Genomic DNA, 288,358 nt, shown 5'->3' on the forward strand with positions numbered 1-288,358 from the left:
CTGAGTTTTACAGTTTACAACGAGGGTGAATTAATCATTGGAGACTGCGGACGTGCTGTTCGGACAGTCAGGAACTAGTTGTGCAGGTTAAAATATTAACTCAGGAAGGCAGTTGTAAAAAGTTTGAAACTGCTCATCACTGGGAAAAGCTCAGAACTCAGTGTTCACTGCTTATCTTCCTTCCTCTGAGACCCATTGTTACCTAGAGCTTCACTATTTGCTTTTCTCCTTCCAGGACTCATCAGCATTGGGAAAGGGTCAAAGTCCAGGGCCCAACATTTCAGTATTTGCCTCTTCCCTTCAGGACCCATTGCAGTTGGGAAGGGGTGAATATTTGCTTTTGGTGGAGATGCTGGGGATGAACCCAGGAAGTGATGAAAGTTTGCTTTTTTGCTCTGGGCTATCTTGTAGGAATATTATTTTCCATAACCCTTCAAGCACTGGTCACAATTCCCAGGGCTCATTTGATAGAGAAATGGCCTAAAATGTGGATCTATTCATGGACATTAGCTAATGACTTGACCAACTGGTTAGGAACTTGGAAAGACCAATATTAGAAGATTGATAACTGTGAAGTTGTTATTTTCTCCTTTGTATTATTCTCCTTTGTATGATATGCATTTTATGAGAAATACTTCGGGACTGTGTATGTATCTCATTTCTTATAGATTTTCATGAAGTATGTTCTAGCATAACACTTTCATTTTATTAAGCATGATGACTTTTAAAACTTTTTAAACCTAATTTCAGACCTATAGAAGAGTTGAAAGTGTATTAGTACACCTTTACCAAGACTATCAAAAGGTTATTTTATTAATTTGCTTTTATCATTCTGTTTCTGTGTGTGTGTATATATATATATATATATATGTATGTATATATATATATATATATATATATATATATATATACACACACACATTTGTATGTAAAAAAATTTTTCTGGCACATATAAAGTAAGTTGAAGACACAGTACTTCAGTTTGTATTTCCAACAAAGAAAGTCATTCTCTTTCATCACCAAAGCAGAATTACAAGTATCAAAAAATTAATATTAATACAATATTATTATCATATCTACAGACCTTATTCAGATTTTAATAATGTTCTTATAATGTCCTTTACAGAAAACAAAATTCAGGATCATGAGTTGTATTTAATTGCCATGTTAAAGATCACGTGTTCCTTTAATCTGGAACACTTAATCAATTTTTCTTTGCCTTTTCTGATTTTGGTATTTCTGAGGAGTACCTAGTAGTTATTATGCAGAGTGTCTCTCAATTTGGGTTTGCCTAATGTTTCCTCACGATTTTCAGGTTATGTACTTTTGACAATAATATCACAAAAGTAGGCTGGTGATGGAGTTCAGTGGCAGAGCTCTTGCCTAGCAAGTACAAGGCCCTGGGTTTGATCCCCAGCACTGGAAAAAAATATATATGTGTGTGTATATATATCACATAAGTGATTTATTCTCAGTGAATCATATCAAACAGCCAAAAATTGTCAATTTGAACCAGGCATAGTGGCACATTCCTGTAATCCCAGAGACTGAAGAAGCTGAAGCAGAAAGATTGTAAATTTCAGGCCAGTCTGGACAACTCAGTGAACCCTGTCTCAAAATAAAATTCCATAAGTCAAACTCAGAAGGTCAAGGGTCATATGTTTTCCTCTCATGTGGAAAGAGGAAAAAGGAAGGTGGGGATGGATCTCCTAAAAATCAAAGGGAGATCAATAGAGAAAAGGGACCAAGGAGTGGGGGATGGAAAAGGAAGGGTGAAGTGCTGGGAGTGATATTGGCCCAATTATATTATTATATTGTGTGCAAGTACGAATATGTAACAACAAATCCCATCAACATGCACAACTATGATGCACTAATAAAAATGTGAAAAAAATTAAATTTTTTTAAAAAATAAATGAAATTTCAAAAGGGCTGAGGATGAGCTGGGCACACACCTATAATCCCAGTGGCTCGGGAGACTGAGGCAGAAGGATCAAAGCCAGCCTCAGCAAAAGTGAGGTGCTAAGCAACTGAGTGAGACCCTGTCTCTAAATAAAATACAAAATAGACCTGGGGATGTGGTTCAGTGGTCCAGTGCCCCTCAGTTCAATCCCCAGTCCCTGCACCAAAAGGTATAGGGTGTAGAGCACTGGTCTAGCATGTGCAAGGCCCTGGGTTCCATCCCCAGTAGCATAAAAAAAAAACCAATATGTCCCATTACTAGTGCTGTTAACTTTGTGATCATTTTATTAAGGTGATATCTGCTGGGTTTCAGTGATTAGCATGAGGCTGCCAAATGGTGATTTTCTACTTCTGCCATTCCTTCTACACTCATTATTTCATAATCCACAGTAAAAGAAGAGTCCCCCCCCCCCTTTTTTTTCTTATTTCCATAGTGGATTCTTATTTTTTTCAGTGAGTTAACTACTACTGTCATAATTTGTACTGATACCAAATTGTGCCTGATTTGGCCACTAGTACACACTTTAATATGGCCTCTCTGTCCTTTTGACACATACCTACCATTCTTTGACCACTTCATATTTTCTGAACAACATGATGTTCTAAGTTCATAATGTACTTTCCTAGTCCTAGCGCTGAGATCTGTCATTTCTCCCAGGAACTGATTCTTTTTAGTGCAGAATGGCTTCTTCCAGTGAAGATCTAAGCATTAAGTATGTTCATTACTACTGTGGTGTGTCACTGATTTGAGGTTCTTTGAGTGAGCAGAGCTAGGAAATATGTGTATGTAAATACATGTATGCACATCAGTACATGTATATGTAAATGTATACATACATACAAACCTATTTGTTTACACATCTATTTATTAATCATGTGATCTATCCTGTATCACACCATGAATTTGTACTAATAACTATAATTTCAATCTAACAAATCATGGTTCTGTTTTGTGCTCCCCTTTTTTTCACATTTGATATACTTTTCAGATGGAGGAAGAGACCACAAGTGCAACTGGCTGGAAGCTGAAAAAGACAAGGAAATAGATTTTTTTTCTTAAATCCTTCAGAAAGAACATGTCTCTGCCAACACCTTGATTTTATTAGTAAGACCCATTTCAGACTTCTGATCTCCAGAACTGTAAGATAATAAATTTCTGTTGTTTCAATAAGCTGGCGGTAATTTGTCACAGGAACAATGGGAAACTTAGGCAGGAGTGTTATTTTACTTTTTTCACTATCATAATTTTTTGGGGGGGTGTTCAGATTTTATCAGCAAAGGTCCTACCTTTTCTTTCTTATTCTTATAATAGTTGTATTTTTTGCCTAACCATTTCATGGATTCGTGGCAGTTTTAAAATTCTAGTTCAAGGGCACCCTCTTCTGTTTGTTTGGCAGAGTAGTTTTATTTTTTGGTGAGCAGGTGGTACTAGAAAGAATTGTATGTTCTGCTATATTTTGGTTTTCCTTCTCTTGCAAAGTCCCAAATTTTGCCCTTTTATTTTTCTTCTTGAACATCCTTCACTACCCAATCTTCAAAGGGTAAAGATTCTCACCTTTTTTACCCTCTTCTCTACCAAAGCAGTGACTTTTGAGTCTTAGTTTCAATCAGAGGCACTTTTTAATTCCTTCCTTGTAGTAGATATTTGATCCTCTAGGACAATTTTTTAATACTTTCCTATTTGGTGTGACATAGTCTTTCTGACAAATATTTTAGATTCATTTTAGGCCTGCTGCTAGATGCCCTCTTCTCTCTACAAACAATTTGCACCAGATTGCCCTTGTTTTCTGTGTTGGAATGTAACAGGAGTACTTGAGAGAGCTCACTGAGACTTGAGTATTCTACTTACAGGTAATTTAAATAAGAAAGCTAGAGCATTGTCAATCCTCTAGTTAAATTGTGGGTGTTTGTTTTGTTCATTTTATTAGTTCTTCAAGCCCTTTTCTTGTTGTAAGAACTGGGATCTAATAGGACTTTTTAAGTATTTCTACACTTAGGATGAATTTCTCTATCTGCTGGTGATTTTAGGTCAATGTTATATGTCCTATTAGCTACTCTGTTCTCTTTCAATCAGTTCCTTCCAGACCCTTCTCCATAAAGAAATGTGACAACAATCCTTGCCAGAAAGTTCATTGAGATTTGATGTGCTCACTTTTCCAATTACAGATTTTAAATTTGGGATATTTTCTATGTTCTAGCTCAGTTGTGGATGTGGGTTTTCTATATATTTATTTGTTTTTCTTTTGTTTGGATTTTGGGAGGGTATATTGAGAGATTCAGATTTATGGACTGTAATTACCTGAGATATCCACACAAAATTTGTCTTTCAGATAACTATAAAACTGATCCAGAAACAAAAAACAAAACAAAATCCTCCAGACCAAGCTCACTTACATTGACACGAAGACTTAAATGCTATTAAAAAAAATTGAACAGTACAATAAAAGTATATCATGATCAATCATATTATTTAAGGAGTACAAGGTGTTTCAATTTTAGGAAATCCATTAAAATAATTTGTCATATTAATAGAGCCTAGTGTAAATTTATGATCCTCCTCATAAGTGCAGAAGAATAAAGCATTTGATATATCCCATACCCATTCATGTTAAGACACTCAATTAAACAAAAATTAATGCTAATAAAATCCTTAATATAAGTGTATCATTCATGTTACTATCTGACTATTAAAGCCAACATCTCAAATGACACATACTAAATACATTCCTGCTTAGATCAGGAAAAAGCCTAAGATAACATATCAAGCCTAGTGGGGTTTATTCCAAGGATGCAAAATTAGTTTACCATTTGTCCATCTATGTCCATGAGGAATGACAGTCTTTAATTTGTTTTACTGTCATATCTGTAAATGGTTTTAGTATCTATGCTGTCCACATAGAATGAGTTAGGAATTATCCCTTTCTTTCAACTTTTTTGGAAGCACTTATACAGAATTGGAATTATTTAATCCTTAAACGTTTGGTAGGATTCAGCAGTGAGGTTATTTAAGCTGGGAGTCATTTTTGAGGGAATATTTCAAACTACAAATTCAATTTTTAAAATAGATACAGGGGCCAGGTGTATTGACCCACAACTGTAATCCCAGAGATTCAGGAAGTTGAGGCAGCGGGATCGCAATTTCAAGGCCAGCCTCAACAACTTAAAATAAATATGAAAAGAGATAAAGTACCCCTAGGTTCCATCCCCACTACCACAAAAATTAAATAAGTAAGTAAATAAAAATAAAATAGGTGTAGGATTATGCATTCTTTTTTATGAGCAGATATATTTAAAAAGCTTATCAAAAATAAGTATAATGATCATAACAAAATTTCTATATATACACGTATATATTAAATCTTTAAATTAATAAAATGGAAAAAATAAATCTATTTGCCAGTCACTAAACTAAGTGGTTTATTTGCTTGTTCCTACTCAATCCTCAAATCAAAAGAGGATAAAAGTACTGTTATCCTCATTTAACAAGCTAGTCCAAGAATCAACAAGCCACAACCAATAGTCCAAATCTAGGGCTATGCATTCTTTTTTTGAATTTGTTCTTTTTAGTTGTACATGACAATAGATATATTTTGACATATTATACATACATGGAGTATAACTTCCCATTCTTGTGGTTTAGGCTGGGTGTCATTTTATGGGAATATTTTAAACTACAAATCCAATTTTTAAAATAGATACAGGATGATGTGGAGTTATACTGGTCATATACTCATATATGTACATAGGAAAGTTATATCAGATACATTCCTATTCCCAACCCCCTCCTTTCTCTTCCTTCTCCCTTGTCTAATCCAATGAACTTCTATTCTCCCGGCCCCATTGTGTGTTAGCATCTGCATATCAGAGAGTACCTTTAGCCTTTGGTTTTTTGGGGATTGGTTTATTTCACTTAGGGCTATGCATTTGTGAAAGAGCTTTCCTTGCTTATGTCTTTCAAGGAATTTATTTGCTTCCTTTAAATTTTCACTAGTGGTTTAAAATAAAGTTGCTCTTAATAATACCTTATTTTTTAATACACAGAATCTGTATGTTGGTATCTTTACCTTCTCACTTTTTCTTAATTATTCTTATGAGAAGTTTGTCAATTTTACTGATTTTTCTCAAGGAAGCAGGTTTTAGTGTCATTGTTTTTGTTTATTTGTCACCTTTTTACTGTGATTTGTTATTCTTTCTGTTTAGTTAGTGTTTAATGTGCTTTTTTATTTTCATTCTTAAGATAGGAGCTGAAGTCACTGATTTGAAGCCTTTCTTCTTTACTAATAAAAGGGTTTAGTGCTATAAATTTACACCGAGTGACTTGTTTTAGAGGTGTGCCACAAATTTTGATATTATGTTTTTCTTTTCATTCCACTGAAAATATTTTCTAATTTCCTTTTGGCTTCTGCTTTGACATCTGTGTTATTTCAAAGTGTGTGATTTTGTTTCAAAATATGTGGGGATTTTTTTTCTGAAGATGTTTCTGTTATTCATCTCTAATTTAATCTAATTTAATTCCATTGTGATAAGAAAACATTCTTATGATTCAAGTCCTCTTAAACTAGTTGAGACTTATTTTAAGGCCCCAAATATGATCTATCCTGAGGAATATTCTCTGGGTACTTGAAATAATGTGTGTTCTTTTTCTGTTAGACAGAGTGTTCTATAAATGTCTGTTACTTAAAGTTGTTAGTGTTTTTCAAGTCTTAAATGTCTTTACTGACATTTTGGGGCTCCTTGTTTTTTTTTTTTTTTTTTTTGGTACTGGGGATTGAACTCAGGGGGCACTTTACCACTGAGATACATCCCCAGGCCTTTTTTATTTTATTAATTTTTAAAAAAAAAATATTTATTTTTTAGTTTTAGGTGGATACAATATCTTTATTTTATTTTTATGTGGTGCTGAGAATTGAGCCCAGTGCCTCACGCATGCTAGGCCAGCGCGCTACCACTTGAGCCACATCCCCAGCCCCTATTTTTTTAATTTTTGAGACATGGTATCACTAAGTTGCTTAGGGCCTCACTAAGTTGCTGAGGCTGGCTTTGAACATGTGATTCTTCTGCTTCAGACTTCCAAGTTGCTGGAACCACAGATGCACACTACCACACCTGGCTCCTATTTGTTCTATTAATTATTGAAAGCATGCTATTGAAATTCCTAACTATAATTATGGATATGTCTTCTTTTTGCAGGCTTTTTAGATTTTGTCAAATACATTTTGAAGCTCTGTTAATAGGTACACAAATATTTTATATTATCATGTTCTCTTGATGAATTAGTCATTTGCATATTATGAAATACATTTTTTAAATCCAAGATAAAGAGATGTCTGAAATTCACTTTGGTACTAATATAACCTCTCAGTTTTCATTAGCATATGAATGGTGTATCAATTCTCATCCTTTTATTCTTCACTGATCTCTCTCTATGACATTTTTGTATGTGGTGCTGGCGATTGCACATGCTAGGCAAGCACCCTACGATGTTCCCATTGTCTTGGTATTTAAAATGTGTTTCCTGTAGGCAGCATGTAGTTGCATTTTGATTCTTTATTCATTCTCACAATTCTGTATTTTAAATAGGGTGTTTAGATTATTAATATTTTGTTATAATTTCTATGGTTAGGTTTACTTCTATCATCTTTCTATTTATTTTCTAAGTATTTTAGTTGTTTATTTTGCCTTCTTTGGGGCTTACAGAGTTATTATCATTTCATTTTAACTTCTTTGTTGGTTTATTAGTTACTAGCTGTAATGCTTTGTTTTGTTATTTTAACAGTTGCTTTGGGGGTTATAGCATATACCTTTATCTTACCCAGGTTTACTTTTTAAAATGGAAAGAATGAAACTTCAAATATAGGATAAAAACTTTAATAATATACATTCACATATCTTCTCCTGATCTTTATACTATAATTGTCATATATTTTATTTCTACATATGATGCAACCCAACAAGGTACATTTTATCTATATAATTATTTTATGTTATTTTGTTACTGTTATTATCTATTTTTGGTACCAGGAGTTGAACCCAGTGGTACTTTACCATTGAGCCACATCCCCAGCCCTTTTTTATTTTTCATTTGAGACAGCGTCTCACTGAGTTGCATAGGGCCTCACAAAGTTGCTGAGGCTGGCTTTGAACTCACACTACTCCTACCTCAGCCTCCCAAGCCACTAGGATTACAGGCATGGGCCAGCATGCCCAGCTATACAATTATTTTAAAGAGATTTACATAAATAATAAGAAAAAAATTTACATCATTAAACCATGTAGTTACCATCAGTTTCTGGTGCTATTGTCCATTTTTGTAGGTCCATATTTCCCTCTGGAATTATTCTTCTTTTCCTACAGGACTTTCTTAACATTTTTTGTAGTATTGGAGTGCAGGTTGGTTAGTGATGTATCTACTTAGTTTTAGTATGTCTACAAAACAATTTTTTAAGTATTTAAAATATCTTTATTTTAGTTTTAGGTGGACACAATATCTTTATTTTATTTTCATGTGGTGCTGAGGATGGAACCCAATGCCTCATTCATGCTAGGCAAGCGCTCAACCACTGAGCCACAACCCCAGCCCTGTCTGCAAAATTTTTGCTACCTTTGTGGTTTTTTGTTTTTCTTTCTTTTTTTTTTTTTTTTGTTTTGTGCCCTTCCCACCCCCTGTAAGTGATTGAACCCAGGGCATCATGCATGCTAAGCAAGTGCTCTACACCTGAGCCACATCCCCAAGCCCTTACCCTTGTTTATGAATGTTATTTTCAGCAGGTATAGCATTCTAGGTTGGCATATTTTTTTCCTTCAATACTTAAGGATATTGCTGTGTTGTCCTCTGGGTTGCACTGTTTCCACTGTGAAATCTGCTATCTCCCAGATCTTTATTCCTCTGAACATACTCTTTTTTCCTCCGACTACTCTTAAGATTTTTTTCTTCATCAGCAGTTTTTGAAAATTTGAATCAAATTCAGAACCTGGTATCATTTCTCCAAATATTCCCCCTTAAAGGAGGATGCTGATTGCATATGCCTGGGGTTGTTTGAGGTTGTCCTACAGCTCACTGGTGTTCTTTTAGTTTCTATATTGTTTTTTATCCTTTGTGTTTCATTTTGGATCATGTCTTCTCCTATCTGTTCAAGTTCACTAATTTTTTGTCATGTCAAAGCTGATGTTCATTGTATCTAGTATAGTCTTCATCTTAAATACTGTAATTTTCTTCATTACAACAAGAAGTTTGATTGGGGCTGTTTTGATGTCTTCCTTGTCTCTTTTTATCCTTTTGAACATACACATACAGTTATAGTAGTTGTTTTATTATCCCTTTTCTGCCAGTTTTAATATCTATGTCAGTTTCAGTTGATTGTTTTCCCCCGTTAGAGTTGTATTTTATTGATTCTTTGTATGACTGGTAATGTTCTATTAGATGTCAGACATCGTGACCTCGTTGGGATACTGGACATTTTGTATTTCTAGCTACTATTCCCTCAAATTTTCTTGGGTGGCTTTCCCCCCATTCTTGGGTAGTTTGATTACCACACACATCTTTCTGCAGCTCTGTTAAGTGTTCCTCTGTACACTCCCTCTCCAGTAGTCTGTCTAGCAAACTTTAGCCACTTCATTCTCCCCAGCCCTTATCTCCAGGTCCTCAAATGAGCGAGTCCAGAATACTCTTCAGTCATTAAAAATAAGGAAAGCCTGTCATTTCTAATAACATGGGTGAATGTGAAGGACATTAAGCTAAGTAAAATAAGGGAGGCACAAAAAGACAAATGCTATGTGATCTCTCTCATATGTGGAATTTTTAAAATTATAGAACCAAAGAGTAGAATGATGGTTACCAAGAGTGGGGGGTATGGAGGAGCTGGAGATATGTTGCTCAAAATGTACAAAATTTCACTTAGACAAGAAGAACAAGTTTAATATATCTATAGTATAACATGGTACCTAAAGTTAATAACAATATATCATATTCTTAAAAATTGTTGAGAGTAGATTTCAAGTATCAAGTATCTTACCTCAAAAATGATAAATATGTAAGGCAATATGTATGTCACATGAGCTTAATTTAGCCATTCCAAGATGTATGTTTCTAAAATGTCATGTTGAACACGAAAAATATTTGTCAATTAAACAATGAATTTCTTAAAAGAGCCCTTAACTGCCAGATTCAGTTCATGAAGCCAGACAGTCTATGGTGGGAAACTAGGAGCTTTAAATGGTAAATGTCAAGAAAAACAGTTACTGAGGCCTTACCAAGAGGACAAGATGGCAATATATTGGGTGCTTAATATGGTAAAGACATAGCCATGAGTGTTTCAGAAATATTGATTTGGCCACACAGAGTAGGACACACCTATAGTCCCAGCTACTTGAGAGGCTGAGGCAGGAGGATGACTTGATCCCAGGAGTCCAAGGTCAGCTTGGCAAATAGCAAGACACCATCTCTGAAAATAAAAGTAAATTTATACACACACACACTCATACATACGCTCATTTCATTCTCACAACAACACTACTACAAAAACTGTTGTGTACATGAGGAAACCTGAGAATAGAAAGACCAAGCAGCTAGCTTAAAGTCAGACAGCAACTAAGATGTAACCCATGACATCAGTCAAGCCCACAGGTGTCCTGGTCATTTGAGTCAATTATACTGAGGTCAAGAGACAACCAGGATCCCAGTCCCCTACTACATGGTGAAGGCAGGCAGTAGGTATAGGGAAAACGTGGACAGCCAAAGATGACTACACCCACAGCTCCTGTCCTGTGTGATGTTGTGTGTGCCAATATTTGTTCACTGTGCCATGTGGAAGGGAAAGGGAACATCAAGGGAGGTGTGTCCCAGGTGTGGGCAGAAAGTGTTTTTCACCCTTGTTGACTCAAAGGCTTGAGAGGAGAGGGGAAGTTATCTGGGCACTGGTTTGTCTTGAGGCCTAATTTCACCCATTGGAACACGACAAACTTGTCCTGGGAAAAGTTTGTCCCCATCGTTAGATCTCTGTCGGCATCTAGCGGTCGCTGGCGCGCATGACATGCAACTCAGACTGCCAGGTTGGTAATGAGCGCCCAGAACTGGTTTCTCACGAGGAGCTTTACCAGGTCCCAGACTACGAGAAAACAAGACCCAGCCAATGGCTTAGAAAAGCAATTTGACTATATGTCCAGCAGGTGTCATCAGATGCACAGTAGGGTTTGTGACCCGCGCCCCTGAGGACCACAGTCAGAGGGTGAGGAATCCTATCCCAGGTGGTAGGGTCTTGCAGCTGGTCCCAAGGCTGTGCAGACAAGAGGGGAGGGGAGAGGACCGGAGGGGACAAAGAGGGAGGGCAAGGGAGCAGGCTGAAGCGGGGCCCACCCTGCGCTCTGCTCACTGAAGTGCCCTGGGACAACTTCTTGGTGGCTCTCAGAGCTTTCCCTGATAGCCCCTCGCCTTTCCTCGACCAGCTGGGCCTGGCCTAGAACCCCTCCAATCTTTTCTCTGCTCAGCAGCCTGGGGACCTCTCTGGGGCCCCCATTCCCTCCTTGTCCTGTAAGATCCAAGAGACCCCGCCTCCTCCTCTCTCCATAGCTGCCACCTCGAGCTGCTCAACCTTTTGGGTTCAGTTGCCCCCTGGACTGTGGCTGCCTGCAGCTCACCAGCCTCCTCCCTTCCCTGGGAGCCAGGTGGCCAGCACTGACTGTGCCTGCTTTAAGGACTTCCCTCTGGGTCAGGCAGGGCAACATTCAGGACACACAGCAGGACTGGCACGTGGGGGTGGGGTAGAGGGAGACAAACAGCAAAGAACCTCCCAGAAGGCCCCGAGGCACCATGGCTAATCTTCAGATTCCTCCTGCCTTTTGACTCAGAAAAGACACCTGGAAGCCCTCTTGGGCTCTAACCCCAGGTGCTCCTCTCTGACAGTTGGCTCATGACAACTTTCTCTGTTTTAGTTTGATGTCTGGAGAAATAATCCTGATCCAAACAGGACCTCCAGACAGAATGTGAACTGGACCCAACCCTCCATAGTGCAAAAGCCCAACAGGATCAGTGGCCAAGACCCCCAAGGCAGTGTCCATGAATCCAGGGAGACGGCAGTGTTAGACATGTGGCAGTCTCCAAGGTCTACCCCACTGGCCCACACACTGCCCGGTCTTCTGGGTGGTAACTTCATGCTCAAGAATGCTCCTCTGTTATGAAAAGACAGGATCTCGTGAACGTTAGCAGAGCATGAGGACCAAATGAAATGGCCATACAAAGACTACCACAAAAAAAGGATCAATTATCCTGTTACCAAAATGGACTTAGGGCTAGGGATGTGGCTCAGTGGTAGATTACTTGCCTAGCATGCACAAAGTCCTGGGTTTGCATCCCAGCACCCACCCCCAAAAAGATGGACTTTAAATTTGGAGTGCAGGAGAGGCCTGCTGAGGGATGTGGTGAGGCTCAATGCCAGAAACAACCATTACTGACTCCACAAAACATCTGTGACCAATTCTAAAGTTTAGCCTCTTCTTTATACCTTCTCCATGCATCCTCTCCCTCACTCCATTCCAAACCCTGACTTTATCTGAGGCGCATACATCTTCCCTCCTCCTTTGTAAAAAAACTAACAGACAACAAAACCCCACCGGATTTTATTACCAAAAGAAATTTCCTAACACGTCCTCTCTATTCCTCAAGCCATACCTTTGCCTCCCCCATACCTTAGCCTCCTTTAAGAAGTATCTGCCCCTTGCTGGGTGTGCTGGTGCACATCTGTTATCCCAGCAGCTTGGGAGGCTGAGGCAGGAGGATCATGAGTTAAAGCCAGCCTCGGCAACTTATTGAGGCCCTAAGCAACTCAACGAGGCCCTGGCTCTAAATAAATTAAAAAGAGGGCTGGGGATGTGGTTCAGTGGTTAAGTACCCCTGGGTTCAATCCCCAGTACAAAAAAAAAAAAAATCTGCCCCTCACTTTGTCTCTGAAACCATCCCATTTTACATCCAATGGGAGATCAATTTTCTTTTTTAAAAAGATATATTACTAAGTAGGAGGTAAACTAGATATCTCTGAACCCAGTATTTCTACAATATCCATAATCTTTAACATTTCCCTTACCCTGTACCCATTGAACCCCTTGCCTTTATAATGTTATACATGAATTCTTTAAAATAAACTTTGAATTTGAGAATAGATTCATCTTTACAGAAAAGTTGCAAATATAGCACAGAATTCCTATATCCCCCTATGCAGTTCCACCCAATTTTCCCTATTGTTAACCTTACATGATTATCATACATTTATCTCAGTTGATGAACCAATATTGACATATTATTAATCACTAAAGTCTGTAATTTATTCATATTCCCTTAGGTTTTTTTTTTCTTTTTCTGTTCCAGAACCCTATTCAGGATTCCAAATTTTGGCATTTAGTCCTTAGGGTTAAAGGACCTAGGCTTATGGCATTTAGTCTGGGCACAAATCTGCAGGGCAACAGTTCCCTCAGACTTTCTTCTTTTTGAACCCAGCAGTGCTTCACCACTGAGCCACATCCCCAGCCCATTTTATTTTTTGTTTAGAGATGGTTTCACCAAGTTGCCAAGGCTGGCTTTGAACTTGTGATCCTCCTGCCTCAACCCCCCCAAAACTGCTAGGATTACAGATGTGCACCACCATGTCTGGCCCAGGTTTTCTTTGTTTATTATGAGGTATCAATAGATATTTTATGGAATGCCCCTGTATTTAAATTTGTCTGATGTTTTTCTCATTATTAAACTCAGAAATCTGAGTATTTTGAGAAGAGATCACAGAGTCAATGTACCATTTTAATCACATCATACCAAGGATACATATGGTTAACGTGACCACGTCAGTGAGATACAAACCTTGATCTCCTGGCTGAGGTGGAGTTTGTCAGAATACTCTTTGTTTCACTTTATTTTATACTGAATCTTTGGAAGAAAGTCATTATGTCCCCATCCTTAAAAGTTGAGTATCTGGGGCTGGGGATGTGGCTTAAGTGGTAGCGTGCTCACCTGGCATGCATGGGGCGCTGGGTTCGAGCCTCAGCAGCACATAAAAATAAAATAAAGGTGTTGTGTCCACCAAAAACTAAAAAATAAATATTTTTTTAATTTTTTTAAATTTTTTTATTGTTGGTTGTTCAAAACATTACATAGTTCTTGATATATCATATTTCACACTTTGATTCAAGTGGGTTATGAACTCCCATTTTTACCCCGTATACAGATTGCAGAATCACATCAGTTACACATCCATTGATTTACATATTGCCCTACTAGTGTCTGTTGTATTCTGCTGCCTTTCCTATCCTCCACTATCCCCCCTCCCCTCCCCTCCTCTCTTCTCTCTCTACCCCCTCTACTGTTATTCATTTCTCCCCCTTGTATTATTTTCCCCTCACTTCCTCTTGTATGAAATTTTGTATAACCCTGAGGGTCTCCTTCCATTTCCATGCAATTTCCCTTCTCTCTCCCTTTCCCTCCCACCTCTCATCCCAGTTTAATGTTAATCTTCTTCTCATGCTCTTCGTCCCTACTCTTTTCTTAGTTATTCTCCTTATATCAAAGAAGACATTTGGCATTTGTTTTTTAGGGATTGGCTAGCTTCACTTAGCATAATCTGCTCTAATGCCATCCATTTCCCTGCAAATTCTATGATTTTGTCATTTTTTAATGCAGAGTAATACTCCATTGTGTATAAATGCCACATTTTTTTTTTATCCATTGGTCTATTAATGGCATCTAGGTTGGTTCTACAGTCTTGCTATTGTGAATTGTGCTGCTATGAACATCGATGTAGCAGTGTCCCTGTAGCATGCTCTTTTTAGGTCTTTAGGGAATAGACCGAGAAGGGGAATAGCTGGGTCAAATGGTGGTTCCATTCCCAGCTTTCCAAGAAATCTCCATACTGCTTTCCAAATTGGCTGCACCAATTTGCAGTCCCACCAGCAATGTACAAGTGTACCCTTTTCCCCACATCCTCGCCAGCACTTGTTGTTGTTTGACTTCATAATGGCTGCCAATCTTACTGGAGTGAGATGGTATCTTAGGGTGGTTTTGATTTGCATTTCTCTGACTGCTAGAGATGGTGAGCATAAAAAATAAATATTAAAAAAAATTCTCTCTCTCTCTCTCTCTCTCTCTCTCTCTCTCTTTTAAAAAAAAGCTGAGTCTCTACATAAATTATTTGGAATTCATTTGTATGAGAAACCTGTTTCTTTTCCCTCATTTATTGATTGATTTTATTTACTTAATTTAGTATGGACACAAAGATATATTATTTATTTGTTCATTCAATTGTTACTTCGGGTTGTATTCAATAGTACTTTATTTTGTTGCTGTAATAGTTTCAGCTTTAGCTATTAGGAGCACTGTCTGTTGACGCCAGGTTCTCTTTGACACACCTCCATGGGATGTTTTAGGAACACTTGTTTACTTTCTGGCTTTAGAGATGCTCCAGGTTCATTTTCTATACTTCTTGTTCGAGTCCTACAGTTCAGTCATTTTTCCAAGCAAACTTGGTCCCTTTCATTGGAGAATGATATTAAAAATCAACTTTAGAGGCAGGGATTGTGGCTCAGTGGTAGAGTGCTCACCTAGCACGGGCGGGACCTGGGTTCGATTCTCAGCACCACATAAAAATAAAGGCATTTTGTTGTGTCCATCTACAAAAAAAAAAAAAGATTCTCTCTCTCTCTCTCTCTCTCTCTCTCTCTCTCTCTCTCTCTCTCTCAAAAAAATAAAATAAAATAAATCAACCTTAGGAGCTCGGCATGATGGTGCATGCCTACCATCTTTATCTACTTGGGACACTGAGGTGGGAGGATTACTTGAGCCCAAAGTTGGAGAACAGTCTAGACAACATAGCAAGGACCTGTCTCTAAAAGTAATTAATTAATCAATTTTAAAAATCAAGACTTCTGCTAGGTATGATCATTGCTAGTGGGCAGTTGGTTTTCAAAAATCAAGTAATGTATGGTGCAGATATCCCTGAACTTGACCTCAAACCATTCCTGATTTCCAGTCTACAGTTTCATTACAGTGTGAACCCAAACATATTTCTCTTGCAAAAATCATTGCTTTCTACTACAGAGTAATATAGCAAACATACATTTATGAAACTTATTCCATTACTAAAGCCTTAAAGTACCATTTGTTTCTATGTAAAATCTCTATATTTCATAGCCAAGTGGACATTCATGCCCCATGCTCTTTTCTGACCCACATCTCTCTTACTAGGCACTGTTTTTCTGGTGAATTAATAAGTACTCATCCTTAGTACACCCCTTCTTCTAATATTTCTTTGACCTCTCACTCCACCTCTAACTTGACCTTATCCCCAACTCTAATCCGGTACTTTCTTTCTCTAAGTAAATCAGTACTTTCGACGACTGTCAATGATATGGAAAATAGTTGCCAGTCATCATTCCCCTCACAAAATCCCACTCCATCCCATTCCTAACTCATATCCTCACATGCATATAATAGGAGTCAAAACACCTCTACTGTCATGTGTATCTAAATACAACAAAGAAAACATTTTAAAAAGAAGAAAAAGTAAATGAACAGCTAATTGAATGAATGAATGCAACCTTATACCATCGGTAAATGAAATAGACACACATGGCTCTCGCCCCATCAGTGACAGTCACTTGATCCTTGACTCCTACCAACACCCTTTTAGATGGTAGATTGCTGTTCTCTATGTCCAAGTGATGTTCAAAGCACACATTCCCTGATTTCATCCGATCACTAATCCTGAGGCCATCTTTAACTCTCACCAGCTGTTAGACCCACACCTGATCTTTATCCCCTGTAACGCCAGTGATTAGGTGATCATCAAGTACTATGAGCAAACAATGTCCCTGAATTTTAATCCATCCATCACCATCATTCTACTTAAAATCACTCTTTTTTCTACTAGTAATATAGTAAACAGAAATCTCTGATCCTCATTCCATGGACAGCTGCCATGGAATTCAATTATATTGAAGTAAAACTACTACTGTATATTATCAAGTGTTCTCCCCAACAACAACAATCAACTTTTGTGAGGACCACACACATGATTCTTACCCACAACTTACCCCTACGTCATACCTGTCACTTGGTCATTCTAATCATCGTGTCACCCTGATAACTACACTACTCTGTCTTATTTAAATGTCCAATTTCACAGAATTTTCAAGCCATGTAATGAACATAGACCTGATTCTTGCACAGCTGATCCTGACTTCACCCTGTTCCCCTACATCATCCCATACAAAAAGGAAAATTAACCATGGTGAAGTTGGCAACAGGCATTCCTGACCCTTTCCTGATCTCCAAAATGAATGAAACCTGATACCATCGCTAAAAAGCCCCGAAAATTAGCAAGGCAAGTGCAGAACGGTCTTCCTCACCCTTTATTCGTCCCTGGTCCAGTCACCTTCCTGACAATCTCGCATAGCTGTTCCTCGATCAACTCACGAAACCACTAACCTTCCCTCATACTTACTCAGACACTCTTACTTCCATCCTCTCTGCTAACTACATCCTATAAGAATTAGTATTTGTAGTCACCAAATAGTTGACACGTCTTCTTGATTCACACCCAAGCACGGAACGTCACCCTCACCCTGGCTCTTCCCTTGGAATAGTATGTGTTTTCAAAAGACAATAAGTGTGAGAAAGAGATATTGCTCATTCTGTGAGAAATGCATCTCATTACAGGGCAAGATATATCATAGTCCAGAGAAGGAAAGGGAATTGTAACACTGGGCCTGGAACAGCATGGGGGTTCCATAATTATTTGATAAGAGAACGGAAATGAGTTGACAACTTCCCTTATGAAATGGTTGCTTTCCGGTACTGCACTCAAAGGTGGTACTTCTTATAAAATGTCCTTGGCATTTGGTGACCATGGGTGTTTATAACTTAGATCCATAAATGCAAAAGGAAGAATGAGAATACAGGTTTAATGAGAGAGAGAGAGAGACAGAGAGAGAGAGAGAGAAACGAGCAAGAGAAGGAGTTTACCCCTTTCTTCTCTTCTCCTTTCTCATCCAACTCTGCATTCTTACTTTCCCCCACACACTGCCATTCCTAACTGGGTTTGGTGGCTCTGCACCCTTGTCTTCCAAAGCTTGGCTACATAGGAGGGTTCCCTGTTCCTCCCTTCCTTAGGACCCCAGTTGGCCAGCACCCAGACACTTCGTAAATTAAGGACACGACTATCCACCATGCAAAAACATTCAGAGCACTGCTGGGCTATCATGTGTAGAAACAAGAGATTTTGGTTTTTCTTTTTGGTACTGGGGATTGAACTCAGGGGCACTTGAGCCACATCCCCAGCCCTATTTTGTATTTTATTTAGACACAGGGTCTCACTGAGTTGCTTAGCACCTCACTTTTGCTGAGGTTGGCTATGAACTCGAGATCGTCCTGTCTCAGCCTCCCAAGCTGCTGGAATTACAGGCGTGTGCCACTGCGCCTGACAAAACAAGAGATTTTAAAGAACTTAACGGAGTTCTCAAAACAAAGATCCTGGCTCTATAGTTCCCAACATCATTTTGACTCCATGGTGCTCCTGAACCAAAAGCCCAGTGGTTTCTTGCTTTCCCCTTCCCCCTACCCCCCACAGCTTGCTGTCTTTTGAAAACATTAAGATCTGGAAATAGAAGGCCATTAGAAATCCAGGAGATGGCCCCTTGGTTCTTTGTGACAGGGGTCAGAGAGGCCTCCAGAAAAGGTGGAACTCTGCTCCCCGTGATGCACTGGGCCTGTGTCTTTCATTCAGGAATGATGTCCATTGGTTTCCTGTAAGGCCATGTCATACATAAGGTTATAACTTGTGTCTGGATGTCATTCCTGTGGCATATTTCCAGGGCATGGCCGAACATGAAGTGCTAGTGTGTTTCATATAATGTTGACTTCAGTGAAATCATCTTCATGATGAGGAAGCGTGCATTAAATGAGAATGAGACTTCAAGAAAATGTTCTTTTTGGTGCTTTCATTAATGCACAATAGTTTTACATAATAGTTGGGTTTATTCTGACACAATCATACATGCATGGAATTTAATTTTCTCATTTCAGACCTGGGTGCGCCCGTTCCCTCCCCTCTTCCCTCCCCCTTCTTTGACTCCACAGGTCAATGATCAACCACTGTGTTAGATGTTCATGCTCACCTCTTAAATCCATCAAAGCTCTCCCTGATCACTTGGGTTTTCCATAACATTAGTGCAGGTTTGTGATGATTTCTTTACCTGAAAAGGGACTAGGGATGGATTTTTGTGTACAGAGTGAGAGAGGAATGATGTTGCATTTGCATACAAGGATACCCAGTAGTCCTTAGACCACTTATTGAAGGCAGTCATTTCCCCCATGGACTTGAAATGCTACCTCTGTCATAAATTACATGTTTTATTCAAAAAGCTGTGGCTTGCTCAACAGTGACTACAGAGCCTATTAGACAGTACAACCTCCTATTGAAAGTGGCGACAAAAAAAAAAAATCAACCCAGAGTTCTTCATCCACTGAAAATATCATTCACAGATGAAATAGGAGAAATAAATGTTTTCAGACAAAAAATGAGAAATTGTTTGGCACCAGCAGACATGCATCAAAATGGATGCTGTAGGACATTCTTCAGGTTGAAGAAAAATGGCAATGGAAGCAGATGTTCTGGTGCAAATCAAGAACATCAGAAATATTGAATATCTCTGTAAATATAAAAGACTGAATTTCCACTTAGCTCCTTTCCAATACACATGAATGCTTAAAAGAAAACTTATGGGGGCTGGGGTTGTGACTCAGCGGTAGAATGCTTGCCTAGCACATGAGGGGCCCTGGGTTCGATCCTCAGCACCACATAAAAATAAATAAAAGGATTGTGTCCAACTACAACTAAAAAATAAAAAAAAAAGAAAACGTATGACATTATTTTGTGGTGTTTATAATATAATGTAGATGAATTCCATATTACAACACTAGAATAAAGGATGCTATGGAATGATCGATAGACCTAAATTGTTGTAAGGATTTACATTCTGCATGGGGTGCTAAACTATCAATTCTGCATAGATTGCAAAATGTTAAGGACACACAATCTCTACAGTAACTACTAGAAAATAACACAAAGAGAGGATGTCGGTCAGTGATAGAGCACTTGCCTGGCACGCGTGAGGCCTTGGGTCTCATCTCCAGCACACCATACACACATGAAAAGCCCACAAAGAGAAGTGATCAAGCGGCCCACAGATAAATTATAATGGAATTCTAAAAAAATAAAATCTTCAGATACTTAGAAAGAAGGAGCAGGAAAACAGAATCAAACACAAGGGCAGAAACAGAGTTCAAGAGACAAGATGGCACCCTCAAATTTAAATGTATTAATAAATACGTTAGCACATTAGCCATCAATAGACTAAACACCCCAAATTTTTTTAAAAAGCTTTTTTCTTGTTGGATATAAAAGCAAGACCTAATCATACCTTGTCTAGAAGATAGAGATTTCAAATTATCAGCTTTCTATATGTGTGTTCTCTGTGAATAGTAATATCAGTAAAAGCACTTTTACTTCTTTTTTTCCAAGCTTTAATTTTTTTCCCCTTGCCTTAATGACCTTCCTAGAACATTTGGCACCAGATTCAGCACAAGAGGTGACAGATCAATTCCTTGCTTTGCTCTAGATCTTAAAAAGTGTTGAGTTTTTCACTGTTAAAGATGATATTGAGTATATATTTTTGTGGTTAGTCTTTATCATTTTGAGAGTGTTTTCTCAGATTTATGATTCCCTGAGAGTTTTTTAAAATCATGATTGATGCTTGATTTTGTGAAATGCTTTTTTCTATACAATATGAGATAAGTATGTTTTCCTCATTAATTTTATAGATGTTGTGAATGAACTGATCAATTTTTAAAATGTTTTAAAACAAATTTATTGAGATACAATTCACACACTATTAAATCTACCCTTTAAAAGTACACAATCAATGTACATATTCACAGAATTGTGCACTTATTACCACAATAAACTAGAATATTTTCATCATCCCAAAACGATACCTTATACCTTCTAGCAGTCAGTCTGTGTTCACAGCTTCCTCTAACCTCTGAAAAACACTAGTCAACTTTCTTTCTCTGTGGATTCACCTATTCTGGATTTTTTTTTTTTTATACATGGAGTCACACAATATATAGACTTTTGTGTTTGGCATTTATTTATTTATATAGTAGTGGAATTTTTTTTTTATTGAGGCATTGAACCCAGGAGTTTTCAACCACTGAGCCATGTCCCTAGGCCTTTTTAAAAAAAAATTTATTTTGGGTTGGGGATGTGGCTCAAGCGGTAGCACGCTCGCCTAGCATGCATGCAGCCTGGGTTCGATCCTCCTCTCTCTCTAAAATAAATAAATAATATATTTTATTTAGAGACAGGGTCTCTCTGAGAAGCACCTTGCTAAGTTGCTGAGGCTGCCTTTGAACTTGTGATCCTCCTTCCTCAGCCTCCCAAATCTCAGAGATTACAGACGTGGGCCACTAAACATACGCCTGGCTCATTGTGGGAATTGAATGCAGGGCTTTGCACATGCTAGCCAAGTGCTCTGCCACTGAGCTATTTCCAGACCTTTTCAAAAACTTTTGAGACAGGCTCTCCCTAAGTTGTCCAGGCTATACTTGAACTTGCAGTTCTCCTCCTTCGGCCTCTCAAGTAGCTCAGATGATAGGCATGTACCACTGCATCCAGCTGTGTCTGACTTCTTTCACTTAGCATAAAGTTTTTGAGGATCTTCTGTGTTGTCCAGTGTATCAGTAATTGTTTCTTTTTTTTTTTTTTTTGGTATTTCTTAAAACACTGTATTTTTTTATTGATTATTCACAACATTACAAAACTCTTGACATATCATATTTCATACATTCGATTCAAGTGGGTTATGAACTACCATTTTTACCCCAAATACAGAGTAATTGTTTCTTTTGCATGACTCAGTGATACTGCATTGTGCCCACGTACCACATTGCATTTATATATTCATCAGTGGATGGACTTTTAGATAGTTTCTACATTATATTAATGCTGCTGTCAACATTCATGTACAAGTTTATGTGAAGATATTTGGTTGCATTTGTCTTGAGTAAATACCTAGGAGTTGAATTACTGGATCATTGGATGATAGAATCTTCAAGTGTTTGAGGAACAGCCAAAAGGTTTTCTAAAATGAATGTACCATATGAGCTGGGGTGGGGGTGGGGTGCATGACTGTAATCCCGGTGGCTCAGGAGATTGAGGCAGCAGGATCGAGAGTTCAAAGCCAGCCTCAGCAACAGAGAGGTGCTAAACAACTCAGTGAGACCCTGTCTTTAAATAAAATACCAAATTGGCCTGGGGATGTGGCTCAGTGGTCGAGTGCCCCTGGGTTCAATCCCCGGTACACTCCCCACCACAATGTACCATGTGATATTCCTATCAGCTATATATGAGGTTTCCCATTTATCCACATCTTTGCTGAAATTTGTTATTGTCTTTCTTTCTAAAATATAGACAACATAGTGGGTGGGAAGTAGCATCTCACTGTGGTTTTGATTTGCATTTCCTTACTGGGTAATGATGGTGGACATCTTTTCACATGTTTATTGGCCACATTTGTATCTTCTTTGGAGAAATGTCTATTCAAAAACCTTTGCCCATTTTTAATTGAGTTAGTTTTTTAAAATATTTTTTAGTTGTAGATGGACACAATACATTTATTTATTTAACTTTATGTGGTGCTGAGGCACAAACCCAGGGCCTCACACATGCTAGGTGAGTGCTCTACCACCGAGCCACAACCCCAGACCTGAGTTAGTTTTTTTTTTTTTTCTATTATTGAGTTGTAAGTGTTCTTTATATTCTAGTTACAAGAACTTAATCATAATTTGTAACTATTTTCTGCTATTCTGTACATTGTCTTTTCTCTTTCTTAATGGTATCATTTGCAACAAAATATTTTTATTTTGATGAAGTTCAATTAATCGCTTTTGTTGCCTGTGCTTTTGGTGGCCCTAAGAAATCATTGCCTGAATCAAGGTCATGAAAGTTGCTCCTAGGAAATACTGTTTTCTCTGTTTCATGACTCTATGGAACCATATATACATATGGATTATAGAGAGTAAATATGAACAAAACAAAATATCTGGGAGACTTGAGGCAAACACCAGTATGGTTTTCCTCCCAAGAAAACAAGATAGTGCCGGGCATGGTGGTGCATGCCTGTAATCCCAGACGCAGGAGGCTGAGGCAGGAGAATTGCAAGTTCAAAGCCAGCCTCAGCAACCTGTGAGACCCTGTCTCAAAATGAAAAAATAAAAAGAGCTGCAGATGTGGTTCAGTGGTTAAGAACCTCTGGATTCAATCCCTGATATCAAAATAATAATAATAACAACAACACAAGATGGCACCCACATGGCACCTATGCTTATGTTAAGTATTGAAATGTTGAAACCCAGCAAGAGTTGCTTTTGAAATTCACAGAAGGAAAAAAAAAATGATCCCAATGCATATTTATTAAAACTGCAATTTATAAAACATCTTTTATTTTCAATTTCTCTTTTTCTATAAGAATAGACAGTTCTATATACATGCCAGAATGACCAAATGTCCTACACTTAATGGTTTTGGATGCAAAATTTTTTGGAAATAATTAATTAACATAAAATCCAGTCTTCTGAAGCATATTTAATGACTTCTGAAGTGGTAATTCTATAAAAGTCCAGACAAAAGCACACAAAACAAGGAAATTTTCAAACCACACAAAAATCCCATATATAGATTATGTCATTAGAAGTTCATGTCTTCAAACCTCTGCACACAACCACAGACACATACACGTGCATGCTCACACCAGAATACACAGGGAGGAAAGGGCAGATACAATGCATTGACATATGGAGTTGATATAATGAAGAGTATTCCCTCATACCTGTTTTCTATTACTCCATTTATCATTTCTTTGCCATATGTATATGTTAGGTCTAGGAACTGATCAACACTAAAGGAATTTTATGGAATTTAAAAATAAACTACTACCATGAAAACTTAGGCTATTGGAAAGGATCCATCATGTAATAATGCTGAGCAAAGAAAGAAGAGCCCAAAACTCCACCTACATTTTTAAATATTTATTTTTTAATTTAGTTTAGTTTAGTAATGTGTTCATCTGTGGGTTAATGCATGTGTGCTTCAGGCATCTTGTAAGCAAATAGGGGAGTTTCTTGATATGCAGTAGGATATACTTATTTAGTTAAATAATGTTAGTTCTCATGAGCCATTGTACATCTTGTTTACAACACTTGAACACATGTACCCATTAAGCTGCCAATAGTGTATCCCCTGGGATAGGCCGATTTGGGATAAAGTGTTTCCACATGACTTTCATAGATTTGTGAAAGATTTTTCATAATGCGTATATTATATTTGTAATTCAACAGCAAATCCAGAACAAATGTGTACTGAGGCAATTATTGGTGAAAACTTACTATACTGCCCACATGAGGGAGCCCTAAGGAATCTGTATTCCTGAGCATGCAGACACAACTGTATCTCACAAGTCTCTGTCTGCTTCAGGTTGAATTATCCATGATTTCACTGTACTTCTTTATAAACAATGTGGTATTTGAGCATATTGTTAAAGAAACACGTCTAATTTTTATTTTATTTTATTTTTTAACGGTACTGAGGAGGGAACCAGGGCCTTGCACATGTGCCACAAGTACTCTACCACTGAGCTACACCCCCAGCCCCAAGAAGCATGTCTAATTTTGAAAATATCAAATATGATAGGTCACTTTAAAAAAAAAAAATCTATTTCAAAGAGTGGATAATGAAGCCTGGAAACTATTCTAGCTACAATAAGTATAGAAAACATATTTGAACACTGAAAGTACAAAGGAATTTTAATTTTTTTTTTTAGTATAGGAGATGAGACAAACATTTTAAACATTTTACTCCTGTTGAGATGGAGTCACCATTTATTTTTGGATTTATGACTTCTCAAAATTTGAATAGCTTGCTTGTAGCAGTTATTGTTTTAAATCTCTGAGATGATAAGGCTCTTTGTAGAGTTCAATAAGCAAATTTTAATTTTTTAAAATATATGTGTGGGGCTGGGGTAGTGGTTCAGTGATAGAGTGCTTGCCTAGCATGTGTGAGACACTGGGTTCAATTCTGAGCACCAAATACAAACAAATAAATAAAATAAAAAAGTTCATCAATATTAAAAAATATATATATGTGTGTGGGAATATGGAAATTGTATAATATAATGATGAATACTTTGTTAGAAATTACCTTAAGGATTCATTCAATCGCTTTAAGAGAAATACTTTAATATGTAACCATTTATATGTGTGGGCATGTTCAAAATTTATGTCATCTATGTATGTATGTATGTATCTATCTATCTATCAATCAGTCTTCTGTGATGCTGGGCATTGAACCCAGGACCTCTCACATATTAGGCAAATAGTCTACCACACAGTTATTATAGCTTCAAGTCCCACAATATTATATATCTGTAAGCATGATATTTATTATAGTAATGTTGTAATTAAACTTCACCCTCTTTGTTCATATGTCCATTTAGTTTTTATAATGTCACAGATGTCTCTATGAGCTGTAGTTATCTAATGCCATCTGATTTTTGTTCACTACCTTTCTATTGGCATTACCGCTATGATTAGCAGAGATCCCTTTAACAGAGTTGTTTATGACTGTGCTTTACTTTTTTCAATTTTTGTGTGTGTGTGTGTGTGTGTCTGTGTGTGTGCTTTGCTCTTGATCAGCACCTGTTTATTTTGGGAATCCTTTGCAAGTACCATTCCTTAGTAACTTACCAGAAAATGCTGTTAAGACTGCTCCCTAAGTTACATGTACCTTTGCAATCAACTTATAGGAAGCCATTGGCAGTCATAAAAATGACATGGGAACATGCCTGTATTCCGATCTTAGATGAAACCATGAGACTCGGTTTCCTCTGGCTGGCATTCACCCATAGTTGAGTATCTGTATCACTGCTAATGGGTGCTAGAGAGTGGGAAGTCTTGAGACTCTCTGGACACAAATCTTAAGAATTCCAGAAAAAAAGAAGCTTCTCCCTGAGCATACAGGCCCAATGCTTGGGCCAGAAGATAGAGCAGGACTCCCAGGGAACCTGGGAAGCCAGCCAAGCCAAGAAGCACGGGGACTGGTGCTTAGATTTGCTGTTATCCAAGCTCTTAGGTGTAACCATTTCCTTTTCCCACGAGGTCTGAATCCCTGAGGTTTGTCCCCTGATACTCCAAGACAATTTGTGCCATGAGAAAATGTTGGAGATATATTGCTGAGTGCAGAAAAGCGAAATTGTTGAGATTTAGGTAGGTGGAAATTGAATTCTTGAACTGAAAAGACCCCTGATGAGAGTAGGTTGAAGCCTCAGTTTGACTTTAGATGGAACCAAAAGCAGAATCACAATAGTGTGAGCAGGTTTTTTTTTCAAACTGGGCAAAACAACAAGGCAACCTTATTTCCTGGGGGTTTATCTCTGGGTAGCCTTTTGTTTTTCCCCACACGGGAGGGGCGGGGGAGCGGGCCGACCGAGGTGGCAGGGAGGACAGGGCAGTGTAAAATCCAGTTCCTGGAGCAACACTGACATCATGAGGTCATTCTGGGAAAAGCCCCTAGGCTTTCTCCTTGAGAGGAAAGATCCTCCTTAGTTTGGAAGGATTTGTTGTGTGAATCCTTCCAGGAGGAACAGGGTCTCAGTTCCTTTTCCTGAGGAAAGGTCCCAGTGTAGGTGACAAAGACTGGGGTGCTGTGAGGATGTCCAGACACAGGAAGTCCTGGGGTGGAGTCTTGGGATCCTCCCAGTGTGGGAGGGACTAGAGGAAGCCACCAACAAAGTTCTGGGCCTCGGGATATTTGCATCTTTCCCTGCCCCTTAGATCTTGAGAACGGCTGACACGTGGTCTCCACAAGAGTGGGGCCTTGGCCCTTTTAGGTCGGAGGGTCAGAGAACGGAGGGCAGGACAATAGCTGGTGGCTTAGAGAAAGACTCCATGTGCTTGCCGGAGGTCTCAGGGACACCTAAATGGCTTGGAGCTAGGAGGGCCTTGAAGCGGTGTGGAACAACCCAGCCAGGCCAAGAAGGGTTAGCGCTTCTCCTGGGAGAGCAGAGCACCCACGAGCAGATGGGGACCAAAATCAAGGCAAGAGGAGGAAGAGGAACCAACGTTTTAAAAGCCCTTGGCTGCTGGAGGTGGCATTCATTACCTGTGACCTGGCTTCACTTCTTCATTCTTGGCTGTCCTACCAGGTACATTGTGAAGAAGCATGATTCTTTCTAGAAATGCAAAAAGAGGCAAAAATTTTAAATATGTTAGTATTCCAGCGAATATTTCATAGTATTTTAAAAGTGTTAAAGCTACAGATGGAGGGAGCTTCTTTGAACGCTCCAGGTACCAGGGAATCTGAACATTAATTTTTAAAAGTAGGTATTGTACCTGCAAAGATGCAAGAATGATGGCAACGCCATCTTGATTATTTCTTCTTACCGGGATTGAGGTACCATGTACTGTCCAATGTGCTGTTTCTCAAATATTGAATGCTTTGCCAGCAGCAGGTAAATTTTGATAGATTTCTTGAACTAGAAATCTCGAAGGTGCCTGGGAATGTGGGAATGTAAGTCAGGCGGTAGTGCCCTTGCCTAGTGTGTGCAAGGCCTGGGTTCCATCCCTGGCACACACACACACACACACACACAAATAGAAAAGTAAAGTACAAAAACATTCCTAAGCACTCAGATATCTGTGCCTATGTGCATGTGTCCGAAAGACTTGATGGGAACTGCACCCAGTGTGCATCCAGTTACATTTAAGGAGAAGCAAACATGCATCCTAGTGCATAAATGTGGAAACATTTTGCAGTTACATGTTTATGATCGTGGTCCATGTTACACTTGGTGTGAGTAGGCGTTTCAGTGAAATTCTCAGCCAACATATTAATGTCTGCTTGTCTTAACAATTATATTGGCAGATGTTAATGAAGATTTTAGCTTCATGTAAAGAGTGTGAATGCATCCATTTCAAAGTTTTCTTAGGATAGGCCAGGTGGGTGATGGACTTGGAGAAATAGCAGTTTCTTCTTGTTTGAAACGTCCCTTTAAAACTAAAACATCTGCTAAGTTTGGGTCCTTCTTGATCTTGAGGAGATACTTGAGCAGGTAGGGTGACTACTTAATTTTCAAACCAGTATACCTTTCCCAGCTTTATTGGGGTTTGATCAAAAAGGGAAAATTGGATGCGTTTCAGGTATACAGCATGTATTGATACATGTTTACATGGTGAAAGGATGACCACAATCAAGCTAATTAATAGATCCAGCCCCTCATAAATACCTTTTTGTGCACATGTGGTGAGAACCCTTGAAATCTTATTTTCAAGAGAAATGCCAATCTGAACCTTCATTTATTGAATTCTGTTTGCTCTCCAGTTTACACAGAAAAAGATAAAAATTTGGTATACGTTCTGAAAAGTAGATAAAAAAAGGAACCCTAGTTTTCTGAGACAGAATACATAGTGCCTGTTTAATTATATATATATATATATATATATATATATATATATATATAATTTTGTGTACATGTATTTTAGATATTTTATGTCTAAGTATACAAATCTCACCATAGCAATGATTAGGTAAGGCAGGACTGAAAATCGCTGAGTCACAGTATTACAAGTATTTTATGTCCTATATATAAATTTTGAACAATTAGATGAGAACCTAATGTTCTTTCATGAATGGGTCAACCAAGAAAGTCTTTGGAAATATTGTATTGTCTAAAATCCAGCTCTTGCAAACTTTTCAGAATAATTTCAGTCTACCTGGAATCAGAAATGAAAATTTGAGTTTTAAGAAATGATGCATATATAAATCCAATTTAATTGTAAATTTAGTGCAGTGTGTCACTATAAATAAGAATGGGAGTAAATATGGAAAGCCTTATTTATTGATGATTAGCACTTTTACTCTTGATCAGCATTTGGTGATTTTTCTAAATTCTATGCAAGCAGTATATCTTGCTTATGCTAAAACACGAAGACTGACCCCCCAGGATTAAATGAGTGGGACATGCATACACAATAATGTCATTAAGGGTCACATAATGACTTACATGAAGGGAATGTGCTTGTATTGCGATGCTAAGTGATGAAACCGTGGGGAAAACTCATCAGCTTCTTGACCAGAATTTATACGAGTTCAAGAGTATGCCTCAGTCTGAGAGATTCATACTGTGGAATTTGGATATGAGAACCCACTGGCCCCTTCTCTTAAGGTGCTACAACTTCCATTTGAACACACAAAGCCAAAGGCTCAGGTCAGCAAATGGAGGCCTCCCAGAGAAAATGGCCATGAGACAAGTCACCTGACCTGGGCCCCAGAATTTTAATTCTCTAGGCCCTTATTTGCATCTGTTTTCTCACTTTCGTACCCCGGACCTCTGATAATTGCTCACGGAAGGAAATAACTTGAGGAAATGTTGGGAATCCAGGCTGAAGAAAGAAGAGCAGATCTGCAAAGGCTTGGTAGAGTGCAAATGGAATTCCTGAAAGACAAAGAGCAGTTGATGCTCTGGGGGGTATAGGCCTCAGGTGGATTTCAGAGTGAGACCAGAAGCAGAATTTCCCCAAACAAGGCAAGCTCCCTAGGCAGCTTCCTTTCTGGCTCTTTTGTCTTTGGGTGGCTGGCTTTTTTTTTTTTTTTTAAGTCAAGTGGGTGGGAGTACAGGGGCCTGGGAAGCAGGTCTAAGCAGCTTTCCCAAGGCAGTACTGCCACCAAGAGGAAGTAGTTTGACAGAACCCCAAATTGTGAGGGAACTCCATGAGGCCCAGCAGTTGAAAAAGGTTGGGCCTTTTGTGAAAGTGAGTGGACCTTAGTCCTGAGTAGACCTCCTTGACTTCAGATCAGGAGCTCTGGACAAAGGCGGGAAGCCAGGGAATGGGACAATCTCCCCAGTGAAGGCAAGCCTAGAGTAAATCACTCAGATCCTATTTTTTTTTTTTTTTTTTTTTTGCGGGGGAGGAGTCTGGGCATTCTTCTTTTTCTAAGGGACAGAAATGGGTTATTTAGCTGTCGGCCTTCTCCTAAGGAAGATGACATCCTTGAGGTTTGGGACATAACCGTTCATTCCATGATAGCAAGTATTGTTCTCTGTGCCTGCGACTTAGTGAACACACAGCAACACTCCACAGGAAGTAGAAAGTTGGCACCAAAGAGGACCACTGAGGCTTCTTTGCGAGAGTGGCAAGGGAGAGTGGCAGAATGTCCATTGTCCAGGTTCTGCTATAGCACGTAGTTTTGTTTGTTTTATTATTGTTATTTTAGTTGTACACGGACACAATACCTGTATTTTATTTATTTGTATGTGGTGCTGAGGATCCAACCCAGGGCTTCACATGAACTAGACAAGGCGCTCTACTGCTAAGCTATAGCTCCAGGCCCTAACACTTGGTTTTCTTAAGCCTCTGGAAAGATTGAAATCCTACTCCAAGTCCTCATAAAGGGAGTTAGTTGTTCACAACTCGACTTAGGGATGAAAAAACAAAATTGGAACTTCAGGATCAAACCGTTCCACTTGGTGAATATGAGGAAAACGGAAATCTTAAAAAGCCTCTTTTGGGTTGGGGATATAGCTCAGTTGGTGGAGCGCTTTCATAGGATGCACAAGGCCCTGGGTTCAATCCCCAGCACCACAGATAAATAAATAAATAAAAAGCCTATCATTCTCTTCTTATTACATACATGAATAATTGAAGTTCAACACACACAAACATGGATTCAAAAAAGGGAATGAGATACCTTCAAGCCAAGCAGCTAACTTTGTAAGTTTTTAGAGTGCTTCCAATAGTTTGCTTTATTAAGCTTCTTGACTGAAGACGATCATTTGACTGCTATATATTTGCTCCATTTGTGCATTTTTTTCAAGATAAGTGTTAGTCTTAGGATTTGAGCAACCATAAAGGAATACTATAAGATTTACCCACAAGAAAACTGTCAGGTTTCCCATGAATATTCAATGTTATTGGAAAGTGCTTATCATCCAGTGTTCAGTCAAGAATTCATGGTACCATTAAGGAGACATAATGAATTAAATATTATAATTTACCTCTTAAACAAACAAACAAACAAAAAAAAAGAATTTGCTCAGCATGGTGATGCATGCCTGTAATCCCAGAAACTTGGGAGACTGAGGCAGGAGGATCACAAGTTCAAGGCCAGCCTCAGCAATTGAGCGAGTCCCCAAGCAACTTAGCGAGACCTTGTCTTAAAATAAAAAATAAGGGGCTGGGGTTGTAGCTCAGTGTCAGTGGTTGCTTAGCATGCGTGAGGCACTAGTTTGATCCCCAGCACTGCATTAAAAAACAAATTAATAAACAACTAAAAAAATTTTTAAATTTTTTTATATTTTATTTTTTAGTTGTAGTTGGACACAATACCTTTATGATTTTTTAAATTTATTTCTATGTGGTGTTGAGAATCGAACCCAGGGTGTTGCACTTGCTAGGTGAGGGCTCTACTGCTGAGCCACAACCCTAGCCTCTAAAAAACATTTTAAAAAAATAAAAGGGGCTGGGGATGTGGCTCAGTGGTTAAATGCCTTTGAGTTCAATCCCAGAACCAAAAAAACAAACAGCCCCAGGACACCAAACTCCATGTATATTATAACCAGTATTGATGGATTTGAAAAAATGGAAATGTTTAGTATATGTGTGCATGTGTGTTTAGCACTGAGATGTAGGCTAAATCTACTTAATTAAATATCAGATCTTTATTCACTTTAAAATTTTTTTTCGTTGTAGTTGGACACAATACCTTCATTTTTAAATTTATTTTTATGTGGTGCTGGGGACCGAACCCAGCGCCTAGCACGTGCTAGGGAGCGCTCTACCACTGAGCCACAACCCCCAGCCCTCTTTATTCACTTTTACAATATTTAAACAAACACACTCATCAAGCTGCTAATAGTAGTTCCCTTCGGGAAAGCGGGAGTTGGGATCAAGCGTTTCCGTTTGTCCTTGATAAGCTGTGTATTTAAGAAGGCATCAACATTTTTGTAATCTGAGGACCAGTAAAAAACAAATGTGTGCAGTGCAGAGTCATTGGTACTAAGTTTCAACTTGTTGGCCATTTGAGATTTTGAATATTTGTGTCTCTAACTGAGCAGGGAAAACAGGAGAAATCAAGACATTCTAGATTTACAAGTCCTTGTCTCCTCCAGTGGGCCTTACTTGTGACCGACCTCTCTGTACTTCCCTTTACATGGCTAATGTGGCTGGTTATTTTGTAAGCAGGGATGCTTATTCTAAGAAATGCAAAAGCTAAGAAGCAAAATTAAAATTATTACATATTCTGAAGAATAGTTGATGATATTTGCAAAGACCTCAAACTATAATAACTCAGGAAAGCTTATCTGAACACTTGAGATGAAAGGTAACCAGGATTTTAGGTTAAAAAACGTATATTTGGAGCCGGGCGTGATGGCGCACGCCTGTAATCCTGGGGGCTCCAGGGGCAGAGGCAGGAGGATCACAAGTTCAAAGCCAGCCTCAGCAATTTAGTGAGGCCCTAAGAAACTCAGTGAGACCCTATCTCAAAATTAAATATTCAAAAGGCCGGGATGTGGCTCACCAGTTAAGCACCCCTGGATTGAATCCCCAGAACCAAAAAAAAAAAAAAAAAAAGGAATTCAGTTTACTTTGTATTGCTCTTATACCTAGACAGTTTTGATACATTGTCTTATATGTATCTATAGTTATACAGGACATTTTATTCTATGATTTTTGTTCTGGGGCAATTGACCACGGAGTTACATCCCCAGTTCTTTTTATTTTTCTGCTTTGAGGCAGGGTCTTGCTAAGTTGATGAGCCTGGTCTCCAACCTGTGATCCTCCTGCCTCAGCTTCCCAAGTCGCTGGGATAACAGGCATGCTTCACCACACCTGGCTATATGTGGTATTTTAATTTTTTTAATAATCCTAATGCTTCAATTCCATGTTTTTTTTCTTCATTGCCTGCAGGAATCTATGCAGTAGAATTGTGATTGAGTAAACATCTATTTTTACAGCTGAGAAAGGAATTCTTTTGCTATTTCCTCACTGACCATTACACTTAGGCGTAGGTTTCTTAGGTGCCTGAAGTACACTGAGTGTGTACATGCCCTAATTGTTCCTTTTCGTGTGTTCAAGCCCTTGAAATGTGAATTTTCAGCTCCTTCCATCAGAAGATTGAGTCTGAGCCTGGTGTGGTGGCACTTGTAATCCAAGTGACTCAGGAGGCTGAGGCAGGAGGATCATAGGTTGGAAGCCAGCCTCAGCGATTTAGCAAGACCCTAAAGAGAAAATGTCTCAAAATAGAAAACGTAAACAGGACTGGGTATGTAGTCAGTGATAGAGTGCCTCTGAGTTCAACCCTGCATATTGAAGAAAAAGAAATGTGGAGTCTGCCAATGGTGAGCCGATTGTCAGTGTAGGCCTCGGGGTCTTGTGTACTTCCATTTCTGCCTTGCAGACTTGCTATCAGGGTATAAATACACTCAGGCGAGGCTCCTTGAGGATGAGATGCATGGGGAGGAGAAACTAGCAGCCTCCTCAGCGAATTTACCCCTAAACATGGAAGAGACAGGATTTGTCGAGCCTCCAACATGGCCCAAAGCCCATGACAGACGCTGGAGAGTCCTTGCAAGACCTGGAAAACAACAGCATACTTGCAGATTGGTGAGTGATAACTAAAGTTCTTCTTTTAAACCAAGTTACCAACTAGTTGTCGAGTGGAGTTGAAAAGTAGTTTTCCACACGGCATGACAAATTGATAACAATAATCTGATTATGGAAATTCCTTTATTTTCATGGCTTCATTAAAACTTATACTGTGAATGCTCTTGTGTTTTGTTTTGTTTTGTGCCAGGAGGAGCACGCAACCACTGAGCCACATCCCCAGCCGTATTTTGTATTTTATTCAAAGACAGGGTCTCACTGAGTTGCTAAGCACCTCGCCATTACTGAGGCTAGCTTTGAACTCACCATCCTCCTTCCTGTCTGGGCCTCCCAAGCTGCTGGGATTACAGGCATGCGCCACCGCACCTGGCTGCTATTCAGATTTACCAAATATGTTTTTGGTTTTCTGGAACCTATTGAGATGACCATATACTTGTCTCCTTTTCTTGGAAAATCAGGGAGTGACAAGTATTCCTTTTACAGGTTATCCTCCCTTGTGCTCATGAGGTGAATACAACCTGGTCATTTTATTTTCTTTTACATAATTCTGAATTCATTTTACTGAGATACTAGAATTTTTATGCTTATATTCATGAGTGGGTCTCTAATTTTATTTGTACTCACACTCTTTTTTTTTTTAGGGGGGAGGGTACCGTGGGTTGAACCCCCAGGGTTGATGAACCACTGAGCCACATCCCTAGACCTTTTTATTTTTTATTTTGAGAGGGTCTCACTAAGTTGCTCAAGCTGGCCTCAAACTTGCTGTCCTACTGCCTCAGCCTACCAAATCACTGGAATTACAGGCAAGTTGATGGGATCACAGGTATGTGCCATCATGCCCGGCTGTTTTGTTTTTAGTTTTGTTGTTGTTGTTGTTGTTGTTGTTATTTTTTTTTAAAGAGAGAGAGAGAGAGAGAGAATTTTTTAATATTTATTTTTTAGTTTTCGGTGGACACATCTTTATTTTACTTGTATGTGGTGCTGAGGATCAAACCCAGCGCCCCGTGCATGCCAGGTGACCGCGCTACCGCTTGAGCCACATCCCCAGCCCCTGTTGTTTTTATTTATTTATTTATTTATTTATTTTGTAATAGGGATTGGACCCAGGAGCACATCCTCAGCCCTTTTTATATTTTATTTTGAGATGAGATCTGGCTAAGTTCCTTTGGGCCCCACTAAGTGGCTAAGGCTGGCTTTGAACTCGTGATCCTCCTGCCTCAGCCTCGAGAGCTGCTGGGATTACAAGCATTTGCCAATGCACCCAGCCCCCATAGACTTTTTCACTTGGTAGTTTGTTTCTCTCATGCAAATTCTTTGATATATGAAAGGAGAGTATTTCATCTTTTATATTTTGTTTTCAGTAGAAGGAGATGAAGTCGTGGTCCAATGTTAAAGTCAACCATAAACAAAAATGAATCAGATCTGAAACTTTTACCTGTTTAAAAACATGTTTTACGGAGGCTGGGGCTGTAGCTCAGTGGCAGAGCGCTTGTCTAGCATGTGTGGCACTGGGTTCCATCCTCAGCACCACATATAAATAAACAAATAAAATAAGGGCATTCTGTCCATCTACAACTACAAAAATTTTTTTTAAAAAAACGTGTTCTTAATACCTGTTAAGTAATATTTGTCATTTGTTTCAATGATTTGTTGTTTTCTGAAAAAGCTACAAAGAATAATAACATTGCTTTGCAGATGAGAAGAAATATAAACTAAAATGAAATCAAATCTTTAAAAATAGAGGGCACAAAACTAATAATATGAGAAACTTCCTGTGTTCCAATGTAAAAAGATGAATTATGGGACAAACTCTGAACACACTTGATTTGGGATTTATTCGTATTTGAAAACATACTGTTCAGGGCTGGGAGTGTGGTTCAGGGGTGGAGCACTTGCCTAGCACGTGTGAAGCACTGGGTTCTATCTTCAGCACCACATACAATTTCATGAATAAAATAAGGGTACTGTGTCCATCTACAACCAAATATATATCATGGTATTCAGTGTGAGGGACTGTATGTCACACAGAGATGAGAGATATCAAAACGTTCCTCCTAGGGACCCAAACCAGCAGTTGCCTCCCAATTGACATAGACCTAGTGTAACCCAATGAATGGAGAAGGACTCCTTGAGAGCCTGAATACTGGTCATTTCCTCGACCAAACTTTGCAGATTCCTCTGAGCTTGCTCTTTGAGGAGACTTATGTTAGGGCCCTTTCTTGGGTCTGCCTAGCCCAGTTGTGACTAGAATCTTATTAAGTCACTTTAGCAAGGCTCCTCCTACCCTTGACGTCACCTCCTAGTGATTTGTCTCCATCACTGTGCTCCTTGGCTATAAATAGGTCTTCCTGTGTTCAAAGTTAATCCTGTCTTTTTCTTTCTCCCATTGTTATTATTATCAGTATTCTGGGGATTGAACTCAGGGCCTGCCTCATGCTGGGCAGGTGCTCTAGCAACATTCCCAGCCCAATGCTCTTTTCTTAAGAAAAAAATATGGCCTCTCATTACGTATATAAAGAATAACATGAGAACAAGATGTTCTAAGGCTTGTACATTCTCTATAAAGGAGTTCCACTTAGTTCACGTGTAGTATGGCATCACCGAAGAGAAGGAAGAAGCCTAGCATAGTTATTCCTGAAGCAGAAAGCCAGTTTACTGCATTCAATACTGATTTCCCTACCATTTTTCTGTAGAAATACTGATTTGCTGTCGGAAATGTCCAGTGTTTAGCTGTAAGTGATTAAAAGGGGGCAGAGCGTGGAGTTTGGTACTTTTTTCCAGGTGAATTCTTCCTATTTCCTGGCTTCTCCTTCCACAAATCTATGACTATGTATCCTCCTAGGCGCAGTCACGTGACTTCTCCCTACTGATCTGGGCAAATGCAATGGGTTGTTGTGGGGAACAGAGGGAGGCAGCTAATCCCATGCCACCGGGCCTATCTACAAGCTTTTGATATTTGAACCTTTGGGCTGGGGATGTTGCTCGGTGGTAGAGAATGCGTTTAGCATGCCTGAGACCCTGGGTTCAAGAAGGAAGGAAAGAAAGAAGGAAGGGAGGGAGAAATAGGGAGGAAGGAAAGAAAAAAATCCAATACTCTTGAATAAAATCTTCCTTGCCATGTTCGCAAGCAAATGGATAATTTTATCCATTGGCAATGGTAAGCCAAGTAAAGAAACATGATGCCTGATGCCTACAAATACCTTAATCCTGCCCCTGATCTTTCACAAGTTCCTTTTTTTGGTCTGAGAATGGAGATTTGGCTTCAAAAGCACACAACTTGATTATATAAGGGTACTTGGGTACCCTTGAGATGTAAAATCGAGTAAACGACACAACTGCAGGACCACCAAGAGTAAAAGTTGCTGAGAAAACGAGATTCCGGATGACGGTGGTGGTTGGGCCACAGTTTGGTTTCCAACAGAAATCAAAAGCACCGTGAGCTTCATTAACTGAACTGTGCACAATATTGGGCTGCCATGTTTCTTTGGGCCTTTTTTCTCTGGGTGGAGTTTTGTGAGACAGGAAGGGTGGCAGAAGAGTGCCTTGTCAGGGCTTGTTGGACTATTTAGAGCACTACTGCCATCACCTGCAAGTAGTTTCAGAATACTCGTGTCATTATAGTTTCCTAAAGTGAGGCCTGCTCGTTGGGAAAGATCCTGCCTGTCGAGAGACCTGACCCTGGGCTCCAAGGTGGGCCTCTGTGCCTTCTCTGGAGGCCCCAAGGGAGACCTGGACCCTGGCACTCACTTAGCATAGAATCTGGAGAGTCATGGGGCCTGGCGTGAATCAGCAGCAGCCTGGAGATGTTGTCACAGGACAACGTGGGGAGGAGCCTCAGCTCCTTTTGACAGTGTGGAATCTTAATCTCAAGCGTCACAAGAAAAGACCTGTCTTAAACTCATTATGCATTAGCTACGAGTCCACCACAGGAGAAATGCAGTGGCGTCTGGTATGCTTATTGTGTGCCAAAGACCACCCTAAATTCTGGAGCCCAGTCCACCTTTGGCTAGCTGAAGATATTCACAGGTCCAAATGGGGTTACCAAGACTTGAGGCTGATCTCCCTGTGACATGTCACCCTGTTGATCTCCAGGGTTGATTGAGCTGATCCGGCTGGCTAGGGGGAGACCGACCCACTTCATCCTTCACTGCTCCGTGTGCATCTTTCCTGAACCTCACTACATTCAAAAGAATCATCTTCCACATCGACGAGAACCATACTTTGGTGAAGGTTATACAAGTAGCTGTGCTCCCCTGCTAGAAGCTTCAAACAAACTCTCAAAACACGGATGCCAAGTGGAGAGGGAGGGAGAAGGAAGAATTCTCCATGTCCAGAAGGAGGAGGTAGGTACACTGGTGTAGCTGATTTCTCAGGCCTAGAGAAAACGGTTGGTGGAGTTTGTTCTTATCTCCCACCTCACAAGAAACAGGCCCATGAGGGCTCTTGGTCACCAGTCAGATAGGAAAAGGAGAAGGATGCTGAGTAGTAGAATAGGATTTGTGAACCCAAGCCTCAAGGGCTTTAAATTCCTCTGGAAAAGATCAGGGACAAAGAGTTCCATGCACTCCCCTTATGACTTCATCTGAGATAGGTCTTTGCTTTCAGCAAATTTTGTTTGATCTGAGTTCTGCCAAGCACAGCAAATGCTGCTGAATGTCCATTAGGAAAAGACTGTTATACTCTGCCAGAAGCTACGAGGGATCCTCGCACCATAGCATAGTGACCTCACGTAAGGGCCTGCTGGGTTGCGTTCCAAAAGGAAGAAAACCGAGAGGAATGCACCATAGGGCCTGCATTTATCTTTGAGTGGGTTCTTTGGGTGCGGTGTACATGGCTTCCTATGACTTTTTGTGAACTTGAGTTCCTCCTGCCTTAGCCTCCCACAGTGCTGAGATTACAAGTGTGCTCCACTGAGCCCTACCTCTACTGCCTTACCATGGTGTGAACGTTGGCAATATCTTGAAAGGAACCGGAAGAAGTGAGAGGCCAGTAGTAGTCCAGCGGCTACCAGCAGATTGTGACCCACTGTCATATGGCAGGCAGAGGTCTCTACCTGGTGTGGGTAGGTTTGCAGGAATCTCCCCAGGGTGAAATGCAGGTCCTGGTGGGCACTTCTCTGTTGTTTGCGCCTCTTGGTGCAAGAGTTAGCAGGCGTCCACTTGGTCTCGCTGTGCTAGGAGCCATGCGTCCCATGTTGTGGCACTGCCACAATGTCAATAATAAGCCAGTCCTTGTGGCGTGTTGCACGAACAGGTGTGCTTTTGAAGGTCTCAGGCATGCCTAAATGTCTCATTACCTGTAACTGAGACACCTGGAGAGAAGTCGAATTACCTGTCTGGGACAGGAATCACTGACTCTTCTTCTAAGGGAGCATTTGCTTAAAAGCATGGAGCCTGAGCGGCGCACACCTGGAATCCCGCAGCTCAGGGGCTGAGGCAAGAGAATCCCAAGTTCAAAGCCAGTCTCAGCAATTTATCAAGACCCTGACTAAAAATAAAATATAAAAAGAGTTGAGGATATGACTCCGTGGTTGATCCCCGCAGGGTTCGTTCGGTCCCAGGTACCAAATAAAAATAAAAACAGGTGGAGAAGGAATTCAATTATTATTGTCAATTTCAAAAAAATGCAAATTAGACACTAGTGGATAGTGCAGACAATTGAATATGATCATGAATTTTTTAAAGTTATTGCCTACCACGGTGACATTGCTCTGCCATTACTTCATTTGATAGAGGCTGTTGCATAATGTGGATTGTGAAGAAGCAAAGATTGTGTCTTGAAATGAAAAAAAGAGCGGATATATGTCAGTGGTACAAGGTGATACTGAAGACTTTGTATAAAGTTAAAATATATAAAATTATATCTAAACAGAAATTGAATGTTAGTTGTGTGTGGGTACATCCGTTTATATAAACACACAATTTTTAAAGCTTTCTATTTGTGATCGTGGTCTGTGTGAGAGTATGTCTGAAGGTGATGTTTTTGATCGACCTATTTTATCCTTAGTTTTCTGTTCTTTTTCTTTTCTGGTGGGACCAAGGATGATTGAACCCGGGGACCCTTAACCACTGAGCCACCCCCAGGCCTTTTAATTTTTGTTTATTTTGAGACAGGGTCTTGTGAAGAAGTTCCTGAGGCTGGCTGTGAACTTGGGATCCTCCTGCCTCAGCCCTGGGAGCTGCTGGGATTACAGGTCTGTGTTACTTGCCCAGTTTCTGTCTTTCATCCTTTTATTTCTATTTCAATAAGCACACTTGAATGAAAGTCTTGAATGTGAAAGGTGTGAATACAGATACCTTGATGTCCTCTCAGAGCACACATCTGCATGACTGGATTCCAGAGATGGCTACTTTGAGCATTTGTTGAATTTTGCTTTCTTCATGGATTTTAAAGATAAAATTATAAGACAAAAATTTAGGATAAAAACACGAGAATCATGTAAAGCTACTGAATGTCTCTAGAATAAAAACGTGTAACATAAAGATATAGGTAAATTTACATACTATGCATGGAATTTAGTCATGTATCTAATCTATAGATAATTAGATTTTTATGGGTGAAAATAGTTAAGATATTTGGTGATGGACAGGCCGCATGATGTAACTCAAAGGTTTAAGAAAATCTGTACAGTTCAACTACTGAAATTATTTTATGGCGATAACAAAAATGGCTCAGGAATGGGAAGAAAAATATGGGGTTGGAAACACAGTGTGAATTCAGTTTAAGATCAAATTTATTGTGCTACTTAAATATCTACATACAAGTTCGTGACAATGTATTAAAAGAATGGCAATAATATTCAAAGTGGTATAGGCATTGAACCAAAAGTGTGAAGACACTGCTTTTCTCTAGATCTGCATATGGCTAATTTCTGAGTCCTTTGGAAGCTCCATATATTAGTTATCCAAGAGAAAACATATGACTAATCCCTAAGTGAAAACCGGCAGTACACCTACAGCACAGCCATAGGAAACAGTCATTGGAAATTCAACGATAAGGGAACATGCTCGTGCTCCTAGGTCAGATGACAAAGCCATGAGAGAATATAGTTTTTTTTGTTTTTTTTTAAGGTGTTCATGGGATGAGAGCCAGGACTGTGCCCATTAGTTCTTAAAAAAAAAAAAAAAAAAAATCGACAAATACAGTTGAAGGAAAAGAAAAAAAAAAAACTGTTTACAAATAAGATGATTCTGTAACCCATGTGATAAAATATTATGTATAAGAACACATAGAACACATAAAGATACACACCTCATAGAGTCAAGACTAGTAGTAGAAGCATATTTCATGCCATGGACACATGTCATGTTCTCATCTTTAATGAGGAGGAAAAGGGAAATGGATGCTAAAGGGAGTTTAAGCATCATGGCCTCCTTGGCAACCTCCTGAGAAATTATTGCCTCTGATTCAGTTCAGAGGATGTGAAACCAAAGGAATGCTGGAATCCCCGCTGGCCTTGGAGCATGGCCAGGTCACTGACCACCTGGGTTGGTGACCAGTTGGCCACAGAAGCTCCCCTCCAGCTTCAGCAGCCTGCTCACTTGTCTGCTTTCATCCCAGGGATTTCTCGTCTGATGCTGTGTCATCTCCAGGGGCAGGAACACTGAGTATAGAAAGCCACACCTGAATGGACGAGATCCTGTGGAAAATGAAGTTCCACCAGGACAAGAGTCCCGAGGAAAGAAGAGGAGATCCAGGCCCCAGTGTGGTTTCTGATGAAACCTGAAAGTGTTACCACTATTTACCGGTGCCAAGACCTTGCTTCCCCAAATGCTGAAGTATAACACCAGAGAAGCAAGCCTAGGCGAGTTTAGAGTGGAAAGTAGAAGCTTTATTAAAGGACAGCAGAGGTTTCTTTTCTTTATAGGTTTCTTCTCCCCAGAGGCAAAAAGGGACCCAAAAGGCAAATCCCTGGTAGAGCAAGGTCTTCCCTTTTTTTTTTTTTTTAATAGCTAAGGTCTTCTTTCAGCTTTCCTACACTTATGTCCTTTGTTTCCCTTTATCTTTCAGTGATAGAATGCAGATGGGAAGCCCCAAAAGGTGGTAGATATAGGTGGGCTGAGAGGTAATCTGGGCAGGAAGGGCCTTGGGCATCTCTAGATTACCACTTCCTTGTTTGCTGCCAGCTGATTCATGAACATTTCCATAGGATGAGCTCTGGGCCTTGGGGACATTAACATTTCACTTTCCCCAAGTGCTGCTCTGGTTTCCTGGACTCCATTCTCTATAAAGGCCTCCATTTTATTTATCTTACTCTATATTACAGCTGACTTACCTAACTACACTAATTACCTATCTGTAAATCTAGCTTCAAAAGCAATCTCAAGTTGGAGGCCAGTCTGACCCATATGCAAAATCCCCTCTCAAAATAAGAAATGAAAAAGTTTTTGAAAATCTCAATTCCAGTTCCAGCACACACAAAAAGCCTCCTAAACAGCTTGTTCCAACGTAGAGGGCAAAAGGCAAGAGAGCCAAGTTTCCTAAGCCCTTGTCTCTGGGAGGCGTTTTTTCAGACAGGAAGGGCGGGAGAAGAGCGCTCAGGAAGAGGGCTGGTGGCCATGTCTGCAGCTCTACTGCCATCGTGCGGAAACAGTTTCAGGACACCCAGCTCCATTCAAGCCTCCTTCCCAGGAGGCCTAGTTCTTGGTCAGATCCGGCAGGCAGGCAGGGAGTTGGAAGATCCTTGGGCTCCGATCTGGGCCTCCTTGCCTTCTCCTAGGGCCCTGAGGGAGACCTGGGCAGTGGCGCTCCCTCAGCATAGAACCTGCAGAGCAAGGGGCCAGATTTGACCCATAGCAGCCAGGAGGTGTTTCCCACAGGAAGTTGTGGGGCGGGGCGTCAATGTTAAGCTGGGTGGACTGGGCCTGAGGGACACAGTGAAAGGATAATGTAGGTTCTTCTGGATGCTTCTTTCTTTCTCTCTCTCTTTTTTTTTTTTTTTTATGATTTATTTTATAGTAGAATGCATTTGGACATATAGTACACAAATATATGTACTTCTCCTTCCTGTGGCTGTACATGGTTCAGAGTGAATCCACTAGTCCGTTCATTCGTGGATACTTATTTCCTTGAGCAAGAGATGGCACTCCCTTTTGTGAAGTCACCTTGCTGTTATGCTTGAGTCCCTTGTCCCCCAGGACAGGAACAAAAAGGAGAGGCCAGTTGTAGGTGGCACAGGGCAGCATCAGATGTGTCTCCAGTAAGTCACGTGCGGACCCAATTGTATGGTGGCCATGATGCCCTGAAGAGAAGGGCAGAGGAGAGTAGGAACAACTCTTAGTGCAGGCGATGTGCTAGAGCAACAAGCACCAAGAACAAGAAGGATCAACACTCCAACCTACGTTTGGAAAGCTGTTATTTGGTGGAACCTATGCAAAAATTCACTTAATGTGTGTCCACGTTCTTAATATAAAAGCCAAACCTGTGCAATTTTAGACGAAAATATAGACATAAATCTTCCCCTTCTGGGATTTGGTAGTGGTTTCTTGAAAACAGTGATGAAAGCAGAACTATGAGAGGACAGGATGGATGGTGGGGAAGTCCTCTCCTTTTGCCTCAAAGGACATGATTGACAGCAGGAAGATGGAGTTAACAGAATAAGAGAAGGTAGTTTCAATTATCTGGAAACTTTCTCACACTCAGAATTCATGAGGTAGCTGGTTCCATAACTTGTAAATTGTGCTCTTATCAAGATGGGTATGCATGTATCGCAATACTGTGCCGACTTTATGATCCCTTGGTTCAAAAAGAAAAATGGCATAGCTGGCTGGAATGGTGGTTCCTGTCCCTGTTTTGGAGGAACCTCCATACTGATCTCCACTGTGGCTGTGCTAACATACCCTCCCACCAAGTGTGTCCAAGGGTTCCTTTCCCCAAGATTCGCCTGATTATACCCATTTTGGAAGTGGGATTGGCTCCCTGTGATATCCCTGCCATAGGCTTTCCACTCTGTGATTCCTGAAAGTTCTTGTAGCGAAAGTATGAAATTTCAAGCATTCCAAAATAGATACGGAAGTGGATATGTGCCAGTGGTGTACAGTGATGCCGCAGACTGCAGGAAATGACACAGGGTGCCCTTTATCTTCAGAGAAACACAAATGTGCGATGTGTGGGTGCATGCATTCGTAAGCACACGCAACATTTTTAAAGCTGTGTATTTGTGTGCCGATGGTCACTCCTAGGAGGATTGCCATGCAGTATGACAATTTTGGGCAAGGCATTTATATCGTTAGTTTTATTTCCATGTAAATAAAGAGACTTTAATGAAAGTGGATAGCTACTTGTGAGCACAGGGAACACACCTTGGCAAGGTGCCATGGTGGCATATATCGTGGTGTCCAAATAGGAGAGATGTCGACTTTTGTTTTCTTGCCTCCTTGTCTTGGAAGTAGGAATTTTAAAAAACTGAATGTTGTCTTGGTATGTAATTATTTATATATTAATACAATAGGGAGAGGATTATTCAAAGAAGCATATATGTTATATAGATCTACACACATGCACACATATATCTGTTGAAGGATTTTATGGGAAAAACTGTTAATAAACATGAAATATTTTGACCAAACCAAGCCAGTACATATGAGAACTTTGTGAAGGTTTTAAAACTTCCACTAAGCCAAGTCTTTCAAATATGCTGTGAGTACGCCAAACACTGCCCAATAATCAGAAGGGAAAATATGGTGTCTAAGCACAAGGCATAACACTGTCAAATTTCAATGCAGTGTCATTGTAGAATCTCATGATATACAACTTTGTATCTATGGATTGAAAAATTGGAGCTGAGTAAGCAAAAGATTATGGGTGTTTCACGTGATGTCTGATGATGGTGGTTTTCTCTCAATCACAACATGGCTGCTTTCTGAATCCTTTGCAAGTTTCATGTCCTAGTTACCGAGGAGGAAAGACATGAGTGATCTGTAGGTGACAAGCAGTCATAGACATGCAGGGTAAAGCCAGGGAAAGCTGTCACAGGCCATTCTGTGACGTGGGAAAACGCTTGTGCTCTAGGGTCAGATGATGAAGTCGTGAGAGAACACCTGTCACCTGTAGGAGAAGAACTGATGGTCACTCCCATGCACATGTCACTGCTGGTGGGATTGTAGAGCATTCAGTCTTGAGCTCGCTGAACCCCCGTGTGAGGACTGCACCTAAGGGAGGCCTCCCCCTGGGCCCACCCTGCCTAGAGACTGGGTCCAATGGAATAGGAGTCCAGGGAGCCTGGGAAGGAAGTGAGTTGGGCTGACACCCAAGTGTCCTGCTGCTTTCCTGAGCCCTTGGTGTAAACATTTTCAAACTCCTTCCTAGGCAAGGATGCCAGAGGTTTGCCTCCAAGAGCCCAAGATAAGTGGATACCATGAAGAAACGCTGTAGAAACAACACTGAGTGAGGAGCAGAAAGGGGAAGACTTGTGACATGGAAACTGAGTTCTGGAAGAGAGAAGGTGCCCATGGGGTGAGTGGCTAAGGTCTTAATGGTTTTTGTTTTTCTTCCTTTTTTTTTTTTTTTTTTTTTTTTAGTTGTAGATGTACACCATGACTTTTTATTTATTTACCTTTTGTGTGGTGGTGCTGAGAATCATACCCAGTGCCTCATATGTGCTAGGCACGCGCTTTAATGCTGAGCCAAAAGCCCAGCCCTTAAAGTTTTTTGTTTTTAATTTTGTCTTTTTCTCTCTCTCCTGTGCTATTGGCTGGGAACCCAGGGCTTGTATATTGGATCTCATATTGATATCAAATGGAAACTAAGCCAAATTTTAGGAGTGGAACACATTTCCGCAAATTGAGCAAAATGCAAAGTTTTGAAAATTACCATCCAAATTCCAAAACCAAAAACGCATCCTGGACAGGTTGTTCCAACACAAGGGCCAAAAGACAAGGGAGCCAGTTTTCCTGAGCCTTTTTCTCTCGGCCGCGTTTTTTCAGACAGGAAGGGCGGGAGAAGAGCACTCAGAAAGAGGGCTGGTGGCCATGTCTGCAGCTCTACTGCCATCGTGCGGAAACAGATTCCAGATACCCAGCGCCATTCAACCCTCCTTCCCAGGAGGCCTTGCCGTTCAGCAAATATGGCCAGGTGGATGTCGTAAGACTCTTCTGCTCTGATCTGGACCCCCTTCTCTTCTCCTAGGGCCCTAAGGTAGACCTGGGCACTGGCGCTCCCTCACTTCAGAACCTGCAGAGGATGGGCCCAGAGCTAACTAGGGACAGCCAGGAGGTGGTCCCACAGGAAGTCATGGGGCGGGGCCTAGGTGCCAAGCTGTGTGGACTTAACTCTGAAAGCATCATGCAGGCGCGTGTGGATACTTCTTTCTTGTTCAGGTTCCTTGGTGCAAGAGGTAGCAGTGCCTTTCGTGAAGTCACCATGGTGTTGTGCTCAGATCCCTTCAGCCCCTAGGTGGAGCACAAAGGCAGGACGGTTCTGGGTGGCACAGGGCAGCATCAGATGTGTGTGCAGTAAGTCACAGACAGGCCAGTTGTCTGAGGTTAGGGTGGTCAGAAGAGAAGGCAGAGAATTGGAAGTTCTTCTAGTGCAGCCAATGTGCTAGGGACACAAGCACCAAGAACACCCAGGAGGATCGACTCAAACCAAAGTTTGGAAACCTGTTATTCGGGGGAGCCTATGCAAAAATTGGCTTAACATGTATCAATGGTATTATTATAGAAGCCAAACCTATGCAAGTTTAGAGGAACATATAGGCATAAATCTCCCCATCCTTGGATTTGGGAGTGGTTTCTTGAAAACAATGCTGAAAGCAGAAATAAAAGACAGATGGATGTTCAGGAAGTCTTCTCCTTTTGCCTCAAAGGGGGTGACCAAAAATGTGAAGAGGCAGCTAGCAGAATAAGAGAAAATAGTTGCAATTATCTGGAAACATTCTCACACCCAGAACTTTTGAGGAAAATTGGACTTAAATAAGCAAAAGATTATGGGTGTTTCACATGATGTCTGTTGATGGTGGTTTTCTCTCAATCACAACATGGCTGCTTTCTGAATCCTTTGCAAGTTTCATGTCCTAGTTACCGAGGAGGAAAGACATGAGTGATCTGTAGGTGACAAGCAGTCATAGACATGCAGGGTAAAGCCAGGGAAAGCTGTCACAGGCCATTCTGTGACATGGGAAAACACTTGTGCTCTAGGGTCAGATGATGAAGTCGTGAGAGAACACCTGTCAACTGTAGGAGAAGAACTGATGGTCACTCCCATGCACATGTCACTGCTGGTGGGATTGTAGAGCATTCAGTCTTGAGCTCGCTGAACCCCCGTGTGAGGACTGCACCTAAGGGAGGCCTCCCCCTGGGCCCACCCTGCCTAGAGACTGGGTCCAATGGAATAGGAGTCCAGGGAGCCTGGGAAGGAAGTGAGTTGGGCTGACACCCAAGTGTCCTGGGGCCTACGTTGCTGCTTCCCTGAGCCCTTGGTGTTTTCAAACTCCTTCCTAGGCAAGGATGCCAGAGGTTTGCCTCCAGGAGCCAGAGACAAGTGGATACCATGAAGAAACACTGTAGAAAGAAGGCTGAGTGAGGACTACAAAGGTGAAGACTATGTCACCTGGAAACAGTTCTGGAAGAGAGAAGGTGCCCATGGGGTGAGTGGCTGAGGTCTACAATATCACTTTTAATTTTATCCTTTTTTTCTCTCTTTCTTCCTCTAAGTGTTACTGGCGGGAAACCTAGGACTGTACACAATGTATCTCACATTGATATCACATGGAAAAAAAGAGCCAAATTTTAGGAGTGGAACACATTTCCTCAAATGAGCAAAATGCAAGGAAGGCAGCCATAGTTTCTGAAGTCTTTCCTCTGTTCTGGAATTCTTTTTTTTTTTTTTTTTCCCTCATCGGATGAGCAGAAGCAGAGTACCTGGAGGCAAGGCTAGTTCTGTCTTGTGGGGCAATACTACCATCCTGAGGACAGTTTCTTAGTGCTCAGAGCCCAGAGCTCAGAGCTCAAAGCTCTTCTGCACTAAAGCCCCTGCAGGTGAGGAAGGCAGGGCCCATGGGAGGTCCAAGGGGGCCAGGTTCAAGCTTGGTGTCCCAACCTCTATGTGTCCTCCCGGCAGAAACAAAGCACAAATGCAGAGCCTTGGTGGGGAACCTGGGTAATGATGGACACCCGAAAAGAGCACAGAGGTGCTACCAGATCAGACCTGTCCTTGCTGTTCTCACACTGCGAGGAAGGATCCACGTGCACAGTGACATCAAGAAAGGGCATCCCTTGACTTGCTATCTATATCCCCAGGTTCTAAGGTATGCATTAAACCATGAATTCCGTTCAGTTATGAATATCATCAGTATATGCAGTGTATTCAGATTTTCCACTTCTTCTTCTGCTTTTTTTTTTTTTTTTTTCCGTTCTTTTTTGTACTGGGGATTGAACCGAGGAGCACTTAAGCAGTGATCCACATCCCCAGCCCTTTTTGTATTTATTTAGAGACAGGGTCTCACTGACTTGCTGACTGGCTTTGAACTCATGAACCTCCTGCCTCAGCCTGGAGAGCTCCTGGGATCATAGGTGTGTGCCACCACACCTGCTTCTTTCTTCTTCTGTCGGTTTTTGAAAACTTATTTTTTTTAAGTTGCTCATTTCAAGTAAGTTGTTAAATTTGTTAATGGCCGGACATGGTAGCACAAGCCTGAAATTCTCACACCTTAGCACGCGGAGGTAGTGTTGTAGGAGACATATGAGGCAGGACACCAGATAGGAAACAGGCAGCAGGGTTATTTGGCTGCAGCCAGGGTCAGAGGGTGAAGATTTCACTGTAATCTATCAATGCCCTGAACCCCGATTTCAGGCAGTTTCAGAACTTCATACCCAGGGTGTTAGGGAAGGGGCCCAGAAGGTCACAGCCTGTAGAAGTTCACACAAAAACAGCTTTTTCTTTCACTGTTCTTGGCAAGTTAACCCTTCAAGGACAGTACCTGAGAAGGGGAGAGCTTCTTCTCCCCTCTCTTCCCCCTGCCAGCTGTTATCATGGAACCCAATTAGTTTCCTCTTCTCTTCTCTTTGAAATGTACACATCTACGGATCTGTGTGTTTTTTTTTTTTTTTTTTTTTTACACGTTGCAAAACTGTGCAAACTACTATACTGGATATTCCATAAATGTTTGTGAAAAACTAGTAAAGGGGCATTCAGCACCTGGAGTGGTGATTTCTTTCAGGTCAGTGGCCAAGTAAGATACACCAACAGCAAATAGGAAGTTTAACCACACTGAACTCAATTCTGGTGAAGATTTCCGGAGAAGCTTAATTAAGATTTTCTATGGAGGAGGGGGTGCCACTAGAGTCGGAGAATCACAGATTCAGCCAGCCTGGGCAACCCAGTGAGACCCTGTCTCAAAATAAAAGAAAAAGAACTGGAGGTCTAGTTCAGTGGTAGAGCACACCTGAGTTCAATTCCCCGTATCATACACAGAGTTGTTGAGGATATTTTCTCATATTTAACATCTGTGGCATCTTTTGTTTCTGATCATAGTTGTTTACTTTTACTTCAGTCTTGCTAAGGATTATAGTAATTCTTGTAGTCCTATTTATTTATTTAATACTGTGAATTGAACCCAGGGCCTCACACATCCTAGGCAGGAGCTCTAACACACAGCTACACCCCCAGCCCTCCTTGTAGTACTTTTTTGGCTTAATTTTTTTTTTTTTTTTTTTTTTTGGTGGTTCTGGGGATTGAACCCATGGCCTTGTGCATGCGTGGCAAGCACTTTACCAACTGAGCTATAACCCTGCCCCTGCCTTGATTTTTAATACCAATTTTCACCCCTTTATTTTCTTCTTCTACTTATTTGGAGCAAATTTCTTTTCACTCTTACCTGCTAAGGCTGGTAACGAAAATCATTGTTTTTCTTTTCTTAAGTATTTTAAGTTTTAAAATTCTAAATATAACTTTAAAAAAAAGAAAGAAAGGGTATGCTTCTTCTTGCTCCAAGGACCAAGAACACAAAACTGGGACCCTCAAGAGCCTGTATTAGCCTTTTTTTTCTTTTCCAGCTCTTCCATACATCAGAGGTGGTTTATTTAATTGAGTTGTACAGTTTTCATTTTGATTTTATTTAAATATTGAACGAATGACCCCTTTCCAGAATATTAACACTTTGCATATTAAAAACTCATTTCTGTAGGATATCTTCTCTTATTGGAAGTACAGGGCACTAGGGAAAAGATAGTCGTCCACCTCCACTGGAGGGCTCACATCCAGCAGTAGAGGGGGCGCCCCAGGATCCACAAGCGGCTTATAGTCCATGAAAGAAACCCACTCTTTGGGGCTCAGTAATTGCAAGGAAGGGCTCTTCTCAGTGGCTGATGAGCCAAAGAAAACCCTCACAGTGCTTCAGGTGAGTAAAAGAGGGTGCTCCCAGGTCAGCTGCACACCCTGGCCTGGGCTTCAGGAACAGAGCACATCAAAAAGGCCCTGTTAGGGCATCAGAGATTCAGGCCCCAGTGTAGTTTCTGATGAAACCTGAAAGCAGTCTCATGCTAGAGGCCAAGGTAGTAAGGTCTCAAATCGGAGGCCAGTCTGGCCAACATGCAAAATCCTGTCTCGATATTAAGAAATGAATAAGTTTTTGAAAATCTCAATTCGAGTTCCAACACACACAAAAAAGCATCCTGGAAGGCTTGTTCCAACATGGAGGGCAAATAACAAGGGAGCCAGATTTCCAGAGCCTTTTTCTCTGGGTGGCGTTTTTTCAGACAAGAAGGGCGGGAGAAGAGCGCTCAGGAAGAGGGCTGGTGGCCATGTCTGCAGCTCTACTGCCATCGTGCGGAAACAGTTTCACGACACCCAGCGCCATTGAAACCTCCTTCCCAGCAGGCCTAGCAGTTGGTCAGATCCGGCAGGCAGGCAGGGAGTTGGAAGATCCTTGGGCTCCGATCTGGGCCTCTTTGCCTTCTCCTAGGGCCCTGAGGGAGACCTGGGCACTGCTGGCACTTCAGCATAAACCTGCAGAAAGAGGGGCACAGAGGGGACTCCCAGCAACCTAGAGATGCTCTCACAGGAAGTTGAGGGGCGGGGCCTCGGTGCTCAAGTTTGTGGACCACAACGGAGGGACCCTTGGAAAGGATAATGCAGGCCCTTGTGGATACTGTTTTCTTGTTCAGGTCCCATGGACCAAGAGATAGCAGTCCCTTATGTAAAGTCACCATGCTGTTGTGCTTGAATCCTTTCTGCTTCCAGGTGGAGCCCGAGGACAGGTCAGTTTTGGGTGGCATATGGCAGCATCAGAAGTGTGTGCACTAGTTCACAGGCAGGCCCAATTGTCTGGAGGCCAGGATGGCCTGAAGGGGAGGGCAGAGAAGAATTGAAAGAACTTGCACTGCAGCCGCCGATCTGCTAGAGACAAGCACCAAGAACACTTACATTTGGAGAGCTGTTATTTGGTGGAGACTCTGCAAAAGTTCACTTAGAATGCATCAAGATCTCCTCCCGAAACCACACGTACAGCATTTGAGAGAAAAATGTAGGCAGGTGGGCTGGGCGGGGCAGGTGGGGGCACGGCTGGGCAAATCCCACAGGGGGGCCAGGCTGGAGCAGGGCACAGGTTCTTCTTCTTCCAAAAGAGCTGCCACGGGCAGCTGTTTCTGGGAAATTAGCACCTCCTTGCGACCTCAGTGCATTAACGCTCTGTGGGTCCTGCGGCTCCAGTCCACACAGCGCCAGTGTCAAGGTCTCCCTCAGGACCCTGGGAGAAGGCCAGGAGGCCCAGAGGGCAGCCCAAGCCGCTTGGAACTCGCTCCTTGAAACACAGATCCTCCCCCACAGCGAGGCCTCCTGGGAAGGAGGCTTGAGTGGCGCAGGGCGTCTTGAAACTGGTTCCGCACGGTGGCGGTAGAGCTCCAGCTATGGCCAGCAGCCCTGGGCCTGAGCGCGCCTCTCCCGCCCTGGCTGTCTGAAAAAACGCCACCCAGACAAAGGCACCAGGCAACATGGCCGCCCTGTCCTTTGCCCAGTTCTGAGGAAGCAGCTCCCGATGCTGCTTTTGCTTTTTCAGTATTTGTGGCGTTTGGTTCACGATGTTTGCCTCTGTCGTGATTCTGCCCGAGACAGGCTTTGCCGTGTTGCCCAGGACCAGCTGGAAATCGTGGTGCCAGTGCAGCAGCTTCCAGCTCCTCTCTCCTGTTGTTTTCCATCTGAACTCTGACCAAGGCCTGAGTGCCATCCTCCCCTGGGCCTCCCCTCTCTCTGGTGGAACGTTCAGGGAGGCCCTGCTCATTCAGTCTGTTCTGAGTTGAACTGCACCCAGTCTTCCTCCCTCTGTAGTTTGTGAGTGCTCAGACCAGGTGAGAGAAATGACACGGTTCGGTTTGTTTTATGTTCTTTTTAAGACTTGAGAAGCTTGGAAACACAGGCATTAATACATTCTGCCTTCTAGAGAACCCGTAAGCATAGGTTGATGTGTCTTAGTCTAGGTTCTGTTACTATAAGAAAAATACCTAAGCTGAGTATATTGTAAAGAGTAGACATTTCTCGGCCTCGTAGTTCTGGAAAATCGAACGTCTAAGAACATGGTGTCGGGGTCTACTGAGCTTTTGTGAGGGTCTTCTTGCTAAGTAATAACCTGGAGGAGGTCATCACAAGGAGAGACAGGAAGCTTCCTGGTAGCACCTGGCCTTTATAGCAAAGTCACTCCCAAGAAAACCTATAAGTCTATGAGTAGACTGAACTGGACTCTGCATGAAGGCAGAGTCCTCATGAGCCAATCACCTCCCGGTGTTCCTTCAAGTCCCAGTAAGATATAATTTCAGGAATTGAGTTTCCAACAGAGGATTTCCAGGACACAGCCACTGAAACCATACCATGAAGAAACTTTTTCAACTTGAAACAAAAGCGCTAGGGGAGCCTCCTTTTTAAATCCCCATTGATGAGGGTTTATTTTCAACATTCCCCTATAGATTTCAGGCTGGGAAATTTGAGGTGGGAGACTTGGTGGTGGTGATATTCATGTACCTTATGTCCTGTCAGCTGTGGTGAATGCAAATCTGGTCTAATCTCAACAACGGTATACCCATGCATTAAAATTTCATAGAGATTTATTTTTATGTCGAGACGAAATGTTGATGAAAAGTATGGGGATGGAGCTTTTTTTCTCATGGGCACATGCCTGTTTTCTGACTCCCTGGCAGGCATCATTCCTGAATCTACTAATAGAGGATATCACAAATGTGTGATGAAATATAAAATGGAGTGTCTGGGGCTAAAACTCAGTGGCAGATAGCTGGCCTAGCTTAAGTGAAGCTTGGGCCAGAGCAAAGCACTATAAATGCAGAGTACTAGTGTAGAACATGGAGCATTAGGGATAGCACTTCATAAATACCAAACAAATAATGTAAAGGCATGTTCTTCATCTATGTGTAGCAATATATATAATCTAAAATAAAATCTATGAAATAAACTATAACATAGGGTCCCCATAAAGTCACAGAAAATAGGGGAACTGTATTCATGCCATGGGAACATGTGCGGTTCTCATGTTTAATTAGTAGAAAATGATGTATCATGCCCTCTTCTGATGGCACATGAGGAATTATTGCCTCATATTCAGTTCCTAAGACTAGGGCAGAAGGAATGCTGGAATCCCGGCTGGTCTTGGAGCATGTCCAGGTCACTGACCACTTGGGTTGGTGCGTTGTTGGCTAGAGAAGATCTCCTCTAGCTTCAGCAGCTTCCACAGTTGTCTGTTTTCAGCCAAAGAGTTGATCCCCAAGGAGATAATGAGATGCTCTGGGATCTCCAGACCCAGTGACACTGTGTAAAATACGACCTGAATGGATGAAATCCTGTGGAAAATGAAGTTCTACCAGGACAAGAGTTCTGAGGAAAGAAGAGGAAATTCAGGCCCTAGTATGGTTTCTGATGAATAATGAAAGGCACCAGGTACTGAAAGCTGAGCTACTGGGTGAGTCCCATGTTGGAGGCCAGCGTGGCAAATTTGCCTGGCTTTGCTCTTCCTTCCAGCCTGCCTCCCTTTCTTTCCTTCCTGGAGATAAGAGCCAGGGTCTTACCTATTCCTTCTCAGTTTGGCATCCACTAGAAATGAAAACCAAACTTCTAATGGTGAAGCATGTTACATCAAATTGAGCCAAATGCAAGGAGCCATAGTTTCTGGAAATGACTGGCTTGATTTTCTTTCTCTCCTTTTTTTATTTTTCAAATTGGAGTGGTAGCAGCAGAGCAACAGAAAGGAAGGCTGGTTCTCTCTTGTGGGGCAATACTACCATCCTGAGGAAATCCTTTGAAGAAGCCCCACCCCCTGAGCCCATCCTGCATGAAAGGCCTAGGAGCTGACCAAGACAGGACCCTGGGGTGCCTGAGGTCCCATTACGAATCTAGGCCTCCAGGCCTATTATTGGTCTAAGGCCAGGTCAGAGCAAAGCACCATGAGTGCAGAGTCCTATTGTAGAATGTGGAGCATTAGGGACAGCAGGACTGAGCCTACAGGTGCCTCAGTATGCCCCGTCCTGCTGTTGTCACACACCTGCAAGGAGGGATCATACTGCATTCAGTCTTGATCCATCTGGACCCTCCTGGGAGAGCTGCTTCTACTGTAGGCCTCCCACTGGTCCCACCAGGCCTGGTGCCTGGGTCTACATCTGGGACGGAAGTGAGTCAGGCACACAGCCCAGTGTCCTGCTGCCTACATTCCCTCTTCCCCATGTCCTTGGTGTAAACATTTTCTACTCCTTCCTAGGCAAGCGTACCTGAGCTTTGGCATCCAAGAGCCCAAGACAGTGGGATACCATGAGGAACCACCAGAGAAGAAGGCTGAGTGAAGAGTAGACATGGGAAGAGGTGGTCACGTGGAAAATGAGTTCACAAAGAAAAAAGATGAAACAGGGTAGGCCGGTTTTTTTGTTTGTTTGTTTTCTTTCTTTTTTTTTTTTTTTTTTTTAAGAGAGAGAGAATTTTAATATTTATTTTTTAGTTTTCGGCGGACACAACATCTTTGTTTGTATGTGGTGCTGAGGATCGAACCCGGGCTGCACGCATGCCAGGCGAGCGCAATACCGCTTGAGCCACATCCCCAGCCCAAGGGTAGGCCCTTTTTGACTTTTTGGTTATTGTTTGTTCAATGTGGTCCTGCCATGGAACCCAGGACTGTGAATGTTAGATCTCACGTTGATATCCAATAGAACCCAAAAGGAAAATTTTAGCAGGGGAGCACATTTCCTGAGATTGAGGAAAATGCAAGTCAGCCACACTTTCTGGAGTGAGTGTCTCTTCTTCTGACAATTTTTTTTTTTCTTTTAAATTGGAGAGGCACACACAATGGGCCTGGAGTCAAGTCTGGTGAAAGAAAAATTTTCATAGAGTCCCACCCCATGAATAAGTTCTGCATGAATGTCTTAGCAGGTAAAGGAGGCAGGGCCAATAGCAGTTCTATTGGGCTGAAGTTCCAGCTGGGCTTAGCAACCTCCTCGTTGGGGGCCTCGCAGGACCAAAGCACAAAGGCAGAGTCTTGCAGAAGCTGATCCGTGAGAGACACCAGCTTTGCCTCCAATGGTGCCAAAAAAACTGGCCTGTCTTGCTGTTCTCACCCAGCTTCGAGGCAGGATCCATGCGCTGTTAAACTGATGTCACAAAAGGGCATTCTGTGTCTTGCTCCAGTGGAGAAACACGAGGCAAGTGCCCTCAGTAACCTGCGTTGGCCTTTGACAGGGTTACTCTGGTCCAGTCCTCACAGATTCCTACCAAGGCCCTGCCCCCAAGAGTGTTACTGGTCCCCTGGGGAACCCTGGCTCTCCAGGGTTCTCTCTTTCTTCTTTCTTTGGCTCTCCAGGTGCTTTGCTGAGAGAGCACCAGCGCCCAGGTCTCCCTCAGGCCCCTGGGAGAAGGCAATGAGGCCCATTCATTCAAGCCTCCTTCCCAGGAGGCCTAGCAGTTGCGCAGATGGGGCAGGCAGGGAGTTGGAAGATCCTTGGGCTCCGATCTGGGCCTCCTTGCCTTCTCCTAGGGCCCTGAGGGAGACCTGGGCACTGGCCCTAGAGTCAGTTCAAGGACTGTGGCCCGTCCTGCCCAGATGGCAACCCAAGCCTCTTGCAGCTTGCTCCACAAAAGCCAGATCCTCCCCAACACCTAGGTCTCCTGGGAAGGAGGCTTCAGTGGAGCACAGTGTTTGCTACCTGTTTCCTCAGGATGGTGGGAGTGCTCCAGCCAAGTCCACCAGCCTGGATCCTGAGTGCTCTTCTGCTCTTCTTTTCTGTACAAGTGCCAGCCAGAGACAAAATCACCTGGGAACATTCACCTTGGGTTTTGCTACCATTGTTGGAGTACATTCTCAATGGTGCCTTTTTCTTTTGCATTGTTTCATTGTTAATAATTAAAAAAAAATTTTTTTAGTTGTAGATGGAAACAATACCTTTATTTTATTTTTTATTTATTTTTATGTGGTGCTGAGGATCGAACCCAGTGCCTCACACATACGAGGCAAGCACTCTGCCACTGAGCCACAATCTCAGTTTAAAAAAAATTTTTTTTTCCCCTATTAAATTTTGAAGTTTTTTGTAGGGGGGGAGGCATACCAGGGATTGATCTCAGGAGCACCGGACTGCTGAGCCACATCCCCAGCCCTATTTTGTATTGTTTAATTTAGCAACAGGGTCTCACTGAGTTGCTTAGTGCATTGCAGTTGCTGAGGCTGGCTTTGAACTCGGGATTCTCCTGTCTCAGCCTCCCCAGCCTCTGGGATTACAGGTCTGCATTACTGCACCAGGTTTAAGTTGTGAACTTTTGAGGTAGGTTGACCAGGCGGGCCTCCATCTGTTGGTGTTTTGCTTCAGCCTCCCAGGCCTTTCTTCTGCTTTTGTTTTTAATTTGGAATTAAGTGGAGGCATGAATCCTCACCCTGGCATCATTACTCTGGTTCTTGGGAATTTAATTTGCCCCATGGTACCTTCTCCACTCCCTTATTATTTACTTTGCTTCTCTTTACTTGCCCAGCAGTTCACAGAGCTAACACAAGACCAGATAAATTACAAAGTATCTTTGACTCTTTTTCTAACACATGTGATAACTTTGAAAAAATATATAGTCATATATGTGTCCTTCAGAGTTGAGAGGTAGATCAGTCATGCATCCTAGGCATTTTTTTTTCCATGCTATAAGAATACTGGAGGGTTACTATTTTTGAAAAAATAAAATTTTGCCAGTTGTCCTGGTGCATGCCCGTGTCCTGGTGGCCAGTATGGCTAAGACAGGAGGAACGCAAATTGCAAAGTTGCTACCACATAGCGAGACAATTAGTTACCTTAAAAGATCCTGTCCCCAAATAAAAACTCATTAGAAGTTTAAGAAAAGGATTGGGCATGCCGCTCTGTGGTTGAGCATTCGTGGGTTCAATGCCCAGTACCAAAACCAGAAAAAGGAATAAAATGTGTTTGGCTCATGGTTCTGGAGACAGGAATGTCCACGAACATGGCCTGGGGATGTGCATGCCCATTGGTGAGAGTCTTTGGGCTACATCATAATATAGGAAAGGCTATCATGAGGCCAGACAGAGCAGTCCCGCTGAAGAGTGTTGACTCTGATAGCAAAGTCACTCCTGAGCACACCTATTAATCCCTGAATGGCCTGATCTCTGCATGAAGGCAGGGTCCTCATGAGCCACTCACCTCCCACAGTCCCTCCAAATACCATCAACCTGTAATTCAGGGATTCAGGTTTCAACCCAGGAATTCCAGGGGACACACACCGCACTATTAGAGATAGGTCATGCTGTCATTTCAATGTTTGTTCGATGCTGTGGTTTCCATCAAAACCACTAAGACACCAGGTCAGGAGTTCATAGCTGTGATCCTATTGACTAGGAATTTCACCTTTCTCCTTTAGGCTTCAAATGTATAAAACAGAGTTTTAGGAAGGATGACATTCATGAGAGTTCATGTTCCTCAGCTCCTCAATGCTGCGTTAAATAGAAGTCTGCTCTAAATTATGTTAGGAGCATTAATTCAAATTTTTATAGATTTTTTTTCCCCTCAAGTGAGACTGATTCTACACAAATGTAGGTATAGATTTAACAATATACATAGAAAGAATCCAAAAGGTGAATGGGTCATCTGGAAGGTTTCCTGCTGGTGCTTTTCTTTGTTTTAGCACATGCTCCTTTTGGACTCCTCCTCAAACATCACTCTTTAATTCACTAAATTCTAGAGCTTTGTGGCCCATACCTATAATCCCAGCAGTATGAGAGGCCAAGGCAGGAGGACTGCAAGCTAGTAGGCAGACTCAGCAATGAGTGAGGCCCTAAGCAAGTTAGCAAGAGCCTGTTTCCCGAGAAAAAAATTAAAATTTCAGGGATAGGGTCGTATGGGGTTTGTTGCTCAGTAGTACGGCAAAAATATATAAATAAATACTTTTGAAGGGGGGAAAAAAAAAACTACTTCTTGATGACGTGATTCTGTAAGCTTTTTTTTTTTTTTTTTTTTTTTGGTGGTGGTGGTGTTTTTTCAGACAGGAAGGGCTGGAGAAGAGTGCTCAGGAAGAGGGCTGGTGGCCATGTCTGCAGCTCTACTGCCATCGTGCGGAAACAGTTTCACGACACCCAGCTCCATTCAAGCCTCCTTCCCAGGAGGCCTAGTTCTTGGTCAGATCCGGCAGGCAGGGAGTTGGAAGATCCTTGGGCTCAGATCTGGGCCTCCTTGCCTTTTCCTAGGGCCCTGAGGGAGACCTGGGCACTGGCCCCTGAGGTCGGTTCAAGGACTGTGGCCTGTCCTGCCAGTGTCTGGGCCTTTGGCACTTGGCGGGCGGGTTGCTCATCTCTACCATAGAGGAGTCCATCAGGCCAACGGGACCTATGCAGGTTGCTGCCGGGTACTTCTCTGATGAGCCAGAAGGAGAGCCATCGCAGCCCATGATAAGCACAGACATGGTGGCCATGCACAGCTGTGGCTGCAAGCACAGCTCTGGGGGCACTACCATCTGCCTGCAGCACATAATCTCCTCTCTGCTTGGGACACATCAACCCTGGACATCAGTAGCTAAGCAAGAAACAGCTGTCTTGCCTCTGGTTGTTGGCCTGCTAAAACAACTGCCCCCAGTCCCTGCTTCAGGGAATTCAGCTCCTCCCTGCACTTGGCGCCTTAGCCCTGGGCGACCTCCCTGCATGCGCCCTAAGTGGGTCCCTCCACTCCAGTCCAAGCAGCTCCTATGGAGGCCCCGCCCCACGACTTCCTCTGACACCAGCTCCTGCCCACTGCTAGTCCCCTCAGGTCCCTGGCTCTCCGGGTTCTTTGCTGAGAGCGCGCCAGAGCCCAGGTCTCCCTCAGGACCCTGGGAGAAGGCCAGGAGGCCCAGAGGGCAGCCCAAGCCGCTTGGAACTCGCTCCTTGAAACACAGATCCTCCCCCACAGCGAGGCCTCCTGGGAAGGAGGCTTGAGTGGCGCAGGGCGTCTTGAAACTGGTTCCGCACGGTGGCGGTAGAGCTCCAGCTATGGCCAGCAGCCCTGGGCCTGAGCGCGCCTCTCCCGCCCTGGCTGTCTGAAAAAACGCCACCCAGACAAAGGCACCAGGCAACATGGCCGCCCTGTCCTTTGCCCAGTTCTGAGGAAGCAGCTCCCGATGCTGCTTTTGCTTTTTCAGTATTTGTGGCGTTTGGTTCACGATGTTTGCCTCTGTCGTGATTCTGCCCGAGACAGGCTTTGCCGTGTTGCCCAGGACCAGCTGGAAATCGTGGTGCCAGTGCAGCAGCTTCCAGCTCCTCTCTCCTGTTGTTTTCCATCTGAACTCTGACCAAGGCCTGAGTGCCATCCTCCCCTGGGCCTCCCCTCTCTCTGGTGGAACGTTCAGGGAGGCCCTGCTCATTCAGTCTGTTCTGAGTTGAACTGCACCCAGTCTTCCTCCCTCTGTAGTTTGTGAGTGCTCAGACCAGGTGAGAGAAATGACACGGTTCGGTTTGTTTTTTACTCTTTTTAGGACACAAGAAGTTGGGAATCCAACGTGTCAATATGTATGTCTTCCAGAGAGCCAATGTGCACATGGTGATGTGTCTTAGTCTAGGTTCTGTTGCCATAACAAAAATACCTGAAGCTGAGTATTTTGTAAGAAATGGACATTTCCTGTCCTCATGGTTGTGGAGATGGGAAATCTAAGAATAGGACCTCAGTGTCTGCTGAGCCGTTGGTGGGGGTCTTCTTGCTTAATCATAATGTGGAAGAGGCCAGCACAGAGAGACAGAGGAAGCTTCTTGGAGACACCTGGCTTTTATAGCAGAGTCACTCCCCACAAAACCTATGAATCCATGAGTGGACTGATCAGTGCCTGTGCATGAGGGCAGAGTTCTCATGAGCCAGTGACCTCCCAGAAATACTTCAGTTCCCGTTCACACATAATTTTGGGATTAACTTTCCGACAATGGGTTTCCAGGGCACAACCATTGAAACCATACTATGAAGTGACTTTTAAAGTTGAATGAAAATCGCTAGCATCATCTACTTTTCTAAAGTGGCCTTAAAAAACGAGTCTGTCACAAGGAGAGAGAGAGGAAGCTTCTTCGAGACACCTGACTGGTGTCCTCCAGCCTGGATGTTGGTTTATTTTCAAGTTTCCCCTTTAGATTTCAGGCAGAGAATGTTGAGGTAGGGGACTTGGTGTTGTGGTATTCATGTATTTTATGTCCTCTAGGCTGTGGTGAATGCAGACATGGGAAGAAGTGGTCACGTGGAAAGTGAGTTCAAAAAGAGAGAGAGAACATGAAAATGGGGTGAGTTGTTTTTTTTTTTTTTTAATGTGGTCCTTGGATATAACCCAGGACTCTGTTCATTAGATCTCACGTTGATATGCAATGGAACCCAAAAGAAATTTTTTACCAGGGGAGCAAGTTTTCTGAGATTGAGCAAAATGCAAGGCAGCCGTAGTTTCTGGAGTGTTTCTCCTCTGGCCATTTTATTTATTTATTTCTTCCAATTGGAGGGGCACAAGTGGAGCACCTAGAGGGAAGTCTGGTTAGGGAAACATTTTCATTGGGTCCCATCCCATGTGCATTTAATGCATGACAGCCCTAGCAGTAAGGCAGGGAGGGCCAGTACCAGGTCCGATGGTCCAAGATACAAGCTGGGCTTAGCAACCTCCTTGTGGAGGGCCACGCAGGACCAAAGCACAAAGGTATAGTCTTGTAGGAAGTGATCCGTGAGGGACACTAGGATTGATTACACAGGTGCCACCTGAGCTGGCCTATCGGGCTTTTCTCACTGAGCTGAGAGGACAGTGACATCACAAACGGGCATTGTGTGTCTTGCTCCAAGGTGAGGGACAAGAGGCTAGTGCCCCCAGAAACCTGCAGTAGCCTGTGAGAGGGTTTGTCTGTTCCAGTCCACACAGCTTCCTACCAAGGCCCTGCCTTGTGACTTCCTATGACACCATCTCCTGGCTGCTGCTGCTTCCCTGGGGGCCCCTGGTCCTGTGGGTTCTTTGGGAAGAGACAGCCATTGATCAGGTTTCTCTTAGGGCCCTGGGAGAATGTTTGGAAATCCAGATTGCACCCAAGCCTCTTGTAACTCCCTACACAATTCAGTTTCTCCGAGCTAACACCAAGAGCAGATAAATAATAATGTCAATTGTTTTTGACTCTATTTCTAACATATGTGCTAACTTTGAAAAAACACATCAGTATGTATGTGTCTTACAAAGTTGATAGGCATATCTGTCATGCATCTTAGGCATATGTGTATGTATGTAAATATATATATATATATATATATTTTTTTTTTTTTTCTTTTTTCGATAAGACTATTGGGTGGTGACTGTTTTAAAAAGAATCAAATTTCACTAAGTGCCCTGGCACTTTCCTGTGTTCCTGACAGCCTGGGTGGCTGAGGCAGGATTGGCGAACTTGTTACAACTTAGCAATACCCTTAGATAACTTAGAGAGATCCTGTACCGAAATAAAAAATAATAATCATTTTAAGAAAAGGATTAGACGTTTCTCTCCATGGTTAAGCACCCCTGTGATCAATGCCCGATACCAAAGCCAAAAAAAAAAAAAAAAAAAAAAAAAGAAAAGAAAAGAAAAAGTTTATTTGGCTCAAGTTTCTGAAGACAGGAGTGTCCACGAACATGGTCTGGGGATCTCCTTGACCATTGGTGAGGGTCTTTGGGCTAAATCCTAACATAGAAGAGGCCATCATGAGGCCAGACAGAGCTGTCCCGCTGGAGAGAATTGACTTTGGTAGCAAAGTCACTCTCCTAAGGAAACTTATGAATCCTTGAATGGACTGATCTGTGTATGAAGGGTGAGTCCGGTAGAGCCAGTCACCTCCCAAAGTGCCTCCAAATATGATCAACCTGTAATTCAGGGATTCAAGTTTCAACACAGGAATTCCAGGGGACACACACCGCACTATTAGAGATAGGTCATGCTGTCATTTCAGTGTTTGTTCGATGCTGTGATTTCCATCAAAACCACTAAGACGCCGGGTGTGGTGGTCCTCTCCTGTAATTCCAGCAGCTATGGATTTCACTTTTCTTCTTTAGGCTTCAAAGGTGGTAAAAAGGGTGTAGTACAGATAACAGTAATGAGAGTTTATGCGCACCAACTCCTTAAAGCTGTGGTAAACAGCCACCAGCTCCAAACAATAATATAAGCATTAATTCAATTTTATTGCAGATTTTTCTTTCGAGTGAGACTAATTCTACACAAATGTAAGTGTAGATCGATCATCAGGCATAGAAAGAATCCAAAAAAGTACTGGGTCCCCTGGAAGATTGCCTGAAGGTGCTTTTCTTTCTCTTGGCACATGCTTATGTTTTGACTCCTTGTCAAATATCATTCTTTTTTTAAATTTTAATTTTTTTAGTTGTTGATAGAACTTTATTTGTATTTATGTATAAGTGGTACAGAGAGTCTAAACGAGTGCCTCACATGTGCTAGACAAGCGCTTTACCGCGGAGCCACCACCCGGGTCCCCTCAAATATCATTCTTCAGTTCACTAAAGAGAAGGGCTTTGTGGCCCACACTTATACTCCCAGCAACATGAGAGGCTAAGACAGGAGTATGGCAAGCTAGAGGCCAGAGTGAGGCCCTAAGCAAGATAGCAAGTCCCTGTGTAAGAATAAAAAGTAATCTTTGAGGTGGAGCAGTGGTACTGGGTATGTTGCTTAGTGGTTCAGCATCCCTGTGTTCAATCATCCCTAAAAAAAATAAATAAATAAAAACCAAGAAATATAAAGAACCGAGGGTAAATTACTGTTGAAGGGGGAAAAAAAAAAAAAAACAGCAAATGATGATTCTGTAAGCCAGTTGATAAATTATTTATGGCCAAAAAATATACATAAAATGCACAGATACAACACCATAGAGTCACTGTAAATGGTAGAAGTGTATTTCATGCCATGGGAAAATGTTATGTTTTATGGGAAGAAAATGATGGAAATGGATGCAAAAGTCTAAGTATCACACCATCCTCGGATTGCTCATGAGAAGTTATTGCCACCAATCTAGTTCACAAGACACCAAACCAAAGGAATGCTGGAGTCCCCGCTGGCCTTGGAGCATGGCCAGGTCACTGACCACCTGGGTTGGTGACTGGTTGGCCACAGAAGATCTCCTCTAGCTTCAGCAGCTTCCTCAGTTGTCTGCTTTCATCCCAGGGATTTTTCCTCTGATGGCTGTTTGCTGTTTGTGATCTGCAGAGTCGGTAACACTGAGCTGCACTCCAATGGGCCAGATCCTGTGGAAATGAAGTTCCACCCGCACAGGTGTCCTCAGGAAGGAGGAGTAGATTCAGGCTTCTGATGAAACCTGAAAGCAGTCCTGTGCTGGAGACCAAGGTAGGAAGGCCTCAAGTTGGAGGCCAGTCTGGCCAACATGGAAACTCCGGTCTCAAAATTAAGAAATGAAAAAGTTTTTGAAGATCCTAATCCAAATCCCCAAATAAAAAGGCAACTTGGAATCCTAGCGGTGGCTCCACAGGTTGATTCGGGAGGATTTCCAGTTGAAAGCCAGCCTCAGCAAGGGCAAGTTGAGGGACTAAGCAAATCAGTGAGAGCCTGTCTCTAAATAAATTACAAAATAGGGATGCGGATGTTGCTCAGTGCTTAAATGCCCCTGAATTCAATGCCTGGTACCAAAAAAAAAAAAAAAAAAAAAAAAAAACAGACTGGACAGCTTGTTCCTTCTCTGAGGGCAAAAGACAAGGGAGCCAGGTTTCCTTAGCCTTTTTCTCTGGGCAGCGTTTTTTCAGACAGGAAGGGCGGGAGAAGGGCTCCCAGGATGAGTCCTGGTAGCCATGTCTGCAGCTCTACTGCCATCGTGCGGAAACAGTTTCAAGAAGACACCCAGCGCCATTCATGCCTCCTTCCCAGGAGGCCTTGCTGTTGGGCAGATCGGACAGGCAGGGAGTTGGAAGATCCTTGGGCTGCCATCTGGGCCTCCTTGCCTTCTCCTAGGGCCCTGAGGGAGACCTGGGCAGTGGCGCTCCCTCACCATAGAACCTGCAGAGCAGGGGGCCCAGAGCTGACTAGCAGCAGCCAGGAATTGCTCTCACAGGAAGTCGTGGGGCGGGGCCTCGTTGCTCAACTGTGTGGACTTCACCTGAGGGACACTGTGCAAAGGGTAATGCAGGCCCTTGTGGATACTGTTTCCTTGTTCAGGTCCCTTGGAGCAAGATATAGCAGTCCCTTATGTGAAGTCACCATGCTGTTGTGCTCGGATCCCTTAGCCCCCAGGTGGAGCCCAAAGGACATGTCAGTTTTGGGTGGCATAGGGCAGCATCAGAAGTGTGTCCAGTTGTTTGCAGGCAGGCCTAATTGTCTGGAGGCTAGGGTGGTCTGAAGAGAAGGGCAGAGAAGAATTGGAAGAACTTGCAGTGCAGCCGATCTGCTAAAGACAAGCACCAAGAACGCTTATGTTTGCAAAGCTGTTATTTGGTGGAGCCTATGCAAAAATTCACTTAAAATGCATCAAGGATCTCCTCATGAAAACCACACGGACAGCATTTGAAAGACAAATGTAGGCCTACATGTTGCTGTCCATGGATGTGGCAATGTTGTCTTGAAAACACTGCTGAAAGCAGAAATGAGAGAAGAATGACTGGATGGTCAGGAAGTCATCTCCTTTTGCTTCCAAGGGAGTGACCAACAATAGGAAGAGGCAGCTCACAGAATAAGAGAAAAAAGTTGCAATTACCTGGGAACATTCTCACACTCAGAATTTTTGAGGAAACTGGGCTTCGCAACCTCTTTGTATCGCCAGGCTGAGACAAAGCAGAAATGCAGAGTCTGGGTGCAGAACCTGGATAATGATGGACACCAGGAATGTGCACACAGGTACCACCAGAACAGACCTGACCTTGATGTTCTCAACACTGTGAGGAGGGATCCCCGTGCCATTGCACAGTGACATCAAGAAAGTGCATGTTCCTTCTTGTTCCAAGGGGAACAACACAAGGCTGGTACCCTCAAGAGACTGCATTAGCCTTTTTCCCGGTTTTTTTTTTTTTTTCTTTCTTTCTTTTCTTTTTTTTGACAGAGTATAGAGGTGGTTTATTTTACTGAGTTGGAAAGTTTTCGTGTTTATTAATCCGAATGTTATAATGAATGACCCCTTCCCAGATAATTAACACTTTGCATTTTAAACGTTTATTTCTGTAGGACATCTTCTATCATTGGAAGCAGAAGGCACGAGGGAAAAGATAGTCGTCCACCTCCCCTTGAGGGCTCACATCCAGCAGTCGATGGGGCGCCCCAGGATCCACAAGCAGCTTATAGTAGGTGACAGAAACCTGTTCTTCTGGGCTCAGTAATTGCAAGGAAGGGCACTTCTCAGTAGCTGGTGAGTCACAGAAAGCCTCACAGCCCTGCAGGTGAGTAACAGAGGGCGCTCCCAGGTCAGCTGCTCAGTGGGGCCTGGGCCCCCATAGCTGAATACACTGGAAATGCCCTATTATGGGGTTCGGAGAGCAACAGGCTGCCCTTCTAAGAGGGACTTTGGCCCGCAGGGACCTTAGGACCTTCCAGTGCCCGCAGGTAGCCCAGTACACCTGTCCAAGGGCTGTGGCCTGTCCTGCCAGTGCCTAGCCATTGGGCACTGTGTGGGGGGTGGGGGGGGCGCGGGGGTTAGGGGTGTAGGTTGCTCATCTCTTGCAGGAAGATGCTGCTGCCTGGTATTGCAGCAGTCAATGGGCTGCCTAGTCAACCTCAGCCCCTGATGAGTGCAGACCCAGTAGCCAGGCACAACTGTCATTGCATGACCAGCTCTCCTGGAGCTAGCTGCTGCCTGCACACAAAATTTCCTCTTCCCAGCAGGTGGCGGCAGCAACAACACAGGAAACAGACGCCCTGGCTCAGGTTCCTGTTCTCCCAAAAGAGCTGCCCCTGGCCATGGCTTCTGGGAATTCAGCGCCTCCTCGCGCTGGGCACCTAGGCCCAGGGAGACCTCCCTGGATTGCCCCTTAGTGGGTCCCTCCGCTCCAGTCCAAGCAGCTCCTATGGAGGCCCCGCCCCACGACTTCCTCTGACACCAGCTCCTGCCCACTGCTAGTCCCCTCAGGTCCCTGGCTCTCCGGGTTCTTTGCTGAGAGCGCGCCAGAGCCCAGGTCTCCCTCAGGACCCTGGGAGAAGGCCAGGAGGCCCAGAGGGCAGCCCAAGCCGCTTGGAACTCGCTCCTTGAAACACAGATCCTCCCCCACAGCGAGGCCTCCTGGGAAGGAGGCTTGAGTGGCGCAGGGCGTCTTGAAACTGGTTCCGCACGGTGGCGGTAGAGCTCCAGCTATGGCCAGCAGCCCTGGGCCTGAGCGCGCCTCTCCCGCCCTGGCTGTCTGAAAAAACGCCACCCAGACAAAGGCACCAGGCAACATGGCCGCCCTGTCCTTTGCCCAGTTCTGAGGAAGCAGCTCCCGATGCTGCTTTTGCTTTTTCAGTATTTGTGGCGTTTGGTTCACGATGTTTGCCTCTGTCGTGATTCTGCCCGAGACAGGCTTTGCCGTGTTGCCCAGGACCAGCTGGAAATCGTGGTGCCAGTGCAGCAGCTTCCAGCTCCTCTCTCCTGTTGTTTTCCATCTGAACTCTGACCAAGGCCTGAGTGCCATCCTCCCCTGGGCCTCCCCTCTCTCTGGTGGAACGTTCAGGGAGGCCCTGCTCATTCAGTCTGTTCTGAGTTGAACTGCACCCAGTCTTCCTCCCTCTGTAGTTTGTGAGTGCTCAGACCAGGTGAGAGAAATGACACGGTTCGGTTTGTTTTTTACTCTTTTTAGGACACAAGAAGTTGGGAATCCAACGTGTCAATATGTATGTCTTCCAGAGAGCCAATGTGCACATGGTGATGTGTCTTAGTCTAGGTTCTGTTGCCATAACAAAAATACCTGAAGCTGAGTATTTTGTAAGAAATGGACATTTCCTGTCCTCATGGTTGTGGAGATGGGAAATCTAAGAATAGGACCTCAGTGTCTGCTGAGCCGTTGGTGGGGGTCTTCTTGCTTAATCATAATGTGGAAGAGGCCAGCACAGAGAGACAGAGGAAGCTTCTTGGAGACACCTGGCTTTTATAGCAGAGTCACTCCCCACAAAACCTATGAATCCATGAGTGGACTGATCAGTGCCTGTGCATGAGGGCAGAGTTCTCATGAGCCAGTGACCTCCCAGAAATACTTCAGTTCCCGTTCACACATAATTTTGGGATTAACTTTCCGACAATGGGTTTCCAGGGCACAACCATTGAAACCATACTATGAAGTGACTTTTAAAGTTGAATGAAAATCGCTAGCATCATCTACTTTTCTAAAGTGGCCTTAAAAAACGAGTCTGTCACAAGGAGAGAGAGAGGAAGCTTCTTCGAGACACCTGACTGGTGTCCTCCAGCCTGGATGTTGGTTTATTTTCAAGTTTCCCCTTTAGATTTCAGGCAGAGAATGTTGAGGTAGGGGACTTGGTGTTGTGGTATTCATGTATTTTATGTCCTCTAGGCTGTGGTGAATGCAGACATGGGAAGAAGTGGTCACGTGGAAAGTGAGTTCAAAAAGAGAGAGAGAACATGAAAATGGGGTGAGTTGGTTTTTTTTTTTTTTAATGTGGTCCTTGGATATAACCCAGGACTCTGTTCATTAGATCTCACGTTGATATGCAATGGAACCCAAAAGAAATTTTTTACCAGGGGAGCAAGTTTTCTGAGATTGAGCAAAATGCAAGGCAGCCGTAGTTTCTGGAGTGTTTCTCCTCTGGCCATTTTATTTATTTATTTCTTCCAATTGGAGGGGCACAAGTGGAGCACCTAGAGGGAAGTCTGGTTAGGGAAACATTTTCATTGGGTCCCATCCCATGTGCATTTAATGCATGACAGCCCTAGCAGTAAGGCAGGGAGGGCCAGTACCAGGTCCGATGGTCCAAGATACAAGCTGGGCTTAGCAACCTCCTTGTGGAGGGCCACGCAGGACCAAAGCACAAAGGTATAGTCTTGTAGGAAGTGATCCGTGAGGGACACTAGGATTGATTACACAGGTGCCACCTGAGCTGGCCTATCGGGCTTTTCTCACTGAGCTGAGAGGACAGTGACATCACAAACGGGCATTGTGTGTCTTGCTCCAAGGTGAGGGACAAGAGGCTAGTGCCCCCAGAAACCTGCAGTAGCCTGTGAGAGGGTTTGTCTGTTCCAGTCCACACAGCTTCCTACCAAGGCCCTGCCTTGTGACTTCCTATGACACCATCTCCTGGCTGCTGCTGCTTCCCTGGGGGCCCCTGGTCCTGTGGGTTCTTTGGGAAGAGACAGCCATTGATCAGGTTTCTCTTAGGGCCCTGGGAGAATGTTTGGAAATCCAGATTGCACCCAAGCCTCTTGTAACTCCCTACACAATTCAGTTTCTCCGAGCTAACACCAAGAGCAGATAAATAATAATGTCAATTGTTTTTGACTCTATTTCTAACATATGTGCTAACTTTGAAAAAACACATCAGTATGTATGTGTCTTACAAAGTTGATAGGCATATCTGTCATGCATCTTAGGCATATGTGTATGTATGTAAATATATATATATATATATATATTTTTTTTTTTTTTCTTTTTTCGATAAGACTATTGGGTGGTGACTGTTTTAAAAAGAATCAAATTTCACTAAGTGCCCTGGCACTTTCCTGTGTTCCTGACAGCCTGGGTGGCTGAGGCAGGATTGGCGAACTTGTTACAACTTAGCAATACCCTTAGATAACTTAGAGAGATCCTGTACCGAAATAAAAAATAATAATCATTTTAAGAAAAGGATTAGACGTTTCTCTCCATGGTTAAGCACCCCTGTGATCAATGCCCGATACCAAAGCCAAAAAAAAAAAAAAAAAAAAAAAAAAGAAAAGAAAAGAAAAAGTTTATTTGGCTCAAGTTTCTGAAGACAGGAGTGTCCACGAACATGGTCTGGGGATCTCCTTGACCATTGGTGAGGGTCTTTGGGCTAAATCCTAACATAGAAGAGGCCATCATGAGGCCAGACAGAGCTGTCCCGCTGGAGAGAATTGACTTTGGTAGCAAAGTCACTCTCCTAAGGAAACTTATGAATCCTTGAATGGACTGATCTGTGTATGAAGGGTGAGTCCGGTAGAGCCAGTCACCTCCCAAAGTGCCTCCAAATATGATCAACCTGTAATTCAGGGATTCAAGTTTCAACACAGGAATTCCAGGGGACACACACCGCACTATTAGAGATAGGTCATGCTGTCATTTCAGTGTTTGTTCGATGCTGTGATTTCCATCAAAACCACTAAGACGCCGGGTGTGGTGGTCCTCTCCTGTAATTCCAGCAGCTATGGATTTCACTTTTCTTCTTTAGGCTTCAAAGGTGGTAAAAAGGGTGTAGTACAGATAACAGTAATGAGAGTTTATGCGCACCAACTCCTTAAAGCTGTGGTAAACAGCCACCAGCTCCAAACAATAATATAAGCATTAATTCAATTTTATTGCAGATTTTTCTTTCGAGTGAGACTAATTCTACACAAATGTAAGTGTAGATCGATCATCAGGCATAGAAAGAATCCAAAAAAGTACTGGGTCCCCTGGAAGATTGCCTGAAGGTGCTTTTCTTTCTCTTGGCACATGCTTATGTTTTGACTCCTTGTCAAATATCATTCTTTTTTTAAATTTTAATTTTTTTAGTTGTTGATAGAACTTTATTTGTATTTATGTATAAGTGGTACAGAGAGTCTAAACGAGTGCCTCACATGTGCTAGACAAGCGCTTTACCGCGGAGCCACCACCCGGGTCCCCTCAAATATCATTCTTCAGTTCACTAAAGAGAAGGGCTTTGTGGCCCACACTTATACTCCCAGCAACATGAGAGGCTAAGACAGGAGTATGGCAAGCTAGAGGCCAGAGTGAGGCCCTAAGCAAGATAGCAAGTCCCTGTGTAAGAATAAAAAGTAATCTTTGAGGTGGAGCAGTGGTACTGGGTATGTTGCTTAGTGGTTCAGCATCCCTGTGTTCAATCATCCCTAAAAAAAATAAATAAATAAAAACCAAGAAATATAAAGAACCGAGGGTAAATTACTGTTGAAGGGGGAAAAAAAAAAAAAAACAGCAAATGATGATTCTGTAAGCCAGTTGATAAATTATTTATGGCCAAAAAATATACATAAAATGCACAGATACAACACCATAGAGTCACTGTAAATGGTAGAAGTGTATTTCATGCCATGGGAAAATGTTATGTTTTATGGGAAGAAAATGATGGAAATGGATGCAAAAGTCTAAGTATCACACCATCCTCGGATTGCTCATGAGAAGTTATTGCCACCAATCTAGTTCACAAGACACCAAACCAAAGGAATGCTGGAGTCCCCGCTGGCCTTGGAGCATGGCCAGGTCACTGACCACCTGGGTTGGTGACTGGTTGGCCACAGAAGATCTCCTCTAGCTTCAGCAGCTTCCTCAGTTGTCTGCTTTCATCCCAGGGATTTTTCCTCTGATGGCTGTTTGCTGTTTGTGATCTGCAGAGTCGGTAACACTGAGCTGCACTCCAATGGGCCAGATCCTGTGGAAATGAAGTTCCACCCGCACAGGTGTCCTCAGGAAGGAGGAGTAGATTCAGGCTTCTGATGAAACCTGAAAGCAGTCCTGTGCTGGAGACCAAGGTAGGAAGGCCTCAAGTTGGAGGCCAGTCTGGCCAACATGGAAACTCCGGTCTCAAAATTAAGAAATGAAAAAGTTTTTGAAGATCCTAATCCAAATCCCCAAATAAAAAGGCAACTTGGAATCCTAGCGGTGGCTCCACAGGTTGATTCGGGAGGATTTCCAGTTGAAAGCCAGCCTCAGCAAGGGCAAGTTGAGGGACTAAGCAAATCAGTGAGAGCCTGTCTCTAAATAAATTACAAAATAGGGATGCGGATGTTGCTCAGTGCTTAAATGCCCCTGAATTCAATGCCTGGTACCAAAAAAAAAAAAAAAAAAAAAAAAAAACAGACTGGACAGCTTGTTCCTTCTCTGAGGGCAAAAGACAAGGGAGCCAGGTTTCCTTAGCCTTTTTCTCTGGGCAGCGTTTTTTCAGACAGGAAGGGCGGGAGAAGGGCTCCCAGGATGAGTCCTGGTAGCCATGTCTGCAGCTCTACTGCCATCGTGCGGAAACAGTTTCAAGAAGACACCCAGCGCCATTCATGCCTCCTTCCCAGGAGGCCTTGCTGTTGGGCAGATCGGACAGGCAGGGAGTTGGAAGATCCTTGGGCTGCCATCTGGGCCTCCTTGCCTTCTCCTAGGGCCCTGAGGGAGACCTGGGCAGTGGCGCTCCCTCACCATAGAACCTGCAGAGCAGGGGGCCCAGAGCTGACTAGCAGCAGCCAGGAATTGCTCTCACAGGAAGTCGTGGGGCGGGGCCTCGTTGCTCAACTGTGTGGACTTCACCTGAGGGACACTGTGCAAAGGGTAATGCAGGCCCTTGTGGATACTGTTTCCTTGTTCAGGTCCCTTGGAGCAAGATATAGCAGTCCCTTATGTGAAGTCACCATGCTGTTGTGCTCGGATCCCTTAGCCCCCAGGTGGAGCCCAAAGGACATGTCAGTTTTGGGTGGCATAGGGCAGCATCAGAAGTGTGTCCAGTTGTTTGCAGGCAGGCCTAATTGTCTGGAGGCTAGGGTGGTCTGAAGAGAAGGGCAGAGAAGAATTGGAAGAACTTGCAGTGCAGCCGATCTGCTAAAGACAAGCACCAAGAACGCTTATGTTTGCAAAGCTGTTATTTGGTGGAGCCTATGCAAAAATTCACTTAAAATGCATCAAGGATCTCCTCATGAAAACCACACGGACAGCATTTGAAAGACAAATGTAGGCCTACATGTTGCTGTCCATGGATGTGGCAATGTTGTCTTGAAAACACTGCTGAAAGCAGAAATGAGAGAAGAATGACTGGATGGTCAGGAAGTCATCTCCTTTTGCTTCCAAGGGAGTGACCAACAATAGGAAGAGGCAGCTCACAGAATAAGAGAAAAAAGTTGCAATTACCTGGGAACATTCTCACACTCAGAATTTTTGAGGAAACTGGGCTTCGCAACCTCTTTGTATCGCCAGGCTGAGACAAAGCAGAAATGCAGAGTCTGGGTGCAGAACCTGGATAATGATGGACACCAGGAATGTGCACACAGGTACCACCAGAACAGACCTGACCTTGATGTTCTCAACACTGTGAGGAGGGATCCCCGTGCCATTGCACAGTGACATCAAGAAAGTGCATGTTCCTTCTTGTTCCAAGGGGAACAACACAAGGCTGGTACCCTCAAGAGACTGCATTAGCCTTTTTCCCGGTTTTTTTTTTTTTTTCTTTCTTTCTTTTCTTTTTTTTGACAGAGTATAGAGGTGGTTTATTTTACTGAGTTGGAAAGTTTTCGTGTTTATTAATCCGAATGTTATAATGAATGACCCCTTCCCAGATAATTAACACTTTGCATTTTAAACGTTTATTTCTGTAGGACATCTTCTATCATTGGAAGCAGAAGGCACGAGGGAAAAGATAGTCGTCCACCTCCCCTTGAGGGCTCACATCCAGCAGTCGATGGGGCGCCCCAGGATCCACAAGCAGCTTATAGTAGGTGACAGAAACCTGTTCTTCTGGGCTCAGTAATTGCAAGGAAGGGCACTTCTCAGTAGCTGGTGAGTCACAGAAAGCCTCACAGCCCTGCAGGTGAGTAACAGAGGGCGCTCCCAGGTCAGCTGCTCAGTGGGGCCTGGGCCCCCATAGCTGAATACACTGGAAATGCCCTATTATGGGGTTCGGAGAGCAACAGGCTGCCCTTCTAAGAGGGACTTTGGCCCGCAGGGACCTTAGGACCTTCCAGTGCCCGCAGGTAGCCCAGTACACCTGTCCAAGGGCTGTGGCCTGTCCTGCCAGTGCCTAGCCATTGGGCACTGTGTGGGGGGTGGGGGGGGCGCGGGGGTTAGGGGTGTAGGTTGCTCATCTCTTGCAGGAAGATGCTGCTGCCTGGTATTGCAGCAGTCAATGGGCTGCCTAGTCAACCTCAGCCCCTGATGAGTGCAGACCCAGTAGCCAGGCACAACTGTCATTGCATGACCAGCTCTCCTGGAGCTAGCTGCTGCCTGCACACAAAATTTCCTCTTCCCAGCAGGTGGCGGCAGCAACAACACAGGAAACAGACGCCCTGGCTCAGGTTCCTGTTCTCCCAAAAGAGCTGCCCCTGGCCATGGCTTCTGGGAATTCAGCGCCTCCTCGCGCTGGGCACCTAGGCCCAGGGAGACCTCCCTGGATTGCCCCTTAGTGGGTCCCTCCGCTCCAGTCCAAGCAGCTCCTATGGAGGCCCCGCCCCACGACTTCCTCTGACACCAGCTCCTGCCCACTGCTAGTCCCCTCAGGTCCCTGGCTCTCCGGGTTCTTTGCTGAGAGCGCGCCAGAGCCCAGGTCTCCCTCAGGACCCTGGGAGAAGGCCAGGAGGCCCAGAGGGCAGCCCAAGCCGCTTGGAACTCGCTCCTTGAAACACAGATCCTCCCCCACAGCGAGGCCTCCTGGGAAGGAGGCTTGAGTGGCGCAGGGCGTCTTGAAACTGGTTCCGCACGGTGGCGGTAGAGCTCCAGCTATGGCCAGCAGCCCTGGGCCTGAGCGCGCCTCTCCCGCCCTGGCTGTCTGAAAAAACGCCACCCAGACAAAGGCACCAGGCAACATGGCCGCCCTGTCCTTTGCCCAGTTCTGAGGAAGCAGCTCCCGATGCTGCTTTTGCTTTTTCAGTATTTGTGGCGTTTGGTTCACGATGTTTGCCTCTGTCGTGATTCTGCCCGAGACAGGCTTTGCCGTGTTGCCCAGGACCAGCTGGAAATCGTGGTGCCAGTGCAGCAGCTTCCAGCTCCTCTCTCCTGTTGTTTTCCATCTGAACTCTGACCAAGGCCTGAGTGCCATCCTCCCCTGGGCCTCCCCTCTCTCTGGTGGAACGTTCAGGGAGGCCCTGCTCATTCAGTCTGTTCTGAGTTGAACTGCACCCAGTCTTCCTCCCTCTGTAGTTTGTGAGTGCTCAGACCAGGTGAGAGAAATGACACGGTTCGGTTTGTTTTTTACTCTTTTTAGGACACAAGAAGTTGGGAATCCAACGTGTCAATATGTATGTCTTCCAGAGAGCCAATGTGCACATGGTGATGTGTCTTAGTCTAGGTTCTGTTGCCATAACAAAAATACCTGAAGCTGAGTATTTTGTAAGAAATGGACATTTCCTGTCCTCATGGTTGTGGAGATGGGAAATCTAAGAATAGGACCTCAGTGTCTGCTGAGCCGTTGGTGGGGGTCTTCTTGCTTAATCATAATGTGGAAGAGGCCAGCACAGAGAGACAGAGGAAGCTTCTTGGAGACACCTGGCTTTTATAGCAGAGTCACTCCCCACAAAACCTATGAATCCATGAGTGGACTGATCAGTGCCTGTGCATGAGGGCAGAGTTCTCATGAGCCAGTGACCTCCCAGAAATACTTCAGTTCCCGTTCACACATAATTTTGGGATTAACTTTCCGACAATGGGTTTCCAGGGCACAACCATTGAAACCATACTATGAAGTGACTTTTAAAGTTGAATGAAAATCGCTAGCATCATCTACTTTTCTAAAGTGGCCTTAAAAAACGAGTCTGTCACAAGGAGAGAGAGAGGAAGCTTCTTCGAGACACCTGACTGGTGTCCTCCAGCCTGGATGTTGGTTTATTTTCAAGTTTCCCCTTTAGATTTCAGGCAGAGAATGTTGAGGTAGGGGACTTGGTGTTGTGGTATTCATGTATTTTATGTCCTCTAGGCTGTGGTGAATGCAGACATGGGAAGAAGTGGTCACGTGGAAAGTGAGTTCAAAAAGAGAGAGAGAACATGAAAATGGGGTGAGTTGGTTTTTTTTTTTTTTAATGTGGTCCTTGGATATAACCCAGGACTCTGTTCATTAGATCTCACGTTGATATGCAATGGAACCCAAAAGAAATTTTTTACCAGGGGAGCAAGTTTTCTGAGATTGAGCAAAATGCAAGGCAGCCGTAGTTTCTGGAGTGTTTCTCCTCTGGCCATTTTATTTATTTATTTCTTCCAATTGGAGGGGCACAAGTGGAGCACCTAGAGGGAAGTCTGGTTAGGGAAACATTTTCATTGGGTCCCATCCCATGTGCATTTAATGCATGACAGCCCTAGCAGTAAGGCAGGGAGGGCCAGTACCAGGTCCGATGGTCCAAGATACAAGCTGGGCTTAGCAACCTCCTTGTGGAGGGCCACGCAGGACCAAAGCACAAAGGTATAGTCTTGTAGGAAGTGATCCGTGAGGGACACTAGGATTGATTACACAGGTGCCACCTGAGCTGGCCTATCGGGCTTTTCTCACTGAGCTGAGAGGACAGTGACATCACAAACGGGCATTGTGTGTCTTGCTCCAAGGTGAGGGACAAGAGGCTAGTGCCCCCAGAAACCTGCAGTAGCCTGTGAGAGGGTTTGTCTGTTCCAGTCCACACAGCTTCCTACCAAGGCCCTGCCTTGTGACTTCCTATGACACCATCTCCTGGCTGCTGCTGCTTCCCTGGGGGCCCCTGGTCCTGTGGGTTCTTTGGGAAGAGACAGCCATTGATCAGGTTTCTCTTAGGGCCCTGGGAGAATGTTTGGAAATCCAGATTGCACCCAAGCCTCTTGTAACTCCCTACACAATTCAGTTTCTCCGAGCTAACACCAAGAGCAGATAAATAATAATGTCAATTGTTTTTGACTCTATTTCTAACATATGTGCTAACTTTGAAAAAACACATCAGTATGTATGTGTCTTACAAAGTTGATAGGCATATCTGTCATGCATCTTAGGCATATGTGTATGTATGTAAATATATATATATATATATATATTTTTTTTTTTTTCTTTTTTCGATAAGACTATTGGGTGGTGACTGTTTTAAAAAGAATCAAATTTCACTAAGTGCCCTGGCACTTTCCTGTGTTCCTGACAGCCTGGGTGGCTGAGGCAGGATTGGCGAACTTGTTACAACTTAGCAATACCCTTAGATAACTTAGAGAGATCCTGTACCGAAATAAAAAATAATAATCATTTTAAGAAAAGGATTAGACGTTTCTCTCCATGGTTAAGCACCCCTGTGATCAATGCCCGATACCAAAGCCAAAAAAAAAAAAAAAAAAAAAAAAAAGAAAAGAAAAGAAAAAGTTTATTTGGCTCAAGTTTCTGAAGACAGGAGTGTCCACGAACATGGTCTGGGGATCTCCTTGACCATTGGTGAGGGTCTTTGGGCTAAATCCTAACATAGAAGAGGCCATCATGAGGCCAGACAGAGCTGTCCCGCTGGAGAGAATTGACTTTGGTAGCAAAGTCACTCTCCTAAGGAAACTTATGAATCCTTGAATGGACTGATCTGTGTATGAAGGGTGAGTCCGGTAGAGCCAGTCACCTCCCAAAGTGCCTCCAAATATGATCAACCTGTAATTCAGGGATTCAAGTTTCAACACAGGAATTCCAGGGGACACACACCGCACTATTAGAGATAGGTCATGCTGTCATTTCAGTGTTTGTTCGATGCTGTGATTTCCATCAAAACCACTAAGACGCCGGGTGTGGTGGTCCTCTCCTGTAATTCCAGCAGCTATGGATTTCACTTTTCTTCTTTAGGCTTCAAAGGTGGTAAAAAGGGTGTAGTACAGATAACAGTAATGAGAGTTTATGCGCACCAACTCCTTAAAGCTGTGGTAAACAGCCACCAGCTCCAAACAATAATATAAGCATTAATTCAATTTTATTGCAGATTTTTCTTTCGAGTGAGACTAATTCTACACAAATGTAAGTGTAGATCGATCATCAGGCATAGAAAGAATCCAAAAAAGTACTGGGTCCCCTGGAAGATTGCCTGAAGGTGCTTTTCTTTCTCTTGGCACATGCTTATGTTTTGACTCCTTGTCAAATATCATTCTTTTTTTAAATTTTAATTTTTTTAGTTGTTGATAGAACTTTATTTGTATTTATGTATAAGTGGTACAGAGAGTCTAAACGAGTGCCTCACATGTGCTAGACAAGCGCTTTACCGCGGAGCCACCACCCGGGTCCCCTCAAATATCATTCTTCAGTTCACTAAAGAGAAGGGCTTTGTGGCCCACACTTATACTCCCAGCAACATGAGAGGCTAAGACAGGAGTATGGCAAGCTAGAGGCCAGAGTGAGGCCCTAAGCAAGATAGCAAGTCCCTGTGTAAGAATAAAAAGTAATCTTTGAGGTGGAGCAGTGGTACTGGGTATGTTGCTTAGTGGTTCAGCATCCCTGTGTTCAATCATCCCTAAAAAAAATAAATAAATAAAAACCAAGAAATATAAAGAACCGAGGGTAAATTACTGTTGAAGGGGGAAAAAAAAAAAAAAACAGCAAATGATGATTCTGTAAGCCAGTTGATAAATTATTTATGGCCAAAAAATATACATAAAATGCACAGATACAACACCATAGAGTCACTGTAAATGGTAGAAGTGTATTTCATGCCATGGGAAAATGTTATGTTTTATGGGAAGAAAATGATGGAAATGGATGCAAAAGTCTAAGTATCACACCATCCTCGGATTGCTCATGAGAAGTTATTGCCACCAATCTAGTTCACAAGACACCAAACCAAAGGAATGCTGGAGTCCCCGCTGGCCTTGGAGCATGGCCAGGTCACTGACCACCTGGGTTGGTGACTGGTTGGCCACAGAAGATCTCCTCTAGCTTCAGCAGCTTCCTCAGTTGTCTGCTTTCATCCCAGGGATTTTTCCTCTGATGGCTGTTTGCTGTTTGTGATCTGCAGAGTCGGTAACACTGAGCTGCACTCCAATGGGCCAGATCCTGTGGAAATGAAGTTCCACCCGCACAGGTGTCCTCAGGAAGGAGGAGTAGATTCAGGCTTCTGATGAAACCTGAAAGCAGTCCTGTGCTGGAGACCAAGGTAGGAAGGCCTCAAGTTGGAGGCCAGTCTGGCCAACATGGAAACTCCGGTCTCAAAATTAAGAAATGAAAAAGTTTTTGAAGATCCTAATCCAAATCCCCAAATAAAAAGGCAACTTGGAATCCTAGCGGTGGCTCCACAGGTTGATTCGGGAGGATTTCCAGTTGAAAGCCAGCCTCAGCAAGGGCAAGTTGAGGGACTAAGCAAATCAGTGAGAGCCTGTCTCTAAATAAATTACAAAATAGGGATGCGGATGTTGCTCAGTGCTTAAATGCCCCTGAATTCAATGCCTGGTACCAAAAAAAAAAAAAAAAAAAAAAAAAACAGACTGGACAGCTTGTTCCTTCTCTGAGGGCAAAAGACAAGGGAGCCAGGTTTCCTTAGCCTTTTTCTCTGGGCAGCGTTTTTTCAGACAGGAAGGGCGGGAGAAGGGCTCCCAGGATGAGTCCTGGTAGCCATGTCTGCAGCTCTACTGCCATCGTGCGGAAACAGTTTCAAGAAGACACCCAGCGCCATTCATGCCTCCTTCCCAGGAGGCCTTGCTGTTGGGCAGATCGGACAGGCAGGGAGTTGGAAGATCCTTGGGCTGCCATCTGGGCCTCCTTGCCTTCTCCTAGGGCCCTGAGGGAGACCTGGGCAGTGGCGCTCCCTCACCATAGAACCTGCAGAGCAGGGGGCCCAGAGCTGACTAGCAGCAGCCAGGAATTGCTCTCACAGGAAGTCGTGGGGCGGGGCCTCGTTGCTCAACTGTGTGGACTTCACCTGAGGGACACTGTGCAAAGGGTAATGCAGGCCCTTGTGGATACTGTTTCCTTGTTCAGGTCCCTTGGAGCAAGATATAGCAGTCCCTTATGTGAAGTCACCATGCTGTTGTGCTCGGATCCCTTAGCCCCCAGGTGGAGCCCAAAGGACATGTCAGTTTTGGGTGGCATAGGGCAGCATCAGAAGTGTGTCCAGTTGTTTGCAGGCAGGCCTAATTGTCTGGAGGCTAGGGTGGTCTGAAGAGAAGGGCAGAGAAGAATTGGAAGAACTTGCAGTGCAGCCGATCTGCTAAAGACAAGCACCAAGAACGCTTATGTTTGCAAAGCTGTTATTTGGTGGAGCCTATGCAAAAATTCACTTAAAATGCATCAAGGATCTCCTCATGAAAACCACACGGACAGCATTTGAAAGACAAATGTAGGCCTACATGTTGCTGTCCATGGATGTGGCAATGTTGTCTTGAAAACACTGCTGAAAGCAGAAATGAGAGAAGAATGACTGGATGGTCAGGAAGTCATCTCCTTTTGCTTCCAAGGGAGTGACCAACAATAGGAAGAGGCAGCTCACAGAATAAGAGAAAAAAGTTGCAATTACCTGGGAACATTCTCACACTCAGAATTTTTGAGGAAACTGGGCTTCGCAACCTCTTTGTATCGCCAGGCTGAGACAAAGCAGAAATGCAGAGTCTGGGTGCAGAACCTGGATAATGATGGACACCAGGAATGTGCACACAGGTACCACCAGAACAGACCTGACCTTGATGTTCTCAACACTGTGAGGAGGGATCCCCGTGCCATTGCACAGTGACATCAAGAAAGTGCATGTTCCTTCTTGTTCCAAGGGGAACAACACAAGGCTGGTACCCTCAAGAGACTGCATTAGCCTTTTTCCCGGTTTTTTTTTTTTTTTCTTTCTTTCTTTTCTTTTTTTTGACAGAGTATAGAGGTGGTTTATTTTACTGAGTTGGAAAGTTTTCGTGTTTATTAATCCGAATGTTATAATGAATGACCCCTTCCCAGATAATTAACACTTTGCATTTTAAACGTTTATTTCTGTAGGACATCTTCTATCATTGGAAGCAGAAGGCACGAGGGAAAAGATAGTCGTCCACCTCCCCTTGAGGGCTCACATCCAGCAGTCGATGGGGCGCCCCAGGATCCACAAGCAGCTTATAGTAGGTGACAGAAACCTGTTCTTCTGGGCTCAGTAATTGCAAGGAAGGGCACTTCTCAGTAGCTGGTGAGTCACAGAAAGCCTCACAGCCCTGCAGGTGAGTAACAGAGGGCGCTCCCAGGTCAGCTGCTCAGTGGGGCCTGGGCCCCCATAGCTGAATACACTGGAAATGCCCTATTATGGGGTTCGGAGAGCAACAGGCTGCCCTTCTAAGAGGGACTTTGGCCCGCAGGGACCTTAGGACCTTCCAGTGCCCGCAGGTAGCCCAGTACACCTGTCCAAGGGCTGTGGCCTGTCCTGCCAGTGCCTAGCCATTGGGCACTGTGTGGGGGGTGGGGGGGGCGCGGGGGTTAGGGGTGTAGGTTGCTCATCTCTTGCAGGAAGATGCTGCTGCCTGGTATTGCAGCAGTCAATGGGCTGCCTAGTCAACCTCAGCCCCTGATGAGTGCAGACCCAGTAGCCAGGCACAACTGTCATTGCATGACCAGCTCTCCTGGAGCTAGCTGCTGCCTGCACACAAAATTTCCTCTTCCCAGCAGGTGGCGGCAGCAACAACACAGGAAACAGACGCCCTGGCTCAGGTTCCTGTTCTCCCAAAAGAGCTGCCCCTGGCCATGGCTTCTGGGAATTCAGCGCCTCCTCGCGCTGGGCACCTAGGCCCAGGGAGACCTCCCTGGATTGCCCCTTAGTGGGTCCCTCCGCTCCAGTCCAAGCAGCTCCTATGGAGGCCCCGCCCCACGACTTCCTCTGACACCAGCTCCTGCCCACTGCTAGTCCCCTCAGGTCCCTGGCTCTCCGGGTTCTTTGCTGAGAGCGCGCCAGAGCCCAGGTCTCCCTCAGGACCCTGGGAGAAGGCCAGGAGGCCCAGAGGGCAGCCCAAGCCGCTTGGAACTCGCTCCTTGAAACACAGATCCTCCCCCACAGCGAGGCCTCCTGGGAAGGAGGCTTGAGTGGCGCAGGGCGTCTTGAAACTGGTTCCGCACGGTGGCGGTAGAGCTCCAGCTATGGCCAGCAGCCCTGGGCCTGAGCGCGCCTCTCCCGCCCTGGCTGTCTGAAAAAACGCCACCCAGACAAAGGCACCAGGCAACATGGCCGCCCTGTCCTTTGCCCAGTTCTGAGGAAGCAGCTCCCGATGCTGCTTTTGCTTTTTCAGTATTTGTGGCGTTTGGTTCACGATGTTTGCCTCTGTCGTGATTCTGCCCGAGACAGGCTTTGCCGTGTTGCCCAGGACCAGCTGGAAATCGTGGTGCCAGTGCAGCAGCTTCCAGCTCCTCTCTCCTGTTGTTTTCCATCTGAACTCTGACCAAGGCCTGAGTGCCATCCTCCCCTGGGCCTCCCCTCTCTCTGGTGGAACGTTCAGGGAGGCCCTGCTCATTCAGTCTGTTCTGAGTTGAACTGCACCCAGTCTTCCTCCCTCTGTAGTTTGTGAGTGCTCAGACCAGGTGAGAGAAATGACACGGTTCGGTTTGTTTTTTACTCTTTTTAGGACACAAGAAGTTGGGAATCCAACGTGTCAATATGTATGTCTTCCAGAGAGCCAATGTGCACATGGTGATGTGTCTTAGTCTAGGTTCTGTTGCCATAACAAAAATACCTGAAGCTGAGTATTTTGTAAGAAATGGACATTTCCTGTCCTCATGGTTGTGGAGATGGGAAATCTAAGAATAGGACCTCAGTGTCTGCTGAGCCGTTGGTGGGGGTCTTCTTGCTTAATCATAATGTGGAAGAGGCCAGCACAGAGAGACAGAGGAAGCTTCTTGGAGACACCTGGCTTTTATAGCAGAGTCACTCCCCACAAAACCTATGAATCCATGAGTGGACTGATCAGTGCCTGTGCATGAGGGCAGAGTTCTCATGAGCCAGTGACCTCCCAGAAATACTTCAGTTCCCGTTCACACATAATTTTGGGATTAACTTTCCGACAATGGGTTTCCAGGGCACAACCATTGAAACCATACTATGAAGTGACTTTTAAAGTTGAATGAAAATCGCTAGCATCATCTACTTTTCTAAAGTGGCCTTAAAAAACGAGTCTGTCACAAGGAGAGAGAGAGGAAGCTTCTTCGAGACACCTGACTGGTGTCCTCCAGCCTGGATGTTGGTTTATTTTCAAGTTTCCCCTTTAGATTTCAGGCAGAGAATGTTGAGGTAGGGGACTTGGTGTTGTGGTATTCATGTATTTTATGTCCTCTAGGCTGTGGTGAATGCAGACATGGGAAGAAGTGGTCACGTGGAAAGTGAGTTCAAAAAGAGAGAGAGAACATGAAAATGGGGTGAGTTGGTTTTTTTTTTTTTTAATGTGGTCCTTGGATATAACCCAGGACTCTGTTCATTAGATCTCACGTTGATATGCAATGGAACCCAAAAGAAATTTTTTACCAGGGGAGCAAGTTTTCTGAGATTGAGCAAAATGCAAGGCAGCCGTAGTTTCTGGAGTGTTTCTCCTCTGGCCATTTTATTTATTTATTTCTTCCAATTGGAGGGGCACAAGTGGAGCACCTAGAGGGAAGTCTGGTTAGGGAAACATTTTCATTGGGTCCCATCCCATGTGCATTTAATGCATGACAGCCCTAGCAGTAAGGCAGGGAGGGCCAGTACCAGGTCCGATGGTCCAAGATACAAGCTGGGCTTAGCAACCTCCTTGTGGAGGGCCACGCAGGACCAAAGCACAAAGGTATAGTCTTGTAGGAAGTGATCCGTGAGGGACACTAGGATTGATTACACAGGTGCCACCTGAGCTGGCCTATCGGGCTTTTCTCACTGAGCTGAGAGGACAGTGACATCACAAACGGGCATTGTGTGTCTTGCTCCAAGGTGAGGGACAAGAGGCTAGTGCCCCCAGAAACCTGCAGTAGCCTGTGAGAGGGTTTGTCTGTTCCAGTCCACACAGCTTCCTACCAAGGCCCTGCCTTGTGACTTCCTATGACACCATCTCCTGGCTGCTGCTGCTTCCCTGGGGGCCCCTGGTCCTGTGGGTTCTTTGGGAAGAGACAGCCATTGATCAGGTTTCTCTTAGGGCCCTGGGAGAATGTTTGGAAATCCAGATTGCACCCAAGCCTCTTGTAACTCCCTACACAATTCAGTTTCTCCGAGCTAACACCAAGAGCAGATAAATAATAATGTCAATTGTTTTTGACTCTATTTCTAACATATGTGCTAACTTTGAAAAAACACATCAGTATGTATGTGTCTTACAAAGTTGATAGGCATATCTGTCATGCATCTTAGGCATATGTGTATGTATGTAAATATATATATATATATATATATTTTTTTTTTTTTCTTTTTTCGATAAGACTATTGGGTGGTGACTGTTTTAAAAAGAATCAAATTTCACTAAGTGCCCTGGCACTTTCCTGTGTTCCTGACAGCCTGGGTGGCTGAGGCAGGATTGGCGAACTTGTTACAACTTAGCAATACCCTTAGATAACTTAGAGAGATCCTGTACCGAAATAAAAAATAATAATCATTTTAAGAAAAGGATTAGACGTTTCTCTCCATGGTTAAGCACCCCTGTGATCAATGCCCGATACCAAAGCCAAAAAAAAAAAAAAAAAAAAAAAAAGAAAAGAAAAGAAAAAGTTTATTTGGCTCAAGTTTCTGAAGACAGGAGTGTCCACGAACATGGTCTGGGGATCTCCTTGACCATTGGTGAGGGTCTTTGGGCTAAATCCTAACATAGAAGAGGCCATCATGAGGCCAGACAGAGCTGTCCCGCTGGAGAGAATTGACTTTGGTAGCAAAGTCACTCTCCTAAGGAAACTTATGAATCCTTGAATGGACTGATCTGTGTATGAAGGGTGAGTCCGGTAGAGCCAGTCACCTCCCAAAGTGCCTCCAAATATGATCAACCTGTAATTCAGGGATTCAAGTTTCAACACAGGAATTCCAGGGGACACACACCGCACTATTAGAGATAGGTCATGCTGTCATTTCAGTGTTTGTTCGATGCTGTGATTTCCATCAAAACCACTAAGACGCCGGGTGTGGTGGTCCTCTCCTGTAATTCCAGCAGCTATGGATTTCACTTTTCTTCTTTAGGCTTCAAAGGTGGTAAAAAGGGTGTAGTACAGATAACAGTAATGAGAGTTTATGCGCACCAACTCCTTAAAGCTGTGGTAAACAGCCACCAGCTCCAAACAATAATATAAGCATTAATTCAATTTTATTGCAGATTTTTCTTTCGAGTGAGACTAATTCTACACAAATGTAAGTGTAGATCGATCATCAGGCATAGAAAGAATCCAAAAAAGTACTGGGTCCCCTGGAAGATTGCCTGAAGGTGCTTTTCTTTCTCTTGGCACATGCTTATGTTTTGACTCCTTGTCAAATATCATTCTTTTTTTAAATTTTAATTTTTTTAGTTGTTGATAGAACTTTATTTGTATTTATGTATAAGTGGTACAGAGAGTCTAAACGAGTGCCTCACATGTGCTAGACAAGCGCTTTACCGCGGAGCCACCACCCGGGTCCCCTCAAATATCATTCTTCAGTTCACTAAAGAGAAGGGCTTTGTGGCCCACACTTATACTCCCAGCAACATGAGAGGCTAAGACAGGAGTATGGCAAGCTAGAGGCCAGAGTGAGGCCCTAAGCAAGATAGCAAGTCCCTGTGTAAGAATAAAAAGTAATCTTTGAGGTGGAGCAGTGGTACTGGGTATGTTGCTTAGTGGTTCAGCATCCCTGTGTTCAATCATCCCTAAAAAAAATAAATAAATAAAAACCAAGAAATATAAAGAACCGAGGGTAAATTACTGTTGAAGGGGGAAAAAAAAAAAAAAACAGCAAATGATGATTCTGTAAGCCAGTTGATAAATTATTTATGGCCAAAAAATATACATAAAATGCACAGATACAACACCATAGAGTCACTGTAAATGGTAGAAGTGTATTTCATGCCATGGGAAAATGTTATGTTTTATGGGAAGAAAATGATGGAAATGGATGCAAAAGTCTAAGTATCACACCATCCTCGGATTGCTCATGAGAAGTTATTGCCACCAATCTAGTTCACAAGACACCAAACCAAAGGAATGCTGGAGTCCCCGCTGGCCTTGGAGCATGGCCAGGTCACTGACCACCTGGGTTGGTGACTGGTTGGCCACAGAAGATCTCCTCTAGCTTCAGCAGCTTCCTCAGTTGTCTGCTTTCATCCCAGGGATTTTTCCTCTGATGGCTGTTTGCTGTTTGTGATCTGCAGAGTCGGTAACACTGAGCTGCACTCCAATGGGCCAGATCCTGTGGAAATGAAGTTCCACCCGCACAGGTGTCCTCAGGAAGGAGGAGTAGATTCAGGCTTCTGATGAAACCTGAAAGCAGTCCTGTGCTGGAGACCAAGGTAGGAAGGCCTCAAGTTGGAGGCCAGTCTGGCCAACATGGAAACTCCGGTCTCAAAATTAAGAAATGAAAAAGTTTTTGAAGATCCTAATCCAAATCCCCAAATAAAAAGGCAACTTGGAATCCTAGCGGTGGCTCCACAGGTTGATTCGGGAGGATTTCCAGTTGAAAGCCAGCCTCAGCAAGGGCAAGTTGAGGGACTAAGCAAATCAGTGAGAGCCTGTCTCTAAATAAATTACAAAATAGGGATGCGGATGTTGCTCAGTGCTTAAATGCCCCTGAATTCAATGCCTGGTACCAAAAAAAAAAAAAAAAAAAAAAAAAAAACAGACTGGACAGCTTGTTCCTTCTCTGAGGGCAAAAGACAAGGGAGCCAGGTTTCCTTAGCCTTTTTCTCTGGGCAGCGTTTTTTCAGACAGGAAGGGCGGGAGAAGGGCTCCCAGGATGAGTCCTGGTAGCCATGTCTGCAGCTCTACTGCCATCGTGCGGAAACAGTTTCAAGAAGACACCCAGCGCCATTCATGCCTCCTTCCCAGGAGGCCTTGCTGTTGGGCAGATCGGACAGGCAGGGAGTTGGAAGATCCTTGGGCTGCCATCTGGGCCTCCTTGCCTTCTCCTAGGGCCCTGAGGGAGACCTGGGCAGTGGCGCTCCCTCACCATAGAACCTGCAGAGCAGGGGGCCCAGAGCTGACTAGCAGCAGCCAGGAATTGCTCTCACAGGAAGTCGTGGGGCGGGGCCTCGTTGCTCAACTGTGTGGACTTCACCTGAGGGACACTGTGCAAAGGGTAATGCAGGCCCTTGTGGATACTGTTTCCTTGTTCAGGTCCCTTGGAGCAAGATATAGCAGTCCCTTATGTGAAGTCACCATGCTGTTGTGCTCGGATCCCTTAGCCCCCAGGTGGAGCCCAAAGGACATGTCAGTTTTGGGTGGCATAGGGCAGCATCAGAAGTGTGTCCAGTTGTTTGCAGGCAGGCCTAATTGTCTGGAGGCTAGGGTGGTCTGAAGAGAAGGGCAGAGAAGAATTGGAAGAACTTGCAGTGCAGCCGATCTGCTAAAGACAAGCACCAAGAACGCTTATGTTTGCAAAGCTGTTATTTGGTGGAGCCTATGCAAAAATTCACTTAAAATGCATCAAGGATCTCCTCATGAAAACCACACGGACAGCATTTGAAAGACAAATGTAGGCCTACATGTTGCTGTCCATGGATGTGGCAATGTTGTCTTGAAAACACTGCTGAAAGCAGAAATGAGAGAAGAATGACTGGATGGTCAGGAAGTCATCTCCTTTTGCTTCCAAGGGAGTGACCAACAATAGGAAGAGGCAGCTCACAGAATAAGAGAAAAAAGTTGCAATTACCTGGGAACATTCTCACACTCAGAATTTTTGAGGAAACTGGGCTTCGCAACCTCTTTGTATCGCCAGGCTGAGACAAAGCAGAAATGCAGAGTCTGGGTGCAGAACCTGGATAATGATGGACACCAGGAATGTGCACACAGGTACCACCAGAACAGACCTGACCTTGATGTTCTCAACACTGTGAGGAGGGATCCCCGTGCCATTGCACAGTGACATCAAGAAAGTGCATGTTCCTTCTTGTTCCAAGGGGAACAACACAAGGCTGGTACCCTCAAGAGACTGCATTAGCCTTTTTCCCGGTTTTTTTTTTTTTTTCTTTCTTTCTTTTCTTTTTTTTGACAGAGTATAGAGGTGGTTTATTTTACTGAGTTGGAAAGTTTTCGTGTTTATTAATCCGAATGTTATAATGAATGACCCCTTCCCAGATAATTAACACTTTGCATTTTAAACGTTTATTTCTGTAGGACATCTTCTATCATTGGAAGCAGAAGGCACGAGGGAAAAGATAGTCGTCCACCTCCCCTTGAGGGCTCACATCCAGCAGTCGATGGGGCGCCCCAGGATCCACAAGCAGCTTATAGTAGGTGACAGAAACCTGTTCTTCTGGGCTCAGTAATTGCAAGGAAGGGCACTTCTCAGTAGCTGGTGAGTCACAGAAAGCCTCACAGCCCTGCAGGTGAGTAACAGAGGGCGCTCCCAGGTCAGCTGCTCAGTGGGGCCTGGGCCCCCATAGCTGAATACACTGGAAATGCCCTATTATGGGGTTCGGAGAGCAACAGGCTGCCCTTCTAAGAGGGACTTTGGCCCGCAGGGACCTTAGGACCTTCCAGTGCCCGCAGGTAGCCCAGTACACCTGTCCAAGGGCTGTGGCCTGTCCTGCCAGTGCCTAGCCATTGGGCACTGTGTGGGGGGTGGGGGGGGCGCGGGGGTTAGGGGTGTAGGTTGCTCATCTCTTGCAGGAAGATGCTGCTGCCTGGTATTGCAGCAGTCAATGGGCTGCCTAGTCAACCTCAGCCCCTGATGAGTGCAGACCCAGTAGCCAGGCACAACTGTCATTGCATGACCAGCTCTCCTGGAGCTAGCTGCTGCCTGCACACAAAATTTCCTCTTCCCAGCAGGTGGCGGCAGCAACAACACAGGAAACAGACGCCCTGGCTCAGGTTCCTGTTCTCCCAAAAGAGCTGCCCCTGGCCATGGCTTCTGGGAATTCAGCGCCTCCTCGCGCTGGGCACCTAGGCCCAGGGAGACCTCCCTGGATTGCCCCTTAGTGGGTCCCTCCGCTCCAGTCCAAGCAGCTCCTATGGAGGCCCCGCCCCACGACTTCCTCTGACACCAGCTCCTGCCCACTGCTAGTCCCCTGCAAAGAACCCGGAGAGCCAGGGACCTGAGGGGACTAGCAGTGGGCAGGAGCTGGTGTCAGAGGAAGTCGTGGGGCGGGGCCTCCATAGGAGCTGCTTGGACTGGAGCGGAGGGACCCACTAAGGGGCAATCCAGGGAGGTCTCCCTGGGCCTAGGTGCCCAGCGCGAGGAGGCGCTGAATTCCCAGAAGCCATGGCCAGGGGCAGCTCTTTTGGGAGAACAGGAACCTGAGCCAGGGCGTCTGTTTCCTGTGTTGTTGCTGCCGCCACCTGCTGGGAAGAGGAAATTTTGTGTGCAGGCAGCAGCTAGCTCCAGGAGAGCTGGTCATGCAATGACAGTTGTGCCTGGCTACTGGGTCTGCACTCATCAGGGGCTGAGGTTGACTAGGCAGCCCATTGACTGCTGCAATACCAGGCAGCAGCATCTTCCTGCAAGAGATGAGCAACCTACACCCCTAACCCCCGCGCCCCCCCCACCCCCCACACAGTGCCCAATGGCTAGGCACTGGCAGGACAGGCCACAGCCCTTGGACAGGTGTACTGGGCTACCTGCGGGCACTGGAAGGTCCTAAGGTCCCTGCGGGCCAAAGTCCCTCTTAGAAGGGCAGCCTGTTGCTCTCCGAACCCCATAATAGGGCATTTCCAGTGTATTCAGCTATGGGGGCCCAGGCCCCACTGAGCAGCTGACCTGGGAGCGCCCTCTGTTACTCACCTGCAGGGCTGTGAGGCTTTCTGTGACTCACCAGCTACTGAGAAGTGCCCTTCCTTGCAATTACTGAGCCCAGAAGAACAGGTTTCTGTCACCTACTATAAGCTGCTTGTGGATCCTGGGGCGCCCCATCGACTGCTGGATGTGAGCCCTCAAGGGGAGGTGGACGACTATCTTTTCCCTCGTGCCTTCTGCTTCCAATGATAGAAGATGTCCTACAGAAATAAACGTTTAAAATGCAAAGTGTTAATTATCTGGGAAGGGGTCATTCATTATAACATTCGGATTAATAAACACGAAAACTTTCCAACTCAGTAAAATAAACCACCTCTATACTCTGTCAAAAAAAAGAAAAGAAAGAAAGAAAAAAAAAAAAAAACCGGGAAAAAGGCTAATGCAGTCTCTTGAGGGTACCAGCCTTGTGTTGTTCCCCTTGGAACAAGAAGGAACATGCACTTTCTTGATGTCACTGTGCAATGGCACGGGGATCCCTCCTCACAGTGTTGAGAACATCAAGGTCAGGTCTGTTCTGGTGGTACCTGTGTGCACATTCCTGGTGTCCATCATTATCCAGGTTCTGCACCCAGACTCTGCATTTCTGCTTTGTCTCAGCCTGGCGATACAAAGAGGTTGCGAAGCCCAGTTTCCTCAAAAATTCTGAGTGTGAGAATGTTCCCAGGTAATTGCAACTTTTTTCTCTTATTCTGTGAGCTGCCTCTTCCTATTGTTGGTCACTCCCTTGGAAGCAAAAGGAGATGACTTCCTGACCATCCAGTCATTCTTCTCTCATTTCTGCTTTCAGCAGTGTTTTCAAGACAACATTGCCACATCCATGGACAGCAACATGTAGGCCTACATTTGTCTTTCAAATGCTGTCCGTGTGGTTTTCATGAGGAGATCCTTGATGCATTTTAAGTGAATTTTTGCATAGGCTCCACCAAATAACAGCTTTGCAAACATAAGCGTTCTTGGTGCTTGTCTTTAGCAGATCGGCTGCACTGCAAGTTCTTCCAATTCTTCTCTGCCCTTCTCTTCAGACCACCCTAGCCTCCAGACAATTAGGCCTGCCTGCAAACAACTGGACACACTTCTGATGCTGCCCTATGCCACCCAAAACTGACATGTCCTTTGGGCTCCACCTGGGGGCTAAGGGATCCGAGCACAACAGCATGGTGACTTCACATAAGGGACTGCTATATCTTGCTCCAAGGGACCTGAACAAGGAAACAGTATCCACAAGGGCCTGCATTACCCTTTGCACAGTGTCCCTCAGGTGAAGTCCACACAGTTGAGCAACGAGGCCCCGCCCCACGACTTCCTGTGAGAGCAATTCCTGGCTGCTGCTAGTCAGCTCTGGGCCCCCTGCTCTGCAGGTTCTATGGTGAGGGAGCGCCACTGCCCAGGTCTCCCTCAGGGCCCTAGGAGAAGGCAAGGAGGCCCAGATGGCAGCCCAAGGATCTTCCAACTCCCTGCCTGTCCGATCTGCCCAACAGCAAGGCCTCCTGGGAAGGAGGCATGAATGGCGCTGGGTGTCTTCTTGAAACTGTTTCCGCACGATGGCAGTAGAGCTGCAGACATGGCTACCAGGACTCATCCTGGGAGCCCTTCTCCCGCCCTTCCTGTCTGAAAAAACGCTGCCCAGAGAAAAAGGCTAAGGAAACCTGGCTCCCTTGTCTTTTGCCCTCAGAGAAGGAACAAGCTGTCCAGTCTGTTTTTTTTTTTTTTTTTTTTTTTTTTTTGGTACCAGGCATTGAATTCAGGGGCATTTAAGCACTGAGCAACATCCGCATCCCTATTTTGTAATTTATTTAGAGACAGGCTCTCACTGATTTGCTTAGTCCCTCAACTTGCCCTTGCTGAGGCTGGCTTTCAACTGGAAATCCTCCCGAATCAACCTGTGGAGCCACCGCTAGGATTCCAAGTTGCCTTTTTATTTGGGGATTTGGATTAGGATCTTCAAAAACTTTTTCATTTCTTAATTTTGAGACCGGAGTTTCCATGTTGGCCAGACTGGCCTCCAACTTGAGGCCTTCCTACCTTGGTCTCCAGCACAGGACTGCTTTCAGGTTTCATCAGAAGCCTGAATCTACTCCTCCTTCCTGAGGACACCTGTGCGGGTGGAACTTCATTTCCACAGGATCTGGCCCATTGGAGTGCAGCTCAGTGTTACCGACTCTGCAGATCACAAACAGCAAACAGCCATCAGAGGAAAAATCCCTGGGATGAAAGCAGACAACTGAGGAAGCTGCTGAAGCTAGAGGAGATCTTCTGTGGCCAACCAGTCACCAACCCAGGTGGTCAGTGACCTGGCCATGCTCCAAGGCCAGCGGGGACTCCAGCATTCCTTTGGTTTGGTGTCTTGTGAACTAGATTGGTGGCAATAACTTCTCATGAGCAATCCGAGGATGGTGTGATACTTAGACTTTTGCATCCATTTCCATCATTTTCTTCCCATAAAACATAACATTTTCCCATGGCATGAAATACACTTCTACCATTTACAGTGACTCTATGGTGTTGTATCTGTGCATTTTATGTATATTTTTTGGCCATAAATAATTTATCAACTGGCTTACAGAATCATCATTTGCTGTTTTTTTTTTTTTTTCCCCCTTCAACAGTAATTTACCCTCGGTTCTTTATATTTCTTGGTTTTTATTTATTTATTTTTTTTAGGGATGATTGAACACAGGGATGCTGAACCACTAAGCAACATACCCAGTACCACTGCTCCACCTCAAAGATTACTTTTTATTCTTACACAGGGACTTGCTATCTTGCTTAGGGCCTCACTCTGGCCTCTAGCTTGCCATACTCCTGTCTTAGCCTCTCATGTTGCTGGGAGTATAAGTGTGGGCCACAAAGCCCTTCTCTTTAGTGAACTGAAGAATGATATTTGAGGGGACCCGGGTGGTGGCTCCGCGGTAAAGCGCTTGTCTAGCACATGTGAGGCACTCGTTTAGACTCTCTGTACCACTTATACATAAATACAAATAAAGTTCTATCAACAACTAAAAAAATTAAAATTTAAAAAAAGAATGATATTTGACAAGGAGTCAAAACATAAGCATGTGCCAAGAGAAAGAAAAGCACCTTCAGGCAATCTTCCAGGGGACCCAGTACTTTTTTGGATTCTTTCTATGCCTGATGATCGATCTACACTTACATTTGTGTAGAATTAGTCTCACTCGAAAGAAAAATCTGCAATAAAATTGAATTAATGCTTATATTATTGTTTGGAGCTGGTGGCTGTTTACCACAGCTTTAAGGAGTTGGTGCGCATAAACTCTCATTACTGTTATCTGTACTACACCCTTTTTACCACCTTTGAAGCCTAAAGAAGAAAAGTGAAATCCATAGCTGCTGGAATTACAGGAGAGGACCACCACACCCGGCGTCTTAGTGGTTTTGATGGAAATCACAGCATCGAACAAACACTGAAATGACAGCATGACCTATCTCTAATAGTGCGGTGTGTGTCCCCTGGAATTCCTGTGTTGAAACTTGAATCCCTGAATTACAGGTTGATCATATTTGGAGGCACTTTGGGAGGTGACTGGCTCTACCGGACTCACCCTTCATACACAGATCAGTCCATTCAAGGATTCATAAGTTTCCTTAGGAGAGTGACTTTGCTACCAAAGTCAATTCTCTCCAGCGGGACAGCTCTGTCTGGCCTCATGATGGCCTCTTCTATGTTAGGATTTAGCCCAAAGACCCTCACCAATGGTCAAGGAGATCCCCAGACCATGTTCGTGGACACTCCTGTCTTCAGAAACTTGAGCCAAATAAACTTTTTCTTTTCTTTTCTTTTTTTTTTTTTTTTTTTTTTTTTTGGCTTTGGTATCGGGCATTGATCACAGGGGTGCTTAACCATGGAGAGAAACGTCTAATCCTTTTCTTAAAATGATTATTATTTTTTATTTCGGTACAGGATCTCTCTAAGTTATCTAAGGGTATTGCTAAGTTGTAACAAGTTCGCCAATCCTGCCTCAGCCACCCAGGCTGTCAGGAACACAGGAAAGTGCCAGGGCACTTAGTGAAATTTGATTCTTTTTAAAACAGTCACCACCCAATAGTCTTAACAAAAAAAAAAAAAAAAAAAAATATATATATATATATATATATATTTACATACATACACATATGCCTAAGATGCATGACAGATATGCCTATCAACTTTGTAAGACACATACATACTGATGTGTTTTTTCAAAGTTAGCACATATGTTAGAAATAGAGTCAAAAACAATTGACATTATTATTTATCTGCTCTTGGTGTTAGCTCGGAGAAACTGAATTGTGTAGGGAGTTACAAGAGGCTTGGGTGCAATCTGGATTTCCAAACATTCTCCCAGGGCCCTAAGAGAAACCTGATCAATGGCTGTCTCTTCCCAAAGAACCCACAGGACCAGGGGCCCCCAGGGAAGCAGCAGCAGCCAGGAGATGGTGTCATAGGAAGTCACAAGGCAGGGCCTTGGTAGGAAGCTGTGTGGACTGGAACAGACAAACCCTCTCACAGGCTACTGCAGGTTTCTGGGGGCACTAGCCTCTTGTCCCTCACCTTGGAGCAAGACACACAATGCCCGTTTGTGATGTCACTGTCCTCTCAGCTCAGTGAGAAAAGCCCGATAGGCCAGCTCAGGTGGCACCTGTGTAATCAATCCTAGTGTCCCTCACGGATCACTTCCTACAAGACTATACCTTTGTGCTTTGGTCCTGCGTGGCCCTCCACAAGGAGGTTGCTAAGCCCAGCTTGTATCTTGGACCATCGGACCTGGTACTGGCCCTCCCTGCCTTACTGCTAGGGCTGTCATGCATTAAATGCACATGGGATGGGACCCAATGAAAATGTTTCCCTAACCAGACTTCCCTCTAGGTGCTCCACTTGTGCCCCTCCAATTGGAAGAAATAAATAAATAAAATGGCCAGAGGAGAAACACTCCAGAAACTACGGCTGCCTTGCATTTTGCTCAATCTCAGAAAACTTGCTCCCCTGGTAAAAAATTTCTTTTGGGTTCCATTGCATATCAACGTGAGATCTAATGAACAGAGTCCTGGGTTATATCCAAGGACCACATTAAAAAAAAAAAAAACCAACTCACCCCATTTTCATGTTCTCTCTCTCTTTTTGAACTCACTTTCCACGTGACCACTTCTTCCCATGTCTGCATTCACCACAGCCTAGAGGACATAAAATACATGAATACCACAACACCAAGTCCCCTACCTCAACATTCTCTGCCTGAAATCTAAAGGGGAAACTTGAAAATAAACCAACATCCAGGCTGGAGGACACCAGTCAGGTGTCTCGAAGAAGCTTCCTCTCTCTCTCCTTGTGACAGACTCGTTTTTTAAGGCCACTTTAGAAAAGTAGATGATGCTAGCGATTTTCATTCAACTTTAAAAGTCACTTCATAGTATGGTTTCAATGGTTGTGCCCTGGAAACCCATTGTCGGAAAGTTAATCCCAAAATTATGTGTGAACGGGAACTGAAGTATTTCTGGGAGGTCACTGGCTCATGAGAACTCTGCCCTCATGCACAGGCACTGATCAGTCCACTCATGGATTCATAGGTTTTGTGGGGAGTGACTCTGCTATAAAAGCCAGGTGTCTCCAAGAAGCTTCCTCTGTCTCTCTGTGCTGGCCTCTTCCACATTATGATTAAGCAAGAAGACCCCCACCAACGGCTCAGCAGACACTGAGGTCCTATTCTTAGATTTCCCATCTCCACAACCATGAGGACAGGAAATGTCCATTTCTTACAAAATACTCAGCTTCAGGTATTTTTGTTATGGCAACAGAACCTAGACTAAGACACATCACCATGTGCACATTGGCTCTCTGGAAGACATACATATTGACACGTTGGATTCCCAACTTCTTGTGTCCTAAAAAGAGTAAAAAACAAACCGAACCGTGTCATTTCTCTCACCTGGTCTGAGCACTCACAAACTACAGAGGGAGGAAGACTGGGTGCAGTTCAACTCAGAACAGACTGAATGAGCAGGGCCTCCCTGAACGTTCCACCAGAGAGAGGGGAGGCCCAGGGGAGGATGGCACTCAGGCCTTGGTCAGAGTTCAGATGGAAAACAACAGGAGAGAGGAGCTGGAAGCTGCTGCACTGGCACCACGATTTCCAGCTGGTCCTGGGCAACACGGCAAAGCCTGTCTCGGGCAGAATCACGACAGAGGCAAACATCGTGAACCAAACGCCACAAATACTGAAAAAGCAAAAGCAGCATCGGGAGCTGCTTCCTCAGAACTGGGCAAAGGACAGGGCGGCCATGTTGCCTGGTGCCTTTGTCTGGGTGGCGTTTTTTCAGACAGCCAGGGCGGGAGAGGCGCGCTCAGGCCCAGGGCTGCTGGCCATAGCTGGAGCTCTACCGCCACCGTGCGGAACCAGTTTCAAGACGCCCTGCGCCACTCAAGCCTCCTTCCCAGGAGGCCTCGCTGTGGGGGAGGATCTGTGTTTCAAGGAGCGAGTTCCAAGCGGCTTGGGCTGCCCTCTGGGCCTCCTGGCCTTCTCCCAGGGTCCTGAGGGAGACCTGGGCTCTGGCGCGCTCTCAGCAAAGAACCCGGAGAGCCAGGGACCTGAGGGGACTAGCAGTGGGCAGGAGCTGGTGTCAGAGGAAGTCGTGGGGCGGGGCCTCCATAGGAGCTGCTTGGACTGGAGCGGAGGGACCCACTAAGGGGCAATCCAGGGAGGTCTCCCTGGGCCTAGGTGCCCAGCGCGAGGAGGCGCTGAATTCCCAGAAGCCATGGCCAGGGGCAGCTCTTTTGGGAGAACAGGAACCTGAGCCAGGGCGTCTGTTTCCTGTGTTGTTGCTGCCGCCACCTGCTGGGAAGAGGAAATTTTGTGTGCAGGCAGCAGCTAGCTCCAGGAGAGCTGGTCATGCAATGACAGTTGTGCCTGGCTACTGGGTCTGCACTCATCAGGGGCTGAGGTTGACTAGGCAGCCCATTGACTGCTGCAATACCAGGCAGCAGCATCTTCCTGCAAGAGATGAGCAACCTACACCCCTAACCCCCGCGCCCCCCCCACCCCCCACACAGTGCCCAATGGCTAGGCACTGGCAGGACAGGCCACAGCCCTTGGACAGGTGTACTGGGCTACCTGCGGGCACTGGAAGGTCCTAAGGTCCCTGCGGGCCAAAGTCCCTCTTAGAAGGGCAGCCTGTTGCTCTCCGAACCCCATAATAGGGCATTTCCAGTGTATTCAGCTATGGGGGCCCAGGCCCCACTGAGCAGCTGACCTGGGAGCGCCCTCTGTTACTCACCTGCAGGGCTGTGAGGCTTTCTGTGACTCACCAGCTACTGAGAAGTGCCCTTCCTTGCAATTACTGAGCCCAGAAGAACAGGTTTCTGTCACCTACTATAAGCTGCTTGTGGATCCTGGGGCGCCCCATCGACTGCTGGATGTGAGCCCTCAAGGGGAGGTGGACGACTATCTTTTCCCTCGTGCCTTCTGCTTCCAATGATAGAAGATGTCCTACAGAAATAAACGTTTAAAATGCAAAGTGTTAATTATCTGGGAAGGGGTCATTCATTATAACATTCGGATTAATAAACACGAAAACTTTCCAACTCAGTAAAATAAACCACCTCTATACTCTGTCAAAAAAAAGAAAAGAAAGAAAGAAAAAAAAAAAAAAACCGGGAAAAAGGCTAATGCAGTCTCTTGAGGGTACCAGCCTTGTGTTGTTCCCCTTGGAACAAGAAGGAACATGCACTTTCTTGATGTCACTGTGCAATGGCACGGGGATCCCTCCTCACAGTGTTGAGAACATCAAGGTCAGGTCTGTTCTGGTGGTACCTGTGTGCACATTCCTGGTGTCCATCATTATCCAGGTTCTGCACCCAGACTCTGCATTTCTGCTTTGTCTCAGCCTGGCGATACAAAGAGGTTGCGAAGCCCAGTTTCCTCAAAAATTCTGAGTGTGAGAATGTTCCCAGGTAATTGCAACTTTTTTCTCTTATTCTGTGAGCTGCCTCTTCCTATTGTTGGTCACTCCCTTGGAAGCAAAAGGAGATGACTTCCTGACCATCCAGTCATTCTTCTCTCATTTCTGCTTTCAGCAGTGTTTTCAAGACAACATTGCCACATCCATGGACAGCAACATGTAGGCCTACATTTGTCTTTCAAATGCTGTCCGTGTGGTTTTCATGAGGAGATCCTTGATGCATTTTAAGTGAATTTTTGCATAGGCTCCACCAAATAACAGCTTTGCAAACATAAGCGTTCTTGGTGCTTGTCTTTAGCAGATCGGCTGCACTGCAAGTTCTTCCAATTCTTCTCTGCCCTTCTCTTCAGACCACCCTAGCCTCCAGACAATTAGGCCTGCCTGCAAACAACTGGACACACTTCTGATGCTGCCCTATGCCACCCAAAACTGACATGTCCTTTGGGCTCCACCTGGGGGCTAAGGGATCCGAGCACAACAGCATGGTGACTTCACATAAGGGACTGCTATATCTTGCTCCAAGGGACCTGAACAAGGAAACAGTATCCACAAGGGCCTGCATTACCCTTTGCACAGTGTCCCTCAGGTGAAGTCCACACAGTTGAGCAACGAGGCCCCGCCCCACGACTTCCTGTGAGAGCAATTCCTGGCTGCTGCTAGTCAGCTCTGGGCCCCCTGCTCTGCAGGTTCTATGGTGAGGGAGCGCCACTGCCCAGGTCTCCCTCAGGGCCCTAGGAGAAGGCAAGGAGGCCCAGATGGCAGCCCAAGGATCTTCCAACTCCCTGCCTGTCCGATCTGCCCAACAGCAAGGCCTCCTGGGAAGGAGGCATGAATGGCGCTGGGTGTCTTCTTGAAACTGTTTCCGCACGATGGCAGTAGAGCTGCAGACATGGCTACCAGGACTCATCCTGGGAGCCCTTCTCCCGCCCTTCCTGTCTGAAAAAACGCTGCCCAGAGAAAAAGGCTAAGGAAACCTGGCTCCCTTGTCTTTTGCCCTCAGAGAAGGAACAAGCTGTCCAGTCTGTTTTTTTTTTTTTTTTTTTTTTTTTTTGGTACCAGGCATTGAATTCAGGGGCATTTAAGCACTGAGCAACATCCGCATCCCTATTTTGTAATTTATTTAGAGACAGGCTCTCACTGATTTGCTTAGTCCCTCAACTTGCCCTTGCTGAGGCTGGCTTTCAACTGGAAATCCTCCCGAATCAACCTGTGGAGCCACCGCTAGGATTCCAAGTTGCCTTTTTATTTGGGGATTTGGATTAGGATCTTCAAAAACTTTTTCATTTCTTAATTTTGAGACCGGAGTTTCCATGTTGGCCAGACTGGCCTCCAACTTGAGGCCTTCCTACCTTGGTCTCCAGCACAGGACTGCTTTCAGGTTTCATCAGAAGCCTGAATCTACTCCTCCTTCCTGAGGACACCTGTGCGGGTGGAACTTCATTTCCACAGGATCTGGCCCATTGGAGTGCAGCTCAGTGTTACCGACTCTGCAGATCACAAACAGCAAACAGCCATCAGAGGAAAAATCCCTGGGATGAAAGCAGACAACTGAGGAAGCTGCTGAAGCTAGAGGAGATCTTCTGTGGCCAACCAGTCACCAACCCAGGTGGTCAGTGACCTGGCCATGCTCCAAGGCCAGCGGGGACTCCAGCATTCCTTTGGTTTGGTGTCTTGTGAACTAGATTGGTGGCAATAACTTCTCATGAGCAATCCGAGGATGGTGTGATACTTAGACTTTTGCATCCATTTCCATCATTTTCTTCCCATAAAACATAACATTTTCCCATGGCATGAAATACACTTCTACCATTTACAGTGACTCTATGGTGTTGTATCTGTGCATTTTATGTATATTTTTTGGCCATAAATAATTTATCAACTGGCTTACAGAATCATCATTTGCTGTTTTTTTTTTTTTTTCCCCCTTCAACAGTAATTTACCCTCGGTTCTTTATATTTCTTGGTTTTTATTTATTTATTTTTTTTAGGGATGATTGAACACAGGGATGCTGAACCACTAAGCAACATACCCAGTACCACTGCTCCACCTCAAAGATTACTTTTTATTCTTACACAGGGACTTGCTATCTTGCTTAGGGCCTCACTCTGGCCTCTAGCTTGCCATACTCCTGTCTTAGCCTCTCATGTTGCTGGGAGTATAAGTGTGGGCCACAAAGCCCTTCTCTTTAGTGAACTGAAGAATGATATTTGAGGGGACCCGGGTGGTGGCTCCGCGGTAAAGCGCTTGTCTAGCACATGTGAGGCACTCGTTTAGACTCTCTGTACCACTTATACATAAATACAAATAAAGTTCTATCAACAACTAAAAAAATTAAAATTTAAAAAAAGAATGATATTTGACAAGGAGTCAAAACATAAGCATGTGCCAAGAGAAAGAAAAGCACCTTCAGGCAATCTTCCAGGGGACCCAGTACTTTTTTGGATTCTTTCTATGCCTGATGATCGATCTACACTTACATTTGTGTAGAATTAGTCTCACTCGAAAGAAAAATCTGCAATAAAATTGAATTAATGCTTATATTATTGTTTGGAGCTGGTGGCTGTTTACCACAGCTTTAAGGAGTTGGTGCGCATAAACTCTCATTACTGTTATCTGTACTACACCCTTTTTACCACCTTTGAAGCCTAAAGAAGAAAAGTGAAATCCATAGCTGCTGGAATTACAGGAGAGGACCACCACACCCGGCGTCTTAGTGGTTTTGATGGAAATCACAGCATCGAACAAACACTGAAATGACAGCATGACCTATCTCTAATAGTGCGGTGTGTGTCCCCTGGAATTCCTGTGTTGAAACTTGAATCCCTGAATTACAGGTTGATCATATTTGGAGGCACTTTGGGAGGTGACTGGCTCTACCGGACTCACCCTTCATACACAGATCAGTCCATTCAAGGATTCATAAGTTTCCTTAGGAGAGTGACTTTGCTACCAAAGTCAATTCTCTCCAGCGGGACAGCTCTGTCTGGCCTCATGATGGCCTCTTCTATGTTAGGATTTAGCCCAAAGACCCTCACCAATGGTCAAGGAGATCCCCAGACCATGTTCGTGGACACTCCTGTCTTCAGAAACTTGAGCCAAATAAACTTTTTCTTTTCTTTTCTTTTTTTTTTTTTTTTTTTTTTTTTTGGCTTTGGTATCGGGCATTGATCACAGGGGTGCTTAACCATGGAGAGAAACGTCTAATCCTTTTCTTAAAATGATTATTATTTTTTATTTCGGTACAGGATCTCTCTAAGTTATCTAAGGGTATTGCTAAGTTGTAACAAGTTCGCCAATCCTGCCTCAGCCACCCAGGCTGTCAGGAACACAGGAAAGTGCCAGGGCACTTAGTGAAATTTGATTCTTTTTAAAACAGTCACCACCCAATAGTCTTATCGAAAAAAGAAAAAAAAAAAAATATATATATATATATATATATTTACATACATACACATATGCCTAAGATGCATGACAGATATGCCTATCAACTTTGTAAGACACATACATACTGATGTGTTTTTTCAAAGTTAGCACATATGTTAGAAATAGAGTCAAAAACAATTGACATTATTATTTATCTGCTCTTGGTGTTAGCTCGGAGAAACTGAATTGTGTAGGGAGTTACAAGAGGCTTGGGTGCAATCTGGATTTCCAAACATTCTCCCAGGGCCCTAAGAGAAACCTGATCAATGGCTGTCTCTTCCCAAAGAACCCACAGGACCAGGGGCCCCCAGGGAAGCAGCAGCAGCCAGGAGATGGTGTCATAGGAAGTCACAAGGCAGGGCCTTGGTAGGAAGCTGTGTGGACTGGAACAGACAAACCCTCTCACAGGCTACTGCAGGTTTCTGGGGGCACTAGCCTCTTGTCCCTCACCTTGGAGCAAGACACACAATGCCCGTTTGTGATGTCACTGTCCTCTCAGCTCAGTGAGAAAAGCCCGATAGGCCAGCTCAGGTGGCACCTGTGTAATCAATCCTAGTGTCCCTCACGGATCACTTCCTACAAGACTATACCTTTGTGCTTTGGTCCTGCGTGGCCCTCCACAAGGAGGTTGCTAAGCCCAGCTTGTATCTTGGACCATCGGACCTGGTACTGGCCCTCCCTGCCTTACTGCTAGGGCTGTCATGCATTAAATGCACATGGGATGGGACCCAATGAAAATGTTTCCCTAACCAGACTTCCCTCTAGGTGCTCCACTTGTGCCCCTCCAATTGGAAGAAATAAATAAATAAAATGGCCAGAGGAGAAACACTCCAGAAACTACGGCTGCCTTGCATTTTGCTCAATCTCAGAAAACTTGCTCCCCTGGTAAAAAATTTCTTTTGGGTTCCATTGCATATCAACGTGAGATCTAATGAACAGAGTCCTGGGTTATATCCAAGGACCACATTAAAAAAAAAAAAAACCAACTCACCCCATTTTCATGTTCTCTCTCTCTTTTTGAACTCACTTTCCACGTGACCACTTCTTCCCATGTCTGCATTCACCACAGCCTAGAGGACATAAAATACATGAATACCACAACACCAAGTCCCCTACCTCAACATTCTCTGCCTGAAATCTAAAGGGGAAACTTGAAAATAAACCAACATCCAGGCTGGAGGACACCAGTCAGGTGTCTCGAAGAAGCTTCCTCTCTCTCTCCTTGTGACAGACTCGTTTTTTAAGGCCACTTTAGAAAAGTAGATGATGCTAGCGATTTTCATTCAACTTTAAAAGTCACTTCATAGTATGGTTTCAATGGTTGTGCCCTGGAAACCCATTGTCGGAAAGTTAATCCCAAAATTATGTGTGAACGGGAACTGAAGTATTTCTGGGAGGTCACTGGCTCATGAGAACTCTGCCCTCATGCACAGGCACTGATCAGTCCACTCATGGATTCATAGGTTTTGTGGGGAGTGACTCTGCTATAAAAGCCAGGTGTCTCCAAGAAGCTTCCTCTGTCTCTCTGTGCTGGCCTCTTCCACATTATGATTAAGCAAGAAGACCCCCACCAACGGCTCAGCAGACACTGAGGTCCTATTCTTAGATTTCCCATCTCCACAACCATGAGGACAGGAAATGTCCATTTCTTACAAAATACTCAGCTTCAGGTATTTTTGTTATGGCAACAGAACCTAGACTAAGACACATCACCATGTGCACATTGGCTCTCTGGAAGACATACATATTGACACGTTGGATTCCCAACTTCTTGTGTCCTAAAAAGAGTAAAAAACAAACCGAACCGTGTCATTTCTCTCACCTGGTCTGAGCACTCACAAACTACAGAGGGAGGAAGACTGGGTGCAGTTCAACTCAGAACAGACTGAATGAGCAGGGCCTCCCTGAACGTTCCACCAGAGAGAGGGGAGGCCCAGGGGAGGATGGCACTCAGGCCTTGGTCAGAGTTCAGATGGAAAACAACAGGAGAGAGGAGCTGGAAGCTGCTGCACTGGCACCACGATTTCCAGCTGGTCCTGGGCAACACGGCAAAGCCTGTCTCGGGCAGAATCACGACAGAGGCAAACATCGTGAACCAAACGCCACAAATACTGAAAAAGCAAAAGCAGCATCGGGAGCTGCTTCCTCAGAACTGGGCAAAGGACAGGGCGGCCATGTTGCCTGGTGCCTTTGTCTGGGTGGCGTTTTTTCAGACAGCCAGGGCGGGAGAGGCGCGCTCAGGCCCAGGGCTGCTGGCCATAGCTGGAGCTCTACCGCCACCGTGCGGAACCAGTTTCAAGACGCCCTGCGCCACTCAAGCCTCCTTCCCAGGAGGCCTCGCTGTGGGGGAGGATCTGTGTTTCAAGGAGCGAGTTCCAAGCGGCTTGGGCTGCCCTCTGGGCCTCCTGGCCTTCTCCCAGGGTCCTGAGGGAGACCTGGGCTCTGGCGCGCTCTCAGCAAAGAACCCGGAGAGCCAGGGACCTGAGGGGACTAGCAGTGGGCAGGAGCTGGTGTCAGAGGAAGTCGTGGGGCGGGGCCTCCATAGGAGCTGCTTGGACTGGAGCGGAGGGACCCACTAAGGGGCAATCCAGGGAGGTCTCCCTGGGCCTAGGTGCCCAGCGCGAGGAGGCGCTGAATTCCCAGAAGCCATGGCCAGGGGCAGCTCTTTTGGGAGAACAGGAACCTGAGCCAGGGCGTCTGTTTCCTGTGTTGTTGCTGCCGCCACCTGCTGGGAAGAGGAAATTTTGTGTGCAGGCAGCAGCTAGCTCCAGGAGAGCTGGTCATGCAATGACAGTTGTGCCTGGCTACTGGGTCTGCACTCATCAGGGGCTGAGGTTGACTAGGCAGCCCATTGACTGCTGCAATACCAGGCAGCAGCATCTTCCTGCAAGAGATGAGCAACCTACACCCCTAACCCCCGCGCCCCCCCCACCCCCCACACAGTGCCCAATGGCTAGGCACTGGCAGGACAGGCCACAGCCCTTGGACAGGTGTACTGGGCTACCTGCGGGCACTGGAAGGTCCTAAGGTCCCTGCGGGCCAAAGTCCCTCTTAGAAGGGCAGCCTGTTGCTCTCCGAACCCCATAATAGGGCATTTCCAGTGTATTCAGCTATGGGGGCCCAGGCCCCACTGAGCAGCTGACCTGGGAGCGCCCTCTGTTACTCACCTGCAGGGCTGTGAGGCTTTCTGTGACTCACCAGCTACTGAGAAGTGCCCTTCCTTGCAATTACTGAGCCCAGAAGAACAGGTTTCTGTCACCTACTATAAGCTGCTTGTGGATCCTGGGGCGCCCCATCGACTGCTGGATGTGAGCCCTCAAGGGGAGGTGGACGACTATCTTTTCCCTCGTGCCTTCTGCTTCCAATGATAGAAGATGTCCTACAGAAATAAACGTTTAAAATGCAAAGTGTTAATTATCTGGGAAGGGGTCATTCATTATAACATTCGGATTAATAAACACGAAAACTTTCCAACTCAGTAAAATAAACCACCTCTATACTCTGTCAAAAAAAAGAAAAGAAAGAAAGAAAAAAAAAAAAAAACCGGGAAAAAGGCTAATGCAGTCTCTTGAGGGTACCAGCCTTGTGTTGTTCCCCTTGGAACAAGAAGGAACATGCACTTTCTTGATGTCACTGTGCAATGGCACGGGGATCCCTCCTCACAGTGTTGAGAACATCAAGGTCAGGTCTGTTCTGGTGGTACCTGTGTGCACATTCCTGGTGTCCATCATTATCCAGGTTCTGCACCCAGACTCTGCATTTCTGCTTTGTCTCAGCCTGGCGATACAAAGAGGTTGCGAAGCCCAGTTTCCTCAAAAATTCTGAGTGTGAGAATGTTCCCAGGTAATTGCAACTTTTTTCTCTTATTCTGTGAGCTGCCTCTTCCTATTGTTGGTCACTCCCTTGGAAGCAAAAGGAGATGACTTCCTGACCATCCAGTCATTCTTCTCTCATTTCTGCTTTCAGCAGTGTTTTCAAGACAACATTGCCACATCCATGGACAGCAACATGTAGGCCTACATTTGTCTTTCAAATGCTGTCCGTGTGGTTTTCATGAGGAGATCCTTGATGCATTTTAAGTGAATTTTTGCATAGGCTCCACCAAATAACAGCTTTGCAAACATAAGCGTTCTTGGTGCTTGTCTTTAGCAGATCGGCTGCACTGCAAGTTCTTCCAATTCTTCTCTGCCCTTCTCTTCAGACCACCCTAGCCTCCAGACAATTAGGCCTGCCTGCAAACAACTGGACACACTTCTGATGCTGCCCTATGCCACCCAAAACTGACATGTCCTTTGGGCTCCACCTGGGGGCTAAGGGATCCGAGCACAACAGCATGGTGACTTCACATAAGGGACTGCTATATCTTGCTCCAAGGGACCTGAACAAGGAAACAGTATCCACAAGGGCCTGCATTACCCTTTGCACAGTGTCCCTCAGGTGAAGTCCACACAGTTGAGCAACGAGGCCCCGCCCCACGACTTCCTGTGAGAGCAATTCCTGGCTGCTGCTAGTCAGCTCTGGGCCCCCTGCTCTGCAGGTTCTATGGTGAGGGAGCGCCACTGCCCAGGTCTCCCTCAGGGCCCTAGGAGAAGGCAAGGAGGCCCAGATGGCAGCCCAAGGATCTTCCAACTCCCTGCCTGTCCGATCTGCCCAACAGCAAGGCCTCCTGGGAAGGAGGCATGAATGGCGCTGGGTGTCTTCTTGAAACTGTTTCCGCACGATGGCAGTAGAGCTGCAGACATGGCTACCAGGACTCATCCTGGGAGCCCTTCTCCCGCCCTTCCTGTCTGAAAAAACGCTGCCCAGAGAAAAAGGCTAAGGAAACCTGGCTCCCTTGTCTTTTGCCCTCAGAGAAGGAACAAGCTGTCCAGTCTGTTTTTTTTTTTTTTTTTTTTTTTTTTTTTGGTACCAGGCATTGAATTCAGGGGCATTTAAGCACTGAGCAACATCCGCATCCCTATTTTGTAATTTATTTAGAGACAGGCTCTCACTGATTTGCTTAGTCCCTCAACTTGCCCTTGCTGAGGCTGGCTTTCAACTGGAAATCCTCCCGAATCAACCTGTGGAGCCACCGCTAGGATTCCAAGTTGCCTTTTTATTTGGGGATTTGGATTAGGATCTTCAAAAACTTTTTCATTTCTTAATTTTGAGACCGGAGTTTCCATGTTGGCCAGACTGGCCTCCAACTTGAGGCCTTCCTACCTTGGTCTCCAGCACAGGACTGCTTTCAGGTTTCATCAGAAGCCTGAATCTACTCCTCCTTCCTGAGGACACCTGTGCGGGTGGAACTTCATTTCCACAGGATCTGGCCCATTGGAGTGCAGCTCAGTGTTACCGACTCTGCAGATCACAAACAGCAAACAGCCATCAGAGGAAAAATCCCTGGGATGAAAGCAGACAACTGAGGAAGCTGCTGAAGCTAGAGGAGATCTTCTGTGGCCAACCAGTCACCAACCCAGGTGGTCAGTGACCTGGCCATGCTCCAAGGCCAGCGGGGACTCCAGCATTCCTTTGGTTTGGTGTCTTGTGAACTAGATTGGTGGCAATAACTTCTCATGAGCAATCCGAGGATGGTGTGATACTTAGACTTTTGCATCCATTTCCATCATTTTCTTCCCATAAAACATAACATTTTCCCATGGCATGAAATACACTTCTACCATTTACAGTGACTCTATGGTGTTGTATCTGTGCATTTTATGTATATTTTTTGGCCATAAATAATTTATCAACTGGCTTACAGAATCATCATTTGCTGTTTTTTTTTTTTTTTCCCCCTTCAACAGTAATTTACCCTCGGTTCTTTATATTTCTTGGTTTTTATTTATTTATTTTTTTTAGGGATGATTGAACACAGGGATGCTGAACCACTAAGCAACATACCCAGTACCACTGCTCCACCTCAAAGATTACTTTTTATTCTTACACAGGGACTTGCTATCTTGCTTAGGGCCTCACTCTGGCCTCTAGCTTGCCATACTCCTGTCTTAGCCTCTCATGTTGCTGGGAGTATAAGTGTGGGCCACAAAGCCCTTCTCTTTAGTGAACTGAAGAATGATATTTGAGGGGACCCGGGTGGTGGCTCCGCGGTAAAGCGCTTGTCTAGCACATGTGAGGCACTCGTTTAGACTCTCTGTACCACTTATACATAAATACAAATAAAGTTCTATCAACAACTAAAAAAATTAAAATTTAAAAAAAGAATGATATTTGACAAGGAGTCAAAACATAAGCATGTGCCAAGAGAAAGAAAAGCACCTTCAGGCAATCTTCCAGGGGACCCAGTACTTTTTTGGATTCTTTCTATGCCTGATGATCGATCTACACTTACATTTGTGTAGAATTAGTCTCACTCGAAAGAAAAATCTGCAATAAAATTGAATTAATGCTTATATTATTGTTTGGAGCTGGTGGCTGTTTACCACAGCTTTAAGGAGTTGGTGCGCATAAACTCTCATTACTGTTATCTGTACTACACCCTTTTTACCACCTTTGAAGCCTAAAGAAGAAAAGTGAAATCCATAGCTGCTGGAATTACAGGAGAGGACCACCACACCCGGCGTCTTAGTGGTTTTGATGGAAATCACAGCATCGAACAAACACTGAAATGACAGCATGACCTATCTCTAATAGTGCGGTGTGTGTCCCCTGGAATTCCTGTGTTGAAACTTGAATCCCTGAATTACAGGTTGATCATATTTGGAGGCACTTTGGGAGGTGACTGGCTCTACCGGACTCACCCTTCATACACAGATCAGTCCATTCAAGGATTCATAAGTTTCCTTAGGAGAGTGACTTTGCTACCAAAGTCAATTCTCTCCAGCGGGACAGCTCTGTCTGGCCTCATGATGGCCTCTTCTATGTTAGGATTTAGCCCAAAGACCCTCACCAATGGTCAAGGAGATCCCCAGACCATGTTCGTGGACACTCCTGTCTTCAGAAACTTGAGCCAAATAAACTTTTTCTTTTCTTTTCTTTTTTTTTTTTTTTTTTTTTTTTTTGGCTTTGGTATCGGGCATTGATCACAGGGGTGCTTAACCATGGAGAGAAACGTCTAATCCTTTTCTTAAAATGATTATTATTTTTTATTTCGGTACAGGATCTCTCTAAGTTATCTAAGGGTATTGCTAAGTTGTAACAAGTTCGCCAATCCTGCCTCAGCCACCCAGGCTGTCAGGAACACAGGAAAGTGCCAGGGCACTTAGTGAAATTTGATTCTTTTTAAAACAGTCACCACCCAATAGTCTTATCGAAAAAAGAAAAAAAAAAAAAATATATATATATATATATATATTTACATACATACACATATGCCTAAGATGCATGACAGATATGCCTATCAACTTTGTAAGACACATACATACTGATGTGTTTTTTCAAAGTTAGCACATATGTTAGAAATAGAGTCAAAAACAATTGACATTATTATTTATCTGCTCTTGGTGTTAGCTCGGAGAAACTGAATTGTGTAGGGAGTTACAAGAGGCTTGGGTGCAATCTGGATTTCCAAACATTCTCCCAGGGCCCTAAGAGAAACCTGATCAATGGCTGTCTCTTCCCAAAGAACCCACAGGACCAGGGGCCCCCAGGGAAGCAGCAGCAGCCAGGAGATGGTGTCATAGGAAGTCACAAGGCAGGGCCTTGGTAGGAAGCTGTGTGGACTGGAACAGACAAACCCTCTCACAGGCTACTGCAGGTTTCTGGGGGCACTAGCCTCTTGTCCCTCACCTTGGAGCAAGACACACAATGCCCGTTTGTGATGTCACTGTCCTCTCAGCTCAGTGAGAAAAGCCCGATAGGCCAGCTCAGGTGGCACCTGTGTAATCAATCCTAGTGTCCCTCACGGATCACTTCCTACAAGACTATACCTTTGTGCTTTGGTCCTGCGTGGCCCTCCACAAGGAGGTTGCTAAGCCCAGCTTGTATCTTGGACCATCGGACCTGGTACTGGCCCTCCCTGCCTTACTGCTAGGGCTGTCATGCATTAAATGCACATGGGATGGGACCCAATGAAAATGTTTCCCTAACCAGACTTCCCTCTAGGTGCTCCACTTGTGCCCCTCCAATTGGAAGAAATAAATAAATAAAATGGCCAGAGGAGAAACACTCCAGAAACTACGGCTGCCTTGCATTTTGCTCAATCTCAGAAAACTTGCTCCCCTGGTAAAAAATTTCTTTTGGGTTCCATTGCATATCAACGTGAGATCTAATGAACAGAGTCCTGGGTTATATCCAAGGACCACATTAAAAAAAAAAAAAACCAACTCACCCCATTTTCATGTTCTCTCTCTCTTTTTGAACTCACTTTCCACGTGACCACTTCTTCCCATGTCTGCATTCACCACAGCCTAGAGGACATAAAATACATGAATACCACAACACCAAGTCCCCTACCTCAACATTCTCTGCCTGAAATCTAAAGGGGAAACTTGAAAATAAACCAACATCCAGGCTGGAGGACACCAGTCAGGTGTCTCGAAGAAGCTTCCTCTCTCTCTCCTTGTGACAGACTCGTTTTTTAAGGCCACTTTAGAAAAGTAGATGATGCTAGCGATTTTCATTCAACTTTAAAAGTCACTTCATAGTATGGTTTCAATGGTTGTGCCCTGGAAACCCATTGTCGGAAAGTTAATCCCAAAATTATGTGTGAACGGGAACTGAAGTATTTCTGGGAGGTCACTGGCTCATGAGAACTCTGCCCTCATGCACAGGCACTGATCAGTCCACTCATGGATTCATAGGTTTTGTGGGGAGTGACTCTGCTATAAAAGCCAGGTGTCTCCAAGAAGCTTCCTCTGTCTCTCTGTGCTGGCCTCTTCCACATTATGATTAAGCAAGAAGACCCCCACCAACGGCTCAGCAGACACTGAGGTCCTATTCTTAGATTTCCCATCTCCACAACCATGAGGACAGGAAATGTCCATTTCTTACAAAATACTCAGCTTCAGGTATTTTTGTTATGGCAACAGAACCTAGACTAAGACACATCACCATGTGCACATTGGCTCTCTGGAAGACATACATATTGACACGTTGGATTCCCAACTTCTTGTGTCCTAAAAAGAGTAAAAAACAAACCGAACCGTGTCATTTCTCTCACCTGGTCTGAGCACTCACAAACTACAGAGGGAGGAAGACTGGGTGCAGTTCAACTCAGAACAGACTGAATGAGCAGGGCCTCCCTGAACGTTCCACCAGAGAGAGGGGAGGCCCAGGGGAGGATGGCACTCAGGCCTTGGTCAGAGTTCAGATGGAAAACAACAGGAGAGAGGAGCTGGAAGCTGCTGCACTGGCACCACGATTTCCAGCTGGTCCTGGGCAACACGGCAAAGCCTGTCTCGGGCAGAATCACGACAGAGGCAAACATCGTGAACCAAACGCCACAAATACTGAAAAAGCAAAAGCAGCATCGGGAGCTGCTTCCTCAGAACTGGGCAAAGGACAGGGCGGCCATGTTGCCTGGTGCCTTTGTCTGGGTGGCGTTTTTTCAGACAGCCAGGGCGGGAGAGGCGCGCTCAGGCCCAGGGCTGCTGGCCATAGCTGGAGCTCTACCGCCACCGTGCGGAACCAGTTTCAAGACGCCCTGCGCCACTCAAGCCTCCTTCCCAGGAGGCCTCGCTGTGGGGGAGGATCTGTGTTTCAAGGAGCGAGTTCCAAGCGGCTTGGGCTGCCCTCTGGGCCTCCTGGCCTTCTCCCAGGGTCCTGAGGGAGACCTGGGCTCTGGCGCGCTCTCAGCAAAGAACCCGGAGAGCCAGGGACCTGAGGGGACTAGCAGTGGGCAGGAGCTGGTGTCAGAGGAAGTCGTGGGGCGGGGCCTCCATAGGAGCTGCTTGGACTGGAGCGGAGGGACCCACTAAGGGGCAATCCAGGGAGGTCTCCCTGGGCCTAGGTGCCCAGCGCGAGGAGGCGCTGAATTCCCAGAAGCCATGGCCAGGGGCAGCTCTTTTGGGAGAACAGGAACCTGAGCCAGGGCGTCTGTTTCCTGTGTTGTTGCTGCCGCCACCTGCTGGGAAGAGGAAATTTTGTGTGCAGGCAGCAGCTAGCTCCAGGAGAGCTGGTCATGCAATGACAGTTGTGCCTGGCTACTGGGTCTGCACTCATCAGGGGCTGAGGTTGACTAGGCAGCCCATTGACTGCTGCAATACCAGGCAGCAGCATCTTCCTGCAAGAGATGAGCAACCTACACCCCTAACCCCCGCGCCCCCCCCACCCCCCACACAGTGCCCAATGGCTAGGCACTGGCAGGACAGGCCACAGCCCTTGGACAGGTGTACTGGGCTACCTGCGGGCACTGGAAGGTCCTAAGGTCCCTGCGGGCCAAAGTCCCTCTTAGAAGGGCAGCCTGTTGCTCTCCGAACCCCATAATAGGGCATTTCCAGTGTATTCAGCTATGGGGGCCCAGGCCCCACTGAGCAGCTGACCTGGGAGCGCCCTCTGTTACTCACCTGCAGGGCTGTGAGGCTTTCTGTGACTCACCAGCTACTGAGAAGTGCCCTTCCTTGCAATTACTGAGCCCAGAAGAACAGGTTTCTGTCACCTACTATAAGCTGCTTGTGGATCCTGGGGCGCCCCATCGACTGCTGGATGTGAGCCCTCAAGGGGAGGTGGACGACTATCTTTTCCCTCGTGCCTTCTGCTTCCAATGATAGAAGATGTCCTACAGAAATAAACGTTTAAAATGCAAAGTGTTAATTATCTGGGAAGGGGTCATTCATTATAACATTCGGATTAATAAACACGAAAACTTTCCAACTCAGTAAAATAAACCACCTCTATACTCTGTCAAAAAAAAGAAAAGAAAGAAAGAAAAAAAAAAAAAAACCGGGAAAAAGGCTAATGCAGTCTCTTGAGGGTACCAGCCTTGTGTTGTTCCCCTTGGAACAAGAAGGAACATGCACTTTCTTGATGTCACTGTGCAATGGCACGGGGATCCCTCCTCACAGTGTTGAGAACATCAAGGTCAGGTCTGTTCTGGTGGTACCTGTGTGCACATTCCTGGTGTCCATCATTATCCAGGTTCTGCACCCAGACTCTGCATTTCTGCTTTGTCTCAGCCTGGCGATACAAAGAGGTTGCGAAGCCCAGTTTCCTCAAAAATTCTGAGTGTGAGAATGTTCCCAGGTAATTGCAACTTTTTTCTCTTATTCTGTGAGCTGCCTCTTCCTATTGTTGGTCACTCCCTTGGAAGCAAAAGGAGATGACTTCCTGACCATCCAGTCATTCTTCTCTCATTTCTGCTTTCAGCAGTGTTTTCAAGACAACATTGCCACATCCATGGACAGCAACATGTAGGCCTACATTTGTCTTTCAAATGCTGTCCGTGTGGTTTTCATGAGGAGATCCTTGATGCATTTTAAGTGAATTTTTGCATAGGCTCCACCAAATAACAGCTTTGCAAACATAAGCGTTCTTGGTGCTTGTCTTTAGCAGATCGGCTGCACTGCAAGTTCTTCCAATTCTTCTCTGCCCTTCTCTTCAGACCACCCTAGCCTCCAGACAATTAGGCCTGCCTGCAAACAACTGGACACACTTCTGATGCTGCCCTATGCCACCCAAAACTGACATGTCCTTTGGGCTCCACCTGGGGGCTAAGGGATCCGAGCACAACAGCATGGTGACTTCACATAAGGGACTGCTATATCTTGCTCCAAGGGACCTGAACAAGGAAACAGTATCCACAAGGGCCTGCATTACCCTTTGCACAGTGTCCCTCAGGTGAAGTCCACACAGTTGAGCAACGAGGCCCCGCCCCACGACTTCCTGTGAGAGCAATTCCTGGCTGCTGCTAGTCAGCTCTGGGCCCCCTGCTCTGCAGGTTCTATGGTGAGGGAGCGCCACTGCCCAGGTCTCCCTCAGGGCCCTAGGAGAAGGCAAGGAGGCCCAGATGGCAGCCCAAGGATCTTCCAACTCCCTGCCTGTCCGATCTGCCCAACAGCAAGGCCTCCTGGGAAGGAGGCATGAATGGCGCTGGGTGTCTTCTTGAAACTGTTTCCGCACGATGGCAGTAGAGCTGCAGACATGGCTACCAGGACTCATCCTGGGAGCCCTTCTCCCGCCCTTCCTGTCTGAAAAAACGCTGCCCAGAGAAAAAGGCTAAGGAAACCTGGCTCCCTTGTCTTTTGCCCTCAGAGAAGGAACAAGCTGTCCAGTCTGTTTTTTTTTTTTTTTTTTTTTTTTTTTTGGTACCAGGCATTGAATTCAGGGGCATTTAAGCACTGAGCAACATCCGCATCCCTATTTTGTAATTTATTTAGAGACAGGCTCTCACTGATTTGCTTAGTCCCTCAACTTGCCCTTGCTGAGGCTGGCTTTCAACTGGAAATCCTCCCGAATCAACCTGTGGAGCCACCGCTAGGATTCCAAGTTGCCTTTTTATTTGGGGATTTGGATTAGGATCTTCAAAAACTTTTTCATTTCTTAATTTTGAGACCGGAGTTTCCATGTTGGCCAGACTGGCCTCCAACTTGAGGCCTTCCTACCTTGGTCTCCAGCACAGGACTGCTTTCAGGTTTCATCAGAAGCCTGAATCTACTCCTCCTTCCTGAGGACACCTGTGCGGGTGGAACTTCATTTCCACAGGATCTGGCCCATTGGAGTGCAGCTCAGTGTTACCGACTCTGCAGATCACAAACAGCAAACAGCCATCAGAGGAAAAATCCCTGGGATGAAAGCAGACAACTGAGGAAGCTGCTGAAGCTAGAGGAGATCTTCTGTGGCCAACCAGTCACCAACCCAGGTGGTCAGTGACCTGGCCATGCTCCAAGGCCAGCGGGGACTCCAGCATTCCTTTGGTTTGGTGTCTTGTGAACTAGATTGGTGGCAATAACTTCTCATGAGCAATCCGAGGATGGTGTGATACTTAGACTTTTGCATCCATTTCCATCATTTTCTTCCCATAAAACATAACATTTTCCCATGGCATGAAATACACTTCTACCATTTACAGTGACTCTATGGTGTTGTATCTGTGCATTTTATGTATATTTTTTGGCCATAAATAATTTATCAACTGGCTTACAGAATCATCATTTGCTGTTTTTTTTTTTTTTTCCCCCTTCAACAGTAATTTACCCTCGGTTCTTTATATTTCTTGGTTTTTATTTATTTATTTTTTTTAGGGATGATTGAACACAGGGATGCTGAACCACTAAGCAACATACCCAGTACCACTGCTCCACCTCAAAGATTACTTTTTATTCTTACACAGGGACTTGCTATCTTGCTTAGGGCCTCACTCTGGCCTCTAGCTTGCCATACTCCTGTCTTAGCCTCTCATGTTGCTGGGAGTATAAGTGTGGGCCACAAAGCCCTTCTCTTTAGTGAACTGAAGAATGATATTTGAGGGGACCCGGGTGGTGGCTCCGCGGTAAAGCGCTTGTCTAGCACATGTGAGGCACTCGTTTAGACTCTCTGTACCACTTATACATAAATACAAATAAAGTTCTATCAACAACTAAAAAAATTAAAATTTAAAAAAAGAATGATATTTGACAAGGAGTCAAAACATAAGCATGTGCCAAGAGAAAGAAAAGCACCTTCAGGCAATCTTCCAGGGGACCCAGTACTTTTTTGGATTCTTTCTATGCCTGATGATCGATCTACACTTACATTTGTGTAGAATTAGTCTCACTCGAAAGAAAAATCTGCAATAAAATTGAATTAATGCTTATATTATTGTTTGGAGCTGGTGGCTGTTTACCACAGCTTTAAGGAGTTGGTGCGCATAAACTCTCATTACTGTTATCTGTACTACACCCTTTTTACCACCTTTGAAGCCTAAAGAAGAAAAGTGAAATCCATAGCTGCTGGAATTACAGGAGAGGACCACCACACCCGGCGTCTTAGTGGTTTTGATGGAAATCACAGCATCGAACAAACACTGAAATGACAGCATGACCTATCTCTAATAGTGCGGTGTGTGTCCCCTGGAATTCCTGTGTTGAAACTTGAATCCCTGAATTACAGGTTGATCATATTTGGAGGCACTTTGGGAGGTGACTGGCTCTACCGGACTCACCCTTCATACACAGATCAGTCCATTCAAGGATTCATAAGTTTCCTTAGGAGAGTGACTTTGCTACCAAAGTCAATTCTCTCCAGCGGGACAGCTCTGTCTGGCCTCATGATGGCCTCTTCTATGTTAGGATTTAGCCCAAAGACCCTCACCAATGGTCAAGGAGATCCCCAGACCATGTTCGTGGACACTCCTGTCTTCAGAAACTTGAGCCAAATAAACTTTTTCTTTTCTTTTCTTTTTTTTTTTTTTTTTTTTTTTTTGGCTTTGGTATCGGGCATTGATCACAGGGGTGCTTAACCATGGAGAGAAACGTCTAATCCTTTTCTTAAAATGATTATTATTTTTTATTTCGGTACAGGATCTCTCTAAGTTATCTAAGGGTATTGCTAAGTTGTAACAAGTTCGCCAATCCTGCCTCAGCCACCCAGGCTGTCAGGAACACAGGAAAGTGCCAGGGCACTTAGTGAAATTTGATTCTTTTTAAAACAGTCACCACCCAATAGTCTTATCGAAAAAAGAAAAAAAAAAAAAATATATATATATATATATATATTTACATACATACACATATGCCTAAGATGCATGACAGATATGCCTATCAACTTTGTAAGACACATACATACTGATGTGTTTTTTCAAAGTTAGCACATATGTTAGAAATAGAGTCAAAAACAATTGACATTATTATTTATCTGCTCTTGGTGTTAGCTCGGAGAAACTGAATTGTGTAGGGAGTTACAAGAGGCTTGGGTGCAATCTGGATTTCCAAACATTCTCCCAGGGCCCTAAGAGAAACCTGATCAATGGCTGTCTCTTCCCAAAGAACCCACAGGACCAGGGGCCCCCAGGGAAGCAGCAGCAGCCAGGAGATGGTGTCATAGGAAGTCACAAGGCAGGGCCTTGGTAGGAAGCTGTGTGGACTGGAACAGACAAACCCTCTCACAGGCTACTGCAGGTTTCTGGGGGCACTAGCCTCTTGTCCCTCACCTTGGAGCAAGACACACAATGCCCGTTTGTGATGTCACTGTCCTCTCAGCTCAGTGAGAAAAGCCCGATAGGCCAGCTCAGGTGGCACCTGTGTAATCAATCCTAGTGTCCCTCACGGATCACTTCCTACAAGACTATACCTTTGTGCTTTGGTCCTGCGTGGCCCTCCACAAGGAGGTTGCTAAGCCCAGCTTGTATCTTGGACCATCGGACCTGGTACTGGCCCTCCCTGCCTTACTGCTAGGGCTGTCATGCATTAAATGCACATGGGATGGGACCCAATGAAAATGTTTCCCTAACCAGACTTCCCTCTAGGTGCTCCACTTGTGCCCCTCCAATTGGAAGAAATAAATAAATAAAATGGCCAGAGGAGAAACACTCCAGAAACTACGGCTGCCTTGCATTTTGCTCAATCTCAGAAAACTTGCTCCCCTGGTAAAAAATTTCTTTTGGGTTCCATTGCATATCAACGTGAGATCTAATGAACAGAGTCCTGGGTTATATCCAAGGACCACATTAAAAAAAAAAAAAACCAACTCACCCCATTTTCATGTTCTCTCTCTCTTTTTGAACTCACTTTCCACGTGACCACTTCTTCCCATGTCTGCATTCACCACAGCCTAGAGGACATAAAATACATGAATACCACAACACCAAGTCCCCTACCTCAACATTCTCTGCCTGAAATCTAAAGGGGAAACTTGAAAATAAACCAACATCCAGGCTGGAGGACACCAGTCAGGTGTCTCGAAGAAGCTTCCTCTCTCTCTCCTTGTGACAGACTCGTTTTTTAAGGCCACTTTAGAAAAGTAGATGATGCTAGCGATTTTCATTCAACTTTAAAAGTCACTTCATAGTATGGTTTCAATGGTTGTGCCCTGGAAACCCATTGTCGGAAAGTTAATCCCAAAATTATGTGTGAACGGGAACTGAAGTATTTCTGGGAGGTCACTGGCTCATGAGAACTCTGCCCTCATGCACAGGCACTGATCAGTCCACTCATGGATTCATAGGTTTTGTGGGGAGTGACTCTGCTATAAAAGCCAGGTGTCTCCAAGAAGCTTCCTCTGTCTCTCTGTGCTGGCCTCTTCCACATTATGATTAAGCAAGAAGACCCCCACCAACGGCTCAGCAGACACTGAGGTCCTATTCTTAGATTTCCCATCTCCACAACCATGAGGACAGGAAATGTCCATTTCTTACAAAATACTCAGCTTCAGGTATTTTTGTTATGGCAACAGAACCTAGACTAAGACACATCACCATGTGCACATTGGCTCTCTGGAAGACATACATATTGACACGTTGGATTCCCAACTTCTTGTGTCCTAAAAAGAGTAAAAAACAAACCGAACCGTGTCATTTCTCTCACCTGGTCTGAGCACTCACAAACTACAGAGGGAGGAAGACTGGGTGCAGTTCAACTCAGAACAGACTGAATGAGCAGGGCCTCCCTGAACGTTCCACCAGAGAGAGGGGAGGCCCAGGGGAGGATGGCACTCAGGCCTTGGTCAGAGTTCAGATGGAAAACAACAGGAGAGAGGAGCTGGAAGCTGCTGCACTGGCACCACGATTTCCAGCTGGTCCTGGGCAACACGGCAAAGCCTGTCTCGGGCAGAATCACGACAGAGGCAAACATCGTGAACCAAACGCCACAAATACTGAAAAAGCAAAAGCAGCATCGGGAGCTGCTTCCTCAGAACTGGGCAAAGGACAGGGCGGCCATGTTGCCTGGTGCCTTTGTCTGGGTGGCGTTTTTTCAGACAGCCAGGGCGGGAGAGGCGCGCTCAGGCCCAGGGCTGCTGGCCATAGCTGGAGCTCTACCGCCACCGTGCGGAACCAGTTTCAAGACGCCCTGCGCCACTCAAGCCTCCTTCCCAGGAGGCCTCGCTGTGGGGGAGGATCTGTGTTTCAAGGAGCGAGTTCCAAGCGGCTTGGGCTGCCCTCTGGGCCTCCTGGCCTTCTCCCAGGGTCCTGAGGGAGACCTGGGCTCTGGCGCGCTCTCAGCAAAGAACCCGGAGAGCCAGGGACCTGAGGGGACTAGCAGTGGGCAGGAGCTGGTGTCAGAGGAAGTCGTGGGGCGGGGCCTCCATAGGAGCTGCTTGGACTGGAGTGGAGGGACCCACTTAGGGCGCATGCAGGGAGGTCGCCCAGGGCTAAGGCGCCAAGTGCAGGGAGGAGCTGAATTCCCTGAAGCAGGGACTGGGGGCAGTTGTTTTAGCAGGCCAACAACCAGAGGCAAGACAGCTGTTTCTTGCTTAGCTACTGATGTCCAGGGTTGATGTGTCCCAAGCAGAGAGGAGATTATGTGCTGCAGGCAGATGGTAGTGCCCCCAGAGCTGTGCTTGCAGCCACAGCTGTGCATGGCCACCATGTCTGTGCTTATCATGGGCTGCGATGGCTCTCCTTCTGGCTCATCAGAGAAGTACCCGGCAGCAACCTGCATAGGTCCCGTTGGCCTGATGGACTCCTCTATGGTAGAGATGAGCAACCCGCCCGCCAAGTGCCAAAGGCCCAGACACTGGCAGGACAGGCCACAGTCCTTGAACCGACCTCAGGGGCCAGTGCCCAGGTCTCCCTCAGGGCCCTAGGAAAAGGCAAGGAGGCCCAGATCTGAGCCCAAGGATCTTCCAACTCCCTGCCTGCCGGATCTGACCAAGAACTAGGCCTCCTGGGAAGGAGGCTTGAATGGAGCTGGGTGTCGTGAAACTGTTTCCGCACGATGGCAGTAGAGCTGCAGACATGGCCACCAGCCCTCTTCCTGAGCACTCTTCTCCAGCCCTTCCTGTCTGAAAAAACACCACCACCACCAAAAAAAAAAAAAAAAAAAAAAAAGCTTACAGAATCACGTCATCAAGAAGTAGTTTTTTTTTTCCCCCCTTCAAAAGTATTTATTTATATATTTTTGCCGTACTACTGAGCAACAAACCCCATACGACCCTATCCCTGAAATTTTAATTTTTTTCTCGGGAAACAGGCTCTTGCTAACTTGCTTAGGGCCTCACTCATTGCTGAGTCTGCCTACTAGCTTGCAGTCCTCCTGCCTTGGCCTCTCATACTGCTGGGATTATAGGTATGGGCCACAAAGCTCTAGAATTTAGTGAATTAAAGAGTGATGTTTGAGGAGGAGTCCAAAAGGAGCATGTGCTAAAACAAAGAAAAGCACCAGCAGGAAACCTTCCAGATGACCCATTCACCTTTTGGATTCTTTCTATGTATATTGTTAAATCTATACCTACATTTGTGTAGAATCAGTCTCACTTGAGGGGAAAAAAAATCTATAAAAATTTGAATTAATGCTCCTAACATAATTTAGAGCAGACTTCTATTTAACGCAGCATTGAGGAGCTGAGGAACATGAACTCTCATGAATGTCATCCTTCCTAAAACTCTGTTTTATACATTTGAAGCCTAAAGGAGAAAGGTGAAATTCCTAGTCAATAGGATCACAGCTATGAACTCCTGACCTGGTGTCTTAGTGGTTTTGATGGAAACCACAGCATCGAACAAACATTGAAATGACAGCATGACCTATCTCTAATAGTGCGGTGTGTGTCCCCTGGAATTCCTGGGTTGAAACCTGAATCCCTGAATTACAGGTTGATGGTATTTGGAGGGACTGTGGGAGGTGAGTGGCTCATGAGGACCCTGCCTTCATGCAGAGATCAGGCCATTCAGGGATTAATAGGTGTGCTCAGGAGTGACTTTGCTATCAGAGTCAACACTCTTCAGCGGGACTGCTCTGTCTGGCCTCATGATAGCCTTTCCTATATTATGATGTAGCCCAAAGACTCTCACCAATGGGCATGCACATCCCCAGGCCATGTTCGTGGACATTCCTGTCTCCAGAACCATGAGCCAAACACATTTTATTCCTTTTTCTGGTTTTGGTACTGGGCATTGAACCCACGAATGCTCAACCACAGAGCGGCATGCCCAATCCTTTTCTTAAACTTCTAATGAGTTTTTATTTGGGGACAGGATCTTTTAAGGTAACTAATTGTCTCGCTATGTGGTAGCAACTTTGCAATTTGCGTTCCTCCTGTCTTAGCCATACTGGCCACCAGGACACGGGCATGCACCAGGACAACTGGCAAAATTTTATTTTTTCAAAAATAGTAACCCTCCAGTATTCTTATAGCATGGAAAAAAAAATGCCTAGGATGCATGACTGATCTACCTCTCAACTCTGAAGGACACATATATGACTATATATTTTTTCAAAGTTATCACATGTGTTAGAAAAAGAGTCAAAGATACTTTGTAATTTATCTGGTCTTGTGTTAGCTCTGTGAACTGCTGGGCAAGTAAAGAGAAGCAAAGTAAATAATAAGGGAGTGGAGAAGGTACCATGGGGCAAATTAAATTCCCAAGAACCAGAGTAATGATGCCAGGGTGAGGATTCATGCCTCCACTTAATTCCAAATTAAAAACAAAAGCAGAAGAAAGGCCTGGGAGGCTGAAGCAAAACACCAACAGATGGAGGCCCGCCTGGTCAACCTACCTCAAAAGTTCACAACTTAAACCTGGTGCAGTAATGCAGACCTGTAATCCCAGAGGCTGGGGAGGCTGAGACAGGAGAATCCCGAGTTCAAAGCCAGCCTCAGCAACTGCAATGCACTAAGCAACTCAGTGAGACCCTGTTGCTAAATTAAACAATACAAAATAGGGCTGGGGATGTGGCTCAGCAGTCCGGTGCTCCTGAGATCAATCCCTGGTATGCCTCCCCCCCTACAAAAAACTTCAAAATTTAATAGGGGAAAAAAAAATTTTTTTTAAACTGAGATTGTGGCTCAGTGGCAGAGTGCTTGCCTCGTATGTGTGAGGCACTGGGTTCGATCCTCAGCACCACATAAAAATAAATAAAAAATAAAATAAAGGTATTGTTTCCATCTACAACTAAAAAAATTTTTTTTTAATTATTAACAATGAAACAATGCAAAAGAAAAAGGCACCATTGAGAATGTACTCCAACAATGGTAGCAAAACCCAAGGTGAATGTTCCCAGGTGATTTTGTCTCTGGCTGGCACTTGTACAGAAAAGAAGAGCAGAAGAGCACTCAGGATCCAGGCTGGTGGACTTGGCTGGAGCACTCCCACCATCCTGAGGAAACAGGTAGCAAACACTGTGCTCCACTGAAGCCTCCTTCCCAGGAGACCTAGGTGTTGGGGAGGATCTGGCTTTTGTGGAGCAAGCTGCAAGAGGCTTGGGTTGCCATCTGGGCAGGACGGGCCACAGTCCTTGAACTGACTCTAGGGCCAGTGCCCAGGTCTCCCTCAGGGCCCTAGGAGAAGGCAAGGAGGCCCAGATCGGAGCCCAAGGATCTTCCAACTCCCTGCCTGCCCCATCTGCGCAACTGCTAGGCCTCCTGGGAAGGAGGCTTGAATGAATGGGCCTCATTGCCTTCTCCCAGGGGCCTGAGGGAGACCTGGGCGCTGGTGCTCTCTCAGCAAAGCACCTGGAGAGCCAAAGAAAGAAGAAAGAGAGAACCCTGGAGAGCCAGGGTTCCCCAGGGGACCAGTAACACTCTTGGGGGCAGGGCCTTGGTAGGAATCTGTGAGGACTGGACCAGAGTAACCCTGTCAAAGGCCAACGCAGGTTACTGAGGGCACTTGCCTCGTGTTTCTCCACTGGAGCAAGACACAGAATGCCCTTTTGTGACATCAGTTTAACAGCGCATGGATCCTGCCTCGAAGCTGGGTGAGAACAGCAAGACAGGCCAGTTTTTTTGGCACCATTGGAGGCAAAGCTGGTGTCTCTCACGGATCAGCTTCTGCAAGACTCTGCCTTTGTGCTTTGGTCCTGCGAGGCCCCCAACGAGGAGGTTGCTAAGCCCAGCTGGAACTTCAGCCCAATAGAACTGCTATTGGCCCTGCCTCCTTTACCTGCTAAGACATTCATGCAGAACTTATTCATGGGGTGGGACTCTATGAAAATTTTTCTTTCACCAGACTTGACTCCAGGCCCATTGTGTGTGCCTCTCCAATTTAAAAGAAAAAAAAAAATTGTCAGAAGAAGAGACACTCACTCCAGAAAGTGTGGCTGACTTGCATTTTCCTCAATCTCAGGAAATGTGCTCCCCTGCTAAAATTTTCCTTTTGGGTTCTATTGGATATCAACGTGAGATCTAACATTCACAGTCCTGGGTTCCATGGCAGGACCACATTGAACAAACAATAACCAAAAAGTCAAAAAGGGCCTACCCTTGGGCTGGGGATGTGGCTCAAGCGGTATTGCGCTCGCCTGGCATGCGTGCAGCCCGGGTTCGATCCTCAGCACCACATACAAACAAAGATGTTGTGTCCGCCGAAAACTAAAAAATAAATATTAAAATTCTCTCTCTCTTAAAAAAAAAAAAAAAAAAAAGAAAGAAAACAAACAAACAAAAAAACCGGCCTACCCTGTTTCATCTTTTTTCTTTGTGAACTCATTTTCCACGTGACCACCTCTTCCCATGTCTACTCTTCACTCAGCCTTCTTCTCTGGTGGTTCCTCATGGTATCCCACTGTCTTGGGCTCTTGGATGCCAAAGCTCAGGTACGCTTGCCTAGGAAGGAGTAGAAAATGTTTACACCAAGGACATGGGGAAGAGGGAATGTAGGCAGCAGGACACTGGGCTGTGTGCCTGACTCACTTCCGTCCCAGATGTAGACCCAGGCACCAGGCCTGGTGGGACCAGTGGGAGGCCTACAGTAGAAGCAGCTCTCCCAGGAGGGTCCAGATGGATCAAGACTGAATGCAGTATGATCCCTCCTTGCAGGTGTGTGACAACAGCAGGACGGGGCATACTGAGGCACCTGTAGGCTCAGTCCTGCTGTCCCTAATGCTCCACATTCTACAATAGGACTCTGCACTCATGGTGCTTTGCTCTGACCTGGCCTTAGACCAATAATAGGCCTGGAGGCCTAGATTCGTAATGGGACCTCAGGCACCCCAGGGTCCTGTCTTGGTCAGCTCCTAGGCCTTTCATGCAGGATGGGCTCAGGGGGTGGGGCTTCTTCAAAGGATTTCCTCAGGATGGTAGTATTGCCCCACAAGAGAGAACCAGCCTTCCTTTCTGTTGCTCTGCTGCTACCACTCCAATTTGAAAAATAAAAAAAGGAGAGAAAGAAAATCAAGCCAGTCATTTCCAGAAACTATGGCTCCTTGCATTTGGCTCAATTTGATGTAACATGCTTCACCATTAGAAGTTTGGTTTTCATTTCTAGTGGATGCCAAACTGAGAAGGAATAGGTAAGACCCTGGCTCTTATCTCCAGGAAGGAAAGAAAGGGAGGCAGGCTGGAAGGAAGAGCAAAGCCAGGCAAATTTGCCACGCTGGCCTCCAACATGGGACTCACCCAGTAGCTCAGCTTTCAGTACCTGGTGCCTTTCATTATTCATCAGAAACCATACTAGGGCCTGAATTTCCTCTTCTTTCCTCAGAACTCTTGTCCTGGTAGAACTTCATTTTCCACAGGATTTCATCCATTCAGGTCGTATTTTACACAGTGTCACTGGGTCTGGAGATCCCAGAGCATCTCATTATCTCCTTGGGGATCAACTCTTTGGCTGAAAACAGACAACTGTGGAAGCTGCTGAAGCTAGAGGAGATCTTCTCTAGCCAACAACGCACCAACCCAAGTGGTCAGTGACCTGGACATGCTCCAAGACCAGCCGGGATTCCAGCATTCCTTCTGCCCTAGTCTTAGGAACTGAATATGAGGCAATAATTCCTCATGTGCCATCAGAAGAGGGCATGATACATCATTTTCTACTAATTAAACATGAGAACCGCACATGTTCCCATGGCATGAATACAGTTCCCCTATTTTCTGTGACTTTATGGGGACCCTATGTTATAGTTTATTTCATAGATTTTATTTTAGATTATATATATTGCTACACATAGATGAAGAACATGCCTTTACATTATTTGTTTGGTATTTATGAAGTGCTATCCCTAATGCTCCATGTTCTACACTAGTACTCTGCATTTATAGTGCTTTGCTCTGGCCCAAGCTTCACTTAAGCTAGGCCAGCTATCTGCCACTGAGTTTTAGCCCCAGACACTCCATTTTATATTTCATCACACATTTGTGATATCCTCTATTAGTAGATTCAGGAATGATGCCTGCCAGGGAGTCAGAAAACAGGCATGTGCCCATGAGAAAAAAAGCTCCATCCCCATACTTTTCATCAACATTTCGTCTCGACATAAAAATAAATCTCTATGAAATTTTAATGCATGGGTATACCGTTGTTGAGATTAGACCAGATTTGCATTCACCACAGCTGACAGGACATAAGGTACATGAATATCACCACCACCAAGTCTCCCACCTCAAATTTCCCAGCCTGAAATCTATAGGGGAATGTTGAAAATAAACCCTCATCAATGGGGATTTAAAAAGGAGGCTCCCCTAGCGCTTTTGTTTCAAGTTGAAAAAGTTTCTTCATGGTATGGTTTCAGTGGCTGTGTCCTGGAAATCCTCTGTTGGAAACTCAATTCCTGAAATTATATCTTACTGGGACTTGAAGGAACACCGGGAGGTGATTGGCTCATGAGGACTCTGCCTTCATGCAGAGTCCAGTTCAGTCTACTCATAGACTTATAGGTTTTCTTGGGAGTGACTTTGCTATAAAGGCCAGGTGCTACCAGGAAGCTTCCTGTCTCTCCTTGTGATGACCTCCTCCAGGTTATTACTTAGCAAGAAGACCCTCACAAAAGCTCAGTAGACCCCGACACCATGTTCTTAGACGTTCGATTTTCCAGAACTACGAGGCCGAGAAATGTCTACTCTTTACAATATACTCAGCTTAGGTATTTTTCTTATAGTAACAGAACCTAGACTAAGACACATCAACCTATGCTTACGGGTTCTCTAGAAGGCAGAATGTATTAATGCCTGTGTTTCCAAGCTTCTCAAGTCTTAAAAAGAACATAAAACAAACCGAACCGTGTCATTTCTCTCACCTGGTCTGAGCACTCACAAACTACAGAGGGAGGAAGACTGGGTGCAGTTCAACTCAGAACAGACTGAATGAGCAGGGCCTCCCTGAACGTTCCACCAGAGAGAGGGGAGGCCCAGGGGAGGATGGCACTCAGGCCTTGGTCAGAGTTCAGATGGAAAACAACAGGAGAGAGGAGCTGGAAGCTGCTGCACTGGCACCACGATTTCCAGCTGGTCCTGGGCAACACGGCAAAGCCTGTCTCGGGCAGAATCACGACAGAGGCAAACATCGTGAACCAAACGCCACAAATACTGAAAAAGCAAAAGCAGCATCGGGAGCTGCTTCCTCAGAACTGGGCAAAGGACAGGGCGGCCATGTTGCCTGGTGCCTTTGTCTGGGTGGCGTTTTTTCAGACAGCCAGGGCGGGAGAGGCGCGCTCAGGCCCAGGGCTGCTGGCCATAGCTGGAGCTCTACCGCCACCGTGCGGAACCAGTTTCAAGACGCCCTGCGCCACTCAAGCCTCCTTCCCAGGAGGCCTCGCTGTGGGGGAGGATCTGTGTTTCAAGGAGCGAGTTCCAAGCGGCTTGGGCTGCCCTCTGGGCCTCCTGGCCTTCTCCCAGGGTCCTGAGGGAGACCTTGACACTGGCGCTGTGTGGACTGGAGCCGCAGGACCCACAGAGCGTTAATGCACTGAGGTCGCAAGGAGGTGCTAATTTCCCAGAAACAGCTGCCCGTGGCAGCTCTTTTGGAAGAAGAAGAACCTGTGCCCTGCTCCAGCCTGGCCCCCCTGTGGGATTTGCCCAGCCGTGCCCCCACCTGCCCCGCCCAGCCCACCTGCCTACATTTTTCTCTCAAATGCTGTACGTGTGGTTTCGGGAGGAGATCTTGATGCATTCTAAGTGAACTTTTGCAGAGTCTCCACCAAATAACAGCTCTCCAAATGTAAGTGTTCTTGGTGCTTGTCTCTAGCAGATCGGCGGCTGCAGTGCAAGTTCTTTCAATTCTTCTCTGCCCTCCCCTTCAGGCCATCCTGGCCTCCAGACAATTGGGCCTGCCTGTGAACTAGTGCACACACTTCTGATGCTGCCATATGCCACCCAAAACTGACCTGTCCTCGGGCTCCACCTGGAAGCAGAAAGGATTCAAGCACAACAGCATGGTGACTTTACATAAGGGACTGCTATCTCTTGGTCCATGGGACCTGAACAAGAAAACAGTATCCACAAGGGCCTGCATTATCCTTTCCAAGGGTCCCTCCGTTGTGGTCCACAAACTTGAGCACCGAGGCCCCGCCCCTCAACTTCCTGTGAGAGCATCTCTAGGTTGCTGGGAGTCCCCTCTGTGCCCCTCTTTCTGCAGGTTTATGCTGAAGTGCCAGCAGTGCCCAGGTCTCCCTCAGGGCCCTAGGAGAAGGCAAAGAGGCCCAGATCGGAGCCCAAGGATCTTCCAACTCCCTGCCTGCCTGCCGGATCTGACCAACTGCTAGGCCTGCTGGGAAGGAGGTTTCAATGGCGCTGGGTGTCGTGAAACTGTTTCCGCACGATGGCAGTAGAGCTGCAGACATGGCCACCAGCCCTCTTCCTGAGCGCTCTTCTCCCGCCCTTCTTGTCTGAAAAAACGCCACCCAGAGAAAAAGGCTCTGGAAATCTGGCTCCCTTGTTATTTGCCCTCCATGTTGGAACAAGCCTTCCAGGATGCTTTTTTGTGTGTGTTGGAACTCGAATTGAGATTTTCAAAAACTTATTCATTTCTTAATATCGAGACAGGATTTTGCATGTTGGCCAGACTGGCCTCCGATTTGAGACCTTACTACCTTGGCCTCTAGCATGAGACTGCTTTCAGGTTTCATCAGAAACTACACTGGGGCCTGAATCTCTGATGCCCTAACAGGGCCTTTTTGATGTGCTCTGTTCCTGAAGCCCAGGCCAGGGTGTGCAGCTGACCTGGGAGCACCCTCTTTTACTCACCTGAAGCACTGTGAGGGTTTTCTTTGGCTCATCAGCCACTGAGAAGAGCCCTTCCTTGCAATTACTGAGCCCCAAAGAGTGGGTTTCTTTCATGGACTATAAGCCGCTTGTGGATCCTGGGGCGCCCCCTCTACTGCTGGATGTGAGCCCTCCAGTGGAGGTGGACGACTATCTTTTCCCTAGTGCCCTGTACTTCCAATAAGAGAAGATATCCTACAGAAATGAGTTTTTAATATGCAAAGTGTTAATATTCTGGAAAGGGGTCATTCGTTCAATATTTAAATAAAATCAAAATGAAAACTGTACAACTCAATTAAATAAACCACCTCTGATGTATGGAAGAGCTGGAAAAGAAAAAAAAGGCTAATACAGGCTCTTGAGGGTCCCAGTTTTGTGTTCTTGGTCCTTGGAGCAAGAAGAAGCATACCCTTTCTTTCTTTTTTTTAAAGTTATATTTAGAATTTTAAAACTTAAAATACTTAAGAAAAGAAAAACAATGATTTTCGTTACCAGCCTTAGCAGGTAAGAGTGAAAAGAAATTTGCTCCAAATAAGTAGAAGAAGAAAATAAAGGGGTGAAAATTGGTATTAAAAATCAAGGCAGGGGCAGGGTTATAGCTCAGTTGGTAAAGTGCTTGCCACGCATGCACAAGGCCATGGGTTCAATCCCCAGAACCACCAAAAAAAAAAAAAAAAAAAAAAATTAAGCCAAAAAAGTACTACAAGGAGGGCTGGGGGTGTAGCTGTGTGTTAGAGCTCCTGCCTAGGATGTGTGAGGCCCTGGGTTCAATTCACAGTATTAAATAAATAAATAGGACTACAAGAATTACTATAATCCTTAGCAAGACTGAAGTAAAAGTAAACAACTATGATCAGAAACAAAAGATGCCACAGATGTTAAATATGAGAAAATATCCTCAACAACTCTGTGTATGATACGGGGAATTGAACTCAGGTGTGCTCTACCACTGAACTAGACCTCCAGTTCTTTTTCTTTTATTTTGAGACAGGGTCTCACTGGGTTGCCCAGGCTGGCTGAATCTGTGATTCTCCGACTCTAGTGGCACCCCCTCCTCCATAGAAAATCTTAATTAAGCTTCTCCGGAAATCTTCACCAGAATTGAGTTCAGTGTGGTTAAACTTCCTATTTGCTGTTGGTGTATCTTACTTGGCCACTGACCTGAAAGAAATCACCACTCCAGGTGCTGAATGCCCCTTTACTAGTTTTTCACAAACATTTATGGAATATCCAGTATAGTAGTTTGCACAGTTTTGCAACGTGTAAAAAAAAAAAAAAAAAAAAAACACACAGATCCGTAGATGTGTACATTTCAAAGAGAAGAGAAGAGGAAACTAATTGGGTTCCATGATAACAGCTGGCAGGGGGAAGAGAGGGGAGAAGAAGCTCTCCCCTTCTCAGGTACTGTCCTTGAAGGGTTAACTTGCCAAGAACAGTGAAAGAAAAAGCTGTTTTTGTGTGAACTTCTACAGGCTGTGACCTTCTGGGCCCCTTCCCTAACACCCTGGGTATGAAGTTCTGAAACTGCCTGAAATCGGGGTTCAGGGCATTGATAGATTACAGTGAAATCTTCACCCTCTGACCCTGGCTGCAGCCAAATAACCCTGCTGCCTGTTTCCTATCTGGTGTCCTGCCTCATATGTCTCCTACAACACTACCTCCGCGTGCTAAGGTGTGAGAATTTCAGGCTTGTGCTACCATGTCCGGCCATTAACAAATTTAACAACTTACTTGAAATGAGCAACTTAAAAAAAATAAGTTTTCAAAAACCGACAGAAGAAGAAAGAAGCAGGTGTGGTGGCACACACCTATGATCCCAGGAGCTCTCCAGGCTGAGGCAGGAGGTTCATGAGTTCAAAGCCAGTCAGCAAGTCAGTGAGACCCTGTCTCTAAATAAATACAAAAAGGGCTGGGGATGTGGATCACTGCTTAAGTGCTCCTCGGTTCAATCCCCAGTACAAAAAAGAACGGAAAAAAAAAAAAAAAAAAGCAGAAGAAGAAGTGGAAAATCTGAATACACTGCATATACTGATGATATTCATAACTGAACGGAATTCATGGTTTAATGCATACCTTAGAACCTGGGGATATAGATAGCAAGTCAAGGGATGCCCTTTCTTGATGTCACTGTGCACGTGGATCCTTCCTCGCAGTGTGAGAACAGCAAGGACAGGTCTGATCTGGTAGCACCTCTGTGCTCTTTTCGGGTGTCCATCATTACCCAGGTTCCCCACCAAGGCTCTGCATTTGTGCTTTGTTTCTGCCGGGAGGACACATAGAGGTTGGGACACCAAGCTTGAACCTGGCCCCCTTGGACCTCCCATGGGCCCTGCCTTCCTCACCTGCAGGGGCTTTAGTGCAGAAGAGCTTTGAGCTCTGAGCTCTGGGCTCTGAGCACTAAGAAACTGTCCTCAGGATGGTAGTATTGCCCCACAAGACAGAACTAGCCTTGCCTCCAGGTACTCTGCTTCTGCTCATCCGATGAGGGAAAAAAAAAAAAAAAAAGAATTCCAGAACAGAGGAAAGACTTCAGAAACTATGGCTGCCTTCCTTGCATTTTGCTCATTTGAGGAAATGTGTTCCACTCCTAAAATTTGGCTCTTTTTTTCCATGTGATATCAATGTGAGATACATTGTGTACAGTCCTAGGTTTCCCGCCAGTAACACTTAGAGGAAGAAAGAGAGAAAAAAAGGATAAAATTAAAAGTGATATTGTAGACCTCAGCCACTCACCCCATGGGCACCTTCTCTCTTCCAGAACTGTTTCCAGGTGACATAGTCTTCACCTTTGTAGTCCTCACTCAGCCTTCTTTCTACAGTGTTTCTTCATGGTATCCACTTGTCTCTGGCTCCTGGAGGCAAACCTCTGGCATCCTTGCCTAGGAAGGAGTTTGAAAACACCAAGGGCTCAGGGAAGCAGCAACGTAGGCCCCAGGACACTTGGGTGTCAGCCCAACTCACTTCCTTCCCAGGCTCCCTGGACTCCTATTCCATTGGACCCAGTCTCTAGGCAGGGTGGGCCCAGGGGGAGGCCTCCCTTAGGTGCAGTCCTCACACGGGGGTTCAGCGAGCTCAAGACTGAATGCTCTACAATCCCACCAGCAGTGACATGTGCATGGGAGTGACCATCAGTTCTTCTCCTACAGTTGACAGGTGTTCTCTCACGACTTCATCATCTGACCCTAGAGCACAAGTGTTTTCCCATGTCACAGAATGGCCTGTGACAGCTTTCCCTGGCTTTACCCTGCATGTCTATGACTGCTTGTCACCTACAGATCACTCATGTCTTTCCTCCTCGGTAACTAGGACATGAAACTTGCAAAGGATTCAGAAAGCAGCCATGTTGTGATTGAGAGAAAACCACCATCAACAGACATCATGTGAAACACCCATAATCTTTTGCTTATTTAAGTCCAATTTTCCTCAAAAGTTCTGGGTGTGAGAATGTTTCCAGATAATTGCAACTATTTTCTCTTATTCTGCTAGCTGCCTCTTCACATTTTTGGTCACCCCCTTTGAGGCAAAAGGAGAAGACTTCCTGAACATCCATCTGTCTTTTATTTCTGCTTTCAGCATTGTTTTCAAGAAACCACTCCCAAATCCAAGGATGGGGAGATTTATGCCTATATGTTCCTCTAAACTTGCATAGGTTTGGCTTCTATAATAATACCATTGATACATGTTAAGCCAATTTTTGCATAGGCTCCCCCGAATAACAGGTTTCCAAACTTTGGTTTGAGTCGATCCTCCTGGGTGTTCTTGGTGCTTGTGTCCCTAGCACATTGGCTGCACTAGAAGAACTTCCAATTCTCTGCCTTCTCTTCTGACCACCCTAACCTCAGACAACTGGCCTGTCTGTGACTTACTGCACACACATCTGATGCTGCCCTGTGCCACCCAGAACCGTCCTGCCTTTGTGCTCCACCTAGGGGCTGAAGGGATCTGAGCACAACACCATGGTGACTTCACGAAAGGCACTGCTACCTCTTGCACCAAGGAACCTGAACAAGAAAGAAGTATCCACACGCGCCTGCATGATGCTTTCAGAGTTAAGTCCACACAGCTTGGCACCTAGGCCCCGCCCCATGACTTCCTGTGGGACCACCTCCTGGCTGTCCCTAGTTAGCTCTGGGCCCATCCTCTGCAGGTTCTGAAGTGAGGGAGCGCCAGTGCCCAGGTCTACCTTAGGGCCCTAGGAGAAGAGAAGGGGGTCCAGATCAGAGCAGAAGAGTCTTACGACATCCACCTGGCCATATTTGCTGAACGGCAAGGCCTCCTGGGAAGGAGGGTTGAATGGCGCTGGGTATCTGGAATCTGTTTCCGCACGATGGCAGTAGAGCTGCAGACATGGCCACCAGCCCTCTTTCTGAGTGCTCTTCTCCCGCCCTTCCTGTCTGAAAAAACGCGGCCGAGAGAAAAAGGCTCAGGAAAACTGGCTCCCTTGTCTTTTGGCCCTTGTGTTGGAACAACCTGTCCAGGATGCGTTTTTGGTTTTGGAATTTGGATGGTAATTTTCAAAACTTTGCATTTTGCTCAATTTGCGGAAATGTGTTCCACTCCTAAAATTTGGCTTAGTTTCCATTTGATATCAATATGAGATCCAATATACAAGCCCTGGGTTCCCAGCCAATAGCACAGGAGAGAGAGAAAAAGACAAAATTAAAAACAAAAAACTTTAAGGGCTGGGCTTTTGGCTCAGCATTAAAGCGCGTGCCTAGCACATATGAGGCACTGGGTATGATTCTCAGCACCACCACACAAAAGGTAAATAAATAAAAAGTCATGGTGTACATCTACAACTAAAAAAAAAAAAAAAAAAAAAAAAGGAAGAAAAACAAAAACCATTAAGACCTTAGCCACTCACCCCATGGGCACCTTCTCTCTTCCAGAACTCAGTTTCCATGTCACAAGTCTTCCCCTTTCTGCTCCTCACTCAGTGTTGTTTCTACAGCGTTTCTTCATGGTATCCACTTATCTTGGGCTCTTGGAGGCAAACCTCTGGCATCCTTGCCTAGGAAGGAGTTTGAAAATGTTTACACCAAGGGCTCAGGAAAGCAGCAGGACACTTGGGTGTCAGCCCAACTCACTTCCTTCCCAGGCTCCCTGGACTCCTATTCCATTGGACCCAGTCTCTAGGCAGGGTGGGCCCAGGGGGAGGCCTCCCTTAGGTGCAGTCCTCACACGGGGGTTCAGCGAGCTCAAGACTGAATGCTCTACAATCCCACCAGCAGTGACATGTGCATGGGAGTGACCATCAGTTCTTCTCCTACAGGTGACAGGTGTTCTCTCACGACTTCATCATCTGACCCTAGAGCACAAGCGTTTTCCCACGTCACAGAATGGCCTGTGACAGCTTTCCCTGGCTTTACCCTGCATGTCTATGACTGCTTGTCACCTACAGATCACTCATGTCTTTCCTCCTCGGTAACTAGGACATGAAACTTGCAAAGGATTCAGAAAGCAGCCATGTTGTGATTGAGAGAAAACCACCATCATCAGACATCACGTGAAACACCCATAATCTTTTGCTTACTCAGCTCCAATTTTTCAATCCATAGATACAAAGTTGTATATCATGAGATTCTACAATGACACTGCATTGAAATTTGACAGTGTTATGCCTTGTGCTTAGACACCATATTTTCCCTTCTGATTATTGGGCAGTGTTTGGCGTACTCACAGCATATTTGAAAGACTTGGCTTAGTGGAAGTTTTAAAACCTTCACAAAGTTCTCATATGTACTGGCTTGGTTTGGTCAAAATATTTCATGTTTATTAACAGTTTTTCCCATAAAATCCTTCAACAGATATATGTGTGCATGTGTGTAGATCTATATAACATATATGCTTCTTTGAATAATCCTCTCCCTATTGTATTAATATATAAATAATTACATACCAAGACAACATTCAGTTTTTTAAAATTCCTACTTCCAAGACAAGGAGGCAAGAAAACAAAAGTCGACATCTCTCCTATTTGGACACCACGATATATGCCACCATGGCACCTTGCCAAGGTGTGTTCCCTGTGCTCACAAGTAGCTATCCACTTTCATTAAAGTCTCTTTATTTACATGGAAATAAAACTAACGATATAAATGCCTTGCCCAAAATTGTCATACTGCATGGCAATCCTCCTAGGAGTGACCATCGGCACACAAATACACAGCTTTAAAAATGTTGCGTGTGCTTACGAATGCATGCACCCACACATCGCACATTTGTGTTTCTCTGAAGATAAAGGGCACCCTGTGTCATTTCCTGCAGTCTGCGGCATCACTGTACACCACTGGCACATATCCACTTCCGTATCTATTTTGGAATGCTTGAAATTTCATACTTTCGCTACAAGAACTTTCAGGAATCACAGAGTGGAAAGCCTATGGCAGGGATATCACAGGGAGCCAATCCCACTTCCAAAATGGGTATAATCAGGCGAATCTTGGGGAAAGGAACCCTTGGACACACTTGGTGGGAGGGTATGTTAGCACAGCCACAGTGGAGATCAGTATGGAGGTTCCTCCAAAACAGGGACAGGAACCACCATTCCAGCCAGCTATGCCATTTTTCTTTTTGAACCAAGGGATCATAAAGTCGGCACAGTATTGCGATACATGCATACCCATCTTGATAAGAGCACAATTTACAAGTTATGGAACCAGCTACCTCATGAATTCTGAGTGTGAGAAAGTTTCCAGATAATTGAAACTACCTTCTCTTATTCTGTTAACTCCATCTTCCTGCTGTCAATCATGTCCTTTGAGGCAAAAGGAGAGGACTTCCCCACCATCCATCCTGTCCTCTCATAGTTCTGCTTTCATCACTGTTTTCAAGAAACCACTACCAAATCCCAGAAGGGGAAGATTTATGTCTATATTTTCGTCTAAAATTGCACAGGTTTGGCTTTTATATTAAGAACGTGGACACACATTAAGTGAATTTTTGCATAGGTTCCACCAAATAACAGCTTTCCAAACGTAGGTTGGAGTGTTGATCCTTCTTGTTCTTGGTGCTTGTTGCTCTAGCACATCGCCTGCACTAAGAGTTGTTCCTACTCTCCTCTGCCCTTCTCTTCAGGGCATCATGGCCACCATACAATTGGGTCCGCACGTGACTTACTGGAGACACATCTGATGCTGCCCTGTGCCACCTACAACTGGCCTCTCCTTTTTGTTCCTGTCCTGGGGGACAAGGGACTCAAGCATAACAGCAAGGTGACTTCACAAAAGGGAGTGCCATCTCTTGCTCAAGGAAATAAGTATCCACGAATGAACGGACTAGTGGATTCACTCTGAACCATGTACAGCCACAGGAAGGAGAAGTACATATATTTGTGTACTATATGTCCAAATGCATTCTACTATAAAATAAATCATAAAAAAAAAAAAAAAAGAGAGAGAGAAAGAAAGAAGCATCCAGAAGAACCTACATTATCCTTTCACTGTGTCCCTCAGGCCCAGTCCACCCAGCTTAACATTGACGCCCCGCCCCACAACTTCCTGTGGGAAACACCTCCTGGCTGCTATGGGTCAAATCTGGCCCCTTGCTCTGCAGGTTCTATGCTGAGGGAGCGCCACTGCCCAGGTCTCCCTCAGGGCCCTAGGAGAAGGCAAGGAGGCCCAGATCGGAGCCCAAGGATCTTCCAACTCCCTGCCTGCCTGCCGGATCTGACCAAGAACTAGGCCTCCTGGGAAGGAGGCTTGAATGGAGCTGGGTGTCCTGAAACTGTTTCCGCACGATGGCAGTAGAGCTGCAGACATGGCCACCAGCCCTCTTCCTGAGCGCTCTTCTCCCGCCCTTCCTGTCTGAAAAAACGCCTCCCAGAGACAAGGGCTTAGGAAACTTGGCTCTCTTGCCTTTTGCCCTCTACGTTGGAACAAGCTGTTTAGGAGGCTTTTTGTGTGTGCTGGAACTGGAATTGAGATTTTCAAAAACTTTTTCATTTCTTATTTTGAGAGGGGATTTTGCATATGGGTCAGACTGGCCTCCAACTTGAGATTGCTTTTGAAGCTAGATTTACAGATAGGTAATTAGTGTAGTTAGGTAAGTCAGCTGTAATATAGAGTAAGATAAATAAAATGGAGGCCTTTATAGAGAATGGAGTCCAGGAAACCAGAGCAGCACTTGGGGAAAGTGAAATGTTAATGTCCCCAAGGCCCAGAGCTCATCCTATGGAAATGTTCATGAATCAGCTGGCAGCAAACAAGGAAGTGGTAATCTAGAGATGCCCAAGGCCCTTCCTGCCCAGATTACCTCTCAGCCCACCTATATCTACCACCTTTTGGGGCTTCCCATCTGCATTCTATCACTGAAAGATAAAGGGAAACAAAGGACATAAGTGTAGGAAAGCTGAAAGAAGACCTTAGCTATTAAAAAAAAAAAAAAAGGGAAGACCTTGCTCTACCAGGGATTTGCCTTTTGGGTCCCTTTTTGCCTCTGGGGAGAAGAAACCTATAAAGAAAAGAAACCTCTGCTGTCCTTTAATAAAGCTTCTACTTTCCACTCTAAACTCGCCTAGGCTTGCTTCTCTGGTGTTATACTTCAGCATTTGGGGAAGCAAGGTCTTGGCACCGGTAAATAGTGGTAACACTTTCAGGTTTCATCAGAAACCACACTGGGGCCTGGATCTCCTCTTCTTTCCTCGGGACTCTTGTCCTGGTGGAACTTCATTTTCCACAGGATCTCGTCCATTCAGGTGTGGCTTTCTATACTCAGTGTTCCTGCCCCTGGAGATGACACAGCATCAGACGAGAAATCCCTGGGATGAAAGCAGACAAGTGAGCAGGCTGCTGAAGCTGGAGGGGAGCTTCTGTGGCCAACTGGTCACCAACCCAGGTGGTCAGTGACCTGGCCATGCTCCAAGGCCAGCGGGGATTCCAGCATTCCTTTGGTTTCACATCCTCTGAACTGAATCAGAGGCAATAATTTCTCAGGAGGTTGCCAAGGAGGCCATGATGCTTAAACTCCCTTTAGCATCCATTTCCCTTTTCCTCCTCATTAAAGATGAGAACATGACATGTGTCCATGGCATGAAATATGCTTCTACTACTAGTCTTGACTCTATGAGGTGTGTATCTTTATGTGTTCTATGTGTTCTTATACATAATATTTTATCACATGGGTTACAGAATCATCTTATTTGTAAACAGTTTTTTTTTTTTCTTTTCCTTCAACTGTATTTGTCGATTTTTTTTTTTTTTTTTTTTAAGAACTAATGGGCACAGTCCTGGCTCTCATCCCATGAACACCTTAAAAAAAAACAAAAAAAACTATATTCTCTCATGGCTTTGTCATCTGACCTAGGAGCACGAGCATGTTCCCTTATCGTTGAATTTCCAATGACTGTTTCCTATGGCTGTGCTGTAGGTGTACTGCCGGTTTTCACTTAGGGATTAGTCATATGTTTTCTCTTGGATAACTAATATATGGAGCTTCCAAAGGACTCAGAAATTAGCCATATGCAGATCTAGAGAAAAGCAGTGTCTTCACACTTTTGGTTCAATGCCTATACCACTTTGAATATTATTGCCATTCTTTTAATACATTGTCACGAACTTGTATGTAGATATTTAAGTAGCACAATAAATTTGATCTTAAACTGAATTCACACTGTGTTTCCAACCCCATATTTTTCTTCCCATTCCTGAGCCATTTTTGTTATCGCCATAAAATAATTTCAGTAGTTGAACTGTACAGATTTTCTTAAACCTTTGAGTTACATCATGCGGCCTGTCCATCACCAAATATCTTAACTATTTTCACCCATAAAAATCTAATTATCTATAGATTAGATACATGACTAAATTCCATGCATAGTATGTAAATTTACCTATATCTTTATGTTACACGTTTTTATTCTAGAGACATTCAGTAGCTTTACATGATTCTCGTGTTTTTATCCTAAATTTTTGTCTTATAATTTTATCTTTAAAATCCATGAAGAAAGCAAAATTCAACAAATGCTCAAAGTAGCCATCTCTGGAATCCAGTCATGCAGATGTGTGCTCTGAGAGGACATCAAGGTATCTGTATTCACACCTTTCACATTCAAGACTTTCATTCAAGTGTGCTTATTGAAATAGAAATAAAAGGATGAAAGACAGAAACTGGGCAAGTAACACAGACCTGTAATCCCAGCAGCTCCCAGGGCTGAGGCAGGAGGATCCCAAGTTCACAGCCAGCCTCAGGAACTTCTTCACAAGACCCTGTCTCAAAATAAACAAAAATTAAAAGGCCTGGGGGTGGCTCAGTGGTTAAGGGTCCCCGGGTTCAATCATCCTTGGTCCCACCAGAAAAGAAAAAGAACAGAAAACTAAGGATAAAATAGGTCGATCAAAAACATCACCTTCAGACATACTCTCACACAGACCACGATCACAAATAGAAAGCTTTAAAAATTGTGTGTTTATATAAACGGATGTACCCACACACAACTAACATTCAATTTCTGTTTAGATATAATTTTATATATTTTAACTTTATACAAAGTCTTCAGTATCACCTTGTACCACTGACATATATCCGCTCTTTTTTTCATTTCAAGACACAATCTTTGCTTCTTCACAATCCACATTATGCAACAGCCTCTATCAAATGAAGTAATGGCAGAGCAATGTCACCGTGGTAGGCAATAACTTTAAAAAATTCATGATCATATTCAATTGTCTGCACTATCCACTAGTGTCTAATTTGCATTTTTTTGAAATTGACAATAATAATTGAATTCCTTCTCCACCTGTTTTTATTTTTATTTGGTACCTGGGACCGAACGAACCCTGCGGGGATCAACCACGGAGTCATATCCTCAACTCTTTTTATATTTTATTTTTAGTCAGGGTCTTGATAAATTGCTGAGACTGGCTTTGAACTTGGGATTCTCTTGCCTCAGCCCCTGAGCTGCGGGATTCCAGGTGTGCGCCGCTCAGGCTCCATGCTTTTAAGCAAATGCTCCCTTAGAAGAAGAGTCAGTGATTCCTGTCCCAGACAGGTAATTCGACTTCTCTCCAGGTGTCTCAGTTACAGGTAATGAGACATTTAGGCATGCCTGAGACCTTCAAAAGCACACCTGTTCGTGCAACACGCCACAAGGACTGGCTTATTATTGACATTGTGGCAGTGCCACAACATGGGACGCATGGCTCCTAGCACAGCGAGACCAAGTGGACGCCTGCTAACTCTTGCACCAAGAGGCGCAAACAACAGAGAAGTGCCCACCAGGACCTGCATTTCACCCTGGGGAGATTCCTGCAAACCTACCCACACCAGGTAGAGACCTCTGCCTGCCATATGACAGTGGGTCACAATCTGCTGGTAGCCGCTGGACTACTACTGGCCTCTCACTTCTTCCGGTTCCTTTCAAGATATTGCCAACGTTCACACCATGGTAAGGCAGTAGAGGTAGGGCTCAGTGGAGCACACTTGTAATCTCAGCACTGTGGGAGGCTAAGGCAGGAGGAACTCAAGTTCACAAAAAGTCATAGGAAGCCATGTACACCGCACCCAAAGAACCCACTCAAAGATAAATGCAGGCCCTATGGTGCATTCCTCTCGGTTTTCTTCCTTTTGGAACGCAACCCAGCAGGCCCTTACGTGAGGTCACTATGCTATGGTGCGAGGATCCCTCGTAGCTTCTGGCAGAGTATAACAGTCTTTTCCTAATGGACATTCAGCAGCATTTGCTGTGCTTGGCAGAACTCAGATCAAACAAAATTTGCTGAAAGCAAAGACCTATCTCAGATGAAGTCATAAGGGGAGTGCATGGAACTCTTTGTCCCTGATCTTTTCCAGAGGAATTTAAAGCCCTTGAGGCTTGGGTTCACAAATCCTATTCTACTACTCAGCATCCTTCTCCTTTTCCTATCTGACTGGTGACCAAGAGCCCTCATGGGCCTGTTTCTTGTGAGGTGGGAGATAAGAACAAACTCCACCAACCGTTTTCTCTAGGCCTGAGAAATCAGCTACACCAGTGTACCTACCTCCTCCTTCTGGACATGGAGAATTCTTCCTTCTCCCTCCCTCTCCACTTGGCATCCGTGTTTTGAGAGTTTGTTTGAAGCTTCTAGCAGGGGAGCACAGCTACTTGTATAACCTTCACCAAAGTATGGTTCTCGTCGATGTGGAAGATGATTCTTTTGAATGTAGTGAGGTTCAGGAAAGATGCACACGGAGCAGTGAAGGATGAAGTGGGTCGGTCTCCCCCTAGCCAGCCGGATCAGCTCAATCAACCCTGGAGATCAACAGGGTGACATGTCACAGGGAGATCAGCCTCAAGTCTTGGTAACCCCATTTGGACCTGTGAATATCTTCAGCTAGCCAAAGGTGGACTGGGCTCCAGAATTTAGGGTGGTCTTTGGCACACAATAAGCATACCAGACGCCACTGCATTTCTCCTGTGGTGGACTCGTAGCTAATGCATAATGAGTTTAAGACAGGTCTTTTCTTGTGACGCTTGAGATTAAGATTCCACACTGTCAAAAGGAGCTGAGGCTCCTCCCCACGTTGTCCTGTGACAACATCTCCAGGCTGCTGCTGATTCACGCCAGGCCCCATGACTCTCCAGATTCTATGCTAAGTGAGTGCCAGGGTCCAGGTCTCCCTTGGGGCCTCCAGAGAAGGCACAGAGGCCCACCTTGGAGCCCAGGGTCAGGTCTCTCGACAGGCAGGATCTTTCCCAACGAGCAGGCCTCACTTTAGGAAACTATAATGACACGAGTATTCTGAAACTACTTGCAGGTGATGGCAGTAGTGCTCTAAATAGTCCAACAAGCCCTGACAAGGCACTCTTCTGCCACCCTTCCTGTCTCACAAAACTCCACCCAGAGAAAAAAGGCCCAAAGAAACATGGCAGCCCAATATTGTGCACAGTTCAGTTAATGAAGCTCACGGTGCTTTTGATTTCTGTTGGAAACCAAACTGTGGCCCAACCACCACCGTCATCCGGAATCTCGTTTTCTCAGCAACTTTTACTCTTGGTGGTCCTGCAGTTGTGTCGTTTACTCGATTTTACATCTCAAGGGTACCCAAGTACCCTTATATAATCAAGTTGTGTGCTTTTGAAGCCAAATCTCCATTCTCAGACCAAAAAAAGGAACTTGTGAAAGATCAGGGGCAGGATTAAGGTATTTGTAGGCATCAGGCATCATGTTTCTTTACTTGGCTTACCATTGCCAATGGATAAAATTATCCATTTGCTTGCGAACATGGCAAGGAAGATTTTATTCAAGAGTATTGGATTTTTTTCTTTCCTTCCTCCCTATTTCTCCCTCCCTTCCTTCTTTCTTTCCTTCCTTCTTGAACCCAGGGTCTCAGGCATGCTAAACGCATTCTCTACCACCGAGCAACATCCCCAGCCCAAAGGTTCAAATATCAAAAGCTTGTAGATAGGCCCGGTGGCATGGGATTAGCTGCCTCCCTCTGTTCCCCACAACAACCCATTGCATTTGCCCAGATCAGTAGGGAGAAGTCACGTGACTGCGCCTAGGAGGATACATAGTCATAGATTTGTGGAAGGAGAAGCCAGGAAATAGGAAGAATTCACCTGGAAAAAAGTACCAAACTCCACGCTCTGCCCCCTTTTAATCACTTACAGCTAAACACTGGACATTTCCGACAGCAAATCAGTATTTCTACAGAAAAATGGTAGGGAAATCAGTATTGAATGCAGTAAACTGGCTTTCTGCTTCAGGAATAACTATGCTAGGCTTCTTCCTTCTCTTCGGTGATGCCATACTACACGTGAACTAAGTGGAACTCCTTTATAGAGAATGTACAAGCCTTAGAACATCTTGTTCTCATGTTATTCTTTATATACGTAATGAGAGGCCATATTTTTTTCTTAAGAAAAGAGCATTGGGCTGGGAATGTTGCTAGAGCACCTGCCCAGCATGAGGCAGGCCCTGAGTTCAATCCCCAGAATACTGATAATAATAACAATGGGAGAAAGAAAAAGACAGGATTAACTTTGAACACAGGAAGACCTATTTATAGCCAAGGAGCACAGTGATGGAGACAAATCACTAGGAGGTGACGTCAAGGGTAGGAGGAGCCTTGCTAAAGTGACTTAATAAGATTCTAGTCACAACTGGGCTAGGCAGACCCAAGAAAGGGCCCTAACATAAGTCTCCTCAAAGAGCAAGCTCAGAGGAATCTGCAAAGTTTGGTCGAGGAAATGACCAGTATTCAGGCTCTCAAGGAGTCCTTCTCCATTCATTGGGTTACACTAGGTCTATGTCAATTGGGAGGCAACTGCTGGTTTGGGTCCCTAGGAGGAACGTTTTGATATCTCTCATCTCTGTGTGACATACAGTCCCTCACACTGAATACCATGATATATATTTGGTTGTAGATGGACACAGTACCCTTATTTTATTCATGAAATTGTATGTGGTGCTGAAGATAGAACCCAGTGCTTCACACGTGCTAGGCAAGTGCTCCACCCCTGAACCACACTCCCAGCCCTGAACAGTATGTTTTCAAATACGAATAAATCCCAAATCAAGTGTGTTCAGAGTTTGTCCCATAATTCATCTTTTTACATTGGAACACAGGAAGTTTCTCATATTATTAGTTTTGTGCCCTCTATTTTTAAAGATTTGATTTCATTTTAGTTTATATTTCTTCTCATCTGCAAAGCAATGTTATTATTCTTTGTAGCTTTTTCAGAAAACAACAAATCATTGAAACAAATGACAAATATTACTTAACAGGTATTAAGAACACGTTTTTTTAAAAAAAATTTTTGTAGTTGTAGATGGACAGAATGCCCTTATTTTATTTGTTTATTTATATGTGGTGCTGAGGATGGAACCCAGTGCCACACATGCTAGACAAGCGCTCTGCCACTGAGCTACAGCCCCAGCCTCCGTAAAACATGTTTTTAAACAGGTAAAAGTTTCAGATCTGATTCATTTTTGTTTATGGTTGACTTTAACATTGGACCACGACTTCATCTCCTTCTACTGAAAACAAAATATAAAAGATGAAATACTCTCCTTTCATATATCAAAGAATTTGCATGAGAGAAACAAACTACCAAGTGAAAAAGTCTATGGGGGCTGGGTGCATTGGCAAATGCTTGTAATCCCAGCAGCTCTCGAGGCTGAGGCAGGAGGATCACGAGTTCAAAGCCAGCCTTAGCCACTTAGTGGGGCCCAAAGGAACTTAGCCAGATCTCATCTCAAAATAAAATATAAAAAGGGCTGAGGATGTGCTCCTGGGTCCAATCCCTATTACAAAATAAATAAATAAATAAATAAATAAAAACAACAGGGGCTGGGGATGTGGCTCAAGCGGTAGCGCGGTCACCTGGCATGCACGGGGCGCTGGGTTTGATCCTCAGCACCACATACAAGTAAAATAAAGATGTGTCCACCGAAAACTAAAAAATAAATATTAAAAAATTCTCTCTCTCTCTCTCTCTCTTTAAAAAAAAATAACAACAACAACAACAACAACAACAAAACTAAAAACAAAACAGCCGGGCATGATGGCACATACCTGTGATCCCATCAACTTGCCTGTAATTCCAGTGATTTGGTAGGCTGAGGCAGTAGGACAGCAAGTTTGAGGCCAGCTTGAGCAACTTAGTGAGACCCTCTCAAAATAAAAAATAAAAAGGTCTAGGGATGTGGCTCAGTGGTTCATCAACCCTGGGGGTTCAACCCACGGTACCCTCCCCCCTAAAAAAAAAAAGAGTGTGAGTACAAATAAAATTAGAGACCCACTCATGAATATAAGCATAAAAATTCTAGTATCTCAGTAAAATGAATTCAGAATTATGTAAAAGAAAATAAAATGACCAGGTTGTATTCACCTCATGAGCACAAGGGAGGATAACCTGTAAAAGGAATACTTGTCACTCCCTGATTTTCCAAGAAAAGGAGACAAGTATATGGTCATCTCAATAGGTTCCAGAAAACCAAAAACATATTTGGTAAATCTGAATAGCAGCCAGGTGCGGTGGCGCATGCCTGTAATCCCAGCAGCTTGGGAGGCCCAGACAGGAAGGAGGATGGTGAGTTCAAAGCTAGCCTCAGTAATGGCGAGGTGCTTAGCAACTCAGTGAGACCCTGTCTTTGAATAAAATACAAAATACGGCTGGGGATGTGGCTCAGTGGTTGCGTGCTCCTCCTGGCACAAAACAAAACAAAACACAAGAGCATTCACAGTATAAGTTTTAATGAAGCCATGAAAATAAAGGAATTTCCATAATCAGATTATTGTTATCAATTTGTCATGCCGTGTGGAAAACTACTTTTCAACTCCACTCGACAACTAGTTGGTAACTTGGTTTAAAAGAAGAACTTTAGTTATCACTCACCAATCTGCAAGTATGCTGTTGTTTTCCAGGTCTTGCAAGGACTCTCCAGCGTCTGTCATGGGCTTTGGGCCATGTTGGAGGCTCGACAAATCCTGTCTCTTCCATGTTTAGGGGTAAATTCGCTGAGGAGGCTGCTAGTTTCTCCTCCCCATGCATCTCATCCTCAAGGAGCCTCGCCTGAGTGTATTTATACCCTGATAGCAAGTCTGCAAGGCAGAAATGGAAGTACACAAGACCCCGAGGCCTACACTGACAATCGGCTCACCATTGGCAGACTCCACATTTCTTTTTCTTCAATATGCAGGGTTGAACTCAGAGGCACTCTATCACTGACTACATACCCAGTCCTGTTTACGTTTTCTATTTTGAGACATTTTCTCTTTAGGGTCTTGCTAAATCGCTGAGGCTGGCTTCCAACCTATGATCCTCCTGCCTCAGCCTCCTGAGTCACTTGGATTACAAGTGCCACCACACCAGGCTCAGACTCAATCTTCTGATGGAAGGAGCTGAAAATTCACATTTCAAGGGCTTGAACACACGAAAAGGAACAATTAGGGCATGTACACACTCAGTGTACTTCAGGCACCTAAGAAACCTACGCCTAAGTGTAATGGTCAGTGAGGAAATAGCAAAAGAATTCCTTTCTCAGCTGTAAAAATAGATGTTTACTCAATCACAATTCTACTGCATAGATTCCTGCAGGCAATGAAGAAAAAAAACATGGAATTGAAGCATTAGGATTATTAAAAAAATTAAAATACCACATATAGCCAGGTGTGGTGAAGCATGCCTGTTATCCCAGCGACTTGGGAAGCTGAGGCAGGAGGATCACAGGTTGGAGACCAGGCTCATCAACTTAGCAAGACCCTGCCTCAAAGCAGAAAAATAAAAAGAACTGGGGATGTAACTCCGTGGTCAATTGCCCCAGAACAAAAATCATAGAATAAAATGTCCTGTATAACTATAGATACATATAAGACAATGTATCAAAACTGTCTAGGTATAAGAGCAATACAAAGTAAACTGAATTCCTTTTTTTTTTTTTTTTTTTGGTTCTGGGGATTCAATCCAGGGGTGCTTAACTGGTGAGCCACATCCCGGCCTTTTGAATATTTAATTTTGAGATAGGGTCTCACTGAGTTTCTTAGGGCCTCACTAAATTGCTGAGGCTGGCTTTGAACTTGTGATCCTCCTGCCTCTGCCCCTGGAGCCCCCAGGATTACAGGCGTGCGCCATCACGCCCGGCTCCAAATATACGTTTTTTAACCTAAAATCCTGGTTACCTTTCATCTCAAGTGTTCAGATAAGCTTTCCTGAGTTATTATAGTTTGAGGTCTTTGCAAATATCATCAACTATTCTTCAGAATATGTAATAATTTTAATTTTGCTTCTTAGCTTTTGCATTTCTTAGAATAAGCATCCCTGCTTACAAAATAACCAGCCACATTAGCCATGTAAAGGGAAGTACAGAGAGGTCGGTCACAAGTAAGGCCCACTGGAGGAGACAAGGACTTGTAAATCTAGAATGTCTTGATTTCTCCTGTTTTCCCTGCTCAGTTAGAGACACAAATATTCAAAATCTCAAATGGCCAACAAGTTGAAACTTAGTACCAATGACTCTGCACTGCACACATTTGTTTTTTACTGGTCCTCAGATTACAAAAATGTTGATGCCTTCTTAAATACACAGCTTATCAAGGACAAACGGAAACGCTTGATCCCAACTCCCGCTTTCCCGAAGGGAACTACTATTAGCAGCTTGATGAGTGTGTTTGTTTAAATATTGTAAAAGTGAATAAAGAGGGCTGGGGGTTGTGGCTCAGTGGTAGAGCGCTCCCTAGCACGTGCTAGGCGCTGGGTTCGGTCCCCAGCACCACATAAAAATAAATTTAAAAATGAAGGTATTGTGTCCAACTACAACGAAAAAAAATTTTAAAGTGAATAAAGATCTGATATTTAATTAAGTAGATTTAGCCTACATCTCAGTGCTAAACACACATGCACACATATACTAAACATTTCCATTTTTTCAAATCCATCAATACTGGTTATAATATACATGGAGTTTGGTGTCCTGGGGCTGTTTGTTTTTTTGGTTCTGGGATTGAACTCAAAGGCATTTAACCACTGAGCCACATCCCCAGCCCCTTTTATTTTTTTAAAATGTTTTTTAGAGGCTAGGGTTGTGGCTCAGCAGTAGAGCCCTCACCTAGCAAGTGCAACACCCTGGGTTCGATTCTCAACACCACATAGAAATAAATTTAAAAAATCATAAAGGTATTGTGTCCAACTACAACTAAAAAATAAAATATAAAAAAATTTAAAAATTTTTTTAGTTGTTTATTAATTTGTTTTTTAATGCAGTGCTGGGGATCAAACTAGTGCCTCACGCATGCTAAGCAACCACTGACACTGAGCTACAACCCCAGCCCCTTATTTTTTATTTTAAGACAAGGTCTCGCTAAGTTGCTTGGGGACTCGCTCAATTGCTGAGGCTGGCCTTGAACTTGTGATCCTCCTGCCTCAGTCTCCCAAGTTTCTGGGATTACAGGCATGCATCACCATGCTGAGCAAATTCTTTTTTTTTGTTTGTTTGTTTGTTTAAGAGGTAAATTATAATATTTAATTCATTATGTCTCCTTAATGGTACCATGAATTCTTGACTGAACACTGGATGATAAGCACTTTCCAATAACATTGAATATTCATGGGAAACCTGACAGTTTTCTTGTGGGTAAATCTTATAGTATTCCTTTATGGTTGCTCAAATCCTAAGACTAACACTTATCTTGAAAAAAATGCACAAATGGAGCAAATATATAGCAGTCAAATGATCGTCTTCAGTCAAGAAGCTTAATAAAGCAAACTATTGGAAGCACTCTAAAAACTTACAAAGTTAGCTGCTTGGCTTGAAGGTATCTCATTCCCTTTTTTGAATCCATGTTTGTGTGTGTTGAACTTCAATTATTCATGTATGTAATAAGAAGAGAATGATAGGCTTTTTATTTATTTATTTATCTGTGGTGCTGGGGATTGAACCCAGGGCCTTGTGCATCCTATGAAAGCGCTCCACCAACTGAGCTATATCCCCAACCCAAAAGAGGCTTTTTAAGATTTCCGTTTTCCTCATATTCACCAAGTGGAACGGTTTGATCCTGAAGTTCCAATTTTGTTTTTTCATCCCTAAGTCGAGTTGTGAACAACTAACTCCCTTTATGAGGACTTGGAGTAGGATTTCAATCTTTCCAGAGGCTTAAGAAAACCAAGTGTTAGGGCCTGGAGCTATAGCTTAGCAGTAGAGCGCCTTGTCTAGTTCATGTGAAGCCCTGGGTTGGATCCTCAGCACCACATACAAATAAATAAAATACAGGTATTGTGTCCGTGTACAACTAAAATAACAATAATAAAACAAACAAAACTACGTGCTATAGCAGAACCTGGACAATGGACATTCTGCCACTCTCCCTTGCCACTCTCGCAAAGAAGCCTCAGTGGTCCTCTTTGGTGCCAACTTTCTACTTCCTGTGGAGTGTTGCTGTGTGTTCACTAAGTCGCAGGCACAGAGAACAATACTTGCTATCATGGAATGAACGGTTATGTCCCAAACCTCAAGGATGTCATCTTCCTTAGGAGAAGGCCGACAGCTAAATAACCCATTTCTGTCCCTTAGAAAAAGAAGAATGCCCAGACTCCTCCCCCGCAAAAAAAAAAAAAAAAAAAAAATAGGATCTGAGTGATTTACTCTAGGCTTGCCTTCACTGGGGAGATTGTCCCATTCCCTGGCTTCCCGCCTTTGTCCAGAGCTCCTGATCTGAAGTCAAGGAGGTCTACTCAGGACTAAGGTCCACTCACTTTCACAAAAGGCCCAACCTTTTTCAACTGCTGGGCCTCATGGAGTTCCCTCACAATTTGGGGTTCTGTCAAACTACTTCCTCTTGGTGGCAGTACTGCCTTGGGAAAGCTGCTTAGACCTGCTTCCCAGGCCCCTGTACTCCCACCCACTTGACTTAAAAAAAAAAAAAAAAGCCAGCCACCCAAAGACAAAAGAGCCAGAAAGGAAGCTGCCTAGGGAGCTTGCCTTGTTTGGGGAAATTCTGCTTCTGGTCTCACTCTGAAATCCACCTGAGGCCTATACCCCCCAGAGCATCAACTGCTCTTTGTCTTTCAGGAATTCCATTTGCACTCTACCAAGCCTTTGCAGATCTGCTCTTCTTTCTTCAGCCTGGATTCCCAACATTTCCTCAAGTTATTTCCTTCCGTGAGCAATTATCAGAGGTCCGGGGTACGAAAGTGAGAAAACAGATGCAAATAAGGGCCTAGAGAATTAAAATTCTGGGGCCCAGGTCAGGTGACTTGTCTCATGGCCATTTTCTCTGGGAGGCCTCCATTTGCTGACCTGAGCCTTTGGCTTTGTGTGTTCAAATGGAAGTTGTAGCACCTTAAGAGAAGGGGCCAGTGGGTTCTCATATCCAAATTCCACAGTATGAATCTCTCAGACTGAGGCATACTCTTGAACTCGTATAAATTCTGGTCAAGAAGCTGATGAGTTTTCCCCACGGTTTCATCACTTAGCATCGCAATACAAGCACATTCCCTTCATGTAAGTCATTATGTGACCCTTAATGACATTATTGTGTATGCATGTCCCACTCATTTAATCCTGGGGGGTCAGTCTTCGTGTTTTAGCATAAGCAAGATATACTGCTTGCATAGAATTTAGAAAAATCACCAAATGCTGATCAAGAGTAAAAGTGCTAATCATCAATAAATAAGGCTTTCCATATTTACTCCCATTCTTATTTATAGTGACACACTGCACTAAATTTACAATTAAATTGGATTTATATATGCATCATTTCTTAAAACTCAAATTTTCATTTCTGATTCCAGGTAGACTGAAATTATTCTGAAAAGTTTGCAAGAGCTGGATTTTAGACAATACAATATTTCCAAAGACTTTCTTGGTTGACCCATTCATGAAAGAACATTAGGTTCTCATCTAATTGTTCAAAATTTATATATAGGACATAAAATACTTGTAATACTGTGACTCAGCGATTTTCAGTCCTGCCTTACCTAATCATTGCTATGGTGAGATTTGTATACTTAGACATAAAATATCTAAAATACATGTACACAAAATTATATATATATATATATATATATATATATATATATATATAATTAAACAGGCACTATGTATTCTGTCTCAGAAAACTAGGGTTCCTTTTTTTATCTACTTTTCAGAACGTATACCAAATTTTTATCTTTTTCTGTGTAAACTGGAGAGCAAACAGAATTCAATAAATGAAGGTTCAGATTGGCATTTCTCTTGAAAATAAGATTTCAAGGGTTCTCACCACATGTGCACAAAAAGGTATTTATGAGGGGCTGGATCTATTAATTAGCTTGATTGTGGTCATCCTTTCACCATGTAAACATGTATCAATACATGCTGTATACCTGAAATGCATCCAATTTTCCCTTTTTGATCAAACCCCAATAAAGCTGGGAAAGGTATACTGGTTTGAAAATTAAGTAGTCACCCTACCTGCTCAAGTATCTCCTCAAGATCAAGAAGGACCCAAACTTAGCAGATGTTTTAGTTTTAAAGGGACGTTTCAAACAAGAAGAAACTGCTATTTCTCCAAGTCCATCACCCACCTGGCCTATCCTAAGAAAACTTTGAAATGGATGCATTCACACTCTTTACATGAAGCTAAAATCTTCATTAACATCTGCTAATATAATTGTTAAGACAAGCAGACATTAATATGTTGGTTGAGAATTTCACTGAAACGCCTACTCACACCAAGTGTAACATGGACCACGATCATAAACATGTAACTGCAAAATGTTTCCACATTTATGCACTAGGATGCATGTTTGCTTCTCCTTAAATGTAACTGGATGCACACTGGGTGCAGTTCCCATCAAGTCTTTCGGACACATGCACATAGGCACAGATATCTGAGTGCTTAGGAATGTTTTTGTACTTTACTTTTCTATTTGTGTGTGTGTGTGTGTGTGTGTGCCAGGGATGGAACCCAGGCCTTGCACACACTAGGCAAGGGCACTACCGCCTGACTTACATTCCCACATTCCCAGGCACCTTCGAGATTTCTAGTTCAAGAAATCTATCAAAATTTACCTGCTGCTGGCAAAGCATTCAATATTTGAGAAACAGCACATTGGACAGTACATGGTACCTCAATCCCGGTAAGAAGAAATAATCAAGATGGCGTTGCCATCATTCTTGCATCTTTGCAGGTACAATACCTACTTTTAAAAATTAATGTTCAGATTCCCTGGTACCTGGAGCGTTCAAAGAAGCTCCCTCCATCTGTAGCTTTAACACTTTTAAAATACTATGAAATATTCGCTGGAATACTAACATATTTAAAATTTTTGCCTCTTTTTGCATTTCTAGAAAGAATCATGCTTCTTCACAATGTACCTGGTAGGACAGCCAAGAATGAAGAAGTGAAGCCAGGTCACAGGTAATGAATGCCACCTCCAGCAGCCAAGGGCTTTTAAAACGTTGGTTCCTCTTCCTCCTCTTGCCTTGATTTTGGTCCCCATCTGCTCGTGGGTGCTCTGCTCTCCCAGGAGAAGCGCTAACCCTTCTTGGCCTGGCTGGGTTGTTCCACACCGCTTCAAGGCCCTCCTAGCTCCAAGCCATTTAGGTGTCCCTGAGACCTCCGGCAAGCACATGGAGTCTTTCTCTAAGCCACCAGCTATTGTCCTGCCCTCCGTTCTCTGACCCTCCGACCTAAAAGGGCCAAGGCCCCACTCTTGTGGAGACCACGTGTCAGCCGTTCTCAAGATCTAAGGGGCAGGGAAAGATGCAAATATCCCGAGGCCCAGAACTTTGTTGGTGGCTTCCTCTAGTCCCTCCCACACTGGGAGGATCCCAAGACTCCACCCCAGGACTTCCTGTGTCTGGACATCCTCACAGCACCCCAGTCTTTGTCACCTACACTGGGACCTTTCCTCAGGAAAAGGAACTGAGACCCTGTTCCTCCTGGAAGGATTCACACAACAAATCCTTCCAAACTAAGGAGGATCTTTCCTCTCAAGGAGAAAGCCTAGGGGCTTTTCCCAGAATGACCTCATGATGTCAGTGTTGCTCCAGGAACTGGATTTTACACTGCCCTGTCCTCCCTGCCACCTCGGTCGGCCCGCTCCCCCGCCCCTCCCGTGTGGGGAAAAACAAAAGGCTACCCAGAGATAAACCCCCAGGAAATAAGGTTGCCTTGTTGTTTTGCCCAGTTTGAAAAAAAAACCTGCTCACACTATTGTGATTCTGCTTTTGGTTCCATCTAAAGTCAAACTGAGGCTTCAACCTACTCTCATCAGGGGTCTTTTCAGTTCAAGAATTCAATTTCCACCTACCTAAATCTCAACAATTTCGCTTTTCTGCACTCAGCAATATATCTCCAACATTTTCTCATGGCACAAATTGTCTTGGAGTATCAGGGGACAAACCTCAGGGATTCAGACCTCGTGGGAAAAGGAAATGGTTACACCTAAGAGCTTGGATAACAGCAAATCTAAGCACCAGTCCCCGTGCTTCTTGGCTTGGCTGGCTTCCCAGGTTCCCTGGGAGTCCTGCTCTATCTTCTGGCCCAAGCATTGGGCCTGTATGCTCAGGGAGAAGCTTCTTTTTTTCTGGAATTCTTAAGATTTGTGTCCAGAGAGTCTCAAGACTTCCCACTCTCTAGCACCCATTAGCAGTGATACAGATACTCAACTATGGGTGAATGCCAGCCAGAGGAAACCGAGTCTCATGGTTTCATCTAAGATCGGAATACAGGCATGTTCCCATGTCATTTTTATGACTGCCAATGGCTTCCTATAAGTTGATTGCAAAGGTACATGTAACTTAGGGAGCAGTCTTAACAGCATTTTCTGGTAAGTTACTAAGGAATGGTACTTGCAAAGGATTCCCAAAATAAACAGGTGCTGATCAAGAGCAAAGCACACACACAGACACACACACACACACACACAAAAATTGAAAAAAGTAAAGCACAGTCATAAACAACTCTGTTAAAGGGATCTCTGCTAATCATAGCGGTAATGCCAATAGAAAGGTAGTGAACAAAAATCAGATGGCATTAGATAACTACAGCTCATAGAGACATCTGTGACATTATAAAAACTAAATGGACATATGAACAAAGAGGGTGAAGTTTAATTACAACATTACTATAATAAATATCATGCTTACAGATATATAATATTGTGGGACTTGAAGCTATAATAACTGTGTGGTAGACTATTTGCCTAATATGTGAGAGGTCCTGGGTTCAATGCCCAGCATCACAGAAGACTGATTGATAGATAGATAGATACATACATACATACATAGATGACATAAATTTTGAACATGCCCACACATATAAATGGTTACATATTAAAGTATTTCTCTTAAAGCGATTGAATGAATCCTTAAGGTAATTTCTAACAAAGTATTCATCATTATATTATACAATTTCCATATTCCCACACACATATATATATTTTTTAATATTGATGAACTTTTTTATTTTATTTATTTGTTTGTATTTGGTGCTCAGAATTGAACCCAGTGTCTCACACATGCTAGGCAAGCACTCTATCACTGAACCACTACCCCAGCCCCACACATATATTTTAAAAAATTAAAATTTGCTTATTGAACTCTACAAAGAGCCTTATCATCTCAGAGATTTAAAACAATAACTGCTACAAGCAAGCTATTCAAATTTTGAGAAGTCATAAATCCAAAAATAAATGGTGACTCCATCTCAACAGGAGTAAAATGTTTAAAATGTTTGTCTCATCTCCTATACTAAAAAAAAAAATTAAAATTCCTTTGTACTTTCAGTGTTCAAATATGTTTTCTATACTTATTGTAGCTAGAATAGTTTCCAGGCTTCATTATCCACTCTTTGAAATAGATTTTTTTTTTTTAAAGTGACCTATCATATTTGATATTTTCAAAATTAGACATGCTTCTTGGGGCTGGGGGTGTAGCTCAGTGGTAGAGTACTTGTGGCACATGTGCAAGGCCCTGGTTCCCTCCTCAGTACCGTTAAAAAATAAAATAAAATAAAAATTAGACGTGTTTCTTTAACAATATGCTCAAATACCACATTGTTTATAAAGAAGTACAGTGAAATCATGGATAATTCAACCTGAAGCAGACAGAGACTTGTGAGATACAGTTGTGTCTGCATGCTCAGGAATACAGATTCCTTAGGGCTCCCTCATGTGGGCAGTATAGTAAGTTTTCACCAATAATTGCCTCAGTACACATTTGTTCTGGATTTGCTGTTGAATTACAAATATAATATACGCATTATGAAAAATCTTTCACAAATCTATGAAAGTCATGTGGAAACACTTTATCCCAAATCGGCCTATCCCAGGGGATACACTATTGGCAGCTTAATGGGTACATGTGTTCAAGTGTTGTAAACAAGATGTACAATGGCTCATGAGAACTAACATTATTTAACTAAATAAGTATATCCTACTGCATATCAAGAAACTCCCCTATTTGCTTACAAGATGCCTGAAGCACACATGCATTAACCCACAGATGAACACATTACTAAACTAAACTAAATTAAAAAATAAATATTTAAAAATGTAGGTGGAGTTTTGGGCTCTTCTTTCTTTGCTCAGCATTATTACATGATGGATCCTTTCCAATAGCCTAAGTTTTCATGGTAGTAGTTTATTTTTAAATTCCATAAAATTCCTTTAGTGTTGATCAGTTCCTAGACCTAACATATACATATGGCAAAGAAATGATAAATGGAGTAATAGAAAACAGGTATGAGGGAATACTCTTCATTATATCAACTCCATATGTCAATGCATTGTATCTGCCCTTTCCTCCCTGTGTATTCTGGTGTGAGCATGCACGTGTATGTGTCTGTGGTTGTGTGCAGAGGTTTGAAGACATGAACTTCTAATGACATAATCTATATATGGGATTTTTGTGTGGTTTGAAAATTTCCTTGTTTTGTGTGCTTTTGTCTGGACTTTTATAGAATTACCACTTCAGAAGTCATTAAATATGCTTCAGAAGACTGGATTTTATGTTAATTAATTATTTCCAAAAAATTTTGCATCCAAAACCATTAAGTGTAGGACATTTGGTCATTCTGGCATGTATATAGAACTGTCTATTCTTATAGAAAAAGAGAAATTGAAAATAAAAGATGTTTTATAAATTGCAGTTTTAATAAATATGCATTGGGATCATTTTTTTTTTCCTTCTGTGAATTTCAAAAGCAACTCTTGCTGGGTTTCAACATTTCAATACTTAACATAAGCATAGGTGCCATGTGGGTGCCATCTTGTGTTGTTGTTATTATTATTATTTTGATATCAGGGATTGAATCCAGAGGTTCTTAACCACTGAACCACATCTGCAGCTCTTTTTATTTTTTCATTTTGAGACAGGGTCTCACAGGTTGCTGAGGCTGGCTTTGAACTTGCAATTCTCCTGCCTCAGCCTCCTGCGTCTGGGATTACAGGCATGCACCACCATGCCCGGCACTATCTTGTTTTCTTGGGAGGAAAACCATACTGGTGTTTGCCTCAAGTCTCCCAGATATTTTGTTTTGTTCATATTTACTCTCTAGAATCCATATGTATATATGGTTCCATAGAGTCATGAAACAGATAAAACAGTATTTCCCAGGAGCAACTTTCATGACCTTGATTCAGGCAATGATTTCTTAGGGCCACCAAAAGCACAGGCAACAAAAGCGATTAATTGAACTTCATCAAAATAAAAATATTTTGTTGCAAATGATACCATTAAGAAAGAGAAAAGACAATGTACAGAATAGCAGAAAATAGTTACAAATTATGATTAAGTTCTTGTAACTAGAATATAAAGAACACTTACAACTCAATAATAGAAAAAAAAAAAAAAACTAACTCAGGTCTGGGGTTGTGGCTCGGTGGTAGAGCACTCACCTAGCATGTGTGAGGCCCTGGGTTTGTGCCTCAGCACCACATAAAGTTAAATAAATAAATGTATTGTGTCCATCTACAACTAAAAAATATTTTAAAAAACTAACTCAATTAAAAATGGGCAAAGGTTTTTGAATAGACATTTCTCCAAAGAAGATACAAATGTGGCCAATAAACATGTGAAAAGATGTCCACCATCATTACCCAGTAAGGAAATGCAAATCAAAACCACAGTGAGATGCTACTTCCCACCCACTATGTTGTCTATATTTTAGAAAGAAAGACAATAACAAATTTCAGCAAAGATGTGGATAAATGGGAAACCTCATATATAGCTGATAGGAATATCACATGGTACATTTTGGTGGGGAGTGTACCGGGGATTGAACCCAGGGGCACTCGACCACTGAGCCACATCCCCAGGCCAATTTGGTATTTTATTTAAAGACAGGGTCTCACTGAGTTGTTTAGCACCTCTCTGTTGCTGAGGCTGGCTTTGAACTCTCGATCCTGCTGCCTCAATCTCCTGAGCCACCGGGATTACAGTCATGCACCCCACCCCCACCCCAGCTCATACGGTACATTCATTTTAGAAAACCTTTTGGCTGTTCCTCAAACACTTGAAGATTCTATCATCCAATGATCCAGTAATTCAACTCCTAGGTATTTACTCAAGACAAATGCAACCAAATATCTTCACATAAACTTGTACATGAATGTTGACAGCAGCATTAATATAATGTAGAAACTATCTAAAAGTCCATCCACTGATGAATATATAAATGCAATGTGGTACGTGGGCACAATGCAGTATCACTGAGTCATGCAAAAGAAACCATTACTCTGTATTTGGGGTAAAAATGGTAGTTCATAACCCACTTGAATCGAATGTATGAAATATGATATGTCAAGAGTTTTGTAATGTTGTGAATAATCAATAAAAAAATACAGTGTTTTAAGAAATACCAAAAAAAAAAAAAAAAGAAACAATTACTGATACACTGGACAACACAGAAGATCCTCAAAAACTTTATGCTAAGTGAAAGAAGTCAGACACAGCTGGATGCAGTGGTACATGCCTATCATCTGAGCTACTTGAGAGGCCGAAGGAGGAGAACTGCAAGTTCAAGTATAGCCTGGACAACTTAGGGAGAGCCTGTCTCAAAAGTTTTTGAAAAGGTCTGGAAATAGCTCATTGGCAGAGCACTTGGCTAGCATGTGCAAAGCCCTGCATTCAATTCCCACAATGAGCCAGGCGTATGTTTAGTGGCCCACGTCTGTAATCTCTGAGATTTGGGAGGCTGAGGAAGGAGGATCACAAGTTCAAAGGCAGCCTCAGCAACTTAGCAAGGTGCTTCTCAGAGAGACCCTGTCTCTAAATAAAATATATTATTTATTTATTTTAGAGAGAGAGGAGGATCGAACCCAGGCTGCATGCATGCTAGGCGAGCGTGCTACCGCTTGAGCCACATCCCCAACCCAAAATAAATTTTTTTTTAAAAAGGCCTAGGGACATGGCTCAGTGGTTGAAAACTCCTGGGTTCAATGCCTCAATAAAAAAAAAAATTCCACTACTATATAAATAAATAAATGCCAAACACAAAAGTCTATATATTGTGTGACTCCATGTATAAAAAAAAAAAAAAAATCCAGAATAGGTGAATCCACAGAGAAAGAAAGTTGACTAGTGTTTTTCAGAGGTTAGAGGAAGCTGTGAACACAGACTGACTGCTAGAAGGTATAAGGTATCGTTTTGGGATGATGAAAATATTCTAGTTTATTGTGGTAATAAGTGCACAATTCTGTGAATATGTACATTGATTGTGTACTTTTAAAGGGTAGATTTAATAGTGTGTGAATTGTATCTCAATAAATTTGTTTTAAAACATTTTAAAAATTGATCAGTTCATTCACAACATCTATAAAAGTAATGAGGAAAACATACTTATCTCATATTGTATAGAAAAAAGCATTTCACAAAATCAAGCATCAATCATGATTTTAAAAAACTCTCAGGGAATCATAAATCTGAGAAAACACTCTCAAAATGATAAAGACTAACCACAAAAATATATACTCAATATCATCTTTAACAGTGAAAAACTCAACACTTTTTAAGATCTAGAGCAAAGCAAGGAATTGATCTGTCACCTCTTGTGCTGAATCTGGTGCCAAATGTTCTAGGAAGTTCATTAAGGCAAGGGGAAAAAAATTAAAGCTTGGAAAAAAAGAAGTAAAAGTGCTTTTACTGATATTACTATTCACAGAGAACACACATATAGAAAGCTGATAATTTGAAATCTCTATCTTCTAGACAAGGTATGATTAGGTCTTGCTTTTATATCCAACAAGAAAAAAGCTTTTTAAAAAAATTTGGGGTGTTTAGTCTATTGATGGCTAATGTGCTAACGTATTTATTAATACATTTAAATTTGAGGGTGCCATCTTGTCTCTTGAACTCTGTTTCTGCCCTTGTGTTTGATTCTGTTTTCCTGCTCCTTCTTTCTAAGTATCTGAAGATTTTATTTTTTTAGAATTCCATTATAATTTATCTGTGGGCCGCTTGATCACTTCTCTTTGTGGGCTTTTCATGTGTGTATGGTGTGCTGGAGATGAGACCCAAGGCCTCACGCGTGCCAGGCAAGTGCTCTATCACTGACCGACATCCTCTCTTTGTGTTATTTTCTAGTAGTTACTGTAGAGATTGTGTGTCCTTAACATTTTGCAATCTATGCAGAATTGATAGTTTAGCACCCCATGCAGAATGTAAATCCTTACAACAATTTAGGTCTATCGATCATTCCATAGCATCCTTTATTCTAGTGTTGTAATATGGAATTCATCTACATTATATTATAAACACCACAAAATAATGTCATACGTTTTCTTTTTTTTTATTTTTTAGTTGTAGTTGGACACAATCCTTTTATTTATTTTTATGTGGTGCTGAGGATCGAACCCAGGGCCCCTCATGTGCTAGGCAAGCATTCTACCGCTGAGTCACAACCCCAGCCCCCATAAGTTTTCTTTTAAGCATTCATGTGTATTGGAAAGGAGCTAAGTGGAAATTCAGTCTTTTATATTTACAGAGATATTCAATATTTCTGATGTTCTTGATTTGCACCAGAACATCTGCTTCCATTGCCATTTTTCTTCAACCTGAAGAATGTCCTACAGCATCCATTTTGATGCATGTCTGCTGGTGCCAAACAATTTCTCATTTTTTGTCTGAAAACATTTATTTCTCCTATTTCATCTGTGAATGATATTTTCAGTGGATGAAGAACTCTGGGTTGATTTTTTTTTTTTGTCGCCACTTTCAATAGGAGGTTGTACTGTCTAATAGGCTCTGTAGTCACTGTTGAGCAAGCCACAGCTTTTTGAATAAAACATGTAATTTATGACAGAGGTAGCATTTCAAGTCCATGGGGGAAATGACTGCCTTCAATAAGTGGTCTAAGGACTACTGGGTATCCTTGTATGCAAATGCAACATCATTCCTCTCTCACTCTGTACACAAAAATCCATCCCTAGTCCCTTTTCAGGTAAAGAAATCATCACAAACCTGCACTAATGTTATGGAAAACCCAAGTGATCAGGGAGAGCTTTGATGGATTTAAGAGGTGAGCATGAACATCTAACACAGTGGTTGATCATTGACCTGTGGAGTCAAAGAAGGGGGAGGGAAGAGGGGAGGGAACGGGCGCACCCAGGTCTGAAATGAGAAAATTAAATTCCATGCATGTATGATTGTGTCAGAATAAACCCAACTATTATGTAAAACTATTGTGCATTAATGAAAGCACCAAAAAGAACATTTTCTTGAAGTCTCATTCTCATTTAATGCACGCTTCCTCATCATGAAGATGATTTCACTGAAGTCAACATTATATGAAACACACTAGCACTTCATGTTCGGCCATGCCCTGGAAATATGCCACAGGAATGACATCCAGACACAAGTTATAACCTTATGTATGACATGGCCTTACAGGAAACCAATGGACATCATTCCTGAATGAAAGACACAGGCCCAGTGCATCACGGGGAGCAGAGTTCCACCTTTTCTGGAGGCCTCTCTGACCCCTGTCACAAAGAACCAAGGGGCCATCTCCTGGATTTCTAATGGCCTTCTATTTCCAGATCTTAATGTTTTCAAAAGACAGCAAGCTGTGGGGGGTAGGGGGAAGGGGAAAGCAAGAAACCACTGGGCTTTTGGTTCAGGAGCACCATGGAGTCAAAATGAAGTTGGGAACTATAGAGCCAGGATCTTTGTTTTGAGAACTCCGTTAAGTTCTTTAAAATCTCTTGTTTTGTCAGGCGCAGTGGCACACGCCTGTAATTCCAGCAGCTTGGGAGGCTGAGACAGGACGATCTCGAGTTCATAGCCAACCTCAGCAAAAGTGAGGTGCTAAGCAACTCAGTGAGACCCTGTGTCTAAATAAAATACAAAATAGGGCTGGGGATGTGGCTCAAGTGCCCCTGAGTTCAATCCCCAGTACCAAAAAGAAAAACCAAAATCTCTTGTTTCTACACATGATAGCCCAGCAGTGCTCTGAATGTTTTTGCATGGTGGATAGTCGTGTCCTTAATTTACGAAGTGTCTGGGTGCTGGCCAACTGGGGTCCTAAGGAAGGGAGGAACAGGGAACCCTCCTATGTAGCCAAGCTTTGGAAGACAAGGGTGCAGAGCCACCAAACCCAGTTAGGAATGGCAGTGTGTGGGGGAAAGTAAGAATGCAGAGTTGGATGAGAAAGGAGAAGAGAAGAAAGGGGTAAACTCCTTCTCTTGCTCGTTTCTCTCTCTCTCTCTCTCTGTCTCTCTCTCTCTCTCTCTCATTAAACCTGTATTCTCATTCTTCCTTTTGCATTTATGGATCTAAGTTATAAACACCCATGGTCACCAAATGCCAAGGACATTTTATAAGAAGTACCACCTTTGAGTGCAGTACCGGAAAGCAACCATTTCATAAGGGAAGTTGTCAACTCATTTCCGTTCTCTTATCAAATAATTATGGAACCCCCATGCTGTTCCAGGCCCAGTGTTACAATTCCCTTTCCTTCTCTGGACTATGATATATCTTGCCCTGTAATGAGATGCATTTCTCACAGAATGAGCAATATCTCTTTCTCACACTTATTGTCTTTTGAAAACACATACTATTCCAAGGGAAGAGCCAGGGTGAGGGTGACGTTCCGTGCTTGGGTGTGAATCAAGAAGACGTGTCAACTATTTGGTGACTACAAATACTAATTCTTATAGGATGTAGTTAGCAGAGAGGATGGAAGTAAGAGTGTCTGAGTAAGTATGAGGGAAGGTTAGTGGTTTCGTGAGTTGATCGAGGAACAGCTATGCGAGATTGTCAGGAAGGTGACTGGACCAGGGACGAATAAAGGGTGAGGAAGACCGTTCTGCACTTGCCTTGCTAATTTTCGGGGCTTTTTAGCGATGGTATCAGGTTTCATTCATTTTGGAGATCAGGAAAGGGTCAGGAATGCCTGTTGCCAACTTCACCATGGTTAATTTTCCTTTTTGTATGGGATGATGTAGGGGAACAGGGTGAAGTCAGGATCAGCTGTGCAAGAATCAGGTCTATGTTCATTACATGGCTTGAAAATTCTGTGAAATTGGACATTTAAATAAGACAGAGTAGTGTAGTTATCAGGGTGACACGATGATTAGAATGACCAAGTGACAGGTATGACGTAGGGGTAAGTTGTGGGTAAGAATCATGTGTGTGGTCCTCACAAAAGTTGATTGTTGTTGTTGGGGAGAACACTTGATAATATACAGTAGTAGTTTTACTTCAATATAATTGAATTCCATGGCAGCTGTCCATGGAATGAGGATCAGAGATTTCTGTTTACTATATTACTAGTAGAAAAAAGAGTGATTTTAAGTAGAATGATGGTGATGGATGGATTAAAATTCAGGGACATTGTTTGCTCATAGTACTTGATGATCACCTAATCACTGGCGTTACAGGGGATAAAGATCAGGTGTGGGTCTAACAGCTGGTGAGAGTTAAAGATGGCCTCAGGATTAGTGATCGGATGAAATCAGGGAATGTGTGCTTTGAACATCACTTGGACATAGAGAACAGCAATCTACCATCTAAAAGGGTGTTGGTAGGAGTCAAGGATCAAGTGACTGTCACTGATGGGGCGAGAGCCATGTGTGTCTATTTCATTTACCGATGGTATAAGGTTGCATTCATTCATTCAATTAGCTGTTCATTTACTTTTTCTTCTTTTTAAAATGTTTTCTTTGTTGTATTTAGATACACATGACAGTAGAGGTGTTTTGACTCCTATTATATGCATGTGAGGATATGAGTTAGGAATGGGATGGAGTGGGATTTTGTGAGGGGAATGATGACTGGCAACTATTTTCCATATCATTGACAGTCGTCGAAAGTACTGATTTACTTAGAGAAAGAAAGTACCGGATTAGAGTTGGGGATAAGGTCAAGTTAGAGGTGGAGTGAGAGGTCAAAGAAATATTAGAAGAAGGGGTGTACTAAGGATGAGTACTTATTAATTCACCAGAAAAACAGTGCCTAGTAAGAGAGATGTGGGTCAGAAAAGAGCATGGGGCATGAATGTCCACTTGGCTATGAAATATAGAGATTTTACATAGAAACAAATGGTACTTTAAGGCTTTAGTAATGGAATAAGTTTCATAAATGTATGTTTGCTATATTACTCTGTAGTAGAAAGCAATGATTTTTGCAAGAGAAATATGTTTGGGTTCACACTGTAATGAAACTGTAGACTGGAAATCAGGAATGGTTTGAGGTCAAGTTCAGGGATATCTGCACCATACATTACTTGATTTTTGAAAACCAACTGCCCACTAGCAATGATCATACCTAGCAGAAGTCTTGATTTTTAAAATTGATTAATTAATTACTTTTAGAGACAGGTCCTTGCTATGTTGTCTAGACTGTTCTCCAACTTTGGGCTCAAGTAATCCTCCCACCTCAGTGTCCCAAGTAGATAAAGATGGTAGGCATGCACCATCATGCCGAGCTCCTAAGGTTGATTTATTTTATTTTATTTTTTTGAGAGAGAGAGAGAGAGAGAGAGAGAGAGAGAGAGAGAGAGAGAGAGAATCTTTTTTTTTTTTTGTAGATGGACACAACAAAATGCCTTTATTTTTATGTGGTGCTGAGAATCGAACCCAGGTCCCGCCCGTGCTAGGTGAGCACTCTACCACTGAGCCACAATCCCTGCCTCTAAAGTTGATTTTTAATATCATTCTCCAATGAAAGGGACCAAGTTTGCTTGGAAAAATGACTGAACTGTAGGACTCGAACAAGAAGTATAGAAAATGAACCTGGAGCATCTCTAAAGCCAGAAAGTAAACAAGTGTTCCTAAAACATCCCATGGAGGTGTGTCAAAGAGAACCTGGCGTCAACAGACAGTGCTCCTAATAGCTAAAGCTGAAACTATTACAGCAACAAAATAAAGTACTATTGAATACAACCCGAAGTAACAATTGAATGAACAAATAAATAATATATCTTTGTGTCCATACTAAATTAAGTAAATAAAATCAATCAATAAATGAGGGAAAAGAAACAGGTTTCTCATACAAATGAATTCCAAATAATTTATGTAGAGACTCAGCTTTTTTTTTAAAGAGAGAGAGAGAGAGAGAGAGAGAGAGAGAGAGAATTTTTTTTAATATTTATTTTTTATGCTCACCATCTCTAGCAGTCAGAGAAATGCAAATCAAAACCACCCTAAGATACCATCTCACTCCAGTAAGATTGGCAGCCATTATGAAGTCAAACAACAACAAGTGCTGGCGAGGATGTGGGGAAAAGGGTACACTTGTACATTGCTGGTGGGACTGCAAATTGGTGCAGCCAATTTGGAAAGCAGTATGGAGATTTCTTGGAAAGCTGGGAATGGAGCCACCATTTGACCCAGCTATTCCCCTTCTCGGTCTATTCCCTAAAGACCTAAAAAGAGCATGCTACAGGGACACTGCTACATCGATGTTCATAGCAGCACAATTCACAATAGCAAGACTGTAGAACCAACCTAGATGCCATTCAATAGACCAATGGATAAAAAAAAAAATGTGGCATTTATACACAATGGAGTATTACTCTGCATTAAAAAATGACAAAATCATAGAATTTGCAGGGAAATGGATGGCATTAGAGCAGATTATGCTAAGTGAAGCTAGCCAATCCCTAAAAAACAAATGCCAAATGTCTTCTTTGATATAAGGAGAGTAACTAAGAAAAGAGTAGGGACGAAGAGCATGAGAAGAAGATTAACATTAAACTGGGATGAGAGGTGGGAGGGAAAGGGAGAGAGAAGGGAAATTGCATGGAAATGGAAGGAGACCCTCAGGGTTATACAAAATTTCATACAAGAGGAAGTGAGGGGAAAGGGGAAAATAATACAAGGGGGAGAAATGAATAACAGTAGAGGGGGTAGAGAGAGAAGAGGGGAGGGGAGGGGAGGGGGGATAGTGGAGGATAGGAAAGGCAGCAGAATACAACAGACACTAGTAGGGCAATATGTAAATCAATGGATGTGTAACTGATGTGATTCTGCAATCTGTATACGGGGTAAAAATGGGAGTTCATAACCCACTTGAATCAAAGTGTGAAATATGATATATCAAGAACTATGTAATGTTTTGAACAACCAACAATAAAAAAATTTAAAAAAATTAAAAAAATATTTATTTTTTAGTTTTTGGTGGACACAACACCTTTATTTTATTTTTATGTGCTGCTGAGGCTCGAACCCAGCGCCCCATGCATGCCAGGTGAGCACGCTACCACTTAAGCCACATCCCCAGCCCCAGATACTCAACTTTTAAGGATGGGGACATAATGACTTTCTTCCAAAGATTCAGTATAAAATAAAGTGAAACAAAGAGTATTCTGACAAACTCCACCTCAGCCAGGAGATCAAGGTTTGTATCTCACTGACGTGGTCACGTTAACCATATGTATCCTTGGTATGATGTGATTAAAATGGTACATTGACTCTGTGATCTCTTCTCAAAATACTCAGATTTCTGAGTTTAATAATGAGAAAAACATCAGACAAATTTAAATACAGGGGCATTCCATAAAATATCTATTGATACCTCATAATAAACAAAGAAAACCTGGGCCAGACATGGTGGTGCACATCTGTAATCCTAGCAGTTTTGGGGGGGTTGAGGCAGGAGGATCACAAGTTCAAAGCCAGCCTTGGCAACTTGGTGAAACCATCTCTAAACAAAAAATAAAATGGGCTGGGGATGTGGCTCAGTGGTGAAGCACTGCTGGGTTCAAAAAGAAGAAAGTCTGAGGGAACTGTTGCCCTGCAGATTTGTGCCCAGACTAAATGCCATAAGCCTAGGTCCTTTAACCCTAAGGACTAAATGCCAAAATTTGGAATCCTGAATAGGGTTCTGGAACAGAAAAAGAAAAAAAAAACCTAAGGGAATATGAATAAATTACAGACTTTAGTGATTAATAATATGTCAATATTGGTTCATCAATTGAGATAAATGTATGATAATCATGTAAGGTTAACAATAGGGAAAATTGGGTGGAACTGCATAGGGGGATATAGGAATTCTGTGCTATATTTGCAACTTTTCTGTAAAGATGAATCTATTCTCAAATTCAAAGTTTATTTTAAAGAATTCATGTATAACATTATAAAGGCAAGGGGTTCAATGGGTACAGGGTAAGGGAAATGTTAAAGATTATGGATATTGTAGAAATACTGGGTTCAGAGATATCTAGTTTACCCCCTACTTAGTAATATATCTTTTTAAAAAAGAAAATTGATCTCCCATTGGATGTAAAATGGGATGGTTTCAGAGACAAAGTGAGGGGCAGATTTTTTTTTTTTTTGTACTGGGGATTGAACCCAGGGGTACTTAACCACTGAACCACATCCCCAGCCCTCTTTTTAATTTATTTAGAGCCAGGGCCTCGTTGAGTTGCTTAGGGCCTCAATAAGTTGCCGAGGCTGGCTTTAACTCATGATCCTCCTGCCTCAGCCTCCCAAGCTGCTGGGATAACAGATGTGCACCAGCACACCCAGCAAGGGGCAGATACTTCTTAAAGGAGGCTAAGGTATGGGGGAGGCAAAGGTATGGCTTGAGGAATAGAGAGGACGTGTTAGGAAATTTCTTTTGGTAATAAAATCCGGTGGGGTTTTGTTGTCTGTTAGTTTTTTTACAAAGGAGGAGGGAAGATGTATGCGCCTCAGATAAAGTCAGGGTTTGGAATGGAGTGAGGGAGAGGATGCATGGAGAAGGTATAAAGAAGAGGCTAAACTTTAGAATTGGTCACAGATGTTTTGTGGAGTCAGTAATGGTTGTTTCTGGCATTGAGCCTCACCACATCCCTCAGCAGGCCTCTCCTGCACTCCAAATTTAAAGTCCATCTTTTTGGGGGTGGGTGCTGGGATGCAAACCCAGGACTTTGTGCATGCTAGGCAAGTAATCTACCACTGAGCCACATCCCTAGCCCTAAGTCCATTTTGGTAACAGGATAATTGATCCTTTTTTTGTGGTAGTCTTTGTATGGCCATTTCATTTGGTCCTCATGCTCTGCTAACGTTCACGAGATCCTGTCTTTTCATAACAGAGGAGCATTCTTGAGCATGAAGTTACCACCCAGAAGACCGGGCAGTGTGTGGGCCAGTGGGGTAGACCTTGGAGACTGCCACATGTCTAACACTGCCGTCTCCCTGGATTCATGGACACTGCCTTGGGGGTCTTGGCCACTGATCCTGTTGGGCTTTTGCACTATGGAGGGTTGGGTCCAGTTCACATTCTGTCTGGAGGTCCTGTTTGGATCAGGATTATTTCTCCAGACATCAAACTAAAACAGAGAAAGTTGTCATGAGCCAACTGTCAGAGAGGAGCACCTGGGTGGGGTTAGAGCCCAAGAGGGCTTCCAGGTGTCTTTTCTGAGTCAAAAGGCAGGAGGAATCTGAAGATTAGCCATGGTGCCTCGGGGCCTTCTGGGAGGTTCTTTGCTGTTTGTCTCCCTCTACCCCACCCCCACGTGCCAGTCCTGCTGTGTGTCCTGAATGTTGCCCTGCCTGACCCAGAGGGAAGTCCTTAAAGCAGGCACAGTCAGTGCTGGCCACCTGGCTCCCAGGGAAGGGAGGAGGCTGGTGAGCTGCAGGCAGCCACAGTCCAGGGGGCAACTGAACCCAAAAGGTTGAGCAGCTCGAGGTGGCAGCTATGGAGAGAGGAGGAGGCGGGGTCTCTTGGATCTTACAGGACAAGGAGGGAATGGGGGCCCCAGAGAGGTCCCCAGGCTGCTGAGCAGAGAAAAGATTGGAGGGGTTCTAGGCCAGGCCCAGCTGGTCGAGGAAAGGCGAGGGGCTATCAGGGAAAGCTCTGAGAGCCACCAAGAAGTTGTCCCAGGGCACTTCAGTGAGCAGAGCGCAGGGTGGGCCCCGCTTCAGCCTGCTCCCTTGCCCTCCCTCTTTGTCCCCTCCGGTCCTCTCCCCTCCCCTCTTGTCTGCACAGCCTTGGGACCAGCTGCAAGACCCTACCACCTGGGATAGGATTCCTCACCCTCTGACTGTGGTCCTCAGGGGCGCGGGTCACAAACCCTACTGTGCATCTGATGACACCTGCTGGACATATAGTCAAATTGCTTTTCTAAGCCATTGGCTGGGTCTTGTTTTCTCGTAGTCTGGGACCTGGTAAAGCTCCTCGTGAGAAACCAGTTCTGGGCGCTCATTACCAACCTGGCAGTCTGAGTTGCATGTCATGCGCGCCAGCGACCGCTAGATGCCGACAGAGATCTAACGATGGGGACAAACTTTTCCCAGGACAAGTTTGTCGTGTTCCAATGGGTGAAATTAGGCCTCAAGACAAACCAGTGCCCAGATAACTTCCCCTCTCCTCTCAAGCCTTTGAGTCAACAAGGGTGAAAAACACTTTCTGCCCACACCTGGGACACACCTCCCTTGATGTTCCCTTTCCCTTCCACATGGCACAGTGAACAAATATTGGCACACACAACATCACACAGGACAGGAGCTGTGGGTGTAGTCATCTTTGGCTGTCCACGTTTTCCCTATACCTACTGCCTGCCTTCACCATGTAGTAGGGGACTGGGATCCTGGTTGTCTCTTGACCTCAGTATAATTGACTCAAATGACCAGGACACCTGTGGGCTTGACTGATGTCATGGGTCACATCTTATTTGCTGTGTGACTTTAAGCTAGCTGCTTGGTCTCTCTATTCTCAGGTTTCCTCATGTACACAACAATTTTTGTAGTGGTACCTACATACATTTTTCTTTTTTGGTACTGGGAATTGAACCCAGGGCAGCTTAACCACTGAGCCACATCCCCAGCCCTTTTTTAAATGTTCTATTTTGTGACAAGTCCTTGCTAAGTTGCTTAGGGCCTTGTTAAGTTGCTGAGGTTGGTTTTGAACTTGCACAGGGAGGTAAGGGAAAATATTGCCCTGGGACTTCAGACAAGTTTCCCCCAGGAGATCCTGTGTCCACTGCAGTATACAATGCTGCTTGACAATGACTTGTGATAGGCCCCAATGTTCTGCAAGACTGATGGGTCCCATGGAATTGTGCACCAAATTCAGCTTGGCTTAGAATTTCCTTCTTCTATCTATCCTAAATTTCCTTTCTTATATTTTATTAAAATTGAGAGAGAATTCCCATATCATACAGTTTGTCCTTTTAGGTTGCATAATTCAGTGGGTTTTAATAAATCCTGAAAGTTTTGCAACCATCATCTCTATGTAATTCCAGAACTTTTTCATGCCCCTCCCCCAAAAGCCTATACCCATTAAAAGATCATTCCTTATTCTTTCCCCTTCCCCTAAGTTCCTGAAAATGATTAATCTGCTTTCTGTCTCTATGGTTTTATGTATTCTGGATATTACATATAAATGGAATCATGCAATCTGTGGCCTTTTGTGTCTAAGTTGTTTCACTTAACACTGTTTTCAAGGTTCGTGTATGTTGTTGCATATATCAATACTTTTCTTCATTCCTTTTTCTGGCTGATAAATGGATAAACAAAATGTGGTTCATCATCCTTGTCTTTTTGAAGCAATTTTAAGATTCTGGGATTAATGTAACCATTCCTATGCAGCGGATCCCTCTGTTTCAGGACCAGAATACCTATATTCTCTCAGTTTTGCCTTTTTTCAGATCTGAGTTTTCCTTTTGTCTTCCCATGGCTGTGATATGGCAGATCAATTCCTCACCTTCATCCCAATTGCTTAGCATTGCTATTGGAAAGGTATGGCAGGAACTTTCCAGGACCCTGTTCTCTGAGTTCTGGAAGCCCTAAACTCCTTGAAATAAATAATTTTCCCAGTCCAGCTCCAGCCCAGAGGTGTGCCTTTCTAAATGAAATATAGATTGTACTGCAGTTTGGATCTGGACTTTCCCCCAAAGGCATATATGTTAAAAGCTTTCTTCTCATTTATTTATTTATAAATTTTTAGTTGTAGTTGGACACAATATCTTTATTTTATTTATTTGTTTATTTTTATGTGGTGCTGAGGATCGAACCCAGTGCCTCATGCATGCTAGGCAAGTGCTCTGCCACTGAGCCACAACCCCAGCCCAAAGGCATCGTTCTTTATTGGAAACTTTATTGGTATTATTAGGAGGTAGTGGGAAGTTTAAGAGGTGAGGTCTAGTGGGCAGTCTTTAAGTATTTGAGAGCATTCCTTGAAGGGGACTGTGGGACCCCAATCTCTTCATTTCTTTCTTTCACTTCTCAGCCTGAGGTGAACATCTTCACTCCACTGTACATTTCTGCCCTGATGCATTGCCTCATTACAAGCTCAAACCAGTGGGCCAACATATCATGGACTGAAACTGCTAAAACTGTGAGCCAAAATAAACCTCTTCTCTTTATTAGTTGAGTGTCTCAAGTGTTTGATATAGTGATGGGAGGCTAATAGACTTTTAAAGCCCCTTGTCTGGAACAAAGACATCAAAGTGGGAGACTTCACTTAGAAATCACTTACCTCCACCCCACACCCCAACTAATTAACCTGTTCTCCTCTCAGCCACTTGTAAAACTGAGTTGTTCTTCCTTAGTTCTCGGGTCAGGCATTATGTACAATGATAATCACAAGATGCTGATAGAGCTTGTCTAGAAGTTTCCCCTTAGGATCCCAAGATCAAGGGTAGCCATTTTATCTGACCCAATTTCATATATTCCACTATTCTCATTAAGAACCTACTATGTCATAGCCCTGTGCTAGGATCTGCATCTGGGTCACAGAGGTCATAGAATGACTCAAGCTACAATATGTAAGATCTGAATTCTACAAATGAGCAGCCTCTACATTCCACAGCCTTATTTTTTTTTCTCCAAAGGGACAAATTAGAGAAACATAGCTCTCTACTATGAGCATTGTAAGATGCCCTGAGCACACCTGGGTTACTATTCTTTTCCTTAGCCTTTTCCTTTCCCTACAAAGCCACATGTGCTGACATAGTGTTCTGCATGTCAAATCATACTGAATTATCTACCCTGGGTTGACCTTGTGGCCCACAGTTGCTCATGTACAATTGTGGAGCTTGAACTTGCCCATGAACTCATGATAGGATTTTGTATAGTTCAAATACAGTAAATTGCAATATTGTCAAGAGTAGAGGCTGTTGATTTTAAATACTTTATTCATTCCTTCTGTCAAGCACTGTGCTAATTTATGTATATACAATAGTGAGTTAAAACTGCATCCTTAGCCTCATGGAATTTATTTTGTTTCCATTTGTACTAAGCACAATCCCTAGAATATATTACAAGTTTAATCAATGTTTACATGACCGTTTGTTTCTATGAACTATTGTAATTATTTTCAATATGTGACAATGATTTAAATTCTGGCCCATACTTCTTTGTTGTCTGAGTGGAAAAATACATTAATAACACTTTCAATGAGCTTCAAAGAACCAACTAAGGGACTTAATTTAATAGATCTAAATGTTAGTCAATCTTGCTAAGAGGATTGCCTGGGGAGCTTTCAAAAGATTCTGATGTAGGATTACTGAGGGAGGGGAAGGTTCTTTTTTTTTTTTACATGACAATAGAATCTATTTTGATATATTTATACAAGCATGGAATATATCTTATTTTAATTAGGATCCCAGTCTTTTTTTAATCAATGAGAAAAAGACAGTTCCCCATTTATTTATTTATTTATTTATTAGAGAGAGAGAGAGAGAGAGAGAGAGAGAGAGAGAGAGAGAAAGAGAGAGACTCTTTTTTTGTAGATGGACACAATCCAATGCCTTTATTTTTATGTGGTGCTGAGAATCGAACCCGGGTCCCACCCATGCTATGGGAGTGCTCTACCGCTGAGCCACAATCCCAGCCCCAGGATCCCAGTCTTGTGGATGTACATCATGTGGACATTCACTGTGGTGTATTCATATATGTACATAGGAAAGTTATGTTGGATTCATGTCACAGTCTTTCCTATTCTTACCACCTCCCTTTCCTTCATTCCCCTTTGTCTAATCCACAGAACTTCTATTCTTCCCCTCCCCACTTGTTGTGTGTTAGCATCGATGTATCAGAGAGAACACTCAGCCTTTGTTTTTGGGGATTGGCTTATTTCACTTAGCATGATAGTCTCCAGATCCATCCTTCTACTGAGAATACCTTCTATGAGAATACCTTCTATGAGAATACCATAAAGTCATTCTTCTTTATGGCTGAGTAATAGTCCATTGTGTATATATACCACAATTTCTTTATCCATTTATCTTTTGACGGGCATCTAGGTTGGTTCCATAGCTTAGGTATTGTGAATTGAGCTGCTATAAACATTGATGTGGCTGTGTCACTGTAGTATGCTGATTTTAAGTCCTTTGGATATAAACCGAGGAGTGGTATAACTGAATCAGGAAAGGAGTCTTTCACATTGAAGATAAGGATACTTGCGATGCTTATACCATTCTCTTTAATATGTTGCAGTCTTAATACATTGGAAAATACAGCATACAACTTTTCTTTAAATTAGATGACTTGTTTTAGCCTGTGCAACTTATCAAGATCCTATCTCAAAAATAAAAAGGAATAGGTGTGTAATTCAGTGGTGGAACACTTCTGGGTTCAATCCCCAATATTGAACAAAAAGAAAAAAAAGTAGATGTCTTGCTAAATCTCATTTTCTGTTAGAATGATCTTCTCTGATGAAGTAAAACTTTTTAGTTTTTAATTACATAATTGTTTTTAGTTTTTAATTATATAACTACATATTTATGGGGTACAGTGTGATGCAGTGTTTCAATACATGTATAAATTCTGTAAGGATCAAATCAGGGTATTTAGCATATCCATCAGCTCAAACATTTAGCACTTTTTTTTCATGGTGAGCACATGCAAAGTCCTCTTTCCTAGTTATTTTGAAATACACAATATAATATTGTTGACTATAGTGACCCTACTGTGCAACGGAATACCAGAACTTATTCCTCTTATTGAACTAATTTTCTATTTACCAATATCTTCCTCCTCTTGCCCTTTTCTCTTCCCCTTTATATCGTTTGGCAACTACTATTGTATTCTTTATCTCTATGAGGTCAACTTTCTTAGATCCCAGAAGTTAGTGACATGGTGCAGTATTTATCTTTCCCTGCCTGACTTATTTTACATAGCACAATGTCTTCCAGGTTCATCCCTGTTGCCACAAATGACAGGATTTCATTCTTTTTTTTTTTTTGTACTGAGGATTGTACCTAGGGGCACTTGACCATTGAACCACATACCTATTTTGTGCTTTATTTAGAGACAAGGTCTCACTGAGTTGCTTAGTGCCTTACCGTTGCTGAGGCTGGCTTTGAACTCATGATCCTCCTGCTTCAGCTTCCCAAACTGCTGGGATTACAGGTGAGTGGCACCATACCTGGATCAGGATTTCATTCTTCTTATGGCTGATTAATATTCCACAGTGTGTGTGTGTGTGTGTGTACCACATTTCTTTGCCCATTCATCTGTTGATGGACTAAATTTCATCTTCAAATCTATAAAATTCTGCTTAACCCTGGGTCATCTTTCTAAAGATGTGGATGGTTGACCTAGTCCCTGAGACAGAAATGAGAAAATTTAAAATTGTTGCTGTTTCATTTTATGCTGCAAAGAGACTACTAGATGAGCCAGTATATATACCCAGGGAAAGCATAGGGTTTTTGTATAAAAATGTATGAGTTCTAGCTTCACTTCTTTCATTTACTCAACATGTAACCATGCTAAAAATAATATTTTACTAAAATTAGGAAAATCCAAATGCAACAATTCATGGGAAAGTATAGGTCTAAGATCATCATTCTCAAGAATGGTACTAAATTAATTCATTAATTCAGAAAATATTTATCAAATACTTATTGTATACCAGTTCCTGTACTCCTTGTTAGGTACACAATGATGATTTCAACAACTAACTCTTTTGGGGGTGCACAAATGAACAAGGAAGGGATTCAAACCTTGCCAGTGCTCTGAAGGAAGGGCATAGAGAAGACTGAATGCTGGCCAGTGTTTTGGTTTGGATATGAGGTGTCTCCCTAAAACTCATGCACTGAGGGCTTGGTCCCCAGTGCAGCAATGTTCAGAGGTAAGGATTTGGGGGAAGTGATTAGATCACGAGGACTCTGACCTCATCATTGCTTTATTCTACTGATAACTGAGTGGACTACAGGAGGTGATGGAAGCTATAGGAACATGGGCCATGGTTGGGCTAGTAGGTCACTGGGGGGTGTGTCCTGGAGAGATTGATCTCCCTCTCTGTGTTTTCTGGCTGCCAGGAAGTGCAACTTTCTCTGTTATTCTTTTCTGCCATGATTTTTTTTTTGTGTGTGTGTGTGTGGTGCTAGGGATTGAACCCAGGGCCTTGTGCATGCAAGGCAAACACTCTACCAACTGCGCTATAGCCCCAGCCCTGTCATGATGTTTTGACTCGCTTCACCCTAAAGCCAGCTGTCTGTCCATGGACTGAAACTTCTGTAACTGTGAGCCAAAATGGACCTTTCTTGTAAATTCTTTATGTCTGGTATTTTGACCACAGTGACAAAAAAACTGGCTAAACAGCCAAGAAAGCTAGTGTGAAGGCCAGGCAGGAGAGCATGAATGTGAAAAATATAGATGTTCATTGAAATCTGGACTACCTGTGTGAGCTAAGTTCTCTATCTCATTTTTCTTATTTGTGAAGTGGTAATAAATAATGGTACCTAGTTTATGGTACTAGATCTAAATGAATACATTGTGAAATCTGAATGAATACATTGCATGCAAAGTGCCTGGGATAGAAACTGACATAGAGTAGTGACTATGTAATTGTTAGCTGTATTTTTATCTTATTTTGTCTGTCTAGAAGCAAAAGTAGTGTCAGGTACAGCCTCACAGAGAATATGATCCACAAACTTCATCTTGAGTGATTAGTAAGTCATCACTTTAACTAGGTGGATAGAGGAAACAAGGGGTAATACTGTGAGTAAAGGTATATTCAGGAAGATCATGAGAAGGTGTGTAGAAGGAAGCATACAGCATCCTGCATGACCCTTAACTATATTTTGAAGCCTTGCATAGTAATGAATAGCTGCTGTTTTGCTTTCAGGGCATGAATCTCCTTGGAGAATGTGTTCCCATTTATTTTCTATGTGGTGCTGCTCTTTTTTTTTTTTTAATTGGTTGTTCAAAACATTACAGGTGCTGCTCTTTTTTGAAATTCTTCTATGATTTGATAGTCACCATCACGAACATTCCCCATTAAGTTTTCCCATTTTCTATGTTATGCTTCTATCTTATTTGGGTATGTGAAAATCTATTTTGCATACACTCATATACAGACCACAGATTTGACAGAAATACTGGAGATTGAACAGCACCACTGTTGTGTGTCTTCTTGTCGTTCTGTGCACGTAATTATTTTTTAACCTGTCAGTAACTTTGCTGGCTTCTTCAAGCAAATGTGGCTTTAATTTATTGAAAGTTCTTGGATTTTCATTAGCTGGAATGAATGCCAATGCAGACAAATGGCAAGTTTTTTTTTTTTTTTTTTTTTTTTTTTTTTAGAGAGAGAGAGAAGAGAGAATTTTAATGTTTATTTTTTAGTTTTCGGCAGACACAACATCTTTGTTTGTATGTGGTGCTGAGGATCGAACCCGGGCCGCACGCATGCCAGGCGAGCGCGCTACCGCTTGAGCCACATCCTCAGCCCCAAATGGCAAGTTTTTAAACTGAAGTTTTCATTGTTACTATATTGCATGGCCAGTCCACTCGTGAGACATTTCCACCAAAGGTATTGGGCTTAATGGGCAACAACAAACTTTATTGGTAACATTTTGAAATTCACTTTTAGAAGCCTTGGTTGCACCTAATTCCAAATTTGTCATTATGGTTTGGAAATTCACTTGAAATCCTATTTTTTTTTTTCTACAAAGTCTCCAAATCTTAAGTATAAAGTGCTTCAACAGGGTTTCAACATTTGGGATTATGACATTTGAGATGTCCTGAACAGATAAATGAACAGAAAAGTTCAGAATTTTCTGATCCATCAGGGACTTGAAATACATACATATATATAATCTATATGTTATATATAGATTATAAAAAACCAGTGGAGACAATTTCAGAAATGCTGTCCATTAGCCAAAGTGACATGCATGAAATTTTTTAAAAATGATAGATTTAGTGGTAAATACGGATCTTTTTTAGCAGTCAAATCCCTAACCAAGAAGAGTTCACCATTTAATGTTTTTTTAGATGTATTTTATTTAAAAATATTTTTATTTCAATTAATTTAATAATTATATTTATATTAAATTAATATGTATACATGTATAATAATATATTGTATACATGTATGACATTTCAATACATGTATACAATGTGTAATGATCAGATCAGGGTAATTGACATATCCACTGCCGCATCGGTCATTTCTTTGTACTGGGAACATTTAAAATCTTCTCTACAAGCTATTTTGAAATATATAATTAACTGTTGTCAACCATAGTTATCCTACTATTCCATAGAACACTAGAAGTTATTCTTCCTATCTGACTGCATGCCTAGGTTTTATAACACAGAAGGAAACTATATAACCTCTAACCAAGTTATTTTGTGTGTTTGGATGATTGCCTGTGAGAGACCTAGGCAAAGGACAGGTGGCTGATTATCCAAGAAAAGGAAATGGGAGGTGCTGATACCTCCAGGGGATGGGAAAGATCCCATTTTCCAACACAAGTGATTACCCCCTGGGGCGCCTCTTTCCTGCCTTTTGGTAGGCAAGATAGGAGGAGGAGGGTTGAGAGAGGAAAGGAAACCTGACATCTATAAAGGCACAAAAGACCCCCACTCCTGCAGGCGCCAGCTCTGGGTCCCAGTTGTTGTCTCTTAAATAAAACTTGCTTTCTATGCTTGCCTTGGTGTTTCTCTGGTGTTTAATCTTCAACACTTGGCGGGATGTGGGGGGTGTGGGGGGTGGGGGGGATGAGGACTCCATCCTGATTTTCCCAGACCAGTATGACAAACTTGAGTTTGTCAAGTTCTTTTATTGTCTGAGGAAGGGCATTGTTGTTATTATTATTGAAAGAGCTTGGGCAGGAGAAGAAGTAGTCTGATTGAATAATTTGGCAACTATTCTGCATATAGTTGAAAATGCACTAAGCCCTTCCTAGAATTTGGCTTTATATCCTTTTTATAGAAGCTTTTGCATTAAAAAAATGTGACATGTAGTTTTCAGGATTTGGGTTTTTACGATTTCAGTATTTGGGATTTTAATATTTTGGGATTATAATTTTTGGAATTTTGATCTTTAAGGAATTTAGACATTGGGAATATTAGACTTTAGGAATTTAAATCTTTCAGGGTTTCAACATTTAGGATTATGACATTTGAGATTGTGTCTTTCAAGATTATGATTAAGAACTCAATAATACAATCAATAACTTAGACTTAACTGATATATATAGAATATTTCATCCTTCAATGAACTAATACACTTTCTTCTTAGCAGCACATGGATCCTTCTCTAAAATAGACCATATATTATGCTACAAAGCAACTCTTATCAAATATAAAAAAGTAGAGATACTACCTTGCATTCTATCAGATCATAATGGAAAGAAATTAGAAATCAATGATAAAATAAAAAATCAAAGCTACTTCAACTAAATAATACACTACTGAATGAACAATGGGTTGCAAAAGACATCAAGGAGGAGATTAAAAAATTCTTAGAGGTGAATGAGAACACTGATACAACGTATCAAAATCCTTGGGACACTATGAAGGCAGTGCTAAGAAAAAAGTTTATTGCATGGAGTTCATTCCTTAAAAAAAGAAAAAGTCAACAAATAAATGACTTAACATTACATCTCAAAGCCCTAGAAAAAGAAGAACAAATCAACACCAAGAGCAGTAGAAGACACGAAATAATTAAAATCAGAGCTGAAATCAATGAAATCAAAACAAAGGAAACAATTGAAAAAATTGACAAAACAAATAGTTGGTTCTTTGAAAAAATAAATAAAATTAACAAACCCTTAACCATGCTAATGAAGAGAAGGAGAGAGAAAACTCTAATTACTAACATATGTGATGAAAAAGGAAAAATCACAACAGACAGAAATACAGAAGATGATTAAAAATTATTTTGAAAATTTATACTCTAATATAATAGAAAATATTGAAGGCATAGACAAATTTCTAGGGTCATTTGATTTGCCCAAGTTGAATCAGGATGATATACACAATTTAAAGAAGAACTAAAACCAATACTCTTCAATTTATTTCAGGAAATAGAAAAAGAGGGAGCACTTCCAAACTCATTCTATGAGGCCAATATCATCCTGATTCCATGTTATGCTCGAATTCGGGACCCCCAAAAGACCACCAGAGACCAAGATCGATGTAAGCAGCAAAGAGGTGTTTATTGTGAGCTAGCTCGGTCCTCCGAAAGCACACAGCAACAGGTGATTCTGAGAGGCCCTGAGCCCAGGGTTTGTAGCAGTTTTATACATTCTTTGGAGAAGGCAGGGACCCCCACATACATCATAGCATCTCTTAGCAAATCATCACACACTGCGGGAAAATCAAATAAAAACTCTAAAACATGATTAGTGTATCAAGTGGCGGGAAAGAATCTGGAAAGAATTATTGGTTAGTTCAAGGGGTTGACGCACATAAAATTGATTGGTTTAAATAGTGAGGATGTCACAAGGGGGGTACGTGCCAAACTGCAGGGCTTCTAGATTAGATATTGGTCACCACACCTAGGTGGGGGCCATCTGGAATTTCAGATATGTGGATATCTTGGCCTATCTTAGGTGATCACCATCTGCGGTGGCTTTGGCTTTTCCGAGAACTGTTTCCACAGAGCTTTTCTGTGGTATTTTCCTGACTTTAAGACTACAGTAGGTCAGAGGTTAAGTTTCAGAGCAAAATGAGGTCCCAAGTAGATTGAGATTGCTTAGGTCTTTCATCCAAAACCAGGCAAAGACACATCAAAGAAAGAAAGCTTCAGACCAATAACTCTAATGAACATAGATGCAAAAATCCTCAATAAAATTCTGGCAAATGAATACAAAAACATATAAAAAAGATAGCGCACCACTATCAAGTGGGGCTCATCCCAGGGATGCAAGGTTGGTTCAACATACAGGAAATCAATAAATGTGACTCATCACATCAATAGACTTAAAGATAAGAACCATATGATCATCTCAATAGACGCAGAAAAAGCATTTGACAAAATACAGCACCCCTTCATGTTCAAAACACTAGAAAAGCTAGGGATAACGGAAACATATCTCAACATTGTAAAAGCTATCTATGCTAAGCCCCAGGCCAACATCATTCTATCATTCTATTTTTTTTGGCAAAATAATAAATTTATTATATATGATGGCCAGATACATTCGAGATGCATTATATATTATAGCTGTTAGATTATTCTCTTGCTGTTTGGAAAACAAAATGTCAAAATGAAAAATAAAATCACTTTAAATATCACACAATTACAGAGGTCCTTGAGAATCAGGGCTGGACTTGAGTTACCTCCTCATTTCCCAGGGAAGTCAGTGTGGGCAGATTTATCTCCAAATCCTGTTTGAACCTAGGTGACCTTTAGCTTCAAGGCCTGGGTCCAGCCCTGTAGCTCAGAAGGCTGGAAGGTCAAGTTTACCACCCAAGGCAGCTGGAATTTGGCTAGTCAGGATGAAAGTCAGAGTTCAGAGTCAAGTACAGGGCTTCCCTGAAAGGACCAGCTAAGTCCCTGAAGCAGAAAGGAGAGGGGACAAGACACCAACAGAGGGGACAGGGCAGAGGGTGCTGTGCTGAACTGCTGGTAGAGAGAAGAGGGGGTGAGAAGGCCTCCTCAGGTATCGCCTGTGGGTCTCCATTAAGCAGTGCTGTGCCCACCAAAAGCAGCAACCGTAGGTAGACCTGATGGAAGACCAGGCTTCCAGTGGTTTCCAGAACCTGAATGCAGGGCCCAGAAGGACTCCTGACTGGACCCTGTGGTTCTCACTGTGCCAGAGAGGTAGAAGCACTTGGTTAGTGAGGGGTCACAGCCAAATGTCTGGGCGCCTAGAAGGCATGGTCAGGCTCTCTCACAAGAAAGGAAGCCCTTGACTAGGGCTGACAGACACGTATGATCACACTGGAGTTGGTCACACAGGCTCCATAGGGGCCAGCCCAGAACTGTGTGTCCTGCCCCCAGTGTTCGAAAGACACAAAACGGACGCCTGTCTTGATGTTGGAGAACACATGGGTGACCTGAAGACAGATATTGTTGTTCCACTGCTTAATGGGGTCAGGCACAGCAGAGAATTTATCTAGGACGATCTGGTCAGCGTCTAGAAGTTGGACAAGGAGTTGATACATACAGCCACTGTCGTGTCGGGCTCCCCACCAGTCAGAGACACAAATCTTAATCCTGCCACTGTCCAGCAGTTCTGGCCACAGACCTCCTCCTCCAGGTCCAAGACCTGCTTCTTGCAGCACCAACTGAAGGACGAAACAGGTTTGTGTAGCCCCCCCGCCCCCCGCACGGTTTTCTTGTTTTTTTTTTTTTTTTTTTCCACCACGAGGCCATCTCCACTGTGCTGCACCATCCATTTCCAGAGGCTTTCTTGGCCACGTGGTTTGCAGATGAGGTTGCTTCCCAATGGTCTGTGCTCGCAGAAGCGGCCCAGAGGACAAAGCCTGGCATCGCAAGCGGGTCGGGGAGGCAGGCAGTTGCAGACAAACAACAGCAGGGCGCGGCCAAGCAGCACCATAGTCCTGGGCCAAGATCAGTAGCCACAGGGCCTGGCCATGCACCAGGGTGCGCCACTCCCAGCACACCTGGTGGCAGTGGGTGAGGAGCCAGCATGGGGGCACATGGCTCAGCACCACCAGGAGCAGCTTGGGTGGCAGTTGGCTCAGGTCCAGCGCCTCCTGAGGTCCAGCTTTGGCCTGGGGTCCCAGGTGGCCTGGCCCCTGGAGGTGGAGGTGCCCATGGTCCCCCAGCTGGAGTCAGCTGTGGCCTGGAGCCCAATGATGTCCCTTGCGTGGGCCGTGCAGTGCCCTAACATCATTCTAAAAGGAGAAAAATTGAATGCATTCTCTCTAAAAAATGGAACAAGACAGTGATGCCCTCTTTCATCACTTCTATTCAACATAGTTATTGAAACAGTGGCCAGAGCAATTAGACGAAAGAAATTAAAGGGATATGTATAGGAAAAGAAGAATTCAAATTAGCACTATTTGCCAATGATATGATTCTATACCTAGAAGTCCCAAAAAATTCCACCAGAAAACTTCTAGAACTAGTAAATGAACTCAGCAAAATAGAAGGATACAAAATCAATGCCCATAAATCAAAGGCATTTCTGTATAACAGTGACAAATCCTCTGAAAGGGAAATGAGGAAAACTACCCCATTTACAATAGCCTCAAAAAAAAAATCAACTTAACAAGGGCTGAAAGACCTCTACAATGAAAACTACAGAACGCTAAAGAAAGAAATTAAAGAAGACTTCAGAAGATGGAAAGATCTTCCTTGTCCTTGGATAGGCAGAATTAATATTGTCAAAAAGACCATACTACCAAAAGCACTATACAGATTTAAGGCAATTCCAATCAGAATCCCAATGAGATTCCTCATAGAAATAGAAAAAGCAGTCATGAAAACCATCTGGAAAAATAAGAGATCCAGAATAGCCAAAGCAATCCTTAGCAAGCAGAGTGGAAGAGGTAGCATCACAATACCAGACCTTAAACTATGCTACAGAGCAATAGTAACAAAAACAGCATGGTATTGGCACCAAAACAGACTGGTAGACCAATGGTGCAGAATAGAGGACACAGAGACTAACCCACATAATTATAGTTATCTTATATTAGACAAAGATGCCAAAAACATACATTGGAGAAAAGATAGCCTCTTTAAAAAATGGTGCTGGGAAAACTGGAAATCCATATGTAACAAAATGAAATTAAACCCCTATCTCTCACCATGCACAAAACTCAACTCAAAGTGGATCAAGGACCTAGGAATTAAACCAGAGACCCTGCATTTAATAGAAGAAAAAGTAGGCCCAAATCTCTATCATGTGGGATTAGGCTCCAACTTCCTTAATAAGACTCCTATAGTGCAAGAATTAAACTCAAGAATTAATAAATGGGATGGATTCAAAGTAAAAAGTTTCCTCTCAGCAAAAGAAACAATCAGTGATGTGAATAGAGAACCTACATCTTGGGAGCAAATTTTTACCACTTGCACATCAGATAGAGAACTAATTTCTAGGGTAAATAAAGAACTCAAAAAAAAAAAAAAAAGCTATGTAATGTTTTGAACAACTAATAATTAAAAAAAAAAAGAAAAATCTCACCCCGCCCCCCCCCAAAAAAAACCAAAACAAAAACTCAAAAAACAAACAACCCAATCAATAAATGGGCCAAGGAACTGAACAGACACGTCTCAGAAGAGGATATACAGTCAATTAACAAATATATGAAAAAATGTTCAACATTTCTAGCAATTAAGAAAATGCAAATCAAAACTACTCAAGATTTCATCTCACTCCAGTCAGAATGACTGCTATTAACAAATACAAACAACAAAGGCACACTCACACATTGCTGGTGGGACTGCAAAATGGTGCAGTCAATACGGAAAGCAGTATGGAGATTCCTTGGAAAACTAGGAACGGAACCACTTTTTGACCCAGCTATCCCATGCCTCAGTCTATACCCAAAGGACTTAAAAACAGCATACTACAGGGACACAGCCACATCAATGTTTATAGCAGCACAATTCACAGTAGCTAAACTGTGGAGCTAACCTAGATGCCCTTAAGTAGATGAATGGATAAAGAAAATGTGGTATATATACATAATGGAATATTACTCAGCAATAAAAGAGAATAAAATCATGCCATTTGCAGGTAAATGGATGAAGTTGGAGAATATCATGCTAAATGAAGTTAGCTAATCACAAAAAACCAAATGCCGAATGTTTTCTCTGATATAAGGAGGCTGATTTATAGTGGGGTAGGGAGGGAGAGCAAGGGAGGATTAGACAAACTCTAGATAGGGCAAAGAGGTGGGAGGGGAAGAGAGGGGGTATGGGGGTAGGAAAGATGGTGGAATGAGATGGACATTATTATTCTAAGTGCATGTATAAAGTCTCAAATAGTGTGAATATACTTTATATACAACTAGAGATATGAAAAATTGTGCTCTATATGTTTAATATGAACTGTAATGCACTCTTCTGTCATATATAACAAATTAGAATAAAAAATGTCTAGAAATGAGAAAAATAGATGTTGGAACACTGAAAAATCAATTTTCAATTTGACACATATATTACGAAAGAATTTCTATACTCCTGTCTAATCTAAATGTACTTTCCAATTGATATTACAATTTTTGATGACTAATGAGAAAAATAAAGTTTAAACATTTATTTGAAAAAAAGATTATGATTAACACTGTGTATGTGTAGGCCATATCATCTCTCTAATAGTCTTTTTAAAATTTAAAAAAATTTTTTGGTGCCAGGAGTGGAACCAGGGACACTTAACCACTGAGCTACACCCCAGCCCACATTGCATTTACATTCTGTATCCCAGACAAGTAATTTTTTTTATTATTACCAGAGATTGAACCCCAGGGTGCTTTTCGACTGAGATACATCCCCAGTCTTTTTTATATTTCATTTTGGGACAGGGCCTCACAAAGTTTTTGAGTCTTGCTTTGAACTTGTGAATCTCCTACCTCAGCCTTCCACTGTAATCACTAGGATTACAGGGGGGTGCCACCATGCCCAGTTTCTAATACTCTTTTAATCTGAAAAATTGATAAGATTTACCTCATGCAATTGTTGGGAAGTTAAATAAATTAATTCAGGCATTGAATTTAGCAATGTGTCTGATACATAGTAAAGAATAAATAAAAGATACTGTTATTTAAACACAAATTTTAAGATTTCTGAAGATGAAAGATTTTGATGTTTGTTCTTTTCTACTTCACATCCCTTTTCCTGACCCTAGTCCCAATCTGATCATCCCACAGTCTGCCCCATTATGTTAAATGGTAACACTACCTTTCTAATTGTTCAGCTCCCAAAGAGCCACCTTGACTCTTTCACAGTACATATTCAATCTTTAATCAAACCCTGTGAGCCATGTCTTCAAAATTTATCCTGAATTCAATTTCTGCTATCAGTTCAGGTGCAGAAAGTCTCATGAGATTGTTTTTTATTCTGATCCCAAAACAAATCAAATAAAGCATAAAACACATGAATGAGCTGAAGACACAAAGTGAACTAAAATCAAGAAAGTGAAAAGGCCTTTATAGGAGGAAGAGACTGCTGTTGAGCTGCAGGAAGAATTCTCCATAGACATTTTAGGAAGAAATGGGCTAAACTTGAGAAACTGATGTGACTCCATTTTTGAGAAACCAGCTTCTACCTCAAGGCCTGTCCAGAGGGAGGGAGCATGACCCTGTCCTTGGAAAAACCCACAGAGCGCTCCTAGGCACATACCCACCCTGCTGAGTTGTTTAACAGGAGAGATCTGGAGTGCCAGGTGTCCCTGACTCAGTTACGCTAGGTGAAGACCTATAGCAACCACCTAGCAACCACCATTCAGCATGAGACAGGGAAAATACCCGAAATACCAAGGAAAATGTGTAGTTTAGCAGGTACACCCCTTGCAGCTTAAACCAATCAGTTCAAATGTATCCACCTCTTTTTTTTTTTTTTAAAGAGAGAGAGTGAGAGAGAGAGAAACTTTAATATTTATTTTTTAGTTTTTGGCGGACACAACATCTTTGTATGTGGTGCTGAGGATCGAACCCAGGCCGCACGCATGCCAGGCGAGCATGCTACCGCTTGAGCCACATCCCCAGCCCTGTATCCACCTCTTGAACTAACCAATCACCCCTACCCAACTTGTTCCCGCCATGAATGTGCTAATCAATGTTAAGAGTTGTTTGATTTTCCTGCAGTATGAAATGATTTGCTGTGTGATATTGTGACGCAGAGAGTATCCCCCTAAACCTATAAATCCTCACTGAACTAAGGGCCAGGACTCACTCCTCAGGACTGCCATGTTGGAAACGGTTGTGAGTCCAGGCTCAAGCTTGCAATAAAGACTCTTGTGTGATTGCATCGAATTCAGCTCCTGGAGGTCTATTGGGGTCGAACAAATCTGGCATTACAAACTCAATAAGCTTAACTAACAGCTACCCTGTAAAATGATAAAGAGGCAGATGGGCAGAGAAGACCAGAAATGTTATCAGTGCCTAAAGAGTATCTGTTGGCTGGATATTTTCTATGTATTTTTCCAGATTAATTTTCTTTTCTCTTTGATTTTATTTATTTATAGAATTACAAGTAAAATGGCATATATTTAAGGCATACTACTTGATGGGGTATTTTTTTGGGGGTACTGGGGATTGAACCCGGGAGTGCTTTACTGAGCTACATTCCCAACCCTTTTATAATTTTTTTAAAATTTTAAGACAGGGTCTCACTAAGTTGCTAAGGCTGTCCTTGAACTGGCAATCCTCTTGCCTCAGCCTCCCAAGTCACTAGGATTATAGGTATGTGCCATTGTGCTAGGCCCACATGATGTTTTGATATATGTATGAGTTGTGCAATGGCTAAATCAAGCTATTCAACAAATGAATGATCTTACATATTTATTTTTTTTTGTAGTGAGAACACTTACAATATACCCTCAGCAATTTTCGAGTATTACAATACGTCATTATTAACTATAGTCACTATGATATACAACAGATGTCTTGAAATTATTCCTCCTATCTGAATGAAATTTTGTGTTTTTTGACTAACATCCCTCCTGACCATTCTACTCTCTGTTTCTGAGTTTGACATTTTTAGATTCCACATATAAGTGAGATCATGTTGTATTTATCATTATATATCTGGCTTATTTTATGTAACATAATGTCTTCCAGTTTTATCCATGTTGTAAAAAGTGACAAGATTTCCCCGATTTTGAATGTGAAGTAGTATTCCATTGTGTATTTGTATTCCATTGTATATTTTCTTTATTCATTCATCCATTGGTGGACACTTAGGTTGATTCTATATCCTGTCTATTATAAATAATGCTATAATGAGCATGGGAGTGTAGATATCACTTTATCTCACTCATATTGTATCTCATGGTCATCTCATGTATTTTGAATATAGACCCAGTGGTAGAATTGCTGTATCATATAGTAGTTCTAGTTCTAGCTTTAAGTATTTGAGGAACCTCCATATTGTTTTCCATAATGGTCGTACTAGTTTACATTCCCAATAACAATGTGCAAGGTTTCTCTTTTCTCCATATCCGTACCACCACTTGTTCTCTTTAGTTTTTTTTTTTTTTTTTGGTACTGGAGATTGAACCCAGGGATGCCTTGGAGCCACATCCCTAGTCCTTTTTGTATTTTATTTAGAACCAGGCTCTCACTGAGTTGCTTAGGGCCTTGCTAAATTGCTGAGACTGGCTTTGAACTTGTGATCCTCCTGCTTCAGCTACCCAAGCCCCTGGGATTACAGGCATGCATCATCTCACCCAGCCCTCTTTAGGTTTTTTGATAAGGGAGATGGAACATGTCTGTAATCCCAGTGGCTCGGGAGGCTGAGACAAGAGGATCATGAGTTCAAAGCCAGCCTCAGCATCAGTGAGGCGCTAAGCAACTCAGTGAGACCCTGTCTCCAAATAAAAGTACAAAATAGGGCTGGGGATGTGGCTCAGTTGTTGAGTACTCCTGAGTTCAATCTCTGGTACCAAAAAAAAAAGAAAGAAAAAAAGAAAAAGAAAAAGAAAAAGAAAATCATTATAACAGGTGAGAGGTGATATCTTATTGTGATTTTAATTGACATTTCATGATAATTAGTGATCAACATTTTTTCATATACTTGTTGGTCATTTGTATGTCTTTTTTTTTGAGAAATATCTGTATATGCCTTTTGCCCATTTAAAAAAAAAATCAGACTTTTTTTTTTAACTATGGAATTGTTTAACTCTGTTACATATTTTGGATATAAACACTGTATCAGTTGTACATTTGACAAATATATTCTCTGATTCTGTATGTTCTTTCTTCATTCTGTTGATTATTTCATTCCTATGCAGAAGCTTTTTAGTTTCATGTAATCTCATTCATCTCTTTTTGTCGATCACTCAGTCTCTGTACGTCACTGTTATGATTTGAATGTGAGGTGTCCCCCAAAAGCTCAATACAAGAAGGTTTAGAGGAGAAATGATGTGATTTTGAAAGCCTTAACCCAATCAGTGAATTAACCCTCTGATGGGGATTAATTGAGTGGTAACTGAAGGCAAGTAGGGTGTGACTGGAGGAGGTGGGCATTGGGGGGGTGGCTTTGGGTATATATTTGGTATCTGATGAGTGGATCCTCTCTCTCATGTGAGCTGCTTTCCTATACCATACTCTAAGACCACCATGTTGTTCTGCCTCACTTCGAGCCCTGAGGAATGGAGTTGACTGTCTATGGACTGAGACCTCTGAAATTGTGAGTCTTCAAATAAACATTTTCTCCCCTAAAATTGTTCTGGTTGGGTCTTTGAGTCACAGCAGTGAAAAACCTGACTAAAACAATCACTTTGAGTATTTTGAAATGCCATATAGGTAATGAATTTGAAATGTCCTTATAGATAATGAATCTTTCTATAGTTTTGGGTGTTTCATTTCCAAGGATATTTACATATGAGAGGGGAAAGCACAACATAATAGAGCACCATTGTGCTTATTCTTTTTTTTTTTTCTTTTTTTTTTTTTTTTTTTTTAATTTTTTATTGTGGGTTGTTCAAAACATTACAAATTTCTTGACATATCATATTCCACACTTTGATTCTAGTGGGTTATGAACTCCCACCTTCACCCCATACACAGATTGCAGATTCACATCAGTTACACATCCATTGATTTACAAATTGCCATACTAGTGTCTGTTGTGCTCCGCTGCCTTTCCCATCATCCACCCTCCCCCCTCCCCACCTCTCCCCTCCCCTCCCCTCCTCTCTCTCTACCCCCTCCACTGTATAACCCTGAGGGTCTCCTTCCATTACCGTGCAATTTACCTTCTCTCTCCCTTTCCCTCCCACCTCTCATCCCTGTTAAATGTTAATCTTCTTCTCCTGTTCTTCGTCCCTACTCTGTTCTTAGTTACTTTCCTTATATCAAAGAAGACATTTGGCATTTGTTTTTTAGGGATTGGCTAGCTTCACTTAGCATAATCTGCTCTAATGCCATCCATTTCCCTGTAAATTCTATGATTTTGTCATTTTTTAATGCAGAGTAATACTCCATTGTGTATAAATGCCACATTTTTTTTATCCATTCGTCTATTGAAGGGCATCTAGGTTGGTTCCACAGTCTTGCTATTGTGAACTGTGCTGCTATGAACATCGATGTAGCAGTGTCCCTGTAGCATGCTCTTTTTAGGTCTTTAGGGAATAGACCAAGAAGGGGAATAGCTGGGTCAAATGGTGGCTCCATTCCCAGCTTTCCAAGAAATCTCCATACTGCTTTCCAAATTGGCTGCACCAATCTGCAGTCCCACCAGCAATGTACAAGTGTACCCTTTTCCCCACGTCCTCGCCAGCACTTGTTGTTGTTTGACTTCATAATGGCTGCCAATCTTACTGGAGTGAGATGGTATCTTAGGGTGGTTTTGATTTGCATTTCTCTGACAGCTAGAGATGTTGAGCATTTTTTCATGTACTTGTTGATTGACTGTATGTCCTCCTCTGTGAAGTGTCTGTTCAGGTCCTTGGCCCATTTGTTGATTGGGTTGTTTGTTCTCTTATTGTCTAATTTTTTGAGTTCTTTGTATACTCTGGATATTAGGGCTCTATCTGAAGTGTGAGGAGTAAAGATTTGTTCCCAGGATGTAGGCTCCCTATTTACCTCTCTTATTGTTTCTTTTGCTGAGAAAAAACTTCTTAGTTTGAGTAAGTCCCATTTGTTGATTCTAGTTATTAACTTTTGTGCTATGGGTGTCCTATTGAGGAATTTGGAGCCCAACCCCACCGACTGTAGATCGTAGCCAACTTTTTCTTCTATCAGACGGCGCGTCTCTGATTTGATATCAAGTTCCTTGATCCATTTTGAATTCACTTTTGTGCATGGCGAGAGAAAGGGATTCAGTTTCATTTTGTTGCATATGGATTTCCAGTTTTCCCAGCACCATTTGTTGAAGATGCTATCCTTCCTCCATTGCATGCTTTTAGCCCCTTTATCAAATATAAGATAGTTGTAGTTTTGTGGATTGGTTTCTGTGTCCTCTATTCTGTACCATTGGTCCACACGCCTGTTTTGGTACCAGTACCATGCTGTTTTTGTTACTATTGCTCTGTAGTATAGTTTGAAGTCTGGTATCGCTATACCGCCTGATTCACACTTCTTGCTTAGCATTGTTTTTGCTATTCTGGGTCTTTTATTTTTCCATATGAATTTCATGATTGCTTTCTCTATTTCTACAAGAAATGCCATTGGGATTTTGATTGGCATTGCATTAAACCTATAGAGAACTTTTGGTAATATCGCCATTTTGATGATGTTAGTTCTGCCTATCCATGAACAGGGTATATTTTTCCATCTTCTAAGATCTTCTTCTATTTCTCTCTTTAGGGTTCTGTAGTTTTCATTGTATAAGTCTTTCACCTCTTTTGTTAGGTTGATTCCCAAGTATTTTATTTTTTTTGAAGATATTTTGAATGGAGTGGTTGTCCTCATTTCCATTTCAGAGGATTTGTCGCTGACATACAGGAATGCCTTTGATTTATGCGTGTTGATTTTAAATCCTGCCACTTTGCTGAATTCATTTATTAGCTCTAATAGTTTCTTTGTAGAGCCTTTTGGGTCTGCTAGATATAGAATCATATCATCTGCAAATAGTGATAATTTAATTTCTTCTTTTCCTATTTTTATGCCTTTAATTTCTTTCGTCTGTCTAATTGCTCTGGCCAGTGTTTCGAGAACTATGTTGAAGAGAAGTGGAGAGAGAGGGCATCCCTGTCTTGTTCCAGATTTTAGAGGGAATACCTTCAGTTTTTCTCCATTCAGAATAATGCTAGCCTGAGGCTTAGCATAGATTGCTTTTACAATATTGAGGTATGTTCCTGTTATCCCTAGTTTTTCTAGAGTTTTGAACATAAAGGGATGCTGTACTTTGTCAAATGCTTTTTCCGCATCTATCGAGATGATCATATGGTTCTTATTTTTAAGTCTATTGATGTGGTGAATAACATTTATTGATTTCCGTATATTGAACCAGCCTTGCATCCCAGGGATGAATCCTACTTGATCATGGTGTACAATTTTTTTTATATGTTTTTGTATCCGATTCACCAGAATTTTATTGAGGATTTTTGCATCTAGGTTCATTAGAGATATTGGTCTGTAGTTTTCTTTCTTTGAAGTGTCTTTGTCTGGTTTAGGTATCAGGGTGATGTTGGCCTCATAGAATGAATTTGGAAGTTCTCCCTCCTTTTCTATTTCCTGAAGTAGCTTGAAAAGTATTGGTATTAGTTCTTCTTTAAAGGTTTTGTAAAATTCTGCTGTATACCCATCGGGACCTGGGCTTTTCTTAGTTGGTAGTCTTTTTATGGTTTCTTCTATCTCCTCAATTGATATTGGTCTGTTTAGGTTTTCTATATCCTCCTGACTCAATCTGGGCAGATCATATGACTTAAGAAATTTATCTATGCCTTCACTATCTTCTAATTTATTGGAGTATAAGGATTCAAAATAGTTTTTGATTATCTTCTGTATTTCTGAAGTGTCTGTTGTGATATTGCCTTTTTCATCCCGTATGCTAGTAATTTGAGTTCTCTCTCTTCTTCTCTTCACTTGTGCTTATTCTTTTGGAACAAAATCATTTCAATTTTGAATGAAGGAATAGCCCAAAGGTTCAGGGCATTTTTTTTTATTTGGGTGATGGAGAAAAATGGCCATCAATTCTCTGAACCTGGGGAAGTGAGCTAGTTGGGCAGTGTTATTGTTTGAATGTGTTCCCCAAAGTTCATGTGTTGGAAACTTTACCCCGAATGCAACGGTATTGATAAAATAACCTTTAGTAAGTGATTAGACCATAAGAACTCTGAACTTATAAATGAAATAATGCTGTTGTTATGGGAGGGGTTAGTTATCAAGGGAATGGCTTCCTGATAAAATGATGACTTCAGCTCCGCTCTCCCTTCTTTTGTTCATGTGTACTCCATAATATAATGTGCCATGGAGGCCCTCACCAGATGGAGCTTCTCAATAGTGGAGAGATGGAAGAAATAAATCTCCATTCTTTATAAATCACCCAGTGTTCCGTCTTCTATTGAAGCAGCACAAAACAGACTAAAACAGGCAGTTTTAATCTAAGAAAGTTTGTGATATCTCTGTCAGTTGGTAATAGTGTGGCAAGTTGGAAAGCTTATGATGACCTTTGATGGTTGGCTGGGGAGAAGTAGGTCTATCTAGGATTTAGCCTGTATCACTTTTACTTGAGCCACTTTCACCTGAGCCATTCAGTGTAGAAAAAATATGTGCCACAGGGACTTGACCTTGAACTGTTCAAAATGCATATTTTTTCTGGTTTCCATGGAAATGGTTACAGTGAGGCCAGCACAGGTCTTGTACATGGTAGTGTCTGGGGAGTTTATTAGAACTGTTGTCTATGACCAATTCCACCCCACTTCCAGGAAAGCACATATAGTTCTCTTCTTTGGTGCTAGAATAGTTGGGGGCATAGAAAAGGCCAAAAGGCCTTTGAAATGGCCAAACCTCCTCTGAATTGAGAACACTAGTCAGAATAAAGAAATAAAGCAGGAATACTGAGATCTGGAAAGCAGAATAAACTTTATTATGAACTGGAAAGACTAAGCAAGAGAGGAGCTACCAACTTTGAGGATCAGTATGAGCAATAAAGTATCCAGAGGCTTAGTGAGCAAGGGGTCACCTCTCTGGATTGCCTTGGATGCACTTGCTACCTACTGGAAAATGGGACATTTAGAATTTCTTGTTCAAGAAACATGCCTAGGTTTCATATTCAAGGTGAGAAAAAGAAGTTTTCAAGAGTCACAGAACATACTACTGGCAGCAATCATGACATTGAGGTGGAAGGAAATAGGTGGAGTGCCACCTACTGGGAGCAAAGGCAGAATTTAGAAGGGAGTTTGGAATGATGGAGAATGGAGATGGTGAGAATCCTTGTGTTCTAAAATTCACAAATGGTCCCTCCCTTTCTACATTTATATTACATTTGATGCCTTCTAACTTCAGCATGATCTTCAGTAAACACCTCAACGTGGGAAGATTCTGTATTAGAAGAAGGGAGAAACTGAAGTATCTGTGGTTGCACTTGAGGGTGTGTGTGGGCAGCTCAGTTCATGGACTTGGTGATAGTAGTAGTGGGTGAATTTGTCCCTCCTCTGCTTTTTATTTCCATTCAGGCCCTTAGATTGGATGTTGCCATCTACATTGGGGAGGACAGACTACTTTATGGAGTTTGCATATTCAAATGCTAATCTCATCCAGAATACAGCCATACAAACACCTGGAGAAATAATGTGTAATCTGGGCACACAAAATTAACCACCAGATTAATTCTCAAGGAGCCATGTGTTTTTGTAGGAATAACTGGAGAAATGATGGGAACCACCCACTCCTTTACTTTTTAGGTCATTAAGGTGGATACTAATGTTTAACATTCCCTAGGAATTCAATATTGCTTTTTATTTAATGTCTTGGTGGGGTAGGGGACAATTTCAGAGTCTTCCAAAAGGTCTTTGCTACTATGGTAGTTCTTACCCTTACAGTTCATAAATTGAGCTTTAACTTATGGTAGTAATTAGAAACTCTCCAATAGTGCTACCATGTTCCTCATGCAGAAGCCCTCTAATGGGCCCAGTTGGACCCCCTGCACAACGAACTCTTTATGTTCCAACAATTACTAGTGGAAAAATATTTCTGCTGTGACACTGATCTCACATCTTACCCATGGTATGTGTGTATCTCCTATGATAAATAAAAACTGAAACTTCATTGCTACTTCTCTCCCACTGCTCAAACCCTGTCATTTTGCCAGGTGACAATGCTTTGGGCTAATATCACTATAAGCTTGATTGCACCTGGTCTACCCATATCATCTACTTTCTTCCCCACTTCCCCCAAAACACAGCAAAGGTTCCCTTCTGGATCAGCTTCCACAAATACCTCCTTACCTTTCTTCTCAGTGCTTCCCTGGGCCCCTCTGAGGCTGGGACTACTTTACAGGGTAGCATTTTTGCAACTCATCCAGCCCTCGATCCCAGGTCAGGTCTTTTTCAGTCTGTAAGGAGCTGTCTCATACATAAGAGCTTTTATGCTTTCTCCTCACAGACACGCTTCGGACCCAGTCACTGCCACTTTTATCAGCATAACGAGGGCCCCTGCTTTATCATGTCCATGGTGATATAGCTTCATGACTCTGGGACCAAGCACCAACTTCCCTACCTGCTAGAAGATGCCTTCAATGTTAACATCCCTGTCCTGTGCCCATGATGGTGACACAGACTGTCCTACCCACCCCAACTTCTTCCCTGTCTGGGAAGACTTTTGTTGATATATTTGTCAAGTAGTCTGTTGGGCCATCTCTACCACCATTTATATTGCCTGGGTCTTCTGGAAACCTTTGGAACTTCAGATGGACTTGGCAGATATCTGGGATGGGCATGGTCTGACACTTTAGCTTGATTGGACCAACTCCAGGATAAAACTGTTGCAACTACAACATCACCCACAGTATACACAGTGTCTCCAGTTCTTAGTGTTTAATTCTAAGTAATTCTGGTCTTTCTAACCCATTTTAGCTTGCCATAGAACTCTTCAATCAATTAATATCAACCCTGCTACCACTGATTCCATTCAAGCACCTTTTACATCCTCTATGTAACTGTGTAGTCAAGTCCCATTTGCTCATTACCTTTCACTGATCTAGGTAATCCATTATTCCATATCCAACTGTGGTTTCTCCAGACCTATTTGCCCATTACTCAACTCTAAGGTCACTGACAATCTTCAACACAGGTAATTTTAGTCACCCACCAAGCGGCTTTTTGGGAGTGCCTTTGCCAACCTGACATTTGTCCACTCTTTACACACCTCTTGTTAACCACCCTTTCCTCATTAGTTGGTGAGTATGCCCTAGATCCACAGATGAACCCCACTCTCATTGTCTTCCCCCAACTGCTCAGCCAGACACTAGACCTACTGTATTCTCTCTGCTGTTGATGCAGTCCAGTTTCCATTAGATTTTTTTTCATGATGCTAGTAATTCTTGTCTTATTATCATAATATGCACTTCTATAGGTTACCCTCCTACTGATTGGGCATATGGATTGGGCACCTCTCACCTGATGTCCGCTGAGGACATGTGGTAGACCAGTATTCCCCTCATACCTGTTTTTGGTAATATATTTTTAGTTGTTTAGAGCCTCACTTCGTTGCTGAGGCTTGCTTTGAACTTGTGATCCTCCTGTATCAGCCTCCTGAGTTACTGGGATTACAGGTATGAACCACTACACCCTGCTCTTTTATTCTTGATATTGGTGATTTGTGAATTTTCTTTCTCCTTTTTGACAGTTGATGATAGGCACATTGATTTTATGGATATTTAAAGTAACCAGATTTTTAAAAGTTTTTTTATTATTATTTTTTAAATATATATTTTTAGTTGCTGATGGACCTTTATTTTATTTATATATGGTGTTGAGAATTGAACCCAGGGCCTCACACAGACAAGGCAAGCGCTCTACCACTGAGCCACAACCCCATCCCCCAGTTATTTATTTATTTATTAATTAAAATATGTTTTTTAATTGTAGATGGACACAATACCTTTATTTTATTTTTATGTTGTGCTGAGGATTGAACCCAGCACCTCATGAGTGCTAGGTGAGCACTCTACCACTGAACCACAATCCCAGCTCCCCAGTTTTTATTTATTTTTTAAATTTTATTTATTTTTTAGTTGTAGTTGGACACATACCTTTATTTATTTATTTTTATGTGGTGCTGAGGATTGAACCCAGGGCCTTGCATGTGCTAGGCAAGTGCTCTACCACTGAGCTACAGCCCCAACCCCCCAGTTTTTATTTTTAATTAGATAATTTATATTGAGATAATTTTAGATCCACATGCATTTGTAAAATATAATACAGGCAGATTTCATATATCTTTTACTCAATGTCCTCCAATGGTAATGACTTGCAAAACTATAGTATAATATCACAAAGAGGACATTGACATTGATATAATCAAGATAGAACAGTATATCATCATGAGGATCCCTCATGTTGTCCCTGCTCCCATCAGGTCCTTAACCTCGGGCAACCACTAATGCATTTTTTATTTCTATAATTTTGTCATTTCAAGAATGTTGTATAAGCTGGATGTGGTAGTCCCATTAGCTTGGGAGGCTGAGGCAGGAGGATCACAAGTGCAAAGCCAGACTCAGCAACTAAGCAAGGCCCTAAGCAGCATGGTGAGATCCTGTCTCAAAATAAAAATAAAAATAAAAATGAACTTGGGATGTGGCTCAGTGGTTAAGTGCCCCTAGGTTCAATCCCTGGTATTCCCCCAAAATATTATACAAGTGGAATCATATGGCAGGTAACTTTTAGGGAATGATTAGTTTACTTGGCATAATTATCTAAAGATTCACTGATATTCTTAATAGTTTGTTCCATTTTATTGCTGAGAAGTATTCCATGGTATGAAAATGACACAGTTGCATAATCTATTGCATTCACCTATTGGATTACCCACTGAAGAATAGCTGGGTTGTTTCCAGGTTTGGGTTATTATGAATAAACTTGCTATAAGCATCTGTATGCAGGTGTGTGTATGTATGTACACATGCGTACATGCTTGTTTGTGTGTATATGAAAGGGACAGAAAGGAAAGGGAGAGGTAGAGAATATAGTATAAGCTTTCATTTTTGTGGGATAAGTGGCCAGAAGTGCAATTGCTGAATTGTGTTTCACTTTTAAAGAAACTTTTGAACCCTACTGGATTTGAACTTGTGATCCTCCTGCCTCAGCCTCCAGAACCACTGGGATTACAAGCATGTGCCACCATGCCTGGCTGGTCCAGATTTTGTTATTTTAAAAATGCTTCCTTTCTGATTTTAGTTTAGGTTAATATTGGACTCATAAAATTATTTTAAAGCACACATTCTTTAATTTTCTGAAACATTTTGTGTGGGATTACCATTATTCATCAAAAGTTTAATGGAATTCACTAATGAAGCCATGTTCACTTAGAGTTTTTATGTGAGAAAGATTTAAATTATGAATTCATGTTAAAATAGATGTAACTAGGGCTGAGGTTGTGTCTCAGTGATAGAGCACTTGCCTAGCACACATGAGGCACTGGGTTCAATCCTCAGCAACACATACAATAGATGTAATTCTCTTCAAATTTTCTATTGTAATTGCATTGATTTATTAATTTTTGCCCCTGGATTCAACCCCCAGTTCAAAAAAACAAAACAAACAAACAAACAGACAATTAGGTTTGGGAATTCTATTTCATATTTTGTCTGTTCTGATCAACATTGCATAATGCAAATAGTGTTTTCCATATTTTTATGTGCTTATTTACCATTGTATGTCATTTTCTGTGAAATGTCTCTTCATATCTTTTTACTATTTTCTATTTGCTTATTTGGTTTTACTTTTAAGTTTTCAGTTCTTTATGTATATAGATACTAGATTCTTTTGGTCAGATATGTGATTCGAGAATATTTTCTCCTACTGTATAAACTATATTTCTATCCTTTTAATGGTCTCTTTCATGAAACAAAAGTTTTTTTTTAAAGAAAGAGAGAGAGAGAGAGAGAGAGAGAGAGAGAGAGAGAGAGAGAGAGAGAGAATTTTAATATTTATTTTTTAGTTTTCGGCGGACACAACATCTTTGTATGTGGTGCTGAGGATCGAACCCGGGCTGCACGCATTCCAGGCAAGCGCGCTACCGCTTGAGCCACATCCCCAGCCCCCAAAAGTTTTTTTTGTTAACATTGATGAAATCTAATTTATCAATCATTCTTTATATATTATGCTTTTGGTATCAAGTAACTCTAAGGATTCTTTGCCTAATCCCGTATCCCAAAGATTTTCTCCTAAAAGTTATATAGTTTTATATATTATATGCAAATTCACAATGCATTTTGAGTTAATTTGTGTATGAAGTGTGAATCTTTGGTTGAGGTTCACTTTTTGCCTTGTGAACTTCCAATTGTTTCAATACCATTTGTTGAAAATATCTTTTCTTCACTGAATTGCTTTTGCCCTTTTGTCAAAAATCAATGGGTATATTTGTGTGTGCCTATATTTGGATTCTATGTTCTGCTCCATTGATCTATGCCTCTATCATTCTGCCAATACCACCCAGTTCTGATTACTGTATTGCAGTTATATAATAAAAATTGAAATTGGGCACTTTAATTCTTTCTACCGTTTTTCAAAACTGTTTTTAGTGATTCTAGTTCCTTTGACTTTTCTACCAAAGCCTGGGCAAGATTTTTTTATAGATATAATATTTTTCTCTCATCTATTTATCCATTATAGATATATGTTGTCTATATATAACCATAACATTTTACTTGGATTTTGATATAAATTACATTAAGTATATACATCAATTTGGACAGGCTTGACATTCTTACACTTGAGTCTTCCAACTCATGAACATGCTGTGTCTCTCCATTTATTCTGATTCTCAAACATTTCTCTTATCAATATTGTGTAGTTTTCAGCATACAATTCCTTTACATATTTTGTTAGGTTTACACCTAAGACTTTCAGTTTTTAAGAAATTGTAAATGATATGATATTATTTCATTTTGGTGTCACTTGCTCTTGCTAGTGTATAAAAACACAACTTGGGTCTTTGTGTGTTATTCTTGTATCCTGCAACTTAGTGAAATTGCTTATTTGTTCTAGGAGATTTATATGGATTGTTTGGTAGTTTTTATGTAGACAAGTTATCTGTGAATAGGGACAATTTTGTTACTTTCTTTTATGTATGCCTTTTATTTTCTAGTCTTGCCTTATTGTGCTAGCTAAAAAGTCCAACACTGTTGAATAGGCATGGTGAGAATGGATATCCTTGTTTCGTCCCCACTCTTAGGAGCAAAGTATTCAGTCTCTCAATTTTAAGAATAACATTTTTTAAAAGATACTGTTTATCAAGGCAAGGAAGTTTTTTCTTATTCCTATTTTTCTGAGAAGATTTTTCTTTTCTAATATAATCTCGGTTTCTTTGAAAGAGGCTTTTCATGTGAAAGAATGTTTTGTATTGCAGCCAATTTCTTTGAAATAGGTTGAACTATTGAATTGTCAGTAGGCACAACATCAGAAGTATTCCTCAAAAAATGTGTTGTGTTCCATTTAACCATAAAGAGCAGATGCATTTATGAAGGGTTTTGAGTAGTGTTCTTCAAACTTGGTGTCATAGTTGGAAATGTCAAAGATCCTGGAAGCAAACTAAGTTGCAAATATAAATTATTATGATAACACGAATGGATCAAGAACCAGTGCAGGGATAAAATACCATTTTTATGAGAAACTGCATAATCACCAGATTGTGAAAGGGAGAAAATTAAGGAAAAAATTAAGTGCTGTAGAATACTACAGGTACATATAGGGGCTGTGGGTGGTATATTGTTTCTTTGAATTACCACAGGTATTTCTTGTTCAGGCTACAGGTTTCCTAGATGTTATTGTATTGGAGGATACTATAGTAAATATGAATTCTTCAAAAGTCTTTGTAGCTTTAACCAATATCTTGAATAGTCAGTAGACTTATTGTCTTTGCATAGTTACAATATTTGAGGGCAGATCTCCCCAAATGGAAGCCAGCCTATTATTCTGTACTTTCCATTATTGTTTCTGGGCATATCTTACTTTCAGTCTGATAGTTATTTGTCTACTAGTTATTTGTCTACTTCCTCTGCTACATAATTTTGGTTAATTAGAGTTGGAGATGGGTGGCTTTAAAGTTATTGATTTGATAAATCTGCTAGGGTAGGCTTGTTGAGGCATTGTGGCCTCAAGACCTGGTAAAATCAAAGGATTCCATAAATGTGGTCCATCAAGCATTGTAACTGTGCCTGATACATAGTAAGCACTTAGTAACACTTCTAGAATGAATAACTGGTACAAGCTGTCTTAGCTGTTCTTCATTAGAACTCATCTATGGAGTTCTAAAGAAAGCCTTGGTGTTAAGTACTCTAATTCACATAAAACCAGGTCAAATTTATGCTGAGATAACTTGAAGAAATAGCCATTGAAATAGATATTACCAAAGTCAGGATGTTCTGAGGACAGGTTGTTTGTCATCGTGCAGCTGGAACCATTTTTCTATATAATATAATAATATATCAGGCTAGAGTAGGCTGGTGTTGGGGTTGAAGAAGAGAACTGGGTGTAGGGAAGAGAAACAGGGCAGAAAACAGGATCTTTATTGCTAAACAACTACATATATGTTGGAAGAATAAGCTAGTGCTTCCAAAATTGCATGTTTTGACAAACAGAAAATGGAACTTATTATATGGTATACTGAAAAACTGGACAAGATTATTCAAAGTTGAAGGCAACTTGCCCAATTCTCTGAATGCCCCAGGTCTTCATGGTCATTCCATGGTCAATTCAATATTTCGTAAACCTATAACCCAGCAAGAATAATTATCAGTGAAAGAAATCTTTTCCCCTATTGAACTCAGTTATTGGGCTAACTAGAACAGTAACATAAGGAGTAAATTGTGGGTAGAACCTGAGAAACACCAATAGATTCAAGATCAACTTTACTTACTTAGAGTGTTCCTAAGTTTAATATGATTGATGCATTATAGAACCTATGTGCATGTCTGGATCATACAGAACATGTAAGACAGGGTCCAATAATTCTACCTTTTCAAGTAGAACTCTTTTAGGGTTATTACAAAAGCAGCAGTATATCAGATGTCCAGGAAATTCTGTCATCTTATTATTAGAATAAAAATGTGATCTTATGATTATGAGGGCCACATAAAGATTTCATGAATCAGTTTCTGAAAATGTATAAGGTATTGAATATGTCAAACAGCAGAAACATATTGTCGGAGACTCATCTGGTCTACCATATTCCATATATTGCTTTCATTCATTCTAAAGGCAAAACCTAGTTTTATAAAAAACAATGTTTGAAAATTTTTCAAAAGAAGATATGGAAATAGTCAACCAGCATATGAAAATGTCCTCACAATTTTAATCATTTGGGAAAAGCAAATTATAATGGACTATAACTACAAAACTTGTAGCGACCAAACTTAAAAAGACTACAAACTCCAAGTATTGACAAGAATGTCAAGCAATTGGAACTTTCACATATTGTGGTGGGAATATAAAATGGTAGTTACTTCAGAAAATAGCTTGTCAGTTTCCTATAACATAGCATACATTTGCCTTATGAACCAAAAATTCAACCCCTTATTTATTTTCTCAAGAGAAAACATGGACTGGGGTATAGCTCAGTTGGTAGAGTGTTTGTCTAGCATGCATAAGGCCCTGGGTTCAATCCCCAGCACCACAAAAAAAAGAGAAAATATATGGCCACAAAAATAACTGTATGTGAATGTTCATAATAGTTTGATTGAAAATGGCCCAAACCTGGAAACAACCCAAATTTTCATTGATGGGTGAATTGACAAAAAATTGTGGGCATGTCCATCAAACAGAATACTAGTTAGCAATGCAAAGTAGTAAGTTACTGCTATATGTAAGAATATGAAAGAATTATAAGAATATTGCATTACATTAAAGAATATAGATATAAAAGTGTACATAGTGTATTCTTCCATTTATATAACACTCTGTAAATATTAAATGTATTTGAGGTAACAAAAATCAATTAGTGATTGCCTGAGAATTGTTTGGATAGCTGGTTGACTGGAATGGGTACAAGTGAATTTTGGAGGAGTAGGATGAAAATGTCTTATATTTTGATTGTGGTAGTTGTTACTTCTGAGTGCTATATAAACCTGTCAGAACTCATAATAAAGTACACTAAAAATGACTAAATTTTATTATATGTAAATGATATTTCAAAAATACATGTGTTTGGAAGCTTACTGCCTTATTTCACTTATATGAAGACTGATATAGGTGTCTAATGTACTTTTGCCACAAGTTGTTATTTATGTGTTGTTGGAAGCACTTGGCCTTAGGTACTTGACATAATCATGGGCCCCAGGTCCCAGGTTAATCATATTCACATTAAAATTTTCTTTCAGTTCTAAAACTGCTTTCTGGTAAGTGGTATACTTCTCTAGTGTAAGGAAGTGACAGATAGTGTAGGGCTACAGTGAGCATAGCTAGAACTTAAGGAAGAATTTCAAAATAAGATGATGAGCCTAGACTTTCATGGATATAGTGAAGCAGTTGGATATACATCTATAAAGGGGGTGGGTGTGGGCCATAAAGCTCTAAAAATAATGTTTTTTGGCATGTTATTTCATGAGCACGTTAATTCAATGACCTCTTCTGCTAATGTGGGATGTGTAAAAGGGTATCCATTTAAACCAGGATAATCTTGGAATCAGGCCGAAGTGCACCAGCCAGAGTGCACCACCCAGAATTCTCTACTATAAAATGCCCTTTTCCTACCCTTGGTAAGTGACAGTAAAAGATGAACCTTCCATTCTTACCCTGGCAACCTGGTTAGTATGCAAAGGAACTTCCAGAGATGAAGTGGCACCTGTGGATAAAGGGGTTAGCTCAGATGCGGGTGTGGTCAAGAGGCCTATGACATAGATGTCTTTATTTCTTTAGTTTTGTGGATACATCTGTATTTATACCCTAATGCTTAATAGTTTTGAAATAACAATAAGACTCTGATTGATCCACTCATTGGTTTCTTCCTGAGACTTGCTGAGAACCTAGAGTTTGAGGCTTAATTTAACCACTCAACAAATTGCATAGACTATGTTTGCTGGCAGCTGCCAGCAATGTTTTCTTTTTTTGTGTGTGTATGTGGTGCTGGAGATCAAACCCAGGGCCTTGTGTATGCTAGGAAAACACTCTACCAACTGAGTTCTATCCCCAGCCCTCTATGTTTTAACTGGTTGAGCTATTTAAAAAGTTTATTAGCTTGAGAGGGGTAGGGATTGTTTGACTCTCCTCATGCCCTGCCAGAATCAGAGGTATTTAGTATCCCTCCAAATCTGAGGTTGCACATTATTAGTTAGTTTCCCCAGAAATGGAAGTGACAGGGTAGTGATGCTGGTTGAAAGCAAAAGTTCACAGCTCAGCATTCCACCTGTGGCCCTGTATGCATCATGATGGGACACTAGAGGGTACCCTCGTGCTGCTAGAAGTTGAAAGCTGTGGGTGTAAATACAAGCCATACTAACTAGATTTAGATTTTAGACAGTAAATGGGAGGGTAAATGGAGAATTTTGCCCAGTCTCCTGAGGGACTAATCAGGTGGTGGTCTTGAGGCCTGGGCTATGATAGGGAACATTAGGAAGGAGATTAAATACTCATTAAGAATTCAGGCTGTTATGGCCTAGCTTTCTAGGCAGAGCTCACTGGGCCATGGATAAGAGAGGAGTTATTAAAGGAGCAACCAAAAAGGAGATAGATTTTCAAATACTATCTATATGCAGACATCCAAATCTATATTTCCAGATTTTTCTTCTGAGCCTCATTTATATATCCAACTGGATATATAGACACTGGAATATCCCTCAAATACCTTGAACTCAGTTTTCAAAATAGAACCAATATTTTCATTTCTTTCTATATTCTCTCTTCATACCCTCATCCCATGCTACAACCCCACTGATGATGTCATGTCCTTTCCCTTTCTTATGGACCTGCTCATTTCCCAACATTACCCATCTCAGTAAATAGTGGCTCATTATTGTTCAAATCATCAAGCTGGTGGTACCAATCTTCTTTCTCATCAAGCTATCCTATCTTGTTAATTTTTATTTATTTTTTGGTGCCAAGGACTGAACCCAAGGGTGCTTAACTATTGAGCCACATCCCCAGCCCCTTTTTGTATTTTATTTAGAGACCAGGTCTTGCTGAATTGCTGAGGCTGGCCTTGAACTTGTGATTCTCTTGCTTCAGCCTCCCAACCTGCTGGGATTATAGGCATGCACCATTAACTGACTTGTTAATTCTTTTCACCACAATATCTCTTGAATTTGCATAAATTTCCAAATTCCCCATTCCCTGCCATCATCTCCTCCTGCCTAGATTACTGCAATAGCCTTATAGATATTCTCTACATATCCAGTGTTGACCCCTCCCATTTACTGTCTAAAATCTAAATCTAATTATGTCATATCTTTGCTTGAAACTACTTAATGGGTCTTGTAGCCTTCAGAATGATGTTTAAATGCCTTAGCATGGGATTAATTTATGCCACTTTGGAGACATCTAAATGTACCATTTTAGAGAAACTGGGGATGAACCCATGAATGAAACATACAGAGTCTCTGCTCTCACGGAACTTAACTATTAGGGTCATGACATGAATTGAGCTTAAAGTGCCACAGAAGGCCTTTCATGATCCAGTTCCGGCTCACTGCTCCAGCCTGTGATCTTCTCAATCCCCTTCCTCCCTATCTTGCTATCTCCTCACCACTCCTTCAGATTCAGTTCAGCCAACCAGAGCTCCTTGTAGCTTGTATATGCTTCTACTCTTTCTTGCCTCCATGCCTTGGGACAGGCTATATTCTTTCCACATGCAATACCTGCCACAACTTCTTTACCAGCAAAAATTCTATTCATCCTTCAAAACTCATTCAGCTGTTATACATTCCAGAAAGCCCTCCCTGCTTACCTTTATCCTTTAATCTTATGTTAAGTATCAGTATAGTTCCATAGAATCCTGTGTCTACCTCTAGAACAGCATTTCCCACCCTGCTATTATAATTATTTACTTCTTTGTATTTCCCTTCTTTGTGAGAATCTATCACGCAAAGACCTTACCCCAAAGTCCAAGGAGAGGGCCATGTTCTGCTGCTCATGTTTTTAGCCTCTCATTTTCTATGTTGCCAGCTAGTACTTGGACTTATTTGACTCAAGGTCTTTAATGCAATTGTAACTTGTGACCCTTTGTTCAGTGTCTTTCATTTTTAGCTATTTTCTCCATCACTGTTCTTTAGAAAGCAAGGGATACACTAACAAAAGGCTGCAGAGGAGGTTCATCTGCCTGCCTTTCAATATTCCATGCTGGTACACTTTGTCCAACTACTAGAAATTGAACAAAATGATGATGTAGGACTGACAAGTGGCATTCTCTCATCCCTGAGTTACTGGACCAGCTCTGAGGGACCTAGTTATTCTCCAATTTGGACTCACATGGAGACATATAGTCATTTCATTTACTCAAGAGACTAAAAATGAAAGCTGGCTTTGCCATTTCAATTATGGTGTCATAACCTTTGGTTTATTCAGGGTTCCAGTTATATTCTATTATTTCTTGAATGGCATTTTCTCTGACCTCCTGGAAATGAGACAAAATTAAGTTTTAATCACACACTCAAATACCCATATATGCCCTTACCTCACTTTTTCTTTTTCTTTCTTTTTTTTTGTACCATGGATTGAACTCAGGGGCACTCAACCAATGAACCACATCCCCAGCCCTATTTTGTATTTTATTTAGAGACAGGGTCTCACTGAGTTGCTCAATGTCTCACTTTTGCTGAGGCTGGCTTTGAACCCTTGATGCTCCTGCCTCAGCCTCCCTGAACCACTGGGATTACAGGTGTGTGCTTCTGTGCCCAGCCTTACCTCACATTTTATCCTAGTTGATTCCATCTAGTTCAACCATGAGAATTACCAATTTCATACCTACCATCAGAAGTAATCTTTTAGTGTTGAATATATGAGGTCCAGATCCTTTGCCATTGGTGTGAACCTAGGGCCAGTAGCTAGTTGACTTCATGGTCAGGAGGGTTCCCCACACCATATGTCTATATGCCTGCAACCATGTAGAATACCTAGAGCAGAGTGGATTTTCTGTAAAATTTAGAGAATTACCTGTCTACTATAACAGTATGACTTCAGTCAAGAGGAGGTAGGGGCAGTCTGTGACACTGTGAAACCAGCCCTGGAGGGGTCCATATGATTTGTGACATAATAACAAAAATAATCAAGAGTAATAAGAACAGAGCTAGCTACCACTTCAACATCTGCTATGTCCCGGGAAACATTGAAATGACATACCATCTGTACACATTTTTAGTATTTCCTTTAAACATTTTAAGAGCTCTGGAGAGGAGACACGATCCTCATTTTAAAGAGGAATTAGCTGAGGTTAACTGAGGTTAACTATGGCGAATCATGCAGATCTTAAGTGGTGGAGTAGGGGTTAGAACCTGGGATTTCAAAGCCCACACTCTTTCCATTAGACTATGTAACTTTCAAGAATACATTATGAACTTTAGATCCATTTACTCCTGAACTTTTGTCTCCTGGCTTCTTCTAGAAGAAGTATCGCTTATGAGCTGCAGAGGGGAGTAAAGAGAAGGATCTGCAAGGAAAAATACAACAATTCAAATAAACTAAAATCCCAGTTAGTCATCAAGTTTTCTCAAATCTGTCCTCAACTAAATGTCTCTGTAGGTCTCTAATCCATTTCTTCCTTTCTGTGCCCATGTCTGTGCCTTTGTTCAGGTTCTCTCATCTCTACTATTGAAATAACCTCTTAAATGGCCTCTCTGTCTCTAATCTCTCCTCCTTCAGATATTCTCTTCTTATATTTTCAAAATGCAGGTCTGATCAGGTCGTTCCCCAAATTAAAACTCTTCAATGGGCCTCCATTACCTAAGGCAAATGACAATATCAATTATTGGATTGTTACTTAACTTTTACAGCCTCATATACTATACTTGTAGCCAATTCTTAGACATTTTTCACACATAGCATGCTTTCTTTGGGGGGGAGGGCATTGGAATTCATTGCTATTTCAATTTCTTCTGAATGAATTCAACATTTTTATTACATGTAGATCTTATTTAGGCCATCTTTGCCTACATGCAGACTAAGTATGACTTAGATAAGAATCTCACATCTATGTGAACTTATGCTTCTACATATTTTGGCTTCTAGTTTTGCTTGGGCCTTCCATGCTGTAGTAACCACTCGTATTAGTTGTCACTAATCTGCAAGGGTATGAAAAAGAGTTAGAGATTCAGAAGGTAATATGTGTGAATGAGGGGCTTATGTTGAGTGAAGGAATAAAAATAGAGGTCATGGAGGGATAGGGAAATGATTAAAGGAAAACAATAAAAGTGTGAGGACAGCAAGAAACAGCTGGGGTGAACTTGTAGTTACTGAAAGAAAAAGTCAATGTGGGGTTCTACAGAAAGCATCAGCAAAGCAGGATGAGTAAGACACAGAAGAAAGTAAGTACTCCTTCTTGCCTGAAGGTGGAGTTCCAGTCACAGATTTAGGGGGAATAGAGCCATAGGTAATAGAAATTTAGATTGATCAGAGAGAAATACCATCTGTTTGTTCCTTTCTGTCCTTTCAATTTGAATTTTTTTTTGTATCTGGACCTGTGTTTTGCTTTGACCTCTGAGGAAGGAACCCTCATCTTTGTCCTGGAAGAGCTAACCACTGCATGTGCATGGTTAGCTAATTCCACTTCTTGCTTTTTCAGAATGTTGTTTCAGTAGATATCCTTGTAGTCCATGTTATAAATTTTACCCTGTATTTTCAACTCCTTTTTTCTGACCATTGTCTTCTCTTCCCACCTTTCCTGACTCCCTTACTCCCTTTATAACGCAAATGATAAATTATACACACACATATTTCCTACTGGTATCAAGTTCCTTTTCTTATGCCTATAATCATAAGAGGACTATCTAATTCTCAAAACATCTATCCCTTAATCCTGGCAAATCCATGAGCTATTGAATATCCTATATGTCTTTTAGTATCAAATTTCAGTAAAAGTTAGTTCACATTGTTGCCTCTGCTTTCTCACCCATACCATACCATCTGTCTTCTGCATCTTCCAGTTTACTGTAACATCCTATTTGAAAGTTTCTAATAACTTCCAAATTGTCAGGATGAATGTTTCCTTGAACTCATCCTCCTCCATGTATCTGAAATATTTGGCATTGGTAATCACCTCCTCCTTTAAATTCTCTTTTCCTTTGACTTCAATGATATTTTTAGTCTCTGGACTACTCTCCTACAACTTCTTTTCTCCTTAACTTACTTCTCCCTCTTCTTATCACATAAGTGTGGCTATCCTCTATGGCTACCCCTTCTGATCTTTTCTCTGATTTTGAGAATGATAATTCACACACTTGTACAATTTTAACTATACTCACTATGTGCTTGACTTCCAATATTTATCTGTATATCCAAACTTTTAAACCCAAATATCCATGTATTTGATGAATTTTCAACTTGGATGCCTTTTAAACATTCAGTTATATCCAAAGCTGAATCCATTTACCTTCAAACAAAGCCATCAGGCCCCTGCCTTTCTTTCCTTTGTCAATAGTGTTACTCTTGGGGATGTGCATGAAGTTAAGGTACACCACAGTGAATCTCAACACAAAATAGATTCTACCATCATGTGTAACTACAAAGAACAAATAAAAATTTAAAAAATCTACTTTAGAGGGCTTTCAATATTTGTTATATAATAATTCAAAGTTTTAATTTTGAAAGAAAAATAAATCAGAGTGTTAGAAAAAAAAAGTGTTACTCTTTTCCTACTCACCCAAATGAAACACTTTGGATGTATCTTTGACTCACTCATCCATTCTTTCAGTAAAGATTTGACAGTCAACTATATTACTCAAAAAAAAAAAAAATCCATGGCATACTCTTCACCATAGAATGAAATCTAAATTCCTTTCATTAGCAATATGTTTCACAACATGCCCCCACCTTACATTTCCTGATGTATGTCACATGCATCCTGACTTTCAGACAATAGGAACTATCCATTCTGTGAATATACACTATGACATGCCTTTAAACTTGTATATATTTTTCTTGCCATTTGGAATACGATCATATTGCATACCACAATTTGCTTATTAAAATCCCACCAATGTTTCTAAACCTAGATCAAATTCTTCTATCTTAAAGAAACGTTTCACATTTCTTCTTTATTTTATTTTTATGATTTGTTCTTTTTAGATATATACCACATTTTTCTTACCAATAAAGAATTTATCTATTTCCTCTACATCTGTAACATACAGTTGCTTGCTTATACTACTTGCCAATTGTTCACATGAAGTGGCAGGGTTTGTTTCTGTGTTTGAAAAGGAAAGAAAGACTACAAAAGAAGAGTAAAAACTTTGGCTTAACATTATCATGCAAATGTCTGAAAGATAGAAGATCTGAATTGGAAGACATGATCAAGGATGTTCAATTCCATCAAGGATGTTCAATTCAGGAGAACAGCTTGGATTTGTAAATTAAGGATGCGGTGCCCTTTCTTCATTCTTCATAAAATAAAGTGGTTTTAGAGTAGAGGGACATTTCAATTACATCTCAGAAAAGGGAATAGAGCCAGAGATAATTGGAAATTGACCAGTGAAGCTGAATACTTAGAAAATTGTGTACAAAAATGTACACTTGAAGGAAGATTATTTGGAAGTATATGCTAATACTTTACAATATGCTTACAGAAAGAGAAGTGATCCAGTAGGGCTGACAGGATTTATATGCAAGGAACAGTAGAGGTCCGACATAGAAAATGAAAGATAACACTTTTTCTGGTCATGCAATAGTAATAGCTGAAATTAATTTCTTAAAAGCTTGGAAATTTGGCAGAAGTAAGTGGAGGATGAGCAAATTCATATAAGTAAGAGAAGGCATTGAAAATGATGAGAAACGGTCAGGAGGAGAGAAGCCCAGCTTTCATTTTAAGCTGTCAGAGAAGATTGGTACAGATGAAAAAATAATTTAAAGAAAGCTCTCAAGGAAAGAAATGAAGCCAAATGCTTTGAAGAGAAAAATAGATATTTTCAATTTTAGAACAAACTAATGGAGAGCACAGAAAATGAATAAAGAAATTAGAACAGAAATAGGGAAAATCAAAGAGCAAGTGACAAATGTCTGCAATAGTTTGAGAGAACCAGCATAATATGGGGAAGCAGCAAAGGCAGGTAAGGAGACTGACATTTCCTTATGTTCAGGAAGAAAAGGTTATCATGTGTTTGAGAGATTATAGACAGATAGATTAAAGTGACTTTAAGCCAGTTATGAGAATTCTTTATGCAACTACAATACAGGAATGGATCTAGGCTAATACTGGGGTACGCAGAACCAAGCAGCAAATGAAAGAGTGAGTCAGGCACAGACTTCACAGCTCAAAATGTGAGTGAACATCATGAACAAGGTGTTGATGAGAAAATCTGGATCTATAGTCCTTAGGGATGCAGCACAGTGGCAAATATACCAGCTTTGGGTTTTAGTCCTTTCTCTACTACTTAACCAGCCTTGCAACTGTGAGCAATTTTTTTTTTTTTAGTTTACAGAGCCTTGAATTTCTCATGGTAAATTAACATTACATTGCTGCAAATCTCAAATGAAACAATAATCATTAAAATATCTTGAACAAAATTTGGACACTATTATGCCAAGACTTATGGATGGGCTGAGCAAACATCTGTGGGTTTCTATAGCACAAGGGACAAGAAAGAAATGGTCGATGTGATAAAACGAGGAAGGTGAATAATATTTGAGCAAAAAGAAACTTAGAAACTGGATGTCACTGATATTTCTAAACAATGTTTTTTCTAAATCTTCCTAGTAGGTCTCATGGTAGCATGATTCATGATGCGTGAGACACATCTAAAGGCAGTCTAAAGGAGTGACAGGTGATCAGTGAGCTTCAAAGATTATGCAGGAAGTCAGAGAATATTTAGTATTTTTAAAATCGTTTCATTTGACAAAACTAAAATTATATATATATACACACAATATTCTATTCTGATAAGAGAAGAGCCTATACCATATGAATAAAACATAGCTATGTTTCTTTGGACCTTACCCTCTTCATGTCTCTCTGTGCTCCTTGGGTGTTGGGAAAGAAATGAATAATGTTGAGGAAGAGATCCCCTTACCCCTGAGAGCCCTTGTTATATCCATACCAAAGATACTAATTCTAAGAAAATATATGCTAAGTGTGAGTGAGATTGCATGTTAAAATGAAAAAAAAAAAAAAAGAAAGGTCATTCTAAGATGCAGGTCTTCTCCAAATCCCTCTTGCCATGGACTGGTTAAGGTCCACATCAGCTCTCAGGTTATTGTAATGGCCTTCTTATTGGCATGTTGTCCAATTTTTTAACTTTTGTTTTTTAAAAAAATTTTAACCTTTTCAAAGTTGTACATTTTGTTTTGCAAAAGTGATCTGTCTAAAATATAACGCTGAACATTTTACTGGCTTGCTCAAAATTCTTTAATGATTGCCTACCACTTATTGTAGTCAGCAAACTTTTTCTATAAGAGGCCAGACAGTAAACATTTTAAACTATGTAGGATACACAGTCTTTGTAGAATATTCCTTGCTTTTTAAAAACATCTCTTAAAAATTGAAAATCATTCTTAGCTGATGGGCTGTACAAGCCAAGGGCTAGATTTGATCTTTCAGGCTACAGTTTGTTGACCTATAGAATAAATAAAATGCAAGTTCCTTAAGTACAGCATGCCAAGTTACCCATAATCTGGCCTACTGCTTTTTTCACAAGTCTTATATATTGCCAAAAACACTTCCCACATCTTTTGCTGCAGTTATGTTGAATTGTTGGCAGTATCTGGAAGGACACCAAGCAGGATTTTGTACTTGTACTTGTTTACATCACATCCACTGAAATTGTCCTCCTTCATCCAATTGGCAAACTATGTCTAAGTACTCTACTAAAACTGTCATCTTTTCTGTTAAGTATTTCTTGACCGGCCCAGTTAGAACTGGTTTCTGTGCTCATATAAATGTGGATCACAAACCAGGCATAGTGGATCACACCTATGATCTCAGCAATTTGAGCAGCTGTGGCAGGAGGATGGCAAGTTGAAGGCAAGCCTCAGCAACTTAGTGAGACCCTGATCCCCCCCCCCAAAAAAAAAAATTGAAAAGGTCTGGGGCTGTAGTTCAGTGGTATAGCACCTTGGATTCAATCTCCAACACCACAAAAACAAAACTCAACAAAACTAAACAACTTCAAAACCCCCAAGCGAAACAAAAAAAGCAAAACACCCCCAAAGTGGATCCCAGTATCTGTAGCACTTTACTGTGTGCCTTTGCTCTTCAACTCCAATGTGAGCCTCTCAAAGGCAGAAAATGTCGTATTTGGATTAGCATCCCTAACATACAGAAGCCATTTAGTAAAGGTCTCTGAAATGAGTGACCCCAGGTTTAGTGTTAAGTCATCTAACACCAGCAATAGCAGAAAAAGAAATGAAGAGAGGAGGGGTGTCCTTTGAATCATGAGTGACTCATACACAGAAACAAATGATTATTCTTGTACTCTGTAGAGAAACTCTTTGAACCCAACTCTTATACCTTGCTATGATTTTCCTCATACACTCATTAGGGCATGAGGGTGGTCACAGAGACCTTCAAGGAATGTTTTTATTATATATATTTTTTGAGCAGCAATCCAATCTAACAGTGCCTGTTAGAATCTTAAATGGGGACTTAAAACCTATCTTCCAATAAACAAACATACTTTTAAAAAATAGTCTTAGGACTTTTAGTATTATTAGTGATGTGCTGATGACCTAAATAGATGTTGGTGAGCTGCCCTTGGAATGTAGTTACCCTATCTCAACGGAGAAAACGTGCTCTGAGTTCCAAGCTGATGACTTATGAGTTAGCTTTTGGACATAACTCATTCCTAAGTTTGAGGCTGTCTCTACTTAAAATATATCAAGCATAGGTCAGAGGAACTGGAATAGGAGTCAAGCAGATTAAGAGCAAAGCCATAAAAATGAGAGCCAAAGGGAAATATGATACTACTGTGTTCTAAAATTAGAGAATGGGCCAGTTACGCTTCTTATTGTACACTCTGGACAGGAAGATACATAAAGGAAATACTTTTTTTAAAACAAAGAACAGGAGTATTTGGAAGCTTTCAGAAAACAGCAATAATATTCAACATTGATTAAATGCTTACTATGTGCCAAGAACTGTTCCAGGCACTTGATATAGACTATAAATTTAATTCTTCTAATAACACTATGAGAAAAAGTATTATTATTATATTTATTTTGTAGGTAGAAAGCATAGTGTCCAGAGCAGTTAAGTAATTTACCCAAGATGCCATAGGTAATAAATGCAGGGATTGAATTCAAATCCACGTTTTCTGATTCTATAGTCCACAATCCAATCATCTTTGGATTATGTACAGGGCACCATTAACAAAGTGCAGTGTGAAACTGACAGGGACTTTTTCCTGCCCCCATCCTCTCACCCCCTAAATACCTAGAAAAATTGATTCTAAAGAAAATACCAATGAAGGAGGTTCCAACTGGATCAATGGAGAATTACTTCCTAGTGATTTTTTCTCTGGATCTTTGGGCAGCAAATCATATCAATCGGGGAATAGGTGTCACACTTCATTGGTAGTGGCAAATGACTTATGGGAAGACATCATTCATATATTTTCTGTGTTTGTTGTTTTATTTTTGTTTTTAGGACCCAGAAAGGATCAACCTTCAGAAAGAAAGTGAAGAAAAAGCCAAGGATAGAAAACATTGCTTTCAGAGAAACATCCATCCAAGAATAGGCTATTTGAGGGAAGGAAGTTTAGAAGCAAGACATTATCTACCTTCTGACCATAATGTGGCAGAATAATTATGGAGTCAGTTGGTGAAAGCTAAGATAAGAAAAAGAATCCACAAGTTACCATGATACAAAGTATATAATAAATTCTGGCTGTCAACAAAAGAAAGTGCATATTGCATCTTATTAAATGGAGAAAAAGGAGAAAAATAATCACAGTCTTGGCCATGAAGACTCTTGGGACAAGCAGAAATGCTAAAGCTCATAAATGTGTATGAGAAGTGGGAGTTGAAATGGCCGGAGGGTCGCTAAAGCACATCATGGAAGAGAAGGCAGAGAAACAGAAGAAGGCAAAAGAATAACAATTTCAGTTTAGACATTTTTATGAGAAATTGATACAATGGAAATTTAATATTTGTTGAAACAATATTGGTTGAGAAAAGATTTATTAATATTTACACATGTAAAATATTTTAAAATAAGCAATTTTAGGATAAACTAGAATAATTTATTTAAAAGCACTAATTAAAAGATAGATTACTTTACATACAACAGATTTTTTTCCCACAAGATATTATCACCTAAATGTGGAAATTGAGGAACTATTTGTCTATTGGGTTCAAATTGGGGGAAATGCTTATGAAATATGAAGAGCAAATGTTAAACTATTGTTGTGTAACCTCTGTCTTGTGTTTGAATTTTATTCACCTTGTGTGGCAACTACAAAGATGATGGTTGGTTACAAAACCCTTGCGGTTTATAACCCAGAAAAGAAGTTTTCCCCAATGGGCTATTTAGCTGTTGTGCCACCTTCAAGTACCTTCTACTATTATTCTCTCTCTGAACTGTTTGGGGTACATTTATGGCTTTAGATCTCAATGTAGCTTGAGAAGACACTAGTATCAATAGTCAACTTGTTAATGAGTGGCTAGTGTTGACCACAGAGAGAATGTTCACTAAGATTTTTGTTGTTTACCTTTAAAAACATGAATTGTGCTAAGTGCTATAGTGCACGCCTGTAATCCCAGTGATTTGGGAGGCTGAGACAGGAGGATTGTGAGTTCACAGCCAGCCTCAACAACTGAGTGAGTAGCTTTGTAAGACCCTGCTCCAAATAAAACACAAAAAAGGGTTGGGGATGTGGCTCAGTGGTTAAGCATCCCTGGATTCAATTCCTGGAACCCAACAAACAAACAAACAAACAAACCATAAATTGTAAATAAGAGAAGTTAACATGGGAATAACTGCTCCATAAAATACTGTAAAGACTTTGTCTTCTTTTTCTGAGGTTTCAGGGACATATGGATGACAGTCCCATAAAATATGATAACCACAGGTAAGACGGGATCCACAGAGAAAACTTTGAGCCTGGCTTCCGTAGAATGGATCTTCATCATGGTAACCAGAATGCAGGAATAGAAAATGAAGATAAAGGTGAAGGGAAGGGGCAGAATTAGTTTGACAGGAGTGTCTGAGCAGACAGGCTTTAGCAGGATCTGCACCTCATAGGTAAAATATTTGAAGATGTAGCATCCACAAAAATGGCCAGGAATTGCAATGATTGGTATGACTGCTACTAAAAAGGCACTGATCCAGGTTTCCAAGACCAACTGTATGCAAAGCTTATTATTTGTAATGGAAATTACATCATAATGCGTCCATCATAAACTATGACAGCAAGGAGGAGATACTCTGTCATGCCCAGAAAGAGGGATGTGGTCATCAGGGTATAACAGCTAGTACAGGAGTTGGTCGGGAAGTCCCTGAAACATTGGGTCAGTGCATATGGTTTTCAGCAGGTGGAATAATAGTATCAAGAGAAGATAAGTGACTGAGGAAAAAAGTAAACGAGGGTATGAAGTTGAGCATCCCATCTCACTACAACAATGATTAAGGCTGTTCCCAAGCACTGTGACCAGGCTGCCTTCTTCCAAGAAGCATTTGACAGTGCTAGAAAAATCCAGTAAGGATAAATCCAGTCACCTCAGAGACATTATTGCTCTTTAGACTGCCAATTTACTCATCTCAAGTGCTGGGAAAGGAGCTACAACATAATGGCATCTACATGAGAAAATGAGGAAGAGCATCTCAGTAGCCCGTTGCAGTTCATGTTCTAATTAATTATCATGTTCCATTTGTTTCACTGGGTTAGGCTTGGCTATACAGGTATTCAAGGATGAATATATATATTTTCTCTTTGCTTTTTTGTCTTGTAGAAACATGACTAGGAAAGATTGATTAAGTTATTTGGACACTTAGAGCCCCAGTAGAAGTACTTATATCTGATCAAGTAAAACTATTATTAACATTGATTAAAACTCAGTGGTTATTCTTATAAGGGATCTTAGCTAGATGATCAATTTTGCCCTTGATTGAATAAAGAGGCAAAAATGCAACATCTCCCCACCAAAAAAGTATTTGCTGGATTTAAGTTGTTTCACAAATATAAAAAAATGACTTTAAAATTTAAACTCAAATATTCCATTGTGAATGCCTGCAACTTTTTATTATTCAAACTTTTGTTGTGGTTGCACTTATATGTCATATTAGAACCACCATAATAGATGGTAAATTAGAAAGTGTATATTTAGCTAAAGCAACCAGTCAATTCAATGGCAAAACAACACCAGCCAAACTGTCATGAAATAAACCAAGCAATTGGTGGATTTACTAAAATCTCATTCTTTGTTCAATTGTTCTGACATCTATTTTCAATTGACAGAAGCTTAATATGTGCAGAGCCTACCATCTCCATATAGTTGCAAACAAGAGCTCAAAGGAAGATGGGGAAATCTTATTAGATAAAAGGATTCCATGAAGACAATAGTTACCAAAAATTGTGAAAAGGTACAAGGCAAATTTTAAGTGTTTGTTTCCAGAAGTGTTGAAAAAGAAAATACAGCCTTATCAGTTTTTCATGATTTTAGTAGGGAGTGGAAGAAATGACCAGTTGACATCTTTTGTGGCTTTAGGATTTTCTTAATTAGGCACAGAATCAGTCTCTTCAAAGTATATGGCTATATTTATTAGTACTGCGAATTATTGGTTAATTCCTCATTGACAAAAAATGGAACACTGAAACACAGGAAGAAAGCAAGGGAGGCAGCTGGATCTAAGCCTAAATACTTGTTTATTCACTAATAAACTGCACAATCTTGAGAAGGTCAGGTTCCTCAACTGTGAAATGGGAATATCACCTATTCTTTTTTTTTTTTTTATAATTTTTTATTGTGGGTTGTTCAAAACATTACAAATTTCTTGACATATCATATTCCACACTTTGATTCAAATGGGTTATGAACTCCCACCTTCACCCCATACACAGATTGCAGATTCACATCAGTTACACATCCATTGATTTACAAATTGCCATACTAGTAATCACCTATTCTTTTGAAGAATTGTCTCAAGAATGAGGTAAGATACTTTTATAAGAGCCTAGTGCAGTGCCTGGCACATTTATAGTCACCCAAGATACTTTAGCTCCCTTCCTGTTTTTGTATCCTGCATAGACCTTTTCCTTCAGGGATTTTATTCTTGTAAACATGTGGCAAAATGTCACTTCATCCTACCTTTCTTTGTGAGGTTATTTCATTACCAGAAACAATACAATCTGAAGTTTTAGGTTTGCATAACAACTAAAGAAAGTTTGACTGCGTAAGTCATTAAAATTTGTTCCTGATGGTAGGCGGGAAAGAAACATAAAGAGATGAAAATTACTCACTGACTTAGGGCCGGAGGACAGCAACAGAGAAGTGCACCTCATTCATAACAGAAGCATTTTGCAGTTGGTGACACCCCCACAAATGACTAATCTCCAAGAAGAAATTTGATTCCTTCAACTGCAAGGAAAAGAAGTTTAATACAAGCAGCTGTGGTAATAAATCTTCCTATCAGTTGTGGTTATAAGGCTGGAAATTCTTGAGTTAACTGTGCTGGTGAATCATGCACAATTATTTCTACTTGTTTAAATATATTTTTCTTTATTTACACAGAGGTAGCTTGTAATAAGATTATCACAAAAAGTTGGTGTCCAAAAAGCAATAAAATAATTTTCTAGCATACATAATAATGATGATAATGATAATAGTAATAATATGGGTGCCAGTTCATGACACACAGTTTTTCTTTGCCTGTATAAATATTAAAATGATATTTCTTCATGTAGTGTCCAAAATTTCTGTAACTTTGTTTCTAGCAACAGAAAAATAAATCGAGATGTCCTTTCTGAAAACATTGAGATTCTTTTAAAATATTGGTGTTTGCCAAAATATAGTCTACTTACAGATCACAGATATTTTAAAATAGCATTAAAAGTAGCCATAATCCTAATATGAGGAAACTTTGGAAATTTGGATAATCCTTTGGTGTTTTAAGAATTGATAATTTCAGTATGGAAGAAAGTTTGTACCTAAAGGACTTAATGGGATGTCCCTGCTTTGCAATTAGTGTCTCCCAATGCAAACAGGGAGACAGAAAACAAAGGAGGAGAAGGTGACATCTACTATATTTAGCTCTTTTTTCTTATACATGGACACAATATGTTTATCTTGTTATATATTTTATGTGGTGCTGAGGATTGAGTCCAGTGCCTCACACATGCTAGGCAAGTGCTCTACCACTGAGCCCCAGCCCCAGCCCTGTATTTAGCTCTTTAAAATAGAGTTCACTTCCTTCTACCTTGGTCAATGAGAATCTCAGTGAATGAGAATCTCAGTATATGTTATTCTGGTCAATAAACGTAGTGATTAGGAATGAGGGCTGGTCTTCATGAAAAGGAGACTTAATTCTGTGTGGGCAGTTCTTCATTTACATTCAGTTTCTTCTCTCTCTCTCTCTCTCTCTCTCTCTCTCTCTCTCTCTCTCTCCTTGAAATTGAACCCAGGGGTGCTTTGCCACTGAGCTTCATCACCAGTCCTTTTATTTTTGTTTTTGAGACAGGTCTCACTAAATTGCTGAGGCTGGCCTTGAACTTGTGATTCTCCTGCCTTGGCCATTCAAGTCACTGGGATTACAGGCATGTGGCAGTGCACCCGGCTCACTATCTTTTCTTCTAGTAGTTTGAATGTTCAAGCGGTGTTATGAAGAATTAAAATTAAACAATTTTGGAGACCAAGGTCTATATCATAGTGTGTCTTTATAACAATTTTTATGTCCTATGAGGTCCTCAGGATGATTATGCTATATTGATCAATTGGGTTCTCTACAAAATATGATTGTAAGCCCAAAAGAGATTAGATAATGTTTTTTTAAAATTTTTATTTAGTGTTTTTTTTTTTTAATTTCAAGGGCTTTAGACCCCCTTATAATATATCTAATGCTGAATGTATACTTTGGGAACCTAAGCCTCTGAATTTTGAGACTAAACTTGAATTATTCCTGTTTGCTTTGGAATTCTCCCTTGTACAGAAGAAACTTTAAAAAATATTTTTGTTGAAATGAAAGCTAGAAAATGAAAGTTAGAAAAATAAAAGCTCTTGATGTTACTTTGACTAAATGGATTCTTCCATTCAGGTATTTTAATGCTGCATTCAATCATCCTGACTAAATGTTTTTGGCCATCTGACCCTGAATAACCTTTTTTGTGTGTGTGGAAATTTTAAATCTTTAGCTTCTTTGTCCAAAAATTATGTTGACTGATAGCAGTATGCTGCTAAAAGACAACAGAAGAGGAAGGCTTTCAGCCAGATCGTCACTTCCCATTGGAATTTTGTGGGGCACTTCTATCTATCCACAGCGGGTTGGTGGTTCTAGCCTAGGGACCTTCTCACCCAGCATGTTCAAAGTATATTTAACTTCCATGGAAATCCACAAAATATGAAGGAGAATAAGACTGTGAACTTTCGCAGGAGCATAAAAATTGGGAGAAATTGCAGTGCCATCAAGGAAATATGTCACAGAAGACATGGTGGATGCTTCCCTAATGAAGATTACAGAACTGGCACAGAGGGAAGCTACAGTAGGGATGGAAGGCTTCAGCTGTCCAGGCACCTGATAGAAGTCTCATTCTGCTAAATGTGGGGCATCTGATCAATTTGGGATTTGCCTTGCTGACAATTTCATTTCTCAGAAGGTTAAAGAAGCTTTGAGGGGAAATGATGCTATGGACTTAATTATGATGGAATGGACTGAAATCTTGGGAGAAAATAACCATATAATATGGGAGCTCATAATAGAAACTTTATAGCCAATATTTCTAAAAGGGACATTGGCTGTGAGACCACAAATATTTTTTCTCTGAATCTTTTAATTTTAAATCTATAAGTCTCTGATGATAGTTTGACCAGAGCCAGAGGGTCTCAAGAACTAAGAGATGAAAACAGAATTTTTTCATTTTAGGAGCACAACACAGAACATGCAAACAGCCCAAACTTGAATGTTCTGGGTATCTATAGTATTTATATAGCAACCTCATAAATTTACCATGATGTAACCAGAGTATGCTAGAGCCATCCCAACATCATACTGACTTGTATGACCTCATCTGAAAGTTTACAGGTATCTTTATTTTCCTTTTCTCATGATACTTTTCTCAGAGCCTTTAGCATGTATATGTAAGGATTCAATCTATGTTTCTTGGTTATGCAGTATCATTCATTTATTCATTTATCCATTCAACAAATAAGTGTTGAATTCTTCCTATGTGTCCAGTTCTGTTTTAGTTGCTGAGAATATAACATTGCATAAAATAATTAAGATTTCTTCTCTTATTTAACTTACATTCTAATGGGGTGAGACAGACAATAACAAGTAGAGTAATTTCACATGGCCAGAATTGTTATGAAGAAAATAAAAGAGGGTGGTAGGAAAGAGAGTGGTGGAACAAAATTGTCGTTATATATGGAAAGACACATTTGAGTTGAGACTAAAATGACACAAAAGAAACAGCCACAAGTGACAATGTAGGGAAATAGAGTTCCAGGCAGAGTAAATGGCAAGTACTAAGGTTCTAAGGTTAGAACAATTACAATTTTTTTTGTTTAATAAACAGGAAATAATTGTTGCTGAAGATAGTGTAGTATGAGCAGACATCCTGGTTTGTCCAGAACTTTCCTGGTTTTAGCATTTGATAGTCTTGTGTCCCAGAAAACCTCTCAATCCCTGTGTGGGATTGGGGATTACCACAGAAACTCATTATAACATTAAGCTCACAGTTAGAATGTCTTTCTCTATTTTAACTGTGCTGTGGTCCATCCATCTCATCTCAGCTGATATAGTTTCAAGACACCTCAACCACAAACCCAGATCTATTCCTGAGATGGACTGTGGTAGCTGAACTAAGTCATCTAGGATACCCAGTTATTTTTAGTAGTACTATACTTAGCAGTGAAGAAAGAATATGAATACTGATTTTTCCACATGAACTACTCTCAAACCATTTAGCTCATGTCATGTAACTATATAATTGATTTTTTTAACCTCAAGGCTCAGCTTTACCATTTGCCAAACAACGCTCTATCTTGTTCCATTTGTCTCAGGGTTCCAGTCCATCGAGTTCTTTTTGAACATTAATTCTGGTACTTAAAACTTCATTTATCACTTTCTGTTTTTTTTTCTGTTACCAGAAATTTAACAAATTTTTCTTCTGGCTTTTTATTGAAGTCCTTTCAATAAAAAGGACTCTGGATACATCACTGGAGATATTCTTCCACTCTAACATTCATTGGGCAATCAACATGTTAGGAAAAATTTTTAAGCCAATGATAAGCCTTAATGTTTCAAGTTTACTCTAACACCTATGATTTGGGATATGGTATATAGGCATGAGCTAAATTATTGCCTCCTGATATAGTTCCTCTCATTTGCTCTTATAATGGGTAGTACGACTGGGAATGTGGCTGGAATAGGTGAACAATAGGAAGACCTAAGAGAGATCAAATGAGTCCTCAAAGCTGATTCAGAAGTCTTACAAATTGAAGAAGACCAAAAGAGAAGTGAGTTTGAGGATAAATAAAGAGTTAAATGTTTTAGATTGCATTAAAGGTTTTTGTATTATGTCTACAGCCATAGAAAACACAGACATGAATGAGTAAGATTGTGTTTCAATAAAACTTGAATTACAACAACAAATGTTGGGCCAGTTTTGACTGGCAGGCTGTAGCTTGCCAATGCCAGGTTTAGATAATTCAGAATCACCCTTATAGAAATACATTCATGCATGTCTATTTTGGTTTTTTTTAATTTAATAATTAAATTTATTATTTATTAACAAATTATTAAATTTTAGTAATTATTTTCATTTCCTATCTTTCCTTTCTGAGTTAATGAAAACCATTCCACAAAATCTCCATAACTTTCTCCAGGATTTCCATTTGACCACATAATAGTGAATATTGAAATACGCAGAGTTGCAGACATCTATTCATAGGAAACTGTCGCAGCGGTATGGACTTTCTCTCCCCTGGGAACAGAGCTTACATGATTCACTACATTTAGTGAAGGGTATCTACGGTTGAGATGTTGAAGATTCTCAAGGAAAACTATGTTCAAGGCTTGGTCCACAGAGCAAGGTGATTGGGAGGCGGTGCAAGTTTTGAGAGGCCAGAGTAATGAGAAGTTCTCAGGTCAAGCTGGCAAAGAGCTCTCTGCAAGAGGCAAAACTGTGGCCAACTGCTAGAAAACAGTTTTTTGGTGATGTTTCTGTGGGTATCTGCCCTGCTTCCGAGAGCTTAATAACATAGGGACCTCCTACAAGTCAATAGGGAGAAACAAAGAGCCTACAAAAGTGGGAAAACCCAGTATCTGCTGTTTATAAAAGATGACATACCAAAAATTTAGTAATCCAAATCACAATAGAGGAATCCAAAGGAAACATAAAGTACATGTGTGTGTTTGCCTATCAAATACAAAGAATCAAGATAGTGAGAAAATCTAATGTTAACAGTGTTGGAAAATGGAATTTTCAAGTTCTGATAATTGCAATACAAAATTGTCATACGTCTTCTGCAGAGGAGTTTCAGAAAATATGCCAAAATTTAAAGGGCATGCCTACCTTTAGTCCAAGAATTTCAATTTAAATGAGTCATTCATTGGTACTGTGGCTAATTTTTAATTTTACCAAGAAGTGGTCCACTGTAATCATTTTACATGCATATATAAAATATATTTTTACTAGGTTTTTTTGAGGGAGTGTATTTGGACACAATGCCTTTATTTTATTGATTTATTTTGATGTGGTACTGAGGATCAAACCCAGGGCCTCTCCTATACCAGTTGAGCACTCTACCGCTGAGCTACATCCCCAGTCCCTCTAGTGTTTTATTTCTTAAAAATACTTTTACATATCTGTATACATATTCCTATATAATTATATCTCTAACACTTTTTTAAAAAAGTTACCACATTGGCTGGGAGTGTAGCTCAGCCATAGCACATTTGCCTTGCATGTCAGAGGCCTTGTGTTCCATTCTCAGCACCATTTGTAAATAAAAAAAAATAAAGACCTATCCACAACTAAGAAAAAAAACAGGTGAGCCCAGGGCAGAGGGTAGACACAGGGCCATCCTGCCTAGGCTGACTCCAGCAGCTGGGGACCTGGGAGATGTATGTGCTCAAGCCAAGTCAAGCCATTCAGTTCCTCTCTGAACTCCCCCTCTGCTGAAACTGTGCCTACAGTAGGTCTGCCTGGGTTGTCCCATATGCATAAGGGCCACATGGACTCTACAGTGTGATGTCAAGTGCCCCATTCACTTCTACTTAAGAGGAGGCAAGAAATCTAATGTGAGATTCTTGCACTTCAAAAACCATCAACCACCACAAGGTACTAGTTTTAAAACACCTCACCATGATTAGGGGGATGATTTTATGGTAAAAACAGGTTAGTGATTGGAGTCATTACTTTGTTACTGTTACTAACATCACTAGTACTACCACCATGACAGCTGTGTCCACTCTGTAAGAGGTGCCATTTAATTGTAGTGTAGCATCTGCACTATCCAATTTAGCAGCCACTAGTTATCTTTGGCTATTACAATTGGAATCAACTAAAGTTAAATTAAATTTTAGTTCCTCAGTGGCAGTAGCCACATTTTGAGTGCTCTGCAGCCCCCGGGGGTGAGGGGCCATCACATTTCCCTGGAGATTAGGACATTATACCTGTCAAGACAGGGTTTTGGGTGGTGCAGGTGTTGACTATCCCCGCCTCAGAGACGAACAAGCAGCACCTCAGGCTCCCACACTTTGCATGGATAGGTATTGGTGATGAGTAAAGTTAACAAGATACATCCCGAGTGACAAGTGTAATACCTGATCATGTGCAAGTGTCTGCACGTTATTGGGATATGGCACCCACAGTCTCTCCTGGAGCAGGGCCTCCACTTCAGCAGCAGTGCATTGTTCAGAGTGTTCCTTCCAAAACCAGTTCCTATTGATCCAGAAAGGAATTTTCTCTTTGTCACTGGGGGCTCCTTTTGGTCAAGAGCTTTCTACTTTTGCATACCTTTAGTCTTACATCAATGAGATCTTGAGGGAGGACAAGGAAGTTTATCATGTGGTCAGCCTGCATTGTTGAACAGGAAGACACTCCTGCCCCTGTGCTTGGTGAGCATGAAATGCTGAGATTTCAGGGCAGTTGGTCAGTCTCTCCTTCACACATTTTGATGTGCCCCTGGGCTGGGGGCTGGGATGTGAGGGGGCTCAATTCTTGACATCAGGGACATCTCCAAGCTCTCTGCCCAGGAACAGAACTCTACTTTTTTTGTGTGAAATCTCCTTAGTGATGAAGGAGGGATGCTAGCCCAGGACTCAGGATAGAGCTCTGAACACTGATGTCCTGAGACAGAGTGAGGAAGCCATGGTTTCTTAGGACAAAACTGGAGAAGCTGCTGGATTCTTTTCTCCTTATGGTGGGCCATTCCATCCAGCGCTGCAGCAGACCCCAGCAGATCCTCAACCATGTCTTCTTTCTTTCAGAAGTCTCTTGGAAGTCGAAGAATCATCTCTGGGAACCAAACCAGGGTGAAACTTCCGTGGAACTCCGGCGGAACTCCGGCGGATGTCCGGCAAAAGTCTGGTGAAAGTCCGGCGAAATCCAGGACACCAACCTCGATGGCCTCCGCTGCTTCTCTTGCATGTCTATTTTGTTCAGACTACAGTTTCTCCCCACCCTTACCTCTCTATATCAAACTTTTCATTACTAAACTTCCACACTGTAGGCTTGGATTCCTTTTGTGTTTGTTTTTATCTTTTAAAATTTGTTCTAATTAGTTTTACATGACACCAGAATGCATTTCATTTCACCATACATAAATGAAGCACAATTTTTCATTTTTCTGTTTATACACGATATAGAGTTGCACCATTTGTGCAGTCATACATATACCTAGGGTAATGATGTTCTTCTCATTCCACCATTTTTCCTACCCCAATGCCCCCCTCCTATCCCTCCCCTTTGCCCAATCAGAGTTCCTCTATTCTTTCCATGCCCCCTTCCCCTTTTATTGACCAGCATTCACTTATCAGAGAGAACATTCGGCCTTTGGTTTTTTGGGATTGGCTTACTTTGCTTAGTGTGATATTCTCCAACTCCATCCATTTACCTGAAAATGCCAAAATTTTATTCTCTTTCATTGTGTATATATACCACAGTTTCTTTATCCATTCATCTATTGAAGGACATCTAGGTTGGTTCCACGTTTAGCTATTGTGAATTGAGCTGCTATAAACAGTGATGTGACTGTGTCACTACAGTATGCTGATTTTAAGTCCTTTGTTATAGACTGAGGAGTGGGATAACTGGTCAAATGGAGGTTCCATTCCAAGTTTTCTAAGGAATCTCCACACTGCTTTCCAGAGTGGTTGTACCAATTTGTAGTGCCACTAGCAATGTATGAGTCTACATTTTTCTGATCAGGATCTCTTTAGTTCCCTTTTTATCCTGGATTCTTTCAGGATCATTTCCATCTAACCTTTCTTTTATATGATCTAGAAAAATGGTTGTCTAATTTCTTCTGTAGTAAGGAATATTTTATATTTTGCAGGACGTAGATCTCTGTTGCATCTAATGAGCTCTGACATTGTAGCACAAAAACAGCCATAGAGATTAGGCATGGCTGTTCTCTAATAAAACTTTCTCTGAAAAACAGATGGTGGACTGGCCTAGAATTTATGCTACAGTTTACCATTGCTGGTCTAGAAAGGATGGCAATTATTCTTGAAATCATGTCCTCTAGCATGAGTACCATGCTGCACTTGCAATTTGCATTTTATCAATTGGAAGGCACCCATGCCCTACAGGTAACTGCAATTATCAGTTTCTTATGCATCCACAGGTCTCATGCTCTGTATCAAACAACACTCCTTTATGGCCCTCTGTGTCCTTGGGAATCTCAAGACCTGGAAACACCCTGTTCATCCCACAATCCCCAGTCTTACAGTCCTCTGAGAAGGCTGCCTTTTAATAAGCCTGCCAGTTTTTGTATCCCCTGACCCTGTAGTGAAATTTCTGCCAATTTAATTATGAGGTGTTAGCAATTAGCAGGAATTAGCACCCATGATGATAAAAGTTCAGATTTCCTTCAGTGAAATCAACTTACACCCGGATATATTGACAGCCACTTGCCAAAACTGTCTAATATTCTTTTGCACCAGAGGTCATGAGCATCCATGGAAGACTGAAGCCACTACTGGAAATGGGAATTTAGGAAGAGCGAGTAAATGAGAAGAGGCACTTGGTAGTATTTCAAAGGAGATCCCACAGGACTGGGCTGCTCCAGTCCAAAGAAAGGGGAAGCTTAGTAAGCATATACAGTACTCGTGTAAAACCATGCTTTCACCCTTGACTTTATAATGAGTTTTAGGTTTCATATGCCTAGAATTTCTATTGTACCTCAATTTGTAGGTTAATTGAAAAATGAAATCCTGTCTGTGTCTTCCCCAAGTCTGAAGTCAAAGTACAACTTAAAGTTTAGAGCTCAGATTTCTTGACCAGTTTTTGTCAGACACCCAGGACTTTCACTTTCTCATCTGTAAAACAAATGAATCTTGCTAGACTATTTGTAATCATCACTGTTTTCAATCAAAATGGAAAACCTGGAAGCTATAGGAAATTATAGGTCATAGAACAAAAGCCACATAGAATCTTAATCTCATTGCCTAAACATGACCATAAAAAGTATTTGGGCTCTTTTCCCAATCCTATGCCAATTTTCACAGTCATTATGTCACATTATAAAAATTGTTGTGACCATCAGCCAGGTGCAGTGACATATGCCTGTAATCCCAGCGACTTGGAAGGCTATGCAGGAGGATCACAAGTTCAAAGCCAGCCTCAGCAACTTAGCAAGGACCTAAGCAATTCAGTGAGACCCTGTCTCTAACTAAAATATAAAAAAGGACTGGGAATCTGGCTCAGTGGTTAAGCACCTCTGGGTTCAATCCCCAGTACCAAAAAAGAAAAAAAAATTGTTGTGACTTCCTTTCCCACTTGAGGAAAGTCCCATAGCACTAGAAAGTTATCAAGGACTATTATAGCTCTATCATTTCAAGTATGTTTGGTTTCCCATGATCAATATAAAGACCACCAAAATTCGTGGTAACTAATATTTTCTTTTTACCAATAAACAACTCAAGATAAATTTTAATGGAAATCAAATATAGCAAGAATACAATTCAATCATTATAGAGTTAGAAGGAGTAATTATAATCCTTTGTTCATATTTGTTGAACCTTTATTGTATTATAGTTTGAATAGTGAGTGGAAGTGTCATTATTGTCATGTCTCTCTTTTAGGAGAAGCATATAGATTTTAAGTCCAGAAGTAAGTTTATTCAACAAATTACTGAAAATGAACACAAATGAAATATTAAAAAAATGACTGGTCCTCTGACTAACCAGTTGAAAGTACACATTTTTATCACTTGGTAAATTAATGAAACAATATTAGTGCCATATGGAAAAGAATGAAGATGGCTGTCTTTGAAAATGAATTATGGCAGGCTTAACATGCCAATAAAACAGTACTAAGAGTTCAGTAAAAAATATTGGAAGTTTGGGCATTGGCTAAATATTGAATGAGCACCTACCACATACAAGGCATTGGCCCTAGGCGAGTGGCCTGTCAGGAAGACCAAGATACTGTCATTAGTTGCAGGAACTTAAAACTGGTTAAGGGTTGGTGAGGATGGCACTTGGACGGAAGTGACTATAAAGTGAGGTGCAAAAGGGTGAGTGTTATAGCACATAGGTACCCGAAGGAATTCCTTTCTTTTGTTGACCTGGAGCAATGTTCCAAATGGATCATTCCATCCCAGGAATGAGTCCCTGTGGTGAGCAGTGTCCCATATCAACACAGAACACACTGTAAGTTTTTCCATTCCGTTTACTAGAGACCTGGAGTGAATTCCCAATGTAATTCAAAGATGGGGAGAGGAACATTCTCACAGTCCTTTACACAAACAAGAAACAAGCCAAAAAACCTCAGGAAAGCAGGTACTAGGTACTAGTACACCTGCTAGGATATACTAGCCAAGGTTTCAAACTGCAAAAGGAAACTATTTCAAAGTCTCCAGGATTCAGTTCCAGAGAGGAAATTTAAAGGCCATTCACATGAAAGAGCTCAGAAATATTTACAAGAACATGCCCAAGAGAAAGTGTTTATTTCTGGATTATTATCACTGAAGTTCTCTTCCTCTTTAATTAAGTTGCTAGATCTTTGGAAACATAAAAAGGTTTCATTGCCTTCCTGGCAGCTTTTGGCTCTAATGCCTGGGAAAGCAACATGTGCATCTAAGTAGGACCACATGTCAGGATGAAAGGCAAGCAAATCTGCAACAGTCCACCTGTAGGATTCTTAATATCTGGATGGCTAATGAAAACTTAGTTTGGTGCCAACATCACGACCCTGACTCCTCAGCTAGAGCTCCAGTTCACTTTCCTTGTGCTCACATTTATCCCTCTATGTTTTAATTATCTGGCCACTTCCATGTCTCCCACTGGGTCTAGTTTGGAAGGAGAGAAACTATATCCCTCTTGCTCACCAGTGTTTCCCCAGTGTCGAGCACGATGCCCGAGCATTACTGCACACTCAACACATGTTGGACGAATGAACAAGTGCACAGGCCGCTTGTGGTGGCCATCACTCAGAAGAATGTGCTCTGGTGAAGGCAGCAGGGAAAGAGCTCTGCCAAAGGTCAGCCAGCCCCTTCGAGGTTTGCCTAAGTGGTGGCATGGTGGCCTCAGTGGTCCCAGCATCCAAGCACTTACTTTCTCCTTATGTCAGATGAGGATGGTCATGAATGGGGCTGGGGAAGCCACTTGGTCTCTCAATACCATTTTAGTACTGAACGGATGATGTTAGAGCCCATCATCTGGTATGGAAGCCACACCTTAAAGTTGGAGAGGCCGTGGAGCCTAAGGGAGCAGCTGTTGTCCCCAAGGCATGAACTAGCAGAGGAGACTTTATTTTTTATTTTTATTTTTTTAAAGAGAGAGAGAGAGAGAGAGAATTTTTTTAATATTTATTTTTAGTTTTCGGCGGACACAACATTTGTTTGTATGTGGTGCTGAGGATCGAACCCAGGCCGCACGCATGCCAGGCGAGCGCGCTACCGCTTGAGCCACATCCCCAGCCCACAGAGGAGACTTTAATACCCATGTCTCAGATGTCCTGCTCGTTGCTCTTTCCTCTATTAACTGCTGCTTCTTCCTAGAGCTCTGGAACCCCACAGGCCAGGGTGTCAGTGGTAGCTCTTGGTGGGTCCCTTCCTCCTTTATGTACCTCAGTTTCCCTATTGGGAAAACTGGCCTATCTTATTCGGCCTTTATGCTGCTGCAACCAAAAGACCTGATAAGAACAATTTTGGAGGAGGAAAAGTTTATTTGGGGCTCATGGTTTCAGAGGTCTCAGCCCATAGATGGCCAACTCCATGGCTCTGGGCCTGAGGGAAGGCAGAACATCATGGCAGAAGGGCGTGGTGGAGGAAAGCAGCTCAGGACTTGACAGTCAGGAAGCAGAGAGAGTTCTCACTCACCAGGGAAAAAAATATAAACCCCAAAGACACGTCCCCAGTAACCCACCTCCTCCAGCCACATCCTACCTGCCTATAGCTACCACTTAGTTAATCCATTCAAGTGGATCAATGCACTGATTAGGTTAAGGCTCTCCTGACCCGATCATTTTACCTCTGAACTTCCTGTCATTGTCACACACTGGAGGAGTTTTTGAGGGCCACCTCACCTCTAAACCATCACACAGCCTTCTAACAAACACATGACTCCCAAGGACATTGGACTAGCCTTAGAGAAAACAGTCCTTGGAAAGTGCTTTTTCAGAGTGCAGAGAGCACAATTGGTTCCTACATCTTAACTCCTCTTCCCTCCCTCAAAGCACACCAAGCCATTCAGAACAATCAAAGATGAACAGAGCGTCCTTAGTGGCTGACCAGGAGGCATCTGGCTGTTCAGACCCCTATCTTCCCTCAGCAAGTGAGTTTGGAGCTCAACCCTGCATCCAAGTGGTCTTGCTCTGAAGAGACTCTCCTGCTCACTCCTAACCTTCAAAAAGGAAGCACAGCTTCAAAACACAGGCTTTCCAACTTTCCTAGTAAAATGAATGAAAGAACCTTTTGGGGAATAAAGTGATTTCTTTTTAGCTCCACTTGTTTACTTTTCCATAAACTCCCAAGATGGCTTACATGTTAGCTGTTAATCACACCATCTGTTCAAACAGTACTCCAGTAAATGATTCGATTCATACTTTTCTTCCAAAAGAATCTTTTTAAGGACAATGTTTATGTCTCTGTTATTCTTCATTTGGCAATGTAGCATGAGACGAGCTATTTTAACTTTGCTATCATTGTAAACACATATTGAGTTTCCCATTTCTTAACTCTGCAGAAAACATGGTAACTTCCCTGCAATTATTCCACTTGACTCTGGGCTTGGGGTGGGGGTGGGAGTAGGAGTGTAATCAGGCAGAGGTTCTATTTGCTAAAAGGAAAGAGAGATGAAGACAAGAAGTCCTGGACAATATTTCCTCTGAAATGTTGAATTTAATGGCAATGAATAAAATCCAGCTACATGAGACCATTCAAGCCAGGCCAAGGGAACAGTGTCCTTAGTGGTTGGAAAGGGTTAGCTATGCTAGGGCCCCAGCTACTCAAACACACCTCATTACTCAAGAAGCAAAGTCATTGACTTAAAGGGACTTCTGGGATGAAGAGCCTGGGTCTCCCAGCCAGACCAGGCCCAGAGCTTAGGTGATACCAGGCCTAGAGTGGAGTCAAAGTTATTGTTGTGATATTTGGAAGCAAGACCAGCCCTTGAATAATTAGGGTGAGAAGGGTTAGAGAGTAGAGGTGGACTTTTCTCTTGAAGTTCTTCTGTGGGCTTCTGAAATCACTGAATCCATGTGAGCATCTGAGGAAATTCACACAGCAGTATGACAGTATTCTAGTGATGGCCCATATGGATCCACTATTCTCTAATTTCCAAGACCTTTAGTGCTATGGAAAATGTTGCATTGTTGAGTCATGTACAAAATAGGCACACGTAAATGTGTGTGAGGACACTGGTGAAGAAAAAACTTGACTGTTGGCCTAGAGATATAATATGGTTGAAGAAGACTCCTTAGGAGAAACACTTGTGCTGATATTTGAGGGTGTGGGTCACTAGGTAAAAATCAAGTGAATTTTTCAGAAACCAAATCAATTATGTGCATACAATTATAAATGAATGGCTTATGGGAATATTAATAAGTTTGTATTGCTGAATCAGCAAGAGTTAGAATAATCATGTGCACCAGGTTGAGATCTTGGAATATCTTAAATATCACACTGAAGACTTGAGCTTTGTGTCTCTACTTAACTGGTCATCACTGAAAACTTTTATTTATTAATTTTTGGTATTGGGGATTGAACCCAGGGACATCTTTTTATTGAGCTACATCCCCAACCCTTTTTAAACTTTTAAAAAATTTGAGACAGGATCCTGCTAAATTGCATAGGTTGGCCTAGAACTTGCCATCATCCTGCCTTAGTCTCTTGAGTATCTGGGATTACAGTTGTATACCATCATGCCCAGTACCAAGAACTTTCAAACAAGGTAGTGCCATGCTCTGACATGTCTCATAAGGATGAGTGACAGTATAATGTGTAGTCTAGATTAGAGAGTGTTGCTAAGGACAAGAGATCTCAAGTCACTGAAATTGTCAAAGGAAGAAATGATTAGGGCTAGAGTTAAGGGAGAGTCACTGGGATAAGAGTCTAGAGATGGATAAGATATATCAAGGAATAGTATAGACAGTCCTTAGAGGATTATTGGAAGTTTCATTGAGAATGAAGGAGGAATAGAATATATCTTCCAGGAAGATAGTGGCACCATTTGATGAGATCAGAAAAAATATTATAGAAGGAATATGAAGCCTTCTGTTTTGGAACTGTTCAATGTAGGCTGTCTGTGAAAATTTAAGACAAATTTAGGTTTTACATGAATGTATGTGACTGGAGTTCCAAAGAGGTGTGTGAGCTATAGATAGAACTTTAGTTGTCATTACTCTAATGATTTGATGGTGTTCATGAATTTGAATTCGCTGTGAATAATATGTTCTGCTTAAATCATCTTGGAGAAGCAAGTTTCATCCTCTGCATGGCATGCAGTTTCCCATCATAATTTGGAGTGAAGATTTAATTCAATTGTAAAGGAAAAAATCACTAAGAATGTTATTCAGCTTTTCATTGCCATGACAGAAATACCAGGCAAGACAACTTAGAGGAGGATAAGATTAGTTTTGGTTCATGGTTTTAGTCTGTGGTTGGCTGGCTCCATTGGTTTGAACCTGAAGTGAGACAGAACATCACAGTGAAAGGGTGTGGCATAGGAAAACTCCTTAGCTCCTGGTAGCCAGAGAGGAGAGAGGGGGCGGGGAGAGGAGGGTTCTTTGAGGCCAAAGAACAAGATATAGTCTTTTACTTGTATATATATCTTGTTCTTGGTTTTACATGAATGTATGTGACTGGAGTTCTTGGGCATGACCTCAGTGATCTACTTCCTCCAATCATGTCTCACATGCTTATAGTTTCCACCACCTCCCAGTAGTCCATTCAGCTATCAGTAGATTAATCCACTGATGATTAATCCTCATGCATGATTCAGTCACCCCCAAATCCTCACCTCTGAACATTGCTGCATTGGAGACAAAGCCTTCAATACATGAGCTTTTTGGGGACACTCCAGACACAAACCACAATACCAAGTATGCAATGCATAATAATAAGCTGATATGTAGATATCAAAAGAATGAAAAGTAGGATTAGGGTTTAAAATTCTGTTAATATCTGTATTCCCTACATAGGTAGGGAAATATTATTAGTTGTGTTGGATATTGAAATACTGTGGAACATAGTTTAGTTACTTTCAATGGGACATGAAAAATGAGCAGGAAAAATGTATCAGCTAGAATCAATTTCAGCTGAAAGAGAGAGAAAACCTAGTATAATCATGGCTTAATGGGCTGGGGATGTAGCTCAGTGGTAGAGCACTTACCCAGCATGCATGAAGCCCTGGGTTTGATTCTTAAACACTGTTAAAAAAATAGTAGGTCAGACAAGACAGATGGTTTTTGTGCAACACACAACAGATAACTCATATTCTTCCCAGCTAACCATTCTGCCCTCATTTTCACAAAGCAAGGAAGCTGGTAGAGCTGCAGATATCAATTTGCATTGTAAGCATCAGCATAGAGGAAGGGGAAAATAAGAAGGGCTTATTTGCTCCTTTTAAGGACATTTTAGCAATTTCTTTCATTTCTGCTTATACAGTCTTGCATTGGTCACTTAATAATGGGGATACATCCTTCAAAATGCACCATTTGGCAGTTGCTTCATTGTGTAAACGCCATAGAGCATACTGGCATGTAACTAGATAGTACAGGTCAATTTTTCCACATAGCCTTTTGATGCAATCAACAAATGTGGTAAACACAGTATGAGGCTTCTGCCAGTGTGACACAGCATAGTGTTTGACAGAAAACATTTTTTTTAAAGAGAGAGGAGAGAGAGAGAGAGAGAGAGAGAGAGAGAGAGAGAGAGAGAGAGAGAGAGAGAAATTTTTTAAAATATTTATTTTTTTTTAGTTTTTGGTGGACACAACATCTTTGTTTGTATGTGGTGCTGAGGATCGAACCTGGGCCGCACTCATGCCAGGTGAACGCGCTACCACTTGAGACACATCCCCAGTCCCAGAAAACATTTTTATATATATAAAGAATGCACTCTAAAAGAATAATATAGTATAATAAACACATGAACCAGTAATATAGTCACTTATTATCATTATTATGTATTATGTACTATGTGTAATTGCATGTGCTACATTTTTATAGGATTGGCAGGGCAGTAGGTTTGTTTATACCAGCAGCACTATGAGCACATGAGTAAAGTGTTATGCTATGATGTTATGATAGTGATAACATCACTGACTGAAGTTTTTCAGCTTCATTATAATCTTATGGGTCCACAGTTCAATATGCAGTCTGTCATTGACCAAAAACATCACTATGCAGCACGTGAAATGTATTTCATGGATTAGAATGTAGTCACCTGAGCACGCCTTGCTTTAAGATAGGCTGGAAGTAGTCTTTTAGCTGGATATGCTGCTATTTGGATAAAATTCAGTGATCTGTTACCAAAGTAGAGTGGGAGAATGGATGATAGGGTAGATTACAAACAACTTCTGTTACAGGATATTACCTCAATATGGGCCATTTTGAATAAGCAAAAAGTGAAAGGAGAAAAATAGTCACCTAAAAGATTAGTGAGAAAACTTCCAATCTAGCAAGGAGAATATATTTTAAGTGGGGTTGTCCAAGGCAAATCCTTGATATCAGAGAGATTTATCATTAATTTGCTAGGGAAACCCTTATAGGCACTTGGAGAAAAGTAAAGAAAAATTCAGGAATAAGTAAGGTTTAGATGAAAGTAAAGTTTAAAAATTTATCTGTCTTTAGAAAAATATATATTCAAGTCTTTTGGCCATTTTTGTATCAAGTTATTTGGGTAGCTTTGCTTTTAAGTTGTAGAAGTTCCTTATATATTTCAGAAATTGACCTGTTATAGATATGTAGTTTGCAAATATTTTCTTCCATTTCATAGATTGCCTTTTATTCTTTTGATTATTTACTTTGCTGTAAAGAAGCTTTTTTTTTAATGTAGCCTCATTTGTTTATTTTTGTTTGTGTCTGTGATTTTAGTGTCATATCCAAGAAAACATGGTCTAAACCAACATCAAGTTTCCCTTATTTTTTTAGATTTAGTTTCAGCTCTTACATTTAACTCTTTAATCTATTTTGGGTTAATTTTAGTATGGTGTAAGATAAGGATTCAATTTCATTTTTTTGAATTGGATATCCAGTTTTCCCAGCACCATTTATTGAAGCACTACAATCCCTTCTCTATTATATATTCTTGATAACTTGTTTACAGTGTATGCATGGGATTATTTCTGTTCCTTTAGTCTATATGCCTCTATTTATGCCAGTACCTGGTACTCTAATTTCAGAAAATGGTTTATTTTTGTAAACATCAAAGAAATGCAATTCAAAACTACATTGAGATATCACCTCACATCTGTTGGGATGGCTATTACTGGAAGTCAAAAGATAGCAAGTATCCGTAAGGATGTGGAGAAAAGGGAAACATTGTACACTGTTTTTGGGAATGATGCATGAAGGACTGGATGATGCTAGAAACTTTGTCTATTGGGAGCTAGGAGATGGTGACTAAATCCATTACTTTTGTTGTGGTTTGGATAAGAGGCGTCCCCTCCCAAAGCTCCTGTGTTAATACAGGAAATGTTCAGAAGTGAATGACTGAATTGTGAGAGCTATAATCGGATCAGTCCATCCTAGTTTGAATAGACTAACTGGGTGGTAACTGAGGCAGGTGGGGCATTGCTGGAGGAGGTTGAGCAATGAGTGTATGCCCCGGAAGGTTGCATTTTTCCCTGTATTCCCTTCATTCCTTCCACTATCTCTATCTGCTTCCTGGACACTATGTCCTGAGAAGCTTTCCTCCACTATGATGTTCTTTTTTTGAAATATTTATTTTTTAGTTATAGGTGGACATAATGTATTTATTTTACTTTATGTGGTGCTGAGGATCAAACCCAGTGCCCCACTCATGCTAAGCAAGTGCTCTATCTCTGGAGCCACAACCGCAGCCCCACCATGATGTTCTGCCTCACTTTGGATCCAGAGCAACGGACTTGGTCAACCATGGACTGAACCTCTGGAACTGTGAGCCAAAATAAACTTTTCTTATTCTAAGTTATTCTAGTAGGGTATTTTAAAATAAGGTAATACACATTTTTGTTAAGAACATATGGAAACTTTACCAAAATTGATATGTATTGGCCCATAAAGCAATTCTCAACAAAGTTTAAAGAACTTATATTATTCAGACATTTTGTTTTTTTGACAGCAATGCCATAAAGACAAGTTAAGCATTTCCATATACTGAAGATTGAGTGACTGTAGCATAAAGGAAGACTTTAAATATTAGAATTGAGCCATGACAATAATTTGCACCAGTGATTATGGGATGGGGCAAAAGCTGTCCTGGTGAGATAATTTATATCATTAAATGCATTACATGAAAAAAGAAACAAAGCTGAAAATTAATAGCTAAGCACTTAAGACATTGGAAAATAAAAAAAAAATTAGGTATTTTGGTTATAGCAACAAAACATCCTTTGTTACCATTCATTAATGGGCTTCAATGTTTATAACTTTTTGAAAAATTCAGTGAGATTAAGCAATCAGTCTAATTTAGCTGAGGTCAGCTAAATAACACATCCTCTAATTGGCTTTCCTTACTCCTTTTTTTTTTTAAACTGGGGATTGAATGCAGGGCCTTGCACATGCTGGGTAAATGCTCCATCACGTAGCCACAGTCCCAGCCTTTCCTATTTCCTGATTCATTACCCATGTCCCTCATTCTTAACCCATAAAATTGTATTCCCACAAAATTGCATATAATGGCTGTACCTCAACTCCAGACTGTGACATAAGATCTGATAGGCAAGACATGATTTAGGCAAAAATGATCAAAACAAACAATAGAGGATTCAGATCAGCAGTTGGAATCAGAGGTTTAATAAAAATGAAAGTTTATTCAGACATGTTGATAACACATAGTGATGAGAAACCCAGTGTCTGGTGGATGCAGATCTGAGCCATCTATAGGGGCAGTCATCTTTCAGTAGTTTGTCTGGTACAATGTTTTACTCCAGGTGAGGTAGAATTCTAATGTCTGGAAGGATGATGGCAATGTTTCTGGCAAGAAGAAATCTGCTTCTGAGTCCTAGAGAGTCTGGACTACTAGGCAATTGACCAAGCCCCCAAAAACTAGTTACAAAAAAGGCAATGAAGTTAACTGGGACACAAGATCAAATATGGAATAGAAGTTGAATGTTCTAACATTGAACCTTGAAAGCACTTACTGTTTCCTATATACCCCTTGCTTGAGTTTATGATTGACATTGGGGTGGAGCTTAATACATGGTGGGAAAAGTAATCCTTGCTACATGGAGAGAAATGTTTCAAAGACCAAAGCCTGGGAATGACACAGAAATCAATAAGAAAGGCAATATTCCTATATGAGTCCCTGATAGTCGAAGAACAAATACTAAACCCTTCTCATACAGACCTCAAGTTTCTTTTTTAAAATTTATTTTTAGTTGTAGATGGACAAAATACCTTTATTTTATTTATTTATATGTGGTACTGAGGATTGAACCCAGTGTCTCACATGTGCTAGGCAAGTGCTCTACCACTGAGCTACAATTCCAGCCCCAGACCTATGTTTCTTTATATTACATTTTACTTGTTGACCTATAAGAATTTCTTCACCTGTTTAATGAGAATGTTTGAACATACCAGCAAACAGCATGGCAATCAAGCATTTACCTTGTAACAATTTACTTTTTTATTTTATCGGTTCTTTTAAGTTATACATGACAATTTACTTTAAGATAGAACCTTAGATGTATGGTGGAAACTACATTGGATTTATAGCCAGGACACTTGAATATAAGTTGTATCTTTTGGTAGGTCATTTGATTTCCCAGAGTCTCTTTTCTGTTCTGAATATGGGGCTGATATTTGCCCTACCTACGTCATAGATTTGTTGTGAGGGTGAAATGTGATAATACGTGTGAAAATAATTTGTAAATTCCTAAGTATTACAAAAATATTATTTTATAGTATTAAAAGAGTTTTTAGTGCTGAGGAAAACATAACCCTTTATATGATATGTGAGCAATAATGATGGTTTCAGAAATGGACAAATTTTTATAGAATTATGCTTTTAGGTTACTGGCCCACTACATTGTCCTTTCCAGCCTAATGCCAAAAATATGTCTTTCAAGTCTATGTCCATGTAGCAAATGTCTCATTATCCTCTGGGGAAAGTCCCAGGGTAGATGTCATTTTGTAAACAACATCATTAAGGATTAAGAAAAACATCACTGAGTCATTGTCAGTTAAGCTATAGGGTCCTGAATAATGTCCAAGGCAGAAATGTATTCTCTGTGGAAAACTTTATTCTTTATTCTCAGTGTTATAGAAAACCATTAGAATTATAAAATAAAATGTTTAAAAGTATGTTTGTATGTAAACTTCTCTCTCCCTCACACCATTAAACTGTTAGCTGAATAAGATATTTTTGTTTAATTTTTGATTGATGCATAATAATTGTACATAATTATGGAGTACAGTGTGATGTTTCAATTTGTGTATATATAATGTAATGATCATATTGTGAAGATTAGCATCTCCATCATCTCAAAAATTTATCATTTCTTTGTAATGAGAACATTCAAAGTGCTCCCTTGTAGTTATTTTGAAATTTAGAATATTTACCACTTCAGTGCTTTCTATATGAGATTGTCCATATTCAAGATACTTAAAAAAAAGTATGATCCACATACTAGATGCCATGGACTCATCTAGGAGCTAGGTTAGAAACCCAGAATTTTATATTTTCAGCCCAGACTATTGGATCAGCATCTTCTTGTTATGGTTTATATGAGGTATTGCCTGAAAAGCTCACGTATCAGGCAATGAAGAATTGTTCAGAGGTGAAATGATTAGATTATTAGAGCTGTGACCTCATCAGTATATTAATCCATTTGATGGATTAATAACTTAAATAGACTAGAGCCTGCAATAATCTGCCCTTTATTTGTCAACCTACTTTAATCTTCTTCAAATCTCTAGTCTCCTCCTATCCCCTATTCCACCTTCCTTTGATGATCTTTATATCAATTCTCATTTATGGTCATCTGGGTTTGCCATTTCTTTATATGCGTCTGAAATTTCCCATTTCCTTATGGATGTTTGTTTGACTCACCCACTTACTGTCCCTGTTGAGATATATAATCTCCACCTCCTCAAAACTCAATGCCACATCTGTATCACTTCTAGTCAGCCAGTCGTGGGTGGGTCAGGCTAACTCTCTAGGAAGGAAGGAAGTTTAACAAACTGAATTTGGTAGTATGTTCCACAGAAATTGCCTAGATTAAGCATGTTATCTGTATTAGACTCTTATTAAATTGCTTATACCCCTTAGTTTTTTTTTAGCAGTCATCTGGTCGTTTTCAGAATATAAGCTCTTGGAAGATAAAGAGAGCTTTCATGGACTCTCATTTCTGTATGTAGGCAGGGAGGTAATAGGGTGGCAAAACAAAGCAGTAGCACATCCAAAAGTCATTCTGATCTGGCTCTGGAATGTAAAATCACAAACTTGTTGCAGCAAATATATTAATAATAAATTGGTTGGCTGAAGGTGTAGCTCAGTGGTAGAGCACTTGCCTAGCATGTCAGAACAGAGGTCCTGGGTCCAATCTTCAGCAACAGACACACACACACACACACACACGGGCAGGGGAGAGAGAAGAAAAATCAGTGATATATCAGGGACTATGTAGAGAGTATGTCTTCTTGCCATATCTTTTTCTTCCATCAAGGAAATACCATGAATACCTAGCTGCTTCAGAGACAGCGTATGGAATTTGTTAATAGTGGGGTTGAGAACAAGTGTTTTGTTGTTCTCAATTCTGGGAAAGGTGCAATTTATAAGGCCTATTGAAGGAACATGTTTAGTCTATGTATAGGAGTTCATTCTCATTTAAAATTTTGTTTTTAGTTATACATGGACACATACCTTTATTTATTTATTTATTTATTTATTTATTTATTTTTATGTGATGCTGAAGATCAAACCCAGTACCTCACATGTGCCAGGCAAGCGCTCTGCCACTGAGCCACAACCCTAGTCCCATTCTCTTTTTTTACGCAGAACCATTGAGTCTAGATTTTTTATTCCCCCCCCAAAATCACCTGTTTCTTTCTTTGCACTATGCAATGTAGATACTTGTGAGGGTGATGAACTAAAGGCTTAGGGTGTCTAAGGTATGTGTGTATGTGTGTGTGTGTGTGTGTGTGTGTGTGTGTGTGTGTGTGAGAGAGAGAGAGAGAGAGAGAGAGAGAGAGAGAGAGAGAGAGAGAGTTGTTGTATTTTCTATAAAATCTATGCCAAGATCAAGTACCAGTTATGATTACAATTAGTGAGAAGTAAACTCATGCACTGGAGAATTATCTGCAAGATCTATATCTGGAGTTTTCTTAAGGACAATTTCCCCCTAGGGTAATGGGGATGGAATCCAGGGCTCATGCATGCTAGGGAAGCACTCTACTGCAGAGCCATATCCCTAGTCCAAAGATGAAAAGCTTATGAAACCTTTTAAAAATAAGTGATTCTCATTTGATGAGATCTGAAATAGATTTTTTTTTTTGGTACCAGGGTACTGAACTCAGGGGCACTCGACCACTGAGCCACATCCCAACCCTATTTTGTATTTTATTTAGAGACAGGGTCTCACTGAGTTGGGTCTCACTCAGTTGCTTAGCAACTCTCTTTTGTTGAGGTTGGCTTTGAACTCACAGTCCTCCAGTCTTAGCTTCCTGTGCTGCTGGGATTACAGGCATGCACCAACAACGCCTGGCTGAAATAATTTTTTTTAAGAGAGAGAGAGAGAGAGAGAGAGAGAGAGAGAGAGAGAGAGAGAGAGAGAAGTTTTTTTTTTTTTCATATTTTTAGTATTTATTTATTTTTTTTTTTTATTAATTTTTTATTGTTGGCTGTTCAAAACATTACATAGTTCTTGATATATCATATTTCACAATTTGATTCAAGTGGGTTATGAGCTCCCATTTTTACCCCATATACAGATTGCAGAATCACATCAGTTACACATCCATTGATTTACATATTGCCATACTAGTGTCTGTTGTATTCTGCTGCCTTTCCTATCCTCTACTATCCCCCCTCCCCTCCCCTCCCCTCCCCTCCCCTCCCCTCTTCTCTCTCTGCTCCCTCTACTGACATTCGTTTGTCCCCCTTATATTATTTTTCCCCTTCCCCTCACTTCCTCTTGTATGTACTTTTGTATAACTCTGAGGGTCTCCTTCCATTTCCATGCATTTTCCCTTCTCTCTCCCTTTCCCTCCCACCTCTCATCCCTGTTTAATGTTAATCTTCTTCTCCTGCTCTTCGACCCTACTCTGTTCTTAGTTACTCTCCTTATATCAAAGAAGACATTTGGCATTTGTTTTTTAGGGATTGGCTAGCTTCACTTAGCATAATCTGCTCTAATGCCATCCATTTCCCTGCAAATTCTATGATTTTGTCATTTTTTAATGCAGAGTAATACTCCATTGTGTATAAATGCCACATTTTTTTTATCCATTCATCCATTGAAGGGCATCTAGGTTGGTTCCACAGTCTAGCTATTGTGAATTGTGCTGCTATGAACATCGATGTAGCAGTGTCCCTGTAGCATGCTCTTTTTAGGTCTTTAGGGAATAGACCGAGAAGGGGAATAGCTGGGTCAAATGGTGGCTCCATTCCCAGCTTTCCAAGAAATCTCCATACTGCTTTCCAAATTGGCTGCACCAATTTGCAGTCCCACCAGCAATGTACAAGTGTACCCTTTTCCCCACATCCTCGCCAGCACTTGTTGTTGTTTGACTTCATAATGGCTGCCAATCTAACTGGAGTGAGATGGTATCTTAGGGTGGTTTTGATTTGCATTTCTCTGACAGCTAGAGATGGTGAGCATTTTTTCATGTACTTGTTGATTGATTGTATGTCCTCCTCTGAGAAGTGTCTGTTCAGGTCCTTGGCCCATTTGTCGATTGGGTTGTTTGTTCTCTTATTGTCTAATTTTTTGAGTTCTTTGTATACTCTGGATATTAGGGCTCTATCTGAAGTGTGAGGAGTAAAGATTTGTTCCCAGGATGTAGGCTCTCTATTTACCTCTCTTATTGTTTCTTTTGCTGAGAAAAAACTTTTTAGTTTGAGTAAGTCCCATTTGTTGATTCTAGTTATTAACTTTTGTGCTATGGGTGTCCTATTGAGGAATTTGGAGCCCGACCCCACAGTATGTAGATCGTAGCCAACTTTTTCTTCTATCAGACGGCGTGTCTCTGATTTGATATCAAGCTCCTTGATCCATTTTGAATTTACTTTTGTGCATGGCGAGAGAAAGGGATTCAGTTTCATTTTGTTGCATATGGATTTCCAGTTTTCCCAGCACCATTTGTTGAAGATGCTATCCTTTCTCCATTGCATGCTTTTAGCCCCTTTATCAAATATAAGGTAGTTGTAGTTTTGTGGATTGGTTTCTGTGTCCTCTATTCTGTACCATTGGTCCACCCGCCTGTTTTGGTACCAGTACCATGCTGTTTTTGTTACTATTGCTCTGTAGTATAGTTTGAAGTCTGGTATCGCTATACCGCCTGATTCACCCTTCCTGCTTAGCATTGTTTTTGCTATTCTGGGTCTTTTGTTTTTCCATATGAATTTCATGATTGCTTTCTCTATTTCTACAAGAAGAGAGAAGTTTTTAAAAATATTTATTTTTTTAGTTTTCGGTGGACACAACATCTTTATTTTATTTTTATGTGGTGTTGAGGATCGAACCCAGCACCCCGTGCATGCCAGGCGAGCGCATTACAGCTTGAGCCACATCCCCAGCCCTGAAATAAATTTTTATCTTTTATTCAATTATGCTTTGTGAACAATTTTGAGGGACCAGAAGACTCTTGATTCATTGAAAGGATGTTGGGTAAAGATCAGTAAAGTTGAGGAAAGGGAACAGGGGGAGGGAGGAGGGAAGGATAAGGGGGAAGCAATGGGGACTAAATTAGAGCAAATTATATTCCATGCATTTATAATTATGTCAAAATGAGTCCTAATGTTATGTATAACTAATATGAACCAAGTAAAAGTGGGATCTTTTTTTTTTTTCCAGGATGCTAGGCAAGACACCTAGGATCATCAGACCTATATCCTTCCTTTGACAAACTTCATTATGGTATCTTTCATTAAGGATTAAGAAACACATTATTGAGTTGTGGTCATATAAGCTATAGGGTTCTGAATTATGTTCAAGGCAGAAGTGTATTTTCAGAATGCAAATGAGTGGGTTCAGCATGGATGTTACCTGTTCCATACAACACTGAAATTATCTTATCCTCATCCTGGGAAGGTTGAGAGTGTAGGTGCATGTATATAAAGATTGCTCTTTCATAGCAAGTGACGATCACAGTTTAGTGGGAACCAGAGGTAGAAAAAGCCTTGAGTGTGGCCTCTATGCAGTAGATATTCAGGATAGCCATAGAATTCAGAAATAGGATAGTGGAAAGAATCTAAAAGTTCAGGACAGTACTAATGCACCTCCGGCAAGCACCAGGATCTCCTTGACTAGAACTGAGAGCAAGTGAGCTTAAAGATCATTTTGTGCTCACAGATAAAATGATTGACTACATTGTGGCCATAAAATTAGATTGGATTGACTAGGACAGAAATCATAGCAATTAGTAAAGCACTGGCTCAAACTCCTGCCACCATCCAGATGCAAGTAAAAAGAGATGGCCATTTGGAATAAACAGCCACTATAGGATATGGTGGGAAAGTCATTTGGGCATTTTACAAGAACCATAGGTGTGGAGCTTGTAGAGTAGCATATAACTAAGAGGGATAATTGGTTGAGAAAGAAGTACATGGGGGTGTGAAGACAGGATTCAATCTGGATAATAGCAATGATGAGAATATTACCCATCAGGGTGACAGAATAGATGAATAATATAGCTCAAAAGAAGAGGAGCTGAGTTGCCGGCTGCCTGGAGAGTCCCACCAGAATGAATTCCATCACATTTGCATCATTTTCCTCACTTGTGGAAATCATCATCCCTTCTATGAAGAGAAAAAGAAGAAAGATGTGAAAATGCAATGTAATCTCAAGAAGGGCTCTGGAGAAAGTTCAGGGATGAATGATGCAGGAGAAGTTCACCACAGGGGAGAAAATCCATGATTAATGCTATTCTAGCATATTCCTTTTGATTTTCTCACAGCCGTGGTTAGGGCAAATTTCATTGTCAATTAGACCTCATTTTTAGTCCTCATATTGTCACTCATGGCAGTCACACATGAAGAGGGAAAACCATACCCTCCTTATAGAGTATTTGTATTAAAAGGGGCATTTTTCTATACAGTTTTCTTTGGGTGGCTATACTTGATTCCATGGCTGTGATGAGGGTTTTAATGGTGAAGCACAGTTCTCCAAAGGAATTTCCACACTTGTCAAGGTATTTATGTGGCCCAGGTGATGTTACATTCTATCATACTCAAGGTGAACTAACTCAAATCCTAAACAAAACATTTCCCCTGTCTTTACCTAGGTAACAAAAATAAAATACAAATTAATTTGATTCCAGTCAGACTTTGGGTCTTGATCATTGGCTAATTATGGAAAAAATCTCCTTGACCCAAGCAGGTAATAGATACCATAGAAACTAAAGGTGTAGTCACCAACATCAAGAAACTTAAGGGATTTGAATATAAAGAGAAGCCAAGGATGTGCCAAGAACAGCTCTGTATCATCTTCAGATATTGCTTCCTGTAAAATTGCATACAATCTTTGCCCAGCATAACTGTGCTATCATGTAGCTGAATAATTATTATTTTATGAAGGTTTATTGGTGCATATTATTTATACAGAATAGTGAGTTTACAGTGGTATATTCATACATACATATAATATGGTTTGATGAATTTCACTTCTCAGTAAGTCCTCTTGTCCTTATCTTCTCTTTCCCCATGCTCCCCTACCTCTATCCTAGTGGTTTCCCTTCTACTTTCATGAGACTCATTTTTTTCTTTTTTTCCTCTAACTTTCACAAATGAGAGGAAAACATCATGACACTTGTCTTTCTGAATCTGTTAGTTACTTTCCCGTTCCATCCATTTTCCTGCAAATGCTATTATTTAATTCTTCTTTATGGCTGAATAAAACTCCATTGTGTATATGTACCATATTTTTTTCATTTTTCATCTGTTGATGGACACCTAGGCTGATTCCATAACTTGGCTATTTTGTTAATTGTGCTACAACAAATATGGGTATGCAAGTATCTCTCAAGCACATGTATCTAAAGCTTTGACCTTCTGAGGATAACTAATACAACTCCCACATATCTGTCAGGGGTCAGACATAAGTAAAAAGTAACTTAAAAATATTAATGGCTTTGTTTGCAAAGAAAAGATGATTTTAAAATGCTCTACCTAACTGTAAAGTTAAAAGTCCTTCTCTTTTTAAAAGAGGGAGATGAACACTTCTCTATATAAAATTTACTCCTCTCCGGAAATAGTTTAAAGTACATGCTAACCTATGTTGTTTCCATGGCTATATATATATGCATCTGTGTGATTTTTAAAAACTTAAGGCCAATTTATTCATTTACTTGATGAAAATGAAGATATTAAGCACACAATTAATATTGTATTTTTAGTTGAAGGTTATCACTGACATAATAAAAATGAGAGATGACAATGAGGTATAGAAGAATATAAGCAGAGAGAAAAGAAGATGAATATCAAGTTGGGATATAGGAGAGAATAATATTTTTGGTGTGATACGAGAAGGTAGAATTATGACTGCAAGAAAATTAGAAGAAGGTAGAGTTCAGCTGAGTAGGAGGGCCAATTTTCTGTGTTGATAACTAGAGTTATTCAACAATGATGGAATAGGAAGTTTCATGAATTAATGAAATCACTGGTGCAACATTTGATTTCAGCCTACTCAACAATAGAGTAGAGGGGTCTCTTGTATCAGACCAAAAACTGAATTAGGCTCAGTGTGTAAAACCATGAGAGTCTATGCTGTCATAATTATGGGAAGGAAGAAAAGACAGACAGACATAAGAGCACAGAAAAGGCAGTAGAAAAAAGAGGCAGGTCTAGAGTTAGACCAGGGGAATACAGAAGAAGCAAGTGAGCAAAGAGTGATGGAAAGAGAGAAGGAAACATGTTTATCTAAAGAGAGGCAGGGCACTGCTTAAGCAAAAGTTTTTTTAATGCTTTACTAAAGGATGTGTGTCAACTGATCCCATGACTCTGGAAAAGGGTCAGACCACACCTCCAGAAAACCAACAAGTCACATAGTTAATAATCTACTCCTTGGCAACCCAGCGGGAAAAGGTATTGCATGCTTATTATAGAAACCATGAACAAACAAATTTATAACAGCACAGTTCATATTAGCAAGACCCTGAAACAAATAAAATGTCCTTTGTTGGAGAGCAGACACATAAACAATAATGTATTCCCAGAATGAAATATTATATAGCTGTCAAAATAAATTTAACTGCAGAGATGCATATCATTTTTCTTCCCTAGACACAACTGTTTGTGATTTTTTTCCCACTGAAGGGATCTGCTACACACTCAAGATGACCCATACTCTCAACATCTAATCATAGTATATAACTCTTCTCATTTGAGATACTAAGATACACTTTCTTATGTTCTCAGACATTATAAAATATTAAGCCTGCTAAAACATTTTATAGCATAGAGCAAAAATATAGATCAAGGATTAGTTTATACTTTTCCTCTCCTGGTCACAATATGTTAATTTTCTCATTGGATTTCTAAGACTCACACTTTGCCATATCATGCTTATTAAATTTAAATTATTTACAAATGCAAGGCATTTTTTTGTGATATAACAAATGGTCAGGGATTCCCTTAAAATTTCAGAGACAGGTATGTCTAAAGAATTCTTAAATCATAGTATATCAATGATTGTCTTCAAATATGTCTGTTTAGGGCTAGGGGTATAGCTTAGAGATAAAACACATGCCTACCATGTGTGAGGCCCTATATTCCATCCTCCTGCATCACAAAACAATGTGTTACATTTGATAAGTCTGATAATTCTCCTTGCTGGACAGACATGAAATCAGCTAACTCTACAGACTGTACCAAAGTTTTAAATATGGTTACCCACATTAATTACCTTCACTTCCACACCTCTATTAACTCCCCAACTTACTTCTGCTCTTTCCATGACACAACTGAACTTACCTGAAATAAAATTACTGACCAAAAAGATTACTAAATGACCAAATTCAATGTTATTTCTCAGTTTTTCATTCATTTCATTTCACTACTTGCCAGTATCACTTCTTGAAATGTTTCCTTTATCTTCTAAGATCCATTTTCTCTTGATTCACCTCTCACCTCTGTGAATATTCTTTTACTATAAGTTCCATAATTTTTAGTAAAGTCACTAAGGGTCAGTGATTTTATTTTTTACCACTGCATTCTCTTCAATGCAGCTTCTATGCTCCATCCCAGTTCAGTTTCCTTGTCAGCTTCCTTTGGTTTCTATCCTCTAAATGCATGCATTTGTACATTTTCAGTAGCATTCATGATAAACTAGCTTACTCTATAGTAAGAAACAACCCCTGCATTTTGAGTAGCTTGAAACAAGATGGGTTTATGTTTTGCTCAAGCTACACATCCATTAGCAATGGGGCTCTGCTCACCAAGGACCCAGACAGAATGGGGATTCTCCTTGACACATGCTTTATTTTATTTTATTTAAATTTTTTTTTAGTTGTTGATAGGCCTTTATTTTATTTATTTATATGCAGTGCTGAGAATCAAACCCACTGCCTCACACATGCCAGGCAAGTGCTCTACTGCTGAGCCCCAGCCCCAGCTACTTGACACATGATTTAATGATTACTAAGGCAAGACAAAAGAAGCATAGTAAAATCTGTACTTCCTCTATAAGCTTCTGCCTGGAAATGACATAAGTCACTTTTAATAACATTTATTTGGTTAAAACAATCATATGGCAATGCTTTCATGTATATGGAAGTAGATGAGAACTAGAATAATTGCAAAAGATTCTAGTGATCACCATATATCACTCACTAATCTCTGTAACTTTACTCTTTCTGTAGATGTCTTCATTCTTTTTTTTTTTGTACTCATGACTTTCAAAGCTTATAACTAGAAACCAGATATCTTTCTTTAGCTTAAGAATCACATGTCCATTTGGCTCCCTGAGCTCTAGACTGTTAGAAATTAAAACATTTAAAAATTAAAATGTACTTGTGAATATTCTATTCCACTTAAAACTGTCATTGATTCTTTTCTACATTTGCTAATGACACCCCAATTTTCCCATAAATCATGCCATGAAATTTAGTCATCATTCCCCTTTCCTTTAGTGTTCCACTTCACTCATTAAGTTCAGTGATTTTAGTAATGCACTGTCTTTTCAATATGGTGTCTCTGTTCTGTCCCTGTCATAACTTTCCTTATTAAAGTCTCCTGTATAATTTTTGCATGGGCTTTTACAATAAGTTCCCAACTAATTTTTTACTATTTTAATCTGTTCTGAACTTTTAATTTGCCATAGTAATCTTATATTTTGACTATGTCACTCTTCTACTCCCAAAGCCTGTTTCATTCTCTACTTCTTACCAAGCTAAGCCCTTCTCTTAGAGTAAATTAAATTAACAAATGGATATAAAGCCCCTGCATGTGCATGCTACTGTGCTAATTGCTGTTCTAACAGCACTCTGTGCATACTTTTATTAGAGCACTTTTTATTAAATTGCAGCTATTGGTTTAGAGTTCTTTTTCATCACAAGACTGAGAGACTATCTTTTTTTCATGTCTATCCAGTTTTTATTACATTATTAAGGACAAAAAGGATACTAATAAACATATAGATGCTTTAGAGGAAACAGACATCAATGAAAGACATAATACCTGCCCTGGAAGAAGTCACCAACCAGCAGGTAAAAGGGGGAGATGAGCTCTGCAGAGATAACTTTAAATAAGCCCAACAACCTTGCCACTCCATTGTAGAACCCCATGAGCAACAAAGATGCATTTTGACCAGGGGATCTTTAGTCTACTTAAATTTGAACTCAATGAAACTTTTGGGATTGACTTATTAATAGCTATGACAGATCTCTTTGGTTTCAAATTTTCTCTGTGGTCTTTGAGGGAGGCTTTTAACTTAGAATTTCATGGTATTATGACCATATTTATGTTTCAGCTAACCAATATTTTTTCTTGCCATGGAATGAAGGACTAATACTAAAAATAAAAGTAGGTTTGCTGTTGTTGTTGGGAAAGGAAGAAAAATAACAAGAAGGTAGACACTGCTAATCAAAAGTTCTGAATCCAACACTGCTATGGACAGTGTGTCAACTATGAGTCAACTTTCATAAAAAATGATGGAATATAGAAGTTGGAGTTATCTCAGATATTTGAGTTATGAGGAACAATATGGTGCATATCACTGGGATCTGCAGACAGACCTGATTTTGAATCTTGGCCTTGCCACTTCCAAGTGAACTTCCAAGTGAACGTAACCTCTCTGAACTTTAGTTTTGTCATCTGTAAATAATTTCTAACTCAGAGTTGTGTTATAAATATTAAATGAGCTTATACATAAAACATTACCATGGTATACAGTAAGCACTCAAATTTATTTCTATTCTACAATTATTATAGGAGCCTAAATGTGCTGCTTAAGATGCAGGCATTGACTGGAAGGTAGACAAGATGACCTTTTAGGTTATTACAGACCTATGATTCTGAGTTTATAATTCTTTGGCTGGCTGGGGGAAAAATAAACTTTACTCACTGATGCCTGTGCTGATCAGATAACCCCAAAGCCCAGACACACTGCATAATTCTCCGACAGCAATAACTCAGCTGGCAGTTCCCAGGCAGAGATGTGGGAGAAAGTCCAATATCCGGGCAGCGCTAGGATCTACAACTTCCTGTGGTCTGCCTAGTGAAATTTGACCAGATAAGAACAGTTAATAAGAAGCTCTCTAGATAGAAAAGCTCCTTTTATCTCTGAATGAGAATATATTGATGTTAAATACCTGAATGGATGAGGTTAATTTGAATAGTGTTCTATTATTGCAAGAAATATGGAAAAAAACTCTTCATAATCGTGGCACAAACTGAAAGAAATTTCTTCTTATCCTGTAAAAGTGATGGCTCTACTGCCTATGTGAAAGGAAAACATCAACTTTTATTTATTTATTTATTTTTAGTACAGGGGATTGAATTCAGGGGCACTCGACCACTGAGCCACATCCTCAGCCATATTTTGTAATTTTTATTTGGAGACAGAGTCTCACCGAGTTGCTTAGCACCTCACTTTTGCTGAGGCTGGGTTTGAACTCACAATCCTCCTGTCTCAGCCTCCCCAAGCTGCTGGGATTACAGGCATACACCACTGTGCTCGGCTAAGCATCAACTTTTTAAGAGCTGAACCCAGAGGCATCTCAGTGTGGTGTATAAGAAAAAACCAAGTCTCATACCCTGGACTTGCTTTCTGTGACATGTCTGCAAGTCATGCCACATTCCCATCAAGGCTTTCCTTGCAGTTCCAGATATTTCCAACTGGAGTACAATACTTGAATAAGAAAACAAGCATCACAATGAAAATATTTAGTGGCTATAAATTCAATTGCCAAGAAGTTCTTGTCTTTGGGATACTCAAGGGACACAGTCCCTGGGCAATAAATTATTATTTTCCTTGTTTGCTCTACTATGATTACAAACTATCCAGGTAAATATTTTGATAAGTAGATTCTCCTAGTGGGTCATTCCCTTTCTTTTCTTGAAATAATTTCCTAAGCGTGATCACATGCTTCTTTTGCTCCTAATGTCATGGAAAGGTAAATTCTATAGTGTTTTTACTATAAAATGTTAGGGGCTGCAATCATGGCTCAGTCTCTTTTTCTAAGTAAGCCCAATCTCTGGACATGATAAAACTTAGAATGGTGTGACTTTACTTTGTGTACAACCAGAGATATAAAAACTTGTGTTCTATATGTGTAATATGAATTATAATGCATTCTGCTGTAGTATCTAACAAATTAGAATAAATAAAATAAAACAAATTATCAAAAAATAGACTAGCTTAATATTTGAGTGAGCTTTGCTCTGACACAATTTTTAGTTGGAATCACAACTCCTGCTTGCTAATTTTGTGAACTGGAACTTCTCCGTATCTCAGTTTTTCATCTGGAAAATGGATGTGATAATGGGAAAATGTATATAATAGGGTTGTTTGGAGAATACAATAATGCACATCAGTGCCTTATTAAAATGTTCAGTAAATGATCATAGCTATTATTAATAAGAAGATTCTTCAATGATTCATAACCCAAGAGAATGTAGCTGAAGTGGCAAGTGTGCATGTAAGCACTTTATGAAGTTTGAGGTAAACCTGAGTGTATACCATCAATCATTCCATAGAGTTGAAGTATTCTAGGATTAGAGGTATTTATGTGTGTGTGTCGTGTGGGGGTGCTGCAGTGTAGTTCTTCAGGACTCCTGCGGCTTCTTGGACTACAGTTCTAACAGGGAATGCTTGGGCAGTAGCAATTTGAAATGCCAAAAATCCTTGATCATTAAAGTAAAGCAGATGAAAACAGTCTTTAGTTATGTCATATATGACAGGACAAGCATTTAGGTACACCATCTAGTGCCTTACTGTTTTACTTTTCCAGAAAAAGGTTGACAATCCCCTATTTGGCTTTTTACTCAAATGTTATAAATTCAACAAAGGAGTTGCAATGCATTTACAATTCTTGCCACTGAGGATGTGGTCTGGATAAGTTAGAGAGCCAAATTGAGAAGTTCTGTGAAAGGCTCCCTTTCTGTTATGAGTTGGAAACACATGTGAGATCTGCACTTAAAGAGAGAAGGAAAACTGGAAGCTATGGTGGGTTGGTATTTTGTACATTTAAGATTGGACTTGAAGTGCCAGGAGTATGGACTTGTTCATTTTTATTATTTTTATTGTTCACCATGTTAGAGGTGTTTGTTGCACCAGGGGGATCTAGGTCTCACTGTAACTGCATGAACTTGAAACACAACTTTGGGCAATACGTTTTGCCTCTCTGAGACTTAGATTTTCTTTCTTTCAAATATTGAAGTGAAATTTATATATGATAAAACAAAGTATAAAATATGAATTTATATATGCATACACACACATGCACACATGCATACCTATGCAACCACAACTTCAGTAAAATATACAATATCTCTACAATACCCAAGGATTCTATTATATCCCCTGCCAATACCTACTTCCAACAACATCTACTGTTCTGTTTCTATTTTCCCAGACTGATCTTGCCAGTTCTTGAACTTCCTATGCATGAAGTTGCAACCACTTCCAATGACTATATACATGTTTTTGCATCTAGCTTCTTTTACTTGCTTAACTTACTTAACCTAACACTTTTTTAAAAAAATTGGTACTAGGGATTGAACTCAGGGGTACTCAACCACTGAGTCATATTCCTATCCCTATTTTGAATTTTATTTAGAGACAGGGTCTCACTGAGTTGCTTAGAGCCTCACCATTGCTGAGGCTGGCTTTTGAACTCAAAATCCTCCTGTCTCAGCCTCCCAAACCACTGGGATCAAGGTGTGCACCATAGTGCCTGGAGATTTATACATGTTGTTGATTTATAAATTTATAGATTTATAAAACTTTGGAGATTTATACATGTTGTTGCATGTATTAGTCATTTATTGTTTCTTTTCTTATGTCTAAGTAATATCCCATCGCATGGATATGTCACACTTTGTTTAACTATCCTCTTATTGATGGACTTTAGGCTCTTTGTAAATTGGGGGATATTTTGAATACCCACTACTGTGAGCATTCAAGTACAAATCATTTTGTGGTTATATGTTTTCAGTTCTTTTGATTGAATACCTAAAAGTGTGGAGGCTGGTTCATATAGTTTTGATTCTTAAGATGTTTTCAGAAGTTGTTTGTTGTCTTTTGTTGTTCTTCTTGTGACAGTTCTCACTATTGTGCTCAGGGTTGTTTTGAAATCCTAGGCTCAAGCAATCCTCCCACTTCTGCTTCCTGAATATACATGTTCGTACCATTTTACATGCCCACCAACAATATATGAGAGTTAAGATCAAGTTGCTCTACATCCTTGCCAGTATTTGGTACAGTTTGCCTTTAAAATTTTAGCCATTCCAGTAGATGTATGGTAGACTCATTTTTTAAAAGCTATTTTGATATAAATTTAAATTCAGAGAAAAGTTGCAAAATTAGCAGAGTTTCCATTTTTTACCATATCATCTTGTGATTTTAATTTTCAATTCCTTGATGACAAATAATGGCAATTCACATATTTTCCTGAATGAAGTATATGCTCCATTCATTTTTTTAATATTTATCTTTTAGGTGTCGATGGACACAACACAATGCCTTTATTTATTTATTTTTTTTATGTGGTGCTGAGGACTGAACCTGGGTCCTGCCCGTGCTCTACCGCTGAGCCACAATCCCAGCCTTCCACTCATTTTTATACACTTTTTATTGGTTCTTTTTAGTTTTACATGACAGAATTAATTTTGATATAATTATGCAAGCATAGAATATATCTTATTCTAGTTAGGACCCCATTCCTAAGAATGTACATCCTAAGGAAGTACATGGTGGTGGGATTCACTATGGTGTATTCATATAAGTACATAGGAAAATTATTTCAGATTCATTCCATTGTATGCTCCATTCTTTCCCCTGTATTAATTAGATTGTCTTTTGTTACTGAGTTTTAGCTCTTTAAATATCCCAAATAGAAAATTCTATCAAATATAAACATTGTGAATATTTTCTCCCTGTCTGTGATTTGCCTTTTCATTTCCTGAATGATGTTTTTGAAGAGCAGAAGTTTTTAATTTTGATGAATTTTAGTTTATCCATTTTAAAATTCTTAGTTCATTTTTTGGGTTCTGTTCAGGAAATCTTTGTCATTGCCAATGTCATGAAGATATTTCCCTATATTTTCTCAGAAATTTTATTGTTTTAGCATTTACTTTACTTTATGATCCATTTTCAATTAATTTTTGAGCAAGGTGTAAGGTAAGAGTAGAGGCTTATTTTGTTTTTCTATATGAGTATCTGCCAGGGTTTGGCAAACTGTAGCCCATGGATCAAATCTGTCTTGCAGCTTGCATTTGTAAGGTCCTCAAGTCAGAGTGTTTATACATTTTTAAATGATACCTGATTTATTTATTTACTTATTTGTCTATTTATTTATTTATTTCTTTTTGGTGCTGGGGATTTTACCCAAGGGTGTTTCACCACTGAGCTACATGCCCAAATCTTTATGTTTTATATTTTGAGCTGTCCCCAGCAGTTTACACATTTCTTTACACATGTTCAGAATCCCAATGACTAGAGAGGCTGAGGTTCAAGGCCAGCCTCACCAACTTAGCAAGATTCTGTCTCAAAAAAGAAAAAAAAAGCTAGATGTGGTGGTGAACACCTGTAATTTCAGCAGCTCAGGGGGCTGAGGTAGGAGGATCATAAATTCAAAGCCAGACTCAGCATAAGCAAGGTGCTAAGCAACTCAGTAAGACCCAACTCAGTGAGACCCTGTCTCTAAATAAAAAGTACAAAATAGGGCTGGGATGTGACTCAGTGGTTGAGTGTCCCTGAGTTCATTCTCTGGTACCAATAAATAAATAAATAAAATATACAATTAAAAAGGTGAGATGATGTGACAGTGATACCATATGACTTGCAAACTCTAAAATAGTTCTTAATTTCTCATCTGGTCCTTTATACATGAAGTTTGCCTAGCCCTGCTTTGTACTATTATTATTACATGTATTACATCTACATATGATAAAAGTCCTATAGACAATGCCATACTTTTTACTTTTGCAAACACATGAGTTATAATGAAATGAAGATGAAAAGAGCACAAAAGGTTTAATATTTACTCAAATATTTATAATTTCCAGAACTTTTTACTCCATTCTGAGAATCTCATTTTCCTTCTGTCAAAATTTCCCTTTGACCTAAAGAACTTACTTATCATTTCTTTTAGTGTAGTTCTGCAGGTGACAAATTTTGTCACTTCAGTTTCTTTTATTTGAAAATGCTTTCATTCTCAAAGAATATTTTCACTGGATACAGAAGGCTGGAGTGATGATTTGTTTTATTATTTCAGCACTTTAAAGGTATTGTTTTGCTCTATTTTAGTCTCTCCATTTTTCTGATGAGAATTTGACCATTAATTATTTTCCCTTTTTAATATGTATATATAATGTTGCTTTTCCTCTACTGCTTTTTATATTTGCTTTATCTTTGGATGACAAAAATTTGATTATATTTTTTTTGTGTGCTTACTATACTTGATGATTTCAGACACACTGCATCTGCAAATTTATGCCTTTGTTTAAATTTAAAACAATTTTAGCCATTTTATCTTCAAATATTTATCTCTTTAATTTTCTGTTTTTTATTATATCAGAACTGTTGGATATTCTCTAATGGGTCACTGAAACTTTATTAATTTTTATCTGAATTATTTTTTCTCTGTGTTCTTCACACTGGTGAATCTTCAATTTCAATTTGACTTTCATCCATCATCTCCATTCTGCCTTCAAGTACATACAATAAATTTAATTTCAGATATTGTATTTCAGTTCTGTAATTCCATTTTGAATTTTTTTTTGGTTTATTTTTTTTTTCTTGGGACTTTCTGCCTTTTCATTCATTTCAAGTCCTTCCCCCATCCTTCATTGAGAATAGTAAGAAGAATGCTTTAAATACATTCTGCCAATTGTGCCATTTGTGTCAGCTAGTGATATGTCTCAGTTGATTTTCTTTTGTATTGAGAATGTATAACATTTTTCTGTTATTCTCTATATTGGTTGATTTTTGGATTGTGTCACACATATTAATATAAATGCTAAACTGTGGAGTATCTAAATTATGCTATTGCTCTCTAATGAGTGTGTCTTTTGTTTGAACTGACAATTGTCTTAATTAAACTGAAATTGTAAGCTCTGCTTTTTGGATGGCAGTGCCAATCTTCTTTCATATCTCTTGCATTTAAGTGAGCTTCTTTGAACCTTCTGTGTGGTTCAGTAGTCAGCCAGATATGTGGTCAAGCAGAACTTGGGGATTCATTTCCTTAATATTTTCCTTCTGAAATATCCCCTCTTTCTCCAGCACTGTGATTTCTGTAAATTCAAGTTTTTCATCCCCAGAAGAGAAATATAAACCACTCCGCACATAGCATTGCTTGCACATGGCCTTAAGTTAAAACCCACAAAAATGGGAATGCATTCTGTGTAACTCCTTTCTTCCAAGTGTGGACTCCTTGCCAGTTTCTGCCCTTTTGTTTCTTCCCCAGTGTTTCCACATAGCAGCATTTTTTGTATTATGCCTGGAAATTGTGGTTGTTATTTTGCAGGAGTGTTGATCTAGTAAGAGTTTACTCAACTACTACCAGAAGTGGTAATCATCTCTAGTTTTCCTGATCAGATATGGTAAGGGCTTACTCTTTTTATTAGTGTGTTCAAAGAATAAACTTTAATTTTTATTAGCCTATTTTCTAGTTCATTTGTTACTGTTCTTATTTCTATTATTGATTCTGTTCTTACTCTGTATTAAATCTGCTCATTATTTCCTAGCTTTTTACAGATGAAGTATAGATGATTGACTTTAAATCTTTTTTAAAATATAAGTATTTAAAGCTATAAATATCTCCTAAGGCACAGCTTTAGCTGTGTACTATGAATTTTTACATCCTATTTTATTTTTATTCAATTTGATGTAGTCTCTAATTTTTCCTTTGAGTTCTTTCTTTATCCATTTTACTTGATATTATGTTACATAAAATTTCAAAGGGTGTGGAATTATTATTATTATTAGAGCTTTATAATTATACATAGTGGTTGTGTTCATCCTAACAAACTCATACATGCATGGAAATCTATTTCAGTTCATGATCCCCTCTTTTCCCTCCCCCCCTTTACCTCCTGTCTTCCCTCCCCTCTTACATTCTTCTTCCTCTACAAGACTTCCTTTCCCTTGTCTATTAATTTACATTTCATTGATTCTCTAGGTAATATTAACTTTCCCTCCTCTTTCCTTTATTTTCCTCTAGCTTCTGCATATGAGAGAAAACATTTGACCTTTGAGTTTCTGACTTTGGCTTATTCACCTAGCATAATATTCTCCATTTCTATCCATTTACCTGAAAATACCATAATTTCATTCTGTTTAATGCCTGAGTAGAGTAGTAGAGTAGTAGAACTCCATTATATATATATATATATATATATATATATATATATATATATATATATATATATATATGATTTCTTAATCTATTTGTCTATTGACAGGCATCTGGATTGATTCCATAATTTAGCTATTGTGAATTGTACTGCTATAAACATTGATGTGGCTGAGGTTTTCTAAAGATAGTTGGTTTTTATTTGTTTCAAATCTATTTTTTTTGTGGCCAGAATACATATTCTGCTAAATTTCAATAGCTAAAGTTTATTAAGACTTTTTAATGGAATACTAGTGTTTTAAAAATATGAATTCAGGCAATATTATTGACAGTGTTGTAAAAATCTTTTATTTTTTCCAATTTGTAACATGTTGTCTCCATGTTTGTTAAGAATCTTTTTCTATCATCTCCAAGCCAGTGAAATGTCATTTCAAATATACTTTTTTTAGTCTTTAGACTTCCATTTGTTTCTTTCTTAGAATTTCAATTTCTATATTGAATATTCACTTGTCCACTTATTTGGCAGCCTGTTTTAAGTCCTTGATCATATTTATAATAGCTTTTTAACTATTATCTGTTAATTCAGCATGGATCATTATGGCTTCTATTTTTATTCACTTTTTTCTTATTACTTTGTGTTATATTTTTATTTCTATTCATGTCTTTTAATATTTGATTATATAATATCAGTATTGATGGTATTTTGTAGAAATTATTGATTTTCATATCTTCCTCCTAACAGTATTTTGCTTTTCATTCTAGCTGAATTTTAAATTATACACTGATTATCTTGAGTTTTTGGAGCCTAAATATTATACTTTGTTGCCATGGTTCCAAATCAGTTTTACTCTTAATCTTGGGGTGAATCTTTAATCCTCAAACCTAGTCTTTATTCCTAAATCATGGCACTTCTGAAGTTTCAATAGAAAATCTACAATATTTACCGAAGTCCTCCAAATTGGTGGAATTCAATCTCCAAGCTGTCTCACTATTGTGAGCAGCCACTAAGATGTTTTCAATTTTTCTTTCTTTCCCTCCTTCCCTCTTTCCCTCCCTCCTTCCTTCCTTCCTTCCTTCCTTTCTTCCTTTCCTTCTGGTTCAAGGGATTGAACCTATCAGTGCTTAACCAATGAACCACATCTCCAGCCCTTATTATTTTGAGATAGGGCTTTGCCAAGTTGCTGAGGCTGGTTTTGAACTTGTGATCCTCTTGCCTCAGTCTCTTGAGCTGCTGGGATTACAGACATGTGCACCACACCCAGCCTTAGTTCTTCTTTTTTTTTTTAAATCAAGAAACGAAACCTCTTATGGTGTTCTAGGAGGTTCTACCCCCCCAAAAATATGGCACTTTTGCTCCTCTTTGAGCCGAACTACTACTTTCTTCTTTTTTTTTGCTCACTTTTCTCTAGTCACACTGGCTTCTCTGGTGTTATTCCAATACATTTATCATTCTTTTGTCTTACGTGTCTTTGCATGGAATATTATTTTCCTACAATCTCATTGTTCTCCCTCTCCTTATTCAAATTTGAAAATCTCAGTTGGGTCTATCCTGACAGCCATATTTCAAATCAGAGCACCCATTCTGTTTCTCTTTACTTCTTGCTGTTGCTTTTACTATTTTAGAAATACATGGGCTTATTTTTTATGGTTTATGCCCCCCCCACACAATAATGTAAGCTTCATTAGTATGGAGACATATCGATTCATGAATATATCCTCAAGGCCTAGAACAATGACTTGCATACTTAGTAAGTTCTTTTTGTGTCAGTGTCTCTGTTTTGTCTCATGCATATGTCTTTGCATGTTTGTGTTTAGTTGTTGAGTGAATGACTAAGGGAGTGGATCATACACCAATCTATACAACCTCCAGGAGTGTAGGATGCTTTAAAGGAGGAAGAAAGTATCTTAGAATTCCCATGTTTACAACATTTTCCTACATCACATATGCAATACATTCCAAAGTACTTCATGGATAATAATATGGATCACTATGCCTACGTGTAGCTGTTAGAAAAATGTGGGCCTAGTTTGGTTAATATTGGTAGAAGCAGTTCAAATAGCCATCATTTGACTAAAAAGAGTCTGTCATGTATTCTAAGCCTATTTGCCCCATAGTTACTTTAAAAGAAGTTGAATGACTTTGAATAATGTTTACATTACTAAACTGTTTATAGTTTCCTCTTCTCATCTCCATGCTTTGCCCTCTCAAGGGGTGCCTGCAGGGACTCAGAGCCTACTGCACTTTGCATGGTCTCCCAAGCCTTCCTTTGAAATCTTGGTGACGCCTCCATGACCCCTAACTCCAGCATCCTGCATTCCTGCAGAATCTGGCACCACATGGTTAACTCCAAGGTCTGCCACCATCTCTAGCACTATTAAAGCCTCTAGCAACCCTGGCTGCAGCAGCTTCTGATTGCCTGGGTGGCTGAACACATTGAAAAAGCTTTCCAGAGCCCCTAGTGCAATAAGTGTACCCCGCTGGTCTCTTCTTAAGAGAATTTTCACCTTTACTCCCTTGGCTATAGATGGATGTGATCTTGCCAATTCCTTAGATGCCCTCAAGCCATACTTTCTTATTGTCTCTGGGCAAAGTGTTTAGCATTTCTTTAATGGTAGTAATGTCTTAATAACTAACTTCCTTGGCCCTAGTTTTACTTTCTCCTTTCAAATCCAAGTTTTTCAAATCTTTCTGCTCTGCTTTCTGCTCCCGATTATCACAATAAATTTGTCTAAAAGCCACCAGCAATATCCATGCCACTGTCTGAATGCTATGCTGCTTAGACATTTCTTCCACCAGATTCAGAAGTCCATCACTTTTAAGATTCGTCTCACAGAAAGTCTCAGGACATGGGAAAAATTCAGACAACTTCTCAGCCAGAACATAACATGAATGGCCTCTACTCCGAGTTCCAGCAGTGTCCTCCTTTTCCCTTTGAGCCCTGTCTTCATTGTGCTCAGTCCTGTTGGCATTCTGGTCTTCTGAGTTCCCATCAGAATCGGCCATTAAGCTTCACTTACAAAAATCTAAAGCATTTACAGCTTGCCTTTTTAAGCATCTTGAAATTCCTCCCACCAATTTCAAAAAGCTACAAAGTATTCTGAACCACTAACCTGAACCACATGGTCAGGTTAGTGACAGTAACAACCCCACTTCTCAGTATCAATTTCTGTTTTAGTCAACTTTTTCTGTGCTGTGACTTAAGGACCCAACCAGAACAATTGTAGAGGAGGAAAAGTTTATTTGGAGACTCACAGTTTCAGAGATCTCAGTTCACAGACAGCCAGCTCTATTCCTTGGGGCTCAAGGTGAGGCAAACCATTATGGCAGAAGAGTGTGGAGGAGGGAAGCAGTTCACTTGATGAGAAAGCAGAGAGTAAGATTCCACTCTCCAGATACAAATATATATACCAAAAAAAAAAAAACCCAAACAAATATATATACCTCAAAGCCTTGCCCCTAATGCCCCACCTCCCCCAGCCACATTCTACCTGCCTACAATTACCACTCAATGAATCTCATCAGATGACTAATTCACTGATTGGGTTAAGGATCTCATAACCCAATCATTTCTCCTCTAAACCTTCTTGCATTGTCTCACACGTGAGCTTTTTGGGGAACACCTCATATCCAAATCACAACACACCACCTATCAATCTCCTTGTTCATTTGTCTCTACACTTCTTTGTCTTCTTCCTGTTCCTCAAGCATACCTAATTCTTCCTTCAGCACTTTTGCATTTTCCCCTTCATTCTAGTACATTCATCTTCTCACTCTTTGAACTTAACACTAAGCATTTAATGTGACTGTTTCATTCTCAGTATAAGTATCACTTCTTTGGAGAGATTTTTACCTTACAATTCTATTTTAAATAGGCTCTACCCTTTACTCTTTGTTCCAGGTTCCTGTTTGTTTCCTTCAAGAATACTTACACTTTTCAGATTATTTTATTTGCATATAAGATAATCTGTTTAATATCTCTCTTTCTATAAAAATGTTTAGTCTCTAAGGTCAGGAACTTTATCTTTTTCCATGTAGATCCCCAGTACTAGTAAATTATCTAACAAATGGGAGATATTTAATAACTGGTTGAATAAATAAGGAATAAAAAAAGACAAAGTGTAAAATATTCTACAGCACCTACACTCAGATACCCACATACACCTATGTATCTTCTCCACAATACTAGCTATGGGCTTTTGTAAAAAAAAGTGTGATAAGTCTGCTATACACTGAATAAACTAGATCTTTCAATATATACTCATTTGAAATACCAGAGTAATATGTTAATGATAATGATAAGAATAGTAATTATGGCTAGTGTAGTAAGGTGTTTATTATTTGCTAAGAACTGGACTAAGCTTTTTATATGGCTTACCTTTTCAATCCTCATAACAACACTATGAAATAGAGATTATTACATTCTCCTACACACAGATAAGCATGAGGTTTCAGTGGTTAAGGTAAATTGCTCAAGATTGCACAGCTGGAAAATAGATTTTTGAATCTAAAAATTTAGCCTCAGAACCAGGTCTTTCTGCTAATAAAGCCTGTATATATGTGTCTATGTGCACATGTGGGCAGGCACATATGGGCATACAGGACTATGACTCAAATATGTTAGTGGAAAACTTTATTTGAGGATAATTTTAACTGAACCAACAACAAAATAATTTCAGGAGCAAATGAAAATTTTTCTGCATGTTCCTTTCCATGTGTTGAAATAGTAGATTTCATAGTTCTAATTTCATGACATGTTAAAACTCAGAAATATTTCAGAGGTAATAGATTAAATTTTTTTTAGTACAGACATTGTGGACAAATTCACTAAAAATCCAATGATATATTCTCAGCCTTTTTCAAATTTTAAATTTCTTTCTTCAAAAAACTTCCAGAAAAAGTTGTGGTTATGGTTCTTGAGTGCATTTTCTTCACTCTGCTACTGCCAGTCCCCAGCATGAAGCTCTTTGCTCCGTGATGTCGATTTTTGAGGGGTCATTTCAACCTTCTAAAATGTTGCCTTGTGATTTTGGCACATGTTATGAAGAGATGGTGTGCAGAGAGGCAAAGTTGCTCATTATCAACTGCAAGTCATAAGTGCTGTTTGGCAGAGATAAGAAATTTAAACAAGTTTCCTGAGGTGTAAGGTAGTTCCAAAGTACTGCCTATTTAATATAATTTGAACTTGTTCATTTGGCAATAAGAGGAAGATTTGAAGAAGGCCACTTTCACAGTAAACATTTAACATAAATGCACCCGAAACATAAATCTTTAACTGATTAGTTGTTCTTATAATCCTTTATACTTTGTATTCATCCAGAGTCTTGACTTCATGTCAGGAGCCTTCCTGTAGTTTGTTCTCCACTTCCAGATGTAACATATTTCTCTCTAGAGAAAAACCTTGTCTAACGTCTCCCTGAGGTAATCAAAACGAAAGACATTAGTTTACCTGTCTAATTTTCTCTCACAGCTAAAAAGGTCCCTGCCTCTCCCCAATAAATTTCTCTTTGTCAGCACAAGGCACATCTCATTGCTCGTTCTTCTCAACCTCCTCTTAGTCTCTAATGAAAATGATCAAACTTCAATAAGTATTAGGCTTGTAGTTTTACTCCTTTTTTCCCCCTTCCAATCACGTTTGTCAACCTCCTCCCCACTGCCACCTCCACAATTGACTTTATCTGCTTGCTGTGTCTTGTTAGCTAGTTCATAGTAACTCCCCTCTAGTTTCAGAAGTGGTTTAGGTTAAGTCAGAGAGATTAGAAAACACCAGAAATTAAATTTATGCAAGAATTTGTTCAATTTGTGAATTGGTAATGTCAAATATAATTTGCATGACACCATAGATTCCCTTTCAAAAGAGATTTCACTTGGGGTTCCTATGTTTTCTCATTTCCATTCACATTTACAACAGTATCCAGTCAGTTTGTGGTTGATCAATAAAGTATTAATCCCAAGAGTGCTTGGCAGAGTGAAACAGAAATGATCAAACTGGGGGTCTGCTTGTCAGGATGTACCTAGAAGCAGTGGTGGAATCAATTGAGGTTGATACAAGTGCGGAGACTTTTTATTGGTCATATATCACTGAGTTTAGCATTTTCTTTTTCCAGAATTGAGCTGGTTCATTGTTATTTTGACCTAACTTCAAACACTTTTGAAATACAAATGACCCGTGAACACGAGGAAACACATTTAATCTCATTTCTCTGTCTCTGTCTCTCTTTTTTTGTGGAGTAGGGGGTCAAATGCAGGGCCTTTCTCATGTTACACCTCCAACCCATCAACCTCATTTCTAATGAGATAAATTCAAATTAAGATAACAATGAGAATATATGTTTTTCAGTGTGTCATGTCATAAACTATTTCTAAATGATTCAGTCCTTACTGGTATAGGCATAGTCAACGACCATTTATACAATAGGTATGAATATTAAAGAACCAACTGACATGATTTTGTTCCTTTTTGGCTCACATGTATTTACTATCAATCATGAGCTAGACATTGTAATGAAAAGTTAACATTCATTATCTCTATTACTTCATTTAATTTTCAAGACAACCTTGTGAGGTAAGTACTCTTATAATCCTTATTTTACAATGAGAAAAAGGAGGCTTAGCTAAATTAAATGAAATTAGCTAAATTCCATACAATTGTGAGTCATAGACTCAAATATATGTCTATCTGATTCTAAAACCTATGCAAGCCTTGTTGAATATTAGGATTATAGGTGATTTTCCATTTCTTCTCTACTCTAACCTATTTTACAATAATGAACATTATAGTTTTCATAACCCCCAAATAAAGTACATATTTACTTGTGTGGCAAGTCATTAACCCTGAAGCAAATTTGTTCTTTTTATGAGGGCAACACCTTTGGAAGTTGGAAAGAGTATTGTACACTGTTAGAGAAAACACATTCCTATCTTATGACCAAGACATGTAATTTCAGGTTCCATAGGTCCATATGGTCATTGGGTTCAGTTCTCATTTTGTACAAAGTCTTAAAGGGTTCCTTGCTTCAGCAGAGGCCCTCCATGTGGAATCTTATATACTAATTGAGTAATTGTTCTCTTTCTACCCATTAATATCCATCACTTTAAAGCATGGGTCATGGCATATCTCATACAAAAATCATTGGTATAAGAGATTGTCCACTTTGCAACTTTACTCTTTATCACCTATAAAAGAGAATATTTGAATATTTCCTATTTAGTAAAATGAGTTAGACCACTCAGGATTAAAATGTACTAATAATTATTTCATTAAAAAACTGTCCCTCGGGCTGGGATTGTGGCTCCATAGTAGAGCACTGCCTAGCACGTGCGAGGCCCTGGGTTTGATCCTCAGCACCATATAAAAATAAATAAATAAAATAAAGATATTGTGTTCATCTACAACTAAAAATTAAATATTCCTCAAAATTTTCCCATGTTATTTACTACTTAAAAAGATGGCATCATAAAAAATTTAACATGTTTTTCTCAGTGAAAGGATTTTCTATTTTACCTGTCTATTAGAAACAGAAAAAATACATTTGAAACTAAATGCATTTGAAATAAACTTACTAAAATATTGTTTAGTATTTCTACCTTATAATTTTTGCAAGTCAAGAGCAAATTGTAAATTAATAGATGAATGAAAGGAAGTCTAGTTGAGTAAGGAGAATGGAGAAGGGAGGGAGGATGGAAAGGGTGGATCATGAACTGAAATACAATTACATGCATGTATGAGTTTGTCAGGATGAACCCAACTGCTATGAATAACTATAGAGCTCTAATACAAAAAAAAAAAAAAGAAAAACAAACAAACAAAAAAGAGCAAATTGTTGGTTATGAGGTCCATGGGATATTCACATCCTTTTAGAACTTTTTCTGCCTATTTTTCTTAGAGCATTTTGTACACCCTTTTTCCTCAAGGTATAAATAAGGGATTAATATAGGTGTCACAACACCATAAAATGTACAGATAATTTTACCCTCGTCTTGGGGACTCCCTTGACTGGGATTTCAAATACATGTGGATGACTACCCCATAAAATATGGTGACCACAATCAGAAGGGATCCACAGGTGGAGAAAACCTTGTGCCTGGCTCCCACAGAGTGGATTCTCAGCAGGGCAACCATAAGCTAGTATAAGACATGAGGATGAAGTTGAAGGGCAGGGGCAGTATAATTATGCCTATGACCAGACAAAAAATAAGCCTGACTGGGGTGTGTAAACAGAAGTGCTTCAATAAGACCTGTACCTCACAGGTAAAATGATTGACAACATTATGTCCACAACAAAGAGCAGGAATTGCAATGATTAGTATTATTGCCAAAGGAAGATACTGGACCAGGTCACCATTGCCACTGTATGCAGACCTGGTTATTCATAATGATGGTATATAGCACAAGGGACTGGAGATTACAACAAATCTGTCATAAGCCATAACTGCAAGGAGGGGACACTGTCATCCCCAGAAAAAGAGCAATGGTCTTCTGGGTGTAACAGCTACTATTGGAAATTGTGGAATAATCTGTTAATCCATTGAATAATAACAACAACAACAAGACTGAATTCCTGGAGTAGCAGATATTCAGAAAGGACAGATCATTTAGGTAAAAATACATGGGGGCGTATAGAGCTGTCCACCAACTCTAACCACAATGATAATGAAATTGTTACCCATCACTGTGATCACTCCACCATCATGGTACAATAAAAGGTAATCTGGAATTTTGGATGATTGGGGAAACCCACCAGGATGAATTCTGCCACTTTTCTGCCATTATCAGTAATCAGAATATCTGTTTTCTTCTGTTTGCTGAAAAAGAAGGAGAAATTTAATTTATTTTAATTTGGGAAGCGTTTGATGATTCTGCTATGTTCTCAGTTCCTGTATCAGGTGATGTTAGGAAGATGTGTGTACAAAACAAGTGCTGCCATTTGGAAGTTTATGTTCTAATTTGGGAGATAAAGCACTCTTATACAGTACAAGATTAATTTGCAAAGTAGCACAATCCATTGTGAGTCATAATTCCTTCATCCATAAAATGAGTGGGGGTGGACTCCACCTGAAACATGTTTTGAACACTCCCCTTAAAGAATATGCACTATTTTGCTGTTCAGATGTAATCAGATTCCCCAAGTCACCAAATTGCTAATTGTCCTTTCCTGTTATGGATATTTAGCTAGTTTGTATCTACAACATTAAATGAATGCCTAACTCATTCTCATTTTTTGTTACCCTGCACATCTAATCAATCACCAAGTGCTATTGGCTCTTCTTTCTACATATATTTCAAACCTATTTACAAATGTTATCTAGTCAGAGCCACCATAATTTCTCATCTGGACTAATACACAAGTTGTCTAATAGGTCTCCCTATTTTCATGTTTTGCCTTTCTATAGTCTATTTTTGACAAAGCAGCCAGAATCACATTATGACCACATCCTTTCTGTGCTTAAAACTCTGAGGTTTCAATTACTCTTGGAATGAAATCTAACATATATACCATGACATACAAGACTCTAAATGATCAGACAGTAAACTAATCTTGCATGTTGTCCTCTTGGGCTCACCATATTTGAGCCATACTGTCTTTATAAAATATTGTAAGCTTGTCCTCTTCTCAGGGGTTTTTGCACATTGTTTTCTCTCTTCTGGGAATATTCTTCCTATTCTTCTTTGCTCATGGTTATCGTTGATATTTCAGCTTAAAACGATTTATTAAGAATAGACTTTGCTAGCCTGTAATCTTAGCAGCTTTGGAGGCTGAGGCAGGAGGATTGTGAGTTGAAAGCCTGCCTCAGCAACTTGGTGAGGCCCTAAGCAACTTAGTGAGACCTTATCTTAAGAGAAAATATTTTAAAAGGGCTGGGGAATGTGGTTTAGTGGGTAAGTGCTCCTGGGTTCAAACCCTGGTACCAAAAAAAAAAAAAAGGACTTCTATAATATCTCAGTTGAAATCAAGTTTCTTTATTGCAAACATTCACAATACCCTAAATTTCACTTTCATGGCCTTCATCACAATTTATATTCATATACTTGTATGACTATTTAATTTCTGCACTCTTGTTAAATTGTAAGCTATGGAAGGGATAGGTCCTCATTGTTCTATACAGGGGCTTATTTTCATCACCTCACCCAGGGTCTGGCACAAAATATGAGTTTAATACACATGTTTGTTGAATGAATCAACTCCATTTATATATGACTGGAACTACATTGAATTGACTGAAGGAAATAAATATTTGTTGGTAAAAAGCCTATGATGAGAAATGGTCACTATCTCATGGTATTCAGTGTTATTAATGCTCTGTAGCTCACAAATGAGCACCAATGTCTTGCATTTTTTAGCACTATAATCTGCTCTTTGAATAGAAGGAAGGTGATCTGGTGAAGAAAGGAAATGGAGGTTATTCTAGAATCAAAAAATAATATTTTCACCCATCCAAATTTTATTTACTTTGTTTGGTCCAGTTCTGTCAAGTATGAATGCTATCACAGACCTGCTCATTTTTCTAGTCAAGATCTTTTCCCAGATAGTCTGTAATATCCTCATCAAGATTTGGGGAATTGACTGGCAGTAGAGGAGCAGCGGCCTGCTGAGAGGCAGAGCCGCCCCCTCCCCATGCACCGGCAAGGTAGAGGGAACTGTGACCACCCACAGAGCAGGCCCAGTGGCCTGCTGAGGGGCAGAGCTGCCCCCCACCCCCCGCGCCTGCCAGGTAGGCGGAACAGTGACCACCGACAGAAAAGGCCCAGTGGCCCGCGGCGGGACAGAGCTTCCAATCACTCCTGCAAGGTAGGCGGGCCTGCAACCCACCAGAAGAAGAGGAGCACCAGCCTGCTGAGAGGCAGAGCCGCCCCCCACCCCCCGCGCCTGCCAGGTAGGCGGAACTGTGACCACCGACAGAGAAGGCCCAGTGGCCCGCGGAGGGGCAGAGCTTCCAATCACTCCTGCAAGGTAGGCGGGCCTGCAACCCACCGGCAGAAGAGGAGCAGCGGCCTGCTGAGAGGCAGAGCCGCCCCCTCCCCCCGCGCCTGCAAGGTAGACGGAACTGTGACCACCATCAGAACAGGCCAGACCTGCAACCGACAGACAGAACAGGCCCAGTGGCCTGAGGAAGGGTAGAGCCGCCCCGCCCCCTGCGCCTGCAAGGTAGGCGGACCTGCGACCCACTGGCAGAACAGCCCCAGAGGCCTGCAGAGGGGCAGTGCCGCTGCCTGCGCCTGCAAAGTAGGCAGAACTGCGACCACCGACAGAACAAGCCTAGCGGCCCGCAGAGGGACAGAGCCGCCGCCGGCGCCTGCAAGGTAGGCGGACCTGCTACCGACCGGCAGAGCAGGCCCAGTGGCCTGCCGGCATGGTAGGCACATTGCCCCAATTGGAGGAGGGGCAGAGCCGCTGCCCGTGCCTGCGAGGGAGACTTTGCAACTATACAAGACCAATATAAATATATAGGGGGAAAATTCAATAGCACAAAAGTTTCACCAAGTAGAAAGGAACGCGAACAGTATGAAGAGACAAGGAAAGAAAGGACCACAAGCAATGCAGGTCAACTCAATGTTAGAAGAGGTAATAGCTGCAGCAGATGGAATGTCAGATAAAGAATTCAGGATATACATGCTTCAGATGATCTGGAGTCTCAAGGAAGACATCAGACAGCAAAATCAGACAATGAAAGATCACTTCAACAATGAATTACATAAACAAATCCAAGAAGCAAAAGATCAACTATACAGGGAGATAGAGGTTATAAAAAACAAACAAACAGAAATCCTAGAAATGCAGGAAGCAATAAACCAACTTAAAAACTCAATGGAGAATACTACCAGCAGAGTAGAACACTTAGAAGATAGAACATCAGACAATGAAGATAAAGTATTTCAACTTGAAAAGAACATAGACAGCTCAGCAAGACTGTTAAGAAACCATGAGCAGAACATCCAAGAAATATGGGATAACATCAAGAGACCAAATTTAAGAGTCATTGGGATACAGGAAGGGACACAGTTTCAAACCAAAGGAATGAGCAATCTATTCAATGAAATAATACGAGAAAACTTCCCAGACTTGAAGAATGAGACAGAACCCCAAATCCTAGAAGCCTACAGGACGCCGAATGTGCAAAATCATAAGAGACCCACATCTAGACACATTATAATGAAGATGCCCAACATACAGAATAAGGAGAGAATTTTAAAAGCTACAAGAGAAAGGAAGCAGATCACATTTAGGGGTAAGCCAATCAGGATAACAGCTGATCTTTCAACACAGACTCTGAAAGCTAGAAGATCCTGGAATAACATATTTCAAACACTGAAAGAAAATGGGTTCCAACCAAGAATTGTGTTTTCAGCGAAATTAAGCTTCAGGATGGAAGATGAAATTAAAACTTTCCACGATAAACGAAAGTTAAAAGAATTTGCACCTAGAAAACCATCTCTTCTAAACATCCTTGGCAAAACATTACAGGAAGAGGAAATGGAAAATAACAATGAAAACCAACAGTGGGAGGTAGGAGACTAAAGGGGGGGAAAATAATCAAAGAGGAAAACAAACCATGTTTAGTAACAGAAATAAACAAATATGGCTGGAAGAACAACCCATATCTCAATAATAACCCTAAATGTTAATGGCTTAAACTCACCAATTAAGAGACACAGGCTAGTAGAATGGATCACAAAACAAGACCCAACAATATGCTGCCTACAGGAGACGCATTTGATAGGAAAAGACATACATAGGCTGAAGGTGAAAGGTTGGGAAAAATCATATCACTCATATGGACTTCGGAAACAAGCAGGAGTGTCCATACTCATATCAGATAAAATAGATTTCAAGCCAAAGTTAATCAAAAGGGATAAAGAGGGACACTACATACTGCTTAAGGGAACCATACACCAACAAGACATAACAATCATAAATATATATGCCCCAAACAATGGTGCAGCTATGTTTATCAAACAAACTCTTCTCAAGTTCAAGAGTCTAATAGACCACCATACAATAATCATGGGAGACTTCAACACACCTCTCTCGCCACTGGACAGATCTTCCAAACAAAAGTTGAATAAGGAAACTATAGAACTCAATAACACAATTAATAACCTAGACTTAATTGACATATATAGAATATACTACCCAACATCAAGCAGTTACACTTTTTTCTCAGCAGCACATGGATCCTTCTCAAAAATAGAACATATATTATGTCACAGGGAAACTCTTAGACAATACAAAGGAGTAGAGATAATACCATGCATCCTATCTGATCATAATGGAATGGAACTGAAAATCAACGATAAAAGAAGGAAGGAAAAAGAATACATCACTTGGAGAATGAACAATAGGTTACTGAATGATCAATGGGTTATAGAAGACATCAAGGAGGAAATTAAAAAATTCTTAGAGATTAATGAAAACACTGACACAACATATCGGAATCTATGGGACACATTGAAAGCAGTTCTAAGAGGAAAATTCATTGCTTGGAGTTCATTCCTTAAAAAAAGAAAAAACCAACAAATAAATGATCTCATACTTCATCTCAAAATCCTAGAAAAATAAGAGCAAAACAACAGCAAAAGAAGTAGAAGGCAAGAAATAATTAAAATCAGAGCTGAAATTAATGAAATCAAAACAAAAGAAACAATTGAAAAAATTGACAAAACTAAAAGTTGGTTCTTTGAAAAAATAAACAAAATCGACAGACCCTTAGCCATGCTAGCGAAGAGAAAAAGAGAGAGAACTCAAATTACTAGCATACGGGATGAAAAAGGCAATATCACAACAGACACCTCAGATATACAGAAGATAATCAAAAATTATTTTGAATCCTTATACTCCAATAAATTAGAAGATAGTGAAGGCATCGATAAATTTCTTAAGTCATATGATCTGCCCAGATTGAGTCAGGAGGATATAGACAACCTAAACAGACCAATATCAATTGAGGAAATAGAAGAAACCATCAAAAGACTACCAACTAAGAAAAGCCCAGGACCGGATGGGTATACAGCAGAGTTTTACAAAGCCTTTAAAGAGGAACTAATACCAATACTTTTCAAGCTACTTCAGGAAATAGAAAAAGAGGGAGAACTTCCAAATTCATTCTATGAGGCCAACATCACCCTGATACCTAAACCAGACAAAGACACTTCAAAGAAAGAAAACTACAGACCAATATCTCTAATGAAGCTAGATGCAAAAATCCTCAATAAAATTCTGGCGAATCGGATACAAAAACATATCAAAAAAATTGTGCACCATGAACAAGTAGGATTCATCCCTGGGATGCAAGGCTGGTTCAATATACAGAAATCAATAAATGTTATTCACCACATCAATAGACTTAAAAAGAAGAACCATATGATCATCTCGATAGATGCGGAAAAAGCATTCGACAAAGTACAGCATCCCTTTATGTTCAAAACTCTAGAAAAACTAGGGATAACAGGAACATACCTCAATATTGTAAAAGCAATCTATGCTAAGCCTCAGGCTAGCATCATTCTGAATGGAGAAAAACTGAAGGCATTCCCTCTAAAATCTGGAACAAGACAGGGATGCCCTCTCTCTCCACTTCTGTTCAACATAGTTCTCGAAACACTGGCCAGAGCAATTAGACAGACGAAAGAAATTAAAGGCATCAAAATAGGAAAAGAAGAACTTAAATTATCACTATTTGCAGATGACATGATTCTATACCTAGCAGACCCAAAAGGGTCTACAAAGAAACTATTAGAGCTAATAAATGAATTCAGCAAAGTGGCAGGATATAAAATCAACACGCATAAATCAAAGGCATTCCTGTATATCAGTGACAAATCCTCTGAAATGGAAATGAGGACAACCACTCCATTCACAATATCTTCAAAAAAATAAAATACTTGGGAATCAACCTAACAAAAGAGGTGAAAGACTTATACAATGAAAACTACAGAACCCTAAAGAGAGAAATAGAAGAAGATCTTAGAAGATGGAAAAATATACCCTGTTCATGGATAGGCAGAACTAACATCATCAAAATGGCGATATTACCAAAAGTTCTCTATAGGTTTAATGCAATGCCAATCAAAATCCCAACGGCATTTCTTGTAGAAATAGAGAAAGCAATCATGAAATTCATATGGAAAAATAAAAGACCCAGAATAGCAAAAACAATGCTAAGCAGGAAGTGTGAATCAGGCGGTATAGCGATACCAGACTTCAAACTATACTACAGAGCAATAGTAACAAAAACAGCATGGTACTGGTACCAAAACAGGCGGGTGGACCAATGGTACAGAATAGAGGACACAGAAACCAATCCACAAAACTACAACTACCTTATATGTGATAAAGGGGCTAAAAGCATGCAATGGAGGAAGGATAGCATCTTCAACAAATGGTGCTGGGAAAACTGGAAATCCATATGCAACAAAATGAAACTGAATCCCTTTCTCTCGCCATGCACAAAAGTGAATTCAAAATGGATCAAGGAGCTTGATATCAAATCAGCGACACGCCGTCTGATAGAAGAAAAAGTTGGCTACGATCTACATACTGTGGGGTCGGGCTCCAAATTCCTCAATAGGACACCCATAGCACAAAAGTTAAAAATGGGACTTACTCAAACTAAAAAGTTTTTTCTCAGCAAAAGAAACAATAAGAGAGGTAAATAGAGAGCGTACATCCTGGGAACAAATCTTTACTCCTCACACTTCAGATAGAGCCCTAATATCCAGAGTATACAAAGAACTCAAAAAATTAGACAATAAGAGAACAAACAACCCAATCAACAAATGGGCCAAGGACCTGAACAGACACTTCTCAGAGGAGGACATACAATCAATCAACAAGTACATGAAAAAATGCTCACCATCTCTAGCAGTCAGAGAAATGCAAATCAAAACCACCCTAAGATACCATCTCACTCCAGTTAGATTGGCAGCCATTATGAAGTCAAACAACAACAAGTGCTGGTGAGGATGTGGGGAAAAGGGTACACTTGTACATTGCTGGTGGGACTGCAAATTGGTGCAGCCAATTTGGAAAGCAGTATGGAGATTTCTTGGAAAGCTGGGAATGGAGCCACCATTTGACCCAGCTATTCCCCTTCTCGGTCTATTCCCTAAAGACCTAAAAAGAGCATGCTACAGGGACACTGCTACATCGATGTTCATAGCAGCACAATTCACAATAGCAAGACTGTGGAACCAACCTAGGTGCCCTTCAATAGATGAATGGATAAAAAAAATGTGGCATTTATACACAATGGAGTATTACTCTGCATTATAAAATGACAAAATCATAGAATTTACAGGGAAATGGATGGCATTAGAGCAGATTATGCTAAGTGAAGCTAGCCAATCCCTAAAAAACAAATGCCAAATGTCTTCTTTGATATAAGGAGAGTAACTAAGAACAGAGCAGGGTCGAAGAGCATGAGAAGAAGATTAACATTAAACAGGGATGAGAGGTGGGAGGCAAAGGGAGAGAGAAGGGAAATTGCATGGAAATGGAAGGAGACCCTCAGAGTTATACAAAAGTACATAGAAGAGGAAGTGAGGGGAAAGGGAAAAATAATACAAGGGGGACAAATGAATGCCAATAGAGGGGGCAGAGAGAGAAGAGGGGAGGGGAGGGGAGGGGGGATAGTAGAGGATAGGAAAGGCAGCAGAACACAACAGACACTAGTATGGCAATATATAAATCAATGGATGTGTAACTGATGTAATTCTGCAATCTGTATATGGGGTAAAAATGGGAGCTCATAACCCACTTGAATCAAAGTGTGAAATATGATATATCAAGAACTATGTAATGTTTTGAACAGCCAACAATAAAAAATTTAAAAAAAAGATTTGGGGAATTTATAGAATATAGTTGTAAACTTACAAGTCAGGTATTAGGGCTTGCTGACAGCAGGCTGTAGTTGTGAAGGTTTGTCTTAGGAGTTGGGCAGCTGGAAGGATGACCAAGCTAATTATTTAGGTGAACTCTCTGGATTCTGTACCTAGGACAGACCCTAAATCTCAGAAAGCAGAAGACCTTTGTAGACAAGTAATTCAGAAAGTAGAGCAAGATAACAGCATCCTCAATAATACCTGATGCAGAATAAAGGGACTCTGAATCTGAACCAGAACCAAGAGCAGATAAATGGAAAAGCTATTTACTTGCTATGCAACTTCTAAGGATTCTTCTACTTATTATAGGGCATGATACTACAAAGAGACCCTTGTCTACATTTAGTGAGAATTATGATGTTTCTTTTTTGTTCTATTGATACTCTCAGGTTTTGAATCAGAAAACAGAATTAATCTGAAGGGGAAAGAGATTCTTGGAATAGCATTAGAGGCAGATGGAGGCTGAAGCCAGCTGATATGGCCTTTAATATATCAATGACACCATGATCCTACTTTCCTAAGAGTATTACAAGAAAAGGATTTTCAGGCACAGACTTTATCAGGGGCATAAAGTATTATATTTACCATCTTGTAGTCTTAAAGATCTCATAAAAAATGCCAGGATAGGTATCTGGAAAACAACACGTTTTTAGAACACATTTTTTTTTGTTTATATAATTTGAATGAGTCTCACCACACCAACCATATATTTTTATTGAATAATTCAGTGTTTTAGCACTGTGTAAGCTAGAATCTTCCTAACCTATCTATACATATGTAGAGATACCCACACATATACCCACAGCTTTTTGATCCTTTTAGAAATATTTTAGGCACACTTCATGTCTTTTCTTCACATTAATTTCTCAAAGAAGGTTTTCCTAGTCCAACCTACCAGGCAAGAGCCTATTTCTCAGGAAGATTCATTTTATTTTCAACATTAAAATTAAGGGACACTTGAAATATCATTCTTTCCCCCTGAGCTCTTCAAAAAGCTCCCATAAGTTCAAAATATACTTTATGGAATGAGTAGTGCTGACAGACATGAATTTCTTATCCATACCAGGTTGTTAAGAGCATGGGGCTGAGTTTGAATTCTGGATTCATCACTATCCACTGTGTGACACTGGTAGTTTGCTTGAAGTGTTTGTATCTGTTTTAGTCAACTTTTTGTCACTGGAACCAAAAGATTTAACAAGAGCAACATGGTGGAGGAAAGGTTTATTTTGGCTCATGGTTTCAGAGGTTCAGTTCATGATTAGCCAACTCCATAGCTCTGTATCTGAGGTGAAGCAGAACATTGTGGTGGAGCAAAGCAGCTCAGGATGTGACAACTAGAAAGCAGAGAGAAATAGGGTGCTCCACTCACCAGGAGCAAGGTAGAAATCTCAAAAGCAAACCCTCTAGCCAAACCCTACCTGTTTACAGTTATACCACCCAGTTGATCCATTCAAGTGGATCAGCACACTGATTAGGTTAAGGGTCATATAACCTGATTATTTCACCTCTGAACATTCTCATACATGAGCTTTCAGGAGACAACACATATCCAACCCATAACAACATCTTAGTTTCCTCAGTTGTAAAACTGAGATGATTGATGATTATGGTATCTATGTGATAGAGGTTTAGTGCTATAAATTTATGAGCTTCTATTATTTTAAAATGAGACCTTATTTGGAAAGTAGCACTTATGACAAGTGGCCCCATTGATTGTCTTTTGTTTCTGAAGGGTGGAAATAAGAATTCAATAAATGAAGACAGAAATAAGGCAGTGTAATCGGATTATATTCTGAGTCCTCCCAAAGCTGAATTTACATTTTACCTATTTCTGTAACTCTAGTATGCAGCTCATTTCTCACACATAGCAGGAAATCACTGAAGTTTTTGTATTGAATTGGTTTTACTCACCTGAATAGTAAAAAATGAAAAAAAAAAACATGTCAAATCTCTCTTCTCCAAAACCCCCACTAAACTCTGAATTGTGTTGACATAGTCTCTTGTGTGTTGTAGCACCATCAGCTCCTGAGGTGTTAGATGCTTTCAAGGGCAATGAGTTGCAGTGTATCTTGGGAGATCCATATTAAGATCGACCATTCCACATATGTATAGATAAATATGGCTTATTTATTTATTGCAAAAATATGGCTCTTCACTGGCTCTTTTGATGGATTGTGTCTGGATTCTTCTCAGCATTTTAGAAACCAAAATTCTAAATGGTTAAAAATATGAACCACAGAAGATGGCAAGGACGATCTTAAAAAGTTTTCTGATGCCATTTTCACAGTTTATTCATTTTAGTTAAATTCCACTACTGAGTTGATGCCATATATTCATTTGAGAGTGTTATTTCTAAGTCATTAAAATATACATTGCTTTTGCCCACTAATTCCAAGATTTCATTAGTGACAACATCATAAAAATTTTGACTAACATCATTAATTTAATTTCCACTCTTATCAGGGAGTATAGCCATTCCTAGAATAATTACCCAGAAAGCCCAATTTCTTGGTAAAGTTCCCAACATAGTGACTGCATGAATGCATAGGGCAGGAGGAGTTGCTGCAATCTCTTGGAACTCAATGGAAGCTATGAATTAAACATTCAGATACATGAAATTATATTAAAACAGGATTTACTGGACATAGCCTCTTCCTCTTAACTTTTCCCTTCTTTCTTCCACCCCACATCAGCCATCTTGATTTGTATAATTTCTAGAAATCTCGCTTTTCCTAAAGATTTACTAGATTGGTTTTGACATGCCATACAAACTTTTATTATCTAAATATAGTTCTGCACCTTGTCCTTCACTGCCCAATTAATTGACTTCACCTGAATATGTACCTACTTAGAAAATTTTTATTTTATTGATTTCTTGCCTAGTTGTGTTCTGAATACATGATGCACTTGTTTATTATTTTTATGAGTAGCCTTATTAGCATTTCCAACTTAAATATCAAATTTTAGGGGGCAGGAATAAGAAGACATCTTTGCAAAGAGTGTAGCCAAATGCTACTCAAAATGTTTGCAGTGAGATAAAGACAGCATCCAGAGTAAACTTTAGTAACTTTTAAAGTGACTTGACATTGCTACAATATTTTTGTTGTATTTTATAAATTACCAGTCTACAACAGCTTGGAGATGTTTTTTAAAAATGTGTATAACCATAGCTAGTCTAAGAAACATTGCTTTACCACTTATTCATTTAATCAATTCTCATTATGCATGCACTCTGTGCCAGGAACTAGGGAGATAGATTTGAATAAAGCAAAGTTCCTGCTCTCAATGAACTTGTGATCTAATTGGGGATAAACACTCCCAAACAACTAATTATAAAATAGTGTGAAAGGTGTTAAATTGAGGATCAAGCAAAATGCTCTTAAGAAAAAAAAAAAGAATGAAATCACCCATCTGGGGTTAAGTGAGTTGGAATGAACTCTGGGGAGGGTTCATTGAAAAAATGACATTTGAACTGGTTCTTGAAGGATGACTGGAATTTAGCTAAGCATAGAAGATGGGAAGGGCACAGCAGACACAGAATGGTGTATGCAGTAGCAAATTACATTTGGAGAAAAAAAAAGTATTATTTTCCTGGAGTGTAAAGTTTGTGGAGATGGAGTGAGTGAAAAGAATGGACTGTTTAACACAGGTTGCAATAAGTGTTGCATATCCTATAGGTAATAAGGAGTCACTAGAAGTTTGTAATATGGGAGTGTGATTATAGGGGGGGTGAAAGTAACATGATCAGATTGTCCCTTAAAAATTCACTCTGGAGACATCGTTTAAATGGCTACTTTAGAGAGAGGTAGGACCAGATTAGAGAGAAATAGTTAGGAGCCTGTTATAGTCACCTAGTAAGTGTTGTTGGAGCCATGAACTAGGACATGAGTGAATGAATTTGGGAGATGTTTTATATCAAGACTCAATAAAATTCACTAAGTGAATGATTGTCAAGGGTAAACCAGAAGGAGATGTAGAGTCTAAATCTGAGAATAATGATAATACCATCATGTAGCATTTGTAATGTGCTTTGAACTTTTTAACATCCTAACGTCTATGATCTCATTTGATCTTTCAACTGTTCTGTGAGGTAGCTTAAGGAATATATTTCCCCCTGTTTGACAGATGCAGTCCAGAGAGGTTAAGTGATTTGCCCAGAGTTTCATAGCTCACTAATGGCAGAACCCAGACTAAAACCCAGACTTGCTGACGCCTAAGCATGTGTTTTTTTTTCCCCAACCACTCCATCATGATGTTGCATTGGAAATGTTTGACCTACTGCCTGAACTTCTAGAAAGAGTTACTATGCTCATTGCTAGTGGAAAAAAAGAGGAAAGGGAGAAGCCATCTAGCAAGATGAGTGCCAACAATTTTAGAATACATCAAGAATTCAATAATAGTATTAACTGTAATTTTAATAACAATGTGAATAATTGGTAACATTTATTGAGGACTTACTATGTCTCAATAGTAAATATTTTATATAAATTAACAGATATAATCTTCTCAGCATTTTATATAATAGTTCTCAGTATGTTACATAAGTGAAGTGATACAATCTTAACAACTTGATGAGGTCAACCCTATATTTGTTTTCCTGTTACAGATAAGGAAACGGAGGTAGAAATTTGTCCAGGATCATGTAGCTAGTGTCAAGGTAATACTTTGAATCCAGACAATGTGAAAACAGGATTTTTTCCCCTTTCTTTGCTCAGCATCAATCTTCTAAAACATTTTTTTGGTGCATTGTAATTGTAACATGTTGGTGTATGCATAAACATAATTTGGTCAATTTCATTCCTCAGTCTTCCTCTTTCCTTTCCCTCTTCTCTCTCCCTGGTCCCCTTCCTCTATCCTACTGGTCTCCTTTCTAATTTCAAGAGATTCCCCCAAATTTTTCACCTTTTTTTCTCTCTAGCTTCCACATATGATTGAAAACATATTACACTTGTCTATTTACATGAGGCTTATTTCATTTAACATGATCAGCAACAATCTTCTCTTCTTTCTATGCCTCTTTTCCAATGATTCCCTAAATCCATTAAGCTTCCATCAGAAATATCATTAATCTAGAAATATCAGAAGAATGCATTCCAATCCCAATTCTATCACTAACATTTTTATTTTTATTTTTTAATACTTTTTTTTTTGGTACTGGGGATTGAACTCAGGAACACTCAACTCATGAGCCACTTCCTCAGCCCTATTTTGTATTTTATTTAGAGATTGGGTCTCACTGAATTGCTTAGCACCTCGCATTTGCCATGGCTGGCTTTGAACTCACGATCCTCCTGCCTCAGCATCCTGAGCTGCTAGGACTACAGGTGTGTGCCACCACACCTAGCTGTCACTAATTTTTGACCTTGATAAATTCACAGTCTCTTTAAATATTTTTATCCTTTGTAAATGGCAATTAGTAATATTTATAATATACTTGTTCTGCTTATGTCATTAAATTGTTTTGAGGATGATACAGGGTAGTATATGCTCAAGAATAAGATAAACCATGAGGTATGTAAAGTACTTTACAAACCAAAGAACTAGGAAGATACAAATTCATGCAGCAACACTGCCTGCATATGTGGCTTTCTCCCCACTTAGACAATGAACTCTTTGACTGGAGGCGACAAGTAATGGTTCATTCACCACTGCATCCGTAGCAGAGAGCATAGAATCTGCTATATAATAGGTGATTAATAATCACGTACTGAATAGATGAAATGTGTATGGATGCTTGAATGTTCAAGTGGAGGAACAGCACTGGGATGTAGCATTTAGGATGCAATTAAGTACTTCGATTCTTGGCATATTTTGGGCTCATGTGACCCAGAAATCCCAATGACAGCTAACATTTCTTAAACTCTAACTATAGGACAGATATTGTTTTAAGTGCTTTATACTATTGATTCATATTAATCTATGAAGTCATATTCAACACCACCCTTAATATTTTCAGCTTTCACCTGCATTGTAAAGTTCAGAAACTACATTTCCCATACTCCTTTGGCAGCAGAGGTGGGAGGTGCCTGCAGGAAATTTGGCAAACAGAAGCAGATGCCACCATTGCTCTTCCTTACATCACATTTAGGTGCATGGACTTTGTCAGAAGAGATTTAAGTGACTCCTGAGCATTCCTATGAAACTGCTGCTTCAGAAACATCATTGGCAGCAGTTTCCCAACATCTTTAAAAATCTCCCAAGATTCCTGCAATTCCTCCAGTTTTCTGAAGTTGATGGCAGCAGTCCCTCACAGTACCTCCCATAGGCCTTCTGAAGGATCTGTAGTCCATTAATTCTCTTTATCAAAATCTTTTCCTGCCTGAAACAACTAGAGTAGTGTTTGTTTAGCTGGCCAAACTCTGAGTGCTATAGGTAGGTCTTACTATTAGCTCCACTTTACAGGTAAAGAGACCAAAGCACGGAGAGTGACTTGAGTGAACGAGTGGAAAAATCAATGAAGGAATTCAACAATTTTTCTCCAGGGCTTGTACTCTAAATACTTATGTTCTGCCTATTTTCAACTAAAAACCCAAATCCTATGAATGGGACACTGTTTTTTTCCCCTTCAATCTCCTTGAATATTTCAGTGTCAAATATCATTTGAAGCCTGTTTTTCAGTTTGCAAACTTTCTCAATTTTTGATAAATCCATCCAAGTTTCAATCAAATCTTCCTGTTTTACTTTTCAGGGTGAAGAAAGGTAAGCTTCACTACTCAGCTGCCTGTGGAGGATGGAGTGGGCACTGTGGAGGACTTCTTGGTATGCTTGCCATTGATCAAGGGGAGAAGCAATATTCACCCTTAGAGGTTTTCAAAAACTCATCACTGATTTCATTTTACAACACCCCCATAGAGTTCATTTTTACATTTAAAATAAATTGATGTCAATGTCAAATTAGATAGCTTTTAGAGTTTAAATGCCTAGAAACAGGATGTTAGTGCTGGAAGGGCCAGAGCCATACTAATTAGCTGCTGTGTTTGTCTGCTTTTTTTTTTTTTTTCAGTCAACGCTAACATTTAAAGTCACGGAGATAGATCTATATATATTGATCTGGAAGAATGTGCATGATATATTGTCAAGGGGAAAAAGCAAGTTGCAGAGTAAATTGATGATATGATTCCATTTTTATAAGAAAAGAAAGGAAACATATGTAAAATAACACAAAGACACAGAATGTTAGAGAGGTCCTTAGCTAACTAAACACAACCTTCCTGGTATATCGATGGGTAAATTTGAAGGCCAGAAAGTGATATAACTAAGGTCACACAGTTAGTAGCAGAATCAATTCCACAGTCCCCATTTCCAGACTTCACTATGTCACTTTGTCTGCAAGCTGCACCTGTACCAGCAAGTCAATAAAAAGAGAAAGAATCTAGTGACATTGCTCTGATTTTTGTCTTGGGGCACCATTAGTGAAAATATCATTACATCTTGAACTCTAAACCAACCTTAATGGAAAATGGAGTATTTGTCCCCCACAAAAGCAGGATCATTAAAATGAATACTGTTAACCTTTTTCTTAATTTCTGAATTTCTCTCTATCTGAAGGCGCTTTCATTTTTTCACTTTAAAATTTTACTGATTTCACCAGTTTGACATTTCACAATGTTAATTTGAAATGTTTATCTCAATACTAAGGGAAATTTTGCAAGTATGAAACTTGCCCCAGCACTAGCACAGTACTTGGCTGAAAGTAGAAACTTACAGTTTCCTTAATGAATAAATTAAAGATTCAATTTACTTGCCTTTTTCCTAAATAGTTTTTCTTTACTGATACTCAATCATGGTCTCAGTGGCTAATAGTACTATATGTAGTTGGTTCTCCGTATTCATGGGTTCCTTATTTGTGAATTCAACCATCCACAGGTTGAAAATGTTAGGGAAAATGTGTCTATACTGAACATGTACAGACTTTCTTTTCTTGTCATTGTTCCCTAAACAATACAGTATAACAATTATTAATAAATAATTTATACTATATTAGGCATTATAAGTCACCTGGGGATGATTTGTAGTATATAGGAGTATATTGTGGATTATAGGCAAATACTATACCATTTTATATAGGGAACTTGAGCATCTGCCAATACTGTTATCTACAAGCTTCCTGAAACAAATCCTCCACAGATACGGAGGGATGACTGTACCTTTAAAAATGTATTATGGACTTCTTTTTAAATGTTGATCTAAATGTATAGTAGTGATTAGTAGAGGCTGGGAAGAGTAGGGGTGAGGGGAGACAGGCAGAGGTTGGATAATGGGTACTGAAACAATTATATAGAAGTAATGAGTTCTAGTGTTTCTACAGCACAGTGGAAGGACTATAGTTCATGATAACCAATTATATTATATTTATAAATAAGTAGAAGACATGAGCTTGAAGCCTCTAAAGACAAAGTAATGATAACGATGTGGAAATGTTAATTACCCTGATTTGATCATCATACACTAAATACATGTGTCAAATTATCACACTGTACTTCATAAATGACACAATTATTAAGTGATGTTAACACAATCAGTAAGTGTTAATAAAAGATTTAAAGATATGTTTAAGGAGAGGGAGATGTTAACTACACAGATGTGATCATTATACACTATGTACAAGTATCAAACTATCACACTATACCCCACAAATGTGTATAATTAAGATAACAATCAGTAAAAAATTACTAATAAAAATGTATAATAGGTGAAATTTGAATGAATTTTGCATTGAGTTTGAAATGAAGCTATTTAGAGAAACTGTTAATTAATCTTCATTTAAAAAAATTCAATGAGTAAGAACATGGCAAATGAGACAGTCCCTTGATTACTCCCTTTGCAGAAGCACACAAAGTCATGTGGACCCCTGCAGTTGGGATGAAAGAAGTGCATTGAGTTTTGCTCAGTAATGCCTTGCTTCACATTTAGTTGCTTTGGTCATATTTTTTTCTACCTATTCATCTCTGGTTCTCCATTAGGCTGCTTGGGAGTTGACTTCATCAGGTTTGGTGGACTTGACTGAAATAAGGTGAGACAAGGAGAAAAAATATCTGAATCTTAGCCCTAGATCTACTTCCCAATAGTTTCATGATCTCAAGAATGTCATTTGTTGCTAAACCATTTTCTTTTAGTTTTAGAACTCCCTTTTCAAATGAAATTATTCCCAGAAAAGTTCATCCCCATGAACAGGTTCCAGGCACCACAATTGAACTTATACAACTATGAAAATTAAAGTTTGAAAAGCACTGCATTACGTCCATGTAGAGAAATGGATTTTTTAAAAAAAGATGTGGTGAATTTGTACAATGGAATATTATTCAGAAATAAAAAGGAATACATTTCTGATTCCTGCAATGACATGAATGAATCTCAACAGCAGGCTGAATGAGAGAAGCCACATACAAAAGAGTACATGTTGTATGATTCCATTTATTGATGAGTTTAGAAAATGAAAACTAACATATAGCCAAACAAAGATCAGGGTTGACAGGAGTTGGGAATGGAAGAAGGGATGTACTATAAAAGGGCACAAGAAACTTTTGGAGGTGATGGAATTTTTAGGTAGCTGGATTGCAGTGGTTATTGTACAGGCATCTGTCAAATCTCATACAATTGCACACTGTAAATTCATAGTTTATTATATATAAATCATATCATAATAAAGTTGATTAAAATCCCTGCATAAATCATCTCTAGGGTCCCTTATAGTTCAGATAGAGTAATTGGGACCTGAAGCCAACCAGACTTGGATTTAAACACTGGCTTTTCTAATTTGTTGGCTGTGTGGTTATGGGCAAATTGTATAACCTCTATAGACCTCTGTTTCCTTATTTCTAACATATGTTGAAAATGGCCCTAGTTCATTGAGGTGTTGTAAGCATTCTACATGATAATGGACATAAAAAGCTTAGCTCAGTGCCTGGCATGTAGTAAGTGTTCAATAACTGTTAGCTGCATTTCTAATTCTACAATTTTAAATAATTTCATAGGCCCAGTTGAAAAAGTTCAAAGGTGGCATTTATGTGATCTGAATTCTAATTTTGATTTCAGTACCAGTTGTGTATGACTTTAGACAAGTTTTGAACACCTTCTCTGGCCCCTATTTCCTCATTGTTAATATAAAGGAGAATTGTGCTATTTTTCTTATCAATTCATAGAGATATTAGGAATATAAAATCAACTAATAGATTAGAGAGAAGTTTGAAAAAACAAAAAGAAAAAATAAAACATTATACAAAAATATAGGAAGTAACTATGATAGAATTTTCTCATGATTTTGAGTTAAGTAGGACAAGGAGATTGTGCTTACACTAGAGGACTTGCCTTCAATAAAGTGGCAAAGTTTCTGAAATTTGTCTTCTGGCCTTTTGTTATGCTATTCTTTGTCCCATTTTACAATTTCAGTTATGCTTTGTTTGCTGCCAACAGTCAAAAAAGATTCTTTTACTACTTAGGTTCTTTCTGTCAGTAAGAAATTGATTCTGATTAGCTCATTTACCTGAAAGTGAGAAACCTAATACATGACCACTATCAGAGTTATATGAAAAGAGAGAGCAAAAGTAATGCCTCAAGTGGGAATTCAAATCCCAATGGGGTTGTAGCTCAGTAGTAGAATGATTGCCTAGCACATGTAAGGTACGGAGTTCGATCCTCAGCACCACATAAAAATTAATAAAGTTATTATGTCCATCTACTATTAAAAACTTTTAAAAAATCTCAATAGGGATAATATTTTTGGGCAGGAACACTTGCTAAAGCTTTTCACATGTCAATCATCTACAGTTCCAAAGTTAACGTCAGATTCCTTTAAACAACTTTCCCCATCAGTGAATACATAACTGAGTGTTATTTTAAAAGTTTAGAAGCAAAGCAAGGTTATGCCATTTTTGCCATAACTTTCCTCATTGCCCCTTTAACATCCTTGTTCCTCAGGCTATATATCAGAGGATTCAGCATGGGTGTCAAAGCCCCATAAAACACTGAGATAAACTTGTCCTGGTCAGGGGAGGACTTGGACTGAGGTTTTATATACATGGAGATGGTTGTGCCATAGAAGATTGTCACCACAGTCAGGTGAGAACCACAAGTAGAAAAGGCCTTGAACTTTCCCTGGGATGAGCGAATCCTCAGGACAGCAGCAACAATTTGGACATAGGAGAGGAGGACAAACCCAAAGGGTAGAAGTAGAGTGAAGATACCAGTGATGAGGATCATAAGCTCATTGTCGCTGGTATCAGAACATGCCAGCTTAAGGAGGGAGAGAATCTCACAGACAAAATGGTTGATGACATTAGCCCCACAGAAGCGAAGCCTCAGGGATAAGACAAGCATGGCACTGAGTACCACTGATACCCCCCACAAGGTCACAGCCAGCCAAAGGCACACTGGGCCATTCATGACCATGGAATAGCGCAGGGGATTACTGATAGCAACCACACGGTCATAGGCCATGACAGCCAGTAGAAGACATTCTGCTGTGGCTAAGGCTAAGGAGACACTCATTTGGGTGAAACATTGTGAGTAAGAGAGGTAGGGATGGATAGAGAAACAATGCACTAAGGCCTGAGGCATGGAGGCTGTTCCATAGCAAAGGTCTAAGAACGACAGGTTACTAAGGAAGAAATACATTGGAGTGTGGAGGTGGGGATCAAAGTGGATTAGAAAGATGATAAGTCCATTCCCCAACAACGTGCAGAGGTAAGTTATCAGCAGCATGGTGAAAAATGTGTCTCTCCACTCAGGATAGTTAGAGATGCCAATGAGAAAAAACCCAAACTCCGCTGTGTCATTGTCCTTGGCCATCTGTCCCTTTTGCTACTCTTCATTGAATGGGTGCCAATGGAGCTGCTTAGTTTCACCTAAAAGAATGAGAATAAAAATGGAGGGTATGAGAAAGGTGGAAAGAACTATGGTGTGCAAGGTCATTATCTTTGCCCTAGTCAGAGAGATGAAACATGAATGGGATATCTATATTGGGAACAGAGGCAAAACTAAAAATTCCCTCCTTGACTCCAAGAAAATGGAAAGTTCTTCACCCATTTGAAAATAGTTATATGACAATATCCTCTGCCAGATGCCTTCTTGGATAATTTTTTTTCCCCAAAAAAGAGAAGGAGGGCCATCTTCCTGGCTTTCTCACTCATTCTCCATTTTCCAAGACAAATCTAATGCATAGACACAATAGCACCTCAGTCATCTTGAGTTACTGATCTTAATCAAAAGGGGATCTTCTGATGGATGATATGTCTAGGTAAAATTTTGTCTATTCCTATGAACAGACTCACTCCTGATTATGCAATCTCCATTTCCCATCATGCCAGGATTTACCATGATGCCTGACAGAGTATTTCTTTGGCTTGAACAAATATTATATAAAGGGGGAAGTTCCTGGATTCCTTGAGGTCTGTGAGAACCCTCTGCTAACACCCTCAGTTGAAGTTACATTTCTAGGGTCTCCTATGTTTTCTACACTGTGATTGTTGAGCCCTAAGGAATGTGAAAAATGTAATGTGATATTTCCAAAAGAATGGGTGTGTGGTGAGAGGAAGGCTTGAGTGATAGCTTACATGAAAAGACTTTCCTTTCCCACTATAATCAATGTCTTTCCCCATCTCTCTTTATTTTTCTTATAGCATTTCCAAATATCGAAATTACATTAGTAATTTGATTATTATTTGTCTCCCACTCAAATGTAAATCAATTGAGGACAAGGACTTCATTTATTTTGTTTGCTGATATATCCCTGGCACCTGGAACAGTACTTGGGGACATCACAGGGATCAAACAGATATTAAATGAATATATAAATTACTAAGCATTCTTGAGGATTATCCACAACCTAACTACTCCTCTTGCCATCTTTATTGCCATCCTTTATTGTAAGATATTGTCATTACTCACTTGGATATTGTCAGTTACATCTTTATTGGTTTCCCTGTTTCTGGCTTTGTCCCCATTCAGTTAAAAATGAATTAGTTAAACTATAAATCTAATCATGTCTCTCCTCTATTCAAAATATTTTTTTTCTATTGAGGTATGACTTACATACAAAATGTATACATATTTAATGCGAACATCTTCATAAGTTTGAAGATAGGTACACATTCATAAAACAGCCAACATAAATAATGTTATAAGTCTAGAGGTATAGTTCAGTGATATAGCTATTGCCTAGCATTGATGAGGTCCTGGTTCTGTCCCCAAAACCACAGAGAGAGAAAAGAGAGAAGAAAGAAGAGAGAAAGGAGAGAAAGCCATAAGTATAACCATTACCTCTAAAAGTTTCCCCTCTCTCTTCCTATTAGAACATTTATCAGATCTACTTACTAACAAAAATTTTAAGTTGCAATACCACATTGTTAACTACAGCTTCCCATTTCAATCTCATTAAACACCAGTCTCTTTACTATGACCCATTTAGCCTTACATGGTTTGCCTCTCCCTCAACTCTTTTACCCCAATTCATAGTATCCTTTCTTTGGTCAACTTTGCTCTGGTCACAATGGCCACCTCAGTATTCCCCACTCAACCTATATCTATTTCTCAGAATTTTTTAGTATTTATTTTTTTAGTTGTAGGTGGACACATACCTTTATTTTATTTTTTAAAAATAATATTTATTTTTTTAGTTGTAGTTGGACACAATACCTTTATTCCATTCATTTATTTTTTTTTATGTGGGGCTGGAATTGTGACTCAGTGGTAGAGCACTTGCGTAGCATGTGCAGGGCCCTGGGTTTGATCCTCAGCACCTTTATTTTATTTTTATGTGGTGCTGAGGATCAAACCCAGTACCCAAACTGCACTAGGCAAGCGCTCTACTGCTGAGCTACAACCCCAGCCCTCAGAATTTTTGATCTTGCTGCTCCAGTTATGAAAGAACTGTTTCTCCATATTTATGAAACCCAACATCTTTACATTGCTTACTTTTTGACTCTTTATTCAGGAGGCATTTTTTTCAGTGAGCTCTTCCTGGGCTACTCTGTCTAGAAGTTCATATCTATTGTCTGATATTTTATATTCCTCATTTCTACATTATTTTCTTCACAGAACTACCTTTAGCATGCTGTATACCTTATCTATTAAGTATTTGTATTGATAATTTCTCTCAACTAGAATGTATGCTCAATGACCTTAGAAAATGTGTTTGTTTTGTTCATTGCTGTATGCCCTGAACCTAGAATGGTGCCTGATACAAAATAGGTGACCAGTAAGTATTTGCCAAATAAGTATGTGAATGGAGTATTTTAACAGTTCCATATTGAAAGAAAACCCCTCTTTCTTTTTCCTTTGACATTGTTGTTTATATGCCAAGAACCCCTGAAAAAATATATGCACACACACATATACCTTCATAAAACTGATTCTCTTTTCTCTTTCTAACCCCTGCTCCTTGAAGCCTCCAGTACTCACTGACTATGTCTGTAGGCAAGTTTATTCCCCTCACTTGGCTTAAATTTTTATTTGCAATCTGGCTCAATGAAATGATCTCCAAGAGTCCTTCTAACTCTAATAATGTAGGATTCTCTCACTTCTCTCAGATGAAATGGGGAAAAAAACCCTTACTTTTCAGAGCAAAGGAATGCATTACATTCTCCTCCTTTGTTGGAGAGGCATATGGGCTGTAAAAGGAGTGTGTTAAGGAATGGAGCTTCTCTAGCCACCTCTGAGGTGGTACACTCACTTGTCTTTATAAGTCTTTAGGAAAAAGTAGCAGAGCCTGTGGCATAGACAGAGGGAAATAAGAAAAAAGTCTTTAGGAAAGATCTCATAAGTGCCCCCTGCTATGCCTTGGCCTCCCACTAAACTTGTACCTATGTCTCATTCTCTATCTTGCTCAGCTTCTCAGACAAGCTAAATACATAAGAAAGTTAGGTCCATGAAATGAAAGTGTTTGCCAATAGTGAAGATGCAAACAAGTACAAGAAATGGAGGAGGTGGTGACTTGCCCTTACAGGAGTGTCCTCAGAGCTTTAGAGCCTTACTGCTGCTTTTGCCTTCATTTATCAGAGAACCTTGAGAAAGAGGTTTTGCCTTGCACTGCTACTATCTTTTGCAAGTAAAGATTAAGAAAATCATCTTTACAGAACAAAAATGCAGAAAGATATGAATCAAATGGCTACATGAAACAATGCTTTGCTACCTATATTTTAAGTTGGTACAGTCATATCTTCACATTTAAAAAAAATAATTGGAAGTATGTTTATCTACCAACTATATACACATTGGCTATTTACAGTTCAATATCTGAAAAGTGATTGGCAGGCTACAGATGGGAGGATGAACTGGTTTTTCCATAGATGTGGACAGCAGATTATTATGCTATAGTTCTTTTGGAACTCCATAAAATACACTGATTCTGATGTTAAATATTAAATATTGATAAATATATGTTTTTCCCTCCTCATGTGAATCTATCATTTCCAATAAACCACAGTATGTATTTTTTCCAATATTGAAGGAGGGCTTACAAAGAATCTATTGCTCAGTCTCTCATGAACCTAGTAGAAAGAATTGATGAGCCATTTGACTATGGCTGTGAGACAGACTTGTTTTTAAATGGTGTTAAGATTACTGGCAGAGGTTGGGATTGAACCCATGACCTTGCCCCCATTAATACAATGCTTGGACCTATGGAACTAAAATTAATGACAATTTTTCTCTCACACTTAAAGACTACTCAGTATCTAAATTGAGGAACATATTTTTCATTAAGTCTAGACCTGCCTTCCAAAGACAGTGCTGAGTGTCTCATCCCAGAATGAGCATTAAAATATTCCTGGAAACTGGGTGCAATATGTTTCCTGTCTTATTCCTATTACCTGCAATTCTTTAAACAGGTTAATTTCCTTTAACTAATGGCTTCCATTTGCCTCCATAAAGATTGCCCATGCCAGATAGATGGTTAAAGACCCCACAAAAAGGAGAAAGGGAGAAAAAGAAAAGAAACTAGAGTCTTGTCCATAACAATCCACTCACCATTGAAGGTCTCTCTCAAGTGCTAGTACATGGATTAGAATAGAACTGCTCAGCAGAATAATTCTTCAAGACTTGCCAGGTTTGGTACTCTCACAATCTCCCTGAAAACTCCCAAATGCCTGTAAATCTCTGAGAATAGAAAATTCTTTTAGATTAGGTCAAATCTCTAACCCTTTGATCTGCTGCCCTTGGTAATGGTGTCTAATTAAATTATTTAAGTTCTTGGGCAAACATTTCTTTCAATGACATTTGACTCATATACAGCCTCATTCAATCTCCCCTAAAAAGTTATAATATGTGGAGAAGATGGAGGTCACTTGAATGCTCTGCATTAAGCCTTTAGATTAAGATATCTTTTACCTCTTGACAATGTTTATGTATTATTTTGTCTTGGTGACCTGGAGCCCAACTAAACCCAATTGTCACATGGAGACAATAACCAAATATTTTGCACCCAGGTCTTTAAGCCAAATTAGATGACTTCCAGGAGAAGTGCTGGGCTCCATACATAACCAACCCAGTTTCCTATTTTTTTCTCCCCCACTGTGCTGGACAGTGAAAATATACAATCTGATATCCCAAGTTCCTGCTATTCCATGGTCAGAAAAAAAGATCTAATGGTAGTCTGTCTGCCCACCAACACTGGGAAGTGGTCTGAAGCATTTTAAAAACATGACACAAATACTGAAACCAAAAATGTCTTTTGGTCATTGCTCAATTTTCCAGAATATATAACTGACTAGAACCTGCCCTTCATTAAGCAGTTTGGTTTATAGAAACTGGGCCATATCTCCTCTTTTCTCCATTGATTCCCAAATCCATGGATCTATATGTTTATCTAGAGGCTGTCACCAAGCCTCTATCTCTGGAAGCATGTTTTGCTCAGCACTAAATCTATAAATCTTACATCTTTGGCTTTCACATAATGTCTGGGGTCCAATTCTCTTCCAGATTCAATTCCGAATGTAGGGAGTAAGTTGATGAGCTGCACAGTAACTTAAATAAGTTGAAGTTCCAAAGTGCTACCAGATCATTTATCTCATGAGTAGAGTTCAAAGTTTCTGATCTTCACCAGAAAGAAATAATTAACTTCGACGAGCTTCAGGGACCTCATTCCAAACAGGCAATTAAAATTTGCCAAATCAGAACTGTTTGGAAAAAAAGTGGCACTTTGTGTAGGGAAAACAAATATAGAGAAAAGAGACCTTTGAGTCCATGGGACTTTCATATATCACTGCTAGGTTTGCCAGAGAACTGAGAAATAATTCTTTTTTATTTTGGTCCATAGTTTTTTCACATTCTTTCTGTATGAAATTGGTGTCATGACAGAGCCTGCAGCTGGTCGAGAAATGTCTATCAGGGGACAGCTGGGATAGAGAGTGCACAACAGAAAGTGCATATGTTATTGATCTCCACGTTGAAATAGCCCCTATGTTTGCCTTTCTGGCCCCACTTTCTCTACCCCAGCCTGCTCAAACTGCCTCTATGGGCTCTTTTTTCAACTGTATCAAGACTATGTTTCCTTACCTGACATGCAAGATCAACTGTAGCAATGCTTCATCTGTTAGTTAACATTTGTTCATCCATTCATATATGAATACATTTACTCAACAAATATTTTAGGAACACCCATGATATGTCAGGCAATGTGTTTGACACTGAAGATACAATGGCACAAAAAAGATTCTAGACATGCTTTCTACTTTCAGGGAGCTTACTGTTTGGTGCTGGAAACTGATGTTAACCGAAAAAGATTATAAATATGCACCTGTGGTAAGTATTATGCAGTACTGCAGGATTTGTTATTGATTCACATATCTGCCTCTGTCTACATGGCTCCTCAACATGAACTCTCCATTAAAGTGAAGGTAGTTCCTATGTGGCTTCATGAATACCCTTGTTCTCACTCCTAGTCCTTCTGAACCAATACTTCTGATGCTCTAATAATTTGTAAAACAAAACCTACCAATCAAGTTTTAAGGCTCAGCCAAGTTCACAATTTTTTCATATTTCTATGTTATCTGATGGTTGAGTTATACCACAGGTGTCCTGAGGACAGATAATTGTTTGACTTCTTTAATATTTAGTGATAGTAGCAGTATATACAATATAAGGTAATGGGAGGCAGTGGGGGAATGATTAAGGAGCCTTACTACTTCTGTAAACTTTCTCAAGTAATCTGAAGAGTCTGGACCTAATTTTTCTTGTTTATGAGTAAATACATGTAAAATACTCAGAGCAGTGAGTATTAAAAATAAAGTTATTTTTACTTTCCCAAAAGCCTTCACATAAATTGGTATCTACATTTTATAGATGAGAAAACGGAGGCCTAAAGCAATCAAGTTAATTTGTCAAAGATCATAAATTAATTAGAAACAGAGATGGGTAAGAAACTTAGATCTTCTTAA

General features: G+C 41.3%; 1 protein-coding gene, 2 long non-coding RNA genes, 1 other non-coding gene and 1 pseudogene across 78 annotated transcripts; 2 read left to right on the plus strand and 3 right to left on the minus strand.

Moving 5' to 3' along the window:
- The first annotated feature begins 26,863 nt into the window (after positions 1–26,863).
- LOC124109479 (uncharacterized) lies at positions 26,864–88,004 on the plus strand. Of its 36 annotated transcripts, XR_009224452.1 has the most exons (15): positions 26,864–27,252; positions 37,802–38,052; positions 39,823–39,902; positions 45,017–45,163; positions 45,634–45,781; positions 47,149–47,294; positions 60,326–60,404; positions 63,333–63,470; positions 65,292–65,503; positions 65,946–67,679; positions 72,568–72,779; positions 73,222–74,955; positions 79,842–80,053; positions 80,496–82,229; positions 87,117–87,554. It is a non-coding gene; the product is annotated as an uncharacterized LOC124109479 (long non-coding RNA). The 36 variants fall into 36 exon arrangements; XR_009224424.1 differs by lacking the exon at positions 63,333–63,470 and having other exon boundaries at positions 26,865–27,252; positions 39,819–39,902; XR_009224419.1 differs by lacking the exon at positions 63,333–63,470 and having other exon boundaries at positions 26,865–27,252; positions 45,634–45,844.
- A 22-nt stretch (positions 88,005–88,026) lies between these two features.
- Positions 88,027–149,201, minus strand: LOC124109403 (uncharacterized). 40 transcript variants are annotated; one of them, XR_009224499.1, is made up of 15 exons: positions 148,807–149,201; positions 138,007–138,257; positions 136,157–136,236; positions 130,896–131,042; positions 130,278–130,425; positions 128,765–128,910; positions 115,654–115,732; positions 112,588–112,725; positions 110,646–110,765; positions 108,378–110,111; positions 103,368–103,487; positions 101,100–102,833; positions 96,093–96,212; positions 93,825–95,558; positions 88,497–88,934 (listed from the first exon to the last, which is right to left on the minus strand). It is a non-coding gene; the product is annotated as an uncharacterized LOC124109403 (long non-coding RNA). The 40 variants fall into 40 exon arrangements; XR_009224467.1 differs by lacking the exon at positions 112,588–112,725; XR_009224484.1 differs by lacking the exon at positions 112,588–112,725 and having other exon boundaries at positions 130,215–130,425.
- A 27,753-nt stretch (positions 149,202–176,954) lies between these two features.
- LOC124109955 (F-box only protein 27-like) lies at positions 176,955–177,823 on the minus strand (annotated as a pseudogene).
- Positions 177,824–197,386: 19,563 nt separating this feature from the next.
- Positions 197,387–197,459, plus strand: Trnaa-agc (transfer RNA alanine (anticodon AGC)). The gene has a single exon. It is a non-coding gene; the product is annotated as a tRNA-Ala (tRNA).
- Positions 197,460–280,847: 83,388 nt separating this feature from the next.
- LOC124109959 (olfactory receptor 13H1) lies at positions 280,848–281,774 on the minus strand. Its single transcript, XM_046468947.1, has one exon. It carries the CDS (start codon positions 281,772–281,774, stop codon positions 280,848–280,850), a length of 927 nt encoding a protein of 308 aa, XP_046324903.1.
- Positions 281,775–288,358: the final 6,584 nt, after the last annotated feature.

The sequence above is a fragment of the Marmota monax genome, unplaced genomic scaffold (assembly GCF_021218885.2).
Source record: "Marmota monax isolate L192 unplaced genomic scaffold, Marmota_monax_Labrador192_F-V1.1 WCK01_AAM20220418_F8-fsc00054, whole genome shotgun sequence".
Classification (NCBI taxonomy): domain Eukaryota; kingdom Metazoa; phylum Chordata; class Mammalia; order Rodentia; family Sciuridae; genus Marmota; species Marmota monax.

What these genes read in the sequence shown, in the direction of transcription:
- LOC124109959 (XM_046468947.1), bottom strand. Translation starts at nt 281,774, where the DNA reads ATGGCCAAGGACAATGACACAGCGGAGTTTGGGTTTTTTCTCATTGGC.